This window comes from Perognathus longimembris, chromosome 9 (genome assembly GCF_023159225.1).
Source record: "Perognathus longimembris pacificus isolate PPM17 chromosome 9, ASM2315922v1, whole genome shotgun sequence".
Lineage (NCBI taxonomy): Eukaryota > Metazoa > Chordata > Mammalia > Rodentia > Heteromyidae > Perognathus > Perognathus longimembris.
Window position 1 is genome coordinate 72,028,318 of NC_063169.1, and position 283,874 is coordinate 72,312,191.

The 283,874-nt window shown below is 53.1% G+C and overlaps 2 protein-coding genes and 1 long non-coding RNA gene across 17 annotated transcripts; all 3 read left to right on the forward strand.

The window, feature by feature from the left end:
• Window positions 1–48,311: 48,311 nt before the first annotated feature.
• LOC125357272 lies at window positions 48,312–59,260 on the forward strand. The gene is made up of 4 exons (XR_007212103.1): window positions 48,312–48,323; window positions 55,053–55,058; window positions 56,309–56,311; window positions 59,172–59,260. It is a non-coding gene; the product is annotated as an uncharacterized LOC125357272 (long non-coding RNA).
• A 41,696-nt stretch (window positions 59,261–100,956) lies between these two features.
• Afdn (afadin, adherens junction formation factor) lies at window positions 100,957–218,416 on the forward strand. 15 transcript variants are annotated; one of them, XM_048354440.1, is made up of 34 exons: window positions 100,957–101,204; window positions 123,714–123,909; window positions 127,379–127,491; window positions 130,383–130,546; window positions 131,663–131,823; window positions 138,098–138,255; window positions 144,282–144,393; window positions 145,784–145,951; window positions 151,977–152,071; window positions 152,906–153,168; window positions 157,098–157,167; window positions 161,254–161,372; window positions 165,242–165,303; window positions 165,418–165,623; window positions 167,474–167,494; window positions 168,223–168,368; window positions 169,360–169,454; window positions 170,142–170,407; window positions 172,022–172,165; window positions 173,675–173,873; window positions 178,260–178,363; window positions 179,539–179,625; window positions 185,889–185,981; window positions 194,562–194,627; window positions 194,806–194,879; window positions 195,575–195,693; window positions 197,545–197,739; window positions 198,045–198,136; window positions 198,688–198,873; window positions 200,406–201,404; window positions 208,096–208,230; window positions 211,147–211,663; window positions 214,738–214,822; window positions 216,419–218,416. In XM_048354440.1, the coding sequence occupies exons 1-34, from the start codon at window positions 101,100–101,102 to the stop codon at window positions 216,570–216,572; spliced, it is 5,769 nt and encodes a 1,922-aa protein (XP_048210397.1). In that variant the 5' UTR covers window positions 100,957–101,099; the 3' UTR covers window positions 216,573–218,416. The 15 variants fall into 15 exon arrangements, with proteins under 15 accessions (XP_048210397.1, XP_048210395.1, XP_048210403.1 ...); XM_048354438.1 differs by having other exon boundaries at window positions 101,051–101,204; window positions 127,376–127,491; XM_048354446.1 differs by having other exon boundaries at window positions 101,051–101,204; window positions 127,376–127,491; window positions 211,147–211,438.
• Window positions 218,417–229,958: 11,542 nt separating this feature from the next.
• Kif25 (kinesin family member 25) lies at window positions 229,959–237,906 on the forward strand. Its single transcript, XM_048354572.1, has 11 exons — window positions 229,959–230,056; window positions 230,347–230,679; window positions 230,888–230,924; window positions 231,393–231,460; window positions 232,170–232,244; window positions 234,316–234,441; window positions 234,517–234,696; window positions 235,202–235,353; window positions 236,453–236,623; window positions 237,116–237,271; window positions 237,554–237,906. Exons 1-11 carry the CDS (start codon window positions 229,959–229,961, stop codon window positions 237,904–237,906), a joined length of 1,749 nt encoding a protein of 582 aa, XP_048210529.1.
• The last annotated feature ends 45,968 nt before the right edge of the window (window positions 237,907–283,874 follow it).

Below are 283,874 nucleotides of genomic sequence, written 5' to 3' on the forward strand. Positions count from 1 at the left end.
GGGGGCGTGTCCCCACCAAGTACACGCCTCGGCCTGAGGCCTGGGCTCGGGGGCGTGTCCCCACCGAGTACACGCCTCGGCCTGAGGCCTGGGCTCGGGGGCGTGCCCAGGACCAGGCTTCCGGGCTCGGGTGAGCAGGCAGGACCAGCCTCTGTCCCCTGCTCCCAGGCCTGCTGGCCCCTGAGGAGCCGGGGGAGGGGCTGGATCCTTCCCATCCACTGAGGAGGAGCACAGGTGCTTCTGCACACACCTGTGCCAGTTCACACTGCAGCCTCCCCTGAGCACACACCTGTGCAGTGCACACTGCAGCCTCCCCTGAGCACACACCTGTGCCAGTGCACACTGCAGCCTCCCCTGAGCACACACCTGTGCCAGTGCACACTGCAGCCTCCCCTGAGCACACACCTGTGCCAGTTCACACTGCAGCCTCCCCTGAGCACACACCTGTGCAGTGCACACTGCAGCCTCCCCTGAGCACACACCTGTGCCAGTGCACACTGCAGCCTCCCCTGAGCACACACCTGTGCCAGTACACACTGCAGCCTCCCCTGAGCACACACCTGTGCCAGTGCACACTGGTGTCTCCCCTTAGCACACACCTGTGCAGTGCACACTGCAGCCTCCCCTGAGCACACACCTGTGCCAGTGCACACTGCAGCCTCCCCTGAGCACACACCTGTGCCAGTGCACACTGGTGTCTCCCCTTAGCACACACCTGTGCAGTGCACACTGCAGCCTCCCCTGAGCACACTCCTGTGCCAGTGCACACTGCAGCCTCCCCTGAGCACACACCTGTGCCAGTGCACACTGGTGTCTCCCCTTAGCACACACCTGTGCCAGTGCACACTGCAGCCTCCCCTGAGCACACACCTGTGCCAGTGCACACTGCAGCCTCCCCTGAGCACACACCTGTGCAGTGCACACTGCAGCCTCCCCTGAGCACACACCTGTGCCAGTGCACACTGCAGCCTCCCCTGAGCCCACACCTGTGCCAGTGCACACTGCAGCCTCCCCTGAGCACACACCTGTGCCAGTGCACACTGGTGTCTCCCCTTAGCACACACCTGTGCAGTGCACACTGCAGCCTCCCCTGAGCACACACCTGTGCCAGTGCACACTGCAGCCTCCCCTGAGCACACACCTGTGCCAGTGCACACTGCAGCCTCCCCTGAGCACACACCTGTGCCAGTGCACACTGCAGCCTCCCCTGAGCACACACCTGTGCCAGTGCACACTGCAGCCTCCCCTGAGCACACACCTGTGCCAGTGCACACTGCAGCCTCCCCTGAGCTCACGCCTGTGCAGTGCACACTGCAGCCTCCCCTGAGCACACCCCTGTGCAGTGCACACTGCAGCCTCCCCTGAGCTCACGCCTGTGCAGTGCACACTGCAGCCTCCCCTGAGCACACACCTGTGCCAGTTCACACTGCAGCCTCCCCTGAGCACACACCTGTGCCAGTGCACACTGGCGTCTCCCCTGAGCACACACCTGTGCAGTGCACACTGCAGCCTCCCCTGAGCACACACCTGTGCAGTGCACACTGCAGCCTCCCCTGAGCACACACCTGTGCAGTGCACACTGCAGCCTCCCCTGAGCACACACCTGTGCCAGTGCACACTGCAGCCTCCCCTGAGCACACTCCTGTGCCAGTGCACACGGGCAGCCTCACCCCTGGCACGAGCCTGTTGTCCTTGTCCATTGTCCTACGTGGACAGCAGGCCCTGTCCTGGTGGGGAGAGGGGTTTACACAGCCCCTCCGCTGGTGGGGGGGGCCCTGTGGACAGCGGGCCTGTCCGGTCCCCACAGCACCTCCTCTCTCTGGCCGAGTGTGCACCGCCCGCCCCCCCGAAGGAAGCTGCTTGGGACGCCTGCTTTTCAAGCAGCCTCCGATGACGACTTCTTTTCCTGATGCGTTTCATAAATAATAGATCCCAGCCCGTGTGTCTGCCGGAAGCCTGCCGGGGAGTGTGACTGGAACTGAGCTGCCAGCCTTTCCCAGGGGCCATGGGTGTCGAGGGTGCCCCGGGCATGTGGCCTCGCCAGCGCTGAGGTCCGGAGGCAGAGCCTCCGCGGGGGGCGGGGGCCGGGGGCTGGGCGAGGGATGCCCTGAGCCCCCACAACCCAAAGCCAGGGCTCAGCCAGCAGCTTGGCGGAGTCCTGCTGGGCGTTTCTCTCTGACCGAGTCACCAGATTTGCCGGGCCCCTTGGGTTCCTGTTCTAGACTTACAATTGCTCTCTCTGCGTCGAGTTCTTTCTCTCTTGCTGGACTCGGGCTCTTCGCACCGTTGAACGCATCCCGCACACTCTTCTCCTTGCCCCCCAGCTGTGTGAAGAAAACGCAGCTGCTCCCAGCTCTGTGCGAGGAGGCCTGTGTTCCGCGGGGAGCGGAGCGCCCTTCTTCAGGGCGGGCTGCGAGGGCTGGGCTGCCCCGACGGGCCTTCGTCACCAAAAGCCCTAACCCAACGGCAGAGCGAACACGCAGAGTCCTCCACAGTGTTCTCAGCGCTTGGGGTAGCAAGGCATGCGCCGAGCCAAGGAGAACCTGCGGGGCCTTCGTGATCGGCCCAAGGACACCTTCCATGTCCCCGGCTCCGGAGACATCCCCGTCGCTTGTCAGAGCCTGCCTTCGTCACCCTGCGTTCGGCGTGGCTGCCTGAGGGGCTCTGAGCCCTAGGGAAAGCCTTTCGAGGCTCACGTGGCGGCACTCGGTCCTGTCGGCGCTGGGAGGGCTTCCCGGCTTCGGCAATCCTAGCTGGGGTGCGGGGCTGTCTCCCCTTTCCGAGCGAGGAAGCGGGAGCCCTGGGAGGTGGACTGCCTTTCGGGCAGCCCTGCGGCTGGAGGCCCGGAGTGGCGGGACCGGGCGCCGGCTGGGAGCGGGGCCTGGGGGCGGAGGGGCTGCTCCCACCCGAAGGCCGTGGCGATAACCAGAACGTTCCATCCACGGCTGCAGTACGGCTCGCTAGCCACTCAGGCACCTGTGACTTTTTCAGCGTTTTGTGGCTTTCGGCACACAGACAAAGGTATGGACTTTTATGTTTTACCTAAGTATACATTTCTGTAGGAACTGTGATGTGTGGTACGTTATTAACGTCAACGCTCACCATTTTGGGTTCCTGTATGTAAAGTCCATTGATTTCTGTGTAGAGCTTATGGCGGCTGGTTCTGTACCCTCGTAAACCATACCAGTTCCTCCCCAGCTGGCAAATCACCCTAAAACAACACACGCTGTATCCTCACGCTCCTAGAGATGAGAAGCCGAAACCCAGCCACTGACAAAGGTAGTTTACTTCCAGAGGCCCTAGGGGAGAAGAGGTGTCTTTATTTTTTTCTAGTTTCTAGAAGCTTCCCCCATTCTTGGGTTCACAGACGGCCCTCCGCCCTCCTGGCTCAGTCACGCCTGTTCCCTCCTAGCTGACCCTCGCTTCCTCTTGGAAGAACACTTGAGATTACATGGGTCCCACACACGATCTGCTTCAGACTCTGAACCAGGCCGGCAAGGACACCCATGCTTCCCACCCCTGCTGACTTATGCGTTGTCATTCTGCGTGATGTTCATTCCCACACCTCACAAAGAGTCTGCCTGCCCCTGCCCCTCCCTTCTTCCTGCAGGAACTTGCCTAGCAGGTCGCCAGCCACGGGCCCTTCTCACCCGAGCCACGTCCATCAGTGCCGCCCTCCTTCCCGGACTCCGCGGCTGGGGCGGGTGGAGGGAGAGCAGGCTCTGTTGGCTCCTTGGGGATTAGTTCACCTGGCCGGCTGAGTTGTGTAACTGGGACGCCGTCGTGGGCGGCTGTGGCGGGGGCAGGACCCGAGGTTTTGTTTCGTGGGTGGACCACCCCCACAGTGGGAACGTGGTAGCCCACGCCCTTGGGCGGGAGGCCAGGCACTCTGTGGCCACTGACGTTCCCAGGTCCACGCACAGGGCTTGCGGCTCCGCCTGGCCCAAACCGAGGTGCTGCAGGAAGGGAGAACGCAGTTTGTTGTAGCTTTTCCACTTTGCTTTGCCTTTTCAATGCTTTTCATTAGGCGTCTGATGGGCATTTTGGGCAGCAGGACCCTTGATTTACAGGGCCATCCCTGGTGGGATGCGTGGTGGGAGGCGTGGTCGGATGCGTGGTGGGAGGCGTGGTCGGATGCGTGGTGGGATGCGTGGTGGGATGCGTGGTGGGACACGTGGTGGGATGCGTGTTGGGATGCGTGGTGGGATGCGTGGTCGGATGCGTGGTCAGATGCGTGGTGGGACGCGTGGTGGGATGCGTGGTCGGATGCGTGGTCAGATGCGTGGTGGGACGCGTGGTGGGATGCGTGGTGGGATGCGTGGTGGGATGCGTGGTGGGACGCGTGGTGGGATGCGTGGTGGGACGCGTGGTGGGAGGCGTGGTGGGAGGCGTGGTGGGAGGCGTGGTGGGAGGCGTGGTGGGATGCGTGGTCGGATGCGTGGTGGGATGCGTGGTGGGAGGCGTGGTCAGGTGCGTGGTCGGATGCGTGGTGGGATGCGTGGTGGGATGCGTGGTGGGATGCGTGGTGGGAGGCATGGTCGGATGTGTGGTGGGATGCATGGTGGGAGGCGTGGTGGGATGCGTGGTCGGATGCGTGGTCAGTTGCGTGGTGGGATGCGTGGTGGGATGCGTGGTGGGATGCGTGGTCGGATGCGTGGTCAGATGCGTGGTGGGATGCGTGGTGGGATGCGTGGTGGGATGCGTGGTGGGCTGTCCTCTGAGGTCGTGAGTGTGGCACATGGCTTCCTTTATGCTCCCTACCAAGGGAGAAGAAAGCTCTGCCCGTGAGCCAAGGCCCCCTAGTCCTCGGCCCCCAGCCCAAGGACAGAGCCCACCCGCAGGAGCCCCCGGTGGCCTCCCCAGCCTTGGGGGAGTCGCCGGCCCCAGGGTGGTGGAAGCCGGGCCCGGGCCTGGCCCTGTGTCCGCAGGCGGCCGGGCCGTGGTGTGGAGCCTGGCGGCCGGGGTGAAGCTGAGATCCGGAGCGCCGGTGTTCTACACAGCGTCAACAGGCTGCGGCCGTCGGCCACGGGCTGAGGATGCCCGGCGCCCAGGGTGGCTTCTGCTCGCCCGCCTCCAGGAAAGCAGCCTCCACACCTGCGGGAGCGGCACTCAGTGGTGCCCACGAGGGCCGCCCGAGAACCAGGGAAACGCAGACCCTCTGCGCACCAAGCCCCCACGGAGCCTGCGCCGAGGCTGGCTTGATTCCTCCTCCCTGGCTGAGCAGGCGCGCGGGTGCCCAGTCCCCCCGCGGTCCCCACGCCTGGCACGGCCCGCCCGGTGGGAAACGGCCTGTGAGGCCCGAGGCTCGGGGGGCAGAGCCGTGGCGCTGTCCCTCCTCTACGTGGCTTCCTACGCACACACGGGCCCCCCCAGCTGTGTCTTCGGAGGGTAAGAAGTGGGGTGCGGATGAAAGCCAGGGCCGCAGAGTGCAGATGAGAACTCAGGGAGGTTCAAAGCCGTCCACGGCCACAGCTGAGGAAAACACTAACTAAACAAGCTCACCTTTGCCTTCGTTCCTAGCCAGAGTGAACTTGGACGAGGAGCTGGGCTTCCTGGAACCGCGTCTGGGCCGCACTTTCCATTCTCTCACCAACCCGGGGCTGCTCTTCCCCCCGCTGGCGCCCCCAGCCCTCCACACCCCGCGAGCCAGCTTCCTGCCAGCCAGCAGGGCCCCCGCCCCGCCCCAGCCGTCCTGACAAGAGTCATCTGCGGGCAAGGGACGGGGCTGAGCAGGGGCTAGGGATCCAGCCACGCGTGCCCAGGCACGTGGAGGGGCACGCAGCAGGGGGCACCTGCAGACACGGACGGCAGGAAGGGACGGGGGCGGCGCCAGGGTGGGCACGGCCTGCCCGCTGCAGGCCAGGGAGCGGATACAGGGCTTGTGGACGCCATCAAGGACTTGGAGGCCTCCTGAGATGGACGTCCTTCCCACCGCTCCCTTCCTGTCTCCATCGGCACTGTTGGTGAGTGCGAGGCTTTGCCCTGAGGCGGAGAATAGCGCCTACCGGTTCCCAGGCCGCCGATTTCTGCTCCGGTGGGGTCTGGCTGGGGCGTGGGCGCGAAGGCGCTCCGGTGTGCACACAGGGCTGGGTGGCGACAGCGCGCTCTCCTGGAATCCTGAGCGCTGGGCTTGGAATGTGAATGGCACGGGGGAGGCGGCAGGCGGCGGTGAAGGACGCCCTGTCCTCACACGGGAGACCGGCTGCAGCCGCACCACGTCCTCGGAGAAGCCAGGCAGAGGCTCCTGCGCCCTCCGGGAAGGCCTCTGGCCCTGTCAGGAGGCAGGGCTAGGCCAGTGTGGGTACATGGGGGACAAGGGCCCTCCCATTCCCTGCCAGGGTCCTGGAGGGCATGAGTCCCTGAGTAGATCAGACCCCACCTTCCTAGAAGGTACGATTAGCCAGGGCTCCGGTGGACCCCAAGGGCACCTGACTAGCGTAGGAAGAGCCGGCCACTCTCATCTTGTCCTGCAGACACTTCCCTGGGCTACCAGTGCAGTGGGAGGACCAGGCCCCTCTGGAGTGCAAGGAGGAGGACCAGGGCCCCCTGGAGTGCAGTGTGAAAGACCAGGTACACCCTGGAGTGCAGGGAGGAGGACCGGGCCCCCCCCCGGAGTGCAGGGAGGAGGACCAGGACCCCCCCGGAGTGCAGGGAGGACCAGGCCCCCCTGGAGTGCAGGGAGGAGGACCAGGACCCCCCCGGAGTGCAGGGAGGACCAGGCCCCCGCTGGAGTGCAGGGAGGAGGACCAGGACCCCGCTGGAGTGCAGGGAGGAGGACCAGGTCCCCCCTGGAGTGCAGGGAGGAGGACCAGGTCCCCCCTGGAGTGCAAGGAGGACCAGGCCCCCCTGGAGTGCAGGGAGGAGGACCAGGGCCCCCTGGAGTGCAGAGAGGAGGACCAGGCCCCCCCTGGAGTGCAAGGAGGACCAGGACCCCCTGGAGTGCGGAGAGGAGGACCAGGCCCCCCCTGGAGTGCAGGGAGGACCAGGCCCCCCCCCCCCGGAGTGCAGGGAGGACCAGCCCCCCCTGGAGTGCAGGGAGGATCAGCCCCCCCCGAGTGCATGGAGGATCAGGACCCCCTGGAGTGCAGGGAGGACCAGCCCCCCCCCTGAGTGCATGGAGGACCAGGCCCCCCTGGAGTGCAGGGAGGACCAGCCCCCCCCCCCCGAGTGCATGGAGGATCAGGACCCCCTGCAGTGCAGTGTGAAGGACCAGGGCCCCCTGCAGGGCAGTGTGCAGGTCATCCAACATCCTTGCACCTCCACCCTGGACATGCACGCTGATCCCCATGGACCCATGCCACCCCTGGCCTCTCCCAGAGCCCCCGGAGCGGGTGGGGTAAGGAGGCCCCCACGCTCACGGGCCCCCAAAGTCTCCAGACAGAACCGCATGGGAGCAGCCCCCAACGCCCTGTGCCTTTCTTTTCCATTCCAAGGTGGATCAAAGCCCTCTGGCGCGTGTTAGGATTGGCTTGGGGCTGTGGTAACAAGCCCACGGCCACTCAGGCCGGGCTCTCCAGTGACAGCCAGGCTCGGCCTCTGTTCTCGGTTCACCTCCCTCACATTTCTCATAACTGGAGCCAAGTTTGAGGGCAGGCAAGGGAGGACAAACAACACCTTTGAGAATTATTTCCATTCTCTTATTTATCTTGAGCAGAGATCCCTGGGTTTGCTTTGTTTTCCTTCAGTTCTCACTGCCCTGAGCCTGCCCTTCCCTCTGGGCCTTAAAAGAGAAAGGCTCTTCCAAACTCACCCACAAAGAGGGTGAAGCAGGTTGCTTGCCTGCCTTCCCTCCCTCCCTCCCTCCCTCCTTCCCTTCCTTCCTTCCTTCCTTCTTTCCTCCCTCCCTCCCTCCCTCCCTCCCTCCCTCCCTCCCCTTCCTTCCTTCCTTCGTTCCTTCCTCCCTCCCTCCCTCCCTCCCTCCTTCCTTCCTTCCTTCCTTCGTTCCTTCCTCCCTCCCTCCCTCCCTCCCTCCTTCCTTCCTTCCTTCCTTCGTTCCTTCCTCCCTCCCTCCCTCCCTCCCTCCTTCCTTCCTTCCTTCGTTCCTTCCTCCCTCCCTCCCTCCCACCCTCCCTCCCTTCCTTCCTTCCTTCCTTCCTTCCTTCCTTCCTTCCTTCCTTCCTTCCTCCTCTTGCTCCTCTTCCTCCTCCTCAAGGGGCTTTATTCTTTCTTGGCTGGTGCTCTACCACTTGAGCTACACCTTCAGTCCTGTTCTTTGCTAGTTGTTTTTGGAAATGGTCATTCAAGGACTTTATTACCTCTGCTGGCCTCAAACTGTGGTCCTCCGGATCTCAGCCTCCTGAATAGCTAGGATTCTAGGCAGGAGCCCTGTGAACCTATTTCTTAGTTTTTCTCCACTCTGCCAAAGATGATTTATTGGGTAATCATGCTACCCTTTATCTGTTAGTTCATTTAATCCAAAACAAAGACTTTAGATCATTGGCTCAAGGTTACATTAGTTATTATTGTCGCATAACAAGCAACCCCTAAACCGTTGGCAGTGATAGACACATATTTTCTTGGCGATCCCGTGGGACAGACTCAGGCGGGCTGGGCGGTCGCCCCAGCTTGGGGTCTCTCGTGACTGGGACTTGGGCCTGTGTGGCTGAAGTGCCTTTCGGCCTCCTTTTGAGAGGGCGCATCCTGGTGGTTGGTGCTGGAGAGGAGACCGGGCTTGGGCTGTCACTCCAGCTGTGGCTGGTTGATGGAGGATGGTGTGTCAGTAACTAGGACCACTTTTGATTTACGACAGCCATATTCAAGTCTGGCTGTGCTGTCTTCTCTCCCTCCCTCCCTCCCTCCTCCCTCCTCCCTCCCCATTTCTTCCTCCTCCCTTCCTCCCTCCTCCCTCCCCCTTCCTCCCTCCCACCCCAGCACCCCAGGGACGACAGAAGCCACCCCCCCCCCCCGTTCTGTCGTTCTCAGTCACAGTCGGGAACTGGCGAGCTCGGTGCTGGCTGGCTCTGACACAGGTCTGCAGTTCCAGGACTTTGGGAACTGATGGCTCTGGTGGCTCAGCCTGGGTGAGGGACAGTGGGGGGCTGGGGACATGGGGAGTTGGCCCTATAATGAGACAGGAATTTGAGGTGTCCCAAGATGGAGAGACGGGCCAGAGCACAACTGCTGGTGTGGTTTGAGGTCTGGCCAGAGTCACTGTCCTAAGTGTGCAACGCCCTCCGTAGGTGCCCGCCCTGTCCCTCAGCTTTGGCGGGCTCACCACCGGGCCTTCCGTGACCTCCCAGGGGGAACATCATCCCCGATGCACACAGAGGCCATGTGCCGTCCTCTGTGGCGTCTAACACAGCAGGTTTGGGGTTCGAATTGAGGCTGTGACAGCAGGCACTCACTGCGGGCCCCCGGGGTCTTCTAGCTTGTGATTAAGAGGAACCCACAAGCAGCTAATGCCAGGAGGCCGGTAGAGACCTCACTGGGTCACCGCGATGCCCGCGGTCTGACCACGGAGCGCCCGGCGCCCAGAACAGGCCAAGGGGCGAGGGAAAGCGTTCCTCCTTTGTTTTTGTTTACCTTTCCAAATTTTAAACATGATGTGCATCTTCCTTGGTTTTTGTCTTGTCCATTGTGTAATTTTTGGATATCAATCCGTTCACGTCGAAGCACTTTATTATTAAAAATAAGCCATCACTACGCCGATTTCATAAGCAGCGCACACGGGGCGAAGCTGAAACCAGCGTGAAACGATTCACATTAAAACAATCATTGCTGACAAGGCTGGAACTCAAGACGGATTTCCCTGCCCCCACCCCGACCTACATAAACCACGCTTGTTTTCTGCTACCCCGAGTTTGTATCAGGACTATTCTTGCTGTGTAATTCATCCTGAGCACATCAGGCTTTACCTCGGAGAAGCAATTAAGCAGCACCCAGCCAGGAAAAGATAAAGACTTTAGAATGCTTCATACAAGGAGAGTAGACCGGAGACGCAGAAATCTCAATTAACCTTCTAATCTGCAGGCAGAAGGAGGGGCTCGGAGTTACAGGGAAAACACAACGTTGATTTCCTGTGGACCCCATCGAGTTGATGACAGAATTCGGAGCACAGGGATTAGTGATCATAACAGCAGAAAGCAAAAGATTGTGTGGTTTGTTTCTGAAAAGCCTAGGACCAAGGCACTTAGGTCCAAATGTCAAGCCTGAGACAGGACCCAAGAATGCCTCTCCCACCATGTGCAAAATAACCATCGCATTTCCTAATAATCGCTTTCTAGATGAGGGGCACCAGGAAAGAGCAATTACCACCAAGGAGACGAGGAGTAGAACCACCTCACCCTATAACGGCGCAGCTGGGGAGTAGGGATGTATTGGAATGGGGGTGAATGGGAATGGGGTAAACTGGAATGAGGGTGTATTGGGATGGGGGTGTACTGGAATAGGGTTGCATTGGAATGAAGGTGTTTTGGAATGGGGCTGTGTTGGAATGGAGGTGTGTTGGAATGGAGGTGTGTTGGAATGGGGGGGTGTTGGAATGGGGGTGTACTGGAATGGGGTATACTGGCTCCCTGCAGGCTGAGTTGTTCTCCCCCAGGAGAAAACAGCCAAAACACAGCCACGTGTAGTCGTCACAGGGTTGATATTTCACAGTGCACGCGTGTAGCTAGTCACCATGTTGTGCGCTTTAAGTATACACAAACTCGCCCAGCATTTATACCTCTATAAAGCCAAAACAATTTAGTTGTTGAAACTTAGTCGTTATCCAAAGAGCAGTGAGAGAAATCCGATTTATAGCCACAGCCCTCAGCCCGGTCCCTTTCACCCCCGGCCCCAGGCCTTCCCGGGCCTGCGTGCTTCCTGCGTCCTGCCCTGTGCTTCGCAGTGGCCGCCCGTGGCCACCAAGATCCCAGTAAAGCAGCAAGAGGCAGGCCGGGCCGTCTGCAGGCTCCTGCTCTGCTGGGGCGCGGCCAGGAGCCCCCACAAACTACCCCGTGTCTGCACAGAACCCTCTGAAGAACTCAGAGCGATCAAAATTCTCAGCCTCGTGATCAATGAACTATTTTGACAGGCTTTCCCCTCTGTCTTAAGGTTGCTTAGCTGCTTCTTGCTCGTGTTCAATACTCTGACTTTACAAGATCCCCGGTGGCTCTGAGCACCTCGTTTAATGAGCGCAGCCTAACACCGTGCATCCAGGGGAAGAAAGCAATCTGCCCAGCAGGAAGCAAGAGGCGTCCCCCTCTTCCTACGTGCTCCCACCGCAGAAAGACGTAGGTTATTTCCTCGTCCCAGAAGAGTCGAGGCACAATCCAACCGCACAGTACGCTTCGTAGTTTCTGTCACCACCACGTTTTCAGACTGTCATTAAACGCACGTGACAAGATGGGGCTCTGCTTGGATGCAGACCGAACTCTTCTCGGTGTGGCCCAGTGTGTGTCTGCACGTGCAGCTGGAATCCAGATTGATGGTTAAACGGCAGCCCGCACCCCTGCCCACGCGCACCTGCACACGGGTGGGAGAACGGCACTCGTTCCCACGTGAACGGGTTCCAAACTCCAGCTGCGTTAGGTGACTTGTGGGACGGCAATACTGTAAATACTCCAGCTGCGTTAGGTGACTTGTGGGACGGCAATACTGTAAAGAGGGTTTTTCCCTGAGGTTCCTGTGGTGATACATATCAATAGTTGACAGATTTTTACGGATTGATTTATGTTACGAGAAAATAAGTGCTAAACTTCTTGAGACAGCCATTAAAATATAATTTAAATTTATATTTTAAAATAGAATTCTATCAGTGTTCCTACAGTACACAATTAAATAACACAGTTTAATGGTGCTATTTTCTGGGAGAGGTTTGTGGTGTTTTAACTCTTTTATTGTTATTATAAAGGTGATGTACAGAGGGGTTAGAGTTATGTAAGTCAGCTAATGAACACATTTATTTTTGGACAATGTCACCCCTTTCCTTATGCTCTGCCAGTTTTTTCCTCCGGCCTCCACCCAAAAGTTGTACAGTTCATTTTCAACATAGTGTCTAGTGACTAGTCCTCTAGTGAGTACCATTGCTACATTTGTTCACCTTTAGCCCTCCATTGCCAAGATAATTCATGTGCAATGTTGGGTTTACTGTCAGTTTGGGAGTAGACTCATTTCTTTTGTTTGTTTGGTGGGTTGATTTTGGATTTCGCTAGTGCTGGGTTTGAACATAGGCTTCACACTTGCTTGGCTAGCACTCTACCACTTGAGCCACTCCTCCATTTCAGCTTTTTGCTGGCTATTTAGGAAATAAAATGTGATCCTCTAGATCTCAGCCTTTTGAGTTTTACAGGTGTGAGCCACCAAGCCCATCATCTTTTATGTGCTTGGTATCAAATAACCAGGTAGCTCTAGAGGGAATTGATAAAAATGTATTTGAAAGACAGCAAATGATGGAGAAGGTCTCATGGAGAAAGTCCCAAGGGAAAGCTTAATGGAGAAGCCTTCATGGAGAAGGCCTCATGGAGAAGGTCTCATGGAGAAGGTCTCATGGAGAAGGTCTCATGGAGAAGGCCTCATGGAGAAGGTCTCATGGAGAAGGCCTCATGGAGAAGGCTTCATGGAGAAGGCCTCATGGAGAAGGTCTCATGGAGAAGGTCTCATGGAGAAGGCTTCATGGAGAAGGCCTCATGGAGAAGGTCTCATGGAGAAGGCCTCATGGAGAAGGCTTCATGGAGAAGGCCTCATGGAGAAGGCCTCATGGAGAAGGTGTCATGGAGAAGGCCTCATGGAAAAGGCCTCATGGAGAAGGTCTCTTTGAGGTCTCATGGAGAAGGCTTCATGGAGAAGGTCTCATGGAGAAGGCTTCTCGGAGAACGCCTCATGTCGAGATCCTACGGTGGTGTCACTTGCTCTGCCGCGTCTTCCTTGCCATGATGGACTGACACCTGTGAGATCATAAGGCAGAATAAACCTTGCCCTCTTAGCTGTTTCTGCCCCCTGTTCTAACAACACAAAGCCTGACTGATGCAGACAGATACCTCTAAACTGCTCCTCTGTAGGCCCCGTTGAACCTCGTCCCCCTCCGGGAAGCCAGGTGCCTGTTCACCTGTTTCTCAGGTCTCTTCTCTCTCATTCAAGATTGAACACAGATTGCCTCTAGGCTTCATAGTCTCATGGTCAATGTCTGGGGTCATCTGGGGTCTAAGAGCTTATCTTTTTTTTTTTTTTGGCCAGTCGTGGGCCTTGGACTCAGGGCCTGAGCACTGTCCCTGGCTTCTTTTTGCTCAAGGCTAGCACTCTGCCACTTGAGCCACAGCGCCGCTTCTGGCCGTTTTCTGTATATGTGGTGCTGGGGAATCGAACCTAGGGCCTCGTGTATCCGAGGCAGGCACTCTTGCCACTAGGCCATATCCCCAGCCCAGAGCTTATCTTATAGAAAGCTGGTGTTCTTGTTTTATTTGCTCTTTGAGATTTCAGTTCTCTGAGGTTTGCTCTGTCCTTTCTGTTTGAACATCATTTTTTTTCCATAAAAGAGATGAAAAATCCACTATAAATTAAATTTTGTGGTTTCTTCTCCATCTGTTAGCATTGCACCATCTGCCCCTTGCGTCTTCCAGGAAGCAAAAGGAAGCAAAGCAGAAAGCCTCAACGATTCTAGGCTCAGTTGTTGTGGCCCTAAGTTCAGATAAGAAGAATGCAACAGAGGGTGGAAGAATTCCTAAGGGCAAAATGCAGGTAAGGAGACCTCTTTGGGGCCTAGACCCCAGGGGTTGGCCTGGCTCTACAGGTCTGTCTATACCTGCCGTCAGGGCGGGCTGGGAACTGCAGGAGACCCGGGAAGCCCTGGACGGGCTATAGGCAGAACCCAAGGAACAAGCTGCCTTCTGCTGAGCGGTCAGGACACTGTCCCCTGGGAGCTGTAAGTAAAGCCTCTTGGTGAGGAGCAACGCCAAAGCTGGTGTACACACAGTAGTTTTGTAGATGTACGCACAGTGGGGTTGTAGAGGTACACAAAGTGGAATCATAGATGTGCACGCAGTGGGGTTGTAGATGCACACACAGTGGGGTTGTAGAGGTACACGCAGTGGAGTTGTAGATGTACACACAGTGCGGTTGTAGATGCACACACAGTAGTGTTGTAAATGTACGCACAGTGGAGTTGTAGAGGTACACGCAGTGGAGTTGGTTGTAGAGGTACACACAGTGGGGCTGCAGAAGTATGCGTGCTCTAATAGAAGACAAAAAAATCAGCAAAGGGGAAATCCCCCGATGAGGAGGAAGGCGCGAACGCCGCGGGGAGGAGGCACATTTCCACTCGGCTGCTCGTGGCCTCCGTGGTCTGAGGGCCGACGAAACCGCAGAGGCTATGGGATTCGGTGACTCGCAGAACCGCCTGTAGGCCTGGGCGGCGTCCCGTCCCGCCTTCCTCTCCCCCCCCCACGCGCACTTTGTCCTCGCTTTCCACCCGGGTGAACGGAACGGTCCTCCATCTGGAGAGGGACGTTTGTACCAGACTGGCTCAAAGGGAGGCGCCCGCCGAGAGCAGCACCCAGGGGGCGCGGTGAGTGGACCGCAGGCCGCTCTCCCTGCGGGGTCCCGGGCCCCGGGAGAAGGCTGACCCCGCGGCAGAGCGGTGGGTCGGGGCCCGCGGACTCACGCGTGCTGCGGGCGGGGGGCTGGCCGGGCCCCCAGGAGCCGGGGGGACTCGGCAAGCGGGGAGACGGGCTCTTTCATCCGGGTCACTGCAGGTCCGCGCTAATGGTGCTGTAGACCAGAACCGCCTCCATCGCTCCGTCCGTGATGCCTCGGCGGCACAGACAACCGCACCTTTCACAGCACGCCGTCTGTGCGTGGCTCCCGGCGGTGGACGCGGCACTCACGGGCTCCGCGGGGGGCGCACTTCTGAGAGGCGTACCCCGCTTTCCCTCCTCCGTCTGCCCGCGCGGCCCTGGCCCTGGGCCCTGCCGGCCAGGGGGAGGCTGGACGCGGGGCGTCTTGTCACTAGGAGCCGGTGCGGGCCGGGCACTCGGAGGGCGCCGCGGGAAATGAAGGAGAAGCTCTCCCATCGGTGCCGGGCGTGGACGAGATGCTCTCCCATCTGTGCCGGGCGTGAACGAGAAGCTCTCCCATCGGTGCCGGGCGTGAACGAGAAGCTCTCCCATCGGTGCCGGGCGTGAACGGGAAACTCTGCCATCGGTGCTGGGCGTGGACGAGAAGCTCTCCCATCGGTGCCGGGCGTGGACGAGAAGCTCTCCCATCGGTGCCGGGTGTGGACGAGAAGCTCTCCCATCGGTGCTGGGCGTGGACGAGAAGCTCTCCCATCGGTGCCGGGTGTGGACGAGAAGCTCTCCCATCGGTGCCGGGCGTGGACGAGAAGCTCTCCCATCGGTGCCGGCCTTACGGAAACCACCTCTGTCTTCCGGGTGGGAGGACAAGCTCTGATTTTCAGGATGAAAGTTCCGGATGCTTCAGTCGCCAGGGGCAGCGTATCAATGCAGAGTGCGCCCCAGGCCCCTCTGCACCCCACCCCCAGGCCCACCCCCTCTCCCTCCGCCGCTCCTCCTCCTCCTCCTCCTCCTGGCACGCCCACCGAAGACCCGCCGGGTGCAGAGGTGAGCAGAGGGCCTCCAGGACGACGTGGCGGCCTTTAGACAGGCACGCCCCCGCGATGAACCCTCCCACGTGCAGTCACGCGCGGCGCGGCCAGGGGGACAGGCCCCCAGCGGGGCACGGAGGCCTCTGCCCGGTCTCTAGCTTTTCTGAGGGCCCTGGCGGCGGGTCAGCCCTTGTCGGCCACGGTAGCTTCTAAGAGTGCAACGCGAGTGCTGACTGGGCGGCCCGGAGGATTTGATATCGAGATAAACGCAGAGCGTCAGCCTGGCACTGACCGAAGAGTGGGAGCCCGGGGACTCCTGTTCTGATCACGGGGTGGCCGAGGGCTTCGCCCCGGAGCTCGGGGGATTCCTGTTCTGATCACGGGGTGGCCGAGGGCTTCGCCCCAGAGCTCGGGGGATTCCTGTTCTGATCACGGGGTGGCCAAGGGCTTCGCCCCATTGATGGCAACATTAAGAGAGAGACACACGGTACACGACAGGCCGGACTCTCAAGGGGACCAGAGAGGTCAGGTCGCTTGGCCACTGAGCGATTCTGGACTCGGGACGCTTCATTCACTAGACCCGAGAGTCCCACAAACCCAAGAGGCGATTTTCATCATCACCAACACTGTGAATAAAATGGGCAGGGCATCCCAGATTAAGAATGCCGAAGGCGGGCTGGGGATATGGCCTAGTGGCAAGAGTGCCTGCCTCGTATACATGAGGCCCTGGGTTCAATTCCCCAGCACCACATATACAGAAAATGGCCAGAGCGGCGCTGTGGCTCAAGTGGCAGAGTGCTAGCCTTGAGCGGGAAGAAGCCAGGGACAGTGCTCAGGCCCTGAGTCCAAGGCCCAGGACTGGCCAAAAACAAAACAAACAAACAAAAAAAGAATGCTGAAGGCGACACGCCAATCACCCTTTTCAGTGGACGGCTAGTTCTCAGGCAAGAGACGACACCCCGAACGCAGCGCCAAAGGCCTTGGAGACCAGGGGGACAGGCCGGTGGGGGGGGGCAGCAAACAAGAGGACTGGGGTTCCGATGTCCCTGAGAAATGACATCCCCAGGGAGCAAGGAATGACAACTGACACCCTGTGTCAGGCTGAGCCCCTGGAAGGCTCCCCAAGGGAGCCTTGTCACACACCTGAGAACCATGGAAAACAGCTGGGCCCCTCCCCGTGGGCTTCAGGGTTGAAGGGCACCGCCCCTGAAAACTCACGGCCACGGGCCCACTCTTGCCTGGTCCCGGGGCTGCTGCCGTCCTGACATCCCGGCCCCCCCGGCACACCATCCTGCCCCCCCCCCCGGCCCGGCACGCCTTACTGGCGTACAGGAGGAGAGGCCCAGCCGCCTTTCCCCACCGCGGTAGAGCCGGGGGTCAGGCAAGGGCTATGCTGTGCCTTGGGGGAAAGTAGCCGGCTTATGATTTAAGGAAGGAGCAACCCACACAGGTCGCTCTTTGGTCAAATGGGGACGAGGAGTGTTTAGAAAAAAGCCTCAACTCGGGAATCGGCGGGTGTGGCTGTGTCCTGCCCAGGCGCCCCTGAGCCCGGACGGCCCTCCCCGCGGCCCCCGTCCCGGGCTCTGAATCCCGGGTCACACTCCTACCATCCGTGAGGACGTCTTACAACTCTGCGGCAGATGTTGCCCTGGAGGAAATTGATGCCGTACAAATGACTCTTTTCTCATCGCAATGCAAATGAATTTTGTCTGGTAGAAATGCAAATGATGTGTCTCTGGCAGAAAAGATAACCACAAAGTTCAGGGTTTCATCGTCCCATAAAACAATAAACTGTCTTGTATCAAATTTGGCAATCTTACCATAACATTACATCTTTCAGTAACTATAAATACTTCTGTCTGTTCTAGACTCTGGTGAATGAGGATTACCATAATTCTTCCCTCTTGTTAATGGTTTAAGTAAATCTTTGTCGCACCCTCATTCGTATCTGTAAGAGACAAGCTCTGGTGGTCTCTACCCCGTTCAAGGGAGATGCATATTAACTTTGCTAGATTCAAACTTCATGTCAATACTTCCAGAGTGAAGAACAAATACAGAGCATATACCTGCCAAGCAGGGCAAAGATTTAAAGCAAGCCATAAAATTGATCCAAACTCCCACAGGACAGCAGGGAGATTCAAAGTAAATGGGGGATAAAAGATAAAGCACAAAATAAGATGGTGGGAAGAACCCCTAAATGCCGGCATTGTTTTTTTTAGGTGAATTGTTTACACTGACTAATGAAGAGACAGAAACTCTCAGATAAGATGAAGAAAGAAACTGGAGGCTGCGGGTGGGGTGGGGAAAGAGGGGAGGGAACAGTGGAAGGGCGATGCTGACCGGGGGCCTTGTGTGTGTTTATAAGCTGATGTGTCCCCGTGAAACCACTGTGTGCCGCTCTGTAGAGACGGTGATGACGATGATGATAATAATAAAGATTAAGAAGGAGAAGCCTAGTCCGGTGGCGTCAGAGGTATTTAAATAACTACTCTGTGTTTGAATACTGACTAGTTCCTTGGGCCCATGAATTCATTAAAAGCAGGGCCGGCACCCAGCCTCCATGTCAGTAGAAACTGTTTTGAATTCTGAAGTTTGATTTAAAATCCCCAGGTTAGGAGTGTATAATGCAACCCTCCCTGGTGATGTTGGGGGTAGTGGTGAGTCCAGTATCTGCCAGCACATCCCATCGAACCAGAATAACTGTGCTATCAAACCAGCCTAAAAACGCTGTCAGCACCCCGAACACACAGGCAAAAGCTAACCTGGAGAGCCCACCAAAGCCTGCCGAGTCCTCCCTGCAACAGTAAGACTGGAAATACACACATAGCTTTCAGCTGGAAAAAAAAAGAAAGAGTGATCACATGGGGGGATCCTGTGGCTCTCCTCTACAGTGGACTTCACTGGACAGTTGCAATGAATGAAATAGAACTGCCAAGACGAGCGACCGCAATGTGAGGTATTAAACCAAGTAGTCTCAGAAATAAAGGGCTTGCTGAGTCCTGGGCAGGGGCGTTTATTACCGTGCTCCAGGGCTGGACCGTTGAGAAGCACGGAAACTGGCGTTCCGTAAGAAAGTCTTGCTGAATGGGACGAAGATGGACTTGAACGTGGCCCCCTGCCTGGGTGGAGGGAAATTTACCCAGGACTCCACCTGGCAGAACCAACTTTTCTCTTTCGGCACCTTTTAAGGCCAAGTTGCTCTCATTAAGGCAAGCAAGTGTCCTTATCGATACATCGCTTAATCAGCAGTCTTCACCCAGTACAGGGACTGTCCTCACCTCCGCAAAAATAGAAGAAATTAAATAAATCTCCCGGGGGAGGGGGAGGGGGAGTGGGGAGGGAGAGGAGAGCGAGCAGGTTGGTGACGTGATGGACTCTGTTCCCAACAGAGAGAAAAAGATAAAGCAGTCAAATCACACCTCTTCTCTTTTTTGCCTGGCAAGCCCCATAGATTTCGGAATGGACTGGGCTAGACTCGATGGGTATGAGGCCTCTAAACCGCTTGACCCTTCCCCTCCCAGCCCGGGTTCAGTCGGCGGCGTGGGCCGGCCGGGCTCCTGCCTGGCTGCCCGGGAGGCGGGGGCCTCAGGATGGGGGCGGGCAGCGGGTCTCGGCGGTCCCGAGTCGTGTCAGGGGCTGAGCACGCGGGCCTGGAGCCCCGTGTCACAGTGATCGCCCGACCTGAGCCCGGAGCCAGATGCGAGGGCCTGCGGGGTGGGGAGGGCTCACGGGGCTCCACCGGCCGGGGCTCCCCTCCATCCCCTCCCGTCCTGAAAGGCCTGCCGCTCCTTCCTCGCTGAGCAGACGTCCACGTTCTGAGCACGTTTCACTAGGAAGAAGATTCCTGTGACAGAGGAGACCCGCGGAGACAGAGACGGCAAGAAAGACCGAGAGAGAGACAGAGACAGAGAGAGACAGAGAGAGACACAGAGACGGCAAGAAAGACCGAGAGAGAGACAGAGAGACAGAGACAGAGAGAGACACAGAGAGAGAGAGAGAGACAGAGAGAGACACAGAGAGAGACACAGAGACGGCAAGAAAGACCAAGAGAGAGAGACAGAGAGAGAGACAGAGACAGAGAGAGACACAGAGAGAGAGACAGAGACGGCAAGAAAGACCGAGAGAGAGAGACAGAGAGACAGAGAGACAGAGACACAGAGAGAGACACAGAGATGGCAAGAAAGACCGAGAGAGAGACAGAGAGACAGAGACAGAGAGAGACAGAGACAGAGAGAGACACACAGAGAGAGACAGAGACGGCAAGAAAGACCTAGAGAGACAGAGACAGAGAGAGACACAGAGAGAGAGACAGAGAGAGACACAGAGAGAGAGACAGAGACGGCAAGAAAGACCGAGAGAGAGAGACAGAGAGACAGAGACAGAGACAGAGAGAGACACAGAGACGGCAAGAAAGACCGAGAGAGACAGAGACACAGAGAGAGAGACAGAGACAGAGAGAGACACAGAGAGAGAGACAGAGAGAGAGACAGAGATGGCAAGAAAGACCGAGAGAGAGACAGACACACAGAGACAGAGACACAGAGAGAGACACAGAGAGAGAGACAGAGACAGAGAGAGAGACAGAGACAGAGACAGAGACGGCAAGAAAGACCGAGAAAGAGAGACAGACAGAGAGACAGAGAGAAAGAGAGAGAGAGAGAGGCTAGCCAAAAATGTTTTCAGCTCACGGCAGCCTCCAAGTTTGGGAGGAAACAAAAGGTGCACCCATCTTTCTTAGGAATGTGGGTGGCTGTCAGAGGTCAGGGCCGCCGGTGCCGCCCCCCCAGACGGGGGGCCTCCCAGGGTGGGGGGGCCTCCCAGGGTGGGGGCCCCAGGAGCACCGCGGGCTGGAACGGTCACTCCTTCCCACCGTCACCGACGCCTCATGGGGGTTCGAGTCTGGGTGTTTTTATCTTCCCTGAGGCTGATTTTAGGGGTGACAGAGACGGACGCGAGGTTGTGGACCATGTGATCGGCGATGCCACGCGAACCCCGTGGTCTGACGCCACAGCGGCGAGTTATCGGGATACAGTGAGGCCAGGCTGGGGGGGGGGAGTGGGGGGGATGGGCGTGGCCGCAGGTGGGGCTGTCCCCGGCCGCCAGCCCCAGGCCGCCGGTGCGCGGGGATCCCGGGTCCCGCGCGGAGCCCCAGGCCGCCGGTGCGCGGGGATCCCGGGTGCTGCGCGGAGCCCCAGGCGCCGCCCCGCACTCGCCCGCGCGCAGGCCACCCGAGGGTCCTGCGGTGAGCTGCGGCCAGGAAGCCCCGGGCCGGCCGCTTGTCCCGGGGCTTCGTGGAAAGCCGTCACTGCCGGAGCCCTCCTGGGAGGCCTGTGCGTGTGCGTGCGTGCGCGTGCGTGCGCGTGTGCGTGCGTGTGCGTGCGTGTGCGTGTGCGTGCGTGTTCGTGCGTGCGCGGGGGGTGGGGTGGAGAGGAGGCCCGGGCGGCAGCTCCCCAGACCTCAGCAGACTCTGGGAGCTGGGCACGGCACCGCGCCTTCCTTCCTGGCGGCCTGGCTCCAGCACGGAGCGAGGCCTCGAGGCCCTGGACCCCACTGGACACCACAGGCACCGGGCGGCGGGGCGTCCCCCCCCTGCTTAGACGGGGCGCTCCCCTCTGCGCCTGCGGCGGCTCGAAGCCCACCTTTCCCTTCGCTAGACGGCCCCCAGCCTGGCCCTGCACACAGAGGCTGATGGACAGTGTCACACGGAAGCGTTCTGTGTCGCACGGAAGTAACCTTCGACCTCAGCGCCCTGCCCGAGGGCCGCCTCGCTCGTGTGTCCGGTGCTCGCCCACGTGCCCGCGACACAGGACCACACTGTCCGGGTCACCACCAGACTCTACGTGGTGCCTGGTGGCGTGGGCCACCCGCGCCCCGGCGGCGCCTCTCCCCCGATCCGAACGCGCTCGCCCAGGGTGGCCGCCCAGGCAGGGAGCGGGCTCACCCACCCCCGCGTCTCCCTCGGTCTTTCCTGCCCCCCCCTCCCTCTCCTCCTGCCAAGACCCACAGGAACTCTGGCCGCGGGGCGGGGGCGCGGCTCCCACCAGCGTGCCTTCAAATGCCTGTTCATCATCTCGGCCACTCCCTGAAATTCCACGCGCCCAGCGGCGGCCGCCCCCCCTCCCTCTCTCTGCTTTGAATTCTTCACGGGCCAGGCTGTGGCCAAGATCCTCCCGGTTCCCCGCCTTGCTGCCCCCACCCCGCCCATCCGCTCCAAGGGCCCTGGCCTCCGGTGCTGGCCCTCCCCCCGGGACGGTGACCGCCCCCCCAGCCCGAGGCGGCTCCCTCCCGCGCTGAACTCCAGACAGACCACCCAGACGTGTGAGGAGGGGACCCGTTAGCAGGAGAGAGCACACGCGTGGGGCAGAAATGGGGGCAAATGTTCGGAGTAGAAATCACACTAGATTATAACCTTTCGAGAAGGAGCAAATGCCCCGAGCCTGACCCAAAGGAGCTCCGGGCGGCCAGGCCAGGCCCGCGACGCGGGGCGAGGACAGTGGAGAGACGGCGTCCCGGCCCCGATGACGTGTGTTCAGGTCGTGTTTCCCGCCGCGGGGGCTGTGACAGCCGGCTGTCCCTTTGTCCCTGGATGCGGGAGAAGGCTTGTGAAGTCTCCCTTTAAAAGCAGGGACTCGACAGATGGCACGGGACGGAAGGAAACGCACTCACTCCCCGACTCCAGTCGTGGTAACCCCCTGTACATCGCCTCTGTAATAACAAGGGGGGACTCCTCACGTACTGTCCTTGATGTCGATCCATCACAGAGCAAGAATTTCTGGACCAGTCACAGTGATTAAGAAAGCTTGGCAGGACTTTACTAAGTAAACTAGCAAGCAAGCAGACAAAAAGCAAAACAGCAGAGACAGGCTCTAACAGAATGTGGGTGCTCCAGAGGCAGGCACGGCTCTGGCTCTTTGGAGTCGGGGGGTGTTTTATGGTAACGGCAGGAGTCTCACTTAAAGATAGGCGCTTATCTCTGCTCTCAGTCATTCTTGGTGGTGTTTCACTTCCGGCGTCTCTGGCTTTTGTTTGCCATTCTGCTTGTTGGCGTACTTCCTGCCAAACAAATGTGAATTCTTGGGGTAAGAACTGCACTTCTCAGGAAGCCGTGCATCCTGTTGTCTCTCTCTTTTTTTTTTTTGGCCAGTCCTGGGCCTTGGACTCAGGGCCTGAGCACTGTCCCTGGCTTCTTCCCGCTCAAGGCTAGCACTCTGCCACTTGAGCCACAGCGCCGCTTCTGGCCGTTTTCTGTATATGTGGTGCTGGGGAATCGAACCTAGGGCCTCGTGTATCCGAGGCAGGCACTCTTGCCACTAGGCTATATCCCCAGCCCCCTGTTGTCTCTCTTTGAAGCAGAGTGCTTCTGTAGTTCTGAACACCAGGCCTGTCTCCTCAACTCGTCTTGCCTCCTTACGGGAAGCAGATGAATGAATATCTGTATGTGCTTTAAGCTGAAGACTTCGGGGTTCCTGACAGCCACTCACCCTGCCTCGGTTTCCCCGGTCTGCCCTGCCCACCTTCACGAGCCGCAGGTCACCCTGGGACTTGGGTTGGGCTCTGGTGTCGGGCTGGCTTGGGTGGGCCGGTCTCCACGTGGCAGCCCCTCCGCCGTGCCACGCGGTGAGAAAGCCCATGTTCTAACTGACCTGCGGGATGTCAGAGAAGGTGGGGGGCCGGAGGGGGGAGGGGACTCTCATGAGGACATGGCGGGCGCCGTGCTAGGATCTGCAGCGTGACAGAGAAGATGTAGCTGCTTCCGCATCGCTTCACGCACACCACCCTGCAGATTCCTCCTCTCCAGCTGCTGCCACGTGCCACACAGGAGGCACAGAGTCATCCTCCTGGACACTGCAGGCCAGGCGAAGGCGTGGGCAGGGAGCAAGTCCAGCCGCCTTGCCGGGGTGGCTGTGGTCTGGTATCTGTGGTCCCCAGATGCGAGGCGGAGGTCTGGAGGGAGAGGAGGTCTGGAGAGGTGACACTGCTGGAAATGACACCTTCCCCCTGACAGCTGTGCTTTAGAAATGCCACCTCCCCTCCACTCCCCCTCCCTAGACACCCCCTGCGGGGTGACAGCGATAACCCCAGAGCCGGGGCCTCACTGCTGACACGTCTGCTACAAAACAGATGCTGTAAAAAAACAAAACAAAGCCAACCCCAGCACAGCAACAACCCTTCCCAAAACTCAAGATAAGATTCTGTCTCTGCACAAAGAGCCCCTTCTCCGTTCCCATCCTGCCCCTCCCCATCACAAACTGCCCCAGCCCCCCTGCCCCGCCTGACTTGGTGCTCCCGGCCCAGTGAAATGAGAGCTCCGATCGGAGGGGCGTGGGCGCCACTTCTCCCGCAGACGGCCGGAGGCACGGTTGCCCTCCTTGGGTTGCTCGGTAAAGCGTGCTGGCTTGCGAGCTGTCTTTCTGACCTTTTCTTTCTTCTTGCCCTGGGCACTCGAGTGAGGTCCCTGCAGACAGCGTTCCGGGGTCTAAGAAGGGGCTCTAGTGGGCTGCCCTCAGGGACGACGCCCCTGAAGCAGGAAGGGGTGCTCAGGGGACGGGGCGTCTCCCCTGGGCCCGCGGCCCCCGGCGGTGTTGGCGGCTGCCGGCCGGGGCGTCTGCAGGCCGGGGCCTGGGCGGAGGCGGCCGCGGGCTGAGGGAAGGCCGGCCGGGCCTGTGGCGGGCGGAATCTTCTCGACGCCTCCATCTGAACAGGAAAGGTGTCCAGGCAGAGGGGGCGCCATCTGCAGATGGGTTTGGTGCTGGGGCAGCGGGAATTTGGGTCATGGAGACCTTTTGGGGGTGGCCTCTGTAGCCGCGGGCCGGCACGGAGGACCTGCCGGGGCCCGGGGTGCACCCGCAGGAGCCGGTGGAGGCGGAGGACACAAGGGTGCAGGCCGAGGAGCCCATACCGGCTCACCCCCAGCTGAGAATCCCATCCCACCCTGCGCTCAGCCCGCCCTCCTTCAGGACTGCAGGCAGAGGGCGTCTTGTTCACGGGACAGCAGGGGCGTGCAGAGGTGGGCAGGGTTGGGCGGGCATTGCAGGGGGTGCGGCTGTGTGTGTGGAGGGGTACGGGCACGTGGGCACAGGCCTGTGTGTGCAGGGGTGCGGCTGTGCGTGGAGGGGGTACGGGCACGTGGGCACAGGCCTGTGTGTGCAGGGGTGCGGCTGTGTGCGTGGAGGGGCATGGGCACGTGGGCACAGGCCTGTGTGTGCAGGGGGGTGCTGCTGGGCATGGAGGGGGTACGGGCACGTGGGCACAGGCCTGTGTGTGCAGGGGGTGCGGCTGTGTGTGTGGAGGGGTACGGGCACGTGGGCACAGGCCTGTGTGTGCAGGGGTGCTGCTGTGCGTGGAGGGGTACGGGCACGTGGGCACAGGCCTGTGTGTGCAGGGGGGTGCTGCTGTGTGTGGAGGGGGTACAGGCATAGGCCTGTGTGTGCAGGGGGGTGCTGCTGTGTGTGGAGGGGGTACAGGCATAGGCCTGTGTGTGCAGGGGGGTGCTGCTGTGTGTGGAGGGGGTACAGGCATAGGCCTGTGTGTGCAGGGGGGTGCTGCTGTGCGTGGAGGGGGTACGGGCACGTGGGCACAGGCCTGTGTGTGCAGGGGGGTGCTGCTGTGCGTGGAGGGGGTACGGGCACGTGGGCACAGGCCTGTGTGTGCAGGGGTGCGGCTGTGCGTGGAGGGGTACGGGCACGTGGGCACAGGCCTGTGTGTGCAGGGGTGCGGCTGTGTGTGCTGCAGGTGTGAGCCAGCATTGGAGGAGGGGCAGTGGGGCGGCCGTCCCCACGCTGAGCTGGGCCTCAGGCCTGCACAGCATTTTGCAGATTTGGACACTTCCACCTTCCTCATCTTGGCCTTTTTGTCAGTTACATGATGGAAATAAGTCGAGCCCTGGTGGCGCATGTCTGGGGCTGAGATCCGAGGGTCACGGTTCGAAGCTAGACCAGGTGGAAAGGCCCCACAGGGTGCATTTCTAGTGAACCAACAGAAACTAGAAGTAGAGATGTGGCCCACGTGGCAGAGTGCCAGCCTTAAGAAAAAACATTAAAAAGCCAAGCAAGAACACGAAGCTCTGAGTTCAAGCCCCGGTACTGCACAAGAAACAAAAAGAGGGGAGGGAGGATAGGGGTCAAAACCTGCTGTGAATGTAGCCATAAATGCAGCGAAGCGCCCTGTGCAGCCGGCCTGCAGTAGCACTTAGGGTCAAGGATTGAGAAGGGAGGGAATCCTTGTCACATCTGCCAAGTTCCCCGGGAGTTAAAAATCTTCTGTTTGTTTTGCATTCCCTCCTTTAGAACCCTCCCTGGTGCACCTTTGGTGGAAAACGAGCAGTGAGGCTAAGTGTTGGTGCATTCAGTTAGGGGACAGAGTGTGCGCAGACCAACAGAAACTCGGTGAGCGGGGGGCCTGTGCTCACGCGCGTCGATTCGGTGCTTCTGTGCACACGTCCCTCGACTTGCTCATCCGCCAAGGGTGGAGCTGGCCAGGGTCTCCTCACCTCCGCAGGCTCTGAGCGGCAACCCGTCCCAGCGTCTCACAGACGAGAGGCCAGGCACGAGAGCTCAGACGCCGAAGCCGTGTCTGACAGACAGAGGGCCAAAGGAGCAAGAGCACCAGCTGAGCACCACCACCACCGAGAGACCGTGACGTCAAGAGCACCAGCTGAGCACCACCACCACCGAGAGACCGCGACGGCAAGAGCACCAGCTGAGCACCACCACCACCGAGAGAGCGTGACGTCAAGAGCACCAGCTGAGCACCACCACCACCGAGAGAGCGTGACGTCAAGAGCACCAGCTGAGCACCACCACCACCGAGAGACCGCGACGGCAAGAGCACCAGCTGAGCACCACCACCACCGAGAGAGCGTGACGTCAAGAGCACCAGCTGAGCACCACCACCACCGAGAGACCGCGACGGCAAGAGCACCAGCTGAGCACCACCACCACCGAGAGACGGCGACGTCAAGAGCACCAGCTGAGCACCACCACCACCGAGAGACCACGACGTCAAGAGCACCAGCTGAGCACCACCGCCACCAAGAGAGCGCGACGTCAAGAGCACCAGCTGAGCACCACCGCCACCAAGAGAGCGCGACGTCAAGAGCACCAGCTGAGCACCACCGCCGCCGAGAGACCACGACGGCAAGAGCACCAGCTGAGCACCACCACCACCGAGAGACCGCGACGTCAAGAGCACCAGCTGAGCACCACCGCCAACGAGAGACCGCGACGTCAAGAGCACCAGCTGAGCACCACCGCCACCGAGAGAGCGCGACGGCAAGAGCACCAGCTGAGCACCACCGCCACCGAGAGATCGCGACGGCAAGAGCACCAGCTGAGCACCACCACCACCGAGAGACGGAGACGTCAAGAGCACCAGCTGAGCACCACCACCACCGAGAGAGCGCGACGTCAAGAGCACCAGCTGAGCACCACCGCCGCCGAGAGAGCGCGACGTCAAGAAGCGTCTCTTCTGGTAAAGACTTCAGGGCGGGCCTGAGCACCGTGGGGCGTGGTGCTCGTGGAATAGCTCGTGGGAATGTGTGCACACAGTGACCCTTGACCTCAACGCCAGGCTCCTGCCCACGCCTCTCACCCAGGGCTCCAGGAGGGACTGTCGATTTGAAGGCCACATCTTTCATGGGGCAGAGGTCAGAGGCCAGCGAGGCTGTGTCACAAGGAGTGCAACTGTGACGTGGTGTCTCGGGATGGGGTCACATGACCCGTGAGAACTAGGGCCGTGTTGACCAATGGGGATGTGGTCACGCCAGGCCAGCGTGCGTCAGCTTGAAGGGACAGGGTGCCTCCTGCTTTTATCTCTCTGTGGACGGTGTGGCTCCCTGTGGCCTCGTGGCGGTGGGGTCTCTGTGGACAGCGTGGCTCCCTGTGGCCTCGTGGCTGTGGGGTCTCTGTGGACGGCGTGGCTCCCTGTGGCCTCGTGGCTGTCTCTGTGGACAGCGTGGCTCCCTGTGGCCTCGTGGCTGTGGGGTCTCTGTGGACAGCGTGGCTCCCTGTGGCCTCGTGGCTGTGGGGTCTCTGTGGACGGCGTGGCTCCCTGTGGCCTCGTGGCGGTGGGGTCTCTGTGGACAGCGTGGCTCCCTGTGGCCTCGTGGCGGTGGGGTCTCTGTGGACGGCGTGGCTCCCTGTGGCCTCGTGGCGGTGGGGTCTCTGTGGACGGCGTGGCTCCCTGTGGCCTCGTGGCGGTGGGGTCTCTGTGGACGGCGTGGCTCCCTGTGGCCTCGTGGCGGTGGGGTCTCTGTGGACGGCGTGGCTCCCTGTGGCCTCGTGGCGGTGGGGTCTCTGTGGACAGCGTGGCTCCCTGTGGCCTCGTGGCGGTGGGGTCTCTGGTAACCAGGTTTGTCTCAGCCAGGCCGGGGCGCTGGTTAACTGGACTTTGGCGTGTGGGCGGCCACGCCTCTCAGGATCGCCGGGCTGGTGGGAACACAGCCTGGCTCTCGGCCACCGCCTCTGCGGTGAACTCTGGACCCGGCCTGTGGCTGCAGCAGGTGGGAAAGGGCACAGAGGGGCGGAGGGCTCGGGCTTTGCCAAGGTCCTGTGGCAAACCCTGTGACTCAGAGTTTCTGAGCTCTGCTCGAAGGAGGGTGCAGCACCTGGTCAAAAGTATCTGTGTTTGCTGAGGCCTCTGGAAGAGCAGTGAGCTCTGGTCTACCTTCCTGCACAAGCCCAAGCGCGCGCGCACATACACACACACACACACACACACACACACACACACGGCTCAGGCGGAGGACAGAGGAGTGCCCACTTGTCCCTGCTGTGGAATGCCCACGCCTGGAACAGGGCCGTGGGGTCTGTGGAAGGGGCTGACACGAGGGGTGTGCCCTTGTGCGTGCCCTCCGCGAGTGCAGCGCCGGGTGTCTGGCTCAGCCGCCCGGGCCCTCGTCCTCCCGGGATCCCGGCTGGTCTCTCCCCAGGTCGGCGGCAGAACAGGCACAGTGGCACCTCCCTCCCCAGCGGCCACGCGGGTCCCATGGCCTGACTCGGCGTCCACCGGGAAGGGCGGCGGGGCGCCCGGGGCTCTGCGTCTCCAGCTTCACCACGCGCCCGCCGCAGGTGGGTGGCCGATGGCTCACGGAGTTGAACAGCCAGCCCCAGGGCAGGCTGTTGGGTAACGTTACAAACCTGGATGGACTCCAGGCTACAGCCGTGGGGGAGAGCCCCAGGAGGCCGGCGGGGGGGGGGGGGGGGCGAGGCGGGAGCCACGCAGGGGCTGAGATCTGCCAGACCTTGGGGAAATGGATCCTCACACCCACAAACACTTCCCCCTTGTGACCCTACAAGCCATGCGCCGCATCGAATTCCGAAAGCCTCACCAACGTTTCTCCTTTAGAATCGCGGTGCTAGCCGTGGAAGAAAATAAATGTGTTTGCATTCCTGCTGCTTTCATTTTTCAAGGTAATGTTTACTTTGAATTTTGGTGCCTTTAAGCCAGTGTGCTTTGATGAATGGAGACCTCCTGAGTATAGAATGGAGGTGCTGGAACTCGCAGACGTGGGCCCTCGTCAGGTGTCTGCGGTAGCTGTGACTGACTGTGTGCTCTCTGGACTCTCTCTGGTGCCTTCCTTATCTGCTCCCCAGCAAAAGGACTAAATGAGGCCGCAGATTGGGAGCAAACAAACACGTGACACATAAGAGCACCTAAGGAAGGAAAAGAGAGCTGCTGTCAGGGGGCTAGACCAAGCTGCTTCTGAACTGCAGATTCTCCAGGCTGCTGTCTTTCTGGGTGTTACGATGGCTCTTGCAATGAGGCGCTTCCGTGCGGTGAAGCAGGTGCACCAAGTCATGCTGCTCACAAACCCTGAGAGGTGCCCGCCCTTGCTCTTCTGCAATCTGTCCACAGGAGATTGAGACATGGGGCCTGTCTGAGACTTAGGGAAAGTTCACCAGCACTGAAGCAGTGGAACTAGCTCCACAAGCAGCCCCCCCCCCCCCGCCCGGCTGGAGCAAACTCCGAACCCAGGAACCTCAGAAAGTGCAGGTTCTGTGAAGATCCTCCCTTGCACACCTGCACTGGGGCACAGCAATCGGGCTGTGTAGGTACACTGCTACGTAGCACGTTTGTGACTGTTTGTTACATAGCATTCTCTACTGTATCATTACATAAGGATCTACAAATACATTAAGTAGTTCTTGCCGACTTAGCCACCTCTACCAGGAACAGAAAGCCAGCCTGCAAACACCTGTATGTTCCAGAGGGACTACATCTGACAGTGCCTTCCGGCGGCGCGGAGAGGCAGCCGTGGCCCCCGCGGCTTCCCGGCTCTGCTTGGCTGCGAGGTGGGGGAGGGGGACAAGGTGTCTGAGGCGGAAGTCGGAGGCTCGAAATAGCTTCCCGTGGGCCCAGTGCTCGGCAGGAGGCGGGCCAGACGGGGTGGGGTGTGGAAGAGGAAATGGTGCCGTCCTCCTCCTCTCCTGTAGGTGCTGTGGAATTCTTGTTAGCCCAGAAGGCCGAAAGCAAATGGCGGAAGTTGGTTCTGAGGGGGGTACCCCCTAAGGGGCCGGGGCTCCCGAGGGGCTCACCCTTGTGCGAATGTCCGGAATCCCTTTTAGCCAGTGTTAAGAGTTGTTCTGGACCGGGAGCCGGGAACGTCGTGGACTTTCCAAATCCATCCGGCAGTTTTGGAAGGCTCGGGGCGAGGCCGGGACTGGACGCTTGCCCGCGAGCTCCTGACCCCCTCGACCCGGAGGCGGGGGCGGTGCACGCCGCACCCACGGCCCGGGGGCAGGTTCAGGCCCTTTTCTTACAGGGCATCCAGAAATCAACAAGGACGGCGCCTGAGCCAGGCCCCCCGCAGGGCCCCCCGCCCCGCCTGCCCTTGGGGGCCCATGGGGAACTCCTTGCTGAGCCAGTGCGGGGCTGCGCTCGGTTCCGGCCCCCACGGCCGGACAAGAACTACAGAGACGGCGCACGGCGCTGGCACGCGGAGTGGAGCCAGGGCGGCGGGCAACCACGCGACACGCGCACGGATGGAGCCCCCCGCGGGCGCGCCGAGGCCCCACGCAGGGGCCCACACCAGGCCTGGGGACCCATCTCCCGGGAGGATGAGCCGGCCTGGCGTGGGGGTGGCCGTTGGGCCACCAAGCTGCCCTGTGGGGTTCCTTGTCAGTGCAGAGCCCGTCCTGAGCACACTGTGCCTGTGTGTGCATGCGTGCGTGCGTGTGCATGTGAATGTGTGTGTATACGCATGTGTATGCGTGTGTGCGTGCGTGTGTGTATGTGTGTTCGTGTGCGTGCACACGTGTATGTGTGTACGTGCGTGTGTGCATGTGCATGTGTGTGCATGTGCGTGTGTACGCATGTGTAAATACATGTGTGCGCATGTGTGTGCGTGCATGTGTGTTCGTGTGTATGCGTGTGTGTGCACATGTGTATGCGTGTGTGTGCATGTGCGTATGCGTGCGTGCGTGTGCGTGCATGTGTGTTTGTGTGCGCACATGTGTGTATGTGTGTATGCATGTGCACGCGCGCGTGTATACGTGTGTGCATTTGCGTGTGTGCACGTGCATGTGTGTGTATGCGTGTATGTATGCGTGTGCATGTGTGTGCGCATGTGTGTACGCGTGTGTGTGCACGTGCGTGTGCGTGTGTGTGCATGTGTGTATGCATGTATGTATGCGTGTGCGTGTGTGTGAATGTGTGTGTATGCATGTGTGTGTGCGTGTGCGTGTGCGCGCTGGCAAGCTGTGCTTCACCTGTCCGTCAGAGACCCGGGCGTGAGCAGCCCTTGCAGCCCTGTGTCTTCCTCCCTGCGCGTCAGCTGTGGACGGCTGGCCAGCGCCGCCGCGCCTCCACGCGCCTCCGCCCCCCGACATTCTCTTCCTGGTCTAAAAATAACCTCCCAGGATCAGGGCGCTGGGTAACTGGAGCCCGGTCTCGGGGCTCCTCCATGAAGGGGCCATTGTCTGGCCTTGGGAAGCTTCCAGCGTCTGAGACAGGCCGGGTTCACTTCCTTGGCCTGCCTGGGGCGCTAGGGACCCGGGATGACAACACAGGCAGGGGTCCGCGGCCCTGTGGGGAGAGGCCGGCGAGGACCAGGCCCAGCGCGCGGCCCCGACGCCCGCCACGCCCGAGGCCGGCCTCGGCTCAGAACGTCCTCGGGAGGGTGGGGGCAGGCTGGGTGGGGCAGAATGGGCGGAACGGAGTGCAGTCCTCTGCAACCTGCTCGCAGGGCCGCCCCAGCGCCAGTCTCGTCTCTGGGCTTTCGCCAAAAATCACACCGTCTAACCTTCTCTTTCACCGTATCTACCCGAAGAACGCCAAACAACTTGTGTCTGTGTCTAGAAGACCCCCATTCCATTCCAGAGCTCAAGGCCGACACGGGGGGCGGGGGGGGAGAAGAGCGCCATCTTGCTGCTGTGTTTTCTACCTAGCCCAAGTACACCCGTGGGTGACTGGAGTCCCAGGGGGAGGGGGTGGGTGGCTGGGGCCCCCAGGGCAGCCTCAGGTTGGGGCTGCTCACCCCAAGGACGGGGGGTGTCAGAAGGCAGAACACCGTCCACCCAGAGGAGATGGCCTCTGGCTGAGCTCAGCACAGGTGACGGAGATGTCCTGGGCCCCGGGGAGCCCTCCTGAGGAAGGGTCCCCTCCCCCCGCCGCTGCGGAGCCCGGGGCTGGGGGCGGCCTCTCCACCCTCTCCATCCTCCCCTTGCCCCTCAGCGCCTGCAGCTGCACCGTCTCGAGCGAGCTCCGCAGTCTACACGCCCTCTGAGCTCCCCGGACCCCGCAGCCGCACACGCCTGGGTGCCTAGCGGGGGCTGCGGGAAGGTTGGTGCACACCGACGCCCCACCGACCCGGAAGGTTGGTGCACACCGACGCCCCACCGACCCGGGTCCAAGCTGGCGGTGCAGGGGGTCAAAGGCTGGGCTGGGAAGCTGTTCTTCAGGCATCGTTGCCAAACACTGTGCTTTCAAGAACTCCAGCTTAGGCTGTGCCCTCTGAGTTGAGGCTCCACCAGCCTGACCCTACTCCAGCCTGATTCCACCCACAGATGCCAGCCCCGCAGACCTGGCCCTATACACCCCCAGATGCCAGCCCCGCAGACCTGACCCTATACACCCACAGATGCCAGCCCTGCAGACCTGGCCCTATACACCCACAGATGCCAGCCCCGCAGACCTGGCCCTATACACCCACAGATGCCAGCCCCACAGACCTGACACCCACAGATGCCAGCCCCGCAGACCTGACCCTGCGCCAGCCCGGATCCATCTGCACAAGCCGGCCCCTGTGGCAGGTGTAGTAGGGTGAGCTTCTCCCGTGGTTTGGCTTCCGCATGCCTGCCAGGCACCTCTTGTCAGGGCCCTGGGGTCTCCACCCCCCACAGTGTTCTGGTGACACTGGCTGGAAGGCCTGGGCACAGTGAAGGTGCGGGAAGGATGATGGAGGTGATGGTGAGGTACCACAAACTTCAACGAGGAAGAGGAAGGCTCTGGTGTGTCTGCATAAAGATCTGATCTGTGAGATGGAAGAGCGTCTGTCTGCCGGGGAGCTTCCCACAGGCTCAGAGTCCTGCCGGCCTAGCAACGGGTCAAGAGGGTCCGAGTTCGAACCCCAGCTCCACAGAGAAAAAGCAGAGCTGTGTTCTGGAAACAGATGCATTCACCCAGATCTAGACCCTGCATTCACCCAGATCCGCCCTGTGTCCAAATCCCTGTGGCGCGGCATAAACACAGGCAGACGGGGCTCTGCGGCAACGTCTCCGCTCCTCCCGCGTCTCTTGGGGAAGCGGTGGCAGCCTGGGGGCCCCCTGAACGGAGGAGACCCCCATTCGGGGCCCCTGCTGGTCTACCCGCAGGCACGTGGGGAGCCAGCCCGGCCCCCGCTGAGCCGTGTCCCCCGCGTCTCACACCCGTGTCCCGCGGAGGACAGCGCCCCTCCGCCCTGGTTCCCGGCCCGGCCGCGCGGTCAGCGCCTGCCTTTCTCTGCGTTTTCAGGTCGAGCCCGTTCCGTCGCCGCAGAGCCAATCAATCACCAGAAGGCGGCGGGGCGCGGCCACTGGCAGACGCGGCTCTGACGGCCACGCGCTTGCCTCTCTCACGGGCCCTTGGCCCTTCCTGCGTTTCCCAGAATATTGCATTTCTATTTGTCACGCCCAGGCCGCTCCTCCCGCCTCCCGCTCCCGGCTCTGGGGAGGAGCGAGGAGGGCAGGCGTCCTCGAACCCTTCCACCCGGGGCCGTCGGCTCGTTCTGTCTGTGAGGTTGCTGTCGGCGATGGTGGGTTGGTGTTTTGGTGAACAGAAGTTTGACAAAGAAGAGGGTGCTGACCTGGGGGGGCAGGGGGGCTCATAGTCTCCCCACCCAAGAAGTTGATCCAAACCCAGTGGGGCTGCAGGAGGGGCTGGTGCAGACAGAGTGGGCATGCCTCCCCCCCCGCAGGGCAGAGGGGCGCAAACCAGTCCCACGGGGGCGCAGAGCCGGTCCCGCGGGTGCAGAGGGGCGCAGAGCCGGTCCCGCGGGGCAGAGGGGCGCAGAGCCGGTCCCGCGGGGGCTCAGAGCTGGTCCTGCGGGGCAGAGGGGCGCAGAGCCGGTCCCGCGGGGCAGAGGGGCGCAGAGCCGGTCCCGCGGGGCAGAGGGGCGCAGAGCCGGTCCCGCGGGGCAGAGGGGCGCAGAGCCGGTCCCGCGGGGGCTCAGAGCCGGTCCTACGGGGCGCAGAGCTGGCCCTGCGGGGCGCTCCTGGGGCTGGTTTTCCAAGAGTGGCACACTTTCGAGACAAGGAGTCTGAGGTAATGTGAGAGCGCGAGGACCTGGAAGTGGAGGTGAGGGAGGGCAGACAGCAAAGCGTGGGCGGACAGGCAGGGGGAGGGCGGACAGACAGGGAGGGCAGACAGAGGGAGGGCGGACAGACAGAGGGAGGGCAGACAGACAGGGAGGGCAGACAGGCCAAGGGAGGGCGGACAGACAGAGGGAGGGCGGACAGACAGAGGGAGGGCGGACAGACAGAGGGAGGGCAGACAGACAGGGAGGGCGGACAGGCTGAGGGAGGGCAGACAGACAGGGAGGGCGGACAGGCTGAGGGAGGGCAGACAGACAGGGAGGGCAGACAGGCCAAGGGAGGGCGGACAGACAGAGGGAGGGCAGACAGACAGAGGGAGGGCAGGCAGACAGGCCGAGGGAGGGCGGACAGACAGGTTCTCCCCGCCCCCCCCCATCACCAGTCCCAGCTCCCACACAGGACTGGGGTTCCTGCTCCCCTCAGAGTCTTCGGGCCCCCCCAGCCCCATGCCGGGGCCCCTGTGGTAGAGCACCTCCAGAGGAGCACAGGGTGCGGCTGGCGGAGCCACGGTCTCCCCAAGGGGCACTCGGGGGGGAGAAGGCCCGGAGCAGGAGAGGCGGGGCGTGCCTGCGGGCGGGCGGCGGGGTGATGAACTCACTGGACGCGACCACGCCGCGCAGCCCCGCAGGGCGTCCGGGATGGGACGCAGGGCCGCCGCCTGGCCTCACGCTCCCTCCCCCCCTGCTCGGCTGGGACATGGCGGGGGGGGGCTCCCTCAGCGGGCGGGGGACATGGCGGGGGGGGCTCCCTCGGCGGGCGGGGACATGGCGGGGTGGGGGAGGGAGCGGGGGACATGGCGGGGTGGGGGGGGCTCCCTCGGCGGGCGGGGACATGGCGGGGTGGGGGGGCTCCCTCGGCAGGCGGGGGACATGGCGGGGTGGGGGGGCTCCCTCGGCGGGCGGGGGACATGGCGGGGTGGGGGGGCTCCCTCGGCGGGCGGGGGACATGGCGGGGTGGGGGGGCTCCCTCGGCAGGCGGGGGACATGGCGGGGTGGGGGGGCTCCCTCGGCAGGCGGGGGACATGGCGGGGTGGGGGGGCTCCCTCGGCGGGCGGGGGACATGGCGGGGTGGGGGGGCTCCCTCGGTGGGCGGGGGACATGGCGGGGTGGGGGGGCTCCCTCAGCGGGCGGGGGACATGGTGGGGGACACAGCCCCGGGGGTGCCCTCGGCGGGCGCAGACAGGCCTTGCCTGCTCTTCTTTGTGAGGCAACGCGAGCCCCGCGGGGGAGGCCTGGTGTGCGAGCCCCGCGGGGGAGGCCTGGTGTGCGAGCCCCGGGCCGCGGGGCCATCTTCAGCTGGCGACGGGGCGGCCCCGGGCCTCGGTGACACCGTCACACCACGGGCAGGAGGGGACGAGACGAGTGTGAGCGTGTTCACACACCCGCGCACACTGCTCCTCCCAGTGCGATTGTCAGACGGTCCCGCGGCACTGGGTCACCTCTGCACCTGCTTGCCTGGGGCTCACTGTGTCCCCCCCGCTGCATTCGCTGACAGCACAGCGCGGCCCAGGCCGTCCCGCCGCGTGAACCTGGACTGTCATCCCGGCCGCACCCGAGTGTGAACACACGCGTTCTTCCTCTCCACGCGAGGGTCACGCCGGCCGGGCTCCTCGCTGCTCCTCGTCCTGCTTCAGCACTTGTGGGAAGGGGTGCGTCTCCCAGACAGCAGGGCGAGCGGCTGTGCTGTCCCGAAAGGCGGGAGCTAAGGGCGTGCTCTGCGTGGAAGAGCAGGAGACACGGCTCTGCGTGGAAGAGCGGGAGACGCGGCTCTGCGTGGAAGAGCGGGAGCTAAGGGCGTGCTCTGCGTGGAAGAGCGGGAGACGCGGCTCTGCGTGGAAGAGCGGGAGCTAAGGGCGTGCTCTGCGTGGAAGAGCGGGAGACGCGGCTCTGCGTGGAAGAGCGGGAGACGCGGCGCCCAGTTCCCCAGAGCAAGGTTCTCACGCTCGGCTGCGCCGTGGTCTCCGGTAGACACTGGGGCTCCGGTGCCCTGCAGAGACTCCACGAGACGGGAACTGGGTTGCAAAGCCCGCACCCCTGCGGCCTGGGAGCCGTCGGGGCTGAGCCTGGTCCTGAGGCTGGTGTGGCCCACGCCGCCGCCCGCCCCTCCCTCCCTCTCCCCGCCCAGGTGACGTGTCTGCGGGCCTCTGCCTGGTCTCACCCCGTGAGCCCTCGCCACGGAGGCGCCGGAGGGACCCGGGTGGCCCGCGGGCGCCCGCCTGCTCATGCAGCCACAGCTTGTGGGGACGTTTGTCACGGCTCTGTCAGTGCCAGCCACACACAGCCTGTGGGCCACCGTGGCCCGACACGGCCGCTTCTCAGCTGGAAACCGAGAGCAGCTCCGGCCCGCAGGCTGCGGAGGTCCGCACGGGACTGGGGACCCCGGGCGCAGGCTGCGGAGGTCTGCACGGGACTGGGGACCCGGGGCGCAGGCTGCGGAGGTCTGCTACCACACGGGACTGGGGACCCGGGGCGCAGGCTGCGGAGGTCCGCACGGGACTGGGGACCCGGGCGCAGGCTGCGGAGGTCTGCACGGGACTGGGGACCCGGGCGCAGGCTGCGGAGGTCTGCACGGGACTGGGGACCCCGGGCGCAGGCTGCGGAGGTCCGCACGGGACTGGGGACCCGGGCGCAGGCTGCGGAGGTCCGCACGGGACTGGGGACCCGGGCGCAGGCTGTGGAGGTCCGCACGGGACTGGGGACCCGGGCGCAGGCTGCGGAGGTCTGCACGGGACTGGGGACCCGGGCGCAGGCTGTGGAGGTCTGCACGGGACTGGGGACCCCGGGCGCAGGCTGCGGAGGTCCGCACGGGACTGGGGACCCGGGCGCAGGCTGCGGAGGTCTGCACGGGACTGGGGACCCGGGGCGCAGGCTGCGGAGGTCTGCACGGGACTGGGGACCCGGGCGCAGGCTGTGGAGGTCTGCCACCGCATGGGACTGGGGACCCCGGGGCGCAGGCTGCGGAGGTCTGCAACCACACGGGGCTGGGGACCCCGGGCGCAGGCTGCGGAGGTCTGCACGGGACTGGGGACCCGGGCCCAGGCTGCGGAGGTCTGCTACCGCATGGGACTGGGGACCCGGGCGCAGGCTGCGGAGGTCTGCTACCGCACGGGACTGGGGACCCGGGCGCAGGCTGCGGAGGTCTGCTACCGCACGGGACTGGGGACCCGGGCGCAGGCTGTGGAGGTCTGCACAGGACTGGGGACCCCGGGCGCAGGCTGCGGAGGTCCGCACGGGACTGGGGACCCGGGCGCAGGCTGCGGAGGTCCGCACGGGACTGGGGACCCCGGGCGCAGGCTGCGGAGGTCTGCTACCGCACGGGACTGGGGACCCCGGGGCGCAGGCTGCGGAGGTCTGCACGGGACTGGGGACCCCGGGGTGCAGGCTGCGGAGGTCTGCTACCGCACGGGACTGGGGACCCGGGCGCAGGCTGCGGAGGTCTGCACGGGACTGGGGACCCCGGGGTGCAGGCTGCGGAGGTCTGCTACCGCACGGGACTGGGGACCCGGGCGCAGGCTGCGGAGGTCTGCACGGGACTGGGGACCCCGGGCGCAGGCTGCGGAGGTCCGCACGGGACTGGGGACCCGGGCGCAGGCTGCGGAGGTCTGCACGGGACTGGGGACCCGGGCGCAGGCTGTGGAGGTCTGCCACCGCACGGGACTGGGGACCCCGGGGTGCAGGCTGCGGAGGTCTGCCACCGCACGGGACTGGGGACCCGGGCGCAGGCTGCGGAGGTCTGCCACCACACGGGACTGGGGACCCCGGGCGCGCAGGGTGGGGCGTGGTGACCGGGATGACAAAGAATCCCTGGGTCCTGTGCTTTATGGAATGCAGTTGCCACTTCCCGGTGACCCCTTCCCTGCTCTGATGCACGGTCTAAAGCCAGGTCCCCCACAAAGGCGGGCTCGCCCCCCTCACCTCCCAACGCCCCGCCGCCCCCCCCCCGGCAGGGAAGCCGGGCAGCCTGGAACAAAAGGCCTGGCGCTTCCCCCCCCCCCCCCACCACCCCCAGTATCTCTGCAGCTCCTGACCCTGCTGGGGCAGCTGGGCTGCCAAGTCCCGCTCCAGCCTCGGGGTATCCAGTGCCCTCCCTCCCCTCCCCCCAGGGTGGGGGGCTTTTCAGCTCCACGCCGCTCCCAGCATGCACCGGCTCGGCTGTTGTAATCACAGCGGCAGTAAGGACAAAGAGCCGGCTTGCTCACTAAGGCAGAAACACAAAGGCCGGACTCAGCCACCGCCGTCACGCGGAACGGCCACCGAGGAACCCAAGGGCAGCGGACCGCGACGTGGCCCCGCTGGGCCCCGGGTGCGCGGGGCCGCCTCTGGGCTCTGACCGCGTCCTGATCCTCCTCATGGTGGGCAGGACCCACAGCGGCTCCGGAGCCCCGCCCCCTGGCAACGGGCCCCGCCCCCAGGGACCCCGGGCCTGGCACCCAAGCCACACGGGACGCACACCCCGTGGCAGTCCCACTCCACTGGCTCTCGGGAACGGCCGTGGGCGCCGTGGGCCGACGCCCAGGTTCCCTGTGCCTCCTCACACAAGGGCGAGGCTGGCTTTTGTTTCCAGTGCGGGGGGGGGGGGGGGTGTGCGGGGCTCCTGGGCCCCGGATCGATTCCAGAGCTTGGCCCAGCCCAGGCCGGCGGGCTGCTGCTCTGGGGCCAGCCTCCCCAGGCCCTGCCCACGCGGCCTCCCCAGCACCGCCCGGCCCAGCGGCTTCCCCGGGCCTGGCACTTGCTCTGGGCTCCCCCACGGGCTTATTTTTAAGCACAATTCAGGCGGCATCCCACGTGCAGGGCTGAAGCAGCTGTGAGCGCTTTCCTCTCACACCAATTACAGCCTAATCCCATGCTCCTTAGCATATGAATCGAGGCACCTGGGAATATCGGTTGCTGGTGGAGGAAGCCTGCAGCTCCCCAGAGCTCTGCAGATCTGGGCCATGCGGACGGGCCTGCTCGGTGCCGAGCGCTGCCCCTTCCGTCCACGGGTGCGGGGACAGCAGCTCCTACGCCGTGTTACTCGGCGCAAAATGGGGACCGAGCCTGTGGAGAACGTCAAACCCTGCACGCCCCGCTGGTGCCCGGACACACACCGGTTGGAGGAGAGATGTTCTCGATGGACGATCAGAAAGGGTAGAAGCCGAAGGATCTGCCCCCCCTCCCCCGTGCTGGCGCCCGTGGGTTCTGAACTGAAGAGGGGGTTGGGAGGGACTGGGGATTTGTGTGCGTCACAAGGCAGGAGGAATTTTCCTATTCCATCAGCGCCTCTCGGGCTTTCCCTTTCCCGCCACACAGCTCAGCTGACACTTCCTATCGTGACTGAGAGACAGACAACCCTGTCTTACGGACTAGCACTGTCCGCGAATACAGATGTGGCTTGGTTTCACGCCGAAGCGAGTGTGGAAACCGGCAGGGCAATGCCTCTGAGGCTGGCAGGAAGCCCGGGCCTCTGACAGCCAGTCAATATATGACCATTGGCGACCGACAGCAGATAGACCATGTTCTTAGGCCTGAAACTCCCCGCCACGGTCCTTAGCTACGTCCACGACAGAGAAGAGGCCGTTCAGGAGACCTGCGGGTCTGCGTTCCGAGCCCACAGACCAGTCGGTTGTTGAGAAATTACCCATTGCCACCGCAGCGTGAGCGGGAGCTCCCGGCCTGAGCAGACCCCGTGTCCACGGCCTCGGCTGGACCTTCCTTCACCGTCCGTCCAAGGACCTGCGGGGAGGCCCATCGAGAGCACGCTGCGGGGGACGAGGGGAGCCCTTCGCCCTGGCTGCACGGTGCGTGCTCGGCGTGGAGACCTGGGGGGGCTGGTGGCCCCGGACTCCTCTCTGCCGCGGCGGGGAGCCCCAGGGGAGCACGGCCCAAAGCTAAGCGCGCCGAGGCAGAGCACGCGAGGGCGTCGCCGGCCTGGCCACCACTCCACCTGGGAGCCGCGTCCGTGCCGTCCCGCGCCCTGGCCTGCGGTGGGAGGAAGTGACCGCAAGTCCTGAGCCAGCGCCAGACCTGTGGTCTCCAAGGCTCGGGGGGAACGGGCCAAGGACCCGCGCTGACCGACGTGGGCCAAGCTAACATGGAACGAGAAGCCAACCCGCATCCAAGCGGCCATCACGCCGCACGAGAGAGGAGCTGACGTCCTCCAGCCTCCCGGGGCGCTGGGCGAGGCCCCGCCCCTTCCTTCATCGCCCCTCCGCACCCTCGGGCGGCGTGCGAGGAAGGCCTGGGGTTCCCAGAGCTTGGCAGGCGCCGCCGGCGACTAACCCGGGAGGAGGGAACGCGTGTTGAGGAGTCGAGGAGTACGCCTCTAGCAGCCTCAACCGGGCGCCAGGGCAGACCTCACGGGAGGCAGGGGGCTAATGCCCGGGTGCTGGGGTGGCGTCGGGAGGGGGTGACGTCATGAGCACGCAGCCCTCACCATGCTCTCAGGACCAAGGACACCCGGGTTTACACAGCAAGAGTTCTAGAGCTTTCCACGTTCCCGTCCCGCACAACCACGGGGCTGACTTGTGTGTGTGTCGACGCGCAGTCGCCAGCCGCGTCTGCAGGTGTTTCTCACCTGACTGCCCCGACTCGCCGCCGTCCTTGGAGAGCGCCCTTCCCCTCATCGGGCTCCGACACTCCCAGAATCTGGACTCGAGGAGGGGATTACCCCGACCCGCTAGCCTTCCCAGTGCCCCGCGGAACCTCTCATTTCTCTGGGGGTGACCCTGACTCTTAAGGTCTCAGAAGCCGAGGGAGGGCCTGCTCACTCCCACCCTATGTCTGTCTGTGTCTGTCTGTCTGTCTCGGAGACCGCACCTCCTCCTCGGGACGTCCACGGGGCTCCGGGAGGGGCTGTGTGGCCGCCAGGGCCCCACCACGACGGGTCGACGCTTCCTCGTGGGAGGCCGCACAGCTGCAGAACCCCGCAGGCTGCAGTTCCTAAGTCCCGGAGCAACGAGCCACAGCTCACCCACGACGGAAGCGCCCGGAGCCTGACAGGCGGCTGAGAGCAACAGGCAGCCCTCTGTGTCCCTGCCCTGTGCCCGAAAATGAAGCGGTGGCTGCCAGTGTCACTCCTTACGGGAGACAGGTGCACCCCGCACAGCCTCCCCTACCCTAAGGGCCGAGGCCGGGCTCCAGTCCCCCTCCGCCCATCTGACCCAGTGGGCCAGTCTCAGGTGCGACTTGTCCCACGCTTTCAGTCACAGGCGCGGGTTTGGGACGGGGAGGCCGAAGGGGCAGCCTCTGACTACTCGGGTTTTTTGCGGACCCCATTGCTGCCAGCAGCACCCAGGGGCTTTGTGCCAACTGTCTCCATTGATCACCAAACCGCTCATCAGATGTCTGGGTCAGGGGTGAGGATAGAGCTTGAAGGAGGAAATCACTGCTTGTGGTTTTGAAGATGTCATTTTGTTCCCGTTTACATAAATTCTTTCGACATCTCACGAGCGGAGAGGAACAGAGCGGCGTGATGCCCTCGGGCTCCGCGCCCTCCCTCACCGCCCCGCACTTCCTGAGACACTGAGGAGAAACGGCCCGTCAGCCCCCGGCGGTGCCTCGGTGGCCTTCTTCGCACACGCATAGCCTTGGGCCTGCCCCACGTGACAGGCGTCGCTGATCACAGGGGTCCACCTGCGCCACCGGAGGAATCTATTGAAAGACACGGAAAGACCGCGGAAATGGCTTTCAGTGTCGCGGTACGCTGGCAGGGGCTTCTGAGCACCGTTCTTGGCTTGGAGCAGCAGATCTAGTGTCCGCATCTGGAGTTGAGTTTACCACCAACTTCCCTAGATGCCACAGCTCAAGTTCAAAACACCACACCACACGCTTGGTCTGAAGCCATAAAACTAGAACTAAGTCATCGTGGTTGCCTTCAGACGCCGTGAATCCCTCCAAACGCCAAGCCTAGGTGCGCGGAGAGGGACTCTGTCCCAGCTTCCACCTCACCTGTGTCTCTGAGCCTCATTCCACCTTCTAACACCGTGTCACCACACTACATCAACAAAGTCTTCTAAACACCCTTCTGCCCGGACCCCCGAGAGGCAGGGGAGGGGGTGACCTCTGAGTCCACCTGCAGGGGGCACAAACTAAGGAGACACGCTGACTAGTGGCTCCCCCGAAGAACTGGGAGAAAAAGTAACTCAGATGCGCACTAAGGAGAGGAGCTTCCGAGCCCAGGGAGCTCCGAGGCCAGCCCCCTGGCTGCCGGTCCACAGGCTTCGGCACCGACCCCGGGCCTGCTGGAGCAGATCCCACGAGAGCTGACACAAACACTGCCTACACGTCGTGAATGCAGAGCCTCTGAGCCGGGACTGAAGGGGACAACTCATAGATGGTCCTGGGGAACTAAAGCCATCATGAGGAACCCAGCAATGAACTTCGGAGAGAAGAAGCGGCCCAGAATAGAGCTTCTTCACTGGAAGATGAACAACCCACGTATAGAACGTTCTTAATTAGAAAAGGGGAGGGGGGAAAAGGGAGAAAGGGAGCGAGAGAGGCAGAGAGAGACACAGAGACAGGGACAGAGAGACAGAGGGAGAGAGACAGAGGAGGGAAATGAAGAAAGGAAGGAGAAAGGAAGAGGCAGGACAGAAGAGGGACAAGAAGAGGCAGGGAGGCCGGCAGAAAGAAGACAGGGAGGTGGAAAATCAGAATTGAAACCCAGGGAGACACCATCAGAGACTTGGCAAGGGGAAGACCACCCAGCTTCACACTTTCCCTAGGTGGTAATGATCACCTAGAGACAAAGACAGGATGTACACAGGGAAGTGAGAAGGGAACGGGAGGGGAGCGCTCACACCGTATCTGGATGCCACGTGCATTCACTACACAGAAATGGAAATTACAGCACAGGAGACCTTCCCGTGGTCCAGTAATCAAGCCAAGTGAAGACGGAGGAGCACACGCTCGCATGGGGCTTTCTCCTTACTGTCCTTTAAAAACATGTCTTTGTATTCCGTCCTTCCTTTTCCTTTTCTTTCCTGAGATGGACAGGGCCAGTGGAGTAGGAAGAGCAGACCAGGGAGTGGGTCAAGGTCAGGGCAGGACGTGAGCTCACCAGGACTTTGTGAGAGCCTGGGAATGTGGAGGTGATCGGGTGGCACTGTGGAGGTGATCCTGTGGCACCATGGAGGTGATCCGTTGGCACTGTGGAGGTGATCGGGTGGCACCGTGGAGGTGATCCTGTGGCACTGTGGAGGTGATCCGTTGGCACTGTGGAGGTGATCCTGTGACACTGTGGAGGTGATCGGGTGGCACTGTGGAGGTGATCGGGTGGCACTGTGGAGGTGATCCTGTGACACTGTGGAGGTGATCGGGTGGCACCGTGGAGGTGATCAGGTGGCACAGTGGAGGTGATCGGGTGGCACCGTGGAGGTGATCTGGTGGCATTGTGGAGGTGATCCTGTGGCACTGTGGAGGTGATCCTGTAGCACTGTGGAGGTGATCGGGTGGCACTGTGGAGGTGATCGGGTGGCACCGTGGAGGTGATCCTGTGGCACCGTGGAGGTGATCGGGTGGCACTGTGGAGGTGATGGGGTGGCACTGTGGAGGTGATCCGGTGGCACTGTGGAGGTGATCCGGTGGCACTGTGGAGGTGATGGGGTGGCACTGTGGAGGTGATCCTGTGGCACTGTGGAGGTGATCGGGTGGCACCGTGGAGGTGATCCGGTGGCACTGTGGAGGTGATCGGGTGGCACCGTGGAGGTGATCCTGTGGCACTGTGGAGGTGATCCGTTGGCACTGTGGAGGTGATCCTGTGACACTGTGGAGGTGATCGGGTGGCACTGTGGAGGTGATCGGGTGGCACTGTGGAGTTGATCCTGTGACACTGTGGAGGTGATCGGGTGGCACCGTGGAGGTGATCCGTTGGCACTGTGGAGGTGATCGGGTGGCACTGTGGAGGTGATCGGGTGGCACTGTGGAGGTGATCCTGTGGCACCATGGAGGTGATCCGTTGGCACTGTGGAGGTGATCGGGTGGCACCGTGGAGGTGATCCTGTGGCACTGTGGAGGTGATCCTGTAGCACTGTGGAGGTGATCGGGTGGCACTGTGGAGGAGATCGGGGGGCACCGTGGAGGTGATCGGGTGGCACCGTGGAGGTGATCGGGTGGCACTGTGGAGGTGATGGGGTGGCACTGTGGAGGTGATCCGGTGGCACTGTGGAGGTGATCCTGTGGCACCGTGGAGGTGATGGGGTGGCACTGTGGAGGTGATCCTGTGCACTGTGGAGGTGATCGGGGTGGCACCGTGGAGGTGATCCGGTGGCATTGTGGAGATGATCCATTGGCACTGTGGAGGTGATCGGGTGGCACCATGGAGGTGATCGGGTGGCACCGTGGTGATCGGGTGGCACCATGGAGGTGATCGGGTGGCACTGTGGAGGAGATCGGGGGGCACCGTGGAGGTGATCGGGTGGCACCGTGGAGGTGATCGGGTGGCACTGTGGAGGTGATCGGGTGGCACCGTGGAGGTGATCGGGTGGCACTGTGGAGGTGATCCTGTGGCACCGTGGAGGTGATCCAGTGGCACTGTGGAGGTGATCGGGTGGCACCGTGGTGGTGCCCCTGTGGCACTGTGATTATGGTCATTAATTTCAGTCCTGACTCACCCAGATGTATCAAGGCAAGGCTGGACAGCATTAATGTAAAGGGAAAACCCCCAAGACCGTCAGCGAGCAGGGGTCCTCCCAGTGAAGGGCAGCCACTCCACTGACCACCGACTGACACCAGGCTCCCCTAAGCCAACGCACTAAAATAGCAGCCGCTGCCAAGGGAGACGGGCAGGAGAGAGGCGGAGTTTCCACGTCCTCTCCCCTTCAGGCCATGGCCTGGCTTTGCCATTCCTCTTCTTGTCAAGTGGAGCAGCAGAGTAATCAGTAAGAGAAATCCGGGCCAGTGTCTGGAGGAAGCAGGGATTCGAGACAGGGCCGAGACACTGACTGCAAGTGGAACCCTTGAGGGGGTACAAGCCGCACGCAGAGCTCTCTCCTGCTGGGGCGTCTGCTCTGCCGCCCGCCTGGAACGCGCAGGGGGAGGCGTGGACCCAGCCTCCTGGCTCTGGGCAGGCCAGGCAGGTGGACCCTGCGGGAACCCGTGGAATCCTTTCCCAGGGCTCCAGTCAGAGCCTCTCACCCAGGCGTGGAGAACCATGGTGGAAATACAAAGAGAAACCACGAGGTCTTCCTCCCACAGCCCACTCCGTACTTCACAGGACTACAGAACACCGCTCACTCCTCAGCGCCCCTCTCCTGGCCACCCTCGGTGCCCGCCGGGCAGCTGCCTGTAGCCTTAGCGGCCGGAGGCCCACAGAGGCAGCTGGAGGCACAAGGACGGCAGAACGCGTTCCGCTTCCTTCCAGTGGCTCAGCTCTTCCCATCTGCACGGGAGGTGGGGAGGGTGTCCTGGGCGGGGAGACTCACCCTGGTTCAAATGCAGAACCCAGCCAACCTCCTGCCCGGGGTTTGTCCAGAGAGGTGGAGAGCCACAACCCTCCGGCATGTGTGGGCAAGGGTCTTCCCGGTGCCTTTCTTGTCGTAGCCCAAATGTCGATTAGCTGGGGTTTGGCTAAAAAGAAAAAAAATCCATTGGGCTACGCAAGGAAGCTATTTCAGGAATGATATGCACCTCTGGGTGCTGATGTGCAAAGATGTGTACAGCGCATCGTTCAGCGAGACGCACAGGGAGTACGCGGCGGGGCTCGTGTGCGGCACCGTCGGTGCGGTGAGAATCGGCTCCGCCTTGGCCTCTGTCTCAGGGAAGAGCAGGGAGCAAAGCCGGAGTCTCGCCACCAGCCATGGCGGGGGTCTGGCTGGCTGGGGTAGAAACTATGGAACTTCTCAGTTTAAAAAAAAAAAAAATCTTCTTTGGCCTTTCTGCTGTTGAGTTGCGCTTTTTGGGGACTAGAATATTTATACTTTGCAGACAGAAAGAAAGCGGTAAAGGTATTGCTAATGTGAAGTTGTTTTTCTATGAATTTTAAAAATTGCAATTACTTCTCATAATAAGGGATTTACCTAGATACCTCCATCATCTGTTTATCTACTCTGATGCTTTATCTTCCAGATTATTCCTGCTGCACAAGGAAGCAGCTCCATCCTCCCCCTCCTCCATCCTGCCCCCCTTTCCTTTCCTCATTTGGTGGGGGAGGGGAGGATGGGCTATGAAAGACACATTTGGCGTGAGATTCATTCTGTTTTGGCAAGGAATCACTTTTGAGCGTGGCCTCCGTGGTGTTTGTACTCACACACTAGCTCTCTGCAACCCAGCACCGACTGCATTCGTCCTACGGTCAGCGCACGGGTTGTTTCGCGATAGAAACGAGCAATGGGGTCACTCGAGGAACCCGTCTGCCTCGCTCACCGCCCTGACCTGTCTTCTGACACCCGTGCCTACGCGTGGGGCACTGCGGGCGCTGCTCCCGGGCTCGTGTCCCGCGTGACCACGCGTCCAGGAAGGTTGGCACCTGGCCTCTTGGTGGCAGTGTCTTGGCAGCCACCCCAAAGCGCCGTCACCATCGGTCCTTCAGCAGGGCCGTCTGTCAGCCGCGGCCCCGAGGCCCTGCCCCCGCGACCGGGATTCTCCGTCCTGTGCAGATCTCCAGCAGAGAACGTCTCATGGCCTTCCTTCGCAAGCAGCGAGCCAGCCCACGAGAACAGAAAGTGTGTCGCCACGAGGCGACACAGGGCCGCAGGAGCCCAGATGGGAGCCCGCACGCCTGCCCGGCTCCCGGGGTGGCTGCGGGCTTTCCCGGGCCCCTAGGGGAAGCCGCGCGGGTGTCCTCACCTCCCCTGCCATCCCAGGAGGGGCTCTCCCAAGCCCAGTGCCCCCCTTTTCCGGGTGAGGGGATTGAGGCGTGGGAGGGGACAGGGCCGCATGGCCGGGCAGCTCTGGCCTGAGATTCGCTGCCCTCCCTGGAGACCATCTGTGCAACCCCAAGAGCATTCTGGAGACCGGTTCCGGCTGGTCAGCAGTGGGGGGAGGGGGAGATAAACAACTAGCTATAATAAAGGCACACCCGCCAATCAGGGACATTCCACACCAGACTGGCGGCCGGTGGTCTCAGCCTTGAGGAAGTCTGAGGCAAGATGTCACTGCTGCCACAGGCGGTGACACCAAAGGGAGGGAAGTAGAAAGAGAGGAGGAAGGGGGGCGGGGGGGGCAGAGGAGGAGGAGGTGGAGGAGGGGGAGGGGGAGGAGGAAGGGGGGCAGGGCAGAGGGGGCGGAGGAGGGGGGAGGAGGGGGAGGAGAAGGAGGAGGAGGAGGGGGCAGAGGAGGAGGGGAAGGAGGAGGAGGAGGGGGAGGAGGGAGAGGAGGGGGAGGAGGAGGGGGAGGAGGAGGAGGAGGGGAGGAGGGGGAGGAGGGGGAGGAGGGGGAGGAGGAGGAGGAGGAGGGGGAGGAGGAGGAGGGCAGGGCAGAGGGGGAGGAAGAGGAGGGGGAGGAGGAGGAGGGGCGGAGGGGGAGGAGGAGGAGGAAGGGGGAGGGGCGGAGGGGGAGGAAGAGGAGGGGGAGGAGGAGGAGGGGCGGAGGGGGGAGGAGGAGGAGGGGGAGGAGGAGGAGGAGGGGGAGGAGGAGAAGGAGGGGGCGGGGCAGAGGAGGAGGAAGAGGAGGGGGAGGAGGAGGAGGAGGGGGTGGAAGGGGAGGGGGAGGAGGGAGAGGAGGAGGAGGGGGAGGAAGAGGAGGAGGAGGGGGAGGAGGAGGGGGTGGAGGAGGAGGAGGAGGAGGGGGCAGAGGAGGAGGGGGAGGAGAAGGAGGAGGGGGAGGAGGGGGAGGAGGGGGAGGAGGGGGAGGAGTGTTGGGGGGAAGCAGTGAGCCTAAGGAAATGCCCCTGAGGTGGAAGCAGAAGTTGGCAGCCTGTGAGAGGTCCCCACGGGTCCCCACTGTCCACCCCACGGGGAACACAGCCCTCTGCTGCTGTGAGGGGGGTGGGGGAGGGGAGAGGCATCCTGTGCCCTGGGAGCCCAGCCTCGGCCGTCCTGGGGCTCCCTCCCTGCGCTGTTCGCGTGATGCTGGGGAGCACAGTGAGCACCTTGGGGAGCATCAGTCCTCCTGAAAGGAGGCTTCCTGACTCCCGACGTCCCCTGGACAGGCCCGGGGTCGCCCTCATCCCCCGCTGCACCCGGGCATGGCCCCCGCTGGGAAGGGGCTTGGGGGGTGCGGCGGGGCGGGATGGAGTTCTGTGTCCAGGCCCCTGCGGGCTGATGTCGTCTGGGACGGGGACTCCACACGGTCCCTGCTCTCAGCCTCTGGCCGCGTCAAGGCCAGGCTTGGGCCCCCGCTCCCCCTGGGGCAGCCTGAGGGAGGAACAGGGAGAGGCTGAGCCCCATGCCATTGTGAGAGGCCTGATTCACCCCTGGCAGGCCCGCCCTGCACTTCCTGTTTCCTGGAGTGCCGGGGGATCCACTTCCTCTTTATCTGAAAGCCAGCTTGAGTCAGAGTTTCTGCCTCTCACCACCGAGGGCACCGCCTATTTCCCTTCATTTAGCCGGAGATCCGGAACTGTAACCTGTAAGCTTCACCGGAAAGGAAACCTGCCACATGGTTCAGGCAGAAAAGAGTTTGGGGGGGGTGGGGGAGGAGGCTGCCGGAGAAGCCAACTGCGGCCTGCACAAGATGGAGGTGTAGAGAGACAGAGGGGAAGGAAGAAGAGAGAAAGAAGGAAAGAGAAAGGAGAGGAAGAGAGTAAAAGAGCAAGGACTCAAGTTGAGCCAGACTATAGAGCGGAGGGCGGGAGGCGGGACCGCGGCCGATACCGAAGTGAGCGTCCCTCTGTCGGAGGAAGGGGTGACCAGGTGGTTCAGGGAGGGACCTCAGCGGGTGAGGAACTGTCCTCACAGTCTGGGCTCCTTTGCTAACTCACAGTCATGTTACTGTGATTACTAGTTTCAGGCAGGTAAAGAAGATTGGGGTGGGGGTGCTCTTGTTCTGGGCAACCTAACATTACCCGTAAAACCAAGCATGCTGTGGCGGAATGAAGCCAAACCACACCTGGTGGGACTCACACCAACCTGGTGGGCCTCACTCCACACCTGGCGGGACTCACACCACACCTGGTGGGACTCACACCACACCTGTCGGGACTCACACCACACCTGGAGGAATTCACACCACAGCTGGCGGGCCTCACACCACACCAGGCGGGACTCACACCACACCTGGTGGGACTCACACCACAGCTGGTGGGCCTCACTCCACACCTGGCGGGACTCACACCACACCTGGCGGGACTCACACCACACCTGCTGGGACTCACACCACACCTGGTGGGACTCACACCCGGCCTGGCAGGACTCACACAACAGCTGGCGGGACTCACACCACACCTGCTGGGACTCACACCACACCTGGAGGGACTCACACCACAGCTGGCAGGCCTCATACCACACCTGGCGGGACTCACACCACACCTGGTGGGACTCACACCATACCTGGTGGGACTCACACCACACCTGTTGGGACTCACACCACCCCTGGCGGGACTCACACCCGGCCTGGCGGGACTCATACCACAGCTGGCGGGCCTCACACCACACCTGGCGGGACTCACACCACACCTGGTGGGACTCACACCACACCTGGCGGGCCTCACACCACACCTGGAAGGCCTCATACCACACCTGGTGGGACTCACACCTGCCTGGCTCTGTGGCTCCCTAGGCTGGAACCCCCGGCCACTCTCAAGGGACAACGAGTCATGCATCTTTTTAAAGCCTAACGCTGTGGCTTTGGAATGTTCAGCTGTGAAATCGTTAGCTCACTGGCATGTGAATTTTCAGGCCAGTTACCATATTCTATCTGCTATTTTGGGCCTCCCAAGGACATTGTGATCAGAGCTCACTAATAAGACAAGAGTGGCTTGCGCGGCTGCACGGCACTGCACCCCGATTTCACTGGGGGTCTGGATTGTTGGGGATTCAGCTTGGCCTTGAAGGGGGAAGGGAGACGAGAGCTCCGGAGACGCCGCCCTTCCCCCAGCCCTGGGGCAGTGTGGAAGTGAGCCACACCTATCTCCTTCTGGGTCCGGAACCAGGAGGGGTAGCTTTGTGACCAGCCCCCTGCAACTTCTCGCCAGCGAGCACGTGTGCCTCCCTTTTGCAGGCTTTGCCCAGAGGGCGGGACCATGGGAAGTGACGTTAGCCCATGAGGGGGTCCCAGGGAGCTGCTCTTGGACGGACAAGCTCACCGGCCTATCGCCAGCTCCTGGTCTATCACCCCTTTCCTCGTCATCTCTGCTGGTATAAACTGTTAGCCCCTCCCTTGAATAAACCAGAACATCCTTTGAGAGTTCCCCAGGACACCCACGTGCCGTGTCTCCCTTGGCGGGTATGGGGCGTCAAGCAACCACGCGCCAACTGAGGCTAGTTAATACCCTACTGGCCAGGGGGATGGGAGAGAGCGGCAGAGGACCACACACGGACGAGGCAGAGAAGCCCAGGACCCCCACGTGGATGGGGGGTAGAGCGAAGCCCGGCACTGGATGATGAGGAATGGGGTGGGGTCCCCAAGGGAGGAGCCAGCCTGCTCCTGTCCCTGCAACCGGCCAAGTCTCCCCAAAGTCCCCCTCCCCATACACCACAATGGCAGAGCATCCCGGACAGACGGCAGGAGGAAGCGTGCAGAGCAGGCTCACACGCGGCACATTCCACTGACCTGCCCTAGCCATGAAGAGCAGATGCCCGTCCCCGGCGGAGGGACACGGTCCTGACACGCGTGTTCCCAGCAGCCAGGAGTGGGTGGGGTGAGCTTGGGTGGGACTGAGGCATCCTTAGGGCCTGGAGCCCTGGTGGGGCCCACAGTAGGAACACTGGCGGCGGCAGGGAGAGAGCCACCCTCCCCCGTCACCCACCCCGGGCTGGGCACCGCCGGCCTGGGTCCCCGCCAACGTGACACGAGAGTCACCCACAGCCAACGCCCAGGAAGGAGACCGGCCCCCAGGGATGGGGCGTATCCCAGCATGCCCTGCGGTGCACCGGGTGTGGGCCCCCGCCGAGGTAAACCGGGGGCCACGCCAAGCTCCCCGGGGGCCAGCAGCACGGGCCGCCCCGAAGGTGACCGGCAGTGGGCGGGCAGAACACCCCGCCTCCGCCTCCCGCGGCCCGTCACGCGGAGACGCCCCGAGCGGGGTGTGAGCAGGCGTGGCCCGCGCCCGCCTCAGCGCACGCTACGGCTTCAGACACGCGAAGTCGCGAGGTCCCGGGCTGGAAGACGGCGCAGGCAAACTCTGAGCACAGGTCCCGGCCATCGCAGGGGACCCTGCGGAGATCGTCACAGGCAGGAGAAGAAGGTCCACGAGGAGGGTTATTCGTGGGGCCATAGCTCCCACGGGAGAGGGCGCTGCATGGCGTCTGCACCCGATCCAGACGGCAGCTTCTCTCTGGGGTACAGGGGAAGTAGGTGGGTAGTGAGTAGGAGCGGCTCATCGAGTATGGGTGGATCTGGGGGCTACGGGAGGAGCTGAGGGCCGGAGGCGGGGGAAATGTGAACACCCATCACTTGCGAGGGACACATCATTTCACCGATGGCAAACAGTCAGCAAGATGGAAACGGAAAGACGCCACACCTGCAGAGTAAGGCTATAGGTGGAGAATGCCCCATGGACTCCTGGGAGACGCAGCCGGCGGTGCTGAGGACAGACGCCCCCCCCCGCCCCCCCCCACTGCAGGCCTCCGGGGCCTCGGGCTGGGCTCCCCATCGCGGGCTTCCTGCGCCGTCTCCAGAGAGCTGCTCTGCCACACGGATCGCTGATCTGTGGCCAAGTCAATAACCACAGGAAGCCACCACAAAACCTCAGCGACTTACCCCACCACCGCCGGCTTCCGAGCCCGGGCGGGCGCCGCCCGGAACACGCGTCCGCCCCGCGCCGCGTCGCAGGCTCCCGGGGCGTGGGGGGCTCTTAGACCGGGCGGGGGCCTCCTCTCCAGTGCGGGGGTGCGGGGCCCGGGGCGGAGGGCAGTGCTGCCACGCTGCGGCGTCTCGGGCACACCCGGGGCCACGTGGTCTCTCCGCCCGCGGCCCCCCCCCCCCCCGCCTCCGCAGCCCGGAAGCCCGGCGCCTCTGCCAGGCTTCCCTTTCGGTGAGGGTGGCCACGTGCCCAGTTCTGCTCAGGGAGCCCACGGAGAGGTGAAGCACAGGGGCCTTCTGGGAGTGCTCGCCCCTCCCCGGCACAGAGGCCGGGAGCGGTCATCTCCAATCGACTAGCACCGAGCTGGAGGTGGAGCCGTGGCTCAAGTAGCGGAGTGCTGGCCTTGAGCAACGAAGCCAGGGAGAGCAGGAGGCTGCGAGTTCAAGTCCCAGCATTCACACACACACACACACACACACACACACACACGCGTGCGCGCGCTGTGAAGCCACACCCAGCTGTGCCCTCCTCCACAAAGAGGTTTCAGGAGGACTTGGGTCTCCATGCTGACCTGGGTTGACAAAAGGGAGTCGGGTTACGGTGGCTGCCTCAACTCCTGTCCAGGTGGCTGGCTGCCACTTGGGGGCCACTGGGGCCACAAACCGTCCCATGAGCCAGGTAACCAATGAACGAACACCATGGCATAGAGCGCCAGGACCGCCCCCAGATCTGCCAACAACCGCGGATCTTCAAACATGTCCCAAGGACAGGGCCAGGATGGGCGCTGGGTGCCTGGGAGGCGTCACGGGGCGGGGGGGGGGGGCGGGGGCGGGGGGCCTCAGGCGTACGGAGCGGATGCCTGGCCTCTGTCCTCAATTCCACTCCCACCCTGGCTGACCGGCCGGGTGAGTTGGGCCCCTCTGGCCACACGCTGTGTGATGAACTGTGTGGACCCCAGCACTGCGGCCCCACACCAGAAGGGCCTCCAGCGGGGCCCTCCCGGGCCGGCCGCTCGGGGCCTGAGGTTTCTCTCCTCCTGGGATCGCAGCATCTGTGCTTTTCCTCAGCCTTTTGTGGCCCACGTCCAGGAATGGATTAGGCAAGAGCGCAGCTGGCCCCCGTCCAGCGGACGGCAAACACTGCCCCGTCCCCTGGGAACTTCCCGCCTCCCTGGGGAACGCAGGCCACGGGCGGGGCTGCTGTGGCCCGGCAGAGGTCGGACGGCGAGGAACACAGAGTGGCATTCGTCCCCAACGTCCCGAGGGGTCCCGATCGTAGTACTCGACCTGGGAGAGCGCGAGAGAGGAGAAGCCAGGTAGCAGGAAGGCTGAGCTCTGCGTCGTGTAACTCACGTGCTTGTCTGACTCCTAAGTCAGAGCCCTTTACGTCGGAGGGGAAACAGGAACCGGAGAACACCATGCACCTGCATTTTCTAAATCACGACTTGTGCGACCCGATCGAGGTCTACAGATTCCCGCCCAGCTCCATCACGTGGTCCCCTCGGCCCTCAGGAGGGGTGTCCGACGCCACGTGGTCTCCTCGTAGGACAGGTCTCTACACAGAGTGTCAGACATAAGATAGTAAACAATACTGACTCACTCCAGAATTGTGACACGGGCCTCACCAAGAGCCCTTTATCCAATCTGTGAGTGATCACTGTGGAAGTCCTCCACAGACATAAAATGGTCTCCTTGGTGCTCACGCGAGGGATTTGTCTTCAGCGGAGTCGCCGGGGTCTCAGACCCCTGGGGTGTCTCTTGCTCCCATCCTGAAGGCTCTGGCCAGTTCAGCGGGCAGTCCTTGGGTGGCAGGGCCTGGTTGGTGAAGTGTGTCCCTGGGGTGCGCCCTGCCCCTGCCCCTTCCTGTCTTGCTCTCTGCTTCCCAGGTGCCCCCAGAGGCGCCACTCTGCTCCACCATGCCCTTCGAGAGAGCCGTTCGGCCTCCCGAGGTCCCAGCTTGCCACGACGGAACCCCGTGGACCTGCAAGCCACGAAACCCTTCCTCCTGTGAGTTACGTCCAGCATCGTGTTACGGTGACCGGAAACCGGCCAACACGCCCTTCCTTTGCACGTTTGCTGTGAACAAAGGCATTATCTTGGGACCAAGGCCAAAATATCCTGATGGCTGGCTTAGAACTCACAGATGACTTCCTTTTTACTTTATTTCCTAGCCAGGTATGTTCACGCATACCTATGATCCCAGCCCTAGGGCGGCAGAAGGGTTGAAAGTTCACTGGTCATGTGTGTCCCCCGTCCCCCGGCCCCGCACACGTGGGGATGGGTTCCCAGCTCCCAGGAGGACGACCCAGGAAGAGCGGAGGAAAATGTCCCCATCCGTGGCTCAGGCCCAACAGTAACATGCAGACATGGAGCAAGGTGAGCCCAGGACAGGAAGCTTCCTGGGCTGCAGGGCCCTGCATGAGAGGGGAGGGATGGACCCCCCTCCTCCCCCCCCCCTGGCTGCCCTGCGCACACCCCTGCTCTGTCCGTCCCCTCTGCCCCGGAGGCCCCTGCGGGCCGAGCCACCTCCACGTCCCCAGTGGCCACAGCCCGGGACCGTGCGCGCTTCCCCGCCACCCTCTGGCCCTGCACCTCCCCGCCCGGTTTGGTTTGGCTCAGACGGATGCTAGAGCATGTTTTTAAAATTATTACTATCATTAGTGTTGGTTGTCTTAATTTCCAGAGCAGCTACTTTTCTGCCAAGTTTAAAATTTAATAATGACTCTTGGAGCAGAAGTTCCAGCTCCACTTCCTCCGGGTTCCTCCCAGCTCCCTAGGAGCTCGCCCACCCCGCCCCTGATGGCACCTAGAGCCCCCCCCCTCATCCCCCCTCCCCCTCCTCCCGGCCCCCGAAGCCTGGCAAGATAGAATCCAAAGGAAGAAGCAAACATGAGAGAAAAGGCTTTCAGCAGAGAAGCTGCCCTTCGCTAGAGCCAAGTCCTTGTGGGCTCGAACTCAGGGCCCCGTGCTCTCGGTGTTCTCTACTCCAGGCTGGGGCTCTACCACGTAAGCCACACCTCCACTTCCGACGTGTTTTGCTGGTTAATTGTAAGAGTCAGCCTGGCCTGGAAGGGCGATCCTCAGACCTCAGCCTCCTGAGCAGCTGGGGTTATGGTGTGAGCCACGGGGCCCCGGGTCGTGGTTTCTCCGGGGGCTGGATTTGTCCCCCGAGGGCCCGCTGTGGCCTGGGGCACCCAGGAGTTTTTGGAGCTTTTGTGCCGCCAGCCAGCACCCTGTCCTTTCCTACTGCAAGACCCTTCCCTAAGGAACCGCTGTGGACTCTGCCCCCGTGGCAGTCAGGCCCGCCCGGTTCCCTCTGTGGTAAGGGCCCCCCTGCCCACGCCCTGTCCCCAGGCTGAGGTGCTGCGGCGGGGGGGGGGGGGCCTGCAGCCCCCGCAATCCAGGGGCCTTCCTCTCAGGAAAGGGAAGCAGTAGGACCATGCGTAGGTGTTTCCAGAAGGTGAGCTAGGAAGAGAGGCTCAAGGGCCGTGTCGCCAGGGTTTGAGCCCTAGCGTCAGGGCCCCCCGTGAACGACAGGCCGGCCCAGCTCAGCTTCGACTCCACGGAGAGAGCGAGGTGGGGGTACACTTGTGCCGAAGAGCTCACAATTTACAAGGAGGGTAGATGTGACCGGATTCCCTGCCTTGCTTTGTGCTGGTGTAGGCTCTGCCAGCCTTGCCCCGGCTCAGTCTGAAGCTAGAGCCGGACGGCTCCAGGAAGGAGGTGGGCGGAGTGTCTGCCTCGTGAATGGACTGAATGGACGGGGAAGAGAAGGGCACCCCCGCCCAGGACAGCCGGCAGCGCTGCGGCGGGAGGGGGGGGCGGGGGTGCAGAACCCTCTCTCGCAGAGACGGCCCAGTGGGCCAAGAGGTTTCCTGACTACAACCTCGGGAGAAGCGTCCAAATCAACCTCCAGCCCGGCTGGAAAAGCCAAGGCGCAGTTCCCTTGCAGCAGAGGTCTCTTTTCTTAGGCAGGGAGAGTGAGTCAGGAGTGGGGCGGGTGGGAATGTGGGAAGGGGCTGTCGGTGCAGGTGCAGAGATGGAATCTTATCTGGAGTTTCAGGAAAGGATGTTTTTGTTTTTGTTTGTTTTCACAGCACCTGTTGCCCAAGGGTAGGGCCCAGGGTTCACAGGTTCTGTCTGTCACAGCCGCAGGGTGGGGCTGGGGAGGGGAAAGGTGAGAGGAGATGGTTCCGCACGGTCCATTTCTCAGGTTGTGACTGTCCAGTGGGGAGAGGCGTGTTTCCAATTTCCACCATTTCCCAGCGCCGGGGATGACGTGGGCTGTAACCTCACCTGTAACCTCGGCACTCAGGGGCAGAGGTGGGAAGATGGCCAAGTGCAGGTCAGGCTACGTAATGAGCTCCAGGTCAGTTTGAACTGTACGACGAGACACTGTCTGCCTCCTGCCTCAAAAATACGTTTACATGTACGTATGCATGTCTAGGTGTATGTGTGTGTATGTGTGTGTATATGTGTGTACACCTACACCCACACACAGACACATATATGGGAGAAGGCTCCTGATCATAAACGTATAGATGGTTTTCAATGTGTTCACTGGTCTCTAACAGAAGTCACAGGACACATAGGACATTCATTTTGTTTGCATCAGAGGAGAGATTCCGGGTTTACATACAATACTTATTAAAGACACTGAGTCCATAATTTCAAAACTTTCCCTAAAGAAAGCTCCAAGCTCTGATGACTTTTCTGGTGAATTCCACCAAACATCTTAGAATGGAATAATGCTAAACTTATAGCCACTTGGAGCACTGAAAAGGATACAAAACTTCCCAACTTGATTTACGAGGCCTGCACAACCTTCAAACTAAAAGCCGGGGAACGGACCTTACAGAAATGAAAACCGTAAGCCAGTCTGTCGCAGCAACGCGCTCGGGACCTCAGGCTCCGGCTCGGCTTAGCGCTGGAGCCACAGCGCCGCTTCCAGACGAGATCCGCGGCTCTCCCCCTCGTCTTCCCAGGCTTGCTTCCTTCCTCACCCTCAGATCTGGGCCTCCGGAGTCGCGGGGACTGTGAGCACGCACGGCCGGCCTGGCCCCGCTGAGTGGGTTCAGTAGCCACCGACTGTTGAGACAAAGTGGAAAGACGTGGAAGAGGATTGCGCTGTGATGTTTAGACTCAGGCTTCCCGGAATCTCTGTGTCCTCAGGACCTCAGCGGCCACCGGCCCCCCAAGCAGGAGGGAGGGGCGGCCACAGGACGTGGAAGAGGCTGGGGCCTGCGATAAGGAGTCAGGAACCGGGCCTTGCTTCCCGTCCCTATCTTCCGCTCACCGCGCCCCCGCCCCTGCCCCCCGTCCTTCTCTGCTCTGTCAGAGGCGCTGTGAACTCTGGAGGCTGCCAGCCGGCTCCCGTGGAGGTGCTAGGACAGGACAAGCAGGGACCCTGCTGGGGGGTCCCGCCTGCCATCACCGGCCCTTCCTTGGATCTCAGGAACCCCGAGTGACTGTGGAGGAGTCTCTTCAAAGGTTTGGGAAGCCAGGCACCCTCAGGACGTGTTCTGCTGCTCCCCTGCGCTCCGGTCTTCCTCTAGGGCTGGAGGTTTGCAGAGGGAGGCATCATGTCCTACAGAACACCCCGCCCGTCTCGCTGCGGGGCGGGGGGGGGGGGGTTTCCTTTCAACCACTCTCACGGGAGCGCACATGAACACCTGTCCAGCTGCAACCATTGCCGCTGCGCTCGGCAAGCTAGGACCAGAAGGGAACTCACGTTAAAGGAAGTCTAAGAGAGCCGGGCACTGCCGTTCACACCTGCCACCCGAGCTACGCAGGAGGTGGAGAGCTCAGGACTGCTTTTGAAACTTGGGCAGGCAAGTCTATGACAATCTTCTCTCCAGCTGAACACCAAAACCCAGGAGTGGAACTGTGCCTCAAGTTGTAGAGCGTCTTCCTTGAGCAAACAGCCAAATGTGTTCAAGGCCCCATATCCTCTCTCTCTCTCTCTCTCTTACACACACATACACACACACACACACACACAAACAGAATGTCTACAAGAACCCCGCAACCCCATGAAGATGGACGGTGGCAAGGCAGAGGAGTCCTGTCCGCTACTGGAAATCCTCAGGCAGTGGAAAAAGAAAAAAAGGTGTGAAGATTAGGAAGCAGGAGACAAAACTGCTTTGTCCAACAAACCACAAGACTATTGAAAGAATGGACAAAGAACCTGGAACTACTACCTGATACTGTCTATAAACCTATCCACCAGATTAATTAACAGACCTGCAGTGATGAACATTTGAGACTTGAAGCCTGAAATGCATTTCCACGTGTTTAATATCCCCAGTATGGGATGCCTTCAAGCAAAATGGAGACACACACACATACACACACACACACACACACACACAGAGAGAGAGAGAGAGAGAGAGAGAGAGAGAGAGAGAGAAGGGGGGGAGCTGTGTGAGGAAAACTACAAAACTCCCATAAAGAGATATCAAAAGGGACTGAGAATTCCAAGTCCATGAGTAGGAAAAGTCAACGTTGTCAAGATGTCAGTTCTTCTCAACCTCATGTATAAATTCAGCACAATTCCAATCAATTCCCTGAAAGTTAGGTTGTGGATATCAAGTAATGAATTATAAATTGCATATGGACAGTCACAAGACTCAGAATAGTCAGCACAGTATTGAAGAGGCAGATAGAGAACAGAATTCTGGAATGACATTATCAGCAAGACGGTGCGGTGCAAAATCAATGCAGCAGTGAACAGAGAGCACAGAAATCCACCTCCGTCGTTGGCTGACGCCTGACCAAGGAGCATAGGTGATAGGTCATCTGAGCCCACACCAGCCCACTGTGCCCCACCGCCCCACCCGACCGCACGGAAAGGCTCGGTCCCAGCCATCCCCGGGGACCATGCGGAGACAGTCACAGACAGGAGAAGAAGGTTCCTAAGGGGGGTTATTAGTGGGGCCCTACCTCCCACGCGAGAGGGAGCTACATGGCGGCTGGCTTCTGCACCTTATCCAGGCGGCAGCTTCTCCGGGGCTAATCGGGAAGTAGGTAGGTCTTAATGGCGAGTGGGAGTGGCCCGCCATAGCGCTAGGGCAGGGGGTTTAGGTGTGGGTGGACCCGGGGGCTCATGGGAGGAGCTGAGGACCTGAGGCGGGGGAAACGCTAACGCCCACCGCCTCACCTGATCCTCTGCCTCTCTCGCACCCTTGTGACCGTTACGGCTGTTCCCCGGGGAGGAACAGTCCCCGGGGCCCTGACTCGGCTGGAAAGGTGTGTGTGAACCCGGGGCTCCTGGAGCCTTGGACCCAGACCCCGCCGCCGGGAGCCCCTTCCTGCACGGAGGACGTCTTTCTGGGCCCGTATTCCGGGACCGCCGTCTCCCCGTGCTCCCCGCCTTCCAGTGGCTTTTCTGGCTAGATGCTTCGGTTTCCGCTGTGCCGAAATCCCTCCCTAGGAGACCGACAGCCAGCCTGCCGTGTTCTCCCGTCTTTCTGAACTCAGCTGCGTACAGGACGTGGGCCTGACCTTGTGCAACTTCCTGCCGGGAATGCGCCCTTCCGCCCGAGGAAAAGGGCTATTGAAACCCAGCCGGCCACCGCGCCCATCAGCCACTGCAGAGCCGGACCGCTCGGGCCCTGCCGCTCCACCGGGGGCCCCGTGCCCCGTGGTGACTCGGGCTGAGTCACAGCCTTCGCAGAGCGGCTTCCCAGGGGCCCGTGGCTGGCGCGCAGGCCGCCCCCCTCCGGCCCTCCCCCCCCCGCCCTCCACAGCAGCTCTGGCTCTCACAAAAGCCCATGCCAAGGGCGTCCCCAGGGGTCCAGCCCTGCCTGCCACGGGTGGAGCCCCAGCACAGGGTGGAGCCGCACCAGATCACAGGCCTCGCTCTGGGCTGGGTCTGCAGTGTCTTGAGGCGTCTGGGCCCAGGCCAGGCCGCCCGGCCAGGGACGCTCAGCGCGGAGATAAAGCTCGCAGGACTCCACCCAGCCTGGCCTCGGCCCGGCCCGCCTTCCACGCCGCCCTTGGAGGGCCCAGCTGCTCCCCCCCCCCCGCCCCGCTTCCCATCCGTCCTCTGGACCCCACACCACAGGCCCGCAGGACCAAGACTCTGCCCTGGGCCGCCTAACTAGGGCCTGAGGCCGGGGTGCTGTCGCCCGGAGGTCGCAGGCCCCTCTAGGGTCCTCACCGAGCTGTACAGCGAGGAAAACGCAGACCAGAGAGCGGACACGAGTCCCCCAGGGTCACCAGGGAGCCAGAGGGAGGGCAGGCACAGACAGCCCGCTCAGCCCCCCCCCCCCCCCCCACCGCTCATGCTGGCTGGGTGTGAAGGAACAATAATCATAAAGCACTCGGAAAACCCCTTGGGGGCCTGCCAGCTGACCCCTGACCCCTTTGATCTTTCTGCCTCCTATGTTTGTCCTGGCTGGCCCTTCCCGTGACCCTGCCCCTGCTCAACCCTGCTCTCGGGCCTGCGGGGCCCCAGGGCCGGGTGCCCACTGCAAAGGAAACGGTGTTTGAAAGTCTCACCCATTTTCCTCCTCCTCCGCAGGTCCCCTCGAGGCTGCGGGCTTAACTCCTTCATTCCTATCTGCCTATTAACATCTAAGCTCATTTGGAAACACATTTTTCTTGCTTGAAAGAAGCCATTCACGAGAGAGTCCAATGCACTGAATATGAGCAAATAAAAGAGAAGCGGGGCTTTATTCCTCGAGCTGGGAAGCAGGGCTGTCTGCGTTGCTGCGAGCCCAGCCCTCCAGGAGATCTGTGAATTCAAGGCCGGCCTGGGCTACATGGTGAGACTCAAACGCGTTTAAAATATTCATAGTAAATCTACACGCCACGCGTGATGAGAGCCTGTGCACTGGACTAAGGGGGGGACTTGAAACTGAGCCTTGCATCGCTCAGAGGCCAGGCGGACGAGACCTCTTGGGGGCCCCCCCGAGCGCCTAGGAGGGCAGGAGAGGTTGTTGCGTGAGGGCTGTCGAGTGCCCAGCAGAGGCCCCGTGGGCTCGGGCACCTGGAGACTCCACAGGGCCGCGGGCCGGGCCGGGGGCCTGGCTCTCGGGCTCCCGGGAGGGCAGAGTCCGCAGCTCTGTTCCTCGTAGAAAAGTGTTTTGCATGTGTGGAAATGCAGCAATGAAATCCCCCTCCGAATAAACAATGTAAGCCAATAAACGTTTAAAAAAATAGTTACTAGACGGGCCCTTTGAAAAACGGAGTCCCATTCAGAATCACAGGCTCAATTTCAATTTGAAAGAGTTTTTATAGAAATTTCGCGGACTCTGTACCCATTTGGGGAAACAGTCCTCTTAACAAAAGCGAGTCCTCTGCTCCTTGCACACAATCTCCTTCTTCACTTACTTAGGGCTTCTTTTGTTATTTACTAGCGACGCTTGCTTAGCTTCTCACTATTACACACATTGCACTAGATTTATTCCCAGACACGCCACACTCTTGATGTGATTTTAGCGGCGGTGCTTTTTATTTTGTAATCGTTCATCGCTAATACAGGGGAATGCATCTAGTTTTTACTGCTCGCGTTGTGTCATGTGACATTGCTAACTTCATTTATTCTAGAAGCTTCCTTGTACATTCCATAGCGTTTTTGTCACGTGCCACGATGCCATGTATGAACCACGGCGGCATTCCCCTGCCTTTGACCTTTTTGTCCGCTGCTGTCTGGGGCCACACGGAGCCGGCAGGACGCTTGCTGTGGACTTTCGGGTGGTTTCCTCACTTGCGGAAGTTCTTTTCTGTTGGCATTCTTGCCGTACAGCTCCCCCGATGCTCTTGCCACATACTGAAGGCAAGAGCGCTTGGCTTTGGACTTCTGTTCTGTTAACATATTTTCCTATTCCCGGTTAAAAGTGTGTACCTCTGGCTCTCAAGGAGCCAGGATACGTCTGGGGGCCCCGGACACCACGTGGCAAGTCTGCTAGAAAGGGGAGAGCCAAGCACACCTCCAGGAGAACGCGGCCCTGTGGCTCTTGCTACGTGCGTTTTCACCCGGGCACGAGGGCGTGGAGACACCGCTGAGGGGCGCTGAGGGGCGCAGTCTCTGCAGCTTCCCCTGGAGGGTCCTGGGGTCAGAAACAAGGGGACCCTGCATCTGGCCTCTTCCATGGAGTGCGCTCAGCTTTAAGGCCAGGGACGGCAGCACAGGCTCACGGGGCACTCTCCACATCCTAGTGCTGGCCACGGTGTTTTGTCAGTAAATACGTGTTTAATTAATAAATGAGCGAATTAATTAAGGAAGGGGTGAGCAAATGGGCTAGTGGCTGAGTGAAAGTACCGTGTGTGTGTGTGTGTGTGTGTGTGTGTGAGAGAGAGAGATACGCAGGAGAAAGCAGACATCCAATCTTTAGTTCCACCAGGCCCACATTTAAATTATTTTTAGTTATCCCCATTTCTACTTTAAAAATAAGAGATCAGATGTGCTTATCTTCATCCCCGGCTAGAAGACAAAGCGCGTCCTTATTTCCAAGCAGGAAGGAGCCCTCCCTGTTACTCCCCGGGGCCTCCCTAACAAAATGTTTGCTTCCGGCTCCTTGACCTTGGCGCTGCCAGTCCAGAGGCCTGAGTTCCAGGCGGAGAGCGTTTCCCCCAGCAGACCACAACAAGGATTCCATTCAGCCGCAAGTGAAGACGCAACCGGCCCCTTCGCGGCCGGCTGTCCTCCCTCCTGCCTTGGGTCCACCGTGCAAAGAGCGTGTGGGGCACCGAGGGGCACAGGGTGAGTTGGGGCACCTGTCGAGGGCTTCCGGGTCAATGCAAATAGGACCAGGAAAGACCCGGATGGAGCTGGGGGGACCAGGGCTCAAGGGGTACCAGGAGAGGAGCCAGATAAAGAACCATGTTCAACCAGGCACGGCGCTGGGTAACGTGGAAGAAACACAGCGGGCAAATGGAAGAAAGGCAACCGTTCTGCCTGCACAGTGCCGGGAGTTACGTCTCAACACCCCCAGCCCGCGTTGAGAATGGCAGAAGCCAACGTGCCCGGAGGGACTGGAGGCACAGCGCGGTGGTAGAGGCTCGCCAAGGCCACCGAGGCCCTGGTAGGTGCCGCCCTTCGGTTAGGAAGATGGCAGGAGGCGGTGCGCGTGGGCCGGGCGCGAGGCAGGGAAGGCCCCTGAGGAGAGCGGGGTCTCCCACGTCCCTGCTCCGGCTGAGCCCCCCGCGCCCGGCCTCAACTCCCTGCCGATGTCCCGGCCGGCTGGCTCCTGGGCCGCGGACTGCAGAAACGGGGGGAAGACCGAAAGAGCTGAGGACACAAGGAAAAGGAGGGAGACAACCACCCGGCAGCCCGCCGCGGAGTTCGGCGTCGGGAGCTGGGTCTTGGAGGTGCGGCGGGCAGCAGGGAGTGGGGTGGGACCGACCCGCACGTGACCTCGGGGGCGGGAGTGCCCACCAGGCGGAGCGGAGGCTCTGGGTCTCTGACAGGTGACAATTACAGGTCGCCATTGCGGTGTCCCCGTGGGAGGGGCTCCCAGGCCTGTTCTGTGAACCTCCCAGCCCCGGGGGCGGTAGCCACCCTCTCCACCAGCTCCCTGGGTCACATCAAGCACCCCGGCACCTGTGGGCAATTCCCAGGCGCCCGTGCCCGGCAGTGCACCCCCCTTCTCCCCGGCAGCCTGTCGGCTGTGATCGCCCCGACTCTCCCACGCAGAACAAGCGCCCGGCTCTGGCTTCCCCAAGCCCGCCACGTTGGGTTTAAATGCAGTGTGCCTGTGGGTTCATCCGTGCCTGCCCGTCCTGGGTGGACAGGACCTCGAACCCGGGTGCCGCCCCTGAGCTTTTTGGCTCAAGGAGGATGCTCCACAACTTGAGCCACAGCTTCCCTCTGGCTTTTTGCTGGCTAGTGGAAGTGGAGCGTCTCGGGGACGCTCCTGCCCAGGCTGGCCTTAGACTGCGATCCTCAGACCCCAGTCTCCTGAGAAGTTAGGATTACGGATGTGAGCCACCGTTTTTATCTAGTTTGGGGGTCTGACCTTGGGGCTTTGCTCTAGAGAGCAGGGTGTCCTGTGTCCGTGCTTCTGGCGGGGCGGGTGATCCAGTCGGCTCCCCAGGGGCTGGGGAAGGGTGCAGTTGCTGCAGCCCAGGTGAGGAGGAATGTCAGGAATGTATTTTTTGTTTTAATCTGGGAGCATGACTCACTGGACTTCCTCCCACCCCCCCCCCCCCCCCCCCCCGCAGCCGGCCGGGCTTCAGCGTCGGAAGGCCCAAGTGTGCGGGAGGGCTAGGGTTTCATGGCCACTGGGAAGTCTTGGGTTCTGCACAGCCTGGGAGGCTGGAGCTGAGAGCAGAGGTGGTTATTTGGCCGTCGGCTTTGGCCCCGGGGCTGGGACTCAGTGGAGCCACCTTCTCGGGGCGAGCGCCTGGCGTTGGGAAGGTGGCTTATCTCAGTGAGCTGTGGCTGGACTGTCTCACAGATAAGAACGCCAAGCTCAGAGGAGCTCAGCCGCCGAGCAAGGTCACAGGGCAACACTGGAGCCTGGGATCCGGAGAAGGAAAATCCAAACTTCTCATGGTAGAAAGGCCGAGAGCAGGGGGCTGAGGACCCAGCTGGTGTCCAGTGAGGACGGGGCCCCCTCTGGTCCCGACCCTCCAGTGCCCTCCCCCCGCCCCAGCCCTAGGGCCGCTCTACGTGTTCTTTGGGTCTTGAAGGCCCAGGCAGGCTAACGTGAATTCCAGGCGCCTCTGGGCGCTTTCCACTGGCCGCCCTTATCAGAAGCCCGCGGGGTGGGGGGGGGGGGTAGGGGGTAGGGGGGAGGGCAAGGGGGGGCGGTGCCGTCTCTGAGTGAGTAGCTGTGATAGACGCTTCCATCAGTGTGGAGTGGAAAGAATCCGAGACGTCAGCCTGACGACTCTCCTCCGATAAGAGAGGCAAGGGTGAGGAGGTCACAGAATCTGGGCGCGCACACACGCACGTGCGCGCACACACACACACGTGCGCACACACACACACACATCCCACAGCTGTGCTCAGGCCTGGGGCTCCTGTGCACATGCGTACACCTCACGGCCCCTGGGCAGGGGAGCCTCGGGAGCCAGGCCTGCTCTGGGGAGGGGGTGCCTCCCCCCTCCCTGTACCACCCTCCCCCCCAACACACACACACAGCGGGAGCCAGCCTAAGTGCCATGGTTGCACCCTGGTGTAGAGACCTGGGGACAGAGCATCAGAACTGAATCCTAAGCCCAGCGTGCGCTCTCTCTCTCTCTCTCTCTCTCTCTCTCTCTCTGTGCCAGGAGAGCCTGCACACCTTCGGACCCCTCTTTGTCCAAGAGGGGCTCCACTCCCAAAGGACGCTGGAAGCCGCACCCCAAGGGCCTGTGGGTGGCCACACGCCATGGAATTTCACTGTAACCCCAGCTCCCAAATCCTAGCTTTTCTTTAAAAAGAAGGTTTAGAGGCAGCACCTGGGCAACCCGAGCTTTGTCTCCCAGGGCCCCAGCGGCACCCCCCCCCCGACCCCCCGGGCTGAGCTACTGCGGGCTTTAGGGAGGAGAGCTGGGGAGACCCAGCAGGACGGCACCCGGTCTTCTCCACCAGGGATCCAACCGTAAGTTTCTGGACAGGCTGACCTTGCCCCCGTCGCGGGAAGCAGCCAGGCTCCTCCAGGGGCTTCGGGAGAGCGGCCACTGCCCCCTCCGAGTCCTGCACCCGTCACCGTGTCCCCTCCTGGGAGTCTCCCGTGTTCCCGAGGGCCCCCAGGGGCGAGCGAGGCGCGGGCGGCCTGCGGGAGGCCTGCGGGAGGCCTGCTTCCCGTCCCGCCGCTCTCTTGCTCTGGACCTGCTCCCGCGACACAGGGCTGGCCCCGCCAGGCCTTCCTGCCGACGGCGTCATCCAGGAGGAGGAGGCAGAGGGGGACGGAGGGACGGACGGCTCACCTGCCGTGGGGCTCAGCGGGGCTCAGCGACTCCTGGTCGGGCGGGACGTTTGAGGAGTGGCTTTGCGAGGCTTCGCGAGGCCTGTGCCCAGGGGCTTTTTCGGCTGGAAGCTTCCATTTTAAAAAAAAGCAGACTTCAGACATTCCTTGCGGGAAGGAGAGCAGCAGCCCGCCCCTGCCGTGGCCCCCGGCGGCTCCGAGGCCGGCAGGCCGGCCCCTCCGCGCGTTCCGGAGGGCCTGTGACAGTGCCACCCTCGCTGGGGCCTCCTGATCCCCCGGGGGCTCGCCTTGCACGCTAGGGCTTGCCACAGATGCACGCCGGCCGGCCGTGACGCAGCGGGCGGGGTGCCGGGGCGACCTGGGCTGGACGAGGGCGCCCCGCTGCCGGGCCTCCTTCCCTAGACACGGACCCTGGGTGGGGGCCCAGGGCGGAGCAGAAAGGAAGGGCCCAGCCTTCCCCGGCCTGGGGGATCAGCGCTCTCTGCCTGGTTTATTATTGATGGGCCTGCTATGCATTTTTAAACAAAATAAATAATGTATTTAGAACGGCGTCAGGTCGTGCGCGTTTACCAATTTGGCTGGTTTAAGTGTGGTGCTAACACAATATGAAAGCAAACACTCGTTTAAAATGAGCACAGTGTTTTGGTATAGAGGCAACCGCCCTTGCTCTGCAGCCTTGCTTACTGCACTCCCTGCGTGCGTGCGGTTTTGCTCACTAATGTCCTTGCTGGGGGGGGGCTATGCCATCATGTTACTCGTGGTGTCTTAATTCCTGCATTTGGGCTTCGCGGTCACGGTGGTGGCGTGCGTGCGTGCGTGTATGCGCGCGTGCACGCACGAATGGTGGAGAGGAGGGGCGGGGGGGTGTGGAGGGGTGAGCATGTGGCCGCCGGTCCGTGGGAGGCACCCCGCCCCGAGGGTGGACCGGGGCGTCTCCTCTGCGCGCGCCCTTCCTCGGCCCCGCGCCGCACCTTGGCCGGGCGATGGGCGCTCAGCCGTGAGCCTCTGACCTGGCTGTTGAGATGCAGCTTCATTCCAGCCCTGAGCACCGCAGCGGGGCACGTACCGCGCTGGCGCTGGCTCCCCAGAGGGGAGCACGGGGCCCGTCAGTGCCAGGCCCGGGGGCGGGGGGAGGGCGGTCGCCACCCGCGCCCACCAGGGAAGGGGTTTGTTCCCCACGCCGTGAAGGCTTGAGGACCCCCGCCAGGTGCCGGTCGGGGGGGATTTCCTGCTCAAGGCCCCTGACTCACAGGCCTCCCACGCAGGTGTGGGGAGCTGGGCGGCAGGAGAGCCGTCACGGGCGACAGACTTTGGGTGCCCTTAGCGGGCGCACCCCCAGGGCGCCCCCCCTTCCTGTGCCACCTGCTGGGCACAGGCCCTGCCCATCCCAGTCCTCTGAGACAGGTGCAGAGTCCAGGCGCCTGCAGCCTGAGCACCGGGCGCGGAGCCCGTCCCCCGCGTGGGCAGCTGTGCGGCCAGCTGTGCGGCCAGCTGCCGATGTCGCGCTAGCGGGCCCCCGCCCACCGTGGAGACTGGCGTTCCCTCCGAGGCGGTGGGAAGGGCACACCGGCCGCCGCTTATTACCTGACAGCACGGCGGAGAGGCGTGGCTGGTTGTGAAATGCGTGGGCGAGCCGGCTTCCCGGGCAGGGAGAGGCACACCCAGGCCGGAGCGGCTTAGCACCCCCTGCCCCGCCCCCCACGCCCCCCACGGGGAGGGCGGAGCCCCCTGAAACCTCCCTGCTCAGTACAATGGAGCGCCCTTGTCTGTGGCCCTATGTTTCTGGGGAGAGCCGGAGACTCTGCAGAGGGTGCCCCGCGCCCGACAGGTGGGGGGCAGCTAGCAGCGTGCTGCTACGCTACACAGCAGCGGGGGACATTCAGAGAGAGCTGCCGAGGCCTCCAGAGACCTTGTGCACACACGGAATTTATTGCGGAAAATCAATCTCCATAACTTGGAAGGAAAACAAGTTCGCAATTTCATGTTTTATTAAATGCTTACACAAATAGCTATGTGATTTAGTACTCACCTTGACATGCAAAAGTTCTTGACAATTTCCTTCCTTCCTTCCTTCCTTCCTTCCTTCCTTCCTTCCTCTCTCCCTCCCTCCTTCCCTCCCTCCCTCCCTTCCTTTCGCTCTTTCAGGGCCTTCGTGCTGCTCCTGAGCTCTTTTTGCTCAAGGCTAGCTCTCTACTGCCTTGAGCCACGGCTCCCCTTCTGGTTTTTGGGTGGCTAATTGGAAACGAGTCTCACAGGGACTTTTCTGCCTAGGCTGGCTTTGAACCCCAGTCCTCAGATCTCAGCCTCCCGAGTAGCCAGGGTAACAGGCGTGAAACGCCCCTGTCCTGCTCCTTTCTTCTCCTCCTTATAATCTGCATCTTCTCCAGTCGCGGAGTTTCTCTAGTTTCCAGATTTCCACATTCCCGTAAAGAGTTATGTATCTCATTATGTTTCGGTGGAATATCATTTGGCAACCTGTTAAGCCAATCTTAGTCTCTGTTTCAAAAATTAGAAACGCATAGTATTTCAGAAGACACAGCCATGAGCCTTTGGGACAGTCCTGCCCTATGAAGACAGAACCCTGTGCTGCGTGCCAATGCGTGAAGATGGCAGTTCGAAGCCAGCCCAGGCAGCAAAGTCCAAGAGACTCTTGTCTCTAATCAACCACCAGCATACCAAAAGTCAGGCTGTGGCTCAAGTGGTGGAGTTTTAGACTTGAGAGAGAAAGAGAAAAGAAGCTCAGGTCAGGCCTTGAGTTCAAGGAGAGACAGAGAGAGAGAGCAAGAGAGGGAGGGAGGGAGGGAGGGAGGGAGGGAGGGAAGGAGGGAGGGAGGGAGGGACGGAGGGAAGGAGAAAGAGAGAGTGAGGGACTGCTGCTGCTGCCCACGTCAGCTAGGGTGTCGGGTGTCAGGCATTGAGCCAGCACACAGCAGATACACAGAGTCCTCACTTCACACACCTCACTGATTTTCCACCTATTCTCAGGAGTCCAGAGACTCAAAAGTGCCACACCTGCCTAATTCTTCTGTCTTTTGTAAGGCTCACCTTGCAGATTCGCCATGCCGGCCTGAGGGGCCTGTGACCAAGCGCTCAGTTCCCCAGTGGCAGGGGTCAGATGTAACCCCCTCCTCCACTCCCGCACCCCACAGGGGAGGCCAACTCTGGGTCCCAGGAGGGCCAGCCGCCCCAGGGCCGGAGCCGAGCACTTGTGACTGGCTTCTCTGAGAGGTTGTTGGCTTGTGTTTGGTCAGTCATGAGGCTTGAACTCAGGGCCTGGGAGCTGCCCCTGAGCTCTTCTGCTCAAGGCGAGTGCTCTACCACTCTGGGCTTCACTGGAGATGAGAATCTTGCAGCCTTCCCTGCCGGGGCTCCTGTGAACTGAGGCCCGCCCCGGGTAGTAGCCAGGATTACTGGTGTGAGCCAGCAGTTGCCCGGCTCCTCTGAGGGTTTCGACAGTGCGTTCCCACGTGGCCTGGCCAGTCCGGATTGCAGGGAGACCTGCAGAACCTGTTTGCCTGCTGCGGGAGAAGCCAGAGGTGTGTTTGTTATTTCAGGAGTAAATTACGTAAGAGACTCGGGTTGGCTGCTTGGTCTATCGGATGGACGCATCTGGATGCGCGCGGTGATTGTAGCCCTGGGAAGCACGCGGCTGCGGGATGCAGGATGCAGACGGCTCAGGGAGGCCGGACGCAGACAGGGCACCAACGGCCCGCATTCTGGATGTTGAGCCTGAGCCCCTCTACCAGTCAAGGTGCGGAAGGCCCCTGCCTGGGCCGGCCTTCTGGAGCTGCCACCATGCTGCCGGCTGGCGAAGCCCCAAGCTGACCCAGCAGCCTCGGCGCCCGCGTCGCATCCCGCCCCGGGATGGGGAGACGCAGGTGCCTGGGCCGGGCCCACCGCGGTGCGCTCCCTGCCACAGCCAGCCCGGGGGCCTGTGGCACCGCTGGCTGCTCTAGCCAGCTCCCCGCGGGGGCCCCCCTCACGCGCCCAGGGGCAAGCCTCCCCCTCGCGCTCCCCCCGGGCCCCCCTCACACGCCCCGGGGCAAGCCTCCCCCTTGCGCTCCCCGCTGGCCCCCCCCTCACGCGCCCCGGGGCAAGCCTCCCCCTCGCGCTCCCCGCCCCACACGTCTGTTAGTATCGGAACCAGTAAGCCTCCTTTCAAACAGTCATTAAGGCAAAATAGGCGGCTGGGTGCCAGTGGCTCCCACCTGGAATCCAAGCTACTCAGGAGACTCACGGTCATGGTTCAAAGCCAGCCCAGGCAGTAAAGTCCAGCCTGCCTAGCAAGCACAAGGCCCTGAGCTCAAATCTCAATACCAAAAAAACCCGAAAAGACCTAAGGAAAACGAGAAGGAGAAGAGGTGGCTTTCGCTGATAGGCGAGATTGATACGGACAAGGATGGTAGAGGACACCTGACTCCACAGGCAACAACGGGGGGGGGGGGCCTGAAAAACCCCTCCCCACACCAGAGAATCGCAGTTCCACGAGTCCCGGAGAGCTTCCCTTCGATGCCGCCTGGGACCGATCTCGCGGAGCCCGGTGGCCAGCTCCTCACGGAGCCGGGGGCCGGGGCGCGGCTCCTCGCGCTTGCCAGCCCTGGGCGCCCGCGGACCGCCGGCCTCCGCGCGGGGTGGGAACGGGAAGCCGCGTCCCCGAGCGACCCCCCGGTCCACCGCCGCCTGCCGCCTCCCCGCCTCGGCCCCCCATGCAGAGACGAGCCTTCACAGGGGTCCCCTCGATTACCCGATCGTTCACCCGCCAAGTACGCGTCGCGCCGGTCCCTCGGCGACGCGGAGCCCGGGGCCCTCGCGGAGCGCGCGCGGCCAACCCCACCGGCCCTTCCGGAGGAGCCGGCACGGCCGCTCCACAGAGGACGCAGGAAACGGCAGCGGTGCCCAGAGCCGCCGCCCCACCCGCGGCTCCCTGCCTCACTAGATGGCGGTCCGCGCTGCGCCCGGGTTCCCGAGGCACCGAGAGGTCTGCGCGGGGAGCCGGCCCCCTCCCGCCGGAGCGGCCCGCGCGGTTCCCTCGCCAGGACTGGCGGCCAGTCTGTCCTTACGCTCTTCCTTCACAGACACGCCACGGCCCTAGATGCCGTGATGCCTCCCTTCAGATGGAGCTCCTCAATCACGCCCCACGCTCACGCACAGCCGACCACGCACAGCCGACCTCGCCCACCCTTTCCTGAAAGCCGAGTGATACTCACGCACACAGACGGCTTTACATCTGAGTCGTTCTTAGTATTTTTCTTATCATCTAGGCCTGCCGTCTCTGCAGCCTTCCTCAGCAGCCCTTCTGGATGCTTCTGTGGGGCTGTCCCTGTTACCTTGAGTGCAGGCACAGCCCCTTCCAGACCGAGGGCCTGCAGGACGGACAGCAGAGTGCAGAGCCACAGGGCCACAGGACGGACAGACGCCACCGTGCACAGCCACGGGGCCACAGGACGGACAGATGCCAGGGTGCAGAGCCACGCGGCCACAGGACGGACGCCAGGGTGCAGAGCCACGTGGACGCAGGACGGACGGACGCCAGGGTGCAGAGCCACGCGGCCACAGGACGGACGCCAGGGTGCAGAGCCACGTGGACGCAGGACGGACGGACGCCAGGGTGCAGAGCCACGCGGACGCAGGACGGACGCCAGGGTGCAGAGCCACGGGGCCACAGGACGGACGGACGCCAGGGTGCAGAGCCACGCGGCCACAGGACGGACGGACGCCAGGGTGCAGAGCCACGCGGACGCAGGACGGACGGACGCCAGGGTGCGGAGCCACGCGGACGCAGGACGGACGCCAGGGTGCAGAGCCACACAGACGCAGGACGGACGGACGCCAGGGTGCAGAGCCACGCGGCCACAGGACGGACGCCAGGGTGCAGAGCCACGTGGACGCAGGACGGACAGACGCCAGGGTGCAGAGCCACGCGGACGCAGGACGGACGGACGCCAGGGTGCGGAGCCACGTGGACGCAGGATGGACAGACGCCAGGGTGCAGAGCCACGCGGACGCAGGACGGACGGACGCCACCGTGCAGAGCCACGCGGCCGCAGGATCCTCTCCTTGCCGTGCATCCAGGCCGCTTCACCTCGAAGCTCCGCTTGCAGCCTGCAGCATGACCCGGCCTCCCCCAGCCATCCAGCCCTCCCCTCCCCCTTCCTGCGGGGGTGGGGTGGGTAGGTGCCTGGGAGGCTCAGGCTTGGTCTGTCCAGTATAGACTTCCCCGCCTGCACCCCGCCCCTCTGCTGTGCCTCTCACAGGACGAGCCCCCACCCCCAGGCGGCACCCCGCCCCTCCGCTGCCCTCTGCCTCTCACAGGACGAGCCCCCACCCCCAGGCGGCACCCCGCCCCTCCGCTGCCCTCTGCCTCTCACAGGACGAGCCCCCACCCCCAGGCGGCACCCCGCCCCTCCGCTGCCCTCTGCCTCTCACAGGACGAGCCCCCACCCCCAGGCGGCACCCCGCCCCTCCGCTGTGCCTCTCACAGGACGAGCCCCCACCCCCAGGCGGCACCCCGCCCCTCCGCTGCCCTCTGCCTCTCACAGGACGAGCCCCCACCCCGGCTGCTCGCCTGGGCCTCCGTGGATGCCCCTTTTCCCTTCCAGAATCTCCTAGGGCTCCCCCTCCTCCCCATGGAAAGCGCACCGGACCGAGCGTGGAAGGAAGCAGTTCGGCTGCAGGAGCGAGGAGAAGGCAGGCGGTCCGGAGCCACGCGGACGTCACCCACCTGGCGCCGCCTCTAGCGCTGCTCTGGAAGCTTCCTGGCTCACACCTGCCAAGCCCACACCCACCGAAGGGCAGGACCGGAGGAGGGGGATCCCAGGTGCGGCCCCGCCCGGCAGGGCAGGGCAGGAGGGCGCGAGCGAGGCCCGAGGTGACGGCCGCACACACAGGGAGCCACTGAGCTGACCCGAGTCGCCCCCGTGGGGGGGGGCTGGGGGGGCAGGCCTGCGGTGAGCGTGACGTTCACCCGGGCGGAGCGGCCGCCCTGCCCCGACTCACCTGGGCGCTTCAGACCTCCAAGGCGGGCCCCGGTCCTCCCGGCACACACGCGAGAGTGCCGGGCCCCGGTCCTCCCGGTCCACACGCCAAGAGTGCTGGGCACCGAGTACTGCAGCGCTGCTCTCATGTCCTTGCTGCGGTGGCTCTTAATCCACATCACGTGGTCACAGCTACCCACTCCACGCATCCCTTCCCGCATCCTCTCCTCCACCCTCCTCTCTGTCCTTCCTCCCTCTCCCCCTTCATCCGCCTCTTCATCCATTCACCTATCTCTCCATCCATCGCTTTCCCCACTGATCCCTCCATCCCTCCTTCCTCCTATGCAACCCCTCTCCTTTCCTCTTTCCATCCCTCCACTTCACCCATCCATCCACTCTTCCTTCCCTCCCTTCCTTCCTCCCCTCATCCATCAAACCATCTATGTACAGAGTAGCCCTATCAGGACTCCTTAACGCCAGCTGATCAACGGTTCAAACACGATGCTAGCAAAGGGAAGGGAAGCGGGGAAGACCTGCACAAGTGGGCGTGACGTCGGGAGGAGCTATGGGCCTGAAGGCGGCCTGGCACATTTCCTGAGGAGATGGCGTCACTGTCAACTTTGCTGCTGCCTCTCTTGTAACATTCGTCTGCCTTCTGCTCTACCTTCTTACCAACCTGGTGCTTCCTGCCCTTTCCTAAACGTCCCCTGAGTTTTGGACAATATTGCATTTGCTCCAAGTTAGAATCTTGATTTATGGAAGGAAAGCAATTGGATTTTTCTGTGACTAGTTACCCAGACCAGAGTGGCCTAAGGGGTTGAGGATGCTGATTAACGGAAATCGTAAGCGAACACGTTCCGTCTTCCGCAGGCATGGCTACTTGCCTTGCGACAGGTAAGGCCCACCGCTGGGTTGGGCTCTACTGCAAATACAAAGGCAAACGGTGAGGTCCTTTCTCTGCTGTGTCCTCGTCGGTGTGAAATCCAGTGTCAGCACACAGCCGCTGTCAAGAGGTCGTGTAAGCAGCGGGGAATAATGGAGTCTTTGTGTTCCCACTGGTACCAAAGGAAGGAACGTGGCTTTGATCAATAAATAACGGGCTGGGTGGCTGGGCTTCCCAACACCAGCCCATCACCACAACGTTCACACTGAGCTATCTAAAGCCACACTCCTCGCTCACGCCGCGTTCCATGGCACGGGAGCCTCTGCAGAGATGCTACCACAAGAACCTCAAGGCCAAATAAATAAAAATAAGAGTCAAAGACATAAAGAGCAATCTGGGTGTCCTCAGATGTAATAACAGACACATCCTCTCCGTCTCCTCTGTCCCTCTACGTAAGTGGTGGTCAGCAGCGCAGCGTTAGTCGTGGGTGCTGACCTCGGTGCTCCCTGCCGCGTGGCGATGTCTACAGCCTCCGCAAAGGAGGACTTGCCCAGGTGAGCCCCTCCCCACCCTCCTGTCCTTCCTCTGGCCTCTGACTTGGCCAGTTCGGCTCTCATCCTCAGATGGGACAATGCAGAGAGCTCTCAGCTGGCCCTTGCTGGACTTGTGGGGCAAGCAGGAACCGTTGGCAGGAGCAGACGGATGACCCCACGAGAGGGCACACGGTGTGCGGTCTGTACCCTCAAGTCTCCCTTTCTCACCCAGAGCAACGGCGGGGGCTGAGCCCCTCATTCCTGGTGACAGACACAGAACCGAGGGGAGCACAGAGGCCAAGTGCGGGAGATAAACAACTTGTAAGGAAGAAAGGCTTATTTTGGCCTAGCGTGTTGGAGGTTTCTCTCCATGGTCAGTTGTCCCAGTTATTTTGGGGTCTCTAGAGGCCCAGGGCAGCTTGATGGGGGCCTACCGCAGAAGAACCTGCGCACCTCGTGTCCGCTAGGAGGCAGAGGCAGGGGGGAAAGACCAGCACCCCGATATCCCCTTCAAAGGCACACTCCAGGTGACTCCTCTGCTGAATCGGCGCGCCTCTCCGCGGCGTTACAGGCTGGCAGCCAAGCTTTTACCACCTGGGCCTCTGAGGGGCATTCAGACCACAGCAACACTTCGAGTCCTTTCTTGAAGATTCTATGTTGATGGCCTTCAATCTTTCACAGTTTTGACTCGCTACCCTCTTTCTCCAGACCGACAAGACATTGGGATTGCACAAGGCAGCAACCACACCTCTGACCAATAAATAGGGGGCAGGCAAGGTGCAGCCCCGTGGGAACGCTGGGAATGGTCTCGGAGTCCAGCGGGGTCCCTCCTGCGTGCGGGGCTCGCAGCTGCCCGGACCGCACGGGGTCAGTTGTGGCCTCTGGCGTCCCAGTGCAGAGAGCGGCTTTGCTCGGCCAGCCCCGTGCCGTCCGCGTTGGTGTCGGTGCCAAGGGCTTAGCTCGGTCATGGCTAATGCCGTGCTCTGGCACCGCAAAGGTCCCCGAGGCCCCCGTGGAGGCAAAGCCGGGTCAGAGGAGCCCGGTCTGCTGGCCAGAGCAGCCCCGCTGCCGGGGCTCGAGGCCGGACGCCCATCTCCATCACCGTCCCCGGGTCTGGAGCTGGGCAGACCGGCTCCTATTCCTGTTTTTGTCCTCCCAGCTTCTGGCCGTGGGTACGAGGCCTCACTTCCCTCTTCCTCTCCTTGTTTTTAGGAAGTGAGGAGAAACCGGAGTCTAGTTTCCTTGTTCTCCAAGTGAGCGATCTGAAGACGCGGAGGCCTGCCCGGCGAGGCCGTGCGTGCCCAGCTCCCAGCCTCCGAGTGTGTGAGGGGGACCCGTGTGCCACACGCTCAGGGCCACACTAGGAAGGGCCGCCTTCCTCGGGTCAGGTCACCCCCGGGTGAAGGAGGCGCACCCAAGGCCCCTTGTCCCCCGTCAGTGGCCGGCATAACCGCGACATCGTCCTCCCTTGGCTTGGTTCACAGGGGGGCGCAGCGCCCGACCCCCACGTTTCCAACCCGCCATGCGGTGAATCTCGGCAGAGCTTCCGGTGGGGGCTCTGCTCAGTCCCAGTGGGTTCCGACTCCTGTGTTAGTTACTTCAAGGGCAGTCATCTTCAAAGGAATCCACTGGCCCACAGTATCTGAATTAATCATAAAATCGGTCTCTGGGAGAAAAATCACATATTCTTGGTTTTCCCCCCCAGCTCCAGGCTTTAAAGCTGTGCTCATCACTCAGAACCCAAAACAAGATTTAAAGAGGCATCCCGGCCTTGGGGAAGAAGAACGATTTGGGCATGAAAACTGAGCTAAATCAAGCCGGGGTTCCCTGTCCCTCTTACCACTAGCACTCTCGGAGGGAACCTGGGCTCTTGGGAGATGGAGTCCGGGAGCTGCAGCGGGGCTTCCCCTGGGTACAGACATTCCTTTATTAGTATTGTTATTATCTTTAAGTAGTTTTACAAATTAATTGGGGCTGGGAGTATGACCTAGAGGTAAAGTGCTCGCCTCCTATACATGAAGCCCTGGGTTCGATTCCTCAGCACCACATATATAGAAAAAGCCAGAAGCGGTGCTGTGGCTCAAGAGGTAGAGTGCTAGCCTTGAGCAAAAGGAAGCCAGGGACAGTGCTCAGGCCCTGAGTCCACGCCCCGGGACTGGGAACAGAAACAAAACAAATTAAGCAATTTTCCAAACCCGACGCATCACTTTCGTCCCCAAGGCCACTCTCCCCGCCCCTCCCCCCGCTCGGGTGACATTTACACATCCCTTTCCTGTGGTGGTTGTGGGTCTTGAACTCGGGGCCTGGGGCGGTCCTTGAGCTCTTCCGCCCACGGCCAGCACTCTACCACTGCGTCACAGAGGCACTCGGGAGAGAAGAGTCTCTCGGACTTTCCTGCCCAGGCTGGCCTCGAACCGCCGTCCTCAGATCTCAGCCTCCCGAGCAGCGGGGTAACCGGCGTGAGCCACCGGCGCCCGGCTCCCCGCGTTTTTATTTTTGCTTTTCTCCCCTTCTGACCCGCGTAGGCATTTCTCCCCCTCTGCTTTCTTGGTGACCTCCTGTCGGCCAGTGGCTCGGAGTAGAGGGACCGGCCCGTCCAGACTGCTTCGGATCCTGGAGCTTTTTGCCGCAGTGGTGTATCCCAGCAGCGGCTTAGGAACTCCCTCCCTCCTGCCGGGTCTCCCAGGACACAGGTGGACCCCCGGCCCCGCAGCGGGGTGCGCACCCCTCCAGCTAGCTCACTGACGGGGTCTGCTGCTGCTGGTGGCTTGGCGTCTCCTTTCCCAGAAAACGACCGAGTTGGCTGGTCTGTTAGCGGGACCCACAGCTTTCCCCATGAGCAGACCACACCCCAAACCCCATCCAATCCACGCGGGGCAGGGTGGGTGGAGCTGGAGCCGCGGCCTCTCACCCCCTCCAGAGCAGTCACTGAGGCTGCGCGTGACAGATGAGACCTTCGGACGACCTTACCACATTCACGTACAAACACAGACACTAGCTTCGTCACGATGCTTCTACACCGCGAGTCCTGCCTTGTAGGTCCCTCCTTGGCTAGTCATTCCCTCCGTCGTACTACAATGACCTTCCATGCACTACATTTCTTCTTCAGGTTCGATTATGACTCCGTAGTTAACATGCAGGTTATTTCAAACAACCCTGCCAAGGTCATTTTCTGTAGAAAAGTCATGCTTTTCATGAGGTATTACCTCTTGATACATAGCCCTCATGTGACAACCAGTACGCCAAGGTTTAATTTAGCTCTGTACAGGGACCAAGTTTTAGTTGAACAAACACAACGAATGACCAAATTCCAACTAGAAAAACACAAGATTAGGTTCCTTTTTAATAACTGGAATAAAGAACTATGTCTGGCATGGCCTGCCCGAAGCACAGTGGTCTCCGTGCTGCTCTGGACTTTTCCTCTCCTTCTCGACAGAACATCTTTGCCCTCCATCCCCACCGCTTTCCACCGCACAGCAGAGACCTCCGCACAGCTAGGGGCTCCGAGACCAGAGCAGCACGTCCCGTGATGACGGGGAAGAGGGGAGGGGAGAGAGAGGAAGGCTGGGCTGGACCGCGGACGGCCAGCGGCCTCGCCCCGGCCCGTGCCACGCGGACACGCCTCCCGCGCGGCAGGAAGAAACGGGAGCGTGACGGAGCCCCGAGGACGGGCGCCGCCGTGGGCCGTGGAGAGCGTGGGCACCTGGAGTCAGTCCATTCCAGCCCCCCCCCCCGCCTTCCCCAGGAGGCCGAGCGGGGAGAGCGTGGGCACCTGGAGTCAGTCCATTCCAGCCCCCCCCCCACCGCCTTCCCCAGGAGGCCGAGCGGGGAGAGCGTGGGCACCTGGAGTCAGTCCATTCCAGCCCCCCCCCGCCTTCCCCGAGGAGGCCGAGCAGGGCTTCCCACGGGAGGCGGACCCCGCAGGGGTCTCCCCAGAGCACGGGAACTGAGTCAGGACGGGGCAGCCTCCGGCAGGAGTGGCATCTCCATGGTGGGAAACGACAACGGTCCTCGAATCCGGTCAGTGTGTGAGTGTATGGGGGGGGGTGTCCACAGGTCCCGCACGGACCAGCACGTGGCCCGCAGCTTTGTTCTAGCTCACCACGGCTGGAGCAGAGCCCTCTGTGTGTCCACTCCCCTCTCCAGGCAGCGGGGTCACACCCACGCCGGTCTCCATGGTCTCCACGTCCCGCGGCCTCTTTGCCGCCCATCTCTTTGCGGTGGTGGCCCTGGGGGTGGCGGCATCAGAATACCTGGAGCGGGAGGCGGGAGCTCAGAGCCCGGGCCCGCGGTCAGCTCAGAGGAAGACACAGCAAGCAGCGTCCCTCGGTGGAGGTGGCGTTTCATGGGTTTCTCCGCCCGAGCAGCTCGGGCCTGTGATGCTCCCATTCTCAGCCTCCTACGTGGCCGAGACCTCAGGTGTACGTCGCCAGCGCCGCCCCTCCTTTCTCCTTCCTGAGATGGGATCTTGCTATGGTGTCCCAGCTGGAGCTGCGGGGACCTCCTGCCTCCGGCCTTCTGAGTAGCTGTCCTACAAGCTCACAGCACCACGCCCAGAGTGACACGTTTTCTTTGGTAACCACGAGAATTCAGCAGAACAAGATTTTGTTCCCACTAAATATGAATGCGCATAGTGCATAGGTGGTTTAGTATTTTTAGTTGTTATCATTATTAAAGTTGGTGCCATTTGCTCCTAGCATTTATACCAATATCAGCAATAAATATTTTGTTAAAATACTAGAATTGTTTCTATCTTCAGCCGTACCACATTAAAAAAAAAATACTCATTGCTTTTTAAAAAAACAAATTCTGTTCCAGGCCAACCAGCCTATAGACAGCCAAAAGATGTTCCAGGCAGTAAATCATATGCGGTTAGCCGTTCTTTGTTTTCCCATAGACGCAAAAGACACAGAAGACATACATAGATGGAATGTAAAGGAAGCATTCGCACACTGACACTGCTTTTAACGTTCTTCTTTAACTCCTGCAGCTACTGCCAAGCTATTTCCATCAGGCATATCCTCTTGAACGTGCAGATGGTGCTTCTGACCGTCCTTCACGTGCTGTCATTGGTACACCGAAACTCCACTCTTTCCCAGTGAGCGCAGGATGACTCAGTGGCATTTCACACATTGGCTCAGCTGTGCAACTACCAACCCCGCAGCACTTTCAGCATTCCCCCAGCTCTTTAGCAGCCCCGTTCCATCTCCCCAGCCCAGCCAACCTCGAATCTTCTGTCTCTAGGGATCTGCTGGCTCCCAGTGCTTCACGCAAATGTCGTCCCACCGTGCGGGGCCTTTGGTGTGTGGTTTCTCTCATCAAGCATGTTTTCAAGGTTCGCCAAATCATAGTACATGTGTATATCTCATTCTTTCCCTTAAATACCAAGAGCCATTCCAGGTTCACTGCAAAACTACACAGAAGGCCCAGCGATGTGGGGGTATCCCTGCCCCTCTCACGCAGAGCCTCGCCACTGCCTACAGCCCCAGGTGCTGCCAGCAGAATGATGGACCCTGGCTCCGTCACCACCACCGCTCAGGACGCCCCGCGGTGGCACGTGGGTCCGCCAGTCAGGGCCCCAGTGTCGCCGCCCTGGACGCCTCCGGTGCGCTGAGCACTGCGGGTGAGGCTGCCACCCAACGGGACGGCCCCGAGTCAGCCCAGGCCGCTGCTGCCCGTTTCTGGGCGTCTGTGGAGTCTGGATGTCAGCCCGTGCTGGAGCAGTGTTCCTGGAGTCGGCCCCTGTCTCTGTTGTGCCTCCTCGGGCCCCGCCACCAGGCCCGCAGAACGTTCTAGAAAGTCTCTGCTAGAACTCCCTAGGACAGGTCGTTTTTGTTACCACCCATGTATACAGTTAACCTTTTCAGGGAACGGACCAGTCTTCTCCAGCCTTGTTCCTGGTCTTCACGATAGGAGGAGGGTTCAGAGCACCGGCTGAGTCCACATCACCAGTGGTGACGAGGCCCGGGCTCCGGGCTCCCCACAGCGTTTCCGCCCCCTTGGGTTTTCTCTCCAGACACCGGGACCTCGTGGAGCCGGTGCAGCCGCTGCCTGCCTGCTGTCCTTGGAGCTCTTCTCCCAGGATTCCCTCCCGGCCTGCCTTATGGTCCCCCGTGACTTGGCTACCGCCCACCTTCAATTGGCTCTTTAAAATTCAATCCATTCTCCACTAACCGCCTATGGGAACGACATTAGCGTAAAACGTCGCCTGAGGGTGGCCGAGCCAGCAGTGTCCACGGAGGGCTGTCCTGCCGGCTGCCGCACACGTGGACGCGTCTGCGTGCTTCTTGTCTCCGTGACTGCGTTTCCTGAGTGTCCACCGATGGAGAATGACCGGCTCTGCAGGCGGGAGAGGCGGGGCCTGCGAAGGGGGTGCCTGTTGTGCACAGGAGGGCTTCTTCGTGCGTGTGGATGCATTCGTGGCGTGGAGACCCGCTGGAGGCAGGCGGGGAGCAGCAGGTTTTCTCAGCAGAGAGAGGCTCAGGCTCTGAGACTGGCACGCAGGCCCGGGCTCACCACCAGAAGGCCAGAGGCATCACTGAGCCCCCCCACCCCACCCCCCGGAGGAGAGTGAGGGCGTGACCGCAGGCAAGGCTGTGTTCAGAGGCCAGGGCCCAAGGAAGGCCGCTGGCTGGGAAAGAGAGCTTGGGAAAAATTTAGCTTATTGTCAGGAAGTTTCTAGAACAAAGTAAATGCAGGTTAATTATGCCACCCCCTGCCCCTCTGCTGCATTTCCTAAGTTTTAGTGGCTCAGATCTAGTGCCAGAGGTCTGCTTACGGTGTTCCTGGAATGATGTCAGGAGAAATACCTGCCTTTGTCCACTAAAGCACCTCCCGGGAGCCCTGGGCTGAGTCGGCCCACAGGCCCCGAACGGGCTGACCTAGAGCTCCCTCCTCCCGGCGGAGCTGCTCCTGCCCCGTCCCTGCTCACGGGTCAGCTCCGCCAGGACTCATAACCGAAGAGAGCCACAGAAGCCGGGCCACCCAGCCTGCGTCTGCAGCACACCGCGGAATAAACAGCCACGTCCGGGGCGCGTGGGGCGGGGTGGGGGGGGGACGGAGGCCGGCTCCCACGGCGTGGCCTCGCAGGTCCAGCGCGACAGCGTCATCCTAATCACAGGCCTGGCAGAGCCGCTGAGCCTCCCGGGGCCCGGGCGCCTCCGCCCCGCCCCCTCTCCCCGCGCACATGCTAATTAGTGGTTCTCACGCCGCTGTGTGTGACGCACTGTCAAGGCTCTTCCAACCCCAGCACCAGCCAGGGCATCGGCACCAACTCGCCAGGTCACAGTTTCCCTTCCTCCCCAAAGCAGCAGCCAGCCCCCCCAGCTCGTCAGCGGTGTAGAATCCTTCGCTCCCCACCCCTTCCTCGGTCCCCTCTGCACGGTGGCGGGGATCACACTACATCGCTTCCTGTGCTGTGGAACCCCCCCCCCCCCGGCCCCGGCTCTCCCAGCCCCCGTGGCTGCTGCCCGGCCTCCTCTGTCTGCTCGCCCGCAGCCTACCTGCCCGCCCGCCCCAGCCTCTGCCCCCCCCCCAAAGCTGGGGCCAGACAGGTCCCCCACGCTGCTCCGCGGGTCCTGCCCCTGCCCGGGAATGTACAGGCCAGTAATTACCAGCCGCAGCAGGGCCCCGGCCCTGGGGATCTCTGGGCTCTCTCGTCCACCGCCACGTAGGCTTTGCCCCGGGCTGCGGTCCGGAGCCGCCTCTGCCTCGAGCACCGCCCGCCGCGTCCTCACCACCTCTCTCCACCCCGGGACGGACGCCTCGCAGGCCTAGCACGTCACCAGTTTCCCCCCCCCCCCCCCCCCCGTGGCCTTGTTCCCATTTCAGACTGGAAACACCTCAGGCCAGCTCCACAGCTGGGCTGCCTTCACCCAGCAGCCCCCGGGCCTGCAGCAATCACCCCAGGGAGCAACCTCACCCAGAGATGGGCTCGCGCGAGTCCCGGCTCCCGGGCCCGGTGACGTGATGCGCAGACGTGGACCAGACCAGGAGGCGGCCTATCCGGCTTGCGGGAGCGCACGAGATCGACCGGGCGGGCTCGCCGTCGGCACGGAAAGCAGCCGTGGCCGCTGGGCGTTTCCAGGTGCTCGGTGCCCCGCGGCTCGCACGGAGGGTGGCTTCTCCAGGAGAAAGAGAACGCGCCTTCTCCTCCGCGGCTGGACTCGGCGCTCGGGGGGTGCCCGCAGCCGCGGCTCACCGGGCCCGCGGGGGTCCTGGAGCCCGCGCGGGGCGCACCCCGGCTCGGACGCGCGGGAAGCCCTGCCCGCGGTGGTCGGCGTCCATCCTCGCGTCCTCGGCTGGGCTCTGGGCGGCAGCCCGAGGTTGGGGGACCCTTCCCCGAGGCCTCGCCTCTGCCTCGCGGCTGCTGGAGGCCGGCCTTCCCGCCCCCCCCTCCACGCTGACGGCGACTCTCTGTCGCGTGCTCCGTGGTCCCGCCGCCGTCCTGGTGCTAAAATAACGTCCTCCAAACGCATCAGCACTTGAAATCGGGTGCTTCTTCTCCGGCCTTCTCCGTGAACTACTACCGAGAGGATGCTTTACGTGTGTCTCCCTGAAAACACACATTCCTTTCTGCACACTGAAATGATCGATGGTGACATCTGGGAAAGGGGGCGTCTCCACTCCCTGACCCTCCCTCCTAGAGTGGGGGTCGGCTCATGTGGCAGGACCCAGGCATTGGGTACCCTCGAGGGAAGGGGGAAACAGAAGCAAAACCCGACAAAATTCTACCCGTCCCTTCTTTTGGTATGCGCATTTAATGTTACCCGACTAGAACTATTTTGCACTTAAGCCTCCTGAAACAACATTCAGGGAGGAAATCCACATCGAACAGCAAGACACCCTGGCAGGACCTTTGTTACCAGGTAATCGTCCCGCTGTCCTACGGAGAGAGCAGGCAGGCAGCAGGCAGGAGCGGGCTCGGGGGCTGCAAGGCTGCGAGCTCTGTCACCAGTCACAGGCAGCTCGAGAAAGACTCCCTGGGTGGATTCTCTATCCTTCATCTTTACGTAAGAGTGTCCATTCATTTCGATCTCCTTCTTTTTAAAAAACTGTCTTTAAGTATGTACATAAAAGAGTTCCGATTCAACATGCCAGCTTATGAGTTTAAGGAATCTCCATCTATTTTTTTTCCTGTATTGGGGGTCTAAACTCAGGAATTCATGATTGTTAGGCTTATCCTTAATATTTATGGACAAAAGAATGGGCTTTGAGCACATTGTTCAACGCTTTCATACTCAGTCCTACACTTGCAAGAGGATTCAGCCCCACGCTTGTCGTGATTATAACAAGGTCTTCATCTCAGATACTTATTTTTCCCAATTATCTACTTTCATACAGAATTAAAGTAAATTACAATCAAACTTCATTAGACTAATGGGAGCATTGTCCATCTAAATCACTAAAAAGTTAAATTACACAACTTTAAGAGAAATGTAATTTTAGTTTTTGAATTTAATAATGAGGATACAACTGAATAAAAGGGGATAATCTACATAATAGGATTTCTATGCTTCTGTGTTAGCACGATGAATCCAAGATTTAAAATATCTGAACAATATAATTCTGAATTTGGAAGCTGAAGGCTTTCTGTGTAGCTGTTTTCTGTTGAGTTATTCTTGTGTTCTATCTCAAGAAGTACAGAGTGTGTTTTATAGGCTTTGTGAAAAAGTTCTTGGGGAATTCCAGGACCTTTCTGGAAGTTTCTACGCAAGAGTATGGTCTAAATTTTTTGTCCCTCCTTGCATTGTCCCCATTAAAAAACAAAGCCCCAACCCTACTTGGAGTCAAGGCCTTCAAGAAGGTAACTGAGGCCAAGTGATGTCGTCTGTGTGGGTGTACGAGTAGTCCTAGGGCTTAAACTCGGGGCCCGGGTGCTGTCCCTTGACTTCTTTGCTTAGGACGAATACTCTACGACTTGAGCCACGGCTCCACTTCTGGCTTTTTGGTGGTTAGTTGGAGATAAGAGTCCCGTAGGTTCCTGCCGGGGCTGGCTTTCAACCATGCTCGTCAGATCTCAGCCTCCTGAGTAGCTAGGATTATAGGCGTGAGCGATCAGTGCCCCACGAGCACCGTGCTGTCTTAAGGACTGGGGGCCCAACTTTGTAGGGTCAGTGTTCTCAGACGGGACACCAGGTAACTAACCGGCTGTCTCCCCACAGCGCTCAGAGAAGAGGTCTCGTGAGCACACAGCAAGGTGGCGCCCGCCTCCAGGACAGGAGTGGGTCTCAGAGGGCACCTCCCACCCGGCTCACGGGCTGTGGGCTTTTAGCCTCCAGAACGGAAAGAAACAAATTCATATGATTGTGCTTTCAAGTGAGCGTAGCAAGCCATAAAGTCCTGGGCCCTAGCCTCCGCTTCAGGCTCAGGCCCAATTCCTCCTCCTTCACCCACCTCCTCTTCCTCTTCCAGTCCATCCCCCTTATACCCATTCACCCCTCGCTCCACCCCTTCCCACCAGTGTTAGCTCTCCCACTCTGCTCTGACAGAGGGCCCAACAGAACAGCTCCAGGGAGGATGTGCTTTGCACACTCAGGGCTCCAGTCGGTCACGAGGAGAGTGTGGTGGAACTGCACAGCTGGCCTCATGGCGGTCAGGAGGCAGGCGGGGGTCATAGAACGCCTTTGTCTTTACTAATCACCCCGGGCACTTCTCAGTCCAACCCGGTTGACGGTCAAGAACCGTCACAGCCCTTCCCCTTAAGGTGTCCGGATTGACCCACTGACACTAGAGTGGCTGTCAAGGCCACAGCCATGGAGCCGATATGCCACTTTGGCATATTTACCTGGAATCCTTTGAGGATAGCTATTTCAAGGAAGACTCAAGGGTCACCACAGGCCCAGTCTGGTTCATGTCAGGGCCCTGGATAGCTCTGCTTAGGGATTAGCCCTCCTGCCCTGCCCCCCCCCCCGGGGTGACAGAGAGAGGCCACGGGAGCCCTGCCCACACACTGGCCACCACACACGGGACGACTCTGGACCTGCCCAGCACTGCTGGCCTGCCATGCAGGACTCAGTCAGTGACCAGCCCGCCCCATCTCCCTCCCAGCCTCCCGGGCACGCACACCAAGAGGCCCTGCAGGGAGGCCCCCGCCGCACCTTCCCACGGTCATGGAGGGATTTCAAGCCGCGCAGGCAGGCAGGCAGGCAGGGGGAATGCTCTGCACCTCCGCTGCCAGGGGCGACTCCATCCTACCGGCTCAAACCAGGCCTGGCAGCATTTATCGAGGCAGCGGCATCCGGCTTTCTTCCGGGGTCGCAGCAGTGCTGGCTGGCAGTGGCTCCCAGGGTATGCCTCTTCCAGCTGAAGACCTCACGTGGGGAGTACAGGGTGAGGTGGGAGAGCACCCACGGAGGCAGGGGCGAGGCCCACCTCCTCTCCAGCCTCTCCTTCCCGGGCTGCTTCCTCTGCTCAGGCTCCTCCCCGCCCTCTGGCACCACCAAGAAAAATAAGGCTGCCGCCGGGAGGACGGAACTGACCACACAAACAGGAAGGAAGGACAGCTCTCTTCCGGCGGTCTTCTACTTTTGCCATTAGCTCCAGTGCAAGAAATGTCTTTAGGAGGATTAAAAAAGGAATAGGAGATCAAGTATGATAACAGTCACTGCCGTCCAGATAAGAGGGGCACAGGGAAAGTGAAGAAAACGAGGAAACAGGAAGGGCCAATGTTTTGTACCGTCTTTCTGGACTTATTAGTCCACCAAACCCTCCTTACTATAGACTCCATCTTCATTTCATAAGCAATATCAGAGTTTTTCCTGTGGCGAGATTCTGCTGGAGTGGATTATGGACGCAGATGCAGAATCTAGGCCTCGGGCTTTCCATTTGTTCTGCTCTGCACCTGTCCTGTTCACGGGGGGCCCACGGTCACTGGTGGCTTCTTAAGGGGCATTTTCCTGCAAGTCCTCAAGAGAGGCAATGCTTCTGTTTGTAAGGCCTTAACGATCTTTCCCTCTACCCCTTCCAGAGGCCTGTGATGCTGTTACCAAGGAAACTCAAAGACCACAGACGCTTTTGAGACAAAGAGTTCCGAGCAGCGAGGCTGGCGGGAGCCAGAGAGACGGTCCCCATTATGTAGACATCAGTCAGCAACCCCAGGCAAGTGTTCAGTAGGAAGAACCCTGAGGGTGCGAGTGAGTCCAGCAAGGTCACACTGAGCACATGCACATATTCCAAGTTAATAAACTGCTCCTACTGAAGATTAACGAACAGGTGACGTGGAGTGTTATTGAGCAGAATTCCTTGTTATCAGGAGAAAGAGTACAAAGTGGTGCTATGGGCTAGGCTACAATTAAAAGTGGAGACTTTAAGCCAGTCTGCAAATTTCCGGAAAACACTGAAGAATAAAAGCCCTGAGTGAAATACCCAAGGACTCTCTTCACTTCTCCGGTGACTGCGGTGTGGCAATGACATAATCCAGGAGAGCGTGTCAGAGCACTTGGTTTGGACTTCCCCAGAGGATATGCCACTCAGAACGGCCTGGGCTACCTGGACCCAAGGAAGAAGCAGTGGACGCGGCAGCGTCAGCAGGTGAGGAAACCACACCGGTGAGTCCAAACTGAGACGCAGCAAGATGGGAACCTGACCTCAAAAACTGACTCCGGAAAGAAGGCAGGCTCGTTAGTAATTCTTACGTTAAAGATGTGTTGGAACTACAGTATTTTGGGTAGATGTATTAAGCAGATAAATAAGACTAATTTCACCTGTTTCTTTTTTACTTTTTGAAGGTGGCTGAAGGAAGTTTCAATCACACAAGACTCACAGTCCTGCTTTCTATCACGCCAGTGATCTGGTAGTATGATCAAATTATTATCATGTTAAAATAAAACCCACTTTCTGAAGACAGCAAATGGTTCTCTTTTTATGTCTTTATCATTGTTTTTATTTTTGAGTAAGGGCCTCACTATACATAGCTCAGGTACATGGAACTTACAATAAAGCCCAGGCCGGCTTTAAACTTAAGATCCTCCAACCTTCAGCCTCTTAAGCGCTGGGATTACACATGTGGACAACCACACCGGTCCTATTCTTGTGCTATTACTTAAGTAGCAGTACAGGAGGCTGGAGTGGCTTTAATGACTTCCTAGGTTTTCTAAGCTGATATTAAAATCGGTGAAAAGATTCTAGAAAGTTCCTAGGCACCAAGGCACAAGTTAGCTTGTCCGGTTAGGAGATGAACACCACCATCATCATGTCTGTAATGTTTGAGGCATCAGGGGAGACCGTCTGGGTTCAGTGCCCCTGTGCCAGCTCAGAGTTTTGCGGGCTGGGCTGCTCACTCAAGCCTCTGCCTGTGTTTCTGCCATTTCTGTACAATGGAGGCAGCAATGGTCCTTCGCCAACAGGATTGAAAGTTTCCATGAAGGAAGAGGGAAATGGGAAGATGCCTTGCAGACCGCCCTGTGTTCACTACCAGGCCTCTGGCAGGGAATGGGCCTAGTGGCAAGAGGACTTGCCTGATAAGTACCAGGCCTCTTCCTTCTCTCAACAGAGACTCACAGAAGGCCGTGGGTGACTGAAAACAAGGCAATCATTTTAACTAACGAAGGCACCATGTTTTCTGAGATGAAATGCCCACAAACTGTATGTTTACCTCACAGAATCAGAGCGAAGCTGGTGCCTACGGTGGTGGAAGTCGCCCTGGGCCAACGCAGCCGTCAGTCCTGGTTACACCTGGGCCGCACGCACCACCAGGGTCCAGTGTTGACGGTTCTCCCTTCACCTGTCCGCGTGGGTCAGCCCGTGAACGTGCTCAGGAGGGCTTGGCTTAGTAAGGGGCTGCTTCTTCCCATCTTTGGAATGAGCTCCACGATGTTCTCCTCTTCAGATGGCTCAGAGGGTAACAACCTGGACAAGTCAGCCTTCCTCATTTCCAGACTGTTCTACCAGGTCAGCCATCTCAGGTCTCTCAGGGTGAACGGACAGCCAAGGAATAAGCCGCAGAGATGGGGTGCACTCACCCCTTCAACCGTGAGGTCGTGCTGTAACTAGAAAGTTTTGCAAGTCCTAGCCTGACTTTGAACGCTGCATTAAAGGAGACTGTCTTCCGGACGGGAGGTGCCTCCCCCTGCCCTTCCAGTGCCGGGACTCCCCGTCCACCCCTGCCTTCCGCGGCTTGCTCGGCACGGGGCACCGTGGAGGCCCCTTTGGCCCAGCCCTCGGCTCAGGTCCCAGCTTCTCCGCCCCACGTGGAGCTCCCCCTCTGCCAGTGGGAAGAGGCTGCTGTGGGTGACAGGCCTGGGGAGGCAGAGCTGGCCGGGCAGCAGGAAGCGAGGCCCCGGGGCGCTGGGAACCGAGGCGCTGGGAACGTCCTCGAGATGCCGGCGGGCCTGGCAGGGAGGGAGGCCGAGGGGCGTGCGGAGTCCACCGGAAGCTCCGCGGGCACAGGTGTCCTTGCCGCGTTCGCGGGCACAGAGTGAAGCTTCTGGAGTCTCTGCGCCGGGCTTGGCTGTGGGTGGGAAGTACAGAAAGCGCTCCCGAGCGTCCTGATGTTTCCCGCGCCTTGGCCTGGGCACACCTGCCGGCAGGCTAACCTCCCGCCCTCCGGAAGGGCAGGGCGAGAGCCAGGCTTCGCGGGCGGCATCAGGGCCATCGGGTGTGAGGCAGGAAAACATAGCCAGCTCCTCCTGAGACTAAGATGGCGGTGTTAAGGAAGTGCCAGGAGAAGATGAACAGGACCCTAAACCACGCGGCGTGGCCTTGGCTGCTGCTCTTGTTTTTCTGAAGATGACAAGAATTTTCAGAGCTTTATTCAAAATACTTAGTTCCTCCTTTTATTCCTCAGACTTGGAGCGGGCCACCTCTTGTGCTCTGGGGACTTGTGCTTTTACCCCCAGGGCCTTTTCTGTCACCCCCATTTGAACCCACCCGTGTAAGGCTCATGCTGCCATCTTTCCATCTCCAGAAGAGGCGGGCCCAGGCCTGCAGAGGCTGGAGCTGCGACGGCTTCTCTCTCCGGGCAGCGTCCACCTCGGTGCAGCCCCCTCCCAGACTCCAACACGCCAGCCCGAGAAGCCTCACAGCCGAGCCCCAGAGCTGGCGGGGCGGGGCCCGGGGCTGGCTCATCCGCTCCACCGCTGGCCCGCATTCCCCGCGCTCTCCAGCCGCTGGCCCGACGGCCTGCTTAGGGTCCAGGGAAGACTTAGTCAAGGGGGGGGGGGGGGCGGGCACAGCTCTGTGAACCGGACCTCACCTGCCGTCACGCCGCCTGCCTCATCCGAAGCATCCACGAGAGGCAGGGGTGTGGAAGCCGGACAGGCGGCCAAGGCCGAGCCAGGCCCTGCAAGCCACAGATGTCAGTCCTCACAATCCTCAGTGCCATGGAGCAGGTGTGTGCGCCTCTGTCTACAGCTGGCAATGGCCCCCGGAGTCAGAATGCCGTCACCCCACAGAGTATGCAGGAGCAGCGGGGCTGTGTGTCCCGAGCCCAGCGCACCCGCGGCTGCGGCCATCAGGATCCCAGTGTGCTCGGAGAGCTTGGGTGGGGCCCATTCTCCCCTCAGCCTCTGCAGCACTCCATGCAGCAAGTCCCCCCTGGTGTGCTGCTCACTGCACGGTGACACGGACGCACGGGAAGAAGGCGGCCGACACAGCCTGGGAACCCCGGGGTGTCCCTGGGGGGATGGGGGGGATTCCACCTGACCCTGACTGCACAATGACACGGACACAAGGGAAGAAGGCGGCCGACACAGCCTGGGAACCCCGGGGTGTCCCTGGGGGAATGGGGGGAATGGGGGGGATTCCACCTGACCCTGACTGCACGGTGACACGGACGCATGGGAAGAAGGTGGCCGACACGGCCTGGGAACCCCGGGAGGGGGGGATGGGGGGATTCCACCTGACCCTGACTGCACGATGACACAGACACAAGGGAAGAAGGCGGCCGACACAGCCTGGGAACCCCGGGGTGTCCCGGGGGGATGGGGGGAATGGGGGGGATTCCACCTGACCCTGACTGCACAATGACACGGACACAAGGGAAGAAGGCGGCCGACACAGCCTGGGAACCCCGGGGTGTCCCTGGGGGAATGGGGGGGATTCCACCTGACCCTGACTGCACAATGACACGGACACAAGGGAAGAAGGCGGCCGACACAGCCTGGGAACTTAGTCACAGACTGAACAGAAGATCCAGTCGGTCAGAGACCACAGGCGAGGACACCGCTTCTGGACGAGGAATCCCCGGAAACACGTTATGAAGGCGTGTTCAACTCAACAGCCCGCAAAACTTCCCCGTCTGGATGTTTTCCTTAAGCACAATAAATGAACTGGCAAAGAAGAGCTGTTTTGTTCTTCCCAAGAACAAAAAGCTGTAACTTGCACCATGGTGGGGTTGCCATGCGTAATCAGAGTTCCACGTTGGCCGGTTATACTCACACTTGCAGAGGCCCAGGAGGAGAGCCAGGGACCGTAAAGGCAAGAAGTCTGTCCTTCCTACAGAAAAGACCTAAAGCATAAGGGAACACCGCTCCCCGGAACTCACTGCTCGGAAAGCACGCGAGAGCACAGGCAGCGACGGCTACCTGGTGTGCACGTCACTCATCTTCCTTTGCTGTGTCCGTTCACAATCTACTCCATTTCCTATAAACGGCAGTAAGAGAGCTCACTAAGACGGGACCGCTGAGCAAAGGACGTTTTCGAGGTCTCTATCTTCCTACAAACACTTGGATGCTCAAGGTAAGCATGTGTTGGCAACATTTTAAATCCGCCCTGATGCCAGGGACTCGGGCTGCCTTTGCCAAAGTGAATGTTTTGGAAGTGTCCGGGTGTCACTTGGAAGTGTCTGAATACCTGATGGGGGAAATGCACTTACTATCCTTCTGCCTGGTGGTTGGTCTCTCAGAGCCGATCAGAATGTGCTGCTTTGGTTGGAAGCATGAAGTGAACGATGCATTGACAACATTGACTTTTGGGGGGGGCGGGGGGCGTGTCAGGAGAAGGAGGCACTTTGGGGGGGCCGTGCTCCACTCACCCCGGAGGCCGCGTCTGTACTGTGGGAGATGCCGGACGCTGTTGCGCGGCAGGGCCGCGCCTCGGGTGAAGGACTCGTGCCTGCTGGCTCACTGCTCAGCTATGCAGAGGTCTCGGGTTTGCTGCAGGGCTGTGCTTGTGTCACTGCTGTGTCCAAGCTCAGGACGCCTCAGTCTGCACAACCCCGTGCGAGCAAATGTGACCTTTGCCCCAGAGGGCGGGGTTTCCCCATCAATATGGTGCTCCTCCACCAGCCCGGGACAGACAGCAGACAGTCTGATGAAGGCCGTCAGTGCCCTGGAAACTCTACCAATGGGTGCAAGACTATTCCACTTTCTCTAGGGCAGGAAGTAGGCCCAAAGGGTCAGCTGTCTCAAGGTCAGAAAGCCCACTAAAATAAAGAATAAGAATGGCATAGCATTAGACATACAAATCCATCAGCAGACAAAACGCATTATTACCACAAGTCCTGCATTTACCCCTGCCAGCACACTGGAGATTTAGAAGTTATCCACAACAGATCCATTATCTTTAACTCCTTAAGCTTTTTTTTTTTTTGGCCAGTCCCGGGCCTTGAACTCAGGGCCTGAGCACTGTCCCTGGCTTCTTTTTGCTCAAGGCTAGCACTCTACCACTTGAGCTACAGCGCCACTTCTGGCCGTTTTCTGTATATGTGGTGCTGGGGAATCGAACCCAGGGCTTCACGTATACAAGGCAAGCACTGTACCACTAGGCCATCTTGCCAGCCCCCCCCCCTTAAACTTTTGTTTTATATGTGTTATTATTTACTGGTACCAGGATTAGCTTGTCTGGCTGTCACTCTACCACATGAACTGCGCCTCTACCTGGCCTTTTGCAGGTTTTTTTGGAGATGCGGCTTCCTGGCCTTTTCTGCCTGAGCTAACTTCAAACTTTGGTTCTCAACTCAGCCTTTGGAGTAGTTAGGATAGCAGGCAGGAGCCCCGGTGCTCAGCTAACCCTTTAACTCTGCTGTGACTCGCAACCTGACGTTATAGTCAGGCATTTTTCATATATAGGATGTGGGAGGGGAGCCAGCTGGAACCCCGTGCTGTTCTGCGCGTTCAGGCTCATTTCGATGTGTCCGGTCCCAGTTCTGGAAGGCATAGCCAAGCAGGGGCCACTACCCGCTCAGACCAGGCCATCTGCTCTGCACAGTGTGTGACATTACAGGCGGGCACACTGGGAGGCTTTCTTCTTGGAAAGTAGTGTTAAAATTCATAAAATATTGATCAAGTGTTTGGTGATCTAATAAAAAGATAAATTAGGATTCTAAATGAACTTTAAAGTCTTTTGGTTTGGGTACGTTGCTGTACAGATTTCTTACCAGGAAACACTGTTCTTTGAAAACAATTACATTTAAACCCAAAGATTATTGTTTGTGTCCAGATAAGGAAAAAGACTTTGTACAATTGAAATGCATAGTTTTGTTCCCAATGTTGATTAGTTTTTAACTTTTAAAGTGCTTATAACATATATATATATATATATATATATATACACTCACTTAAAGAAAAAGCAGGTAGTAAAATTGCTGAAATGAAATGTCTAAGAAAGGGCCAGGAAGACAACAGTACCCACATTTTTGCTTAAAATTAACCACTTCAAGAGGATAAAAACCACAGCAGGAAACCACTCCACTCAAGCCGAGGACATTGGCTGTCGTGCTGCACACAGGGTGAAGGCTTTCTTCCTCCAACGTTAATGAGGTATCATTAATGCATAATAAACACAGTGTATTTCAACTATGAGTGGTGGTTTATTCCTGTAATCTCAGTAATCAGGAAGCAGAACCAAGAGGATCAAGAGTTCAAGGCCCCAAGGCTGGGAATATGGCCTAGTGGTAGAGCGCTTGCCTCCCATACATGAAGCCCTGGGTTCGATTCCCCAGTACCACATATACAGAAAACGGCCGGAAGTGGCGCTGTGGCTCAAGTGGCAGAGTGCTAGCCTTGAGCGGGAAGAAGCCAGGGACAGTGCTCAGGCCCTGAGTCCAAGCCCCAGGACTGGCAAAAAAAAAAAAAAAAAAAAAAAAGAGTTCAAGGCCAGCCTAGGCTGCATAGTAAGACCCTTGCACACTTAGTATGCACTGCGGAGTTTCAGCTGTGTGTGCAGCCAGCGAATGGCTTTGCGGTCCTGTATTCATCCCCCTCCCCTGCTTATCAGCTAAGGAAATATTTTCCTGCAGGCAGAAACTCAGACATGAATATTTCTACATTGTAAATCTTACGTCAGTTGGGAAGTTTTACATTCTTAATTTATATAAAGAAGCAAGACGTGTTATATACTACTCCATTTTTTTTTGTCAGTCTTGGGGCTTGAACTCGTGACTCAGGTGCTGTCCCTGAACTCTTTTGCTCAAGGCTAGCATTCTGCCACTTTGAGTCACAGCACTTCTAGTTTTCTGGTGGTTAATAAGAGTCTCACAGACTTTCTTGCCTGGGCTGGTTTTGAACCATGATCCTTAGATCCCAGCCTCCTGAGTAGCTAGAAGACAGCCAGCTGTGCCCAGCTACTCCATGTTTTGTATGTTGGTTATTGTCTTAGTATATGCTCCAGGCTGACCTTGGACTCTCCTCCTTCTGCGTCAGCCTGGTATTACAGGTGTGCTCCACCACACCCAATTTATACTCTAGTTCTAACTCAGGTTTTTCAGTTTAACAATTGCATCATATAAATACTTTACCTTATTTTTTTAAAAATTCTGTTTAACAAATTAGGAACAATTTTCCATTAGCTAAGCAAGCATGTTAGGAATCTTTACTATGCAAGTAATACTGTCCTTTATTTCTTCACCGTTTTTCCTTTCAACAAGAGGAATTGGGAATGTTCATAGTTATACAGCCAGCATACTGAATAGGAATAATGAAGTCTAAAGTATGCTGTACAGCTTATTTTATTTTCATTTTAAAACACATTTGTTCTATGACATGGATGAGTCTTGAAAACATGCTAAATGAAAGAAGTCAGTTATAAAAGACTATCTAGTTTATGGTTCTTGTTGGCATCTCCAAAAGAGGCATAAAAGTCGAGAAAAAGTCAGTGATGGTTGCCTCAGCCAGGCAGTCCCAGCCAGAGCAATAAAATATAAGGCTCGGTAAGGCAACACGGTTGACATTATCTGTGGATAAAATGATCAGAACTAAGAAGTCAATATAGTTTAGGGAAGTTACCAGAAACAAAGTAAATATTATATTTCTATGAACTAGCAAATAGCTGCGAAGGGAAATATGATAAGATATAATTTATAAGAACAGAAGGTATAAAATATTAAAGAATCTGAAAAAAGTTCACAAGGACTACGTGGAGAAAATAACAGTACTGAGAAAATTTTAAGAGGATCTCATTATGTGGGGGATATACCATATCCATGGATCTGAAATCACCATGGATGTATCAGAAATCATTATATCTGTATAAACTCCTCCCAAATTGACCTAGAAAGGCAATCCTATCACAAGCAAAACTTCATCAGGGTTTCCTGTAGCAACTTACAGGCTGATTCTAGAACTCATATGGAAGCATGACAAGCCAAGAAGAGGCGAGACAATGTTTAATAAAAAAGAATAGGGGGAAGAATTTCTTCTCTAGACTTTAAATCTTAGTATAAGGCTTCTGCAATCAGGGCAGTGTTTATGTACAACAGATAAGTAGGCCAAGGAAACAGAAGCATTAGTTTGGATAGTGACACACCACAGTAATTTATGGCAAAGGTAAACACCCTGCAGAACAGGTGTGTGTGTGTGTGTGTGTGTGTGTGTGTGTGTTTACCTAAAAGATGCTACACAGTAAAATAGGATATCAACATGAAGAATAGGAATGGAGGCTCACCCTGAAACTATACCCAAAAATCAATGCTGTCTGTCCCGAGTGAAGAAGCAAACAGTAAGAACTGAGCAGGACCTATAAAAGGATCTTGGGTAGAGGGAATGTCTCAACTAGAACATAAAAGAGCACTAATTAACCATAAAGGGAAAGATGATTAATTAGACTATATTAAAGTTTAAAAAATAAATTTAACATTTAACAAAAGTACACTAAAAGGCAAGCATGAAGTGAGAGTGCTTATAAAATAGGCAAAAAAAAGTTTATATCCACAACATTGTTCCTCCGGATAATTAAGAGAGGCAATTCAACAGAGACTTAAAAAAGACATCTCCAAACAGGACGTCCAAGTAATCTGCAAGTACATGAAAAGATGGTCATGTTCACAGGAATGAGAAAAATGTGAATTACATAAAACACAATGACATAGCCACTGGGATGTTAGAGACTGGCAATATTAACAGAAACTGCGACAAAAATGTAAATCGACTCAGGCACTTAGGAAACTGGCATTACTTGCTCCTGTGTGCGCACGCGCGCGTGGACACCTCTGCAGTGTACACCGCAGGGTAGGCTCAGGTTACGCATCAGGACATGCAAAATTACCCTATCAGAACTCTTCTTGACAGTCAGAAGCTGGAAACCCTCCCATTGCCTACCCACAGTGGAAATGACACGCGTCCTCTGAGAAGACACCGCACAGACACACGGCACCAACAGTATGAGTCTATCTTCGCAAACATCCCAACCGAGGCAGGGATTGGTGGGGTTCCGGGGAGGGAGAGGCAGCGTTCTGCCATGGTTTGGTGGGGCCAGGTGTGTTCACAACAGTGGTTGTTGTCACGCGGCACGCTCGCGTGCTGCGCTCTTTCTTACACAAGAATGGCACCAGTGAGCTGTCATCGTGGAAGGCCGTGGTGATGGGGAACTGGAGTGCGGCCGACTTGCCGGCTGCAGTGGGCGCCGACTCCTGGGAAGGAGTACGGGGAGGACAGGAGTGGTGCAAGGAAACCTCCGGGTGCACGGTACTGGGGACCCGGGGGTGACGCCCGCGCGCGGTGGGGACCCGAGGGTGACGCCCGCGCGCGGCGGGGGCCCGAGGATGGAGTCCCAGCACAGGCAGGGAGCACGCATTCTGACACGGAGCCAGGTGGCCCCAGATGGACTCTCGGCTCTCGTGCCGAGCGTGCAGCCGGGTGATGCACCGGGGAGCATGGCCTAAGCCACGTGGGCCAGCTCCAGATCCGCGAGGGCACCTGTTAACTGGGCTGTGCGCTTCTGGAATGGATGAGTCCCTTCGCTTCACTCCGTACCTGAGGGCACGTCTGCACTGCTGTCCTCACCTGCTGGAAAGCAACTCGGGACTTGCTTTGCGGTGTCAACATTGAACGCAACGCCTCCTTGTCAGTGGACAGGGCCCGCAACGCGACACGCGTCATTCGACTCCATACCCGGTGCGGCTTGGGGCCCAGGGCAGCCCAGCTGCATGGGCGCCCTCGTTTTCCGAACGAGGGAACGGGGTGGGGGGTGGGGGTGGAGGCATGCAGAGCTACCCAGTCCTGTCTCTGTCCTGTCACACAAACAGTGCCCAAGATGGAGCTCACTCCTGGGAATCCTCTTCTCAGGCAGCGCTCCCTTCTCTGAATGCACAAGAGGCCGAGGAGTAAGACGTGTGACCGCAAATGTGATGCAGTCTCTAGTTCAAATGGGACTTGGGGGTTCTCAAGCCTGACTGAACATCAGACTCGGGGAGACTTACACACCCCGGGCTGCGGGCTTCACCAAGGGATCCTGGCTCACTGCATCTTGAACTGAGTTGAAGGGCTATGTCTACAGGTTTAAAAATCCTCTGAAATTTGAATAGTGATTCTAGGTTTGATGCTTTTAAGAAATTATTCAGGGGTTGGGGAGTATGGCCTGGTGGCAAGAGTGCTCGCCTCGAATACACGAAGCCCTGGGTTTGATTCCCCAGCACCACATATATAGAAAAAGCCAGAAGTGGCGCTGTGGTTCAAGTGGCAGAGTGCTAGCCTTGAGCAAAGAGAAGCCAGGGACAGTTCCCGGGCCCTGAGTCCAAGCCCCAGGACCAGAGGGGGAAAATCATGTTCAAGGGGTGATCACGACATTAGGAGCTCCAGGCTGGCTCAAACTGGCCATCCCCCTGACACAGCTGTCCAAGTGCTGGGGATTATGGGTATGTACACTGTGCCTGCCTAATTGTTAGTTCCTGTAACTTCTTATCCCTTTTTTGTGGATGCTGTTCTTCCGTATTTTGTGCTGGTCCTGGGGACTGAACGCTAAGCCTAGGCACTATCCCTGAGCTTTTTTGCTCAAAGCGGACACTCTACCACTGAGCCACAGCTCTATTTCTGGCTTTGTGCTGGTTAACTGGAGATGAGTCCCATGGAGTTTTCTTCCTGGGCTGGCTTCAAATTGTGATCCTCAAATCCCAGCATCCTAAATAGCTAGGATTACAGGCATAAGCCATCGGTGCCCAGCCCCATATGGACCTTTAAGGTTTGGGAATACATTCTCAAGCTCTTCTCAGAATGTCCCACTGTTTTAGCCTGGAGCACTTCATTTCTACACTGCTGACTGTAAAGGTCTTTTAGCATTGAATGAAGTCAGGGGCGCTGCAGTTTTTGGTTTGTCAGCTCATCCAGAGGCTCTCTCAGTGTCTCTGCTTACGCTTCTCCCTGGCTAAGGACCCTGACCAGGAGCATATCCGCTGTCACCAACGGAGGAATCCCACAGGCTTGCTTACCAGTTGGCCTAGCATGCTATCAACTCCACTGTAGCCTCTGGAAGAATCCAGCATGCAGGCTGTCCTTGGCTTTCTCCCTCCTAGGAACGCTTCTAGCTCTAGCAGGCTACTCAGGCTTCAGCCTTCCCAGCAGCAAGCACGTCCTCCAGACACTGCTCCTTAGCCATATCCAGGTCTAGGCGGTTTCAAACACATTTTCTCTTCACTTCTCAGCCACTGCGGACTCGTGTGTGGCAGGTGCACTTTGCAGCACATATCCGCAGCATCTTCACAGGCCTTAGGCCAAGCTTTTCACTCTCACAGAATTACTGCAAACGACAGCAGCACTTTTTTTTTTTTTAATGGAAAACTAGGTCACTTATTTGACTTGACTTTAAAAGATTTCTAATTTTTTTTTGATGGTTCTGGGGATTGCCTTGTGCTTGCCAATCAAGTGCTCCTGAGCTACACTCTCAAGCCTACAGCAGTACTTCTATTTATTTTATTATTGTTTTTGTGCCAGTACTGGGACTTGAACTCAGGGATTTAAGGTCCTTTTTTTTTTTTTTTCACTCAAGGCTACCACTGGATCACTTATGCCACAACTCCGCTTCCAGCTTTTTGCTGTTTAATTGGAGATAAGGGTCTCCTGGACTTTCCTACCCAAGCTGGCTTCAGACCACAGTGCTCAGATCTCAGCTTTCTAATTAGTTAAGATTACAGGCTTGAGCCTCCAGCACCTGGCATGAGCACTTTCAACGTGTTTCAGTTGCACTGCATTTTCAAGAGCACTTCCCACTCCAGAAGGAGGCACAGATGCCTGGAGAGCTGAGAGCAACTTCTGGAAAGAAGGAAGGGGAGGCAAACCTAGAAAAAGAAACCAAAGACCCAATGCCACAATTTCACTTAAGTCCTAATATTCACAAATGATTTTCAGGATATAAACGGCCTAATTTTTACTTAGGCTATCACACGATACTGCATAAAGGCAATTAAAGCAATTCTCCCACGCATTAAACGATTTTCAAGGTGTGATTCCCTTTGTAGGCCTTCCATAAAGAAACATTCATTTTCTTTGCATTCCATGGAGATAATTTGTCTTGGATAACTTGTTCATCTTCAGTAATGAAATGGTAGACAACACAGATGTCTCCCTGGGTTGGTAAGGTTAGTTTTTTTTTTTCTTAGCTTTGATTAAATCCCTATTTTAAAAACTTTATTAATTGCTACTTTCCTCTGTAAAGCTTTCTTCTTGGAAACTCTATTAGGTATCCTAACCCCAAACCTAAACAGTAGGAACATGGGAATCTAATGAAAAAAGTGGAGTAGAAAGGTCTGCTTCTCCCTTTATGGGGTAAAGTAGTAGATAAATATGGAAATCGAATTTCCTATTTGACTTGAGGCTACTATGGGACATAAGTTATCCTGTGAAGTCCAATGGTTGCATCTCCATTATATCCTTTTACTTTTTGTTTAAAGAGCATCTTTGATCTACCTACTGGAGGGAGTTGTAAGATGATTTCAAAATGTGATTAGTGTGCAGAAATGTGTAACTTATAAAATTATATGATCTATTGGTCATTAGAAATAGTTGCTGTAGGTGGGCACCACTTGCTTATGCCTGTAATCCTGGGTGCTCAGGAAGCTGAGACCTGAGGATCACAATTTGAATCCAACCTGAAAAGCCCATGAGTCTCTTATCTCCAACTAACCACCAGAGAGCCAGAAAGTCCTGATATTATATATAAAAATATGTTTGTAAATGTATAAAATGTTTACGGAGTATATAAACGATATATTTATAGTGTACAAAGCTGTACTATCACATATGAACTGTGTATTATATCACGTATATGATATATATTTGATGTATTTATGTCATCGCGTAGAAACTGACCATCTATTTCAACCATGTTCATCCTCTTTCAAATGGAATTTTTAATGACTCTGGAAAACAATAGTGAAGACTACTCAGCGCCTTTCCTGTGCACCAAGCTGGCTTCCAGCTCCGGCTGGCTCGGGGCTGGGCTCTGCAGGGCGCGGCGGGCACTCCGCAGGGGGTCCCCCACAGGGCCCACCCTTCCTCTCCAGCAGCACCCAGTTTTCTTCAGCAGGGCGGCCAGGACCCCCCCCCCCGCCCCCCCGCTCCTGGGCGGCTCACGGCTAGGTCTGCAAACCCTCCGCACTCCCGGTGGCCCTCCAGGTCAAGGCCCGGCCCCCGCAGTCCGTTCTTCCCACGTGGCTGGCGGCCCGGGGTCGGGGGGGGGGTGGTGGGGAGGCCCGCGCGGGGCCTGGAGAGGGGCCGCGCCCGCCCGCCCGCCCGCCCGCCCGCCGGGGCGCGGGAGCTCGGAGCCCACCGCACGCACCGATGCAGGCCGCCACGCGGCAGCGCGGGGACGGACGCCCCGTGGCGGGGGTGCGGCGCCTCCGGCTCCCCGCGCCCGGCGAGCGCGGCCCGGTGAGGAGCGCCCTCTCCGCGCGGGGAAGGGGGCGGGCGGGGCCGGCCCCGGAGTCGCGGGGCGCGCGGCCGGCGACCGCGGGGGCGGGCAGGTGTGGCTCCGCGGCGGGCGCGGCCTCCCGGCGCCCCGGCCCCGCACCTCCGCACCCCCCGGCCCCGCGGGGCGCGCGCGCCGGCCCACACCCACCTGTCCGCCGTCGCGAGGGCCGCGCGCGACCCGGCACCCCCCGCTCCCCCCCCCCCCCCCGCACGTCGGAACCAGGCGGCGCCTTTCGGGCCCAGCGCCGCCGGTGAGAGCGGGGCGCCCGTGTAGACGCGGGCCCGGCGGGCGCCCCGACCCGCGGCCCCGAGCCCCGGCCGCCCCGGCCGCCCCGGCCGCCCGGCCGCCTCCGGCGGCGCAGCAGCACCTAGCGGAGCGGCGCGGAGGTGCGCGCGCGCACGGCGGAGGTGCGCGGCGGGCGCGCGCACGGCGGAGGTGTGGCGGCGGCGCGCACGGCGGGCGCGCACGGCGGCAGGCGGGGCGCGGCGCTCGGCGCACCGGCCGCGGCTGAGGCGGGCTGAGGCGGGCTGAGGCGGCGCGGGCCGGACGCGAGCCGAGCCCGGCGGAGGACGCGCGGCGGCGGGGCGGCGGGGCGGCGGGGCGGCGGGGGCGAGGCGGCCTGCGGAGCTCGGGCCCGGCCGGCGGCCGCGGGGCGGAGCGCGGCCGCCACCATGTCGGCGGGCGGCCGGGACGAGGAGCGGCGGAAGCTGGCCGACATCATCCACCACTGGAACGCCAACCGGCTGGACCTGTTCGAGATCAGCCAGCCGACCGAGGTGAGGGCGCCGCCGCCGCGGCCGGGGCCGGGGCCGGCGGGGAGGGGGAGGGGGAGGGGGAGGGGCGGGGGCGGCCGGGGGAGGGGGCGCGGCGGGCGGGCGGGCGGGCGGGCAGCCGGGGTCGCCGCGGGGCGCGGGGTCCGGCGTCACTCCCTTCCTCCCCCCTCCCCCCTCCGCCCTCCCCCCTCCCCCCTCCCCCCTCCCCCGCCAGGGGAGCCCCGCAGCGCCGAGCGCGGACCCCGCCCTCCCCGGCGGCCCGGGCCGCCCCGCCCGCCGCGCCCCCTCCCCGCCCCTCGCACGGCCTCCGCCCGCCGACCCCGCGCGTCGGTCCCGGGCGCTTTCCCGCCGCCGCCCGCGACCCTCTGGCCGGGTGGGGTCCTGGGTGGGGCGTTGGGCCGCCGGGAGGCCCGCCCTCCTGTGTCCCGGGCTCCCACCGGCGTCCCCGGGCTCCACCTGGGTCCCGGGCTCCCTACCGGTGTCCTAGGCTCCTTCCTACCCCAGCCTCGGGTTCCTGCCCGTGTCCCGGGTTCCTACCCCAGCCTCGGGTTCCTACCCGTGCCCCGGGTTCCTACCCCAGCCTCGGGTTCCTACCCCAGCCTCGGGTTCCTACCCGTGCCCCGGGTTCCTACCTGTGCCCCGGGTTCCTACCCGTGCCCCGGGTTCCTACCTGTGCCCCGGGTTCCTACCTGTGCCCCGGGTTCCTACCTGTGCCCCGGGTTCCTACCTGTGCCCCGGGTTCCTACCTGTGCCCCGGGTTCCTACCTGTGCCCCGGGTTCCTACCCGTGCCCCGGGTTCCTACCTGTGCCCCGGGTTCCTACCTGTGCCCCGGGTTCCTACCTGTGCCCCCACATGTGCCCCGGCTACACCTGTGCCCCCACCTGTGCCCCGGGCTCCACCTGTGCCCCGGCTCCACCTGTGCCCCCACCTGTGCCCCGGCTCCACCTGTGCCCCCACCTGTGCCCCGGCTCCACCTGTGCCCCCACCTGTGCCCCGGCTCCACCTGTGCCCCGGCTCCACCTGTGCCCCGGCTCCACCTGTGCCCCGGCTCCACCTGTGCCCCGGCTCCACCTGTGCCCCGGCTCCACCTGTGCCCCCACCTGTGCCCCGGTCCACCTGTGCCCCCACCTGTGCCCCGGCTCCACCTGTGCCCCCACCTGTGCCCCGGTCCACCTGTGCCCCCACCTGTGCCCCGGCTCCACCTGTGCCCCCACCTGTGCCCCGGCTCCACCTGTGCCCCCACCTGTGCCCCGGCTCCACCTGTGCCCCCACCTGTGCCCCGGCTCCACCTGTGCCCCCACCTGTGCCCCGGCTCCACCTGTGCCCCCACCTGTGCCCCGGCTCCACCTGTGCCCCCACCTGTGTCCGGGTTCCTGCCCGTGCCCAGGCCCTTACCTGGGTCCCGGGTTCCTATCTGTGTTCTGGGTCCCCTCCCTGTGCCCCGGGGGCCCCTACCTGGGTCCTGGGCCCCAGCCCGTGGGCCCCGGGCCTGCCTGGCCGCCTGCCGGGGGGGGGGGTGTGCGCGCGCGCTCGTGGGGTCGCCGGCTCCGGAGGCCCGAGGGTCGGACTTTGAGCGCTGACCCCCGGCGGCTGCTCTGATGGCGGTCACTCGGAGCACGTGACTGGCTGGCCAGGGCCCGCGGTGGCGGGCCTGGGGCTCAGGTCGCCCTGGGCGGGCCTGGGGTCCGCACCGGAGGCGAGCCCGGGCCCCGGGGGCGGCGGCGGCGGCCTGCTCCCCCCCCCCCCCCCGAGGAGGGGGGACATCATCCCCCTGCCCCCTCCGGCGCCCTGGCCCCGTGGGAAGGTTTCTTAAAAATGTCGGAGCCGCAGGCTCGGGCGCGGTGGTCGGCCGCCCGAGGTGAGGGGCGGGGGGCGGGGGTCCCCCCCGCCGGCCCCCAGCGAGGGGAGCGAGGGGCCTTTTCTGAAGGTTCCAGCTGCACGCCCAAACGCTTTCTCCGCTCCGGAGATTCTTTTCACAAATGTAGTTTTGATTTGTGGTAATCGGGATTGAAGGTTAAAAGTACTTGCTAAAATAAAATGCACCAACACATCGGACAGATTTTTAACATTCTCATGACGTTAAATAAATCCCTTGTCATTTTCATTAAACCTCCGTTTATATTGTTGAACAAATTTGACTTTGACTTGTTGGTGTCTCCTGGGGGGGGGGGAGGGCTGTCTTCCTTTTGCCTTCCAGCCTTCTGTGTCCACCCTTTACATGGTTAGAGCTGTTCGTCTCAACGCTTACCGCGGTGCTAATAGAAATGACTAGGTTCAGGTTGCCAGTCTGAGCACTGGTGTTGAGTTATGCCTGATTCATCACTCATCCTCTGTAATGATTTTATGAGTTCGGTTCTAGCGAGCAAATTTACTACTGTGTAGTTGAGCATTCATTCATAGACTTGCCAGCACTTCTTCTGAAAGATGACGTGCAGTAATTTAGTTGCAGAAATATGTTGTCTTTCAGAATAATGAGTTCATTCTTTTAATGCCAAGATAAAATTTGGATGTAAAATATCTTGGTACATAGTCCTTTTGGTTTTTTTTTTTTGTTTGAATGTTTTTTTTTTTTGTTTGTTTTTGAGAGAGATTTCTCAAGTCCAGTTGAAGAAAGGAATCTTTTCAGTTTAGTAACGGAGAACTTGACTTACCCTTTGGTCTTTTAAAAATGGACAATTTAACAACAGCTGATAGCAGAAAATTATAATTGGTTAAATTGAATTTTTTTTGAGCATCCAGTTGAAACTTATACTGTTGTCAGGAGATACGAATAATTATTAAAGTAAAATTGGCCTGTCATTTGGAAAACCACTTTTTGCAATTCTACAGGTGAAAAGTTTGTGTGTTGGTACTTTTTAAATAGAAATTTATTCTTGCTAGTTTTGCTCTTCTATCTGAAGGTTTCTGTTTTAAGAATTAACTTTAGAGTTGTATTTGAAGCCTTTCATAATAAATTGTTTTTCCAAAATGTCCCGGTTAATTTGTCCTAGCGTTGCCATCACAGAGTGACCAACTTACACATCATCCTATTTTGTTTTTTGGAGGAGCTTTGTATACCATCAGAATTGTTCTGGTCTTAAAAGTTAAGCTTTACATTTAATATGTTGTGTCTTTTATGATAATGTGGGTGAACTTAATAATCTAAATGAGTATGTTGGGTCCAGTGGTTTTAGTTGGCTTTATTTCAGCTTGATTGAGAATATTTTTTAACCACGTAATGATTGTTATTTGCAATTTGATCATTGCAAATTAGTTTGTTTTTTTTATTTTAGTTTTCTACAGGAATCTAGGAGTTGCAGTAGTCCTTATTAGGTGCTCTGGAAATGTTGAACCAATAACTGTAGAAGTTGATTCACACAAATAAAACGTAAGCCTTGTATTTATTTACTTGGCTAATCTTTTTGTCTATATGAAAGTATAATATTTCTGGCTTGCTTATTTGGGTACAGTGTTCAGTGTCTCTCATTAGAGTTTAAGACTCCATCATGTCTGATGGGTGATTTTAGACAGGATTGATAACCGCTAATAATATTTGGTGTGCCTTTTTCCCCTCAACTTTGCATTTGTGCGTAAAAGAAGGGCTTCCTGAAAGCGTACATGTTGTCATTTTTTTAGCCCTTTCCTCACTTGGGTCCTAGGTTCTTTTGTCATTTATTAAATAAGAGTTGACCCTCCAAACAGTAGTGTTGACATCTTATCACCAGGAAGTTGGTGTTAAGTTGAATGAATACCCTAATTATAGGAACCTATAATACAGGGACTTGTATTTTTTATGCCCTGCTTACAGCTTTATAGTACTCCTTACCTCGTTTTTGTGTTGAGGCTTTATTTCTTTAGGGCTTCCTAATTGTTTGATGTTAGAGTGCTTCCTGCTAGCCATATTTCCCAGTGCCTCCTTAGAAGAGGGCTTCTCTGGTCACTTAAAGGTCTCCTCCCTGTTGGCTCCAGCTTGAAATGGCTTGTGGTTTGAGCTTGTACCTACCCCTCCCTCAGCCCACAAAGTCAGGAATTCAGTTCCCCTCTCTTCACATGGTAGGTGCCCTTTTGTGGAATGACTTCCTTTGTGTGTACACATTTACTCCTGACAAACTAGGATTACATGCTTAAAAAATATATTGAAAATTGTTGATTAGACTAATCGAGATTTATGTTTTCATGTTTAGTTTTTCATAAGGGCAATACTTAAATGTAAAAACATTGTGCTAGGAATTGAGCATTTAGCTTTAGATTTTTTTTTTCTTTTTTGCTAGTCCTAGGGCTTAGACTCAGGGCCTGAGCACTGTCCCTGGCATCTTTTTGCTCAAGGCTAGCACTAACCTCTTGAGCCACAGCTCCACTTCTGGCCTTTTCTGTTCATGTGGTGCTGAGGAATCAAACCCTGGGCTTCCTGCATGCTAGGCAAGCACTCTACCACTAAGCCACATTCCCAGCCAGTTGTTTATTTAATTTCTTGAGTTCCTTGCCTCCTTTTTCCCTAATATAAAAATAACCCAGCATCTGTGTGGACTCTTACATACCTTTTGTTATAGGTAAATGTGTTTTATTTTAATACTTGGATTAATCCTGAGAAGTAATGTTGTGAGTGATTCATATTACTCAGAGATGTGTGTAAAAATAACTTTTCATTTGTCAGTAGAGGTGGAATAGGAAGTTTTCAGGTGAATAGGTGATGATTGCATAATTTAGTGTACATGAATCTGTATTCCAAACTGACACTTAGATTGTAATGATGCTTTATCATTCAGCTTACCTGTGTTTGAAACTGGTTTTTTTTTGGTTGTGTTTTTTTTTTTTTGAAACTGTTTTTGAAAACAGTTGTATCTTGAAGCTTTTGTACTGCTGAAAATCTCTTTTTTTTTTTCCTGGTGACTGATAAGGAGTGAAATATGTGAATGCTATTTAGTATTCATAGGCATCTGTCTTCCCAGCTTTCATTGTTTTTGGAGACAGGATCTTGCTTGCCTGCCTGCCTCAGCCTTCCCAGTGTGCTCGGTTACAGGTCTTAACCACTATACCTGGCTGGCTTGTTTGCTCCCTTCTTTCCTTTATTTATTGTTGTTAAAAACACTAGTTACAAACTTTTAAAATCTCATTGTTGTAATAACTGATAACTAGTTTCACTTTTGTTTGTAAGTATATGTTCCTACCAGTCTGAGGCGTGGCTCATCTAATGTTTATATATCATTAATTGGCGCTGCATCCAGCTCAGTTTCAATTTGCTCTTGTGTCAGGGAAAAATTTTTTTTTTTACTTTGTGTAATCTGTTGACCTAATGGAGTAATGTAAATGGAATGTAACCATGGACTTTTATAGACTTTTTTCATTGTGATTAAATTTGTGTCGTGTTTGAATATCTGTAGTAGAATATCAGTAAAAATGGCCTTTCATATGGAAAAATACAGGGACCGTACCTGTATATGGTACCTAATTGGTGGGAATCTTAAGTGTGTGGTTATGTCACTAGGTATTTATTTGAGCAGTTGTAATGTGTTAATAAGCATTATTGCTAGGCATTAAATGTTAGGTTGTTTCTGAACAGTTTTGCTATATATGAACTTAGGTATAATGTCTGAGAATGTTAATAAATATTGATTTTGCTGTGCTTACCAATGTGTAAGTAGCTTTGGAGAAGATAAAATTTTAGCTAATTTGGGATTAGAGGTGTGACTCAGTTGGTAGAGTGCTCTAGCCAGTGAGTGAAAATGTCAGGTACCAAGTTTTGAGTCTTGGACAAAAAGAAAAGTTTACCTGTCTTTACATTGGTTCTTGTTTAGGCAGCTTTATTTCCCCCTCCAGTGCTGCTCACTACATTGATGCTGCCAGTACTAGGCATCTGATGCGCCTTTGATTGACCTGTTTTTACTCACAAGGAAGATGTAGGCAGGCAGCACTCCACACCTTACCAGCCCCATCCTTTCTCTTTAGTAGCTCTGGACTTACTGGTGTGGGCCGGTATTGACGTTCTGATAAGGTCTGAAAAGCCTTGGTGGGCTTCTAGTAATAGTGAATGATAGTGAGCTGACGGTGGTTATATGCACCTTGTCAAAGGTAGGCTTTTTTCATTTGTGAGCAGAAGATTTTCTTACTATCTTTAGGTTGAGTACCTGAATCTAAAAGGCAAAACCCCATATGCTCAAATCCAAAATATTTTGAATGCCAGTATGATACCACAAGTGGAAAATTTCACATCCGATCTCCTGTGACAGATTATATTTACAATGGAGGCACAATAAGAATGCTGTATAAAATACCATCAGGCTTTGTGAATATAATGTATATGAAGCATAAATGAATTTCATGTTCAGATGCCTTTCCCAAGACTTCTCATTATGTATATGTCTATATTACAAAATCAGGAAAAATCCAAACTCAGAAAGTCTCTAGTCCTTGGGATTCTTCATTGAGTTTATGCAGGCTGAGGTGGCAAGGGGCATGTGTTTTTTGCAGACCTCACATTGTCTGGCTTAGATTTTATTGCAGCAACAATGAAAGTCAACTCACTATTTTGATATATGTGAGTGACCAAAACTTACATTGTAATTTAATTTAGAGAATGAATTTACTTAATGAAATGAAAATAAGCACATAGGTGGAGATTATTTTTCTAAGATAAGTTGATTCCAAAAGTGGAGGAATTCATGAAGTTGTGTTCCTACAAATTTACCTGTGTATATTAGCAATGAAATTATTTAGTTTATTTGTTTTGTTTTTGTTGCCTATCCTGGGGCATGGACTCAGGGCCTGAGCACTGTCCCTGGCTTCTTTTTGCTCAAGGCTAGCACTCTACCTCTTGAGCCACAGCGCCACTTCCAGCTTTTTCCTATATATGTGATGCTGAGGAATCGAACCCAGGGCTTCATGTATGCGAGGCGAGCACTTCACTGCTAGGCCATATTCCCAGCCCCCAATGAAATTATTTAGAAGAATTGAAATCAGGTAGTTTACTTATGGTTGTAAAAACAGCCAACATTTCTGTACTTGCTCTTGGAAGAAATGTAGTATTAAAGAAAAGTATGCCATTTACAGAAAATAACTGAATTTTTACCATTTTTTGATCACACTTGGGCGCAGGTTGGCTAGGTTTACTGTTTGTGATACGAGTACCTTACAATTAGGATGACCATTTGGAATGCTCTGTGACTGAAAATGTGCACTGTTAATTACAGTGGGAGAGCTGGTGCACATCAGGGCTGTCTCCAGTGGCTGTTGGGCACTTTCGGTATCGTCTTGCTTGAACTGTTTTTTGTTTTTTTTCAGTTTCTGCACTTTGAAACTTCTTCAAGTTTACTCACTGGCCCTAGGCAGGCAGAACCAGATCATGTTCACAGAATACTCACATTTCCATTGTGTTTTCAGTGTAGCTTCCTTTTTCGTACAATGACATCTGAGGTTACACACATATACACATATTCCAGTTGAGTCCAGCTCTGTGGGCAAGCCGTCAGTGGGTTGCCTCCAAGTGGGAGATGTGCCTTGCCTCCTACAACTCAGACTCAGAGTGTCTCTGACTTTCAAGATAGAAGTGTTTGACCCACGAGAAAATGCTCATGTTATTCTTGTTTGAGATGGTTTTATTGGCTAAGTGGTCCAAGTTGTTTGACTAAAATCTAGCTCATGGATGTCTACTGCTTGGTTTCATGTGTGTTCTGAGAAAGAAAATCAGGCAAGTGTTGCCCTTTAGGAACTTCTTTTTTCTTTGAGAATGGGCCCTTTCCCCTGTCTCTTCACAGTCGTGCCTTACTTGGGGACCTATAATTCTATTTAGTAATTTTTCCAGAACCTAAACCATTTTGTCTTGTGGTTCATTTTGTGCTGTTACCAATTTTGTGTTGAAACTTAGGATTACTGGGTTTTTACCTTTTTGCTTTGAATCTAGTTCTGTATGTTTGGTAGAGAAAAATGAAATGAGAAGGAAAATAGGATCACTGAGATCCTCACCTATTTAAAACTCACTATACTTTGAGATTTTCTAACTTTCTACATACATGCCCAGTTTGAAATCTATAGTTGGGAGGACATCTTTCAAATGTTTTTAGGTGGATATCTACTGCCTGAATAAATTTTGGGTGCTCTAGATTCCTACAACAGTGCTTGTATGATATATGACAGTTCTCCATGGGTTGTAAAGAATGTTTGTTATTTAGTACACTGTAATATTATATGAGCTTTTAAATAAGATTCCAGGTCCATTCCATTATATTTTCATATCAACTATATTGTTGGCAAAAACCTGGACTTACTATTTTTAAGTCATTGGTAATTTCTAGTTTGAACTTAAATATTGTGTTTAGTTTTATTTTTTTTCTTAGCTGTTTTGACAGACAGACTTACAAACAAGACAGTATTTATATTCTTAATTCCAATTATGCACATTTGGAATTTTAATACTTCAGAATAATTTGTGGGTTTATATTTCAGATAAGCAGCATTTGAGATTAACATTAGTATTCACTAGCAACTTGCTTGGCAGCTAATATATTGTGTTCTTAATTATGGTGTGGATTCAGTTTGACTGGATGATCGCTTTATTATTATGAATAGTTTTACTAAACAATTTTGAAGTTAGACTTTTTAACCATTTAGTGAAACATGCTTGTTAGTAAATGTTAATTTATGAGGGCTAATAAAAATCCAAGCAGGGATCTTAGCTGCTGAATATATGAATTTGCAATGATTCCTCTTTAGAACAGCTATGCTCTTGCCTATCCAAAAGGAGGAGAAGGCTGCCAGGAGTACCATGGACAGTGATTTCATTGCATTTAATGTTTAGAGTTTTGAATGTTTAAAAATATGGGTTTAATTCAAGTTTGACCATGGGGACCTTGTTGAGTTGATGGTATAGTTAATGATGATTTTTATGCTAAACCTGCTAATTTTAGTTAAAAATTTTATAACCCTTATGAAATTGCTGTTTTGGGGGACTATCAAGGATAATGAAAATTAAGAGTAGTAAAATAGGAAGGAGATAAAAATAATTATATCATTTTGTTGTAAAAGTATCTTCTTGAAAATGTGGTTGGGCATGAAGTAGTGCATTTTTTTGTAGTATGAAGACTACTTTTAGATTATTTGGGAAATACTAATAGAAACAAAGATAGCAGATTACAAATTACTTAGTGTTCTGCCATTTGAAGAAAGTCTTCATTGCTTCCAGGCTCTTTTATGATTTTATTTTATGCTTTTGGAAAAAAAACCCAGCTATATCTATGTTGTATCTGGACAGTTGTATTTTAGGCAGTACCAGATTATGTTTTCTTTCTTTCTTTCTTTTTTTCTTAAAGATTTTCCTAGTGTGCAACCAAAGGGCATGTTGGCTGGTTTTTAAAATAATTATTAGTACATATTAATTGTACAAGGGGGTTTTACTGGTTATTTTTGTGCAGGCACACATTATGCTTTGATTGAATTCACTCTTCCTCAATCATGTTTCTTAGTCACTGACATCTCTGCCAGGATTCCACTCATTAAAACCTACCTAAGTTATTTCAGTAACAGTTACAATAGTTCACATTTACTGAGTGCCTACTATATATCTTATGTTGTGTAAGTGCTCTGCATGTATTATCTTTTAGTTCTCATGGCAGCTCTGTGAGGTGAGTACCTATGCTCTTCCCAGTTGTGGATAAAAGAGCTTGCATGAGAGTCTGCAGCTAATCATTCGCACACACACAGTGATTTGAACCTAGGGAGTCTGATTCTAGAACCTTCTGCTAACCAGTGTATCTGCAAAATCACTAAATTTAAGATCACTGTATTGAAAGCAGTGTCTAAATCTTTTATAGGAAGATAATTTAAAAACAGTATTTTAGAACTTAATTTTCAGAAAGAGCTATAAGCACAGAACAATAAGACATCTCTTGTTTAGCTCATAGCTCATGCACTTACATATTGTACATGAATGTTTTGGTTTTCATTTTGACTCATTGTTCTTTTCTTTCTTTTTTGTGTGCTGGTCCTAGGGCTTGAATTTATGATCCAGGTGCTGTCCCGGAGCGTTTTGTTTTTTGTTCAAGGCTAGGGCTCTACCACTTGAGACACAGCTCCATTTCCAGTGTTTTGTTTTGTTTTGTTTTTTGGTTGTTGTTGTTTTGCTTTGTTTTGTTCTTTTATGCTTAGTTGAGGATGAGTCTCAGATCTCAGCCTCTTGAGTAGCTATGATTAGAAGTGTGAGCCACCAATATCTGCTCCATTGTATCTTTCTGAGGCTTCAGAGGAGGACATAATACACACCATAGGTAACTGAAGAATGTATACAGTAAGAGACTAATGGATTTATTATTGTTTATTTAGTGCTTTTAGTAGGGCTTGAACTCAGCCTTGTAATCTTGCTTAGCTTTTTGCTCAAGCCAGGTGCTCCATCACTTGAGACACAGTTCTACTTCTGGCTTTTTGCTGGTTAATTGGAAATAAGTCTTCGAGATTTTTCTTCCCATCTGCTTAAAAAACCACGATCCTCACATATCAGTCTCCCGAGTAGCTAGGATTACAAATGTCAGCCAGTGCCACCAGATTGACATTTATTCTTGATTTCAGCAGGACGTTTTTCTTGTCTATTCAGGATGGAAATTCAGATCTGTATGCTTAACTATCATTTGATGTTATTTGTGGAGGAGGGGCACTTTCCTGCAATATGTTAGGTTTAATTTTGTATGTTTAAGGTTGAATCTGCATTTTATATCTTAAAATTAAAACAATTCTTGTTCTGCTTTTATGTATAATAAGTTGTATCTAAAAATGGTAGTAGTACCTTTTTCAAAGGCGTCCTTAAGTGAGATTTCCTGAATAGTATAGCTGTATAAAAACAGAATCAGGGCTGGGAATACCTTGCATGCATGAGGCCCTGGGTTTGATTCCTCAGCACCATATACCCAGAAAAAGCCAGAAGTGGTAGTGTGACTCAAGTGGTAGAGTGCTAGCCTTGAGCAAAAAGAAACCAGGGACAGTGCTCAGGCCCTGAGTCCAAGCCCCAGGACTGGCAAAAACAAGAACATAAAACAACCAAAAACAGAATAATTGATATTGGGGTTTTGTGTCATGGAATTTAACACTTGGTAGCACTTGGTATTCCTATCTTTTGGGTATACCATGATATCCCAAGACCTTATTCCAGGTACTCTTTCTAGCATGTCTGTATGTGTTGGCCTGAGCTGTCTACCTTTGTGGGAGACTTCAAAGAGCAGGAGCTGAGACAGTTGTTCTAGTAAAAGAGTCCCCCAACTTTGCGGAAGGGGGGGACCCCTCCAGTGACTGGCTCCTTTCCTAATAGTTTGCTCTTTTCTCAAATTATGTCATTTGAACTGTCAGCTGTTTTCATAGGTTTCAAAACGTTTTGCCCCTAGGTAAGAGTCTCTATGTTCCCCTTGTAAATATTAGCTGTTAAAAATCTTCCTTGGGGCTGGGGATATAGCCTAGTGGCAAGAGTGCCTGCCTCGGATACACGAGGCCCTAGGTTCGATTCCCCAGCACCACATATACAGAAAACTGCCAGAAGTGGCGCTGTGGCTCAAGTGGCAGAGTGCTAGCCTTGAGCTGGAAGAAGCCAGGGACAGTGCTCAGGCCCTGAGTCCAAGGCCCAGGACTGGCCAAAAAAAAAAAAAAAAAAAAAAACAAAATCTTCCTTAACCTTTTGACCTTTCCAGAATTGCTATGCTGAATTAGGCAGCTTACCTCTTTGTTTTCATTTTGCCTGGTACCAACTGGCATTCCAGTCTGTTGAAATCATTTGGTACACAGTGAAACAGGAAGGTAGACAGGAGGTACTGGGTGGCACCAAATACCAACTTGTGGTATAGGTTGGCTCTTGATACCAAGGGCAGGATGTTGAATACTTGAAATAAAAGCAACTAAGTTTTTTTTGGTCCTTGTTTGTAAAATTCCAACTAGAAAGTAGAAAAACTAACTCAAAAATTACTTTGCTTTTAATTGCTCTTTTCACTTCTTTCCTAATCCCCACATGTCTGTCTTATGTCAGACCTGAAATGCCTTAACAGAGTACTTGAGAAACTGCCTAAATTTTTAGAATGTCTGGTTTGCTAGTGCAATACTGTAGTAGATTTGGAGATATTTTAAATGTAGGTAAGTACCTTGATTTTTTTTTTTTTTTTTTTTTTGCTTAGTCAAAATGCGTTGAGTGCTAGGAGTTCAATTTTGAGTATACTAAAAGGTATAGATGGCAGTGTTTTGATGATAGGAAGCTTCTTTAAGTTGCTTTGATTTCATGAAGTTTGACATCATAGATACTGTAAATCTCATATATGATAAGTATCACGTATTACTCTTATTCAAACCTAGAAACTTCTCACTAATATTTTGTGTGCATAAAAAAAGAATTTTAGCTAGGCATCAGTGGCTTCTGCCTGTAATGCTAGCTACTCTGAAGACTAAGATCTGAGGAAGCCAGCCAGTGCAGGAAAAACTCTAACACTCTTAACTCCAGTTGACCACCAGTTAGCCAGAAGTGGAGCTGTGGCTCAAGTGGTAGAGCACTAACCTCAAATATAAAAGTGGGAGGGACAGTGCCCAGGTCCTGAGCCCCAGGACCAACACACACACACACACACACACACACACACACACACACACACACACACACACACACACTCTACATCTTATCAAATAAATTAACTCATTTTTTCTGCTTTAATTTTCTTTTGGGCATTATAACACTGAGGCAGAATTCAGGAACATAGTTATTATCTTTTAACATGAAGACATGTTATACTTTCTTTTTGTATGCCCAGCTTGGAAAAAGTTTTGGTTTGTAAGTTGGAACACTCATTTGCATCAACTGCCTTATTTGTGGCAGATGGCTTCATATACTATCAATCACTTAGTAACTACAAAACCACAGCGATATAAAGCAGTTACCCCCCCGCTGTATGGGTCAGCAGCCTTGAGAGAGCTCTGCTGTCTTGTCAGGGCCGCATGGCTGTTTTGGGGCTTGAGCTGCCGGTTCCGCGGCTCCACCTCACTCTCATCTTCTCACTTTTTGCACCAGCGTTTGTTCTTTATTCATTGTAAGCCAGATAGCTTTGGCTTAGAAATTTAGTTCATTGCTTGTTTATGGAATCAGGTTCTTTGAGTTTTTTTTTCTAGAGTAGCTTGTATTTTTTTAATGAAAATCATTTTATTTTGCATTTAATGATACTTAGTTTACAATTGCATTTTAATTATCTATCAAACAGTTTTGATAGGAAAATTCCTATATGCATGTAGTTTATCCATCAGGACTTCAGAGTTTTCAAAATCGTACCTTCGCAATTCATTTTTTCTCCCTCAGTATACATTTAAAGAAACTTACCATAATTCAGAATCCTATCAAAATTAACCACAATTCTTTGTTATTATCAAATTGCTTGTTTCTAACTCAGATTTTCCTGTGTCTCTTAAATTTGAATTGTAGCCAGACATATTCTACACACTGCAATTATTTTACTTCTCTTTTAATCTTAGAGCATTTGTTTCATGCTGCAGAGTTTTTAAGGACAGTTGATTAGTTTTGGGGGTAGAACGTTCCTATTCTTAATTTTGTGTGTGTGTGTGTGTGTGTGTGTGTGTGTGTGTGTCTTTTTCAGAGTGGTGGTAGCTTGATAGGAGTGTCTGGCTTTATTTTATTTTTATTTTATTTTTATTTTTTTTGGCCAGTCCTGGGCCTTGGACTCAGGGCCTGAGCACTGTCCCTGGCTTCTTCCCGCTCAAGGCTAGCACTCTGCCACTTGAGCCACAGCGCCGCTTCTGGCCGTTTTCTGTATATGTGGTGCTGGGGAATCGAACCTAGGGCCTCGTGTATCCGAGGCAGGCACTCTTGCCACTAGGCTATATCCCCAGCCCGAGTGTCTGGCTTTAAAGGCTTGATGTATTCAGGACCAGTTACTTGACATGCTTTATAAGTACTGCTGTACATTTCATGTCATATCACTTCAGGTCAAGTTGTAACAGCCCCTCTATTGTGAGGTTCCTTACCAGTCTTATAAACTGATGTTTCCAGAATTGGCCGGCTGTACCTTTTGACTGGCCAGAGGGTTCTTTTGACATAAACCAGTTAGTCTTTGAGTTTGTTTTGTAGCATAATATGATGTCAAGCTCATCTTGTACTTTTTCTGACCTGGACCTGGATAAAAGTGTCTCTCCCGGAGGACCAGGATTTAGATGTTTATCTCTACAGGCTGTTTTTTTTTTTTTTTTTTTTTTTTGAGATACATCTCACTGTGTAGTTGAGGTTGGCTTTGAATTCCCTATGTAGCTGAAGCTGACCTTGAACTCCAAATCCTCATCCCTTAGTTGGTGCCACTACTCTGGAAGGTTATCTTTCTTATGTCAAAGTCTCTTCAGGGAAGAAACTAGAAAATTGTGTATGTATATAAGAATCCATGTATTTGTGTTGATATTTTAGGATTAGGATATATTTGCGCTGATATTTTAATTCAGAGTTTTTACTTAATTTCTTTTATGTTATTTTTTATTCACATTAAAATATTGCCACTGTATTAACACAGTGAATTAATTTTTTCTATTATATTATTACATAAAATAATACATCACTACTACAAATAAGATTTCTGAGTGAGGATTAATACTTCTTTGCAGATTTTTAATTTTTTTGTGCCAATTCTAGGGATTGAACTTGGGGCCTGGGCACTGTTCCTGAGCTTGTGTACCCAAGGCTAGCACTCTACCACGTGAACCAAAGGTTCAGTTTTGGCTTCTTTGGTGGTCAATTGAAGATAAGAGTCTCACAAATTTTCCTGCTCCTGCTGATCCTCAGATCTCAGCCTCCTGAGTTGGTAGGATTACAGACATGAGCCACCAGAGCCTGACTTGTTTAAAAATGTTTCTTAAATCATTTGGAAAAAAATCTTTCCTGTGTAGCAATGTTTCCAATTTAATAATATAGATTTATTTGTTTGTTATGTATACATATTTACTTCATTATTACAGAGGTGAGGAACAGAGGGGTTACATTTACATGAGTCAGGTAATGAGTACATTTCCTTTTGTATAGTGTCATATGTTTCCTCATTCTCTCCCAGTCCCTCCCTCTCGCCTCTACTCATAAGTTGTATAGTTCATTTTCATCAGTGTCCAGTGAGTTCCACTGCTGCACTTTTTCACCCTTTTTCCTTGAGTTCTTTTTTTTTTTTTGCCAGTCCTGGGCCTTGGACTCGGGGCCTGAGCACTGTCCCTGGCTTCTTTTTGCTCAAGGCTAGCACTCTGCCACTTGAGCCACAGCGCCACTTTTGGCCGTTTTCTGTATATGTGGTGCTGGGGAATTGAACCCAGGGCCTCATGTATACGAGGCAGGCACTCTTGCCACTAGGCCATATCCCCAGCCTTTCCTTGAGTTCTTCTTTGCCTTCCCCCCAGTTTGTTTTATATTTTCAGTGATTGTGTTTTGTTAAAATATAATTTTTGTTATTTAAAATTATTGCATGGTTCCAGAGCTAAGTCATATGATAAAGTATATGTAGAAGAGCTCTGCTCTGTAGCATATATTGTGGTTTACACACTCCTGGAAGTGTAAATTGCTTTTGTTTCTGCCCATGTCCCTGGTGCTTGTTGTGCTCCTTCTCTTCTCACTGAGCGTCTTTGGCAGTGGCCCACAGCTCTTCCTATTCCTCCTGTGACAGCATCTCATCCCATGACTCACATCTACCAGAATCCTTTACCTGGTCCCTCATTCTTGTTTATGTTAGGTCTTTTTGTGAATAACCCAGTGAACAACATTTTTCATTCACCATTCATATGTTTACTTGTCTATCTTTGGGATAGTTCCACAAAACAGGGTTGCTATGCCAAAATAGGCAGGTATGTGTGATTTTGCCAAAAGTTCTCCGTGGGGATGTATTTTTCTTGCCAACTCCACCTGGAATATGCAGCCAGACTTTTGGATTTTTGCCACCAGCTGTTGAGGGAAAGCCTCTTACCTTGAGTTGGTTTGCCATAAATAAAATGATTCCTCTTACTGTGTATGGAAGGGCATATCCCATCGGGAACTACTAGAAGTTTTAAATTTTTGTCCATATTTCTATTGGATTATTGATCTATTCAAATTTTAGGAACTCTTATATGTAACTACATATAATATTTTAGTTATTTTAGGAACTACTTATTACATATTTTTTTTCTGATGCATATTGGAAATGCTTTTTTCCTAGAGTTATTACTTAAACTTTTTTTGTTTTTGTTGTTTCAGGATTTTGAGTAATGGGTAGGAATTTTCTGCCCATATTTTCTTGCTTTTGTTTTGTCTTAACAATTTGGAAAGCTGAGCACTGGTGGCTCACTAGCTACTCAAGAGGTTGAGGTCTGAGGATTGGGGTTTGAACTCAGCCTGGGCAGAAAAGTCATGGAGATTCTTATCTCCAATAAACTACTCAGAAAAAGCTAGAAGTGTTGCTGTGGCTCAAAGGTTAGAGCACTAGCTTGAGGACAAAGAGGCTCAGGGACAATGCCCAGACTCAGAGTTCAAGCTCCAGGAACAGCAGAAAAACTAAACAAACAATTTGGAGTTTATCTTGAGGCACAGTATGATGTATGGGCCTAGTTTTGTCTTTGCTGTATCTAGTTGTGTCAGCATCACTTGTGAAATGTCTTTTTGACCTTCGTTTGAAGTACCTTGATCTGTCTGGGGAAGATTCCCCCCCCCCCCCCCTTTAAACCTAAGAGGTTTGTAAGATAAGGATTTCATAATTTTTTAAAAAAAATCTTTGGCTTTTCCTTATTTTTTATTGCTCTTCCTTGGATTGTCCAGAATTTCTTGTCTCTTTCCTCATAGGATAAAAATAAAAAAATGTCTTTCAATTCCAGAAGAAGAACAATTCTGCACAGTTTCTTATTTTGATAGTTCTTAAATTTACAAATTAAATCTAGCCACTTTTGTAAGTATCAAAAGAAAAGTTTTGGGGCTGGGAATATGGCCTAGTGGCAAGAGTGCTTGCCTTGTATACATGAGGCCCTGGGTTCGATTCCTCAGCACCACATACACAGAAAATGGCCAGAAGTGGCGCTGTGGCTCAAGTGGCAGAGTGCTAGCCTTGAGCAAAAAAGAAGCCAGGGACAGTGCTCAGGCCCTGAGTTCACGGCCTAGGACTGGCCAAAAAAAAAAAAAAAAAAAAGAAAGAAAGAAAGAAAAGTTTTGTTCTGAAAGCAGCTGTCCCAGCGATGTGGTATATTTTGACTTCCTATATGTTTCCATTCACTGATAAGTCTAATTTTATGTTGATATTAAATTAGGTAACATTTTTAAGAAAGATAGTTAACTTAGTTTACTTAAGCATTTGAAGTAACATAAACTAGATCTTACGAAAATAAACATAGGACCGGTTTCTAGGACCGGTTTCTCGTCTTGATCTCTAGGAGATCATATTATAATCAAGTTAATTTCACAAACTACTTGTTGAAGTCAAAAGAGCTTCTTCTAAGAATACGAAATAGTGAATATTGTGAAGTTTTTTTCTTAAAATAATGTATAATAATATATCAGAAGATAGAATCTAATAGTTCTTTAGCTCAGTCTGTGTGCTCCTACTGCCTCATAAGCCTTCCGAGTGTTAGGATTACAAGTATGTGTACCATGCTGGACCATGCTTTTGTTTTTTTCCAATTCATCTTCATTCCCCCAATATTTATTGACTCATTAGTGGACAGGTGTAGAGATGGCAAGTAGATTTAATGAGTCTTTGTTTCCAGTGAGTCCATAGTCTTAATTGTGAAGAGGCAGGCACAGGAGGCTCTAAGGAAAATCTGTTCATTTTGCAGGGGCCAATTCAGACCAGGTAGAAGTATCTCCTCTCTTTGAATTAATGCATGGTAGGAAGCGACGTTTGGGGAGTGGTTACTCCTTTTTTAGTAAGTATCTTTACTGGTTATTATGAAGAGCACCTAGATGTACACTTGTCTACAGATGTGGGTTAATTAGAATATTTCCAGTGAAGAAATCAGGTATGTAGATTCAATCATGAACAATTTGAAGAGTTTGCTCCTGTTCTCTTTTTCTTTTCCTGTAGCTGGTATTGGTAGACCCTATGCAAGGCTGTTTGCCCCTTAGAATTCTACATATTTTATGGGCAGAGAGAGTGCCATTGTTAGACTCAAAGCTCATTTTATTTTTATATTCTAATAAGGGAGATTTAATTTCATGTGATTGTTAATTAGCTCAGTCAAAAATGCAGCTGTTGGGCTGGGAATGTGGCTTAGTGATAGAGTGATTGTCTAGCATGCATGAAGCCCTGGGTTTGATTCCTCAGTACCACATAAACAGAAAAAGCCAGAAGTGGCGCTGTGGATCAAGTGGTAGAGCACTAGCCTTAGCAAAAGAAGCTCAGGGACAGTGCCCAGGCCCTGAGTTCAAGCCCCAGGACTGGCAAAGAAACAAAACAAAAACAACTGGGTACTAATGGCTTGCACCTACAATCCTGCTACTCAGGAGGCTGAGATCTGAGGATTGCAGCTTGAAGCCAGCCAGAGCAGGAAAATCTATGAGACTCTTGTCTCCACTAAACCTACCAAAAAAGCTGGAAGTAGATGTGGGACTGTGGCTCTAGTGGTAGGGTGATAGCCTTGAACAAAATAAGCTCAGGGACAGTTCTCCAGGCCCTGAATTGGAGCCTCAGATCAGCACCAAAAAATAAAAAATTAAAAGCAACTGTTGTGTTGACGCTTGTGTTTCTATTGTGTAGCCAACACACACGGGCAGACGTGGGGGACTGGTGGGTGAGGTGTGGAGAGAGTGGGCTATGCTTCTGGCTACATTTAGCATGCATCCCATTACTTGACTGCTAATTCTGTCTTGGTAAGTGATAGTAGCAGTCGCTGATCTCTAAATCTCTGATTTTTTTCTCCTATTCATCCATTCATGTCTTCTCAAACTAGTTTTGTACCTACTGTAAAGTTAAATTAAAGAAACTATAATTACTGCCATCTTCACTTTAGATGACACAGTGAGCAGAACCACGTTGTCTTGAGTCCAAGGCTGGCAGCTCAAGCTGGCTGGATCTTAGCTCTACTTGGGAAAGTAGTGTGACTGTGGTCAGTGTATCTTGGCTCCCTGAGTCCTCTTTTTCTCTACTTGATGAGAGTAGTACTCATTTCTCAGTTTGGGGAAATTAAATGTAGAACTCTTTGTACCTAGCATGTAGTAAGCCCTCATTGTGTGTTAACTGCAATATTGTGTGGTTTTTAGGATCTGGAACTTTAATTTTTTCAGTCTTAAGCTTGATAAGGTGCAGTGGACTTAGATTGATTAGCTAAATAACTGACAGTTATTAAGGGAATATTCTTAGGTATACTAAGTTATTGTCATGTGATATGAAGCTAAATGTTTTATAAACACTTATGTAGTGTTAGTTGAAATCAAAGCAAAGGAAGTTTTTACGAGGCGAGCACTTTACCACTAGGCCATATTCCCAGCCCACGCAAAGGTAGTTTTTATTTTATTTTTATTCATTTATTTATTTTGTCAGTCATGGGACTTGAACTCTGGGCCTGGGCTCTGTCCCTGAGCTCTTCAGCCCAACGCTGGCGCTTCCCACTTGAGCCACTGTGCCACATCTGGTTTTCTGGTAGTTCATTGGAGATAAGAGTCTCATGGACTTTCCTGCTCTGGTTGGCTTTGAACTGTGATTCTCAGACTTCAACCTCCTGAGTAGCTAGGATCACAGTTGTGAGCCACTGATACCTGGCTTAAAGCTAAATTTTTGTAGGTTGCTTTTTAGGCTTCTTAGGACCTGGAGAGTTTTTGTTATGTTAAAAACAGCATCAGGGGTCCCAGAACACAGGAGTGCTGTGGTACAGTAATGATACCTTCACATCCAACTTCCTCTTGGGTTTACTGCCTTTTTCGGTCATCTTAGCATTTTGTTAAGGCTAGAAGATGAACCGTCTAGTAAGGGAGTAACATTTATATTTGCAGCTTCCTTAAAAATTTTTTTTTTGCTATAACTGGTGCTTTCATGTTCCTTTTATCTTTAGATAAATATACTACAGATACTCCATACCTTGTTAGCTGAGTGATTGTCATAGAGGTTAAGGTATTCATTTGTAGTATTTGCTGTTAGGTTGAGGAAGCCTTTGAGGAATCAAGGGCATTCCAGTTAATGTTGAGACTGGGGTGACACAAAGATGGCTTACACATCTTAAAATTTCTCGATGAAAGTACTGCACTCATAATTATAAAAACTTAAATTTCTATAAAATTTGCAGTAATTTTTGCTATACAAAGTCCTTCCTGAGGAGCATGTGCTGGAGGTAGTGGAATTTGAAGTGCAAGATACTTGAATGAATCCCAAAGTAGAGACCCTGTGCTAATACTGGGGCTTGAGCTCAAGGCCTTGCGCTTCGCCCCCCCCCCCCCGCCAATACTTGTTTATTTATTGTCAAAGTGACATACAGAGGGGTTACAGTTTCATACGTAAGGCAGTGGGTACATTTCTTATACAATTTGTTACCCCCTCCCTCATTCTCCCCTCCCCCCTCCCCCTTCCCCTCACCCCCCCATGAGTTGTTCAGTTGGTTTACACCAAATGGTTTTGTAAGTATTGCTTTTGGAGTCATTTGTCTTTTTATCCTTTGTCTCTCGATTTTGCTATTCCCTTTCTCTTCCCTACTTCTAATACACATATATACAGTATCCAGGGTACTCAGATGAGATGCATTGATAGTGTGGGGAAAACCACAGGAAGGGGATATGAGAGGATCAGCAACAACAACAGAAAAGCTACAGTTTCACATGGCATGTTGAAAATAATTACAACATGGATATAACACTCATTTCCATAACATGGAGTTCATTTCACTTAGCATCATCTTATGTGTTCATAAGGGCATAGCTATTGGGCTCTTGTGATCTTCTGCTGTGACTCGCCTAAACCTGTACTAATTATTCCCTATGAGGGAAACCATAGAGTCCATGTTTCTTTGGGTCTGGCTCACTTCACTTAGTATAATTTTTTCCATTTCCTTAGGAATGGGGCTGTGTTGTTCTTTCTGATAGAGGCATAAAATTCCATTGTGTATATGTACCACATTTTCCTGATCCACTCGTCTACTGAGGGGCATCTGGGTTAGTTCCCTATTTTAGCAATGACAAGTTGTACTGCGATGAACATTGTTGTGCTGGTGGCTTTAGTGTGTTCTTGCTTGTAATCTTTTGGGTAGATGCCCAAGAGTGGGGCTGCTGGTTCGTAGGGGAGCTCTATGTTTAGCCTTCTAAGGAATCTCTATACTGCTTTCCAGAGTGGCTGAATACGTTTACATTCCCACCAACAATGTAGTAGGGTTCCCTTTTGGCCACATCCCCTCCAGCATTTGTTACTGTTAGCTTTCCTGATAATGGACATTCTCATTGGAGTGAGATGGAATCTCAATGTTGTTTTGATTTGCATTTCTTTTATGGCCAGTGATGTAGAGTACTTCTTCATGTGTCTCTTGGCCATTCTCATTTCCTCTCAAACTGCAGAGCTTCTGCAGGGCAAAGGATATAGCTTGCAAGATCAGAAAGCCCACAGATTGGGAGAAGATCTTTACCGGCTATACAACGGACAAAGGCCTCATATCTAAAATATATGCAGAACTAAAAAAATTAAATTCCTCCATAACAAATCCTCAAAGAACCAACAGTTCCCTGAGCAAGTAGGCTAAACGCCTTGCACTCTTAATGGGCCTTTTTCTGCTCCAGGCTGGTAGCTGTAGCACTTGAGCCATACCTCCCAATCTGGCAAAGGGAGAGGAACTCCTTCTCGTGGGAAGGAGAGCTGGGAAATACTGCCTAAGTGAATGTGTAGCTCAGTGTCAGGCTAGCTGTACGTGTTAATGTTAAATGGTGCTTATTTTGAGGTTCTAGTTCAGAAGCTTCTTTCACATACACAGTTACAAAGGCCTCAGGGTTACCACACTAACATGGTGATGTTTATAAGATCTTTCAGCTTTGTTTAGCTGCTCCTGTCTTGTAATGGTGGCCCCATTGGTCCCAGAATCTGTGGTTTGGTCCTCCTACCCATCAAACCAGAAATGTGCCTTACTGCCTCGTTTTCTGCTTTAGCTTTGTGTGGTTTATCTGTGTTTGTTTATTTCACTCTAATGTACTCAACTTCATGATTCCTCTTCACCCCCTCTAGTGCTGGAGATCCTAACTTTGGCATGTAAAACTCTACCTCTGCATGATATCTCCAGACCTATGGGGTAGAGTTAGCTGATAGTATCTACTTAACTCCACAGTTATAAAGTTGGAATTAAATAATGAATGCTATGGTGTGCCTGGCTCTTGATGTTCTTGATCTCACTGTTCTACACCCATTCTTTATAAAACAACATGAGAGATGAGGCCAAGAGTAAGTGTAACCAACTTACCCCATGGCCTGTTACTAAACTTGGACACTAAAATCCCATCTCTGAATTTCAGTCTCAGATATTTATGATAAATATTTTTTAAATGATTGCCATTTTTTGTTATGAAAATGGAATCTTTTCAAAGTATGTTTCTTCCTAAAATGTATCATTTTGTTCTTTTTTTTTAGGATTTGGAGTTCCATGGAGTGATGAGATTTTATTTTCAAGATAAAGCTGCTGGAAACTTTGCAACAAAATGTATTCGTGTCTCTAGCACTGCAACCACTCAAGATGTGATTGAAACCCTGGCAGAAAAATTCCGCCCTGATATGCGCATGCTGTCCTCTCCCAAGTACTCCCTCTATGAAGTCCATGTCAGTGGAGGTGAGTGTGTTCTGGTGGGATTTTCCGGGCCTGTGTCTGGACCCAGGTGGGGCATAGCCTTCCACAGACATGTTAATCAGGGCCCAGGGGCATGCTCACCACTGCCAGAGGCAGTGGTTGACAGGTTGGGAAATTTCATGTCTGGGAAGTTCTTGCACATGCTTTTATTGGAGATTAGGATGAGTCTTAATTTTATGTATGATTATTTCTCCAAAATAGTATTACATTTCACAATTAAAATGAACACATCTAGGTGTTATACACATAGGAGATAGGTCACCTACTGGCTTTCTGGTGTATGGATAATGTTACCATTGGGATTTGTTGTTTCTTGTGGTTTTTCTTTTTTTTTTAATTGATTTATTAATTGAACACAATTTTTTTGACAAGGTGTTGTGCAAAAAGGGTACAGTTATGTAGTAGGGCAGTGTGTACATTTCTTGTGATATCTTACACCCTGTTTTTCTATCCCTTCTCTAGGTCAGTTAGACATATATACAATATACAATGTATCAAGAACATATACAGTAGCCACGTGGCCACGCCCAAGAAAGTTCACCTAGGGCTTTAAATGTAATGTCAATATTAGACAATATGTCGACAGTAGTCTTATATGAACGTACATACATAGCTTTTGAGCTATTGTATTCCCCTGAGAGGTCGATTTTTGACCTTTATATGTTGAGTAATTGTTTGGTTTTAGTTACATACTGTTGGGTCGCTGCCCCAGTCCTGTGGGGAATACTATTTGAGAAGCAGTTTTTGGTTTCACAGACTTGGTCTCTAATGTTACCATTGGGATTTGTTGTTTCTTGTGGTTTTTCTTTTTTTTTTTTTTTTTTTAACTTTTGGCAGTACTGGGGTTTGAACTCAGGGCCTCCTGCTTTCTCAGCTTGCTTGTTCAGATGACATTCTTAACATTTGAGCCATGCTTCCAGCCTGGCTTTTTGTTAGTTTTTTCAGAGGTAGAGACTCAGGGACTTTTCCTCCTGGACTAGCTTTGAACTGTGATCCTCCAGGTCTCAGAATCAAGTAATGGGATTATAGGCATGAGCTATAGACTCACTTGAGCCCCAGCTTATTCTGAATTAAAAAGCAAAATAGAATAAAACTATATAAAGGAAGAAGTAGTCTCTGTCCACTGAACCTATGCCCTTGTACACCTTCTACACAACAACATGGTGTGTCCACCGAGACCTGGGCCTCAGGTGTCAGGGGTCCAAGCCTGCAGCTTAACTTCTCCAGGGCAGCTTCACTGAGCCCTGGTATCTCAGTAATACCTTCCTCTCCCCCACAATGTTGGGGATGGAACCCAGGACCTCATGCATGCTAGAGGCAAGTATTCTACTTCTGAGCCACACTCCAGCCTTGGTGTCTCAGTACTTTTTAGTGAGACCACTAAACCAAAGAAACACAGAATCGTTCAGATTATTTATTAAGTAGTTCAATCCAGACTACTGGTAGGTATTAAACAGCTAATAGTATGGTGGATGTTTGAAAAAATAGTACCTATAAAATGAAAAGAAAACTTAAGTTTTTCATTTCATTTTTGATCACAGCTGCTACTGACAGGGTTATGCCGCCTAGGCCTGCTGAGCTTTTGGACTCAGAGCCCTCAGTGATCATCTTCATTGGTTTTCAGACAGTGTTCACTCATGACTGTGTCAGGCCAAATGGAGAGCCGGCTGCACAGTGGGTCAGGAGCTCCTGGGAGCCACAGTTCCCCTGAACACTTCATTTCTCTGCATGTTACCGTGCTTCCCGGCATGTCTACCTGCCAGCTTCCACCCTCACACCACCTATAGGGAAACTACGCTTCTGTTTTTTTAGAAATAGGATTCTTTCTGGGGATTCAATTAGCCATGGAAGGTGAAAGTGTGTGACATCACCAAGCAGAAGATGTCTTGGAGATAGGAGGTTGCAGACAGTCAGAGCACCTCGAGTTCACAGGTCATTCTCTGCGGTGCTCCAGGAATTGCCCCCTTTGTTTCCTTTAACTGTTACCAGCCAGTTTTATGTTAGTTCGCTGAAAGTTACTGCATGATGCCATGAAGGATTTTGATCTAGTATAAATCTTGTGAGAAGACACTCTTATTTTTATTTATTTGTGCTTTAGTTATTTATGTTATTTTTTACTTAGTTACTTTCATACAAACATATTTAATACATTTTTGCCCAGGCTGGCTTCCAGTGGCAGATCGCCTACCTACCCTCTACATAGCTAGGATTACAGAAGGCTGTCATGCCTGACCTATAAGTTGAGTGTGGGCCTCACTACTTTTTCCTGAGCAGATAACCACAATCTTCCTGATCTCCACTTCCCAAGAATCTGGGATTATAGGTGGGCCTGAGCCACTGTTCCTGATCTTCTCTTTTTTTTTATGTTAATATATCTCATTTTATGTCATATTTTTAGTTAATAGAATAGTAATTTGTTTTATTCTTGTATCTTGGTACTTAGCACTACTGTTGATATGTAATATTTACTAAGAGCCAGTAAGTCTCCACGTCCTTTTAAATACTGTCCGTTTTTTTGTGTGTTTTTTTTTGGCAGTACCGGAACTTGAACTCAGAGCCTGGTGCTAAGCTTTTTTACTCAAGGCTAGTGTTCTACCACTTGAGCCACAGCTCCATTTCTGGAATTTTAGTGATTGGTTGGGAGAGTCTCATGGAGCTTCCTGCCCAGCTTTGCTTTGAACCACCATCCTCAGTCTCCTGTGTGGCTACGATTAGAGATATGAGCCAGCGGCTCTTGGCCTTTATTCATTCTTGCTTCACCCTTGTTCCCTTTTCCACAGTAAACCTGGAGCTGCTCTTGCTCCCTGCTCTCATTGGCTTCCTTGTAGCATTTTTCTGATAAGCACTTGGAACCATATTTGCCAAAACTAATATCATCATCATCATTATCAAGTGGAATGTTCGCCTTTTGTTTTGCTGGTGCTCATTTTATATTTAAATTGTGGGTATAGCATTAGAAATGCTAAGCCAACTGAGAGAACTCTGGGTCCTCTGTTTGAGACTGCAGTGAATGTCTCTGTGCTCTGTGATATGCTTTTTCTCCTGTCTGTCTAGCTGACCTCATTGTAACAATGAAAGGCAAGCCATCCTGACCTTTATATCATAGCCTGGTTGAGGTTAAGACAATCTTTTTGTTGAATAATCAACTCTACATTACTCCTTTGTATTGCCTATCCTACTGTTTTCATTGTAGTATATTACTGTGCACCACAGAGATGCTTACTCTCTTTAAAAAGCCCCTTAAAAGAAACTCCTGGCAAAACTAGCACCACATTAGCAACAGAGTGCCAGTAGATAAAATCCGATTTAACATGAACAGTACATTTCAGTCTTTCAGCAGAGGAATAAAGTACTTTATGACTATGAAATGTATATCATAGGACTGGTTATTGCACTCATGCCATGAATTAACCATGCCTTATATTTTTTGCCATTTCATATTTTGAAGAAGAAAGAAGATTGGACGTTGATGAGAAGCCTCTAGTTGTGCAGTTGAATTGGAATAAAGATGATCGAGAGGGCAGATTTGTCCTTAAGAATGAGAACGATGCAATCCCTGCTAAGGTGGGAGCCTTCACTTGGGTCTGACACAGACTCTCGTCATCCCTGGCCCTGTCTGGTGGAATCAAGAAGGGGGAGTGGGAGGACTGATTTTTTCCTAAATACCTTTACCCTGTCTAGAAAAGAATTGTTTTTCTCTCTCTTACTCTTTTATTTCACCTGGTAATTTCAATGTTGCTTCCTCACTTTTTCAAAGAAGTTTTCTTTTTTGGTTTTTGTGTTGGTATTGGGACTTGAACTTGGGCCTGAGCACTTCCCTGAGCTTTGTTGCTCAAGGCTAGTACTCTGCCACTTGAGCCACAGTTCCAGTTACAGCTTTTTAGTGATGAATTGGAGATAAGAGGCTGGTAGGTTTTCCTGCCAGGGTTGGCTTTGAACCACAATCCTCTGATCTCAGCCTCCTAAGTTGCTTGGAATAAAGGCATGGGCCACCTGCACTTGGCCAAAGAGGAGTTGTTACTATTTTTAAATTTTATTGTTATTATAAAGGTGCTGTACAGAGGAGTTACAGTTATGTAAATCAGCTAAAGAGTATATTTCTTTTTGGACAGTGTCACACCATCCTTTGCTTTCTCCAAGGTTTTTTCCTCCCATCCCTACCCACAAGTTATATAGTTCATTTTCAACACAGTAAAAGGAAGAGTTCTTAAGTAAGCTTTTGAGACTGAGGCACTTAATGGTCAAGCCATTGCTTTTAGTTCCCTCTCCAGTTATAAAATTGAAATTGGTCTAATATGAAACAAAAAGGAAAAGGAAATTACTAACATATATAAACTTTGAGAACCAAATTCAGAAGCCACACTTAAAACTTTTTCATTTTATATATGCCAAGACTGGGAATCAGCAAGCTTTCTTGGATTTCTTTGGATGAGACCATAGAATGATTCTAAAACTTTTCTCCCCTGAGGTGGTAAGATACCTGGAACTTTTTTGTGTGTATGTTGAATAGTACAAATTGCAGATGTGGACTGAAAATAACTATAATTCTGTGCCAAATAAAGTGGACATTTTACACAAGAACTCAGCATTAACAAATTATAGAAAATGCGAAGGCTGGGAATATATTTTGAGAAGATTGTTTCATTTTTTTCCCCGTCAAGTGATTGCATAAGGGCTTATTACTCACACTTAGCAGCAGGAAATTTTCTTGTCTGGTGTAATTGTTGTATGTTGATTCCCAGATGTTTATGCTAGCCATTCATTCAGGTACCAGTCCTGGAGCTTGGGCACTGTCAGTGACTTTTTGTGTTCAAGGCTAATGCTAAACTACTTGAGCCATAGCTCTACTTCCAGCTTTTTTGGTGGTTAGAGATAAAAAGTTTCATGGGTTTTCCTGCCCGGGCTGGCTTTGAACCATGATCATCAGATCTTAGTCTCCTTAGTAATGAGGATTACAGTTGTAAGCCACTGGGGCCCAGTTTACAGATGATGTAATTGATTTTGCTTACATCTCAACAGATGGATACAAACTTAGTGTGGTCTCCATTGTTTTGCTGGCCATGTTTGATTTCAGTCTGTTGTTCTCTATGCTTTGCTGTGGACCACAGACCCACATTGACATATGACATATTTGAACCTGCTTTAGGACCATCACAATGCTGCTATAAGAGGAAAAATTGGGATATTGATGTTTTTTCTTCCTCACTTCCTTTCTCCACATAATAACTATTTTCTTTCTCAATACAGTGGTTCTTTTTCTTACTTTTTAACTCTTTATCTGTTAGTTTTTACATACTGTGGCTCTGTGTCATCTATTAGCAGGCTATATTTGTAGATTGAAATACAGATTAAGAATATGTAAGCAAATGAATGATTTCTAGCAGAGAAGTTAAGATATTTTTGTAGCCACATAATATGTAAGAACTTTGGTTCATTACAGCCAGTTGATTGTGACTACTCTTTTTTTTTTTTTTTACCAGTCCTGGGCCTTGAACTCAGGGCCTGAGCACTGTCCCTGGCTTCTTTTTGCTCAAGACTAGCACTGTACCACTTGAGCCACAGCACCACTTCTGTCTTTTTCTGTGTATGTGGTGCTGAGGAATCGAACCCAGGGCTTCATGCATGACTAGGCCAGCTCTCTACCACTAGGCCACATTCCCAGCCCGATTGTGACTACTCTTTAACATTTCCTTTGAGCCTAAAGAAAAGTACCCATGGAAGAAGTAGTGCTTTAGATTCCTTGTTTCCATACTTTCATTAGGTCCCTTTTACTCAGGTTATTTGATGGTAACTTGTTTGGGGTTTTATTTGCTGAAAATCCATTTTTTTATGTCGTTTGTAGTAACTTCGAGGGTTTAAAAAATTTTTTTTTGCTTGCTTGTTGCTTATAAACTGAGACAAAATTTTTACATGGAATGCATAGAGTTGGTTTTTTTTGTGGTGTTGGTCGTACTAGAGGCTTGAACTTTGGGTCTCATGCTTGCTAGGCCTCCCACTTGAGACATACCTCAGGCCTAAAATGCGCAGATTTTGATTTTACGGTTCACTTGGTTTTAATAAGTGCCTATATCCTTGTCACCTCTGTTGAGGTACAGAACATTGACATCACCCCAAACCTTGTTCTTTTGTTTTGTTTTGTTTTGCCTGTCCTGGGGCTTGAATTCAGGGCCTGAGCACTGTCCTTGGCTTCTTTTTGCTCAAGGCTAGCACTCTACCATTTGAGCCACGGTGCCACTTCTAGCTTTTTCTGTTTATGTGGTGCTGAGGAATCAAACCCAGGGCTTCATGTATGTGAGGTGAGCACTTTACCACTAGGCCATATTCCCAGCCCTCAAACCTTGTTCCGTACAGCTTTTAATTTTAGTTGTAGCCTGTGAGGTGAAGGTAGGTTGGTCATGGGGAGCCTGTGTGATTTCTAGGTGGTGGCCAACAGATGATAATGTTAATTTTATCAGAAGGCTCAAAGCAATGGACCTGAAAAGCAGGAAAAAGAAGGTGTTATCCAGAACTTCAAGAGAACTCTTTCGAAGAAAGAAAAGAAGGAAAAGAAGAAGAGAGAAAAAGAGGCTTTGAGACAGGCATCTGATAAAGAAGATAGACCTTCTCAAGGGGAAGACAGGTAAAACATTTCAGAATTGTGCTTTAAGCCAGATGTTTTTTCAAATGTAACACACTTGGTAAGTTACCAGGTATATTATGGCTTGGATGTGTATCACTAAGAAGTTTAGGGGTTGGAGGCATGGCTCCATTGGTAGAGCACTAGCCAGTGAGCAAAAGCATCAGGTACTGAGTTTGAATCCTGTTTTCAGGCCATAAAATAAGTTGATTGAACTCTGGGGTCTGGGCACTGCCCCTGAGCTATACTGCTAAAGGGTAGAATTACTTGAAACAGCTACACTTCTGGCTTTTTATGGTTACTTGAAGATAAGAGCTTCATAGACTGTTCTGCCCAGGCTGGCTTTGAACCTCGATCTTCAGATCTCAGCCTTTTGAGTAGCTAGGATTCCAGGTGCCTGGCTTAAATGAGATTCTTTTTTTTCCCCCAGTCCTGAGCCTCAGGACCTGAGCACTCAGGGCCTGAGCACTGTCCCTGGCTTCTTCTTGCTCAAGGCTAGCACTCTGCCACTTGAGCCACAGCACCACTACTGGCCGTTTTCTGTATATGTGGTGCTGGGGAATCGAACTCAGGGCTTCATGTATATGAGGCAAGCACTCTTGCCACTAGGTCATATTCCCAGCCCTTAAATGAGATTCTTAAGTAAATAATTACTTGTATTTTGAATGTTGGGGTACAATATCACTTATTTGCTGTTAGGATAAAACTGATGCATGGGCTGGGAGGTAGCTCAGTGGCAAAGTGCTTGCCTTGCAAGTGCAACATCCTGGGTTCGAGCCCAAGTACCAAAAAAAAGACCACCTCCCCCTCCCCCCCAAAAAAGATGCAAAAATTATTGAAATGCATAGTTTACTTATCTTATTGAACATATAACCACTAAGTTGTATAAATTGATGAAGTTTTCATTTGTTTCTGCTTACATCACTAGTTTCTTTTGAGAAAAACTATTTTGTTGTTGCTGCTGTCGTTAAATCATGGTGAAAGGACATGGTTAATAGTATACAACAGATCTATTAGGACATAGATGTAGCCAGGTGACATTATCACTAGTTTTTCTGTGATTTTGTATTTCTAATGGGGAGAAATATTAAATATCATCGTTGCTTTTTTTCCATGTAGTGAGAATTCTCGTCTGGCTGCTGAAGTTTATAAAGACATGCCTGAAACTAGCTTTACTCGAACAATTTCTAATCCTGAGGTGGTAATGAAGCGGCGGAGACAACAGAAATTGGAAAAAAGAATGCAAGAGTTTCGGAGTTCTGATGGGCGGCCTGATTCAGGTACAGCTTGCATTGTTTTTTTCCATATTTTTTGTAAAGAGCATTTGATTACACTTGCTATATATGCATCACTCTTAACTCAAACAGTGGATGAGGTAGTACACAGCTATGTACTGTAAGTGTCTTATGAAGAATTCTGTTAACACAGAAATAGAGTTAATAACATATAATTCCCCACCAGCTTTGCTTTTTATTGTTGTTTGTTTTGTTTTTTTGCCAGTCCTGGGGGTTTGAACTCAGGGCCTGAGCACTGTCTCTGGCTTCTTTTTGCTCAAGGCTAGCACTGTGCCACTTGAGCCACAGCGCCACTTCTGGCCATTTTCTATATATGTGGTGCTGAGGAATTGAACCCAGGGCTTCATGCATGTCAGGTGAGCACTCTACCACTAGGCCATATTCCCAGCCCCAGCTTTGCTTTTTAAAAAGAAATTGATACATTAGTTGTACAATGTGACATTTTCATATACCCATATAATGTATCCTGATCAAAATCACTTCCTTTATCCCTCTCCTTTAGCCCTATTGCTTAAAACAGTTTCAACAGGCTTCATTATTCTGCTTTCATACATGTAACTAAGTGACTTCAACGGTATTCATCCTCACTTGGTTTATTTGCCCTCCCCACCCGCTGGTTCTCCCTTAATATATAACAGAATCCATCTTACTTTTCTAAGCTCATTTTGTTCTTTGGTTTATATAAGTTGTACTGAAGGGTTTCACCATGGTATTTCAAACATACATATATTTTAATCAGAATAACTATTTCTTTCTCTTTCGTCATTCCTCTAACTCTTGTTGATCAACAGCTTCCATAGAGATTCCTTATGTTATCCTCATACATATTTACAATATATTTTGAAATTGTTCACCCCATCTCTCTTTTCCTCTCTCTCTTTATTCCTTTAAACAGTTCCAAAATGAGAACCATGTTCTATGTGTATGTGTTCTTATTTATCTATGTATATGTAAGTGTGTAAATTTTCATGAGTATGTGTGTCTTTAGGTCTTTCATTCTGGAAAATTGCAAATCTGTACAAAAGATGATACATATGTGTCTCATGTACCCATCGCCAACTAATGAAGAAACAACTAATATTTCTTTTTTCTTTCCCAACCTAGAATACATTGCTCTCCTATTCTAAAACTTAATATTTTGAAGCAGATTACAAACTTTTATTTCTAAATGTTTTGGTACATTTTTTTGAAGGCTGAAGATTCTTAAACAAAATTGATACCAGTACCATTATCACATATAAAAGAATTGACAGTAATTCTTTAATACCACCAAATACTTTGTCATCTTTTGGAGTTGAGATTAAAATTAGACCCATGTTGATTGATTTTTTGTCATTCTAAAATTTCCTTTTTAATTTTCTTTCTTCATTTTGTTGGTTTGATTTATCTTGAGAACCAAGGTCCTTTGTTGCCCAGATTTTACTTCTAGTCCTTTTGATCTATTTACCATTTTTTTCTTTTGTCTTTTCTGTTCCCTTGATTAAATTTAGATACAGTTACAGATACATATACTGGGATAAGTGTGCATATCTGTGTCTATATCAATATACATACAGGTATAGAAGGGATACAAATACTTAAATATCCTTTAGAGGTAGCTGTGACTGTTATAATGAACTCATGGATTTAAAACTATTTACTCCTTTGTGATTTGTTGGATTAATGTCTAGAGTCTGAGAGAGTTTTCCATTTTTCTCCCAAGTCCTAAATAGTTCCAGTGGTCTTGGGTAGCTTTCTTACTGGGCAGGATTCTGTTCAGCTGCACATATAATATGCAGGCTAAGAGATAGCTGCTGGTGTAAGGAGTTCTTCATGCATTTATACTACTGTGATTTTAGAAAATATAGATACTCTTTACAATAACATGCTTGCTTTCTTAGTATTTTTGTTTGCCTTATCTTAGTATCATTGTTTACCTTTTTCTCTCTACATTGCATAATAATAGTGTCAAAATAAAAATAGAAGTGTTAGAATTATGTTACTGAAAACATTTTAAGATTTGTGAGATCGCGTGTGGGTATAGTCTATAAGGACATTGAGTTGCTGCCTTTTACAATCACATAATTCTTATTTATGTGGCAGTATTTGCATATTGATTTACACTTAGATTTGTTTTTTGTTTTTTGTTTTTTACTTTAGAGATTTTCTTTTATAAAATCTAGAGTTGTTACATCTCCAGGGTAAAGTATATCTAGAGAAGTTAGTGACAGTGTAGTGCACATTGCATTCCAGTTGTACAAGTGGCAGTGCTGTACAATGGGTTTCCACTGGGCAGAATGTCAGTATTTGTGTAAGTGGCAGTGCACTGCACAATGGATTTCCACTTGCATAAGTGACAATGCATTGCACAGTGGATTTTCACTGGACAGAATATCTGTATTTGTTGTAAGTGGCAGTGCACTGCACTTCCACTTGCCAGCATGTACTGTACACTGCATTTCTACTTGGCAGCATATCAGGAGTTATTGAATATGAGCTGTGCTCATGCTTGTGTTCATTAGTAGACATGTTCATTTGTGTTTCGTTAGCTTGTGATCTACATTCAGGAGGCAGACTCCATGGACTGTGCTATGAGATGCATCTACTTCTATTACCTGACAGGTTGCTGAGGACTCAGAGTTGGGCAGTACCTTTCAGAGCAGGTCTCTAGATAGACTGAGCTGTGAGCCAGGTTGGCCTTGCAGCTCGCTTTTTCCTCCAAGACTCATTCGAGCCCTCCCTACCTTGAAGCCGAGTCAGTTATTTCATGAAAGTTGTGATACTGTTGTTGACTAAAAATCTTCTGAAGTGATGCACACCTGTCACTCTAGCACTTTGGAAGCTGAGGCAGAAAGGTTGCAAATTTCAGGTCAGCCTGGACTACACAGTCAGACTATGTCTGAAATACAAAACAAAAATAAGAATAAAAGCAAAAAACTAGAAGAGCAAGGAACTTTTTGATTTCATTAGTTTTGTAGGAGGATAATTTTGAGACCTAAATATTTAAAAGTATTTTTTTATCTTGTCAAGTATTTGAACGTGCTTATAAATAAATATATGTATCAAGAAGTAAGAAAAAAGATTAGGAGAAACAGGGAAAATATAAAAAAGAAAGCCAAAATTTTAAAAAAGACAAGTGGAACATTGAAATACCTGTTTGTGCTGAGCATGTGCCAAATCTGAAGGCAAATCTGCGCTGGAGAAAGGCGCCTGGCGTGCTCTCGCCACAGCCAGCGTCCCCGCTCTCTTGAGGAACATGTCAGTCTTGATAGGGACAGCGAGCTTTGCGTGTCCATTTTTCTAAGTCACTTAATACAATTTTGTCATGATGTGTATTACGGTGGATTGGAATGCAACATTTGAGGGTAGTTATAAGAAAATTGGATGCCTTTTGCAGGTCATGTAGCCTTTGCCAGATACTCACATTTACTTTCTACATCCATTGGGGGTGCTGTTTGATGTGCTTTATTAATAAATTGCTGAAGAGTTTTGTTTTGTCCTGGTTTTTTTTTGTTGTTGTTGTTTTGTTTTTTTGCCAGTCCTGGGGCTTGAACTCAGGGCCTGAGCACTGTCCCTGGCTTCTTTTTTTTTTTGCTCAAGGCTAGTATTCTACCACTTGAGCCACAGCACCACTTCTGGCTTTTCCTATATATGTGGTACTGAGGAATCGAGCCCAGTGCTTCGTGCATGCTAGACAAGCACTTTACCACTAGGCCATATTCCCAGCCCTGCTGAAGAGTTTTAAGCTTGGGACTTATAAGCTTTCAGTTTACGGTCAGATTCAGATCTGAATAGATGACTGGGGGAACAGAGGATGGCTTTGAGGTTTATGATTAGAAGCAGTATGCCCACAACTGTATTGCCTTGTCCATAAAAAGCACAGGGGCCTCTGGCCTTCCATCTTGTATGAAAGAGCCATCAAGAGAAAACTGAAGAATGTCCACGTTGTAAAATACTAGGACTTAGGACAGACTGGGTCTTCCTGAAGAGAAGTTGGATAGATGTTATGGGACTGAAGTGAGCAAGTGTTTGAATGGATGTAGGGTTTCATGTTGTGCATCATATCAGATGTCCTTGTGTCTGAGAAGATGGTCAAGTATCTCATTCACAGTGGGGTTGGCCCCTGGGCTTGCAAAGTCTTCGTAACTCAGATGTATTCACTCTTTGATAAGTGTGGTTGACCCCAAGATGCCCTATCTCAATGCTGTCCAGCCTTTTCTCACTGAGAAGTGTAGGACTGTGAGAGCTGTTGGAGAGTGGGTCCTTCTCTGCCACAGTGCCGTGCACTGTCTGGTCGCAGCAGGACGCTGCTGTCAAGAAGGACAGGAGCATTGTGGGAGGGTGCTCTTGGAACCCTGTGATCCCCCTGACCTCTGCACAGTCAGCTTTGGAATGGGGTTAGAGTAAGGTACCTGCCACTTTGGCACTGAAATGTATATTTATACAGATAGGTGTTAGTTTTTTGTTTTTTTTTTGGCCAGTCCTGGGCCTTGGACTCAGGGCCTGAGCACTGTCCCTGGCTTCTTCCCACTCAAGGCTAGCACTCCGCCGCTTGAGCCACAGCGCCGCTTCTGGCCGTTTTCTGTATATGTATGGTGCTGAGGAATCGAACCTAGGGCCTCGTGTATCCGAGGCAGGCACTCTTGCCACTAGGCTATATCCCCAGCCCTAGGTGTTAGTTTGTAATGGGACTTTAAAAGTATTAATGCTCTCTTGTTAATATATAGGTATATCTTTGTTGAGGTAGTATCATGGCTTTACACCTTAGAACTAGAAGTCTTTTTAATTAAACCCATACCTACTGAGTGCTTTTTTGTATCAGAATGACTTAATGCTCAATATACTAAAACCACACTGTTATTTTAAACAGATTTTATAATATATTTTATCAGGTAGTAAAAATAATTTTATTCAATAGCCATCATTTGGCCACATGGATGTGAATTTTATGGCTACCACACCTTGATGTGCCCTTTAGAAGAAGTGCTGCTCAAAACTGAAATATCTGTAGAGCCCATGCTGATTTTCTTTAGTGACTCCCTCCCTCCCTCCCTCCCTCCCTCCCTCCCCCTCCCTCCCTCTCTCCCTCCCTTCGTCCCTTCCTCCTTCACTTCCTCCCTCCCTCTCTCCCTCCCTTCTTTTTTTTTTTGGCAGCCCTAGGGCATGGGACTCAGGGCCTGAGCACTGTCCCTGGCTTCTTTTTGCTCAAGGATAGCACTCTACCACTTGAGCCACAGCGCCACTTCTGGCTTTTTTCTATTTATGTGGTGCTGAGGAATCGAACTCAGGGCTTCATGTATGCGAGCAAGCGCTCTATCACTAGGCCATATCTAGGCCATCTTTAGTGACTTTTGGATACGTTCTGTCTTTAAATCTCTCAGATGAATCAAATTTGTCATGCTTTGTGGTCTGTAACATTGAGGTCACTGAAGTCTTACCTTAGCTTTTAGGACATGTCCTTACTATATTTATTTATTTTTATCACGTCTTTAAATTTTTCTTATTATAAAGGTGATATACAAAGGGGTTACAGCTACATAAGTCAGGTAAAGAGTATATTTCTTCTTGGACAGTGTCACCCCTTCTCTCACTCCCCCTTCTTTTTAAAGAGTATTTTTTAAAATGTTGTTCAAAGGGGTTTCGATTCAAGATGTTAGTTCATATATACAATGCATCTTGAGTATCAGTCAAGCTAGCAAGCAAGCTGATCAAGTTTGAGGCCTGGGATTCAAATCTCACTATTGACAAAACAAAGAAACTAACAGAAAAAAATAAAAATAAAAACCAGCATCCCATTCTAGTGGCAAATCCCTTTGGAAGAATCTAGACTAAAGCACCTGAGGTCTTTTGGCTCCTAGTTCACTTGTTAAAAATAAGCTTCTTTAGCAGGGCTAATATTAACTTAACTTGCTGCAGATTGAGGCTCAGAAAGTAGAAGTGGAGGAAATAGGGCTGGGGACTTGGGGACTAGTAGAAGAGGGACACACCACAGAGAAACCCTGAGCCCTTCCCTTTCCTGGGGAAGCCAGTCAGCTGACCGAGGTAAAAGCTCTTCTCCATGAAGAGAGGACTGGCCTGTCTTTCAGGATTGTTCTCCATAGCAGAATGTCACTAGGTCAGCAGGTGGCTGCTATGTGTTATCTCACAGGAAACAGAATGGAGTGGTGGTATAGAATTTGCTTTTTACCTGATGCAGCTGGCACACAAGTGATTATAAACATCAACTATTTCTGTCATCTGCTTAAAATAAAGTTGTGCTCAAAGATATTTATTTTTCCAGGTGGAACATTGAGAATTTACGCAGACAGCTTAAAACCAAATATTCCCTACAAGACAATCCTGCTGTCTACTACAGATCCTGCAGATTTTGCTGTGGCTGAAGCTTTAGAGAAGTATGGTCTGGAAAAAGAAAATCCTAAGGACTACTGCATTGCTCGGGTATGTAACTGCCATGCCAATTCTTACCAGTGTCATTTGTGCACTTAAAGTGAAAGATTTTATTTTTGTTTATTTTTGTTTGTTTTTTTAATTCATTTAATTAAAAAAATTATCTTTTAAGTAGTTGTACATAGAAGTTTCAATTCAGCATATCAGTTTATGAGTACATTGCATTTTGATCATTGTCACCCCTTCTGCTGTTTGCCAGCTCCCAACCCCACCCGTTCCCTCAAGTTACCTGAAACCATTTTGACATATGTACATTGAATATTATGATTCTGTTTGCCTACCCCTTTCGCTCTCCGTCTGCCTTCCCGAAAGAGTTTTACAACAGTGAAACCTAGACCCATGTTATCACTGTAGCAATGTGCTAGATATGTATAAAACTGAAGCCATGTGTTAGATATATATAAAACAATTTTTCTTCAATTACAAAGTTAATATATGTTCCTTTATAAAGTCAAAAAATATTAAAAGGCAAAGAAGAAAACAGGCTGAAGTTTTACTTCCAAAGGAAAGCCACACTATTAGCATTTTGATAGCCTTCCAATTCTTATGTTGCTTATATAGTATATCAGTCAGGAATGAGTATGTGTATGCGTGAGCATGTATGTGCCCATGTACATGGGTGCATGTGCACTGTATACTGCAGAGACTTAACAGCTGTTCAGTTCATGAAGCTGAAAGCTCAGAACAAGGGGTTACCCATGATGCAGCCTTAGTCTATATCTGAAGGTCTTGGACTTCCTGGAGAGGTGCTGGTGTGGATCGGTGTTGAGAGACTGAAGAAACTAGTCTGATATCCATGGGTGATGGCCCCAGTGGGGAGACATCCTTGTTCATTACATGTAGAGCTGGTCCACTCCATCTGGCTGAGAGTCTCTGGGTCTCTGGAGAAGCACCGGTGTGAGTTCTTGCTGCAAGGCTGGGGAGTCTGATGTCCATGGGTGATGGCTGCCAGGAGGGATGCACTTGTTCAGGAAGGGGGGAGCTGTGTGTGCTAGCTGGCTTTCTCCTCACATACAGGCTCCTAGCCTTTTGGACATCACCCACACTTAGGACAAGTCTTCTTCACTTAGTTAGTCGGTTGCATTTTACTAATCTCTAGGCTTCTGTTAATCCTACCAAATTGGTATCAAGATTAACTGTCAGGCATAGGTAATTTCATTTATACTAAAGACTGTAATATCATTTATATTCTTTAATAGTTACTTTGACTCTAGCACTCAAGAAACAGTGGTATTTTATCAGATTAAATTTGGTAACATAAAGGAAAATCTAGCAATATTCTGTTGAGTTAGCAAACCATGCAGAAAATTTTTAGCTTATAATTCAGTCACAATTATGTATTTACTGTAATCTTTCCATCAGAATTGCAACTGGCAGTAACTTTCAAAGCAAAGATACACTCCTTTGTCTTAGCAAGTAATTGTGTAATAATAAAATAGAACGACTATTTCAAATTTTTTCCTACAAAATAACTGAGGAATGAAGTACAATAGGCTATACATTTTAACCCTATAGTTCCATGAATTTTGCTATTTCATCTCTGTGAACATTTTCTTCATTGTCAGTTTCCTAGTGCTTCTTTGTGACCCATCCCTATTCTGTCCATCACTCTAGCTTAAATTTTATAGAATTTTTATATGAATAGCATCATACACTTAAGTCCTTGTTTTTGCTTGGTTTCATCAGCATGGTGATATTGAGACTCAAACTCACCATGGTTACTGTTTTTTAAGAATTCCCTTTGGTTATTAACTAGAACTTCAATGTATGGATCTGTCACAGAAGTAAACCATGTACATGTTGGTGTACGTTTGGGCTGTTTCCACTTTTGAAGTTTTGACTCTTTAGATAAAACTGCTGTGATCATATGTGTGCAAGTCTTACTATGAATGTACATTTTCTTAGGTAGTTACCTAGGACTATAATGATGCTCTAACATCAGTCTGGGTCCATCCATTTCCATGCAGCAATATTCTTTTGTTGTTTTAGCTTGTTAGTTTGTTTTACTTAGGTTAGTCAGGTTAATGTTTGTATTTGGCATGAGCTAAGTATCAGGTTTCTTCTTTTTATTTTTGGTAGTACTGGGGTTTGAACTCAGGATTTTGTGCTGGTACTCTACCCCTTGAGCTTTACCTCTAACCCTTTTTGTTTTTGTTACTGGTTTGTGTGTGTGTTTTTTAGATAGATTCTCCCTTCTTGCTTTTGTTTGTGTATTTATTGTTTCCTGTGTGTTTTCTGTATGTCTCCTGCTGCGATTGGGTTGATGGGTGCAGACAGCCGCACCCAGCTGCTGGGTGAGAGAAGGAGGAGCTTGCAGACTTTTTGTCTGGGCTGTGAACTAGTGATGCCCAGCCCAGTGTTCATTTTTTTTCATACAAAATACTTCATTGATTCTACACCTTTTGTTGGAAACACTTTATTTTCTTTCACTGAACACCTTTTGTTGGAAACACTTTATTTTCTTTCACTGAACACCTTTTATCAAGTTATTCAATCTCATGTATGTGTGGTTCTGTTTCTGGACCCTTTCCTGATCTATAATGACTTTTTGCCAGTAATAAGCTGCTTAGTTACTGTAGATTTATAAAGAGCCATAAAATCAGGTGAGTGACAGTATTGCTTTTTGTTTTTGCTTTTAATAAATGTTTTATTCTGGGTTATCTGTGTTTCTGTATAAGGTTTAGAACCTTCTTGTCAGTTTCCACACAGAACCTGCTGGGACTGGGATTATGAGTGGGTTTGGCTGGCATCTATAGTTGAACTTCTGTCAGTGGAGAGAGCAGCTCTTCAGTTACAAGTTCTTTGAATTCTTTTAGCAGTGTTTCTTTGTGATCATTTTCGAGGCCCTTATGCCTCTTTCATTAGTTAAAGACAGAGTGAACATAAGAACTTGCTTGAGGTTTTTACTGAAGAAGGAAAAGCCTAGTAGAACCATAATCTTAAGATTATAGCTTGACTTTTAGTTGAGAAAGACAGTGAAATAAATGCTTTCCTCACATTAAAATGACGAGAAAAGACTAAAAAAACTGAGGAGATGCATGGTAGCAAAGATAATGAAAGAGATGTGGAGGGCAGAGTTCTCAGTGGGATTTCCCAAGTGTGACAAGTGGTTGCTGATTGACTAGATCAGAGAAGGCCTGAAATGAAGGGCGCCAAGATAAAGGCACCAGGATGCCTGTGCCACCACCAAGGTAGAGGCTTGATACTTGCTAAGGCATGGATGAAAGTTAGCCTGAAAAGAAAAGAAAAAAAATAAATGGGTTGCACAATTTTGTAAGAGATAGCAGCCTTTCTTTCCCATTCCAACAACATTATCATTGACCAGCTAGAGGAAGACTAAATAGAGTGGGGTATCAGTGGGGAATCCTTGGACTTGGAGGTAATGGCACAGCCGAATGCATTTTTTTGTTCTCTTGGAAGGGAAACAATCAAAGGTAGAAAACATTATAGTTTGTTTTCTTCTTGGCAGGTAAATACAAAACAGAAGAGCCCTATTTTAATGCCAGGCTTTACTAGATAATGGTGCAGCAGAATACTTGTAATTACTCTTGTGCACATTAGCGATAGAATTTACTTATAGAATAATGAAGACCATGGATATGGGGAATATTATGATGTGTTCCCTATATTTAAAATTGGTTCTCAATTGCTATAAAAATATTGCAAGCCAAAGTAATTATCTGTGTAACGGTAGTGAAGATAAGATTCTTGTTACTGGCCCTTTTCCACCTTGGTCCCCTATTGAATTCTAAACACTGAGGGAGAGTACTTTAAGAATGCCTAGCATCACACCTGAAACTTGGTGTTGCTCAAGTGTTTGTCAAGGGGATGTTTTTGTATAAATCTGTCTCATCAGTTCTATAAGATCACACATGATTTGTATATGATAGTCAACTTTTAACATGATTATCTTTCCAGTACCTTATGACTGATATTCACTGATGGAAATTTAAAAAGTTAAAGATACATTGATCCATGTTCTCTGTGACAAATCTAAAATACAGTGGGATATGATCAATTATACAGGATTCTAGATAATTACACACAGTGAGACTAAAAGAGAATACTCATTTGAGAGAAACACAAAGGTGAAATGTCTGTATGCCTCTTCATGTGTACATAAAATAATATATATTGTAATGAACTCCAAGATACAGAAGTGGGTGACCTCTTTTTTATTTCTTTTAGTTAATTTATTATTTTTTATCTTTTGATGATTCTGTCTTTTCCTTCTGTATGTTGTATTTAAGTGTCTACAGGAGGGTTGGGAAAACATACCAAACTCAAGGGAAAAAGGGTGAAAAATTGCAGCAGTGGAACTCACTAGACACTGATGAAAGTGAAATATTCAACTTGTACGTTGAGACAGGAGGTAGGAACTAGGAAAGTATGAGGGAACAGAAGACACCATATGAAAAGAAATGTATTAGTTACCTGACTGATGTAATTGTAATCCCTCTGTACATCACCTCTATAATAAAAATAAAATTTAAAAATAGAATACATTGATCAAGGTCATAAATACGTAAAAGCCCTACTTTTGAGTCTTTATTGACAATCACTTTTAGGTTATCTGATTTTATTCCTCTGTAAGGGAGATTGAACTCGGGGCTTCATACTTGCTGGATAGATACATGAACTATGTTCCTAGTCTTTTTTTTTTTTTTTTTTTTGGCCAGTCCTGGGGCTTGGACTCAGGGCCTGAGCATTGTCCCTGGCTTCTTTTTGCTCAAGGCTAGCACTCTGCCACTTGAGCCACAGCGCCACTTCTGGCCATTTTCTGTATATGTGGTGCTGGGGAATCGAACCCAGGGCCTCATGTATATGAGGCAGGCACTCTTGCCACTAGGCCATATCCCTAGCCCAGTCATTTTGTTTTTGAGGCAACTATCCAGGCCTCAAATTCATGAGCCTCCCACCTCCACTCCCAGGTATTAGGCTGCCCTGCTGGATTTCTTAGTTTCTTGTTTTGATTTATTTTTCTGATCAATTATCTTTGTAAGCTGAAACAGTAGAAATAAAGAACTTATTGTGGTATTTTTTTCCTGAATTACAATTTTATTTTCTCAGCTCATTGTTTCATAAATTATAGCTTTCATATTCTTTGTTCACTTCTTATTTTATTTGTCAATTATTTACTAAATACTTTTTAAGTCTTCATCTTTGTTAGGTATTCTGCTTTTCAAAAGTAAGAGCCACCCCCCAAAAGATCTTCTTGTGTAGCTTGAATCATAGGCTAGATCCACTGTGCCTGGCTTTTCAGTGACCTTCAGTGCTTGTCCTGGGGCTTAAACTCAGGGTCTAGATGCTGTCCCTGAGCATTTTTGCTCAAGGTTAGCACTCTCACATTTGAACCATAGTTGTAACTTCTATTTTTCTGGTGAATAATTGGAGGTAAGAGTCTCATGGACTTTCCTGCCATGGATGGCTTTGAATTATGATCCTCACATCTCAGCCTACTGACTAGCTAGGATTATAGGTGTGACTTACCAGCATCTACTTCATTGTACCTTTCTGAGACTTCAGAAGAGGACATAATGCATACCGTAGCTACACTAAAGAATGTGTATGTTAAGAAACTAATGAATTGTTTATTATTTATTTAGTTTTCTATGCTAGTACTAGGGCTTGAACTCGACATACTCTTGCCTAGCTTTTCATTCAAGCCAAGTGCTCTATGCTTGAACCACAGTTCTACCCTGGCTTTGTGCTGGCTAATTGGAAATAAGAATCTTGGCAATTTTTCTTCCCGGGCTGGCTTCGAACCACGATCCTCAGATCTCAGCCTCCTGAGTAATAGGATTACATGTGTGAGCCACCATCACCCAGCTTCCAGTGACTTTTTAATTCATTCAAAAGTAGTGCTTTCAAGCCAAGTAGTGTATATACCTATGATCCCAGCAGCACTTTGGAGGTAAGACAAGAGAGCCTTGAATCAGAGGCTAGCCTTAGGATGACAAAAATCTACTATTTTTGTTTTTGGACTATATTTACTGTTACTATTATTTCTCTGTTAGGTGATGCTTCCTCCTGGAGCTCAGCATTCTGATGAAAGAGGAGCTAAAGAAATTATTCTTGATGATGATGAATGTCCTTTACAAATCTTCAGGGAATGGCCAAGTGACAAAGGTAAAAGTAGACCTAATTGTTAAAGGATTTCCTCTGTAAAACGAGTGAGATTTCTATGTGCTATGCTTGTTGTTTCTCAGACGATGTAGAAGATTTGTACATGGATGTTTTTTGATGGCTCTTAGCTGCATTGTTTCCCACCTCCTTTGTACACTTGGAGTAATAATGTCTTGGCCATGGTGCCATGCTCAGCTCATTTGAATTTCCTGCCCAGATGCTGACACTACAGATGGAAAGCTGGAAGAAGCAGACTTCGTAGTCAAAGATAGTTGTTACCAGTTAGCAGTGGAACACTTTCCATATTGACTAGATGCTGTATGCTATTTGGGCAAATGTGTTATGGTAGGTAAGGTAATCAAGGCTGTAGAGATGGTAGTCAATTAAGATAAAGGTTGACTGTTTCTTCACTAGAAGTGTTTGTAATTTGGGATTTTTTTCAGATTTTGTGATATCTGCACATTTATAATAAGATACTTTGGAGATGAGATCCAAATCTATATACAAAATTCATGAATGTGATATAGGGTGTTTTTACTGTGTCTGCATCCTGCCGGCGACCTGTTATAGAGATAAACTGTCCATTTGTGTCATGTTTTGGAATTTATTGTGGTGATGGGTTTCATCTTTTGGATTAGGGATGTATGCTGTCTTCTAAAGTATTTATTTTTGGCACTATTCAGACAATTTACTCTGTTTCTTGCTGTTTCAGAGCAGCAAGAGTTTAAAGCTGTATTTTTGATGAAATAGTTTTATTATTGGGGTCACAGCATAAGTTGACTTGCTCAGTAGGGTGTGGGTGCCTTTACATTAATGAGGACACAAAAACTGATTGCCAGTAATCTTACCAGTATTGAATACAGATTTAAGTTTTACAGTACCCAAAAACCCCAAGTAAGCACATTTCTAGGTTCATTAACATACTTGTTCAGCACCTTTTCTAGATAGACAAAAGTTGATAAAGCTTTATTGAAGAAAAATTGGCTTAAATTCTGAATTAATTCCATTGTCAAAAATCCGATCAATGAAGATGTCTTTGAGTGTATGAACTTGTATGTGAATATGTTACATGTGTAGGAATATGCTAATTGAGCATAGGGTTATCTAAAAGAATAAGCATTCACTTATTCTTAAGCTGATTTTGTGTTGCTTTTGGGTATATGATATCCTTGGGTAGCTAGTTGATATTAACTAAAAATAATCTTTAAAAATGGCTTGTTGGAGTTTTTCAGAGTAACCAAAGACTAGTACTTCCTCCATTGAGTACAGTTATAAACTGTGAGCTTTTGCTCAGTTGGTTATTCTTTAGCAGATGCTATTGATAGTGTTTGGACTGCTATGCAGGTGACCATCCCTAACCAGCCAGTCTGATTGATGACTGTTAACATTCTAGGGATTCTAGTCTTCCAGTTGAAGAGGAGGCCGCCAGACTATATCCCAAAGAAAACGAAGAAACACGCCGAAGGGAAACCACCAAAGGGGAAAGAGAGAGCTGATGGGGCTGGCTATGGCTCCTCTCTTCCCCCTGAGAAACTGCCCTACTTGGTAGAGTTAAGCCCAGGTGAGAAAGCCTGGTAGGTTTAGCGTAAAATGTTTCTCCTAATGTTCTTAATGTATCTTAAGCATTCATTTATTTAGAAAAATGTAACTGTCATACATGGCATTTATTTTAATAAATTTGAGTATAGTTATTCAAGAATAAAATTAAATTCACTTGGACAAAAGTGATTATACAAGATTTAAAAATAATACACAACGTTTTTAGAGTTTTTAAGTATTTAATTTCTTTTTTTTAATTTTTATTTTTTGCCAGTCCTGGGGGGACTCAGGGCCTGAGCACTGTCCCTGGCTTCTTTTTGCTCAAGGCTAGCACTCTGCCACTTGAGCCACAGCGCCACTTCTGGCCATTTTCTATATATGTGGTGCTGGGAAATTGAACCCAGGGCTTCATGTATACGAGGCAAGCGCTCTTGCCACTAGGCCATATCCCCAGCCCTCAATTTCTTTTTTAAAGAAAAATTACCAAAATAACTTTGGTAAAATAGTTTGTTAAAAATAGTAAACAGACTGGCAGAGTGGATCGGATCATAGATTGCTTTAACAGTGTGAGAGCCTGAGTTCAAGCTCCAGTACCAAAAATAAATAAATTCATTGAAAAAAATAGTGAACAGTAAAGTGAATTTTTTTCCCCCCTGGGGCATCATGCAAGAGTAAGCATGGGAAAAGGGAGAGAGGAAAGGAGTCATACCATTGTGTATAATGAACAATGTCCCAAAGGAGTATCTTTAAATTTAAACAGTACATCTAAGGTATCCATCTTGTACATGGAACATTATTTGATTTTTAAATAACGATTTTGTATTAGTTTTCTAAATGTATTGTTTTCAGAATATGGCAAGGTTGTCATAATTTAGCCATCAGAGAAACACATGGACATTCTTTAATAATATATGTACACACATTCCCATGTAGTGTGTATTTGCATATGTCTGCTGTATTTGGCATATTGGTTTATCATTTAGCCAAAATTACATACATCATTCTTTAGTTAAAATGGAATTATGTGGCCTGAAGAATTAAATATAATGAAGGTAGCATTTTCTTCTCCCCACTCAAAGTGTATTTAAGTCAAGTCCAATTAGTAACTGCAGAAAATTACCATAAAAATGAACCAATTGTATAGATTATATGTAGTTCCTAGGCAGGAATTATGTTTTTCACTTCCTTGATTTTCAGTGTTAATTTCACTTCTAAGGTTTGTTTAATTTATATACAATTGACTCTTAAAATTGCCTAAGGTTAGGTCTAGTGTTTGCATCCAATAGTCCTGTGAGTCTGCTGGGCATGCTCATAGAGAATAGAATGGTAGTGTCTTGATGCCCGTCCGATTTGGAGTGGCAGTGTGGCTGCAGGTAGTAAGTAGAGTTACATTCATTTATGTTGAGGCCTTTGTTCTCATCAGTTAGCAGCTTGTGAGGAATGTAGTGTTACTTTGCCCCTCTGTTCTCTGGCTAGGAAGTTCATTTGAAATTCTGTTTTCTCACTATAGTTTGGAGATACGTCTCAGCATTACTGTGTAAAGTCTGAAAACCAGTATGGCTCTTGTTTGTCTGAGGGAAGGAACAGTAATACTGAGAGAGCCACTTGATTTTCAACTTAAAACTTAAATTTTAGGATCATTTTTTGACATTGGGTACCTTTGCATTAAGCACTGGAAACTTAGTGTTCTCCCAAATATGAAGTTATGAAGATTGAAAAGTATTAGCTAATAGAGAAACTTATAAATAGAATAGTACAGAATAAATTTCAAATGAAGAGTGGAAAGTTGATTTTGGTGGATAGCATAGACAGGCTGACCATTCTTTCATTGTATTTATTACTTAGATATATCAGACACTCTTGTGGGGCTTAGTGATGGAGCAGTAAAAAGAGATTCATCCTTAACCCCATATTATGACCAGTTTCCATTTTGGCGGCTTATGTTGTATTTGTTACTTCGCCTCAGGTAGTCAAATACTGAGAATTTGTTTCTAGATGTGGGTGTTCTGCTTTTCACCAAATATTTACAATAGCATGCATTACATGCTTACTGATACATTTCTTGACACTTTGCTGCCTTTTACTGTCATTTGCTGAGCTCCTTTGTGAGCAGAGCATTAGATGGCAAAGTGAATAAAACTATCCTTGCTAGCAGGTGATAGTCACAACTCCCTCCCAGCTTCTTTGGGTTACCTGGAGAGAGTGGTCTTCACTGTTCCACAGATGGTGGGCTGTCTCAAGGCACGGGGCCTGGTATCAGGCCTGAGTGCTAGGCCAAAGTCTTTTCACTCAGTCCTGATGTCTTTTTAGGTTATCATCATTACTATTTCTCCAGTCAGCATGCTGAATAAAATCCATGCATATTGGTATGCGAGGAATGGGTATTTCTACTGGGCACATTGTCAGCCAGATGTGTGTCTTTGGCGTGGAGGTCCCCAGTATGGGCAGGAGGTGTCTGAGATGTGGGTATGCTTTCACTGAGAAATGGAAGCCTGAGTGCTGCTTTGTCTCTCCTTTAAGCAAAAGTCATTCAGGTGGGATGATGACCTCCTGTATGGCTAACTCACTGTTGCTGTCCTGCTGCTTGGTAACTCACTATTGTCTTGCTGTTTTCCTTAACGGTCTGCACTGGTTTCTAAAACACTGACTGGGACACTTACAGTCGTCTTATCTGCACAGCTTTGAAAGCTGATTGGTAAAATGTACCTTTTCTTCCTTTGAAACACCTCACTGAAGCTCACTCTCTGCGTCTCTTCTCCTCCTTTCCTCTCCTACGTGTTCTGCATGGTCTCTGTCCTGCTGACGCTGCCTTCACCTGGGTCCTGGCATGTGTCTTAATCCCAGGGAGAAGGAATCACTTTGCCTACTACAGCTATCACACTTATGAAGGTAATGCTATACTTAATACTACTTTTGTAACTGGGCGCTAACAGAATCTCATGGGCAAAATAATGTGGTCTGACTAGATAGGTATTGTGTGTATAGAAAGTTAATGTGCTGTCATTCGCAGCAGTGTCCCAGGGCCAGAGCTCACCATAATCACTGGAAGCTTGTTCCCAATGCTGTGTTCCATGGGAAGCCCTCTCCAGCAGAGGAGTGCTAACGCAAGATGGGAGGAAGTGCTCTTAGGCTGTTACTATGGTCTATGTGCCTTCACACTTAAGAATATAGGCTCAGCATTTCTCATCGGAAAATGGGCTGAAATTTTTGGGATGCTGACACCATGCCAGAAGTAGAAAATTCCACGCTTGACCTCAGTCAGAACTCAGGCACACTAAATAGATTGTATATGACATTCTGCTGGCTGGCTGGCTTGCTGTATGTAAGACACCTTTCTAGTAGAAGAGCTTTGTCTCTGTAGAGCTGCTTAGAGCTGCCTGCCACTCCCTCGCCTGTAAATGTCCTCCAGAGTTGCCCTGGTTCTCCACCAAAGAAAGGTGCTCAGGGATTGGGGGCTGAGGGCAGCTGTTTGCAGAATGCTTGCTGGGGAGGGAGACTAAGTTGAATGAATTTTGAAGGGGACAGTTCTTATATTCCGGCCTCTAAATTAGGTGATCAACTGCTTCTAGCCAGGGTCTGGAGCCATGCTGCCACAGGGATGACAGGAGACACTTAGCTGTGCCACCTCCCTCTTTCCATTCCCCAGCCCATCCCCGGTTCTTTTTTTGTTTTTGTTTTTTTTAAATTTTATTTTATTTGTGCTGGTCCTGGGGCTTGAATTTAGGTCCTGGGCACTGTCCCTGAGTTTCTTTTGCTCAAGGCTAGTGCTCTGCCACTTAAGCTACAGCTCCACTTCCTAGCTTTTTTTGTCATTAATTACAGGTAAGAGTCTCGGGGATGTTTCTTGGGATGGTTTTCAAACCACCCACAATCCTCAGAACTCAACCTCTACGTCTGGTTTTTCCATTGTGATGAAGTCGTAAGAAAAGAAAGACTGGGAAAGAAGGTTGCATGTCTCCCTTCTTTATAAAGCATCTACTTGCTCACACTAGAAAAAATGTGAACTTTACTCTCACCCCTAAGCAGGCATGTCTTTCATGTTGCCTTTCACTTAGCATGGAAACAGTTGCTCCTGCCACAACCATGGCTTATTTGCTTCTTTTGTTTTCTTTATAATTCATGTAATTTCTGTGACTATATTCATTATACAGTTTCCTTCCTTGTTAGTGGAATTATTTGCTGCTAATACTTAAGACCACACACTTGTACATTCAGGAGGCCAGGAAAAGCCTAGCCATCGAGTAGTTCAGACATGCGAGAGAGTCTGTCAGTGGGAATCTTTGTAAAGTATGGTATGTTAGAGACAGCAGAGGATTACATTCTCTGATTCCCCACGGTAATTGGAACAGAGTAGTGACTGTTTCAGGATGAGAATCTTATGCCCATGCCTGGAAAAAGGCCCCAGGTACTTTGTTTTGTTACGTTTTGTTTTATTTTTTGAAAAGAGGTCTCACGGTGTGGCCCAGTTTGGCCTTGAACTTAAGATCCTCCTTCTTGGTCTCTGACTGTTGGGATTACACATAGGTGCTATCATGCCTTGCTTCTCACATGGTTTTGATGCTTTGTTTGGATCAGAAGTTTCTAAGGATAGAGTTGAAGATAAATTTTTCCAACATGAAGAGAGACATTGGTGCTCTGAATTTTATCAGTCTCATCTTTCCTTCACCCAGTGTCACTGACTTCTGAAATATTTCAGAAATAGAAAATACTACAAATATGTTACTTCGTATACTCTAAAACTTTTTCTTTCCCCTTGGTCTGTTAAAGGCTGGAACTCTGGGCATGGGCACCATCCTTGAGCTCTTCAGCTCAAGGCTACCTTCTACCCTTGAGTGACAGTGCCACTTATGGTTTTTTGGTGGTTAATTGGAGATAAAAGTCTCTCGGACTTTTCCTGCCCAGGCTGGCTTTGAACTGTTACTCTCAGATATCAGCCTCCCAAGTAGCTAGGATTACAGGCGCCCAGCTCTAAAACTTCAAATCTTAACAAAACTTGCATATATCCTTGTCTGTAAGAGTTCAGATCACATCATGGCTGAGAATTTAGCATTCTAAAACTATGTATACTCATAAGCCCTCCAAAATGTTTCGTTTCTGAAGCTCTCACAACTTACATTCCTGATTCCAGTGACTCAGAATCTTAATAAGTGGTTCTGAAATTTACTTGGGCAGTCATGAACTAGATCAAGGAGACTCTTGCTCATCTTTTAAGGAAACCTGCCTGGCTTGGTATATATATTTACAACACTTAGACTGAATATTGTATGTGTGTACAGATCTGTATCAAAATTCTTGGGTTCTGCAAGGCATGTGACCTCCTGTGACCTCTGAAATAGAGAAGCCTTCAGTGCATACCTTTTTGCATTAGTTGGGGCACAGTGAGTGAGAAGTAAGTGTGCCCAGTGTAAGTGAAGCCAGAGTCCTGGTAGTGCTGCTTCTCCCCTTCTTCCTCCTCCTCTTGCCTCTCTTTCTCCTCCTTCCCCCTCCTTCTCATCATGCTCATGAAAATTAAGTTCCAACAATTCAGAAAGGTATAAAATAACAGAGAAAAGAAATGGCAGGCCTAGTCTTCTGCCTGTCCTTTATCCCGGTTCTGCTTGAGGGAACTAAGCAGTAGTGATAGTTCAGAAGACTCCTCCCTGGCCTCCACCCCAGGTCTGTGGTCCAGGAGGTCTGGGCATAGCATGTTCACTGTCTGAAGGATCTGAGCAGAGGGGAAGACCCGTGTGTCTTCAGTGATCTTCACATTGCCACTATGATTACATCTCAGAACCACCAGAAAGGACCCAGGCCATTGAGGTAGAGAAAGATTGTTGGAACTAATGATTGTCTGTCTTGGCAGTGTATATTAAGCAGTATTTTAAATGTGCTTACTTGAAGTTTTTGTACCCAGTTTGATGAATTGTATGATGTAATTTGAAACTTTCTTTGAGAGAAATTCTGAGAAATGAGAACTGAAGTGTCATTTTAAGGTCACTGTCTGTTTCAAGTAATATGACAAGAACGTTAGACTTTGCAAATGGAGTTCTCTTATTCCCTTCTCACAGATGGTTCTGACTCCAGAGACAAGCCAAAGCTTTACCGCCTTCAGTTAAGTGTGACTGAAGTTGGGACAGAAAAGTTCGATGACAACTCTATCCAGGTGCGCAGTCATGCTACAGCCTAAGCCTCCTACTGTAGTTACTCCCCACAACGATGTAGCTTGCACATAGACTTGTGTATAAGTAACTCATTTACTCTGCTTTAGTGTGGAGAGCAGTGTGCTTTATGTTCAGACTTCACCTACAGAAACTTGGACTGATTAGGACATTCCTCATGGTTGTTCACTTCTGTGAAGTGGTGATAACAGCTTGTAGGTGTGTTTCAGGGCAAAGGAGAGAACATCTGCCAGTTCCTACCACTGGGTCTAGTCCATGGCAACTGCTTCAGGCAGTTAGCTCAGCATCGTTCTCAAGTACTTAAAACGGTGTACTTGGTCTCTGAAGAAATGAGGTCAACATTTGCCACTCCCTTCTCTTACTTGACATTTGTAAAATGATAGGGGTTTCAGTTTTACCATCCATTCTTACCATGGCAGCAAAACAAGTAGAGATTTCAAATCATAGTTATATGTATAGCTTTTACCTGTCTTCTAAATGATTAAGATAATTAGACACTAGTTTTTTGTGTGTCTTTATGGTGCCAAGATTCACTTAGTGGTCAAGCACCATACCACTGAACTAGCCCTAGTCATAACACCTTTTTTAAAATGCAAATTATGACACACCTTAACTTACTAGATGCTAAAAATGTTTGGGTCTTTTGATAGTATTTTGTACCATAAGGAGGAAATTCATTAAGAAAGTACTCAGAAACCAGGACTTTGTTAGGTTTGCATACCTGACGGTTATATTTATTGTATGTAGAAGAGAAACTTGGAGTTTTAGATTCTGTTCCTAAATACTGTGTTGATGATGAGAATGTCTTCTGTTTTCAGTTATTTGGTCCAGGAATTCAGCCCCATCACTGTGACCTTACCAACATGGATGGGGTGGTCACGGTGACTCCCAGAAGCATGGACGCAGAGACTTATGTGGATGGCCAGCGCATCTCGGAGACCACCATGCTGCAGAGCGGCATGAAGCTGCAGTTCGGCCCGTCACACGTCTTCAAGTTCGTGGACCCCAGCCAGGACCATGCTCTTGGGAAGAGGTCTGTGGAGGGAGGCCTAATGGTCAAGGGCCCCAGACATAAACCAGGGTGAGTATGATTGGGATAGGTCAGTGTGACAGTTTTAGAGCATTTTAGCTATGTTTACAGTCATTTAAATTAAATGTAAATGCTTTGACTTTTAATTATTTTTAGACTTTCAGTTTTAAAAATCAGAGCTAGAGATGTGACTTTGGTTTTTATTCTTGTTGAGTTGTTTCAGAACAAAAAATACTGCAAATCTTGACTTTGTTGAAATAGGAAGTTTTTATTTATATAGTAAAGGTGATGTACAGTTACCTAAGTCAGGTAATGTTTCTTCCTGAACAGTGTCTTGCCTTTGCTTCCTTTCTTACCATTTTCCCTCCCAACCCCCTTCCCACAACTTGTGTAGTTTATTGTCAACATGGTGTCTATGAGTATCACTGCCCCACTTGCTTACCCTTTGTCCCACCATTTAGGTACTCTGCTCTTGCCCTCCCTAAAACAAATAAACCTACAAGACAAAAGGCACAAAAAAACAAAAACAGCCACAAAGTAGGAAAAAAGCCCAAAATAATGGAAAACTTCTTGTTTCTGTTTCTTGGAGTTCATTTTGAAAAACATCATTTTATATGATTATAGGTACATAGCTATTGAGCTTTTGTGATCCTCTCCCAAGAGTATCCTCCTTTGATCTCACTGTGTGAATGAATGTCTAGAGTCTTGTATAATTTATCATGTCCACAGTGTTTATTGTAGGTTTATAGGCACATTTTAGTTACAATAAATAAGGGAAGCCATGCAGCCTATGATTTTTGGGTCTGGCTTACTTTGCTTAATATAAAATTTTAAGTCTTTCCATTCCCGTATGAATGGCACAGTATCATTCTTTCTGGTGGAAGAGTAGAAATTCCATTGTGTATACATAGCATGATTTATTGCTGAGGTGAGGGTCTCATGAGCTTTTTGACTGGGCTGACCATGGAGAGTGATCCTTCTGAGGAGCTGAGGTTATCAGTGTGGGCCACTGGGCCCATACCTAATTTTTTTTTTATTGTAGCTTTATTTCCTCCTATAACCACTAACAAAAAGAGATCTCATTTAAGAATTCGGAATATTTTAGCTCCACCTAGTGCCTTCCTGAGGTCTTACAAGTGTTTTATGACTGGGAAACTTTTTTTTTTTTTTTTGCTAAGAATATGACTTCCCTTCTGATAATGATAATTTTGAAATCTTGTGCTGTTTATCCACATAATTATCAATTTGGCAAGTTAACAAGGTATTGATCTTGGCTCTATAGCTACAGTAGTTCTTCCCTTATGGTAATTGGTACAACCTAAAACATCCACAGACAGGTTAAGCTTTCTGCCCAGAGAGCACAAATGTAAAGCAGCAGGTTAGTGGGCTTTTCTTTCTCTAATATGAATATGTGGTGGGTTATCACATGTGGTCATTTAAGTAGAGGAATAGTTATAAAGTTCATAGGCTGTGTGGAATCTATTCCTAGCTTCTCACTTTGAGCTACACTTTTAAGTAAATGACTATATCTCTATTTCTCTAAGAAAACCAGCAAATACCTTTACTGTGTATTTCCTATGAGAATTCATTTTTTCATCCTTAAACTGAATGTGTGTCTGGGAAAATTACCTATATAATCTTAATTTTTTATTAGTTTATATTATTATATGTGGGAAGGATTCATTGTTTTATCTTCACACATATTTACCTAGTATTCCAATCAGTATCATTCTATTACACTCCCTGCAAGAAAGCATTCCCAACATTTAAGAGCATATATATCTTAAATGGAAATTCTGAGTTTGTCTTCAGATCCTTACTGATGGTCAACAGGAAGTGGCAAAATTTGATATGTTAGTTTGGTAATTTGATTCATTAACTGGTGCATGCAGACTACAGACATTGAGCTCCCACGTCATGTATCATTGTTATGTTGTGAATACTGAGATAGAGATAGGATTCTTACAGTCAGAGGTCATAATTTGATCATAATAAAAGTAACTTATAAAGTCACTTTGGTCTTATTTTCACATCCAGAATATAGCACAAATGGGTACAAATTAAAACTTAAAGTACTTCTGGACGAAAAAGTTGAAAAGCTTTGTCTGGTATAAATTTTACTATTTTACAATGCTAATTATCTGTAAGAGGAAGCTAGGGATGATAATGTATATGTGTTGGCTTTGATAAGTGGCAGAGAAGATGAGCTATCACATTACTTTGTCAGATGTTGGCAAATACCTGAACTAAATTGTATTTAAAATAATAAAAGCCAGCGAAACATTTCCATGAATATTTAATTTTAAAAATGTGGTGATATATAACAGAAAGTTAATTATCTTTTTACTTTTTCAAATATTACAATTAAATGTATGGTGGACTTTTGCATTAAAATACAGTTTTCTTTGTGCTAAGGTAGAGAAATTTATACCTTATTTACTACTCTGAAATTACATATCACTTCCTTGTATCATTCATTCCATGGATTGAGTAGTAAACAAGAATCTTAGTACCATGATGCTTTAAAATTAGAGCATGAATGAAGAGATTTTGTTCTTTTTTTATTTGCATAGCAGTCTAGGAGCTTGACTCCTTGATTTATCGTCGGATTCTAGGTGGCTTTAAGTGTTTTTCCTTTTTAGTTTGGACTAGGAGGTTATGCTTAACCCTTTTTACCAAAGAACTAGTTTGTCTCAGATTTTTTACCATTCAAAATGAGGTTCTGTTTGTGTTCCAGGATAATTTTTCAATATGATTATGTTTAGAAGTTTTGGAATTTTGAAAATATCTAAAACATTGTTAGATTATGATAGCTCTTAATCTGATTTTAAAAATTTCCTCTTTCTTTACTGAAACCTAAGTAGTAATGATCATATACATTAGCCAGCCCAGGCAGGAAAGTCCATGAGACTCTTATCTCCCATTAACCACCTGAAAACTGAAAGTGGTTCTGTGGCTCAAAGTGGCAGAATACTAGCCCTGAGCAAAAAAGCTCAGGGATATAGCATCCGAGTTCAAGACACACACACACACACACACACACACACACACACACACACACACACACACACATGGCTTTCGAAAAGGCAAGTAGCTTATGATTGGGTTTGCCTTTGTAATAGCTATAGATTGGGTCACGAGTACTTCCAAGTCTCTAGCCTTCTCTCTATGTGCCATTTGCAATCTTGATAGACTTAAGGAAATATACTGGTTAATTCCATTCAATTTCTCATTATTAAATTCTAGTTTTAAAAATATCTAGGAGCTGGGAATATGGCCTAGTGGTAAAGTGCTTGTCTTGCTTATATGAAGCCCTGGGTTTGATTTCCCCAGCACCACATATATAGAAAAAGCCAGAAGTGGTGCTGTGGCTCAAGTGGCAGAGTGCTAGCCTTGAGCAAAAAGAAGCCAGGGACAGTGTTCAGGCCCTGAGTTCAAGCCCCAGAACTGGCAAATAAATAAAATAAAAATAAAATGAAAAAAAGTTAAAAAAAATCTAGAAGACTGATGTGGTAGCTCATACCTGTAATCTCAGTTACTCAGGAAGCAGACACAGAAAGATAGTTGTTTAAAACCAAATTGGGGGCGGGGGGGAAGGTTATTGAGACCTCTCTTGCATCAAAAGTTGGGTTTGGTGCTGTGGGTTTACAATCTCCATTATATGGGAGGCAGACAGGTAGAGTGTGGCCCAAGGTTAGCCTGGACAAAAAAGTAGGCCACTTTCTTATGAATAATTAAGGCACAAAGGGCTGGGGGTCACATATATGATCACATATATAACGGAGTATTCAGTAAGTCAGGTTCGCAAACGTACCACAGTTTCTCTCTTCTTGTTAAGCCTGTGTGCTGAAATGAAGCCATTTGCAGATACACTTTGAACACTGGGATATTTACCTAGTGGTTCCTGCTGCATTTCTAAGAAGACACTCTGTTCTGTTAGTTGAAAGTCAATTCTATTTGTTTCTTTTTCCTTCCAACAGAGCTGTGCAGGAGACAACATTTGACTTGGGAGGTGATGTTCTCAGTGGGCCTGCACTGCCGACAAGCAGGGTAGGTGGCCATGTGTATGTGATGATGTCACACCAGCATTGCCGAGGGGCCTTCACAGTGGGTGTGCTGCTCTGTTGTGCCATTTCCTAAGGATGCGGGAAAGACAGGTCACTCCTTTTTCCAGAATCCAGGATATTGTGCTTTTCCTTCTACACTGGACCTCTCCATGGCCAGATTGCTCAGAAGATAGTGCAGTCTAGAACCCTCCTGTCAGGGTACCATCTCAGATACTGCCCTTCCATGGCACCTTGGAGTTTTTGAGTAATCATGTCATTTCTCTTCTTGTTTGGGTGATCTGTTCTTCAATAAGAAGCCACTTCAAAACTTGATGAGTTAAAACAACAGTGGGGGTCTGGTTTGAGCTCTCTGGGGCAGTTGGTGTATTAGTCTTGCTAGTGGTCACTTAGGAGGTTGCATTTAGCAATCAAATTGCTGACACAGTGCAACCTTCCTTTCTGTGCCATCTTGTCTTTTTCCAAGGCCTCTAAGCCTTAGGTCCTAGTTGTTCCCTGCAAGAACCTTAAGTTTCCACTTATCCTTAAGAACTGCAACGTCATAGCATCAGTTCTCTTGCTTGAAGCTAATCCAGGTGCACTCAGATTCCAGGGAATGAGGAAATGTCACTGTGTGGCCACAAAGTCCTAGAACAACATCCAGTGTATTAGAGGAACCCTCATCCTGCCCAGCCACTCACTCTGTTTTGCTTCTCCTAAACAGAAGTATCTAAAGTGGCTATCTCTGCTTCTTCTTATTTCTGCCCTTCCGTCGGCCCCACCGGCTCCTTTCCTCCCTAGGCATTGGGGTCTGTCTTTCTAGTTGCCACATGCACTTTGTTTTTTTCTCTGTCCTTCTTGTAATGGCAGTGTTGTTGCTATGCCACCACCACTTGATGCATGTAGTGCTCTCCTCTTGTTTTTCTCACCAAATGGTTGCTCTTCAGTAATTGTTGGTGCCATGTTCTCCTGTGCTTTGGAGTGTTAAGATGCCAGACTAAAGGTCCCTACTCGTTTGTTTGCACTTTTTCTTTGGTGACCTTGCCCTGTTGCCTAAGTTTACATTATCCAGTTTTCTTTGTTTGTTTGTTTTGCTTTTTGTTATGTACATTTGACCCTAGTCGCTCCAGAATTAAATCCCCAAGGGCTAAATTTGACATGAAAATTTAATGTAACTAAATCAGACTAGGTTTCCTATCTTAAACTTCTTTCTCCCCTTGCTCCTTCCCTGTGCGGCTGTCACCATCCACAGCGTTGCCCTGAGGCGCACTTGTCCCAAGTCGGCCTGGATTCCTTTTCTTCACTCAGCCTCTGCGTGGGGACCAGCCCTCTGTTCTTTGCATCTGCCTTGCTAGTTTAGCTGCAGTCCTCATGAAAGAGTGCAGCATGGCCTCCTGACCCCCAGCCCCTCTAAAGAGCTTTTACCAGTTCCCATCTGGCATCATCATCTTTGCATTTTAAGAGTATGTAGGTCTAGCTGGCCGACAGTGGCTCGTACCTGTTATCCTAGCTACTCAAGGCTGAGCTTGAGGACTGCAGTTTGAAGCCATTTGGGGCAGGAAAGTGCATGAGATTCATATCTCTACCCACCAAAAAGCCAACACTGGAGCTGTAGCTCACATGGTAGGTAGAGTGCTAGCCTTGAACAAGAAAGCTCAAGTACAGCACCCAGGCCCTGAATTCAAGCCCCAAGGACTGGCGTGCGCGCACACACCCACAGAATTTACAGTTCTGTTGATACCCTGCTTTTGAAGTCCCCAGTGTCTTTCCAGGAGTATATCAGGAAGCCCACAGGCTTTCTGCTCTTGCATGTGTCCATCTCTCTTACCTGAAGGCTCTTTCTGCTTGGCCTGCTTGCTCTTAACTAGCCTGTCCCCCTTTTCCCGAAGAAGCCTGCTCCTTGAAGCATCTAATCCCACCATTCTATGCCAGTTCCTTGTGTCAACATCAATGGCCTCTCTACCTGCTGATTGGGTGGAATGTGAGAATCATTTTAGTTGGCTGGGTTCATGCTTCTTGGGTTATTGCTGTTCCTCTGGGGCTGCAAAAAGTACCTAGCATATAATGAAGTCTCACCAAGTATCTCATACACAATGAGTAAGTACTCAAGGAACAAAATAGAACTGCTTCTCATAAAAATGTATAGTCAGCTCAGGAGGATGAGACCTGAGAATCGCGGTTCAGAGTCAGCCTAGGCAGGAAAGTTCATAAGACTCTTGTTTCCAATTAAGTGCTTTAAAAAAAGCCAGAAGTGGAGCTGTGGCTCAAGTGGTAGAGTACTAGCCTTGAGCAAAAAGAAGCTCAGGGACAGCGCCCAGATCCTGAGTTCAAGGCCCAGGACCAGCACCCAAAAAATTTAATTAATTAAATAAAAGGAAAAGAAAAGAAAAAAGAAAGTATAGTCAACATGGAAGGCTTGGTCAGTAGGAGGAAAATGTAAACTGGAAATTATTTCATCCATAGTTTACAGTTGACTCTTAACAGTTTTTAGATCCTTTCCTGGACTGTGGGGAGGAGGCAGTATATATGTACATGCCTTTGTGTTCATAGTAGAGTTCCATAGTTACGTAGATCTCTCTATAAGCCTTTGTGGACTGCTTCCTTCAGCTGTTATCTTGTGAGCATTTTCCAGTCATTTCAAAGCAGACTTTTGTAATATGTAAACATATGAACGTAACTTATCCATTGCCTTATTGCTAATCAGTTTTCCATCTATTGACCAAGGGCTTTTATTTCTAGAAATATGTCTTATGAAAGTACTTAACTATGTATGAATGAATATATATAGTTACTATGTATCTTACATAGTAAAATATATAGTGTGTAATTATACATACACATATTGATTTACAAGCACTGTTGTCACAGCACTATTCTCATGAACATTTTAAACAATAGAGCTTTAGCTTAATGAGCTATCACAAGTGGAGAACAAAATGTACAGCTGTCATAATTCTATAATATAAAAATAAGTAGTTGACATTTACCACCTATGAAAAATGAGTTTGTTTTCTGAGCTAGGGTCTTAATGTGTAGATGAAGCCGGCCTCGATGTCCTGCATGTTGTGATCATAGGCTGGCTTGAAAAAATATATTTTTCAAGGTGGGTTATATAATCCTGTATGTGGAAAGAACCAAGAACTGAAAAATTACATACAAATAGATGCTCAGTATTAATTTCTGGGTGGTAAGATAAGGGTTTTTAGTTCCTTCTTACATAGGCTCAATCTGTACAAATATAGGTAGCACATCCTCTGCCTTCAGGTGGTTAGGAATATACACACTCAATACGTATACCTACATATATTAGAATTATTTAAACATACCAGACAGTTTTATGTGTGGTTTTCCATGGAACTGATAAGTGCAAGAAATAAGCTAGAATATGAACTGAATTCATTAAATATTGAGTATAATGCATAGAATTCTAATCTGTTCTGAAGACCAATAAAGACTCCAAGTCTTTATATTGTGTATATCTTCCTCTGAGCTCTTAGGCTGTCTCAGAGAATTTATAGAAATTAAATCAGTATTTTTCTGTTTGAGAAATCATTGTGTGTGTGTGTGTGTGTGTGTGTGTGTGTGTGTGTATATATATATATATATATATATATATGTGCTTTTTTTTTTTTGTCCATGCTGAGGATTGGGGGCCTGAGTGCTGTCCCTGAGCTTCTTTTGCTCAAGGCTCGCTCTCTACCACTTGAGCCATAGCTCTACTTCTGGCTTTGTTGATGGTTAATTAGAGATAAAAATGTCACAGACTTTCTGCTTAAGCTGGCTTCAAATTGCAATCCTCAGATCTCAGCCTTCTGAGTAGCTAGGATTATAGGTGCGAGCCACTCGCTCACTTTTCTTCTAAAGCTGACTCCTTATCTCTTGGAAATCAAAGTAGCTCTGTATTCCTATTATTCTTTCAGTACCATGTGCTTTGGGGCATGCCACAGTGGATTTTGCATGTCTGAATTACTGCCTGGTTTGTGTTCTTGCCTTCCCTGCATGGCAGGCCCGCATCAAATATCTGTCTGTAGCGTCTGAGTGTAAAGCTCGCTTTGTCTCTGTGGCATTCTAACGCACTGCTTCCCTGGCACAGAGCACCACTAGACTGGACAGCGACAGGGTGTCCTCTGCCTCCAGCGCAGCTGAACGAGGAATGGTGAAGCCAATGATCCGCGTGGATCAGCAGCAGGATGGCCGCAGGCAAGAAAGCAGGTAGGGAAGGCTTCAACTCTTGACTCCAGGAAGGAATCCTGAGATGTCTTAGGACACCTGGGACAGCATTACTGACAAACACTTCACAGTGTCACAGTATTCTCAAGAGTATTTCCTTTCCCTTTTACTCAGCTGGGGGGGTTGGGGAGGACGGGGCATTCTTCCTTAATGACTATGTCTCCTACATGCTCCAGAACATGGGAGCAGGCACATTGGGCAAAAACTGTTCTTCCATATTGACTGCTCTGTAACAAAATATGAATAAGGAAGTTTTCATAGTATTATAATAGTGGGTTATTTGTACAGTTAGAGAAAACTACTCATTTTATTTTACCCATTTATAGAAGAGATTAAAAATACATAAAGCCAAAAATGACTTTGAAGGACAGTCTTTTATCACTTTGGAGGACTGTATTATTCTCTTATGTTCTCACATGCCACTCTCTGTAGAGGCAAGTGGAAGGTGGACTGTTGTTTTTATTCTGGTATTGCCTAGTTTATCTGGGGCAAAGACTTCAGCCTTCTGTTTCTTTAAGATTTTCAATACGTTTCACCTTAATAAATCAAAATTCATTGTGTTGTGACCTCTAGCACTGTTTAAATGTTGACAGTAATGTCATGATCTAAGCACAGTAGTTCTGTAACAAATCATGAGTACCAGGTGCTGCCGTTTGACACTCTGCGTACCTTTGCTCTGGCCCCCAACAGGCATAGACAGAATCAGGGAGTGTATAGGTCTTGTCATGTGTATTGGCAGTAGGGAACTGGGGAGTTGATGTTTTGGAAAGGCTGTTCTGACTAATCCCTGGTAGAGATCTCGTAGCCAAGGCTGATTTCCCTGAGATATGAAGTAGTAATCATTAACTCTCATCTTCCAGCAGAGGGCACTGTGAAGTGTAAGATGTTAATGTCTCTTACACAATTTGAGAACTATTTCCACACTCATCAGGGAATTACAGGATTTTTATTTTATTATACAAGACTTATGTTGGTATATAGATTTTCTTACCTCACATAGAATTGATTAATTTTTCTATGTGCTCGTTTGGGGTAGTAAAGAGTAAGATGTCCAGAATGATAAATTGGTATTATAGTGAGTACTTATATTTAGTTATGAAGTGATTGCTTAATATTATAGTTTATAGCTCATAAATATTTGAATGAGTTTATTTGAATCTAGTTAGGGAGGAGAATGATGGCATATATAAGATTAACAAATACATTTAGTTTTTAATAGTATGTTAACGTAGTCATATGATGTAAATCGTAAAAAATTTTTGCCTAGCACAGTGGATCACACAACCTCACAAGAGGCTTTGGTGGTATGATCACTTGAGGCACAGCTGGGCAGAAAGCTTGACATACTGTCTGAAAAATAACCCCAAAGCACTCTAGGAGCAATTCAAGCATGAGAACATTTTCAGAGCCCTGAATTCTTACTCTTGAACCACATATACAGAAAACTATAACATATTCTAATTAAGTTGTTTAAAAGGACTAGATTGGTTTCTGAAGGCAGTAATTATTAAAGTTCTGTTAACTTGACTGGCATTAAGACTAGATGAAAACTCAAACTGTTCTTCCCATTCTTACTTTTTTTTCACTGCTTATATAACATATACTATATTGAAATAAGCAATACTTAATTTAACTCATGTAGTTATAAAATTTGAGTCACGATAATAAATATTTAAAACACTAATTTCATTCAAAGAAGAAAATCCTTTTGAATGATGAGAATGGTTTTTCTCTTGACTAGTTTCTTTTCTTTTTTCAGCTACTTCTGTTACCAGATTTGTTTAAATGATAAGTCATTTATAAAGGTTTTCCAGATCCATTTTATGAGACATTAAATAGAAAATGCCTGTGTAATTTTAGGTATCACTAAATATAACAGTACACATGCACGCACACACCACACACACACACACACACACACACAAAATAATTTAAATAATATTCTGTTTATACCACACACACACACGAACATTTAAATAATGTTCTGTTTCTAAGAACATTTTTGCTTTTCTAATTGTTCAGTTAAATTCAAATAATTAAAGAGTAGAAAATAAACTTAGAAGACTATAATTTGATGAAAAGAATACTTTTGCTTTTAATGATTATAATAGTTGTAAAAGAACATTATGGTTTTTTTTCATACTCATCTTTTGGTGCTTAGAAAAATATGAGGATAGGAAGACTGGTTGATGATGAAATAAAAAAAATTATTCCAGTCAGCCAATCTATAAGCCTATTAGCTCATTTCAGTCCTGAAGAAAAGCCTTTTATTCCTGAATTAACTTACTCAACAAGGGTAGGAATGATTCCACTTACTTGGCAACTAGCTCATCCCCACTGTCCAGTGACTAAATTGAAACGTGTCACTTCTGGAAGTGAGCACCACTCTCGGTCACTAGTGAGTAGGTCTGCTTCATGTGCCCCACTGGACCCTGTGCTGACTTCTACCTCACCAGACCCAGAGGTTGATTTGAATAGGTTTTGACCTTAGTTTGATTCCAGACCATATTTAAATTAATGCATATTTTCATTATGATGTTCAGTCATTGCCCACACTATTCAGTATTTAGTGAAGCTTACAGAAGGAAAGAACACAAATTCCTTGGCTTTTGCTATCAGGCTTGTAACTTTTTCAAAAGACAAGGTTTTAAGAATTTTTCCTAATCATCTCTGCTAAAGTTCAACTAAAATGATCATTATTGAAATTGTTCAGGAAGCTATCTCTTGTCTATTTGAATTTTATTAAAATACACATGCAGCTAATAGCAAATTAAGTTAGAATGATAATTTAATGGCCCTAATCACATGTCTAGGTGACAGGATGTTTACATTGAACATCTGTTACATTGTATTGTCTATTAAGAAAACAGGGCTAGGATGTAGCTCAGTAGCAAAGCACTTATCTAGCAAGTGCAATATCCTGGGTTCAATCCTCAGTATCAAAAAAAGAAAAGACAAAAAAAGAGATAGGATAGCTAAACCAGATTTCTAATTATTTCACACATTCTAGTCTGTGCTTAGCAGTAGCTTTCAAATGTCTTTTAACTATGATGACAGCACAAGATTGTTTTTACTCTGGTAGACACAACATGCCTAAGTACATATTCATAACTGAAAGAGGAATTTTGTAAGACATTGCTCATCCAATGCCTTAACTCTTGGGTCTTCCAGAAATAGAAATGTCCTTGACTTTTGAATTAATTTAATCACAAAACCTAGAAATATACTTTCAGGCTAAATTATGGAACTGATGTTAATGAAAATGAATTTACTAAAAAATGAATGAATACAATTTTTACCCCTTTAAAGGCACATATCACTATGAGCTTTGGAAAAGGATAATAATGAATGGCTAAAGAAAACCTGTGTACACTCTGTGTCTGTAGGGAAAGATAAACGGATGTCCTGGTTTTAGGACATGCTTTTCTTCATGCATGTTCAGTTTGTAGCTTACTAGTTCTAGGAAATGCTTTCTTCGATGCATGGCCAGTTTGTATTTGGCTTCACTGGTGTCTCAGTAGTGTCTTTTCCCTGTTACCCGAGCCATGGCTTGGCAGGTGCTAGACACCCTGACCATCATCCTAGATACAAAGTACTCATTAATAATCCAGAACCACGTGTAAGATCTGCTCCTTGATGGAAGTCTATATACATGAAGGAACCAGCCTTCTGTGAGGAATTGGGATAAGATCACTCCCAGTTCATTCATCTAATTGATTGAATAGGTTACATATGAGGCAAGTGGTGTGCTATCATTTTACATTGGAGAAAACTGTATGGGAACAAAATCTACTTATATTGTTAGCTGCTTTTGACTTTATTTTAAATGATGTCAATTTTTCTTCCTTTAGAACTCAAGATGCAACTGGGCCTGAATTGGTACTGCCTGCAAGCATCGAATTCAGGGAAAGTTGTAAGTAATTGTAACTTGGTTCTCCTGTTAGTGAATTATTTATTTCTTGTTGCATTCTTTACTGTATGATTTTTCACGGTTTTTTTTGTTTTTGTTCTTCTAATCCATTTATAGCTGAAGATTCCTTTTTATCTGCTATTATAAATTATACCAATAGTTCTACTGTCCATTTTAAGTTGTCTCCTACATACGTATTATACATGGCCTGTCGGTATGTATTGTCCAGCCAGCACAGACCTGACATCAGTCCTACAGAGCGCACGCACAAGGTCATTGCAGTGGTCAACAAGATGGTGAGCATGATGGAAGGTGTCATTCAGGTACGCACTAGCCCAGCAGGCCGCTGCTTGGATGTGTGGCTGCCTTTCCCTAAATACGTCCAGTCTGCTTGTCCTGAGAATAAACGTTAAATGTTAGACAAAGAACATAGAAAATTGTATATCTTTGAACAGTGAATGGAAATGTGAACTTTATTCTTTACTGTAAACTTCAGAACAAATGAAGACCAAACTGTATGTTTGTGACAGTATGGTGATGAGGAAGACATTAACATGGTAACAGTAGTTCTGAGAAAGTGTAGACACGATTGTGTGATGTTAGGATTTTCATTATTGAAACAATCCAGATAATGTAAAATCAGTTGCTTTTTTTCCCCCCAATAGATAGGAACATTTCTGTGATGCTGTGTGTCTCAAGTGCTGAGCAGCTTTCACTTCCAAAGCGTTTTCATTGCTTGAGTACAACCTGCCTGCCTTGTCTCTGGCACTCACTCTCTGAGAATTTTTTTCATGCATACGGAAGGCTCTTGCTCATTTTCTAAAGAGCCCGCTATAGTATGTTCAGTAGTTATTATTTTTGGTATCATATATAATATAGGAATTTTAGACATCATAACATATCTCTCACTTCAGATTAAGTAAGTTCTGTAATAAACCTGTTGTGAAGGTGGTTTATTTAGGAGATAAGGGTACTGTGTTAGAATGATGGTTTCTTTTAAGTGTTATATTGATGAACAATTGATAACATTGGTAGCTGTTCTTCATACTTACAAATAATTTGAAGATTAGTCTTGAATGTCTTTAAACATAAATTTATAGATTTTTTTGAAAGCTTTTCTGATTGTCCATGAATGCTTTTACTTAGCTATGGAACTAGCAATGTTAAGCCCTTTAGTTAGATGGTTTGTTTTTTTTTCTCCTGGCTAGATGATTTGAGGGAAACTGTGGTGATCTTTTCATTCCCTTGGGTGTGTGTTTTTTGTTGTTTGCTTTGTGTTGTCTTTTAAGTTTTTTTTTTTCTTCTTGAGGTAGGATCTTACTTTAAAACCCAACACTAGTCTTGAATTTCCCCTTTATTAGCCTATGTTGATCTCAAACTCAATGATCCTTATACTCCAGTCATTATTTTACTGGCATTATTGGCTTGTACTACTATGCCTTGGTTACTCAGAATTATTTTAAAAAGCAAAAACTTTCCAAAAATGCTGCTTTCACGTTTGAGTGATTAGCACAGTATACATTTGCTGGGGTTATAATTTTTCACTTAAGCTAGGAAGTAGGCAAAAAAGGAAGGTCATTTTATTTGGATACCTTTTTGTTCCTCTGGTATCCTTCTCTAAGCAAACATGAGTTTCCTTTTCATTTGTCATCTAAAGCCATTGTCTGTCTCCCATGTTGTTGGAGTCTGTAAAACCTCTTTGAGACTGTCACCCTCCTGCTACAGGCTGCCCTTGAGAACTCAGGGCAGCTGTCAGTCTTAAGACAAAGTTCAACTTCAGATTAGATTTAGAAAGACAAATAATTTACTCCTTTTAGCATAGATATAACTCTTTAGGCATTTTAAGTGCTCAGCTTTTACTTGGATTGTTTCTACTGGTCTTTTCTGTCTCTCTCATTCTTAAAATTAATTCAGGGGAATAATGAGCATAGTGTCATTTTAAAAGTTTGTTCACGTATTATGCCAATGTTAAGAACATAAGGCTAATGTTTTATGTACTTGCAAAGATGCTTCAGAACCATAAATGGAAATGCAATTTAGAAATGACATAACTAAATGTTGTGCTTTCGTGTCGTGCCTTCATGTTAGTGTTTTGATTTTTTTGACTATCATGATTGTTTACGAGTTTCTTTCTCTCGTTCTCCTTGATTTCCCTTCGTCTGTTTTTCTCCAGGAAGTAGACCAGGTTGATCAGGTAGGATATACTGCTGGGAGCTAATCCTAGCTGCGTTGGCTTAGCTGAGTTTCTCATGCTGCTTCCATGTCCAGTGTGATACTACAGCAACTGGACTGAACAGTTCATAACACTCATTCAGCAACTGAAACATGCAGTACTAAACCCCTTTTTGACTATGCAACTTTTATCGGCATTTCATAATTTCTGCTTAATGCACTTCAGTGTGGATATGAAATGACAAAAGTTCTGTTTCTTCTCTTTATTATTTATCCTTGGTTCCTATTCTTTGGATCTCATCTGAGGTTGCCTGGCCTGCACATGTGGTCGGGAGAGGATGCGATAGATCAGTACTTGATACTGAGTTGCATGGCATCTGCCAGTGACGACAAGTATCAGGGTGGCTGTGGGTTAACCTTGGATTCATGTGTGTATACCACACAGATTACCAGATAATGCACAATCTACAATTTGGTGTTGTATGATAGCTCTATTTCTTCGATAATTATGTAAATTACAGCGCATTGGACCCATGTATATGTGCATACATGTCCTAAGAAGTAGTTGCAGTGGTTGTTTGCTTCCCACTGCTCTCTATGCACCCAAATTCCTTTGCAAGTATCTGGTATCTGTGGTAAATACCTGGGTGAAGATGGCAAGGTACTGATCTGTCTTTGCAGCTTTTCAGGATCATTCCTGTTTATTTTTGTTTTTGTCGTGTTGCTTATGGAAATGTGTTCTATCCACAGAAACAAAAGAATATTGCTGGGGCCCTTGCCTTCTGGATGGCAAATGCATCTGAACTACTCAACTTCATCAAGCAGGACCGAGACCTTAGTCGGATCACTTTGGATGCCCAGGATGTCTTAGCACACTTAGTTCAGATGGCATTTAAGTATGAATGGCAGTTTTGTTTGTTTGTTTGGTTGGTTTGTGCCAATTCTGGGGCTTGAACTGAGGGCCTGGACACTTGTCCCTGAGCTTTTTTTGCTCAAAGCTAATGCTCTACCATTTGGGCCATAGTGTGGGCTCTCTCTCTCTACTTCCCCTCGCTTGGGGGGTCCTTTATCGCTCTCACGCAGGAGCGATAGCCACAGGAAGCCTCGGTGGTGTGTGGTCGCAGGGTGCCCCAAAACCGCCAAGAACGACATGGATGCGTGGGCTCCTGGAGAAAACCTCTAGGGCTTCTGTTTATTCAAATGAGGAGCCTCCCAGATATACCCCAAAGGCGGGCACAAGAGAGGGGCCCTTGATTGGTCCCAAGGAGCTGTCCCTCAAGTGATGTCAGGAGACTTCCTTTGTGGGCAGAGGTCCAGCCCCTCAAGGATGGGCCCCTGGGGTACCCCTCCGCCATAACACACATGCTAGCCCCAGGAACAGGGGCTTCTCTTCCTGTTAAAGACAGGAAGGGGAGGGACAGGCCGAGGTCAGCTGTGGCCCCTTAAAGGTGCAGCTGACCCCAACACCATAGCATTTTTTTTATGGTGCTTAATTGGAGATAAGAGTCTCAGTTTCCTGCCTGGGCTGTCTTCCAACCTCAGTCCTCAGAGCTCAGCTTCCTAAGTAGCTCAAATTACAGGTGTCAGCTACCAGTGCCTGGCTTGAATGGCAACTATTTTAGGATGACACTATTCTGTAATGAGTTAAATTATATGTTCCTATGTTCATTTTTCAAAGTCAATGGTAAAGCTTAATCAAAGACGAGTAATAAGAAGCATGAGCTAGTTGTGTTAAACTTAAGCATATTACATTTGGTAATCTATGTATCAAGAATACCAAGAATACAACTTCTGTTATTTTAATGGAAAACATTCTAAATCATTTCACTTGTCTGACAAAGAGCATTTTGTCCTGCTGAGATTATTCAATTGTTTATGTATTTGCAGGTACTTGGTTCACTGTCTTCAATCAGAACTTAATAACTATATGCCAGCCTTTCTTGATGACCCTGAAGAGAACAGTCTGCAAAGACCCAAAATAGGTTAGCTTATTCTTTGTGCTCATTCCCTTCTCGTTGTCCACATTTAACCTTGTCTTTAAGTTTCATATGTGGAAGAAGAGTGTCATAAATGCATGAAAAGTCTTAATAGATATAGCTGTCATTAAAAATACTTTCAAGTACTAATAGTTATGTTTATGCATAGTTCTCATTTTTGTTATGTCATGCTGGTTATACTTCAAGTGTCTTTTGGGTGAACTTAAACTGGAAAAGTGTTTAGCTAAAAACTTGGTTGTTTAAGGCTATATGTCATTGCTATCTGAGATTGACTTTTTTTGGGGGGGGGGGGCAGTCCTGGGGCTTGGACTCAGGATCTGAGCACTGTCCCTGGCTTCTTTTTGCTCAAGGCTAGCACTCTGCTGCTTGAGCCACAGCGCCACTTCTGGCCATTTTCTGTATATGTGGTGCTGGGGAATTGAACCCAGGGCCTCATGTATACGAGGCAAGCGCTCTTGCCACTAGGCCATATCCCCAGCCCGAGATTGACATTTTTTAAGTAATTCAGGAGCAGTTATTACTAAAACTGCTTGTTACAGTTCTTACTATAACTACATAGCTGTAATAACTAGAGTTATTATTGCTACTGTAACTATCTGTCAAGACCTCCTGTATCTCTGGAGGTTCTTGGTGACATTTGGTCCCTGTCTTTTCTTCCTGTGTTCTGGGCAGATGATGTGCTGCACACCCTTACAGGAGCTATGTCCCTGCTGCGGCGCTGCAGAGTGAACGCTGCCCTGACCATCCAGCTTTTCTCTCAGCTCTTCCACTTCATCAATATGTGGCTGTTCAACAGACTGGTGACTGACCCAGACTCAGGACTGTGCTCCCACTACTGGGGAGCCATTATCCGCCAGCAGTTGGGGCATATTGAAGCCTGGGCCGAGAAGCAGGGGTTGGAGCTAGCAGCTGATTGTCACCTGAGCAGAATTGTGCAGGTGTGTACATGTGCTTCCCACCCCAATGTATAGATATTATGATGTGTGTATTATCATGGTGAACGATAGACTCACTGTGGGACAATAATTAGTGATGGGCAAGAACTTGAATTCAGTAAAACCTCCACTGAACTGATATGGCAGTATCTGGGCTGCTATAACAAAGCACTGCCGAGTGACTTAACAGCAATTCACTACCTCCCGGTTCTGGAGGCAAGTAGTGGAGGAGTTGGCAGGGCTGGTTCCCTCTGAGGGCACCAGAGCACAATCAGTTCAGGCCTCTCCCCCAGCGTCTGTTGAATACATCACCCTGTAGATACATCCTAGTCTCTGCCCCATCTTCTCCATGTATGTATAAGGACCTCCAGATCTCAACCAGATTGCCCTTGTAAGGACCACATGTAAATGAGAACACTTTCTAAAGAGAGTAGAACTTTCAGATCATTAGAACTTCCAGGGACAGATGACCCTTTAACAGGTAGTTAAAGCAGTAAAATACAGATACCCTCGAGGAATCCTTTATGTTAACATCAGCAAGATGTATTTCAGGAAGCCCCTACTGAAAGATAAAAATGGACAATAATTAACTCTTAAGAATCGAAGTCAAGGCATATCCTAATAAATCAATGGCACCAAGGGAATTTTTCAAATAACCAAGACTACAAATTGCTATGTGTACCTGAGGAAATGGGCCATCAAGACCTAAAAATTTATGTACAGCTTTGATTCCTATTTTACCCCCTTTAAAGGGATTTAGGCTGGCCACTTGGTTATGACAGTCCTATAGCGAAGTTATCAGATCCCTGTGATTAGTAATATGCATTATTATGTAAATCCTTAAACTTTCAAAGAAAATTGTTGAAATAGGTTACTAATTGGATCTAATTATATATATGTTTTAGTAAAATCAAGAGTGTATCTGCCAGGCACTGGAAGCTTATACCTGTAATCCTTGCTACACATGAGGCTAAGAACTGAGGATTGCAGTTCAAAGCCAGCCCAGGCAGGAAACTGAGACATTTTAAAAATCTCAACCATCAAAAAGACAGAAGATGTGGCTGAAGTGGTAGAGCACTAATGTTGAGCAAAAAAGGTTAGGAATTAGCCCCCTAGATCTGAGTTCAAGCTCTCGGGCATGTGTATACACATACACACACAAAGAGGGTATCAAAATGATGCTTTTAGGGGCTGGGGATATAGCCTAGTGGCAAGAGTGCCTGCCTCGGATACACGAGGCCCTAGGTTCGATTCCCCAGCACCACATATACAGAAAACGGCCAGAAGCGGCGCTGTGGCTCAAGTGGCAGAGTGCTAGCCTTGAGCGGGAAGAAGCCAGGGACAGTGCTCAGGCCCTGAGTCCAAGGCCCACGACTGGCCAAAAAAAAAAAAAGAAAAAGATGATGCTTTTAGTATGTGTAGTGTTAAGTGTTTTAGTTATATATTCAAGATTAAACTGTTATTAGCTTTATAAATATTGTATAAAGGACTTTGGAGTACTGGGAATTTGAACCTAGGTCCTCTCAGAAGCTAATAGGTCTTTGTTCTACTAAGCTATATCTTCAGACCCAAAGAAAAATACTTTCAAATTATATTTTATGTCATTCTTTCCAATAGGCAACTACTTTACTTACTATGGATAAGTATGCACGTGATGACATTCCAAACATCAGTAGTACCTGCTTTAAGTTAAACTCTCTACAACTTCAAGCCTTGTTACAGAATTATCACTGTGCCCCTGATGAGCCTTTTATCCCAACGGTGAGTATTAGCTCAGCTACAAAAGTGTAGGCATGTTTGCACAGGGAAATTTGGGTGAAAGAAATGTAAGAAAAATTTAATTTGTTAATTAATCAGCTTATTTTAAATTGTCTTACAATATCTTCCTGTGGATATTGAACATCTAATTTAGTGCAAGAAGGAGAAGTTAACAGACATTTTAAATAGAAAGGGATTTAACTCTAAATCTTAATTGCGTCAGGGACCAAGCCTTTAATTCATTTTTTTTAGTAGACACTGGGTATCTAAACCAAAACCAGCTCTGCCTTGGGGATTGTTAATTAAATTGAGTGGATAGATGAACCAACATTCCATATTGAGTTATATACCATGAACAAAACAGGTAAAAAATAGCCAAAACCTAGAAATCACCCACTCAATAGAAAAGTAGTATATCAGTAAATCATGTCATAGTCTTATAAAGGAATACAATACTGCAATGAGAAAGAGTGGATTTTATAGCATATTAGAACATTATTATCTCAATCCATATGCAAAGTATACATGCAAACTTGCTTCCACTTGCTTGAAATTTAGGAATAAGACAAAATTACTAGTTATCAGCCTGGAGAGCCATGCCCTTGGAGGTAAAAAAAAAAAAAAACACCAAAAAAAAAACAGTGGTGGTAAAGAGTGAATAGGTTCTATTGGCCAGTATTTTCCTAAAGTAAAAGTGATAACTGAGTTGAGGGTCTCCATTATACAATAGCTATACAATTAGAACTTAAAAGTTCATAAGTCCTCTCTTTGTGTGTCTTGTATATTAATGAATTAATGATAGGCTTGTATGTGTGTGCATGTGCATGCATATGCTGGTATCAGGGCTTGAACTTGGCTTGGCCTACGTGCTGTCTCTAACCATTTTTGCTCAAAGCTGGCACTACCACACGAACTATCCTGTGGATTTTTCTTGCCCAGGCTGGCTTTGAACCATGATCCTCAGAACTCAGCCTATTGAGTAGCCAGGATTACAGGTGTGAGCCACCAGTGATGACAGTTAATATATCTTTAAATGCAAATTACCCACTGTACTTCAATATATTTCCAAATTGGGCAAAATACAATGTCGATACTTTATCCTGACTTTTGATATTTAACATAATAGGAGATTTTCCCAATGTCATTAAGCATTCTACAGAAATATGATTACTTACTGAATAACAAATATATTAATTATGTGGTTTGTTTTTTAAGTGACTGCTTTGGAAAAGGGAAACACATTTTTTGTGGTTAAATACTTTTTATGTAAAGCTATGAATATTGGAGAATTCCTCTTTTACTTCATATTTAAGATGTGAGAACCTTATGTGTGTGCTTTACAGAACAGATTTTGAGTGTAGTTTTGAGTGTTCACACCTGTACCCTGAATGGACATCTCTGAATAGTGGATCTTTGAGATAGCATGCTGTGGTGAGCAAGTAACTTTTGCTGTCATGAACCTCATGCTCAAGTCAGTGAGCATCTTGTGATTCAAAATATGTTTTCTCATAGGAACTTATAGAAAATGTGGTAGCTGTTGCTGAAAACACAGCTGATGAGCTTGCCCGCAGTGACGGCAGAGAGGTGCAGCTGGAAGAGGACCCTGACCTGCAGTTGCCTTTTCTTTTGCCAGAAGATGGCTATTCCTGTGATGTCGTGAGAAACATTCCCAATGGTTTACAAGAGTTTTTAGATCCTCTATGCCAGAGAGGTAAGTGCCTGGTACTACTTATCATGCCTGAGTCTCGAGCTGCAGCCCAGGTTCAGCTGAGTTTTGCTCATTCCCTGTCTGAATGGCTGACCATTGCTGTGGGGGTGTACCTGTCTCCTGAGGAGGCTGTGTTCCCGTGTCTGAAGTATTTCACAGGAGACACGTTCAGACACAAGTCTGCATGGGTATACTGTGGCCCTTCTGTGAGCTGCTCTGCCTACCCTACATGTTATTGTGGTAACAGAGCTTTTGGGTGTCCCTCTCTTCTAGCATTTTATGGTATCATGGTAACAGGAGGCCTTTGGGTGCTCCTCCTAGTGTTTCATGAGTCTAGTAAATCGAGCCATCCCCTTAGGAGCCATATTCTCTGCATTGGTGCCAACTAGCAAAGCAGTAAAGTGCCACACAGACTACCTCAGTTCCAATCCCAATTCTGCTACCTGCCAGCTGTGCTGTTAGGTTACCTTTGCCGCGTGGACTGGGAGGTCACTGTGAGGGTTGGGTGGGCTGCCCGTGTGGTGAGAGCTCTGTGAGTGCTCAGTGCTGTGGAGCTCCTGCTGGAGCCCCCATCTCAGGCCAGCATGTACCAACTTGCGTTATGCTGTGCACTGTACACGCTGTCTAGTGGACATTGTTACTATGTATGGAAGGGCGCATGCACTGTAGACATTTCTCTGACCACATTTGACCTGTGCTACCTTGTCTTGCCTGGTATAAAACACTGATTGAAAAAAAAAACAAACTCTTAGGCTGGGCACAGTGGCTCAAATCTCAGCTCTAAGAGGCTCTAGGTGGAGGATTGTTGTTGAGGCCAGCCAGCTCCAAGTAAAATGTGGACCCTACCTGAAAAAACTAGAGCAAAAAAAGGCTTGAGATGTGACTCAAGTGATTCCAGGAGCACCTACCTAGAAAGTTCAAATCCCAGTGCCTCTAAAAAGAAACCCAGTTATTCCCAGTGTATGAGCTTTTAAATTAACACAAATTTCAATTTTGACTCTTAATACTTTTTTATAATGTAGAGAACAGCTCAGTGAGTAGAAATATTGATCCAAATATTGGAGTTCACATAAAGACTAAACAGTGAAAGTAAGAGGTTGTGCCCTAGGTAGGTAAACTCAGGAGTTTGATCATTTTAACTTCAGTGAATATTTCACTGTCCACTTAGGTATTTTATATCTTCAAAGCCATCAAAATTTCTTATAGCAAAAACAAATAAATAAAAACAAAAACCTGTCAGCCAGGCGCCAGTGGCTCACACCTGCATGTAATCCTACCTACTCAGGAGCTGAAATCTGAGGATTGCATTTCAAAGCCAGCCTGGGCAAGACAGTCCATGAGACTCTCACCTCCAGTAAAAGGCCAGAACTAGCACTGTAGCTCAAGTAATAGAGCATTAGCCTGGAGCAGAGGAAGCTCAAGGAACAGTACCCAGGCCCTGAATCCAAGCCCCAGGACCGGAAAAAAAAATTAAAATTGTATCAAAACAACTGCTGCTGCTTTTCATGAAATGTGTTGTTCTCAGAATAGGTAGCGGGAGCTGCAGCCCTCCCAGCTGCTGCGGTGCTCGGAGGGGAGGAGGGCGGTGACGTGGGAAGCCCGGTGAGAGAGGTGAGGAGGTAGAAGCAGGTGTAGTAGGGACACCCCTCCCTTCGGTTTTGGCACGCACTCTACCCAGGCGCAGGCAGGAACAGGAGGCCCAGGCTGTAGCGTGTTGTCCCAGCAGGCACACCCCTGGTCTGGCATTCTGGATCATTCTTTGCTCTGTTGGTGTTCCCTGGCTGGTGGGCCCACAGATAGCAAGGATGTCACTGAGCTTCCAGAAAGTGTTTTATCCTGAGTACCACATCTCAACAGTCTGTAAGCCACAACCTGCTTCACTCCCCCATTTTTTCCTTACAGCAGCAGCTCTCTGACACTTTCTTTACCCCACTTTTGCTCTGCTTAACCTCCCAGTGCTGTCAGCTCTTAATGTGGTTAGGACTCTGAGTTCTGTGTCTTCACAGTAAGAGGTGAGCACTGTGTCTTCACACAGTGTGAGTTCTGTGTCTTCAAGTGAGTTAGGTGTGCTGTAACTTCACAGTGGTGTGTGAGTTCTCTGTTTTCAGAGTCAGGTATGAATTCTGTTGTCTTCAGTGTTTCTACATTGTGTTTCTACAATGAGGTCTTTGCGGTGAGATGTGAATGCTCTGTCTTCCAGAGACAGTGTGAATGCTCTATCACTTAATTTTCTGTCTACACAGTTAGCTTGAGTTTTTGGATCTTGAGCTTGGATAGGCTTTCTTTTTACTCACACCCAAGAGTATCTACCACTTGCCGAGCTCTCACTCTTTAATTAATAATTATGAAACCATTAAGCAGCGAGACTAATTTGCTAGCATAATACGAATGTATATTATTCACAGCATACAAACACTAGCCAGCTTGTCATATTTTTAACACAGCTAACATTTACCCACATGGAAATATTGATGTCTTCACTTGTTGAATTCTTTGTAAGTTCAGGTATGCGTTCATGCTTGTAGAGAGCCCATGTGAGCTTCTTGGGGCCCACATGCATTTCTCACTGCCTTTTAAAAGAATTATAAAGGGTTTGATATTTACAACCATAGTGTTTTAAATTCTTCTTTCACACTGATTACAGAACTACCACGAATTCTTAATTCCTTTTGTTTCACTATACAGTGCAGTTCTGTGAGAGAGACTATAAAAAACAGCCTGTACTTCTAAGTGTGCTGAGATACCTACCTTAAGCAATAAATAATAAGCTTTTCATTAGCAGTGTGAGCCACAGCGTGTTATAGAAATCTATTATTTGGAAAATATAAGACCATAATATATAACTGTTGGAGTTTCAAAAACCTGGGAAAGTTTGTGAGTCCCTAAGCAATAGAAGGAAATGTAGATTGTAGTTATAGTTTAATGGAATTGGGTTTAGATAGTGAGCTTTTCAACATAGAGTAAAAGTAAGATTATTTATATATTTTTATTTTAATATTTTTATTTTTTTGTGTGCTAGTCCTGGGACTAGAACTCAGGGCCTGGGCACTGTCCTTGAACTTCTTGCACTCTGTCACTTGAGCCACAGCTTCACTAGAGGTGATTAATTGGAGATAAGAGTCTCATGGATTTTTCTGCCCAGGCTGGCTTTGAATTAGAATCTTGAGGTCTCAGCCTCCTGAGTAGGTAGGATTAAGATGCGAGCCACTGGGGCCTAGCTAAATATATCTTTTTCTGCCTCTTTAACCCAAAATACTCTTGTCATAAGTGCTCAAAGATAGTTCACATGACCCAAGGGTGAGCAAGACCTCATGTGGCCAGCGGTGGCTTTGGCCGTGCACTCCACACTGCACAGTCTTCATCAGCAAGGGGAAAATGGAAAACAACCGTCCTGTAGAAAATTTAGAGTGATGCAAGGACCACACGATAGAAGTTTGTCAAAAAATCAAGACTAGACTAAACGGAAGTTGACATGTTTAAAAAACTTGTATTTACAAATATGTCATTTGTATTTTATGAGGATGTCAGAAATACTCTATTTTTTTTTCTAGTGGTTCTGGAGATTGAACCCAGGACCTTATATATACTAGGCAAACACTGTATCACAAAATTATAATTCTACCCTAAAAAGAATTCTCTAAAAACATAAAATGATTCTAAATTTTATTGCAAAAATTTAAATGACTATGACCTTAAAATGCAATTTCAACAAAGAGCAATGAGAAGGAACCCACCCCATCCAAGAATTATGTACAAGTCAGATAATATTTTTAAGACATTTAACAATGTCCGTTGTGTACCAGGTTCAGGCATTGCGTGTGTCCTTCTCTGGTTCCCTTCTTCATTCCATTCTTTTATAAAGTATCTATTCTGAATGTCACCGAGGATCCCCTAGTCTCCTAAATGTTATTGAGGGTCTCCTCATCTACTGAATGTCATTGAGCATCTCCTAATCCAGTATAGTCGATAGTCCTGCAAGGAAGTAGTTCCAGGGCAATTCAGTGATTTCTCATAGAAGAAAGAAAAAAGTTCTTTGAACACAGAAGGAAAGAGCCAATTTCACTTCTCATCTTGGTGTTGAAATCCTGTTGGGTCACAATAAGCATCCTTTTAAATGGTTAGTAAATTAATTTTTGGAAGTGACAAAAATAAACTTTGTCATTAAGATACTAAGTAATTGGCCTGTTATGGGTGGCACATGCCTGTTATACCAACACTTGAGAATCTGAAATCGGAAGATCATGAGTTTCGGCTACGTCCTGGGATAAATGGTGAGTTCCTCAAACACACAGCAGAAAAATAGGTACATGAACATTTATGTGTGGGCAGTTGAAAAGTGTGTTGAGCCACATACCTTTCCGTTTTATAATTTGTCTGTCTTCTCTGTAGGATTTTGCAGATTAATTCCTCATATACGTTCGCCAGGAACTTGGACGATATATTTTGAAGGTGCAGATTATGAAAGTCACATTATGCGTGAAAATACAGAACTGGCAAGTATTTAAAGAATGGTAGATGGATTAGAATACAAAATGTATTCCTAATCACCTGAAGATTTAATGCAAATTTATTCTTTGCTTACACTGAACACTGATGTAAAAGGAAAACTTTTAAAGTCATTTAAAAATAACTCAAACCTCTTAATATGATGATTAACATATATGTTATTCCCACCTACCCATGTCTGTATAGTTTTGGGTCTAAACAAATAGTACTTTTAAAAATAAGGAATATTTATGCTCACAGTTATATTAACCTTCAGACATATTGTCAGAACATTAATGTATAGTCTTAACAGAGTTTCTTAAGAAAATTTTTTTCTAGAAAGTTCTTTGTCCTATATATATTATTTGCTAATATTTTGTAATACAGTGAACCTGCTTTATTTGCAGATTTACTTCATACGTATTTTTTTGTCAAAACGATGAAGTCAAAAGATATTTTAAAAACAAAAATTTCCACATGAGAACTATATGGTACAGTTTTATACAAAGTTCTCATTCAGTGCTGCATTATTTGTTTTCAAACTGTGAGTGATCTGAGTGTTTCTGTGCCTTTAACTTTGTGAAAATCTGTCTCCCAAAAAGTAAGGCAAAAGTTAATGTGCGCATTTAAGTGATAAAGTGAAAATTTAGATCAGTGGAAATTGGACATTATGGGAAAAAGTCAAGCATTCCTAGTACAATTCTGAAATGTTTGCATCCTGAGCATTCTAGTTTTTCCTCACTTTGAGTCAGTGTCACTGGTCTCATATACCTGAAAATACCAAGAGTCAAGTATTTTGTATGATTTGAAGTAGTAATGAGGCCTTTCATACATCTTGGGCATCTTGGGGAATTTTTTACTTTGTTTCACACAGTTTTAGACAAAAATTTTCCTATATTTGGTTTGTTAATATAAAACTATAAACATATTGAGACAGTTTATGCTAAAGTTTCATTGCACTTCTCTCCAATACTGCACAAATTAGTATCTGAAGAATTTACATTTAATTACCTAAAGCTCCCCATTTCAAGACTTAATATTATCGGTAGCTATTTCCATAGATACAAAGTTGTGGATCTCTTTTACTCTTTCTCTTTCCATTTATAATGCAGTCGACTAGCTTTTACTCTGTGGAAGTACTTTCATTATGGTCAGAAAGTAAGCTTCTGTGTTCTTTCTTTAGGCTCAGCCTCTGAGGAAGGAACCAGAAATCATCACTGTGACCCTAAAAAAGCAGAATGGAATGGGCCTAAGCATCGTTGCAGCAAAGGTAGGGACAATGAGCCCTAGAGAATGTACCCACCCCTGATTCGAGTCAGCAAGGGCTGGTGTGAGGGTGCTCTGCTACCCATGTGGATAGCATGTGTGTTCTACTTCTGGGCAAAGGGCTCCATAAAAGAAGCCACTACACTGCTGAAGTTCACTGAATGGTGAGCTTCTGGGCTGAGTAGGACCTGAGACCCAGCAGTCTCAAAGAAGCTATGTTAAAGGTAAGCCTTGTCAGCACAGTAGCGAAAGGATCTTAGCTGTCACTTTGCCACAATAGATGTCAGATCTTAACCACCTTGAGTGCAAGCAGGGGACCAGAGGACCCAGTAACCCAAGCAGGCTTCAGGTTCTTGCCTCCAGGCATTCCTTTCCAGAGGATGGATTGAAGCTTAGGAGATGACTGCGTATCATTCTAGTGGGTGCTTACTGGTCCACTACCCTCTTGGAACCCTTAGAACTTGAGCCCCTTCACCCTGCTGTGTAGCAATGTGCATGCATGCACGTGCGTGCACACACATATACACACACAGATCTTTTTCTGTCAGCTATAGGAAATTAATACTGTCACTTAAAGCTTCTTACAGAAAGTATTGGGACTGCAGTGTGAGGTTTGCTTGTATTGAACTTCAGTTTGGAGACAGATATTTTCATTGGAGCATGATTTTTTAAGTTAATCTTAATGGCTAACATTTTAATCAACTCTGCTAATACCTGGCTTAAAACAATACTTTAGCAGCTATTTCTAAAGAATATATGGCTAACAAACACCATTTAGTAATACGAAAGAACCTTCTGAATTGCACATTGCTGATGTAATCTGAGAAATATGCTTAAATTGAATTCTCTCTCGAGTTTTAAAGTTAGTTATGTATGTACCAGAATTTTTTTGGGTTGTTGTTGTTTTTTGCCAGTCCTGGGCCTTGGACTCAGAGCCTGTGCACTGTCCCTGGCTTCTTTTTGCTCAAGGCTAGCATTCTGCCACTTGAGCCACAGCACCAGTTCTGGCCATTTTCTGTATATGTGGTGCTGGAGAATCGAACCCAGGGCTTCATGCACTCTTGCCACTAGGCCATATTCCCAGCCCCTCGAATTTTACTGTTATGGATATGAATTAGAGGTAAAGAGACTGTCATTTGATATCTTACCATTTTCATTAAGATTGTACTACGTAAGCCTCCCCTCCCTTCTGACTTAGAAACTTTCCATTTCCTATGAGGCATAGAGGCAGATATGAAGTCAGCATTGCACAAAACCTATGCAAGATGAGGACCGTGCAACAGCCTGGGGTCGTGGCTCTTAAAAGTAGAAGCAGGCAGGTAGCAAGCTGACAGGTGCGGTAAGCACACAGGCCTTCTTCCTATGGGACATTTGCGTGTAATGCTCCTATTCTTGGAATCCACCTGAGATCAGGGCCAGAGGATGGCTAGTTCAAGACTAGCTTGGGCTATATATAAAAAACAAACATCGTCATTAAAAACAACATCATTAAAAACAACAACACCCTTGTATTCTACTCTTCCAGGATTTCCCTGTTAGCTCACATTTCCTGTCATTGTCCCAGAGTCCGAGCAGGTGCCTCTTTACTTTCCGTTCATATACTTTACACAACTGGAATTCATCATTAAGATTGTCATCTCTGTAGTATTTTCTCTCTACCATCTCTACTTCCTAATACAATCCCAGCTATATAGCAGAGTGAAATATTTGTTGACAAAATTGAATACTTTCTTTAATTTTAAAGAATGAGCATTTTCTTTTCTGTCATGTATTTTTGAAGTTAATTTATTTACTATAATAAATTGTCTATATGGTAAAATAACACTGAGTTAGCTATGAGGAAAATTTTATTCATACCAAGATCCAGTATAAATTCCATAACACCTTTAACATTTGAACATTGTAGAATCATGGGAGGTGGATTTTAATGAAAGTTAAAGCAGACATGGGTCATCTTGAAAGAAGTGACATTTCAGCTAATGCCTGAAATACAAGTGCCTAGGGAACAGACGTGAGAGACGTATGTGGAGGGTGAGAGTGATGACACAGGCAGATAAAAACAGACAGGTTGTATGTGCTGTTTACATAGCTAGTTGTCAGAGCTCTGGGTGGACACACAGACAAGCTTGCACTTCATCTTGTCTGTCTGCACTGTGGAGAAATGAGGGGTTTGGAACAGAGGAGAGGGTGGTGGCACTGGCATTTGGGGAAGCCTGCTCTGGGCACGTGGAACAGGAATGATGAGGAGAGCCTGGGACTGTGGACAAGCTGTCTGCAGGATGAACCTGTGCGTCCATCATGCACGACGTTCCAAGTCCTGTGGAGTCACCCATGACAGGCCCTGGGCAGACGAGAGCCTCCCATCCTCACAGTCCAGAATTCCGTTTGTCCCTGTCATCCTGCTCACAGGCCACACCTCAAAACATTGAGAAGTATGAAAAGAAGAGCATCAGCATAGCACTAGTTTTCCTGCTTGCTTATAGAATCAGTACATATTTTCAGGAGGGAATGTACATGCACACACACATGCATGTGTACCCATACATATCAGGATCAACTCCATGTACTCTAGTAGATATTAATGGACTTAATTCTGGGTATGCAGCTCAGTAGTGGAACACTCACCCAACATACACAAGGCTCTGGCCCATTACTGCAAGGAAAAGTGAAACAGTCTTAGTTTCTGTTCTTCCTATTATATATATATAGTCTTTTTAAAATCACTGTTTTGCTTTGTTTTCAAGTCTCTCAATCCAAAACAACTTGCTTTGTATGGATTCAGGTCTGTTTTCTGGTTTCTGGTCTGGTGTCCTGACACAAAAGAAGCCTCATTTCTTTACATTACAGAGAGAGAAGGGAACTTGGCTTTACTCAGACTCCTTGTCTTCTGTGTCCTCTGGCTGTTTGTCTGAATGTTGACCTCTGTCCTTGTTAGGTGTCAGGTGGACAGCTAGGACAGAAAGCCAAGCTGAAACAGCACAGCCTTTGTTCACTTACATGAAAGTGTAGGCTAAAGAAAAGGGCATTGCCCCCACGCTCTGTTTTCCCCAGGGTAGTTCAGGTTGAGATAATGAACAGGTGGCAGATGGTGAAACCTGTCACTGTAAGGAGCCTTGCAGGAAGGCTTGAGAGGAGAGAAGCAAAGGAGGCACCTGGCTCAAGTATACAGCTGAGGCTGGAGAGCCTCAGTGGCGATGGCCCTAGTCCTGAGATGCACCGCTCCTGAATTGCTGGCACCTGGCAGCTACCCACAGGTGCCCTGTGTGGCTGCATGGTTGTGGCACACCCGGTTGGTAGCCCTGCATTTGGTCACTTCTAGCCTCAGCTGTCACTCCTTTTGTTACCACTTGTTCACAAGCAAGGAAACTTGTTGAGAAAAATAGCCTTCTCTATATGTTTGGTAAAGCAAAGTTGTGTCATAGATGAAGTGATGAAATCCTTGTCCCTACTCAGTTGTGGTAGGAGGATACCTTGGGTATTGATATGGCACAAGTACTGATCTTCATCAGCCTCACAGAATCTTCAGGAATCTGCAGTGGTACAAAGACCAGGTTCTTTATATTTTTACTAGTATTACAATAAATGTAACAAGAAAGTAGTGGCTTAACTGTTAAAATAATATTTACTCAAAAAGAGACTGTTGACTGTCTGTGGTGTGCAAGGTAAAGTGTGATTCTTCACTTTTTAATCTTCTGGGATTTTTTTCCCCTGGTTCCTATATAAAGAAAGGTATTTCAAAAGATCCATAGAAGAGGCTGGGGAGCAGCAGTGTTAATCATGTTCCTAACTATAATACAATTTTAATCATAGAGCGATCATAGAGTTTGGTAAGAACCCAGAGTTAGACACAAGTCTAGAGAAAGTGTTTTTTTTTCCCCAACCAAATATGATGTGCAGTCTTTTCAGGACCCACCCTTCTCCAACTCCTGAGGTAACTTCTCCCCTGCTGTCCCTCACTCAACAGTCTACCCATCACAGGTTCTCTGGAAAGAAAGGGACCAGGACAGCTGATGGCTCAGAACAGCTTCTCCAAACAGCATGGAGACCTTAGGAGCCCTTTCCTGCCTCACACAGTCTCAGCAGGAGGTGGGGGTCCTCAGGAGGAGTGGTGCTGCCCAAGCCTTTCCCCCTTTCTCCTAAATTTGGAGTTTTCACTTTGTTCTTGTTTGACGTCTTCCAGTGTTTTCCACACTAAAAATGTACATAAACTTAAAGCTAGAAGTGGTACAGAGGGGCCGGGAGTATGGCCTAGTGGCAAGAGCGCTTGCCTCCTACACATGAAGCTCTTGGTTCGATTCCCCAGCACCACATATATGGAAAATGGCCAGAAGGGGCGCTGTGGCTCAGGTGGCAGAGTGCTAGCCTTGAGCGGGAAGAAGCCAGGGACAGTGCTCAGGCCCTGAGTCCAAGGCCCAGGACTGGCCAAAAAAAAAGAAAAAGAAGTGGTACAGAGTTTCTGAAAAAAAGAATGGCCCTAAGATAGTGAATTTATCAGCTTAAAAATAGATTTAGTAAGATTAAGCATAGGTTTAATTCTCATGAAGTCTTTACCTAGCAAAATGTTGTTGTTCTGCCAAGAATATCTGTAATCCTAGTTAGCTGCTTCATCAGTAGCATACTTCTTGATCACTTGAGAGATAAGAGGGGAAAAAAAAAGAGTGATGAATGGCATTGTAGATCATTGTTTATGCAAGGATTCTTGATGAATGCCGAATGTGGAGTCATCAGTGAAGGTGAAGCTGGGACTTGAAGGGAAAGTGGGACTTGCCAGGTTAAAGATGGCAGGTAGGAAAGTTCAGAAGCGGGGCCCAACCTGTAGGACTACAGGCAGTGAGGGCAACCATGTTTGAGGGAGTCCAAAAGCCCCTGGGCCAGACCAAACAGCAGTTGGCCAGTGTTTTCTTTTTGTTGTTGGTGGTGGTAGTGGAGCTTGAACTCAGGGACTGAGCCCTGTCTCTGAGCTCCTTTGCTCAAGACTAGCACTCTACCACTTTGAGCCACAGCACCACTTCCTTTTTTCTGGTGGTTAATTGGAGTCTCATGGATTTTCCTGCCCAGGCTAGCTTTGAACTAAGATCCTCATATCTTAGCCTCCCAAGTAGCTAGGATTACAGGTGTGAGCCACCAGCAACTGGCTCTGGCCAGTGTTTCTAAAGAGCTAGTTGTAAGTATACAGTACTTGACAGGACTGTGGCCATATTGTGCAGGGAGCCATAGGACAATTAGTGAGGACTGAACATAGCTATTTTCCAATAAGTTTCAATCGTAAAGAACATGTGGTAGGTTACTGATGGCCCCTGAGATAGAGCCTTGTGAAGGTGAGGCTCAACAGAGCTGTCCATTTTATTATATGTGAAAGGGAGCTTGTAAGAGGTTTAAATGAGGCATGATGAAGTTCAGACTGCTCCTCTTTGTGGAGCATGGGTTAAAGCCTTTCAGTACTCACTTTCCAGGTGAGAGAGAGTTCTGGCATCATGGTGGCAGAGACAGCCATGGCAGGCATGTCATGGCTGCCGAGGCCCAAAGCATTCCAGTTTAGACCTCTGTGAAGCCATAGTTCCTCCTAGAACTTAATAAAGGAGTGACAGTTTCTGCACTGTGGTCAGTGCTGACAGTGGATAGCAGTGTCCAGATGGGTTAATGAATTCAGTGTAATAGGTCACCGGGAATATGGACATGAATCCTGATTCTGTCTTGAGCAGCCAGGCACATGGAGGTGTCACTAACTGAAGGCTGGACCTCTGGAAACAGGGAGCCCGCAGAGGGGCAGGGTTGGTAGTTGGGTTCCACATGTTACACTTGAGATAAGCGAGCATGTTTTCTGGCAGAAGGTTGAATAGTGGAAACTCAGAAGGTTAGAGACAGAGACAAGTTTTTTTTGTTTTTTTTTTGGCCAGTCCTGGGGCTTGGACTCAGGGCCTGAGCACTGTCCCTGGCTTCCTTTTGCTCAAGGCTAGCACTCTGCCACTTGAGCCACAGCGCCACTTCTGGCCGTTTTCTGTATATGTGGTGCTGGGGAATCGAACCCAGGGCCTCATGTATACGAGGCAAGCTCTCTTGCCACTAGGCCATATCCCCAGCCCCAGAGACAAGTTTTGGCGCTGACAAATGGTGCTGTAAGAGAAACAGTAATAGTCTGTTAAGTGCGTAGTATGCCTTTTTCAGATATGAAAATACATTAATTAGCCCGTTCCTGAAGTGAGAGAGATGAATGAATAGTAGTCCACTGTTTTGTCCAATTACTTAATGTAGCTCATTTTCCTCCAGCGTATTTGTCACGTCTGTGATACTGAAGGAAGGCCCAGCAAAAGAAAGCAAGAGCTACCTCACGTGTGCACCCTGCAGGACAGCACGGTGCAGGTGAGAGGGGCACGGGTCTTCAAGGTCATAGTGACGGAGCTGACTTACTGACCTTTGAGGTTGCTGGTGCGTTTTCAGTGCAGGGCAGGTCACTGTGGAGACCTCCAACACAAGTTAGGACTGCCAGCCTTGCCTTCTGCTATGTCACTTACAGGATACTCTTGGTGCCTGGGCACTGGGCATGCTGCACCTCTCAGATGCTGTCTCTGCTAGCCTACCTCTGGAGGCCTGTTTCCTTCCCTTGGTGATGGTTGTGGTTACCTCATGTATTAGGAAAGAAGCCCTGGAAAGCACTCAGTCCTTGGTCCTGGGTCACACAGCAGCAGCAGTGGCTGTCTGTGTGCTTGTGGGTCTCATTTCCTTTCAGCCCTGTTTGTTTTCCTGTCAGCTGGTACATCTTCCTATGTCTGTGTGCTTCTGCTATTTGTTCTGGGCTTGTGTCCAGTGTGGGCCTTTTCCCTTTTTTAGTTAGTGTATGGATCAGCCTCTGTAACCCCGAACTGTTTGGATGGTAAATTCTCCGCCTTGGTTTCTACATAGTGGTTGATTTTGATGAAATCCAGATGATCTGTATACAGTGTGGGTATGCAGTTTACTTGCTGAGGCATTGGTTTGGGGGATTTCAGCATGCTGCTTCCTATTCATCTGCTGGACAACATGATGCTTCCTGTTTAATTTGGGTTTTAAAAATATAAACAATTCCCTTTTTATTTTTCTAGCTCTTTTTAAAGCTTAATAAAGTACAAAGTGAATAAAGAGTTGACTCATTGCGTAAGAGTCTGAAAGTTGCGTTGGTTCTAGCGCATGTTGGTAAATGCTGTACAGTGTCCTAGCATCCAGCTCAGCACTGTGGTGATCCTGGGCTTGAAACGCCAGCTGTGTTGGCTGCTGTAGAAAACTGAGAGGAGTAGACGACTTTTTTCATCTCAAGACACTGTTGTAGTCCTAGGGACGGAAATGTGGTTCTCTGTGGTGGGAAGGACAGCACCAGTGGTGAGTTTCTTCAGGTCACTGTCATCCATGTTCTTTACAGACTGATCTTTGAAGAAGGCTTCTCTTTTCCACAGCTACTTGTTTAAACTTGCTAATGATTAACTTGTTCCTGCAGAACCATTTAACCATAGCTTGTAATTACACTCAGTTGTTGTTCTGTTTATGTTGTAAACTCTTAAGATTCATAAAAATATAAAGCACAAGTAAAATACTTACAATATGGTGAAAATTGCTTTAAATATTGATAAGTGTTGCTATGTAATTGACCAAGGAGGCTCAAATAATCTTTTGGCTATATTAGATAATTTTACGATGGGTTTTCTCTCAAACCGATTTGATTTTAAGCACACAGGAAAACTGATTATTTTAAAAGTACTAGGAATGTTTTACTATTTTATCTGAGCATGAATGGCTAATTAGAACCTTAAGATACTATAGCTTTTTAATCTAAATACTGATTTTTGAGTTTTGAATCTTAGTCTAAACCAAAAGATTCCTGTACTTTATAAAATGTTTAAGTATAGACAGTATTTGTTAGTGTATGTTCTCGCCATTTGAAAGTCTGATTCTTCAGTACACTATAATTAGTCCATTGAAAAGGACTTGAGACCTTCCTTCTTTGTTCTTTTATGGCCTTATTGCACTGTATAGGAAAGACCTGGCCAAAGGAAGAGAGACAGGATGTTTGGGTTCCCTTGAAAAACAACTGTGGCTAGCAAGCACCTTTTGTGGAAATACCAGAAAGCTCCTTCTCTGTGGCTGTATGAAGTGACACAGTGCCCATAGTGGCTTTTGCTTCTGAATTTGGAACAGTATTTTATATTTTGTCCCAAAGGCAAAGTAGTAAATTATATAAAGAAGATCATTATTTCACTGGTTTTAGGATTGTGGCCTAAGTGCTGATATCTTGCCTTTTGTGAGATACTGAATTCCATTGCACTATTAAAATACTAATAATAAGATAAATTGTCAGTCATTTGGTGGTAAGTTTCTTCAAGTCTCTGTCCTCCATGTTCTTGGCAAGCTGCTGTTGGGAAAAGGCTTCTCCTCCTACTCCTGCCACTGCCTGTCGCTCGTAGAACATGATGTCCCTACCTTGCCCATCTCCGTGCATCAGAGCTGGGGCACACGGGCCGCACACAGCCAGTACTTAGTGAGCCTTGAGGAATCTCAGGCCCTCTGCAGCTCTCTCCCTGCTGTGAGGATCTACCTTGTGGAATTAACATTCCCTGGATGCAGCACATAGCTTTGAGGGCTTATAAACCTGCAAGTTCTGTGGACCCCAATTCCTGTCTAGTTCATTTCCTTCGTTCCATGGAGAGAGGAGAGTTGGAAGATGTAGTGAATTTGTTTTGTATGTAGTGCCAAAGGAAAAGGAACAGAGCTAGGAGTAGGGTGGGTTCATGGAAATCAAACTCAATTCCTTTATTTACAATACTGTACCTGTTAGGATAACATTCACTTTGAGGCTCTAAGGGTAGACTTTAGATTAAAATTTTTATTATTAAATACTTTAAATGTTTTTTAAATCCTAGTTTGGACTTTGGTAGTTTGTGCGGCTGGAAATAAAGCAATAGGAGCCCTGTGAAAAGGGCGGTGAGCAGAACAGTTTCAGTGTTCCTAGTCGGCACACAATTGCTCCATTGTTGGCAGCTGGGGAGTCTAGGCTGGGCCTCTACCTGAGAACAATAGGACTGAGCCTGTGCTGTTTGGCAGGCACATTTTCCTCCTGTTCCTTGTGGGGTTGGTTTTTTTTTTTTTTTTTTTTTTTGGATTGTGTTTAATGATGTTTTTTATGCTATTACTCATACATACACCCACATACTCAAGAGTTTGATGCCGGGATGTCTGGAGCTTCTCAGGCATGTGGGAGACAGACCTGTACCCTTAGCGGCTTCTGGAAGGGTTGTGAGGAGAGTCAGAAAGCAAGCTGTGGGGACAGCCCTTTTCCTCCTGCCTCCAGCTTCTCGTCAAGGCCTAAGACCACTAATAGGTGCGTGTCTTTCAGTCTGGGGGAATGCGCAATATTGCTAGGAAGTTTCTTCTCTTTTCTGGTTATGTTGGTGTTTTGTCTCAATCTTTCTAACTTTATACTGGTAAAGGTTAGATGTTAGTTCTCTCTCCTCCCTCAGTAATACAAACATTTTCATACCTTTCTTCCTCTCTTAAAGGGAAGAAAATCTCTGCAAGGTTCATGTTAAGATTGGAATGTTGAGCTAACAGGCTGCAGCCTCTGCTCAGCATTACCTGTTACTGTACGTTGGTATCAGTCTCGTGTTCTTCCTACACTGGTGCAGGATAGTGGGTACTATTTGGGTACCGAACCATAGTGTCCTTTGCAAGTGGTTTAGAAGGGAAAATGCTTAGGGGTTTTTGTTTGGGTTTTTTTTTTTGGCGGGGGCTCCTGGGACTTGGCACTCGGCCTGGGCACTGTCCCTGAGCCTCTTTGTACTCAAGGCTCGAGCTCTACCACTTGAGCCACAGCACCACTTCCAGTTTTCTAGCGGTTAATAGAGATAAGAGTCTCGGGTGCTGGGAATGTGGCTTAGCGGTGTAGAGTGCTTTAGCCTGGCATGCATGAAGCCCTGGGTTCAATTCCTTAGCACCACATAAAGCTAGCCTTGAGCAAAAAGAAACCAGGGACAGTGCTCAGGCCCTGAGTCCCAGCCCCAGGACTGGCAAAAAAAAAAAAAAAAAAAGTAGTCATGGACTTTCCAGCCTAGGCTGGCTTTGAACTGTGATCCTCAGATCTCAGCCTCCTATATGTCTAGCATTACAGGCATGAGCCACTGGCACTTGCCTGCTTCTGATGTTTTTGAAGTGAAAAAAATATCTCTGGTATTTAAGTTGGCTTAAGTACATTTCAAATTTATATTTAGCAGAATTTGTAATTCCTGATGCCTTTGGAAATATTTGTGTAAATGCTTTCTAAGGCTCCCTTTGCTTTTGAAAGGACCTGGCTTGTTCAGTGGGAACAGGGCAGTCCTGAATGATGATTGCTGTTTTTTTAATTTTACAGACAATTAGAACAAAATCTAATCATGTGTTTTCAAGTACAGTATGTTTAGGGACCTTTAGGCAAGTAATTGCTAAAATTATTTACCTTTATATAGTTATTATTGCATGCTCTCAATTTTGTTGGTCTGTGCTTTTTCATAGTTAAAAATCAGTGTAAAGTTAGTATATATATTATATCATATCATGGTAAGCTCTTATTTGGGTAGTTGTCTGTGTAATTATAATTAGTTAGCATGTGTGATTCCTAGTAAACTATAAAACTGAGAATGTTTCTATTTTAGAGTAGCACTGCTCAGTGGAAGAATAATGTGAAGCACATGAATAATTTTAAAGTTTTCTGCTAGCTGCTTTAAAATTAAGTGAAATAGATTTTTATACTATGCTTTCAATAATCCTTAAGATGTTATTTTAGTATGTAATCAGTATAAAAGTTATTAATAAGGGATTTTGCCACACTGCGACTTTGAAATCTGGCTGTTTTAGTCTGAGGATTTCATTCATACTAGCAGTATTTCAGGTACTCTGTAGCCACATGTGGCTAGGTAGCTACTGTGTGGGACAGCATAGTTATAGAGCATCTTAATTCCATTTCACCAAAATCCTCTGAACTGTGTAGCCTGAGCATGCATCCTTTTTATAGGTTTCCAGGTCCCACTTTGCTTTCTTACCTTACCTAGGAAAGGGATAAAATTATAATGAGCTCTGTGTATCTCTCTGTGTGTGTGCGCGTGCACACACGCACACACACACTTATGAAGTATAAGCTAATAGAGTTAAGTTTTAGTTCAGTCTTACTAGGTTACATTATATTGCACATTATTAATTATAAGTAACCAAGTGGTTTTCTATTTCTCTAGTCAATTTTACACAGTTTTTAAAGTTCCGGGTTAACACCCATTATTGTTTCTAATTTTATATATTAAAAAAAAAGATCAGTACCCTTTCTACAGATGGAGTGTGCTGGTATGGTATGGCTAAGCAGCTGACAGTCTTCCTACCTGTCCAAAAACTGACTAATCCCGGTGGGATTCAGGATGAACCAGAGCTTCCCATACTCCGTGGCCAGGCTGGTACAGTGGACACCTTGCAGTTGGACAAAGGTTGTGTTTAAGAGTGAAAGCAGGGCTGGGGATATAGCCTAGTGGCAAGAGTGCCTGCCTCGGATACACGAGGCCCTAGGTTCGATTCCCCAGCACCACATATACAGAAAACGGCCAGAAGCGGCGCTGTGGCTCAAGTGGCAGAGTGCTAGCCTTGAGCGGGAAGAAGCCAGGGACAGTGCTCAGGCCCTGAGTCCAAGGCCCAGGACTGGCCAAAAAAAAAAAAAAAACAAAAACAAAAGAGTGAAAGCAGCTGTGTTTATTTGATGGATATGATTAGAAATTCTGTAGGGTTTTTCATCTCTAGGTATTCACGTTTTATTGTGCTTTTCTAAAGCAATTACCAGTAGAGTTGTCACCCATATGGCAGTTACAGCTTTGTAGAGTCGGCTGTGGCCATGAGCTGCACTTGAAGCACAGGCAGGACTCACTTGGCAGAGGTGGAAGGGAGAAGGGCCCTGTTGTGGTAGAGCCAGGTAGCCAGGTGTCCACAGAGCAGGCAGGTGCATGCAGAGGAGGGAAGGTAGAGGGAATTGGATACTTTAATATTCTGGATCCAGGTCCTTTACTTGCACATGACATGTCTTCTCATCTTTCTCTTATTATAAGAATGTTCTTAAAATTGCATACTCAAGGGGCTGGGGATATAGCCTAGCGGCAAGAGTGCCTGCCTCGGATACACGAGGCCCTAGGTTCGATTCCCCAGCACCACATATACAGAAAAAACGGCCAGAAGCGGCGCTGTGGCTCAAGTGGCAGAGTGCTAGCCTTGAGCGGGAAGAAGCCAGGGACAGTGCTCAGGCCCTGAGTCCAAGGCCCAGGACTGGCAAAAAAAAAAAAAAAAAAAAAATTGCATACTCAATAATGCTTTTTTTAACTTTTAATCAGAACTGATGACTATCCTAGACTCCAATGGGTTATTAGAGACCCAAAGAGCTCTAATAAATCATGAATACTCATTTCTTAAAAAAAACAAAACACCTCTTTTTGTAACAAGCAGATTACTTATAAGTGTAACTTTATTAGATTAAAAAAAATGGATTATAACCTAGAAGTCAAATCAGTTCTCAACACGTAAAAAAATAAAATATCATTTCTTGAGTCCTGTCTCTCTCTCACTGCCCATTACTGAAGCAAAGAGGTTCGGTGTTCCTTCCTGTAAAAAGCATGTTTAGTGCCATAGTCTCAAATGCTTAGTGCTTCTAACTTTGTAAAGAAGAAAGTAGATTGTTTAGTCATACGTAAAATGGACGCATACTACTTACTCTGTGTGTGCACGTGCACACATGGGAGCACAGGTCCTGGAGCTTGAATTCAGGGCTTGGGCGCTATTCCTGGGCTTTTTTGCACAAGGCTAGCACTCTACCTACTAGGCTACCACATGCCTCTTTCCCCCCCCTCCCCCTTTTCTTTCTTTTGTGCTGGCCCTGAGACGAACTTAGGGCCTAGGCACTATCCCTGAGCTTATTTGCTCAAGCACTCTTATCACTTGAACTACAGTTCTTCTTCTGGCTTTTTGGTGGTTCATTGGAAATAGTACTTTTCTGCCTGGGCTGGCTTCAAAAGGAGATCCTCAGATCTTTGTCTCTGTGAGTAGGATTACAGATATGAGCCACTAGCCTTTGGCTACACCATATTCCTCTTTCAGTCTGCCTATTGTAACTAGGAAAACAAGCATGTGCCTACAGGCCTTGTGAAGGAGTCTTAGGAACTTGCTGCAGAGCCAGCTTCAAATCGCACTCCTCAGTCTCAGCCTTCCAAGTAGCTAGGATTACAAGTTAATATCCAGCAGTTCCCAGCTCTTAAGTTTTTGAAATAAGGCATTTATTAGGTTGTAATTGACTATAAAGCAGCTTAATTGGAAGCTACCATGAAGTTATATACTGTAGTTGTACTGTGTAAGTAGCTATAGTGCAGGGTGTAGTAACTGCCTGACTCAGGGAAACAGAAAATTCCATAGGCACTCCAGTGAGAAAGAGATGTCCTCTTTCCTTCTCAGAGAGAGCAGGTGGGAGTCAGGTGAGGCAAGTGGTTGAGAGGATTTGGCAGCTCTCATAGTGAGATTAATCACATTGTCTTGGGAGGGAAGTCTGTGCCTGAACATGGACTCCACAACTGGAATGTGTTGTCCAGTAGATGACTGTTTTATAGGCAGCAGGCAGCTGCTGCTTGTGATCAGGATATTATTCAAGCTCTGCTTTTGGAGAAAGTTTTTTGAGACAAGTTGGACTTGGGGAGATGAGCAGATCAGCAAGTAGAGAGCTTTCTTCTCATTTGCTACAGTGTTTCCAAAGATAGATAACAGTGTCATTGAATACCTAGTATATGATCAGGAGATTTGAGAGAGAAAATAATTCTGTTTTGCCTTGTAAGCACTATTAACTTGGTTCCCAGGTAATCAAAGTACATTAAATGCATGTATGAAAATAGAATCATGAAACCTATTACTTTGTACAGTCATTGCATGCTGTTTTCAAAATTCAGTACATAGTCGATGGTTTAGAGCCATAAACTAGTGACGTGCTGTGTGCTAGTCATCCATTCTCTGGATGTCTACCATGAACACGTCTTCTGTCCCTACCCCCCAGCTTCCCATCCCAGGAGAAAGGGTATCAGGCTTAAAAGTGAACTTTGTAAACTTAAGAGTTGCTAACAGGTTAAAGGGGGGAAATGTAATAAACAGGTTGCAAGTGACAATTTTGTCTTTCCAAGATACTATAAAATTTTCAGTTTCATAAGTCACTTGTTGCTAACATCATATCTCATTTTTTAAAATCTTCTTAGAATTTTTCTTGAATGTTACAGTGTTTCATAACTTGTTAAAAGTGGATAAGTCTACCTTTGTTATGATTTAAAGATGTACATACACAACTATTGATATCATGTGGGTGATTGCTTCCCTCGAAGTTCTGATACATGACCTAAAGTTGATTTTTGTTATGATTGTAAAGTAGAATGCTGATGATTTCATATTTATATATAGTATCTAAATTCCACAAAATTTTATTTATTATTCTTTCATAATATAACAATTCTATGTGGATTGAGTTTTGCTTTAATATTGAGCTAGGGTATGAATTACAATGGAGTACTTTCTTCATGGTTCTGTTACTGCTATGCACCCATTTATTGTTGATAACAAGAAGTTCTTCCCTTATTTGAAATCTTAGTGTTTATTAACTGATGTTAGGAATAGCTGGTTTTTTAAGAGATATTTGTTCTTCTAAATTTGGAACCATAAAATAGAAACATCCTATTATTTAAAAAAGTAATTAGGAAACTAATCTTATTAGTTTCTTTACCAGGAAGAGTATTCATTCTACAAATACCATTTTTCGAGCTCTGTTCTTATGTGAAGATAAGACCTAGGACCTTGTTGCAGATGTCTGTGTACATGTGGGCTGACTCTCCTGCACATTGCATTTCTTATTGTGCTTTCAGTGTTCTGTTCTTACTTATTTTTGTGTAGGGTGCTGGTCAGGACAAACTCGGGATCTATGTCAAGTCTGTCGTGAAAGGAGGAGCTGCAGATGTGGTTAGTATTATTTCCAGAGAAGCACACTTCCATGGGTCATGCATTTAACACATGAGTGTGTTCTGGTGCTTGCAGTAATGCGGCACTCGAGGGGTCTGGGTGAAAGAATATACACAGACTTACATTGCCTCTTTTCTTCCCTAACTCATCGGCACGCCTTGCCGGTGGCGTGGCTTAGGATGGACGTCTAGCTGCAGGAGATCAGCTCCTCAGTGTGGATGGACGGAGTTTGGTTGGACTCTCTCAGGAAAGGTAGCGACTGATTTGGCCAAAGTTTAGGCTTAAGATGTTTGATGACATTTTGCATTTTTTAGTTGAAAGACAACAAAATAATATTCAAACTCTACTCTTACTTTCTTTTATCTTTGCTGGTATTGGGGTTTGAACTGAGAGCCTGAGTGCTGCCCCTGAGCTTTTTTGCTCAATAATAGTGCACTACCACTTGAGCCATAGCTCTACTATTCCGTTTTTCGGTGCCTAATTGGAGATAAGAGTCTTGTGGACGTTTCTGCCTGAGCTGGCTTCAAACTGTAGCTCTCTAATTTCAGCCTCCTGATTAGCTAGGATTACAGGTGTGAGCCACCAGCACCTTGCTTTTCCTTTACTTTTAAAGCATAAAGCTCTTAGTATACAGGTCATTTCATTTCTCACTGAATATGTTTTAACCTATTTGGAGTGTGTGTGTGTGTGTGTGTGTGTGTGTGTGTGTGTGAGTGACAGAGAGAATCTTGGTTTAGCATTTTATGAAGTTTTGAACATCATCTTATTATTCTTAATATGATACCATGGGATATGTTTACAATACTTGTGTAGTTCATATCCAGAGGAAAGATTTAGGCAAATCTGTCTGACAGTCAGAATTTCTGCCAAATAGCAGTGTTGTTTATTCTGACCACAGTTAATGAATGTGTTCCATTTTTCTTACACTTAGAACATTTTCTTCCTAGGGCAGCAGAACTCATGACAAGAACAAGTTCCGTGGTCACACTTGAAGTAGCAAAGCAAGGTGCCATTTATCACGGCCTGGCCACCCTCCTCAACCAGCCATCTCCTATGATGCAGAGAAGTACGGACTAGTAACACAGTGACTCCCTCAGCCCCACAAGGGCAGCTGGCTCTTACTGATTCCCTACTGTGACCTCTATTTCACAGTCATAATCTCTATCTGCTAGTCACAAAAACCCTGGGGAATTGACTCAATTCCAAAATAAGGAAATTGAGAATGAGTATATTAAACAAGCAGTCAAGGAATAATACTGGATCCAGGATTGGGACAAGTGCCATCTGACCTCAGAGCCCATGCTGTGCTTCATCGGGTTCTCACTGTCTGCACAAGTAACACTCTGGGGAACCGTCTGTGGTAACTTGGCATTTCGTGAATATTGAATATAGGGCTAGTTGGCTGAACTTGAGTTTCTGTACTTGAGAGCTACACAAGTATAGCTAGTGTACGATAGGCACTCATCCAGTATGGAGTGACTTAACAAACTTATGTAAGCCATTACTTAATAAAGTAAGATATTGATAAGTGAATGCATATATATATATGTATGTATGCATTTGTGTATGAGTGGCTATTTCAGTTCTGAATATGCTGAAAATAAAGGCATGATTTTCATGTTATGTATAATTTGTTTCAAATTAAAAATTCAGTTAAAAAATAAATTAAAAATTAAATTAAAAATAAATTAAAAATTCAGTTAAAAAATAAATATTTTTCTTCTTTTTGCCAGTCCTGGGGCTTGATCCTAGGCCTGAGCACTGTCCCTGAACTTCTTTTGCTCAAGGCTCACTCCACCACTTGAGCCACAGTGCCACTTCTGGCTTTTTCTGTTTATGTGGTACTAAGGAATCGAACCCAGGGTTTTATGTATGCTAGGCAAGCACTCTGCCACTAAGCCACATTCCCAGCCCCTAAAGTAATTTATTTCTGGAATAGGTTTTATAGCTATTATGTGAGAAGAAAAATCTCAGAATAAAATCAATTAAAATTTTGGGCTTTTTAAAAAGAACTGGTTGAGAAATCATAGGAGAAAACCATTGACTCATCTTGTTAAGTTATCCTTGTTACACTGTTTAATCTGTGCATTGCTTAAGTATAGTCTTAAGCCCATTTTCTCTCTAAGTTAGAATTTGGGGAAGTTCATATCCCAGAACCTACTGCTATAACTGATCAACACTCAACAGCAACAGCAGAGGCATCTTAACAGCCTGAGTGTGAGCTAGAAGCCAAGTAGGAAAGTATGTATAGTAGCAGAATCAGCAAGTAAATACAGTGGAAGGCTAGAGCGGAGAGGTGCCACTCCGACCAGATGATTGCTCCTATGGGATGATGACGCTGAGAGCAGAATATTTGTTGTAAGAATTAAGACAAGTAGCTGAGTGCTTGGTGGCTTACACCTGTAATTCTAGCTAGTCAGGAGACTTAAGATCTGAAGATTATGATTCGAAGCCAGCTTGGGCAGAAAAGCCCATGAGACTTACCTCCAGTTAGCTCTCAAAAGTCCAAAAGTGGAGATGTGGCTCAAATGATAGAGTATCAGTGAAAAAGTCAAGTGAGTGCAAGGCCCCAAGTGTAAGCCCAAGAACTGGCACCAAAAAAGAAAGAAAGAAAAGAATTAACAGACGCCTATTTATTATTTAGTTTTCTTCTAATAACTTACTTTAAAAATGGTTATGTTATTAAACAGGCAAGCTTCTAGTTGATGGGAAAATAAGCCTTGAAAATGTATTTTTCCCATAGATGTCAACATAGTAAAATGTTTTCAGTAGTCTCAAGATATTTAAAAAACATTCTATTCTGTTGAGAACAGGTTTTTTGAAATTTAAAAATTGGTAAATTTTTGTCTGTTTAAAATACAATAAAGTCTTAGAACCAGTAAAAAGAGGAGGTAGTGAACATGCTTTATGTGTTCAGTTTCAGATCGTCGTAACTCAGGTAAACCCCGACCAAAGAGTGAAGGCTTTGAGCTATATAATAATTCAGCTCATAATGGCTCCCCCGAGAGTCCTCACCTGCCTTGGGCAGAGTATAGTGAACCAAAGAAATTGCCTGGTGACGACAGATTGATGAAAAATAGAGCTGATCACCGTTCCAGCCCCAATGTGGCAAGTAAGAAAAGCATCGTTTTCTCACTTTCTTTGTATGTGTATAGTCAAGTTTTTACGATCTGCCCTTTAAAAAAATGTCAGTCCATCATCTTAGAATAGCATCTGGGTCTCAGCTCTGGTGGTATAGGATGCGTGGGTATGAGGGAACTGGCTTCCCATCAGCCTGTTTGTGTCGCTCTGTTACAACATCTCACTAGCAGTGTGCTAGAGCATGAAGTGTGGTTATTGCCTCTCAAGAATGTTGGTTACATTGCACTCACTTGTTTATTTACTGGGGACCTTCTTTTTCTTCACTATTCCCAACAGATCAACCTCCCAGTCCTGGAGGGAAGAGTACATACACCTCTGGAACAGCAGCTAAGATAACCTCCGTCTCCACGGGAAACCTCTGCACTGAGGTCTGAGAGATGAGCTGAAAGGCCTGGCCATGTGTAGTACTGAGGCTTTCTTATACTGCTAGAGCTCTTGTAGTATCTTAATCACCAAATTAGCATACTTACGATTCCTGAGTCTACACCTTTAATCTGTCCATTTTTTCCTTTTTTTCTTTTTTTCCAGTCCTGGGGCTTGAACTCAGGGCCTGGGCACTGTCCCTGGCTTCTTTTTGCTCAAGGCTAGCACTCTACCACTTGAGTCACAGTGCCACTTGCTTTTCCTGTATATGTGGTGTTAAGGAATTGAACCAGGGCTTTATGCAAGCTGGGCAAGCACTCTACAACTAGGCCACACTCCCAGCCCCTAACCTGTGAATTTTTAATATACTAATTAGGTAAATTAGTTTTAAGTTAACACATCTGAATAAAATGTTTTTCATTCACAGGATTAAATCTTAATTTTTAAAACAGTATTTAATGTATATATTGGATTTGAATTTTTAAAACAAATCACTAGAAATGAGTCCGATATGTAATTATAAACAGTTTACTTTTCTTTGTTCTTGGTTTTACAGGAGCAGACACCTCCGCCTAGACCTGAAGCCTACCCCATCCCCACTCAGACATACACCCGAGAGTATTTTACCTTCCCAGCCTCCAAATCCCAGGATCGGATGGCTCCTCCTCAGAACCAGTGGCCAAATTATGAGGAAAAGCCACATATGCTCCCAGACAGTAATCATTCCAGTATTGCCATTCAGGTTAGAAATGAGGGGTTTATATCAACCTTCTCTTAGCCTTCAAAGGCAGACCACTTGGCAAAATAAAGGCAGTGATTTCTAGGAACTATTGATGTGGTTTTTTTTCTTTTCTGAATAACAACAGGGTTGTCCTCTTTATCTTTTCTTTCATGATTTTGTGGTTAAAAGGGGAGATTAGAATATAGATTACAATAAGAAAAGGGATTCTGTGTTCTAATGTTTGGCTAGTGATATGTTAGTAATAGAAAGCATGAGGCAGCTTTCAAGGCACTCACTGGAGGGATAAATGAGACTTTGCTGACACTGGTTGCACCGTGTCTGTCCTACCACAGGGACTGCGGTAGGGTCAGGAAATGAGACAGATACATACCATGCACTCATGCTGCTGAAGAGGCGGGCACTCCCAAGGGGTGGTCTCCTTGATTCTGTCACTACTGCTTTTGTGGAAGAGCACGAGGGGAAAGGGTGAAGACCTGGGGGTAAAGAGAGAGGGAGGACTGGGGGCTCTCAAGGCTCTAGGGCCTGTGGGAAGCCTGGAAAGCTGCTGAGGCTTTTAGACGTCTTACCTTGGTAACAAGGGCAATGTCAGTCTGGTAGGCTGGGAGCATTCTCAACTCGATTGCGAATTTAAAAATTGGTACGATCTAGGATAAAGCCCAAGGCTAAAAACCCTGCCTTGGTGGTAGATGATGCAGGGATTCCACAGTTAATCATACATCCTTTAGCATGTCCAGGAAAAGATGTTAGAGTTGAGATGAGCCTTGAAAGATGAGAAGAGCACAGAGAGGGAGTCACACATAGGAGTCAGTGCACAGGACGTGGTCCTCTGGTCTGGTCCCCTGCTCTATCCAGACTCCTAGGTTGGCCTGCACTGACCTAGTCCTATGAGTGCTCGATGAGTTTCCTTACACTACCAGGATGACACACTTGCAGTAGCCTGCTAGGGGAGTGCCAGGCAACAGGTGCAGAATCATAGGTCCTGCAGCAGATGCGGGGCTTGCATTTCTAAGATTGGAACAGAAACATCTCAGATAAAAGAAGCTTGTTGGATTTCATGACTCAGTCAAAGAGCTCATAAAGCTATTTCTCAGCTTTAGAACTCACTGGAAAATGGATCTATGCATGGATACAACGTGTAATAATTAGAATTGGGCTTTGTTATAGAGGGTTACTTGCAGTTGCCCTTGGTGTGGTTAGACTATAAACAGAAATGTGTTGAGGTCAGCCCTGTAGCTAGCCCCACCTGGAGGCTGTGCCGATGTACTCGTGTTCTGCTGTTGGAACGCAGGGGACTGTACAGGCAGTGATATGCCTGAATGGTGGTATGGTACAGGCAAGAAGTACATCTTTTCTTTCTTTGGGGCAAGTTAATTGAGAGTCCATTTTGACCACGAACTATAGAGCACTCACAGCCTTAGTCCCTGTCCTCATTCTGCAGTTTATGAAGTCCCTAGGGCGATGGCATGTATGACTTTTTGGTAATTTCTTTTGGTGAATGGCTGAAGAACAGAAGTTTCTTTCTCTTTTCCCAGCGTGTTACCCGTTCCCAAGAAGAGCTTCGAGAAGAGAAAGCTTATCAACTTGAGAGGCATCGAATCGAAAGCACCATGGATCGCAAGTCCGATAGCGATATGTGGATCAATCAGAGTTCTTCCGTGGAATCCAGTTCATCCAGCCAAGAGCACCTGAACCATTCTTCCAAGTCAGTTACCCCTGCCTCCACACTGACCAAAAGTGGCCCTGGCCGATGGAAAACACCAGCTGTGGTGCCACCCACACCGGTGGCTATCTCTCAGCCCATTCGAACAGACCTGCCTCCACCACCACCTCCCCTTCCTGTCCACTACACCAGTGACTTTGATGGGATTCCGATAGACTTGCCCCTCCCACCCCCTCCTGCCAGCCAGGTGGGACCATCATCTGCACAGGTGGCAGCTGCAGAGAGGAAGAAAAGAGAAGAACATCAGAAGTGGTACGAGAAAGAGAAGGCCCGCCTGGAGGAGGAACGGGAGAGGAAGCGCAGGGAACAGGAGAGGAAGCTGGGGCAGATGCGTACCCAGTCTCTGAACCCCCCTCCCTTCTCTCCCATGGTGGCACAGCCAGCAAAGCCAGAAAAGCCTTCTACACTCCCAAGACCCCAGGAAACGGTTATTCGGGAGCTGCAACCTCAGCAGCAGCCCCGCACAATTGAGCGCAGAGACTTGCAGTACATCACCATCAGTAAAGAGGAGCTGTCCTCCGGGGACAGCCTGTCCCCCGACCCCTGGAAGCGAGATGCCAGGGAGAAGCTGGAGAAGCAGCAGCAGATGCACATTGTAGATATGCTGAGCCGGGAGATCCATGAGCTCCAGAGCAAGGTGGACCGCACCTCGGAGGAGAGCGACCGCCTGCGGAAACTCATGCTGGAGTGGCAGTTCCAGAAGAGGCTCCAAGAGGCCAAGCAGAAAGATGAAGATGACGAGGAAGAGGAGGAGGATGATGTGGATACCATGCTGATCATGCAGCGCCTCGAGGCTGAGCGAAGAGCCAGGGTAAAGGGGGGAAACGCCTCTCGGTTCTACGCCTCTGTGCTGCCTCTTCCAGCTTCTGCGTGTCTGTTATGGAGACAGCTGAAGCCTTCAATTGGGAGGAAGGGCCTTCCACACTGTCGATAGTATTATTGGCTGAGGTCCTACAGAAATGAACTAGGCTTGTAGGGCTGGAACAGTTTGAAACATGTTTTGACAGGAATGTAGTTTTAAGTGGAGCTTTATTGTTTTAGTTAATGACTTCACGTAATTATTCTTCTCACAAACACTTCGTTTGAGATAGCAACTATTAGTTAATAAGTACTCATGAACAATCAACTCCTTGATCGGGGATTGGCAGATTTTTTTCTTGAAGGGCCAAATGGTAAATGCCTGAGGCTTGGTAGATGACGTGTACTCTAGCACCCAGCCCTGCCTTAGAATAGGAAATAGCTAACGTGTCACACAGGGGCTATGTCTGTGTGCCCATGAAGCTACACAGAAACGTGGCAGGCAGCTATGGCCCTGGTCATGATGTGAGCCAAAGCAGCCATTCAGGATGGTAGATAGACGATCAGCATCATTTCCAGAAACAGAATCTTCATAGACATTTTATTGTCTATGCAGCTGATGTTTAATTAATTGTAGTTGTATAAAAATACTGAAAACGTTTGATCTTGTTTTTATCTCTCCATATTAAATTTTTTGTTACTTGTTTCAAATAAAAACTTGAAAATTGAAGTTAGTTTAGAACAATAAATTATTTAAAAATGATGAATTTTAGATAAAAGCCAAATTCTTAACACTATCCAAAGAGTTGTTAAGAGGATCATTCATCATTACTAATTTGGGTATTTAATACTAATTTGTGGCTGCCATGTTACAAGTTTCAGGAATACTTTTTTATCTACCCAGCACAGTCTTAATGAGAAGAGCTTGGGGCTTCTTTTTTTTTTTTTTTTTTTTTTGTGGAGAGGGGGGTGTTTTTTTATTTGAATTCCTTTTTAAGGCTGTTAATAAATAAAAAGCACTAAACAACAGCTGTTAGACACTTTTATCTTTTTACCCATAAGGGAATTTAACTTAGGTAATTTTTGGTGAAAACACAGACCAGCATTGTGATCCTTTCTTAGTTTGCTCTGAATTTTTCCTGGAAAATCTCTCTCAACACACCTACTTCTTTGTATAGACATACTTCAGTTTAAATGTATCCATAACTGCCCAAAATTCAGGTTGAATCTTTTGGTGATTCTTAAGTTTTTTAAGTGAGACCAAAACGTAATTTATAATTTTGACTATTACAAATTGTTTCATTGGTATTTTTATTAGTAATCATTATTTAATCTGAAAGAACCACTATGGGGTTAATGACACTGACTTTAGTCTGAAAGATACTTTGAATAGCTTTCATCCACTTCGTGGCCAGAGCTCTTGGACTCCCACTTATGTCTGTTTCAACTTAGCAGCACCAGTGCTGATGTGTCCTCTCTGCTCTGAGCACTCACTGAGCATTATTCCACAGCTGAGTACACTCAGGGCCTTGTACGCCCATGCCCCACGTGTGCAAGGAAAGGATGGTTTTACTGTAGTGATTCTCTGAGTGTCCCTGTTACGTATGGCAAATGAGTGTGGGCTGTCACATTGGTTATTGCCAAGCAGTTTCCCTCAGTGAAATGTGAGCAACGGCACTATCACGTTACTGCCATTACAAAGTCTATGCTAATTTAGTAAAAAGGATTTGTGTTATATGTATGTTAATAATTTAGTCTTCACATAATACAGCTAAGGGAAATTTTGCTTTCTAAGTTTTTATGTCTTTTGCTAATGAAACTCAAGTATTTAATACTGTGCAGCTATTTTTCTATTTCTGAATGCTAGAAGTTAGTCTGAGGTTCCATAGTTTTCTCATCGGGTGCCCAGAAACAGATGGAGCATGAGAGCAACAAAGAATGCTGGTGGCGGAATACAGGTCTAAACCTAACTTTTTTTTTCACACTTCACTTTCTTTTGTTTTTTCCTTCTCTGTTACCTGCAGCAGACTGCTATGCCAGCAATCTCTGTTCTAGATTTGGTATGTTCTTGTTTCTTTCCCTTTGGTACATTTTTCCTGTCTTGATTTTCTTTTCTCTTTTGGTGGTGGCTGTTTTATGTTCTCAGTAGTTACGTTCTCCCAAGTTCTCCCAAGGTCTCCTAGACGGGGAGACTAGCCCTGTGACTACTTAGAAGCATGCTTTTGAATGTTACTAGATTTAGTTACTCTTTGCTTTTATCTGTTAATTTTAAGTGTTATTGTTTGTTTATGGTTTTGACCCCTTCTCAGTTTTAGCCATAATTTCATTCTGTGTATTCTTTTGTAGTCATAAGTATATGAGCAAATGAAATAAAATTTCATTCTTGTTATAATAGAAATAGATCTTAAATATTCAATTGCTATAAACTCAGTTGAAATGGTACTGACACTCTTCCCACTTTTAAGATGTAACTTTTAAGATTTACTGTGTGCTGGTAGAATAAGGGAGATTTTTTTAGTGAATATGTATTCTGTGTTTTTTTAAATGATACCACATGGATTTTAGTTTAGTTGATCAGCATACCAATTTATACTCTGCCAAAAAATACTTGCAGTTGTCTTCTGTGAACTTATTGTGTTGTCATTATTGAAGAAATGTGGTTGATCATTTAGTGCTCTTTAGGTTTAAGTAACGTTTCTACCTTAAGAGACTTATGTTCTGACTGATGTATTTGAATCAACTTTAGTCAATGCATGTTCTAGGTCAACTTCTAAATGACATGAAGCCCCTATCAGATAGTGCTTTAAAAAATCCTGAATCCTCTCTGTGAAGGATGAATGGGTTATGACAAGCCTAGGTTGAGTAGCCATGCTGCCCTGTGCTCGCAGGGTATAGGGGGCAGGAGGGATCAGGGAAGCAGCTCTCTCTTTGTCGGAGCAACCAGGTTCCATGGCTGGTGGGCTGCCTCAGTGCTTCAGTCCAGGGCCGCTTCCTCCTCTGTCTCCCTGCTGTGTGGCATTAGTAGTGATACCAGTACCGATGCCAGCACTACTTCATACAGCCAGGCCAGCCCTCTTTGGTGTAGTCTCCACCTGCATCAGAGCAGTGACCTTAGTCTGTCCAAGATGCTGAAAAAGTTTTGGCATTGTTTGTGGTCAAGTAATGCTTAGTGAGTGGAATGTAGTTCTAGGACCAGATCCTTGAGCTTCCAAAGATGTGTGCCTTCCTAATTGTCCAGAAATAAAATCATTATTCACTTCTCCCTCATTTTAATTACTAAGAAGGTCTATAAAGCTGTTCAATTCCAGTGGCCAGATCATATCATGGAACCCTGCAGTACATCTGACACCAGTATCTTGTGGTCACAGCACTCTGCCCTGACTGTATAGCCTCTCTAGAGCCTGTTTCGGTATGGCCTGGGATTGGAGGATATCAGTCATAGGTAGAGCCAAAACTCTTCCCAGCTGGACTCTTAAAGGCAGCACTAGTGACAGGTTGTGTCATTTGTGCCTTAAAAAAAAAAAAAATTACTCTCATTTCTTTCCAAAAAGCCTGTCATGTGAGTGAGTAGAAGGCCAAGCTTAAGGTGTGAGTTTCACCCCAAAAATAGCAGGCAGCATTCTAACTACAATTTCTCTAGTCTTATCTGTGCTCTTCCTGCTACACAGTACACTCCCTTTTTATAAAGTGGCAGTGTTGAAGCCACCTTTCAGTGAGATGCATGCCCCCTGAGTATCAGCGGCCGGTCTCAGGCTTGACTTGTTACTCCATGGTCTGGGAGGGTCTGACTAGTACAAGAACTCAAAAGAATTTCTTTGTCATGGGCTGCTGCCAGGGACAGGATATTTCCAGAGACTTCCGAGGCTCTTCTGAGCTGGACTCCCCACACACAGACACACACGTGCTACGCTCCTTCCTGGGGTGGCAGGCGCCAGACACAGACCTCTGCACCCCGTAGACATGAAAGACATTGAATCCGAAGCTCGTGCGGGCCTTACCTGCGGTGTATACTACAAAAGGCAATATTGGAATGGAGAGCAGTATGTTCATCTGAAACCAGCAGATAGACTTTATGCAGTCAATATAAAATTCACATGATAGACAAGATCAGAGTTGGCCTACAGGAAGAATAGTCTGGGTCTGTGAGACTTACACGCTGCTGGGGGACTTGTCTTCTAGCTGGTTATTTTATCAGCTAAGTTTATGTCTTACTACTTCTGAGGAAAACTTATTTCTCTTAAAATAAAAATGGGGAGAAAGCTATATGACCACTAGGGGGAGGGAGTGTGACATGCTGCAGGTAACCTCTCCCACTCGTGCACACCTCCCGCCACTGCCAGGGGCACCTCCATCTCCAAAGCACATCGGACTCTCGATTCTCTCTGCTGGCTCTTAGAGTGCCAGAGGACCGCAGCAGGAAATAATTTACTCGGGGCATATTTAGTAAAAGGCGAAAGATTTATACGATCTGAAGAGAAACCAGAGTATATTGGGGCATATTTAGTGGAAGAGAGAGTATAAGCAGAGGGGAAAAAAAAGTATGGAAAGGATTTTTTTAAGAGCTTTAAGAGACTGACTTGTGTATTCAGCAAAAAGGTAAATAGGAAAACAGTATTATGACCCCATTTTAAATTCACAGTATGTTTTATAGTATAAAATTATGAACACACAAATCTCAAAGTGCATGATTTGCATATGTGTGCCTGTACACACACACACACACACACACACACACACACTTTAGCCATCATTGACTGGGCTGAGTGCGCTTTCTAGAGTAAGAGAACACCTTTTTTATTTTTATTTTTTTCCCCTCAATGCTATAGAAGGGGAAAGGGAAGTGAGGAAAGGTATTTTCACTTCTTTATAAATGAGAATACAGCCAGGCACTGGTGGCTCATGCCTGTCATCCTAGCTACTTGAGTTCTTAGGATTATAGTTCAAAGCCAGCCAGAGCAGGAAAATCCATGAGACTCTTATCTCCAGTTAACCACCAGAAAACTAGAAGTGGCACTGTGGCTCCAAGTGGTAGAGTGCTAGCCTTGAGCAGAAGAAGCTCAGGGACAGTGCCCGGGGCCTGAGTTCAAGCCCCATGACCAACCAAAAAAAATAATAAATAAATGCAAATACATGAAACAGCCAAAGGGTCACTGCTTAGATACTTTAATTATAATAGCAGTAGTAAATTTGTCTATTTTAGAAACAGTACCGAATGAGCTAAACACAAGAAGTCACTTTGCTTATCACCTAACTCTCCAGATACAGAATGATTTTTAGAGAAAATGCCTGCTTATAGATATATAAGATAGCACTTGTACTTAGGAAAATTCTGATTGTCCTAATTTTAAGTTTGGCTTAAAAAGTAAATTGCATGTTCTTTTCTTACTCAGAACTGGGTTTTCAATAGGTCTAGTTCCACTTACTGAATTCATCTGATTGTTATTGGAGAAGGGAACCTCTGATACTTTATAAAGTGCAACTGTGCATTCTTCCTTAAATTGCTCTTTTATGGGATGTTTCCTGTCCTCTTGGTGTTTGTCTTCATACCAGAGTTGGCCGTGCAGTCCTGCCAGGTACTGATCAGACCGCCAGGGCTGCCCCCTAGCATATCCCTTGTTGTCAGACCTGTCCTGGAACCGGTCTTCCCTCATTCCTTAGTTATATAAAAGAAAAAGTCACATTTATTTTTCTTTTTAAGAAGACAGTTCAAATTTTGTTCTCTCATTCTTGTTTATAGATACATAAAAATATTCCCACAAGTTACTCTTTGCCACCAGGTACAATATTTTGTTCTTTAGAAATGACAGAAGAGAGAAATGATTAGATTTTTGTTTCAAAGAAGTGTGTGGCAATCCAAATAGAGAAGTTGCCATCTTAAGTTTCAGCTGTAAAGAGTCCATAGAAAAACTGGTAATCTGCAGAAATGGAAATGTGTCCTATAGGGATTTTAGGTAAGAGGTTGAGCTAGATGACTTAGAGTTCCATTTTCATTTTAAGGTTTTCAGGCATCATGATCTATCTATAGTGCATGTTCCTATAGCTCAAGTCCATTACTGAGATCCTTGAAGTATGCAGACAGAAACAAGCCAGAATGAGTCCTGCAAAGCCTCAGATTCCTGCTCTGTGACTCAGGTGGGTTATCCAGAGCTGGGAAGGAATTCCTGAAGTCAAGAAAGGAATCTGCAAATTGATGGCAACAGGCTCACAGGGGCACTAGGACCTCACTCTCCAAGAACAGGTGGGCTGTTAGGAGCAGCTATCAGTGGCAGCTGGGTTTGGAACATACACAGGAGCCCCTCCCACATTCCACAGGAGGGGTGACAGTCAAGCTGGTTGAGATGTTCTGTGATTCCCTAATGGGCTGTCCTCTGTAAGGGTATTCACTGACAGGAGCTGGCTAACAATTTTATTCTAATAAAAATCAGCATTGCTTCTTTGAACCATTGATTATGGGAGAGTAACTCTGGCCCTGTGTAGACGAAGTATTTAGGTAATTTATTAAAGTTACATAGCTATAAAATGTGTAAACTTTATCATCTTCCAGCAGTGACATAACTTAATATTTTCTAGTTGACTTTGTATGCGTCTGTGTGTGTGTGTGTGTGTGTAAGTGTGTGTGTATTTGTGTCTGCTTGTCTTAGTGTGTGCTTTTCTGTCTTTTGGTGATGTTGACTGGGTGAAAGTTAAAGTCAGTTTGTTGTTAGTTGCAGGATGAGGAGCGCAGGCGTCAGCAGCAGTTGGAAGAGATGCGCAAACGGGAAGCAGAAGATCGATCGAAACAAGAGGAAGAGCGTCGTCGTCAGGAGGAGGAGCGAGTAAAGCGAGATGCTGAAGAAAAGGTTATGGTCCTCTAAGGGCAGCTCAAATTTTACCAAATTAGCCTCAACATAATTGATTGGCTGGGGCAGAGGGGGCTAGAAATTGTGTATATCTAGGATGCACAAGACAGAACAGGGCCAAATCTCCCAGCTTTTGTTACTGGACCAAAAACTCTAGCCCCATCTGGCCTACCTACCTCTCTTCTGGACTGTCTCCAGGCTCTCTTGCCTTCACAGCTGCCCTCCCTCAGACTCCAGCGCCAAGGCTGCATAGCACTGAGCTCTGGGGAAAGGGTCTGTTTTCCTGAGGCTCTGCTTCGGCGGCTTCTTGGACAGGAGCAGCTTGCTTTTGTGAGAGGGCCGCTTGTTCCGTTTGTTTGAATTGCGTGTGAATTATGGGAGGCAACAGGACATAGCAAGACAGTTCGTTAACTTCAACCATTTCAAATAGATCATTTGCTAAAATTACTTCATTCTGGTTGATGGTAAAGACAGTAGATGACTGACAAAAAACATTGTTACAAGGAAAACTTAGTATGCAATCTGGAAATTATTCTGGCTACTTATGTGTGTGTGTGTTTGTTTTAACTCAAGTGATGAGTTGAATTTTAAAGTGACAGCTGATCTTGCCACTCCGAGACACGGGAGCTTGGGAATGCAGTTCTCAGCCCCCTCTGCCTCTGTGTTCTCAGCTGGGGCTCTGGGGTGAGGGACTGCTGCCCAGCCTGTGTGGCTCTGCCCTGCCCTGGGGCATGATGGGTAGCTGTGCAGCCCTAGAAAGGCTGTATTTCTTGCTATACCTCCCTTCCATGAAGGTAGAAACTTTGAGTGTCACAACTGCTAATGGGGAAAAGGTTAGTTTTTATCAACAGTTCATTCCTTGATAGTCTAATAAACTCTGCTAATAGCACCTCCTTCTCCCACGAAAAGAAGAAAAAAACTGTTAGGAAGCTGTTTGTAGTGATGAGATTGATGTGGTCTACAAGACAATCTAAGTAAGATTGATGGACATGACGTGGCTCGTTTAGATGAAAGTAGAGAGGATGGTGTGAAGACACATGCTGCGTCCAGTGCCGTGATTTGGGTGTGTGATAGACTTTTACCCTCCCCTAAATGTGTCATGCTTCGCCTGCCGTAGCTGAGCAGCTTTGAAGAAATCAAGGTTTGGGGGGTGAATAGCTGACCCACGAGTCTCACCTGTGGAATGTTTCCAGGACTTGAGCCACTTGGTTTCTGGTGCTGTGCTGGTGCTCTGCTGTTCTATGAAATCCCCTTGGGCTGCGGGGGAGGGACTTCTTTCCCAGGTCAATGCCTGCCCCCTGCTCGTGGCTCTGGTTTGGGCCAGTCCTGGCCTCATTGGAGCCTTGGCAAAGCGGCCTGTCCATCGCCTCAGCGCTGTGTGCACGTGCAAAAGAAGCAGGCTGTTTTCTGTGTCGAGAAACTTGCTTGGTCTTTCCAGCCTGTGTTCTTACAACCCATGCTATGTGAATACGCATATGTTCTAGTAACTGCTTCTTTACTTAAGTGGTCACTGTAAAAAGAAGCTGAAACCTATTTTTACGGCAGATTGTCCAAACTTGATAGCTTTGCTTTGTTACAGCAAATGTGCATTCATTTTCTCAGTAAAGTCACTTTGGTCATGTAATTGTATCTGCTTTTGGTGTAACTGACAGGGGTTCAGTTTCTCCTCTACAGTGTTATGGAGCACCTGTTCCGCTCCAAGATTCTTGACAGTGCCATTTAAAAGCCACAGGAGTCATTCTAAATTAATTCCTAGCCCAAGGAAATAGTGACTTTGTACAGACATGCACACAAAAATGTCTTTCAGGATTCCCCAACATATAGCAAGAAAACAGGGCAAGAAATTGGGTCTAGGGTAGTGACTGGGCTGGCGTTTACTCTTTATAATGTCTCCTGGAAGGTGAGGAGGAGACCGTCACGTGTTCACCTGTGTGCACATGTGACCGTCACGTGTTCCCCTTGTGCATATGTGACCATCATGTGTTCACCTGTGTGCATATGTGTGGATGTGGAAGCAACAGGGAGAGCTCAGTATAGCATGGAAATAGTAACTAAAAGTTTATCACAGCGCCAACAGGTTTCCTCGTTGATTCTCTTTGGCTAAAGAAATTTACAGTTCACTGTACTCCATCTCATAGCATTAATCGTTTACTCCAGTTAAGGCAGGGTATTCTGTTTGCTTTTTCATCCTTTTTCATATTTTTTTCCTTGTGCTCTAAAACTCTTGTCAATCTTAAACAAAACTGTGCTGTTACCTTTTTAAATGTTAAAAGAATTTAAACACTGTCAAATGTAGTTTGTGCACATGTATGTCAGAAAAAATGTACAGTATGTGTCAAAATATATTTCAACATAGTATCTTCTTGCTGTCGCTATTAATGCTTGGCTGGAATTTTCTGTCCATCAGGGAGTTTATTAAGATTTGAAATACAGGTTAACTGTGGAAAGCATATTGGTTAGATTGTTGCTTTGGGAAAATGAACGATGTTTCTTATAATTTACAATTTCCTATCTAAACAGAGTAATAAAAGGTAAGTTACTCTACCAAAACAGAAGAGGAGACAGAAAAAGAGATGGAGAAAGAGGAAGAACAAAGGCAAGAATTGAGAGGATTCCAAGTCTAGTTGCATAACTGAAAGGAGACTTAAAGAGCTGGTTTGTTCCATGCTCTGAGCGCTTGATGTCAGCAGTCAGGAATAGTAGGTGTGACCTCAGAAATCTCAGGACAAGACTCTTTCTGGGCTGACCTGCCTCTGCTGTTCAAGTAATTGTGAGGTCCTGTGGATGTGTCGTCAGTGTGGCGGGGGGTGGGGGGGTGAGGGGCAGTGCACCTGTCACCCCCTCTGAAGGTCCAGGAGGTCCAGTGATCTCCTCCTGACCTCTGACTCTTGTGCTTTTGTCTATTCCCGCCTGCAGAGGCGACAGGAAGAAGGTTATTACAGCCGCCTGGAAGCTGAGAGGCGCAGACAGCACGATGAGGCAGCACGCAGGCTGCTGGAGCCCGAGGAACCCGGGCTGTGCCGACCTCCGCTTCCACGGGACTACGCGCCCCCATCCCCATCCCCTGCGCCCAGCGCCCCTCCTCCCCCGCCTCAGCGAAACGCTTCCTACCTCAAAACGCAGGTCCTCTCCCCAGACTCGCTGTTCACTGCCAAGTTTGTTGCGTACAATGAGGAGGAGGAGGTGGAGGAGGACTGCAGTCCAGCAGGTCAGGATAAGTACGCCAGCTCCAGGAAGTCTCATGGGAGAATTCCTCCTGCCACTCTCAGGCCACAGCAGCCCCCCTGCCAGCCACGCCCAGCCTCGGATGGCATCTTTCTCTCCAACTCATTCCAGCCACCCTCAGCCAAAGCCAACAGTACTGCTCACAGAGCAGGCCAGCCCCCACTCTCTCCTAACAAACCAGCCTTCTACTGTCCCAGCTACTCCAAAGGTAGAGGTAAACGATGGAATGGCAAATCAGGCCTCTCTTTCCCTGATGATTGGATCTCTGCACACCTGCCACTAGGTTCGCTCTGTGGAGGGTGGAGCCTTGGCATGTGGGCTTCACTTGATCACTCTCTGTATGATCATCTCACACTACCTCCAATGGTGTGGTCGGGGCCAATGCTCTGTTGATGAATGCATAGTGCTCCGATTTTATGCTTTAAGAAGTTGCATTTCTCTGATCAGCTGACAACAATCAGTCCTCTGTCATTCACCAAATCACACGAAGTACTGTTGGTCTTGGCTTTCATTCTCTGCCTCTTTCATTCTTTGCCTGCCTTTGATTGAGCAAGTGCCTTTTCATACATTTTAGTGTCTCTAAAGGTGAATGTTTACATTATTGAAGGCAAGTAGAACTTTTGGCTCTGTACCAAGTGGCCCATGTAATGAACTGTGTCTTTTGTGTGGCTTCATTGGGTGGTTAAACATTTGCACAGCTTGTTAAGAGCCAGGCTTCTTGGCCTAATGCAGACTGCCTTGCACCAGAGGCCAGACACCGTGGTCATCTGGAACTTCCTCTCCTCCCTCTGTCCCTACTGGTTCCATTCATTTCCATTACCTTCTTCCCCCAGTAAACAGAAGCACCAGTAGCAAAGCCTTACTGGGATTGCAGCTACTGTTAGCTCTTACCACCCTTTGGCCTGACTTCTGGAGCCCAGAGGCTCCTATCACAGGCAGGACACGGAGGCGGCAGCCCTGGGCTCAGTGCATAGGCCATGGCTGCCAACTACTTAACTGGATCTTAGACTTAAGGTGTCGCTGAATTATATCCACATTGAGCTTTTACATTGACCGTGCTATAAATTAGGTGGAATTGCAACACCGATATACTAGCAGTAGTTCATATTTTAGCGAGTACAAATGATTCTCAGTTCTCTGTCATCCTGCTTGAATATATAGGACTCAGCAGTTGTGACAGAGCTGGCTTTTCTAGACTTAGGGTAGCCTGTTTCTTACATGACAGATGAGTTTGGGCAGAATTCTTCATTGCCACCTGAATCAGTGCTTTAATTAACTTTGAAGGCACAGAGTATAATATTTTGGGCGAGTCACTCTAGAAGCCAAAATTAAATCTTGTTTTATAAAATCTATATGAATAAATATTGGGAATTTGGTGCCTTTTAAGACATTTATGGAATTACAGTAAATTGTGAAGCATAATGTTATCAGCCCTGTATCTGATTTTGTAAGCGGAACCTTAAATCTTTCCTAAGTGTCATGACACAGATTTGGTAGCAGCAGAATACCGTAGTTAGGACTCTCTCCTAGCTATCTAGGTTTTCAGTCACACCACACTGATCCTTCCTCTGGCTCTCACCTAAAGCGCCACCTAGAAGCAGGTTTCAGCCTGCATCCTCTTGCCCAGCCTCCTGAAGGGGTCAGCAGCCCCTCCCTCCCTGCAGAGCACACGCTGGCCTCTGTTCACTGGGCCTCACTCCCAGGCCGCCCCTGCTCTCCCTGGAGGTCTCTGCTGAGGCACGCTTCTGCATAGGGGACATGGCTTCTTCCACAGGACCATGTGAGGAGCAGTCAGAATGAACAGGACTAGAAGTACTTCAGCATAGCAGCACATTCTTTTAAAAGATGTGTTTGTATTACTAAAGCTCTTTGGAAATTACTTGTTTTGGGCAGTATTCATGTGTAGTCAACTGAAAGTTTCTGGTATTCTAACAAACTCTCAAAGCTCTGGCAAGTATGAAGATATATTTCTGCTGGTGGAAGAAGCCAATATCATTCTCAACAAAGCTCAAAAGATCCAGCACAGTATGTTTTTAAGCATAAAATGGCGAAACAGTTTGGAATCAAAATTGAAAACAAACCATACCCACTCTGCAGATGATCTGTGGAGGATTCCCTGGAAGGTGGGGGTAGTGGGGGGCAGAGGTGTTGGTGGTCATCTTTTGAGCCTTGGCTGAGCATGGCACCCTCTGCCACTGGGGAAGCTCCTGACGGGTGAGGTGTGTGCCAAGACCTCTGTGCTGTCCCAGACCTGCACACAGCTCTTCCTATGGAAGAAAAGTCCGCCTCCTGTCTTGATGTCATGGAACCATTTCTTTGCCTATTTCATGTACTAATGTGTGCTGACTATTTTGAGTAGTTAGTACTGTAGTGTATTTTATAAGTGAAGCTCTTTGAATTGTGAAATTTTCTTTCTTCTTAATATTACAACTAGAATAGTATGAATACTATTTTAATGCATTCTGGTTTTCGTGACCTATTAATTACTAGTGATCTTATTATCATGCATAATGGATGCATTTAAAACCTTTTATCTGCATCATCTCTCTTGACCCTCAACAATCCCCCCACCAAAACCTCAGAAGAGTCCCTGGGACACACGTGCCCTATTGGTTGACATCGTCTCCAGGCCTGGTGGGTCAGCGGTCCCGGCAGCCGCTCCTCCTCCTCCTGCTGTGAGCTTTGCTCTCATTTTGCCACAGGTTGCATATCTCCAACACCAAATAAGGAACAGGAGGGGTTTTGTTTGGCTTCTAATTATAGCCATTTATCCTGGAAAAAAAAAATTCAGTCGTTACCCTGGGAAAAAATAGAACTTGAATCATGTGGCTTCCATTTTTTCTTGGTGCTAGAGCTTGAATTTAGGGCCCTCCATTTGGTGTTTTCATTCTTAACTGGCACTCTGCTACTTGAGCCACACTTGCCGCTCCAGAATACTTACTACTTAAATCTCTGGAGCCATATTTGTTATAGGAACTCTTAGTGTCAGTGTGTTGGGTGTTTTGCTGACCTCCCTGTTTAAAGAGGACTCCTTTTGTCTTAGAACTTACGGTAATTAGGCATGTTAGCTGATTGTGTTTTCTCGAACACCTCCATTATAGTTTTACACACACAGGTCACTCAAAAGAGTAGAGTGACTGGTGGACCTTTCATCTAATATGAAGAGCCTTTTGCTTTTTATTCAGTAATTATGTTTCTTTCCCTCGTGGGCGGTGCATCTTTTTCTCAAGTGAGGCTTTGGAAATAATTACTTTTAACCTGTGCTTTCTTTTTATGGAAAAGGACCGCCCTCTTACACGGGGTCTGCTGGGACAGTGACAGGAGCCCATGACGCTCCTCGGGACCCAAGAGAGAAGCTCGCTAGAAGGTACTTAGAACTGCACCGCCGTGACAGTGGCTGTGCTCCCTGTGCAGGGTCTCTCTCAGTGTCTGGCTGGATTGAAATCTCAGTCTTCATTGTCGGCTCAGGTGGTTCCCATCGAACAGAGTCGTGTGCATGTGGGTGTGCATGTGGGCTTTTGAAAGTGCGTATTTCTCACACAGTTGCATTTCCCCCAGTCACGTAAGTATGGGGCTTCTTGGCCAGGACACTGGCCTGCTGCATGTCACCAGAAAGGACAGGCGCATTACCAGGATTGGGACCACGGGCCACCCTGCCATGCACAAGAAGGAAACAGGCTTGTCGATGCAGAAATGCCACTCCTGGGGTTAACCTTCGAAGTGGCCTTATTGCAACTGTTCTTAAAACGTTGACACTAAATCAGTCCCATTTTATCACTTATTAAATTATCACTTACTAAATGAAGTATGTGTGTAGATGATTCAAATACAAGTAAGGCTCATAAATGCTGTATTTTAAAATGCTGCCATGGAGTTATTTGGTGTGATATACCTGCTTGTTGAAATTACACTCACTAGTGCTTTAGAAAGGAGAGCGTGTAGCTCATTTTTCTACACAGATTTACTACCTAGTTCATTTAATAAAATAAACATAATTACTTCCTAGAGTCTTACTGTATCGCCCAATCTGGCATCAAATTTGTGATCTCCCTTCTGTGGCCTCTTGAGCACAGTGATTATAGGTAGGTGCCACCACACTAGACCTATACAGGCCTGTACACGCTGGGGGCTCATGCCTGTAATCCTAGCTACTCAGGAGGGTGAGATCTGAGGATCTCAATTTAAAGCCAGCCTGGGCAGGAAAGTCTATGGGATTCATCTCCAATTATCCATCAGAAAATGGGAAGTGGTGCTGTGGCTCAAAGTGGTAAAGTACTAGCTTTGAACAGAGTCCAGGGATAGCACCCAGGCCCCAAGTTGAGGGGCCTCAACTGACCAAAAAAAAAAAAAAAATTCAGTAAATTTAGTCAGAAATCATGTGAACATGTAGGCTTTAAAGTTCATGTTGCTAATATAATTCTGTTATAGCAATGATGTGGGCATCGTTCTGTTTCAGATAGCACCAATGAATGTAATATAGTAGCATTCAACAAAGAATGAGTCTCGCGGATAATTTTAATTAATTGAACATTACCCAGATTTACCAAGTGTAAGGTTTGCCAGAAAGGAAACCCACCACATGGTTCAGGCAGAAAGCAATTTATTGCGGGGGAAGCAAACTTCCAGCCCACACAAGATGGAGGCGTGGGGAGACGGGGGAAGGAAGAAGGGAAAGAGAAAACAGTAAGAGAGAGAGAAAAGGAAAAAGAAAAGGGGACTGTGTTGAGCCAGATTCTATATGGAAAGGCGGGAGGTATGGCCAGGAGAATTGGATGTGACCTCAGACTAGGAGGTTACTGCCTCCAAGTGTGCCAGTTACCTGGGTAACTCAGGTACTGGGTACAGACTTAAAACAGGTGGGGGGCATCTGCACGGAGCCCTCCCAGGTGTGGACCTTACACCAAGTTATGGGCAAGTTAATTGTATTTTGATAAATAATGTTTTGTATTTCTTTCTTGCCTAGCCACGATGCAAACTTGCCTGGAATTTCCGGAGCCCCCGAAAACCTGACATTCAAAGAGCGCCAGCGCCTCTTTTCTCAAGGTCAAGATGTGTCTGATAAAGTGAAAGCTTCTCGTAAACTAACAGAACTTGAGAATGAACTGAACACAAAGTGAGAAAAGGAGAAGGGCACCTTGTGTTCACCCGAGTAAGCCCAGCCAAGGCTTTGCGGGCGTGAGCCTGACAGGCGGGGGGGGGGGGGGGGGGGGAGTTACATTTTTAAATTAATTCTGTTTCTAAAGTGATTGTGATTTAGAGATGTTCCAGTTCTAAGACATCTTACTTACTTTACCAAGAAGTTACCCTTTGTATAATTTGAGCTCTGATTCTTAGTGATCTACTCACTGTGAAGGGCCCTTTCAGTTTCTTCTTGGAGTCTTGGGCCCAAGGGGCAGTATGAAGGGCAGTCGAGAAAAAGATAATGGGGTTTACCTCTCCCCATCTACCGTATCCTCCCAAGGAGCACACACCAAGAAGTTCTGCTTCTTTTGTTTCCTAAAATCTTTATTTGGCTCCCAGGCAGACAGTAGCCGACTGTTGAGAGCACTGTGTGCTGCACTCTAGCGCCCGGGGCCTGCCCGCGGCAGGAAGGGTGGCCGCGCTCTGCCCCTCCCGCCCTCGGGCCGTCCACCGCAGGATGCCTTCCTGTCGGCCAGGCCCCCGGGACGCCAACTTCCTAGGGCAGAGGGCGTGAGCGAGAGTGAGCCCTCCCGGTCAGTCAGGAGTATTTGATTAAGTTAAAAGAATGATTCATATTTTAGAGTTCTACAGGACAGAATTTTGTGAATTTAATCTTAGGGGATTTTACTTTTGTTGTTAGACTAATGAATGCAGTAAAAATTGAAGATGACAAGTTTGCAGGTGTTCCCATGGTCTCTAAGAGCTCTGTAACTAAGCCATGTTCCTGTGGGACTGTGCTCAGAAATACCCAGCAGGGCGTTGGAGACCCTGGAGTGACACTGAAGATGACTGTTGCTCCGAAATCTGAAAAGAAACATCTGTACCAATATGCTGTCAGAAAAGAAAGGAATTTGCTTTTATACATCTGCAACATCAATATTACAAGAGTTATGGCAGTTCTAGCTGTGTTTCTTTTATAGTATAAGAATTATTTAATTTTAATTTGTGAATTATGAGTTATCACTGTCACTCCTTCAGCTGTAGGTGTGTGGCTGATGGTGGGGGGTCAGACCTCAGTTTGTTTATATATGTGATATGAAAAAGATAAATGACTTTGTGATTTTAAGCACATGTCCTATTTGACAAAGCCCTACTGTGGGTCCAGATGATCTTTCTGTACCATCCTGTTCTCTTATATATCAGGAAAATTTGTGCACTTTCGAATAAAAGAGCAGAAGTGTTCGCCACCCTAAAAACCACTTTTAATAAGAGTTGTATGATAAATGGTTGAAAAAGTGAAAGTGTAAATATTTTTTATGTCTATCAGGGTTCCTATTTGAAAGTGTGCTTTTTGCCTTTTCCTCTGTCGGTAAGAGTTGAATGGGCCTGAGAGTTGATGAAGGATTTGCCCATTGCCCCGGGAAACGCAAGCTCCTCCTGGTGTCTGGAGAGCACTGGCAGCCTAGGGTGGTGCCCACACTTCCCTGGCGAGGACGATGCAGATGATTGTAGGACGACAGGTGTACAAAGGGATGTGCAAACCTCTAAGTCTGCATCTAGCCCATGGCAGAGTCGATTTGGCCACCCCTGGACAAGGAGGTCAAATGTGAATATGTGTAAAGGCACATTTCATAATGTGCATTACTATGGAAAAACATCCAAACTGCTGTAGTTTTCCATTTCTACTGTATTCCAGTTGCGACCTATTTTTAATAAACTTTGTATGTATTTAAGACAATTTGCTGTTGTTTTCAAAGTGCTGACAAAGTTTATATTTGTATTACCAGCCTTCCTTCCCCAGGTTTGCACCTGTCACTCATTAAACTATGCTTCGATGTCAGTCCCGTGTCAGGCAGTGTTTTCCGTCTGGGAAGAGCTCTTTCTTTACTTGGTGACACAGCCGTCTAGGACTCTTGGGGACTTTGACGTGGTCTGTGTGGCCTGTGGCCTCCCCGGCCTTCCTGACTCCTGCTGTGTACGTGGCAGTCTCAGGTGGCCCCTGGGAACACGTCTCACGTACACTGCCCTGTCACTCTGAAATCCCTAAACCTACCTACTGATGAGCAGATTGCAGGCGTGTGAACACGCAGGCGTTTACTCAGGTAGGTGAGGTGTAAAGGGGTGTGTGGTCCTGAATTCAGGGAGGGAGCAATCTGTCACCCGGCCAAGTCAAATTCTGTGTCCAGCAAGGCCTGTGCAGACTGGTCCTGAAGGCCAGGCCCACCCTCCCACCCTGCCTCGGGTGGAGCTCCCTCCCCCCTGCCCTCTGCCCGTGTGGCTGGTGAGCAGCGGGCTGGGGAGGGCTTCCGTGGTGGGAGGGAAGGAATGCAGGGGAGGTTGTGGGTCAGGGGCAGGAAGTTGCAGATAGACAGGAGGTATAAGTAATACATCTCAAATGTATTACACAGCAGGATGCTGTCGTCAATAATGTGTTCTAAAAATGAAAAAGGGGCCGGGAGTGGCTTAGTGGCAGAGCGCGCGCGAAGCCCTGGGTTCGATTCCTCAGCACCACATACACAGAATAAGCTGGAAGTGGCGCAGTGGCTCCAGTGGTAGAGCGCTTGCCTTGAGCAAGAAGAAGCCAGGGACAGAGTCCAAGCTTGATCGCCATGGCTGCTCGCCACGCCCCCATCGGCGGGCACCTGGTGCTCACCACGCCCCCATCGGCGGGCACCTGGTGCTCACTACGCCCCCATCGGCGGGCACCTGCTCGCCACGCCCCCATCGGCGGGCACCTGGTGCTCGCCACGCCCCCGGTGGGTGCTCGCCACGCCCCCATCGGCGGGCACCTGCTCGCCACGCCCCCGGTGGGTGCTCGCCACGCCCCCATCGGCGGGCACCTGCTCGCCACGCCCCTATCGGCCCATGGCTGCCATCCACGCCCCTATTGGCCGATGGCTGCTTGCCACGCCCCCATGGCCTGGTGGCTGCTCGCCACGCCCCCTCCCCCGCCGCTTCCCCTCGTCGCCCCCGGAAACGGAGATGAGGCCTGGAGGTGGTGGCGGTGCCGTGCGGGGTTTCTGGGAGAAGCGGGCGAGGCAGCTGCAGCGTCAGGTGCAGGTGGGTATGAGAAGGGCCTGGGGCCGCGCCCCTGCCCACAGGCCTAGGAGACGGAGGCCATTGGGTGGGTCCGGGGCTCATACCGGACTGAGCACATCTGGGCTTCCGGAACCCCAGGGGTGGCAGGCCTGTCTCCTCGGATCCCTCCCCGCCCCCAGGCCCTGTCCTCCCGCCTAGAGCGCTGGGGGCACCGCGCTGCACCGGCAGGGGCCCGGGAGGCGGCAGGTGTGTTCAAAGGCTGCAAGGTGAGTCGCCCGGAGGCCAGGCGGGCACCGCTCGAGTGTCCTGGTCAGTGGAGGCCGGCGGCTTGCTTCAGAGACAGTGGGGGGGGGGGAATCCCTGCGGCACACAGGAAGCCATCTAGACGCCCAGGCAGCCCGACCTTCAGGACTCATCTCAAGGTTGAGGAGCTGCTACTGGAGAGAGCTTCAGCAAGGCACCACCGGCTCCCTTGGTTGAAAACGACATGGGGTGGAGTGGGACCTGGAGGCTGCATGCGCCACGCCCTGTGGAAGAGGACTCCAGGTAGAGGGCGAAGAGCCAAGAGCTCCGTGGATCTGCCACGGGACACAACGATTCCGGGCCTCCAACTTGTCCTTAGAGCAGTCACTGAATGAAGACGCGGTTACTCCAGAGAGAGCACAGAAGACCCTCGGGTAGCCAACGCATCAACACCCGGCTGCAAATTCTACTACAGGGCCACGGTATCAAAAATGGCACAAAACCGAGAGCTCACGCCTGTTATCCCCGTTATCCTAACCACTCTAGAGGCTGTGGTCCTGATTGCAGTTTGAGGCCAGCGCAGGCAGGAAAGAGATGTTCCCAAAATAACCAGCAAAAAGTCAGTTGGAGGTGAGGCACAAGTGATAGAGCACTAACCCAGCAAGTGAGCACAAAGCCCTAAGTTCAAACCTCTGTACAAGCAAAACAAAAACTCCTCATGATTCTAGCACACTGTCATATTGACCAACAGAATGCAGCGCAAAATCTAGAAATAAGCTCATGCAGCTACACATATCTGGTTTTTGTTTTTTGACAAAGACACCAAAAACTCATACATTCTAGAGAAGATCTCTTCAAGAAATGGTGTTGGGAAGCTGCTTATCCGCATGCAGAAGACTGAAACAAGACCCATTATGTCTCACCAGATAGGAATAAAAAATTCCAAATGGATCAAAGATCTTCAGGTAAGATTTGGAAAAACTGAAACTGCTAGAAGAAAACGCAGGAGAACCCTTGACAGTATCCCAGGTTAATGCTTTTCTGAATAGAATGTCAATTGATCAGGAAATAAGGCAAGAATTGAAAAGTGGGCTGCAGCAGTTTAAAAGCTTACGCCCAGCCAAGTAAGCAATGGCCAGATCGGCACAAAACCCACTGCATGGAAGAGAAGCTTTGCCAGTTATTTCACGGGATAAAAGGTCTATATGTATGTATGTATGGACTGAATTTTTTTTAACATGAAAAGACCAAATAGCCCAATTCATAAATGCGCTGAGTAAATAAATTGAAGTTTTCAAAGGAACAGAGGGCTAATACACAAAGGAAATGCAAATCAAAACACTGAGTTCCCCGCCCCTGTCAGAATGCACACGGTCTGTCATCGAGGGACACAAACCAGTGACGGGGCAGGGAGGGTTCTAATGTGACGATTGCCGACGGGATTGCAAGGTGGCGCAGCCAGTGATGGAAATCAATGTGAACAGGATATCTGTTCAGAGCAGCACAATCCACAACTGACACAACGCATCATCAGCCTCGGTGACCCCTCGCGCTGATCAGAAGGCCAAGACAGCATGGCATACGCAGATGATAAAGAAGCGTGCGGTAGTGTCATTTGCAGGAGAGAGGATGGAGCTAGAGATGGTGGTGAAAGTCAGCCGCTGCCTGTGGTTTCTCATGTGTGAAATAACGTCCTGAAGAGTGAATGACAGGAATGCAGGTCCCGTTCTGTTTGGGGGGGGGGGGGGGCAGGGCGCGAGGGGAGGGCTGGTGAGTCTGGTCCGTGCTTTTCTACCCGTGCATGGACATAGGCTCACCGAGCGTGTTCTAAGGGAAGGGTGGAGGAGCGGAGCAGCGGGGCGACTTGAACAAAGTCCACTGGCTGCACATACGTGTGAGGATATCAGTGTAGCAAGAAAAACGGCGAGGGGGAAGGAAAAGAAGTGGCGCTCCCTAAGAGCAGGGGTTCCCCGAGCCTCCTCCGATTGGCACATGCGCCATCGTGGGGGGGCCTCCAGCACTGAGCCACAGGGGAGAGTTGGGACTCCCTTCCTGCACCCGTCTCCCTGTAATAGTTGGACCAGATTACCGGGTCCTACTGCTCCCCCCTAAACGGATTGTTGAGCCCAGGCTCATGACAGGAGAGGCAAGCTAAGACAAGGCCAGAGGCAACCACCCCACCGAAGCCGGCCCTGGCCTGGCAGCCCGGGAGGGGAACGACGGCCCGAGCGGTCCTGGAGGTGGTCAGGCCCGAGGCCACGCCCCCCCCCGTGGCCACGTGAGGTGCCGTGGCTCGTGGCCGGAGCAGCCTGCCTGGATGGGGCCATGTTGTCTCTTTTGGGCTTTGTCGGGCGCACTGCCGGTGTCTGGGTGCCCAGACGACTGCTTCTAAGGACGGCACCCACCTGGCCTTGGGGTTAAACAGGGCATCGTGCTGCTCAGCCAGCGTGTGAACCCCTACCGTGCCCTGCCCCGTCTCCGTGGCCTGGGAAAACTTTTCTCCCCATTCTGGAATGTTCCTGTGGCTGCTTCTTCAGCAGCCTCCCAGCCACCTTTGCCACCGCAGGGTTCAAGTCCGGGGGCTGCATCCCCCACCCCCCCCACCCCCGCGCTCAGTCTGCCCTGGGGCGCACAGGGGGCAGGAGGGGGGGGAGGGGGGAGCCCTGGGCCCGCACGGCCGTCCTGTCCTCCTGGGTGCAGCAGCCCTGGGCTCCGCTCCCGCCTCCCGGCTGCTCTGCGGGGCGTCCCGGCCTCGGACACCCCCCGTTTCCACTCGGCCGAGGGCCGGGCCGCTCACTTTCCCGCTTGGATCCTTGGTGTAGGTCAAAGAAGAAAGAATAGTTGAACTGGAAACGGAAAATGCCGTTCTGCATTTGAAGCTGGCGGAGGTACTGCTTCAGGCCGAATGGGGTGCGGTGAGAGTGATTTCAGCGGCTAAGGCTGGGGTGGGGGGGGGAGGGGGGCTGGCGGGCGGAGGAAGCGCGGGGAGCATGGCCCACGTGGAGGCCGTCCAGCCCTGAGGTCGTAGGGCGCGGGTCCCTTCACGAGGGGGACCCCCACAGACTCCACCTCCCCCAGAAGGCATTACCTTCACACCTGCACTTTGGGGGGCTTCGCTCCGTAGCATCGCCACCCCCGCTCCTGAGACCACAGGCCAGGCTCCAGTGCCACGGGACGGGCCCCGCACTCGCCCCTGCATGCCACACGGAGGCACGGAAAGGTGGACCGCGTGGCCAGGGCGGCGCGGGGAGACGGCCATCTTCCGGGGTGCGAGCGGAGGGGTGTGCGGAGGCCTGGGCCCAGCCCGGCGCGCCCTCAGCCCCGAGCGGGCTCGTCGGTGCTTTGGGCCTGGCGACTCCGCGGTGGTCGCCGTGACTGTGGAGAGAAAGGCTGAGAGCCGGAGGCGCACAGAGCAGGGGCAGCAAGGCTGGCTTTTCTCTTGCTTTTAATCTGCGGGCCCCGCAAGCGCGGCTTCAGAGTCCCCTCGCACCCCAACCTCCAGCAAACACTCCCCAGAGGCAGCTGCCCTTCTGATCGTTAGGACACAAAGCCACTTGCTGGCCTCTTCCTCCTTCCTTCTCGCCACTCCGCCGCCTCCCCGCGGAGTCGAGAAGCCCACCGTGGTCGTTTGCCGTGCGTGTTTTGTGTAAGCTAGCTCCGTGTTGTCTTCTCTGGCCTCCGTCGGGCAGGGCCTTTTCCTCCTGGTCGGGTGGTGCGGGTGGTCACTGTAGCCCCCGCTGCCCGGGACAAGTCCCCACCGGGCATCTCCCTCCTGCTTCGGCTCAAGCTCCCCGTGGGCACTTCTTACTGTCTCTGAATTGCCCCCTTCGCTGCCCATCCATGCGGGAGACCTCACGGTGGGCCTCCTCCTGATCCTTCCCTGCGCAGGGGCTGAGCCTTGTGGCGTAGGGGCTTCGGTTTGCCTCTCTCCCGCCTTCAGTCCGATGAGGAGCTGATCGGCGCCTCCCCTCGTGCTTCTCTAGATTGTCAACAAGTCCGCAATTGCACGCGTGTGGCCCCCACTGGGCTCCCTGTGGCCCGATGTGCTGTGGACTTACGTGGACTGTAATCCCCCCCCCGTCCATTTTGTTGTTGGTGCCGGTGGTGATGGAGGGATGGAATCAGGACCTCTCGCTGTCGTGTCCGCGTCGTGTCTGTCGCTGGAGCCCCACCCCGGCCCTTTCCGTGGAGCAGCTTCACACTTGTGGGCGGGCCCGCATAGCACGCACGGCTCCTTTGCCCTGGAAGGCGCTCCCCCGGCAGCGCCTGGGCTCGTGGGGGCTCCCCGGCAGCGCCTGGGCTCGTGGGGGGCTCCCCCGGCAGCGCCTGGGCTCGTGGGGGGGCTCCCCCGGCAGCGCCTGGGCTCGTGGGGGGCTCCCCCGGCAGCGCCTGGGCTCGTGGGGGGCTCCCCCGGCAGCGCCTGGGCTCGTGGGGGGCTCCCCCGGCAGCGCCTGGGCTCGTGGGGGGCTCCCCCGGCAGCGCCTGGGCTCGTGGGGGGCTCCCCCGGCAGCGCCTGGGCTCGTGGGGGGCTCCCCCGGCAGCGCCTGGGCTCGTGGGGGGCTCCCCCGGCAGCGCCTGGGCTCGTGGGGGGGGGCTCCCCCGGCAGCGCCTGTGTTTGTGGCGGGGCTCCCCTGGGCTCGTGGGGGGGCTCCCCTGGGCTCGTGGGGGGGCTCCCCTGGGCTCGTGGGGGGCTCCCCGGGCAGCCCCCCCAGCAGTCGTCCTGAGCACGGTGGTGCCTTGGCCACACCGTGGCCTCACACGGGCACGCGTGTCTGCTTCCTCCCCTGCGTGTGCGCCCTGACCCGGGGCAGGGCGCGTGGCGTTGGGTGGTGTGGACGCGTGTGCTGGTCAGTGGCCTGCATGGCTGCCGTCCGCAGTGGGTTTGCCAGCATCCCAAGCTGTGAAGACGGCGGGAGCACCCCCGAATGAGTCCTGTGGGGAGCCGTGGAAACAACAACTGCATTCCACACCTGCCTGGCTTAGGGCATCTCCTCCAACCGCCGTAGGCAGAAGCCGGGGTTCACTGTACCCCTCGTCTGTCAAGCCAATCTACTATTCCCAGGGTGCTTCCTCCACCCACTCTGTCTCGGCCAGCACGCGGCGCTCCGCAGACGCCTCCCTCCACCCTCACCCCCACTCTCCACAAGACCCCAAAGCGTCCATCTGCGTGGTCCGGCCGCGAGGGAGCTTGGCGGGCCTGGCGTTGGCCACGAGAAAGCAGGCGGCTGCGCGTGCCGCTGCCCTGCTGGCCAGGGTCCGCCTCCCCCGTCCCCAGCCCCGGACGGCAGGTGGACGCTGAGCACCTCTTCCGGGCCCGGGCTTCTCCTGCCCCTGGCAGCGCCTTCAAACCCCACGCCCACCCCAGAGCCAGAGCCCCCCACCGGGCAGCGCCTTCAAACCCCACGCCCACCCCAGAGCCAGAGCCCCCCCACCGGGCAGCGCCTTCAGACCCCACGCCCACCCCAGAGCCGGAGCCCCACCCCCGGGCAGCGCCTTCAAACCCCACGCCCACCCCAGAGCCAGAGCCCCCCACCGGGCAGCGCCTTCAAACCCCACGCCCACCCCAGAGCCGGAGCCCCCCCACCGGGCAGCGCCTTCAGACCCCACGCCCACCCCAGAGCCAGAGCCCCCCCACCGGGCAGCGCCTTCAGACCCCACGCCCACCCCAGAGCCGGAGCCCCACCCCCGGGCAGCGCCTTCAAACCCCACGCCCACCCCAGAGCCGGAGCCCCCCACCGGGCAGCGCCTTCAAACCCCACGCCCACCCCAGAGCCGGAGCCCCCCACCGGGCAGCGCCTTCAAACCCCACGCCCACCCCAGAGCCGGAGCCCCCCCACCGGGCCGCGCCTTCAGACCCCACGCCCACCCCAGAGCCGGAGCCCCACCCCGGGCAGTGCCTTCAGACCCCACGCCCACCCCAGAGCCGGAGCCCCCCACCGGGCCTTGTGTGTACCAGGCACCACGAGGCGCCCGTGCGTTCAGGGTTTCCAGACTTTAAATCATCTTTTATTGTTTTCTCTACAACAGCACCAAGAAAGGATGAGAAGGATCAGCCGCCAGGAGGCCGGGCTCGGCCCACATCCGCCGGCGCTTACCCAGCTGAGGCACCTGGCACAGGTAAGGCCCACTTGGCCCGGGCCGGAACCCTCACCCCTGGCCCAGAGTCCAGTGTCGCTGCGTTTCCTGCCCGGTGAAAATGTGTCCTGTCTCCCTGAATGGCCTCCTTCCTCCAGGAAGGAAGGGCAGAGCCGATCAGGGGGGAGAGGCTAACGGAGGTCAGCACGGGGCTCGGCGCAGGGCCTTGCGCCTTAGGAGGGCATGAAGTCGGGACTGCATTGCCGTGCGCTGTGATCTCTCGGTGGGGTCTGCTTCCTAACACGTCCTGGAAGAAAATGGCACCTGTAATCCTCACTACTCAGGAGCTTTGAGGGGGTCGAGGGGCAATCCAAGCGGAAGAGTCTGCAACAATTAATCAGCCAAAAGAAGTATTGGAAGTTTGGCTCACGTGGTAGAGCACCAGCCTAGCAAACAAGTGGGGAAAGTGCGAGGCCCTGAGTTCAAATCCCAGTACTGTCTAAAAGGAAGGAAGGATGAGAGAAAAAGAGAAAGAAGTGAAAGAAGGAAGAGAGAGGGAGAAGATCTCTGACTTACACATTGGGAATCTAGAGCAAAAATGGGAGCAAAAACCACACTTGGCCATGAGACAAATGGTTTGAGACAATTATGTGCTAGTAGCTTAACTCTATAAGCCAAAATTGTTCTTGCTTTATTATTAAATGGTAGAAAAGGAGTTTACATATCCCAAATTAAGTGACACCACAATCAGTCCCTTTTAAATTCTGGTCTCTAGAAAGAACAGCTGTGGAATTGTTATTCCCTTTAGTATGCCTGGCAGGTTCCCAAGGTGAAGTCTGGTGGGATATTTTTATGCCTTTAATTAAGAAGATTGTTTTACCTTTTGTTGTAAACAATGTGACCATGGTAAAAAGGAAGAATAAAATCATCACAACACTCCAAAACACCATCTGCAAACAAAATTAGTCCACTTTCTTTGTTGGTCAGATTGAGAAAGTTTAAACTATTTTTTTTGTCCATTTATAGTAGAGGTACACCGAACTCATTTCACAAACTCTGACACTTGAGCAAAATAAGCCCTTCTTGTATAACTTACCCATATTCGATATAACACTTCTCCTTACTTTTGATATCTTATTAAAGTTTTTCCCAAACATGGAAGAATCTGTTTTTAGAGAAAATTCATTTTGAAAGTTTTATTTAAACAACTTTTTACAGAAAAAAAATATTTTTAAAGTTATTTAAACACTTTTTTATATAAAACATGTAAACACCCAGCATCTATTTAAGCTTGGCTTGAGAGTCAGGGCTTGGGAGTGTTTTATAACCGAGTCCTGAAGCACAGCACATGGGCCTTCTGTCCTCGAGACCGCTGTCCTCACAGGAGCACTGCGGAGGTGGCAGCCGCACAACCCACGTGCCCCGGGGCTTCACCCTGGCAGAGCTCGGAACAACGCAGCTTCCCGAAGCCGGTCCGGAAAGCCCGTCACACTTATGCTGTGTCTGACGCAGAATCCCACGCGGGGACGAGGGCCGTGCCAGCATCAGGAGGGAGGGTGTCCTCAAGATGTCCCCTAAAGCCACGTGGGCCGCCTGCAGAGCCTCGGCCCACAGCTCGAGTCAGGACTTCAGGATGTGAGCCTGGGCGGTGTGTGATGAAGAACTGCCTCAACTAGGTCTCGCTCGTAAGAGTGAATGCACGACTGTGCTCGCTGGGAGCCACCTTCGTATTCTGTGGGCCCTGATGATAAGCACTTAGCCTCTAGTTGTTGGAGTGACACGCCCAGTGGTATTTACTACGCGAGCTCTTGTCCCGTAGAAACTTAAACAAGATGTCAAGGCTTGCCGTGACTCCTCTCTGCGGCTCCTGGGCGACTGTCAGGGCCTCTTCCAGGCGGGCCTCTCTGACGTGGCGTCTGCTGTGCGGAGAGTCCACACCAGCGGCGAGGCCCTGCAAGGTGAGGCGTGGACCGGACACAGTTATGTCTGCTCGAGAGAGCCCTTCTGCCTGCCTGCCCTTCTGCCTGCCCGCCCTTCTGCCTGCCTGCCTGCCCGCCCGCCCTTCTGCCTGCCTGCCTGCCTGCCCTTCTGCCTGCCCGCCCTTCTGTCTGCCCGCCCTTCTGCCTGCCCGCCCTTCTGCCTGCCCGCCCGCCCGCCCGGGGTCTTTCTTCTGAGTCGAGGCCTGTGCCTAATCAGTGGAGGGAATCAGTGCCCTGTTAGCTCGGGGACTTGGTGCTCGCGGTCTGGTGCCCCTCCCCCAGCTCACTCCATGGCTTTCTCTTTCCTTGCTCAACAAAAGCATTGTTTTCTAGCTTCAGAAACATAGTTTTTATTTGCATGAGTTAGCTGTATGGGGCGGCTCCATCATTTCCTTACACACATTGTGCCCCGACCAAACCACCCCTTCCCTCTGCTCCTCCTCTGCTCCCTCACGCCAGGATTTCAACTCTGTCTCAGTCCTGCTCTGCTTGCTGGCTCCGTTGGCGGTCTCAGTCCTGCTCTGCTTGCGTGCTCTGTTGGCACTCTCAGTCCTGCTCTGCTTGCGTACTCTGTTGGTGATCTCAGTCCTGCTCTGCTTGCTGGCTTCGTTGGCGGTCTCAGTCCTGCTCTGCTTGCTGGCTTCGTTGGCGGTCTCAGTCCTGCTCTGCTTGCGTACTCTGTTGGTGATCTCAGTCCTGCTCTGCTTGCTGGCTTCGTTGGCGGTCTCAGTCCTGCTCTGCTTGCTGGCTTCGTTGGCGGTCTCAGTCCTGCTCTGCTTGCATGTTCCGTTGGTGGTCTCAGTCCTGCTCTGCTTGCTGGCTCCGTTGGCGGTCTCAGTCCTGCTCTGCTTGCTGGCTCAGTTGGCAGTCTCAGTCCTGCTCTGCTTGCTGGCTCCGTTGGTGGTCTCAGTCCTGCTCTGCTTGCGTGCTCTGTTGGCGGCCTGCCGCTTGATCTACAGAGCAACCCAGATTTTTGGCTGATTATTTCTGAGGCAGCGTCTCCCGGGCTTTTCTGCCCCGCCCAGCTTCGGGCCACAGCCTCCTGAGTGGCTGGGATGAGCGTGGGTCACGGGCGGCCAGCTGCCCTCCCCAGTTCCCAGCGCAGTTTCAGCAGAGTCCAGCATTCCATTCTCATGCATGCACGTGAAATTCCAATGCACACGGTCCATCCACTCACCCTCCTCTCCCACTGGTAACCCGAGGGGCAGGCTCCAGGGCTGGGGCGCCAGCGGGGGGGCCGGACCGCCGGGTGGCCCTGTGGGTCACCAGGAGCACAGCACGGCACGGGGGAGCATCCCCGTGTCCGCGGCTTGTCCTGCGGAGCTCCCTGTGGAGTTTGCTTCTGATCCCTCTGTACGGGGGAAGCGTTTGGATCCACTGGGCCATGTGATCTCTGGTCCTCACGGTGGGATGTGACCTTGGACACACATCGTCGTGGCGTGGTACGACCTGGGACCCCCGTCCGCACCGCGCGGTGTGACCTGGGATGCACCGTTCTTGCAGCTTGTCGCCTGGAGGCCGCCCGCCTGGAGCAGTGCGTGCGAGACCTGGGCTCGCGCCTCCTGCGGGAGCAGCGGAGGAGGAGGGCCCTGCATAATAGCCTGGTGGTGAGTGCCCGCGCAGCGCCCCCTGGCGGCCCTTCAGAAGCAGGCTCTCTCCAGATCCGCGCTGTGTGACGCGTCGCGGCGGGGGGGGGGTGGGCTGACCGCGGGGCCGCCGCGCAGGGCCTCACGCCGCGTGCGGGGGGGGGGGGGGCGCTCCCGCCCTGGACGCGCAGAGCCCCACCCGCAGGTGTGCGCACGTGTGGCCCAGGGCCTCACGCCGCGTGCACGGGGGGGGGGGGGGGGGCGCTCCCGCCCTGGACGCGCAGAGCCGCACTGGCCCAGCACCCGAGCGGCACTGCCCTCCGACCCCAGGGCGGGCCCGGGGCGGGAGCCGCGGCGCCCGGGAGCCGTCGGGGAAGCGCTGCCCTCCGCAGTTCCCGCCGGGGTGGCGGGGCCGCGTCTCCCCCGAGCCGCGCGTGAGGAGCTCCTTCCCGCCCGCCCCATGCAGGAGCTGAAGGGGAACATCAGGGTTCACTGCCGGGTCCGCCCCTTGCTGCCCTTCGATGCTGCGGAGCCTGACGGGGAGGCCTCCCAGGACAGGTGCGGGGGCGGGGCCGGGGCGGGGCTGAGGCGGGGCCGGGGCGGGGCTGGGGTGGGGCTGAGGGTGGGGCGGGGCTGGGGCGGGGCTAGGGCGGGGTAGGGGCGGGGCTGAGGGTGGGGCGGGGTGGGGCTAGGGCGGGATCGGGCGGGGCTGGGCCCGGGGCGGGGCCAGGGCAGTGCTGGGTCCGGGACCAGGGTGTGGAAGCGCGCTCCTGTGCCTGGGTCCACGGAGCCTGGTGTCTGGTGAGGGTCCCCCCTCTCCCCCCTCCCTCCCCCCGCCCCCCCGCCAGCCCTGCCGGGACTCTGCTACGGGAGACACTGCTCCACCCCGGACAGCGCCGCGCCCACCCCTCGTCCTGTGGGGAGGGAGGGCGTCAGGCTCTGTCCTTCACAGACCCCCACCCCGTGCAGGGAGGAGGCGTCACTCGGATTCCACCCGTGGTTCCCACCCGGGAGCCTGCGGTCGTGGACACGGGTCGTGCCAATGGCCCGTTCAGAGTTCCCCTTGTTCTCCCCCCTCCCCCGCTCCCCTGCCCCTGCGGAGGTCGGGGCGTCCACATCCGCGTCCACGTCCCCGTCCACATCCCCGTCCACGTCCCCGTCCACATCCGCGCCGTAGTCGGGCCCGGGCCCCGTCCCCAGCCTCGCTGGCTCTGTCCCCTGGTTCCTGGCTGGCGTCCGCACGGGAGCGCTCGCCCGCGCTCAGCGCTGGCCCAGGGGCCGGCGGAGGCCCCCGCTCGGGCTCTGCGTGGAGTGGCGAAGGGATCGTGCTCCGGGATCTGGAGCCGGGTGTCAGGAGTCCACCCGACCGCAGTGTTGCTTCCCCGGCAGCTCCGGCCCTGGCGACGTGGCCCGCGCCCTGGATGATGTGAGTAGCTCCTCACACAGGCGCCTCCCCTGCGCGGCCCGGGGGCCCGCCCCACGTAACCCGCGGAGCCCGGAGAGGGGCCACCGTGGGGGCAGCGACCTCCCCTCGGCCTGGCACGCGCAGCAAGGCACCGCCGCTCTGCCCCTCCTGGTCTGTGGGAACCCGGGTGATGGGCTGTGTCAGTCGCTCCAACCACAAGCACGGACAGCCCAGGCCCCCGCCTGGCCCCGGGCGGCGTGACCCCCCACCCCCCACCCCCCAGAGGTCAGCGAGCACGTGATGGGGAGGGCCAGGAGTGACAGGCCGCAGCGTGTACGGGCCACCTGCGCTCGGTCTCTGGTGCCCAGCGCCGGTGGGCCGCGGTGCTCGTGGCTCAGGGCTCTCGTGGCTCCGTGGCTGGCACCGGTTCCACGGTTAGCCGGTGAAACCCTGCAGGGGCAGTGTGCTCTGTGTCGTCCTCTCTGTTAGGAAACCGTCCTGGTGAAATGTCACCGGCCCGGCCACCCGGACACGGATAGGATGTACAGTTTTGAAAGGTAAGCAGAGAGTCTGGAATTGAGCCCTGTGTTAAACACGGTGGCCTTTGCGTGAGGGTTTGTTAACGTGGGTGCAGTTTATCCAGCAATCCTGCTAGTTGCAAGCATATAACTTGTGTGCTGAGCTTCAGGGTCACCCGCATCGTGGGCGGTACGGAGGCTTGAACTCGGGCCCTCCAGCTTGGTAGCCAGCTGCTCTTAGAGTTGACCCACCCCTCCAGCCTCCGTTTCTTTTTTTTTTGCTATCAGTTCTTGAGATAGGTTCCGGATTCCTTCTCGGAAGCAACTGGCCTATGCCCGTTTGTCTGTCATAGCTAGGATGGCAGGAGCATGCCACTGCGTCCAGCTGTGGGTCGGAGGTGGGGGGACCTCAGTTTTGCTGCCTCGAGTCCACATCCTCCTGGCCGAGTTCTCAAGTTGCCAGGATAATGGGCACGCGCACCAGTGCCCAGCCAAACCTGCATTCTTACGTCTTATATTTATGTATCTGCTTCTGCAGACTGGAGGGACGCTTGCTGGCGGCGTCTGCCCGTCCCCGCCGTGGGGGAGGGCGTGGGTGGGATCACAGCGGCCAGCCTCCGTGGGGGAGGGCGTGGGTGGGATCACAGCGGCCAGCCTCCGTGGGGGAGGGCACGGGAACCCTGGCCGACTGCGGACCCTGCTGGGTTCCTTCCTCTTCCATCAGTGCCATCTTTGCCTTTCCTCGCAGAGTCTATGGCCCTGCAGAGTCTCAGGCGGCTGTGTTTGAAGACGTGCGGCCCCTGCTCACCTCCCTCTTGGACGGGTAAGTTCAGGCGTTGCCATGGTGACGCGCCCCGCCCCCCCCTCCAGGAAGGAGTCCTGCCTGGCCGAGTGGGCACACCCCTCGCCCCCTCTGCCCTCCAGCCCCGCCCCGCGGGGTGTGGATGTCAGCCCTGGTCTGCAGCTGCTCCCCCTGCACCCAGGATTCTCTTGAGAACCCCAAATTCTTTGTGAGTCGTCTGTTGAGACCATCGGCGTTGGGCTAGGCAGTGTCCCCTTTGGGAGTCCGCGTCTGTTCTTGGAAATGCAGGTGCAGACTGGACAGCAGGGTGGCCCCAGAGGGGTGGGCCATCCCCAAGTCTGCCCTCGAGGCGCCTTCAAGGGCACCCCAGCAAAGCTGCCACCGCAGACAGGGGCCCGGGAGGGGGGGGAGGCTGTGACCTGCCGAGCGAGGTCTGCGCAGGAAGCTCGCGTCCCCGGGCCTGCGCCCCCACCCCCGGCCTGCGCCCCCCACCCCGGGCCTGCGCCCCCCCACCCCTGGGCCTGTGCCCCCCCACCCCCTGCTTGTGCCCCCCACCCCGGGCCTGTGTCCCCCACTCCCGGGCCTGCGCCCCCCACCCGGGGCCTGCGCCCCCCACCCTGTCTGCCCTCTGGCTGCCAGGCCTTTCTGCTCCCCCCGGGCTCGGTTCCGTGTTGGTTCCGTGCTGTGCCTGGCGCTGTCCCTGAGCGTCTGTGCTCTAGGCTGGCGCTCTACCGCTGGAGCCACGGCTCCACGTTGGCTTTTTGACGGTGAGTTGGAGGTCAGAGTCTCACGGGCTCTGCTGCTCCAGCTCCGCGCCACGGTCCTCGATCTCAGCCTCCCGGTGGCTGGGCGCACAGGGGTGACCCGCTGGCCTCTGGCGTCAACCATTTTTGTGTCCTGTGCTAAATATTTATAGTTGTCCCCCTGCAAATGGCTGCGGAGTCTCAGCAGCGGCAGCTTTCACGAAGCCACGTCCAGAGACGGGCCGGGCGCTGGGGCCGGGCGCTGGGGCCGGGCGCTGTGGTTGGACCGTCCTCGCCAGATTTGCCTTTCTTTTATACCTCAACCAGACCGTGTTAATTTAAACTTGGAGCGTCCTCTCATCCCAGATCTTCCCGGAGCCCCCGAGTCTGCCGAGGCCCCGGGCTCCCCACAGAGCTCCGCAGGGGTGGGGTGGGAAGGTTAGGGTGGACACGCGGGCTTTGTTCCTGAGCCGCTGAGACCCTGGAGGGAGCACGCGGCCCCTCTGCCCGGAAGTGGGGCGTTGGGCTTCTGGGGGCCCCGCTGGCCTCGGAGCCCGGGCGCTGGCTCTCTTGCTTTCTCTGTCACGGACTTGGCTGCTCTTCCGACGTCCAAACACCTTCTCAAAATCGCTTTGCCTAAGCCAGAGCTGCTGTGCCCGGCCAGACAGGTAAGTGTTGCCCACGTGGTTCTAACGGCCTTCGGCAGGCGTCTTGTAAGGGGGCCGGGCGGCCAGCCTCCCAGCCAGGAGAACCCCGACACCGGGAGCCGAGTCACGTCAGAAACTCATGTATGCCGCACCCTATCGCATCACTTCACTCTTCTCACTGCTGTTCGGGAAAGACAACATGACTGAGAAGGACGTAGGGCTTCGTAGTAGCCCTGATCCCCGGGGGGGGGGGGATGGGTTGCTGTCACCTCATGTGAGGTTGTGGGACGCGCTGTGTGTGGGGGCAGACAGCTCGGCGCGGTAGAGGAGTGTGCTCCCCTGGACATCCGCGTGGAGGCGGCTGTGAGGTCTCAGGGACGCCCGCGACGGCCAGAGGCTCACGCGAGCCCTGCGAAGGCAGAGGGGCCAGTGCTGTCCCCGGGGGGGGGGTGTCAGAATGCTGAGAAGTCCTGAGGCGTGCGTGTGTGTGTGTGTGTGTGTGCGCGCGCGTGCACGCAGGTGCGTGTGTAGTTTAACGCAGTGGTTTACAGCAACGTGGCTCTGAGTGAAGGGACGCGCGGACGATGGTGGTAGAATGAGAAGCTTGCGCGGGGGAACACAAGCTGAAACGCACCGACGTCCCACGTGCGCGCGGGAGCTCCTCGGCTCGTGCTTGGCTGCCCCCGAGCGTCTTCCCCGCAGGTACAACGTGTGCATCATGGCGTATGGGCAGACGGGGAGCGGGAAGAGCCACACCATGCTGGGGCCGCCTCCCGACGCGCCCCCCGACCCCGGCGTCGTCCCCCGAGCCGCGGACGAGCTCTTCAGGTACCCCGCGGGCCCCGCGGGCGCCTGGGTGGCCCGGCCCGCGCCCGGCGGCTCCATCGCCTCTCGTGTCCCCAGGCTCCTTGCGGAGAACCCGTCACAAAGCCCGCGCGTGGACGTGTCCGTCGTGGAGATTTATAACAATGACGTCTACGACCTCCTGGCCAAGGGCAGGGGTGGCGCCGCGGTGGCCGGCGCCAGGCGAGAGGTGGTGACCACCCCGGAGGGACAGGCGGAAGTGCCCGGGCTGACGTGCAGGTGAGTCCGCGTGGGCCGGACGGGGCGTGCCGTGCGCGGCGCACGCGGGAGCCCGCAGCCCGGCCGGGAGAGTCTGGACGCTCTCGGTTCCCGTTCGCCACCAAACGACTGCGAGTGGAGGCGTGGCCCAAGCGGTAGAGCCCCAGCCCTGAGCAGAAAGGCTAAAGGACAGCACCCAGTCTGTGAGCGCCAGCCCCAGTGTTCACACACACACACACACACACACACACACGTGTGAGCGCATCAAGGAGTCGTGAATACTGAGGGCTGTCGGGGCCGTCGGTCATTTTAGGGGGCCCATTGGAGGTGCCGCAGGGCGCACACAGGGCGTGAGTGGTGGCGAGGGAGGTTTGCCGTGCCTGCCGCCGGCTCCGTCCCCGTTCCTGAGCTCGGGCGCCCAGCCTACCCGAAAGGCACCGTGCGCGAGCAGAAGCACGGTGGGGCGCGGGCTGGGCGGTGGGCGCCCCGCCCCTCCGCCTCCGCTAACACGGGCGCCCCCTGCCAGGGCCGTCACCAGTGCCGTGGAATTTGTGGGCCTCCTCCACGGAGGTCTGCGGCTGCGGGTCACGCACCCCACGCTGGTGCACGCAGACTCCTCCCGATCTCACCTGGTGGTCACGGTCACGCTGACCACGGCCGCTCCACCGTGCAGCACGGGTGAGTCGCCATTTGGGCCAGGTCCGTCCACGGGGCAGGAGGCAGAGAGAGAGAGAGAGGGAGGGGGGAGCCAGCCAGCTACAGGGCCTGAGGCCTCCGAACCCACAGCCCGGAGGCCCCGGGACCCCAGGCTGAGGCGGGGAGGGGGGAGGGGAGGAGGGAGAGGGAGGCGAACAGCACCTTTGGAAACGAAGCTGTCAGGGCGTTCAGTGTATGAGCAGGCGCAGCTGGAGATCAGATGAAGCATGGGAAGGCCTGCGAAGGCCGGGCGAGGCCCTGGGGCGTCAGGGCACCCCGAGGTCCACTGTGCGAGGCGAGGGAGGACGGAGGAGCCGCTTCCGCAAGCGCGTGGCGGCCTGCGGGGCCCGTGCTCCGGCCCCGGCCCTGGAGGGGGCCGCCGCCGCCGCCACGCACACCGGCAGCCACGACGCGCATCCCCGAGGCCACGCTTGGCACCCGTGGCCACCAGGTGGCGGGCTTGGGGGCAGCGCGGTCCTGACTGGGGCCGTCATGGCTGGGCGCAGGACTCGGCCCTCCCGAGGGCCGTGGCCACGCGGGACCCACGGGGCCCGGGACACGCCAGGGAGAAGGGTCGCGGCCGGCCCTGTGCGCTGGGGAAGGGTGGGTTTGCGTTTGTTTAAAGCAAGAAGCCTGAGTGCTGCACATGGTGAGGACCCGCTATGTAGGTGACACAGTCAGGCGGAGGGGGGTGACACAGTCAGGCGGAGGGAGGTGACACGGCCAGGCGGAGGGGGGTGACACGGCCAGGCGGAGGGAGGTGACACAGTCAGGCGGAGGGAGGTGACACAGTCAGGCGGAGGGAGGTGACACGGCCAGGTGGAGGGGGGTGACACGGCCAGGCGGAGGGAGATGACACGGTCACACGGAGGGAGGTGACACAGTCAGGCGGAGGGGGGTGACACAGTCAGGCGGAGGGAGGTGACACGGCCAGGCGGAGGGGGGTGACACGGCCAGGCGGAGGGAGGTGACACGGTCACACGGAGGGAGGTGACACGGTCAGGCGGAGGGAGTTGTGGACGCGAAGCGCGCGCTCCGCCCCACCGTGTGACTTTCTCCGGTGCGTGTCTCCTCCCTCCAGACCCGCCGTCCAGCCCGGCCCCCGGCCAGGAGCGAGCCGGGGCGGGCAGGTGGCAGAGCGGCCCCCGCAGGGAGTCGCGGCCGTGGCTCAGCCCAGCCGAGGGGCCGGGCAGCCGGAGGCAGCGGCAGACCAAGCTGCAGCTGGTGGACTTGGCCGGGAGCGAGTGCGTGGGTGAGCGGAGGGCGTGGGCGAGCGGAGGGCGTGGGTGGGCGTGGGCGAGCGGAGGGCGTGGGCGGGCGGTGGGTGGGCGAGCACAGTGCGTGAGCGGTGGGCGTGGGCGAGTGGAGGGCAAGTGGAGGGCGTGGCGGGCACAGTGCATGGGTGAGCGGTGGGCGTGGGCGAGCACAGTGGGGGCGATGGGCGGGAGTGGCCGGCGGAAGCCCCCCCTTTCCCCCCCCCCCCGTGCAGGCCGGGAGCGCCACAGCGGGCCCCGTGGCGGGCTCCGTGGGGTCCCTGCCGCCCCCGGGTGGGGTGCCCGTCCTTTCACTCCGTCCCGTGCCCCAGGAGCTCTGCGCTGGTCTTCGGGGAGCTGCGCCCGGCTTGTAAGGGCTCCAGGGCTGAGAGCCTCCCCCCCCCCCGCCCCTGGCCCGGCGAGGCGCGTCCCGCCCGCCCCTGCGGTGGCGCGTGGCCCCTGGCGGCTGCCCTCCCCTCCGCCCTCTCCAGGCGCCTCGGGGGTGACGGGCGAGGCGCGGCGGGAGACCTCGTTCATCAACCGGAGCCTCGCAGCCCTGGCGGACGTGCTGGGGGCCCTGTCGGCGGGCGGCGGCCACGTCCCGTACCGGAACAGCAAGCTCACGCACCTGCTGCGGGACTCCATCGGTGCGTTCCTCCGGGGGGCCCCGGCACCCAGGGGGGCCGCGCCCGGCCCGAGGTGCGCGTTCCGGCCGCAGCCCCGTCTAGCAGGCCTGGCAGGTCGTGGTGGGTGCAGGGCCGGCCCGGGAGTCCACGCCCGAGTCCCCGGGCCGAGCGGGTGACCGCGCCGAGCAGTTCCGGCGCCGCGGAGGGGACAGCGGGGCTCCCCTCCCGCCTCGGCCCCCCCGGGGCCCACCCTGCGCCCCCCTGCTCCTCCAGCCCGCGCCTCGCCCCTCGTTCTTGGCTCAGGAGGCGACGCGAAGCTGCTGCTGCTCCTGTGTGTGGCTCCGGGCCGCGCGCGCCGGGCCGAGACCCTGCAGAGCCTGGCGTTCGGGGCCCGGGCGCGGCAGGCCCGGCGCGGCCGGCCAGGAGGCGGCGGCCCACGGGCCCCACCCACGCGTGAGCCCCCCGCCCCCCCGGCCTTCCTGTCCCGCTCCCCGGGGGCGTGCGAGCCCAGAAATAAACGCGGATGTGCCGGCTGCACGGAGAGCCCAGGCTGGTGTTCGGGGCTGCGGCGAGGGGGGCACGAAGGAGGGGCGGCGGAGGCCCCGGCAGGGCTCCCAGAGGGGCTCCGAGGCCTGGGGGGGTCGCTGCCCCCGTAGACCAGGCCAGACAAGGGCCCCAGCCCCCCCCCCCCCCCCGGGCTCAGGACCACAGACAGGGCTCCGCGCTCCCGGGGCTCTGTTCCTTTGCCAGGGGTGGGGTGAAGGCTTCGTTCAGAGTGGCCCCCCAGGCAGCGTGAGGTGGAGGGGAAAGGGCGGGATGGAGAGGGAGGGAGGGAGAGGGAGGGAGAGGGAGGGAGGGAGAGGGAGGGAGGGCCCAGAGCCCCCGCTCGCAGAATGGAGGTGCCAGGCGGGGCGTGGTGACTGTGACCCACAGCTGAGGCCGCTCGGGTGGAGGCTCGGGGCGTGGCCATGGGGCGTGAGCTCCCCCAGCGCGGATGCATGGAGAACACGCACCTGTCCACACGCACCTGTCCACACACGCCTGTCCACACGCACCTGTCCACACACGCCTGTCCACACGCGCCATGCCTGCCCGCCGCCCGGCCAGCTGTGGGGACGAGGAATGCGCGTCATCGAGTCACAGGTTCAGACGAGCACTGCGCCCCTGGGTGAAGACGCTGCTCCGGGCCGCGCCCATTTCCACAGGGGGCGAAGCCGCCCGGCACCCCCTCCACCCCCCACCCCTCCAGGCTCGCTGGGAGCCGCAGGGCCTGGCAGCCGTGCTCAGCCCACCGTCCAGCAGCGTGACGTCCTCCCTCTGTCCTCCCCCGGCCCGTGTGGCGCTCAGATTCACGGGACGACCGCCCACGTCCCTGGCCACGCCACGCACGGCTGTGGAGGCCGCCTAGGACAAGGGGGGCAGGAGAGGGGGCAGGAGAGGGGACAGGAGAGGGGACAGGCAGAGCACCGGGGGGCAGGAGAAGGAGCAGGCAGAGCACCGGGGGCAGGAGGTGGGCAGGCAGAGCATCAGGGGGCAGGAGAAGGGGCAGGCAGAGCACCGGGGGCAGGAGGGGGGCAGGCAGAGCACCAGGGGGCAGGAGAAGGGGCAAGCAGGCACCCGGGGGGGGCAGGAGAGGGGGCAGGCAGAGCACCGGGGGGCAGGAGAGGGGGCAAGCAGGCACCGGGGGGCAGGAGGTGGGCAGGCAGAGCACCGGGGGGCAGGAGAAGGGGCAAGCAGGCACCCGGGGGGGGCAGGAGAGGGGGCAGGCAGAGCCCGGGGGGCAGGAGAGGGGGCAAGCAGGCACCGGAGGGCAGGAGGTGGGCAGGCAGAGCACCGGGGCAGGAGAGGGGGCAGTAGGGGGGCAGGCAGAGCACCGGGGGACAGGAGAGGGGGCAGTAGGGGGGCAGGCAGAGCACCGGGGGACAGGAGGGGGGCAGGCAGGCACCGGGGCCGGCGTGGCCGTGGGACAGGACTGTCCCTGGAGGGAGCTGCCGGGCACGGCCACCCGGCAGGAGGTGCTGGCTGCAGGGCGGGGGCTGCTCAGGCCCAGCGGCCTCCTCGTGGCCTCCTCGGGACCCTCAGGTGCCCCACAAGGGGAAAGCTGGGTCTGGCTATCTGTCATCCAGCAGCATGGACCGCAGTGTGCAGTGCCAGGTGTAGAAGGACAGGTGAGGACAGGTGAGGGTTGAGATGGGCAGCAGGTGACATGGAGGTCAGCGGGGACATGGAGGTCGGCGGGTCAGCAGGGGGCCCTGCGGGTCGGCGGGGTGGACATGGGGGTTGGCGTGGGGACCTGGGGGTTGGCGGGGGGACATGGGGGTCAGCATGGACACATGGGGGTTGGCGTGGGGACATGGGGGTCGGCGTGGGGACATGGGGGTCGGCGTGGGGACATGGGGGTCGGCAGGGGGACATGGGGGTCGGCGTGGGGACATGGGGGTCGGCAGGGGACATGGGGGTCGGCGTGGGGACATGGGAGTCGGCATGGACACATGGGGGTCGGCATGGACACATGGGGGTCGGCAGGGGGACATGGGGGTCAGCAGGGGCACATGGAGGTCAGCAGGAGGCCTGCAGGTCAGCAGGGGGACATGGAGGTCAGCAGGGGGCCTGCAGGTCAGCGGGGACACGCAGAGGGCACGGCCTGTGGCGTGGGGAAGCCATCGTCCTGGAGGGCCGGGCAGCGCTTTGTCAGCACCGGGACAGCACGGGTGAGGCACGGAGCCAGCGCCCGTCACGTGGCTCTGTCCCAGACTCTGGAATACGTACTCTGGGGCCAAGGGGGACAAGAACAGACTCCAGGGCTGCTGTCAGGGGGGATGGAAGCACCTCATCGTGGGGAAAGGAAATGGAGTCTGGCCTCCCGGGGTGGCCTTGGAGACGCCGGCCAGCTGTTGTCTCAGGCTGGGCTCTGTCACCCCCAGGCGCCGGGTCTCTGTGCACCTCCACTCCAGGGTCTGTGTTGGCTCAAGCTGCGCGCCGCACCCCCACCCCGGGGTCACCGGCTGACCTGGTGTCCAGCACGGTCCAGGCTGAAGTTCTGGGCGCGCTGCGGTAGTAAACTGAGCACGGCTCCGTGCAGTCTCGGCTGCAGCAGGGCTCAGGCCCCCTCCATCCGGACTCTGTCCCTCCACTCCGAGGGCTAAGAACCCGGACAGCTGGCACACTCACGGAGAGCCGGCTTCGCCCACCCAGGCACGAGCCTCTCACCACAGGCCGCTCTTCCACGTCTGTCTACATCCATCCACGTTCATCCATCCACGTTCTTCCACGTCCGTGCAGTCCATCCACATCTGTCCACATCTGTCCACGTTCATCCATGGTTATCCACATCTGTTCATGCTCATCCACGTTCTTCCACATCCATCCATGTCCGTCCACATCTGTGCACATCTGTCCACGTTCATCCACATTCATCCACATTCTTCCATGTCCGTTCACGTCCGTCCATGTTCATCCATCCACGTTCATCCATATCCGTTCACGTTCATCCACTGTTGTTGGGCTGTAAATTGCCGGGCTTAGCTCCATCCCTCCCCAACACATGGGGAGGGGTCCTGGGCTTATCTATCTTCTCTGCGGGGGATCCATACCTACTCTCTCACGCCCCCCCGGCCGGTAGGGTATCGACACGGGAGTGGGGTCCCAGGTTAGCCTCGGGTCGTGTGTGGGTGCGAGACCTCCATACTCGCCAGCCCAAGGGAGACACGAGCGCGTGAGATCTCGGAGACGTCTCTGGGACGGTACTCATTTATTCAGATAAGAAACCACAAAGATATACCCCAGAGGCGGGCACAGGGAAGGGGAGAAGGGATTGGCCATGAGGGATGTCCATCAAGTGATGTCAGGGGACCTCCCTCGGGGGCGGAGGCCCAGCCCCCCAAGGATGGGCCCCTGGGGTACCCCTCCATTACACACGTGGTCACCCCAGGAGCGGGGCTTCTCTTCCTGTTAAAGGCAGGAAGGGGAGGGACAGGCCAAGGTCAGCTGTGGCCTCTTAAAGGCACAGCTGACCCCAACAATCCACCTTCTTTCACGTCTGCGCTCATCTGTGCACATCCGTCCACGTCCGTCCATGTCCGTCCACATTCATCCACTACGTTTATCCACATCCATTCATGGTCATCCACGTTCTTCCATGTTCTTCCACGTCCATCCACGTCCGTCCACGTCCATCCATGTCCATCCATGTCCATCCACGTTCTTCCACGTCCGTCCACGTCCATCCACGTCCGTCCACGTCCATCCACGTTCATCCACGTTCTTCCACATTCACCTATCTTCTCTGGAACCTGACTTTATGGGGCTTGCTCTGCTCCAGGCATGGCCTCAGTCAATGCCCAAGGCTCTGCGCAGGAACACTCAGAACAAGGATGGGACAGAGGGCCCCCCTCCACGTTTGCCCTGTCACCTACGTCAACGGCACTGGGTTGCGCTGCACGTCGTGATCTGAATGTGACCCACAAATGACCCATGGGAGCTCAACCCTGAGATAACAGTGCATGAGGTGGGGGCTTTGGGAGGGCCTCGGTGTGTTCCCCTGTATGTTCCCGTGTGTGTGCTCATGCGTGTGTCTCTGTGTATTCCTGTGTGTGTTCTCATGTGTGTATGTTCTTGTGTGTGTGTTCCCGTGGGGGGGCCCTGTGTGTGTGCTCATGCGTGTGTCTCTGTGTGTTCCTGTGTGTGTGTTCCCGTGTGTGTGGGGGGGCCTGTGTGTGCGGTCCTCTGTAAACCACCAAGGTCCCCCAGAGTGCACAGGGTCTGTGTGTCACTCCAGGGGTGTGGCCGTGATCACCTCCACATCTCTGGGGCTCCTTGCTGTCCCCCAGCCGGGCCGAGGCAGAGCGGGGGAGCTGTCTCACCGGCCGCGCGCACGGTGCCCAGGTGCAGGCGGCCCGTGCTCGTGGGCAGGGATGGGCCTGAGGCAGGTGCTCCGGTGTGGAGCGCATCGGACGACAGGCCGCACCTGCGGTGCGCAGCCCGGGGCTCGCCTGCACCGCCGCCCCGCGCTCGGTCCATCTGAGAACCATGGGGGATTCCTGCCCCTCGGGGCTCCACGTGCTCCTCAGTGGGGACGGAGGGGGCGGACGGAGGAGGGAGCGGACCGAGGAGGAGGAGGAGGGCGACCGAGGAGGAGGAGGAGGCGGACGGAGGAGGAGGGGGACCGAGGAGGCAGCTCCAGGTAGGAAACTGGTGTTGTTTGATAAACCACTGTCTCTTCAGATACCGAGACTTCATAACAAAAAAAGACCTTGTAGCATGTGTGCGTGTGTGTGCGCGTGTGCGTGCGTGCGTGTGTGTGTGTGCATGGACATGAACAGTTCTATGCTGGAAGACAAAAATGCAGTGTGATGTCAGATAAGATGCTCACTGTGAGCTGACCGCTCTCACTCCACCCGCCCGGTTCCAGGGCCTGGCGTCCCCCATCTTTATGGAGCCTTTATGCACTTGTAAAGCCCTGCGGTGCCACCGGGAGCCCAGGTGGAGCCTGCGGAGCAAGCGGGGTGAGGGTTTGTGCCTCCACGGAGGGGAAGCGCAGCCCCACCAGCGCATGCGTCTGGGCCCTGAAGGGGAAGGGGAAGGGGAAGGGAGAGGATGGGGCACCAGCGCTTCCAGGCCCCTAAGGGGAAGGGGAAGGGAGAGGATGGGGCACCAGCGCTTCCGGGCCCCTAGGCCTCGGTGGCGGAGGGGAAGGGCGGCCGCCCCAGCGCGTCGGGGCGCTCAGGCCTCCAGGGAGGGCTGGAGGGAGCGGCTGAACGGGGTCACAGGAGCCCGAGGGCCGGCAGGCGGGTCCCCGCTGATGGCGTGTCCCTTCTTCACTGCAGCGTTGGCAGCGGCCAAGCTGGCGTCTGGACCGGGCCCCGGGGCTGGAGCTTCCGGGGGACTGGGCTCCGGCGGCTGCCAGGCGTCCTGAGCACCCGCTCCTGCCTGTCGTGCTCCAAGCCCAGGCCCTCTCACCCCTGCCTGGCCCGGGGGCTTCTCTGGGGGCCTGCTGGCCCTGACCACCAGCTCTTAACCCTCCGCCACCACTGTGGTGGCCCAGTGACGGCGGAGGGCGCACCGATGGCCGTGGGCTGCACCCACAGGGCAGAGGCCGCCAGTGGGTGGTGGGGAACCCTGGCGTTTTACCTGGGGGCATGTCCTGGGGTCTGAGGGGCGGGCTGTGGCTCTCGGGGTGTAGGTCCTGGGTGGCCTGGCCAGGGGAGGGGACTCTCCGGCGCCCCCTGCTGGCAGACCTGGAGGAGACGGGGAGAAGCGAGTGGGCGTGGGGTGGGGGGGCTCAGGACCCAGGGAGGGGAGGCAGGCAGGCGTGTGCGGGGCCGGCAGAGCTGCCTCCTCCCTCCAGCCTGTCCCGTGGACTCCCCCCGACACGCACCCAGCCCCTCCCCAGAGCCCCCGCTCTTACTGCCCGTCTATCTGACGCTTTATTATTTGCCAGCGCTGGGGTCTGAGCTCAGGGGCCGCGGGCCCCTGCTAGGCGAGCGCTCGGGCTCGGGCTCTCGAGATGGGTCCCCAGCCCTTCCGCTGGAGTGTGTTTCTAGATACGGTCTTGCAGTTTTGCCCCGACCATCCTGGAACAGAAATCCTTCTGCCTCCACTTCCTGAGTGGCTGGGACTGCAGGTGTGCAGCCCCATGCCTGGCCTGATTGTCCCTGGTAACCCCCTTCTCACCACCCCCGGCTCATCCGTTCCCAGCTTCGCCCCGTGGCTGCGGCGCCCCCCGGTGGCCGCACACAGCTGCCCCGCCTGCCTTTTCTTTCTCGGGGGCTTCATGGCGCGGGCACGGGCATTTCTGCGGACAGTAGAACCCTCCTGGCTGTCCCCTCACCTCCTCTGGGCGGCTGCCCAGGTAAGGGGAGTCCTTTCCAGCCCGGTCGGCCCTCTGCCCCCTGCTGGAGCGTCTGCCCCGGTCCCGTCTCCGGTCACGGGCTCGTGACACGCGGAGCCGCCACGCAGTGTGGACCCCTCGCCCTCCCCGCCCCAGGCTGGGCTTCCTGCGAGGCGCTCTGGCCACGGCGCCTGCAGCATTCCAGATTGTTCTCTTTAAGCAGTCACAGCTCACGGGGATCGGCCGCTGCGCCCGTCATTTTGTGGACACGTATTTACTAATTTAAAAGGCAACGAGGGCGTTCACATTCACACCTGGTATCCGTATCTGAAACGAATCACTGTCTCTCGGGAATTTGGAAGGCATCACTGAAGTGTGGGAGCCCCACGGCTCTCTCTGATGTGGCCGTTATCATTATTTCTGCCCAGTTCCCCGCCCCTCCCCCCACCCCATGACCCGGCCTTGATGGAGGGCTGGTCCTCCCGCCCCACCCCCGGCAGCCTGAGCCCCACTCCACATGCACCCCCACCCTCAGGAGCTCCCATCGCCCACTGGTGCTTCTCCACCGGCTCTGGGCCCCCGAGACCAGGCCCCTGACCTGCTCGCTTCCGCTCTGCCTGTGGGGACGGCCACCTCGGGCCCTGTCCGGGGTGACTCTGAGCTCACGAATGAGGTCCTGGGGAAAGAGAAGCGGAATGAGTGGCTACTTTGCAACATGCACTAACAAGCGCAGACCTCTTCCAGACTGCAGGCCGAACGCTGGTGTGGTGAACTTGGGAGCTGGAAGCACAGGTGTCGCCTGGATTCACCTGGCACCAGGCAGGCGGAACACTTCTGGCTTCCGGGCTCTGGTGGTCTTCAATGGCGTCTATGCAGATCGAGAACAGAGAAAGCTTTCTGCGGATACACGGCCTCTTGAGTGGCTCAGGACCTATACATGCGGCAGAACGCTGCCTGCCAACAGTGGAAGCCACAGTCAGATGCTCCAGCGCAACGGACCGCACCTGCAAAGGCGTCAATGCACACCCGGCGCAACGGACGGCACCTGCAAAGGCCTCAGTGCACACCCGGCGCAACGGACGGCACCTGCAAAGGCCTCAGTGCACACCCGGCGCAACGGACGGCACCTGCAAAGGCCTCAGTGCACACCCGGCGCAACGGACGGCACCTGCAAAGGCCTCAGTGCACACCCGGCGCAACGGACGGCACCTGCAAAGGCCTCAGTGCACACCTGGTCCAATGGACGGCACCTGCAAAGGCCTCAGTGCACACCTGGTCCAATGGACGGCACCTGCAAAGGCCTCAGTGCACACCCGGCGCAATGAACGGCACCTGCAAAGGCCTCAGTGCACACCCGGCACAATGAACGGCACCTGCAAAGGCCTCAGTGCACACCTGCGCAATGGACAGCACCTGCAAAGGCCTCAGTGCACACCTAGTCCAATGGACGGCACCTGCAAAGGCCTCAGTGCACACCTAGCGCAATGGACGGCACCCGCAAAGGCCTCAGTGCACACCTGGTCCAGTGGACGGCACCTGCAAAGGCCTCAGTGCACACCCGGCGCAACGGACGGCACCTGCAAAGGCCTCAGTGCACACCTGGTCCAATGGACGGCACCTGCACTGGACGCCGCCTGCAATGGCCTCAATGTCCTCCTGTGCTTTAAACACAGAGCATCTTTATTCATTTTTTAAAAGCTTCATCTTTTAAAGAAAATGCTGTTTAAACTCACGCTCACTTTCCTCTGTAAAGTAACTTAGTGGAAACCACGGGCAGCGCCCGGGGCAGCTGCGGAAGGGTAGCATTCTACTACTCTTGGTGGCGTGGCCCTCGGGAGCCTTGTCAGTAGCCAGGGGCTGGGGCAGCCGTGCGCCGTCCCAGGACCCTGGGGGAGACCGCAGTCAGACGCGGGAGGGGGCCTGGGGCTGGCTGGGGACGGACCCGGTGGAGTGGAAGAGTCTGCAGGTCAGAACTATGCCCTGTGTCCTCAAGATGGTGCCTGGGGGTGGGGCCAGTGCTGTGTTCCCGACGGGGAAAAATCAACACGGAAGGCCAGCGGGAGGGCGCTCGCGTCTGTGTGGCCAGCAGGGGGCAGCCCGAGCCCAGAAACCAGCGGACGTGGGCGGAGCCGGAGCTGCGCCCCGGGAGGGGCCTGGGCACGGGTTGGGGCACAGGTCCTTGCCGGCCGGCGGTGTCGGGGCGTCTGGAGTCCCGTCCACACCCGCTGGGTCTCCCGGGACGGGGCTGGGCAGGGCTGGGCCTCCGGAGGTGGCTGGCACTCGCTGGGTTTTCGGAGCTCGCCCCCCTCCGACGCCAGCTCTCTCAAGGAGATGAAGGCGGTGGGAGCGTGGGCTACAGACTCAGGCCGCGTTGGGCTGGACGCTCCCCGCTCTCTCCCCCACCTCCGCTGGAACGCGGTCCTGTCCGCTCTGGCCACGCACGGAAAGGCGTCCCCTACTCCGCTGGCGTTTGACGGTCGCAGGCTCTCCCCCGCCCGCCAGGCCGCAGCTTCCGGGGCGCAGGCTCTGGCTCCACGTGCGGGCGGGCAGGCTGCCCGCGAGCCCACGGCGCCCAGTGTCACAGGCAGAGGCCGGGGAGCCGAAGGCGACCGTGACTGCGTGCCGGCCAGGGGAGCACATCCCCCCCCCCTTCCTCACGTCAGTTCTCACCTCTCTGGGCGTGTAGAAGGACCAAGCGTGGAGCACTCCGTCCTCATCCTGGGGTGTAGAAGGACCAAGCGCGGAGCACTCAGACTGTCCTCACATCCTGGGGTGTAGAAGGACCAAGCGCGGAGCACTCAGACCGTCCTCATCCTGGCGTGTAGAAGGACCAAGCATGGAGCACTCAGGCCGTCCTCATCCTGGGGTGTAGAAGGACCAAGCACGGAGCACTCACTCCGTCCTCATCCTGGGGTGTAGAAGGACCAAGCGCGGAGCACTCAGACCGTCCTCATCCTGGGGTGTAGAAGGACCAAGCACGGAGCACTCAGACTGTCCTCATCCTGGGGTGTAGAAGGACCAAGCACGGAGCACTCAGACTGTCCTCACATCCTGGGGTGTAGAAGGACCAAGCATGGAGCACTCACACCGTCCTCATCCTGGGGTGTAGAAGGACCAAGCACGGAGCACTCAGACCGTCCTCATCCTGGGGTGTAGAAGGACCAAGCACGGAGCACTCAGACTGTCCTCATCCTGGGGTGTAGAAGGACCAAGCACGGAGCACTCAGACCGTCCTCATCCTGGGGTGTAGAAGGACCAAGCACGGAGCACTCAGACCGTCCTCATCCTGGGGTGTAGAAGGACCAAGCACGGAGCACTCAGACCGTCCTCATCCTGGGGTGTAGAAGGACCAAGCACGGAGCACTCAGACCGTCCTCATCCTGGGGTGTAGAAGGACCAAGCACGGAGCACTCAGACTGTCCTCACATCCTGGGGTGTAGAAGGACCAAGCATGGAGCACTCACACCGTCCTCATCCTGGGGTGTAGAAGGACCAAGCACGGAGCACTCAGACCGTCCTCATCCTGGGGTGTAGAAGGACCAAGCACGGAGCACTCAGACTGTCCTCATCCTGGGGTGTAGAAGGACCAAGCACGGAGCACTCAGACCGTCCTCATCCTGGGGTGTAGAAGGACCAAGCACGGAGCACTCAGACCGTCCTCATCCTGGGGTGTAGAAGGACCAAGCACGGAGCACTCAGACCGTCCTCATCCTGGGGTGTAGAAGGACCAAGCACGGAGCACTCAGACCGTCCTCATCCTGGGGTGTAGAAGGACCAAGCACGGAGCACTCAGACCGTCCTCATCCTGGGGTGTAGAAGGACCAAGCGCGGAGCACTCAGACCGTCCTCATCCTGGGGTGTAGAAGGACCAAGCGCGGAGCACTCAGACCGTCCTCATCCTGGGGTGTAGAAGGACCAAGCACGGAGCACTCAGACCGTCCTCATCCTGGGGTGTAGAAGGACCAAGCACGGAGCACTCAGACCGTCCTCATCCTGGGGTGTAGAAGGACCAAGCGCGGAGCACTCAGACCGTCCTCATCCTGGGGTGCACCAGTGCAGCGCCCGTCCCCAGCCCCAGTGGATGGGGGGGGGGTGGGAGCCGGTGTGCCCTCCCTCCCCAGCCCGCCCGGCGGAGGCGGAGGCGGAGGCTCGAGGCCACGGCCCGCGTCCGTTAGCCAGAGCTATCTCTCACGACGTGCTCTGACCTCCGCGTCCCAGCGTGAGGCCGCGGGGCCGGGGTCTGCGGTGGGGCTCGGCGCGGCGGGGCGCTGCCGCTCCCGCGATTCGGTTCCGCCACCCCTGAACCTGGCAGGAATGGCCGCAGGAGCCCCAGCCTCCAGGGCCCCCGCCTCTCGCGGTGGGGTGCTCCCCCATTCTGCCTTTCTCTCCACACGGACCCCAGCCTGCAGGGAGCGCGTCATTCCCCGCACGTTTCCACACGGGGGGGGGGGGGTGGGGTGGGGGGGAGGTGGCCGCGTGCCCCCCCAGACGCGGGCCCCGAGCACCGGGCGGGGGACGCGGCCCAGCGGCTCCCCTGGGCTGATGTCAGGGCTCCGCCCGGGCTCGCCCCACCCCGGCCGTGACTCACCTGCGTCGGCTGTGTCACCAGGCGCCGCGGGCTCCAGCACTTCAAACACCTGTCATCCTGTCACCGCGGAGCACCGAACGTCTCCAGGGGAGCCCGACGGAGCGCGCGCGCCCTCCACCCGCCCACAGCAGGCCCGCGCGCTCACCTGCCGCTCGTGGGAGGCAGGGATGAATTCCACCGCGAGCTGCCGGGGGTCAGCCAGGCGGCGGCGGTCTGCCGGCCTGTGACCTGTCACCCCGGGGGCTCCAAAGAGGGGTCACCAAGGAGGGGTCACCCTCTTACAGGGTGATGTCCAGCAGAAGGGAACTTTGTCTTTTGGGTGCTGCCATGTTCTTCTGAGATGAACATCACTGAGTGTAAAACAACGTCTATCACCAGAATTCAGTAAGAATCCCCAGGAAGGCAAAGGGAGGACACTGAACGCATTGATAGGAAGAAACGACCCCGTGCCATAAAAGCTGTGTGTCACTTGTTTGTGGAAGGCCACCCCACCGAGCTGACTTTCTGGGGCCCCACCCAGCCTCCTCCCTCGCTCTGGCTGTCTCCCTGTATCACTGGACCCAGGTTCCTCCCCCTCCCTCCCCCCTCCCTCCTTCCCTTCTTTCCTTCCTCCTTCCTTCCTTTCTCCCCTTTTCCTTCCTTCCTTCCTTCCTTCCTTCCCTCCCTCTTCCTTCCTTCATTTCTCCCTCCCTCCTTTCCTTCCTTCCCTCTTTCTCCCTCCCTCCTTCCCCTCTTCCTCCCTCCCTCCCCTCTTCCTCCCTCCCTCCCTCCCTTCCTTCCTTTTTTCTCCCTCCCTCCTTCCTCGCTCTCTCTTTCTTCCTGTCTCTCTCCCCCCCCTCCTTTTCTCCGTGACGTTGTTTCTTGGGGCAGTATACTGGAAGTCGGATGCTGGATCACTGAGTTGTCATTTTAATTTCTTGAGGACTGTCTAGGTGATTTTCTTTTTAAAAATTGAATTGTGTTTGGTTATCTTTTAGTGGGGTGGGGGAATGCCGTCATACTATTCAATACACACGTGTGAAAAGGGAACCAGGAAAATTGAGGGGCCCCGGCGAATGCTGGTTACCCGGCAGGGCCGGGCATGGGCCCGCGGTCTGTCTGCAGCCGCGAGCGTTCACTGTTCCCGGTGCCTGGGCGAATGTGGAGTCTGAGTGTGTGGCGTCTGAATTGACAGGAGCTCCGCCCAGGCGGCCTTCATTCAGTGAGAACTTTAAGGAAAGCAGTGTCCCGTTCTTGAGCGGCAGTGTCGTCTGTGAAGCCACCGACCCTCGTCATTCATTAGCCACAGCCCGGGGCCGGGAGGGGAGAGGGCAGGAGGGGGCGGGAGGGGAGGGGAGGCGAGGAGGAGGGCCCAGCCAGGCCTCCAGGATGGGTTAGACAAGCCTGCGGCTTCTGCAGCTAAAGTCCGCACCGCCCCTGGCGCAGCCGGGGAACGGGAGTGTGGCTGTTGGCGCTGGGTGTCCCCCGTCCCGGCCCGTGGCCCTCGGGGGCATCCCCACCCGGGCCGGGGCAGGCCCCGGTTCTGCTCCCTCTGACCCGTGTTCTCCGGGGCGCGGGTTCTCCTCGGGTCCTCGCCGGCACGCCTGCGGGCGGGGGGACGCGCTCATCAGGACGGGGTTTGACCCGGCCCCACGCCGGGGTCACCGGCACGCAGCGCCCCTGCACCCTCCGGACGCGGCCCGGCCCCGGCGTGACTTCCCAGCGTGCACAGCGGGTCGGCGCCTCTGCTTCCCGGCGCGAGGCTCGGGCGGCCTGGCTCTCGAGCCCCGCAGGGTGGGATGGGCTGGGAGGCGGCGGGGCGCTAGGACGGGGGGGGGGGGGGGGGGGGGAGGCGGGTCAGGACGGTGTGCACGCGGGAACCCCCTGAGCACCGGCTCGAGTGTGGGGCATAGACCCGAAGGAGGCAGCGCCGCGTGCAGTGGGCCTCGCTGAGTGACCGGCGCTCCAACCCAAGCCTTCATCCGGGAAAGGCTTCTCGGCGGGAAACGCTCAGGCCAGAGGACATTCCACCTCCACAGCCCGCCGTCCATGACGACTGGGGAAGAGAGGCGGCGCCGGGTGACCTGCCCGCCCCTCCTGGGAGGGAGGGCTGTGTGGACCAGCCACGGCCGCCCCGGGTGTGGGCGCGGCCCTCGCGCTGCCGGCCGCCCCCTCTGAACACGACGGGCCCGGCCGCCCCCTCTGAACACGCAGCGAGCCGCCCCCTCTGAACACGCGCCCGGCGCCCCCTCTGAACACGCGCCCGGCGCCCCCTCTGAACACGCAGCGAGCCGCCCCCTCTGAACACGCGCCCGGCGCCCCCTCTGAACACGCAGCGAGCCGCCCCCTCTGAACACGCAGCGAGCCGCCCCCTCTGAACACGCAGCGAGCCGCCCCCTCTGAACACGCAGCGAGCCGCCCCCTCTGAACACGCAGCGAGCCGCCCCCTCTGAACACGCAGCGAGCCGCCCCCTCTGAACACGCGCCCGGCCGCCCCCTCTGAACACGCGCCCGGCCGCCCCCTCTGAACACGCAGCGAGCCGCCCCCTCTGAACACACAGCGAGCCGCCCCCTCTGAACACGCGCCCGGCGCCCCCTCTGAACACACAGCGAGCCGCCCCCTCTGAACACACAGCGAGCCGCCCCCTCTGAACACACAGCGAGCCGCCCCCTCTGAACACGCGCCCGGCGCCCCCTCTGAACACGCGCCCGGCCGCCCCCTCTGAACACGCAGCGAGCCGCCCCCTCTGAACACACGCCCAGCGCCCCCTCTGAACACGCAGCGAGCCGCCCCCTCTGAACACGCGCCCGGCCGCCCCCTCTGAACACGCGCCCGGCGCCCCCTCTGAACACGCGCCCGGCCGCCCCCTCTGAACACGCAGCGAGCCGCCCCCTCTGAACACACGCCCAGCGCCCCCTCTGAACACGCAGCGAGCCGCCCCCTCTGAACACGCGCCCGGCCGCCCCCTCTGAACACGCGCCCAGCGCCCCCTCTGAACACGCAGTGAGCCGCCCCCTCTGAACACGCGCCCGGCCGCCCCCTCTGAACACGCAGTGAGCCGCCCCCTCTGAACACGCGCCCAGCGCCCCCTCTGAACACGCAGTGAGCCGCCCCCTCTGAACACGCGCCCGGCCGCCCCCTCTGAACACGCGCCCGGCCGCCCCCTCTGAACACGCGCCCGGCGCCCCCTCTGAACACGCGGCTGAGCCACGAAAGCGGCCTGCGTCTGTGTTTATCCGCGGAGAGCTGCCGGCCCCCGGCGGGGCGTCCAGAGCTTCGGATCCACTGCATCCCCGGGAGGGCCTGGGCCCCGCGGGCTCTGCGCTCTGCGGATGGGCTGGGCACCCGCCTAGCAGTGGCCTGGGGCCTGGTACTGACGCGGCTCCCAGCGCGGGGCCCAGCTGCCGGGTTGGGGGGGGGAACACGGCTGTCAGGGGGGGCCCAGCTGCCGGGGGGGGGCGACTGTCAGTGGGGAGGGGCCTGGCTGTTGGGGGGGAGGCCCGGCTGTCGGGGGGAGGGCCCGGCTGCCGGGGGGAGGGGACCCGGCTGTCAGGGGAGGGCCCGCTGTTGGGGGGAGGCCCGGCTGTCGGGGGGAGGCCGGGGCTCGGTGTGGCTCTGGTAGCTCGCCTGTGAAGCAGCCTCTCTGGACGTGACACGCTGCACAGGACCTTGGGCCCGCACCCCAGCCTGGGCCGCCATCCTGGGGGTCCCGGGCTCCGCTCCCCAGCCTGGGCCGCCGTCCTGGGGATCCCGTGCTCCGCTCCCCGGGCCTGGGCCGCCGTCCTGGGGGTCCCCGGGCTTCGCACCCCAGCCTGGGCCGCCATCCTGGGGGTCCCCGGCTCCCCTCCCCGGGCCCGCACCCCAGCCTGGGCCGGGCTGGGCGTCTTGGGAAGGCACATTTGCACCCTGGGCGTCCTCTGCTGGGATCCCTTTCCTCTTCCAGTCGTCGGCACGCGTTGTTTTCGCAGGCCCCCCCCTCTCTCCTGGGGGGGGGTGTTTAGCTGGAGCCATGCGCTCTGCGCTGGTAGCGGTGACGGCGATGGCGACGGCATGATGGTGGTGGTGGGCATGATGAGGGTGGTGACGATGACAGTAGTTTGCTGTGTGTCTAACATGATATCTCGCACGTCTCCAGCCTAGTCACCCGTCGTCAGCCCCCTGACCGGGACTCCTCCCGTCCCGTCTCGCAGATGCCCAGGCTGGCGTGCAGATAACGAATCGTGAGCAGACGCAGAGCCCGGCAGGATCGGGCCGGGCCAGGCAGTGGGTCTGCCGCGTGGTCTGCGACTTTCCCACGTGGAATGGGAGGATTCCACCACCAAACACCATCCCGAGTCCACACTGCGCCCAGCGTCCGGCACGCAGGAGTTGTCCCCGAACGGGAACCGGGAGGACTCTGTGTGCCCGCAAGGAGCTGGGTTTGCACCCAGAACTGCATCTACACCGTCTACACCGTCTTCTTCGTGCACACCGCGTATTTGTGCCCATAGGTTCTGGAGGGTTCGGCTTCATAAGTACATCGCCTGCATTGTGTGCGTCTGCCCGCGCCTCAGGAAGGGAGGGGGGCAGTGTGTCCGGAGCTGTAATGGTGGCCAGGCAGGGGCGTTGGGAGGGGGGAGTGTGTCCGGGTCCTGTAATGGTGGCCAGGCAGGGGCGTTGGGAGGGGGGAGTGTGTCCGGGTCCTGTAATGGTGGCCAGGCAGGGGTGTTGGGAGGGGGGCAGTGTGTCCGGAGCTGTAATGGTGGCCAGGCAGGGGCGTTGGGAGGGGGGAGTGTGTCCGGGTCCTGTAATGGTGGCCAGGCAGGGGTGTTGGGAGGGGGGGAGTGTGTCCCGAGCTGTAATGGTGGCCAGGCAGGGGTGTTGGGAGGGGGGAGTGTGTCCGGGTCCTGTAATGGTGGCGAGGTAGGGGCGTTGGGAGGAGGGCAGTGTGTCCCGAGCTGTAATGGTGGCCAGGTAGGGGCGTTGGGAGGAGGGCAGTGTGTCCCGAGCTGTAATGGTGGCCAGGCAGGGGTGTTGGGAGGAGGGCAGTGTGTCCCAAGCTGTAATGGTGGCGAGGTAGGGGCATTGGGAGGAGGGCAGTGTGTCCCGAGCTGTAATGGTGGCCAGGCAGGGGCGTTGGGAGGGGGGCAGTGTGTCCAGGTCCTGTAATGGCGGCCAGGCAGGGCGTTGGGAGGAGGGCAGTGTGTCCCGAGCTGTAATGGTGGCCAGGCAGGGGCGTTGGGAAGGGGACAGTGTGTCCGGATCCTGTAATGGCAGCCAGGCAGGGGTGTTGGGAGGGGGGCAGTGTGTCCCAAGCTGTAATGGCGGCCAGGCAGGGGTGTTGGGAGGGGGGCAGTGTGTCCGGATCCTGTAATGGTGGCCAGGCAGGGGCATTGGGAGGGGTGCAGTGTGTCCCGAGCTGTAATGGTGGCCAGACAGGGGCATTGGGAGGGGGGGAGTGTGTCCGGGTCCTGTAATGGTGGCCAGGCAGGGGTGTTGGGAGGGGGGCAGTGTGTCCCAAGCTGTAATGGTGGCCAGGCAGGGGTGTTGGGAGGGGGGCAGTGTGTCCGGGTCCTGTAATGGTGGCCAGGCAGGGGCGTTGGGAGGGGGGCAGTGTGTCCGGATCCTGTAATGGTGGCCAGGTAGGGGCATTGGGAGGGTGGGAGTGTGTCCGGGTCCTGTAATGGTGTCCAGGCAGGGGTGTTGGGAGGGTGGGAGTGTGTCCAGATCCTGTAATGGTGGCCAGGCAGGGGTGTTGGGAGGGGGGACAGTGTGTCCAGATCCTGTAATGGTGGCCAGGCAACGGTGTTGGGAGGGGGGGAGTGTGTCCCGAGCTGTAATGGTGGCCAGGCAGGGGTGTTGGGAGGGGGGGAGTGTGTCCGGGTCCTGTAATGGTGGCCAGGCAGGGGCGTTGGGAGGGGGGCAGTGTGTCCGGATCCTGTAATGGTGGCCAGGCAGGGGCGTTGGGGGGAGGGGGGCAGTGTGTCCCGGTCCTGTAATGGCGGCCAGGCAGGGGCGTTGGGAGGGGGGCAGTGTGTCCCGAGCTGTAATGGTGGCCAGGCAGGGGTGTTGGGAGGGGGGCAGTGTGTCCGGATCCTGTAATGGTGGCCAGGCAAGGGTGTTGGGAGAGGTCAGTGTGTCCGGATCCTGTAATGGTGGCCAGGCAAGGGTGTTGGGAGGGGGGGAGTGTGTCCAGGTCCTGTAATGGTGGCCAGGCAGGGGCGTTGGGAGGGGGGGCAGTGTGTCCCGAGCTGTAATGGTGGCCAGGCAGGGGTGTTGGGAGGGGGGCAGTGTGTCCGGATCCTGTAATGGTGGCTAGGCAAGGGTGTTGGGAGGGGGGGAGTGTGTCCAGGTCCTGTAATGGTGGCCAGGCAGGGGCGTTGGGAGGGGGGCAGTGTGTCCGGGTCCTGTAATGGCGGCCAGGCATGGTGTTGGGAGGAGGGGAGTGTGTCCCGAGCTGTAATGGCGGCCAGGCAGGGGCGTTGGGAGGGGGGCAGTGTGTCCAGAGCCTGTTGGGAGTGGCGCTCCGCTCTCCTCCCAGGCCAGGCTCCCCCGCTGGTCTCTGGAGGAGATTTGGGGCCAGCCGAGGCTCCCGAGTGGACCACCCTGGCTCTCCCTGGCTGTGCCCCAGGTCTCATCTGCTGTCACGCTGGCCGCAAGGCTGTCAGTGTGGCAGGACTTGAGAGGTGGGGTGCGAAGGATGGGGGGCGTGACTGGAGGCCACGCAGCTCCGTGGCTCCGCGTGCACTTCATGTGGGTGCTCGCTCTCTCCCGTCATCCTGCACACACCCCACGGGAAGGGCCCGGACGGGCCCCCTCTCACCCCAGCCCTGACCTCACCCCGTCTTCACCCCGCCCTGGCCGGGAGCCCGCGCCTCCACCCTCACCGCCACGCCGCGTCAGGAAGGAAACATGTGAAGAATGATTCTTAGCACTTCAGGGACTCCGGACACACAGTGGGTGGACCTGTGCACCCCCAGAGTCCCCCCGGGGAGCTGCCAGGCTGGGGAGCCGTCCACCATGCTCCTTCCCTGCCCGCCTTCGGAGAAGGAAGGACGGGGGCGGGGGGGGGAGGATTAGGCCATGGACTGCAAATGGTTTGAGCCCAGATCTCCTGCTGGCATGACGGCGGAGCTGCGTGAATAACGCTTTCCTTCCAGCTCTCACGCCTCAGCTGAGCAGGGCCACTAATCTCTCGAGGGCGTGGGGACGGGTTGGGGCTTGGTAGCTCCCAGTTTCCCGTCGGTGGCTCTACCTTTATCTTTCTGGGCCTTTCTTCCCTGGAAGTGGGCAGGTGAGGGGGAGGACGGTATTGTCTTCCCCAAATCCCCTCTCCTCCCTGCCAATCCAGCGCGGGAGCCCGGAGGCCTCCTGAGTGCAGCTCTCCTTTGAGCGCCATGTGCTCCGGGGCTGGCCAGCCCTGGCCCCGGCCGCAGCCAGGAACTCGGCCCTGCAGGGGCAGCCAGCGACGGGGCGGCAGGCCCAGGCCCGGGTCCCGGGTCCAGGGCCTGGCGGTGCTTCCTTCCCACAGCTCTGTGTCCGTTTCCCTGTGTCAGGAGGTTCCGCCCTGGGGACACCGGCCAGCCCGGCTCCCGAGAGAGCACCTCCCACGTTCCCACGCCATTAGGGACATTTGGACACGGTGAGGCTCAGGTTGGGTAGTGGAACTTGGTTGCGTGTCTGTAACGTGTATGGATGTGCTGGCCCCGGCCAGAGGTCACAGAGGCTCAAGCTGGTCACCTGGTGTGCTCATTCCAGTTCTTTCTATGAAGCGAGGTGCTGAGAAGGAAGGTGTGCTGAGTCTGCTCCGTGGGCTTTTCTGTGATCTAGAGAGAGGGGAAGGAGGGGGGGAAGGAGGGAGGGAGGGCCCAGTCCCCCTGGAGCTTTGTACATGGCAACCGCTGGTGTGTCTCCGGGAGCGAGGCTTCTCAGACCCGTGAAGGCGCAGAAGTGTCGGCCGGGCAGGACCCGCTCTGCTTTCCAGCCTGCCTGCCTCCGTCTTTCAGCACTTCCTAATAACGCTCCATGATTGTGCAAGCGCTTGTGTCTTCATTTGTGACTTGACTTGAAAGAGAAATCGCTTTGCTTTTCTTGTTTGTTTTCCCTCCTGGAGCCACGTGACTATCCGCAGAGGCTGGGATTAGGGTACCTTCATAAACAAGAGACTTACACAAGCCTCTTTGATAAACTTCCAACAGAAACCCCCTGCTGTGAGCGTGCCGGGTGTGAGTATCTGCTTGAGGCCCGTGGAATGCAAGTGGGAGAAGGGGAGTAAGCCCAGACCCTGAGCCCGGGGCTAGGGGCCCGGCCTCCGCGGGCGGGCGGGCGGGGACGCATGGGAGGGAAGGCTCTCAACACCCTTCCCACCGTCCCCCACCATCCCCGGGTCCTGCCCCCCGCGGAGCTGCTCACTGCTGAGCCACGTGCAACCGCGGCCGCGCAGGCTCAGGGCGCTCGTTTCTGCGTCAGAAGCAGTGGCGTGCGTGGTTCTGCCTCTCTCCGGTGTGCTAGCACGGGCAGGTGACAGTGTTTGCACACATCGGTGGGAAGGGTAGACGTGAGCCAGGTGGAGCAGGAACAGACAAGCCCCTTGCCAAGTGTGCTGATGTGGTGTAGGAGAGTGTTGCCCAGGGTACCGGCCAGAGGGCAGACGGGGGCAGAGGGGGACAGAGGGGGGCAGAGGGCAGGCTCCCGGGTTCACAGAGGGGACGGCGGCTCCTGAAATCATGACATGTGCAAGGAATGGCACAGGGCACTGTGATGTGCTGGCAGGCTGCCGCTGGGCTGAGACGGCATGGCCCTGTGGCTCTGTGTCACTCCCGGCTCTCCTGGTTCCGTGGGAGCCCAGCGTGGCCCTGTGGCTCTGTCACTCCCGGCTCACCTGGTTCCGTGGGAGCCCAGCGTGGCCCTGTGGCTCTGTCACTCCCGGCTCTCCTGGTTCTGTGGGAGCCCAGCGTGGCCCTGTGGCTCTGTCACTCCCGGCTCTCCTGGTTCCGTGGGAGCCCAGCGTGGCCCTGTGGCTCTGTGTCACTCCCGGCTCTCCTGGTTCCGTGGGAGCCCAGCGTGGCCCTGTGGCTCTGTGTCACTCCCGGCTCTCCTGGTTCCGTGGGAGCCCTCCCTGGGGCCTTGCACAAGTGTCCTCGCCTCCAGTGACCACAGATGGGGCCAGGTGCCCCCAGCGGGGCGTGGGGCTGGTCCCTGGGAGACGTGGACTCCTGTGGCCTGTGGGTTAGGAGTGAATCCTTGAGTCTCCGTGGACTGACCTGGCCGCGGGCTGAGGGCTGGACGGTGGGTGAGGCCTTGTGTTCCAGGGGCCCACGCCAGGCTCCCCTTCCAGCAGGAGTTCCTAGGTGCCGTTGGGGTGGGTGGCCCGCAGCTCTCCAGCTGTCACGGAGCACTGGAGCTCCGTCCTGTCCTTCCAGGCGCTGAGCCTTTCCCGCCCGGGCTGTGTGGGAGGAGGGGCTGGTGGTCCCTCTCTGCGTCCCTCCAGAGGCTGCCGGTCACGTTCCGTAGGGCCCAGGACAGGACAGACGCTGTCCCCGGGAGGGCTCAGGACAATGCGGGGCGGGCGGGCCGGCCCACCGTCCCCGTGGGCAGCTTCTCAGCACACCCCTCCAAGTCCCGCCTCATCGTGTTGATGTCCAGCAAGTGGCTGATGCGCTCCTTCTGGGTGACTTGTCTTCTGTGCATGTGGTGCTGAGGAATGGAGCTCAGGGCCTCGTGCATGCCGGGCGAGCCCTCTGCTGCTAAGCCACATCCCAGCCCTCTGGGTGACTTCATTCTCTCAAGGAAGGTTCTGGCGCAATCAGCCGAAGGCAGGTTTCCGGTGCCAGGCGTTGGGACACCCAGGATGACAGGGGTCTGGGGCCTGGGCATTGGGAATGGGGTCGACTCAAGTCTGGCTCTGGTTCTGCTTCATCTCCACCCGGCTCCCGGCCGCGCGCTCCGGGGAGGAGCGTGCGTTGCTTCCTGGGCTGAGGCAGCGTTAGGAATTCCGTCCCCGACCCGGGCCGCAGGGCTGGGTAGCAACGGGGATCTGCCGCGCGCCCACCGTGTCCGGGCAGAGAACGCTGGCCACGGGGAGGTCATCGGGGTGGCATGGGGCGAGGTTCCCCTCATCGCTGAGGGGAGCACGGGGTCACACCCTCCTCAGGGAGGTGTTGGTGCCCTGGGCTGTTTGCGGGTTCACTGGGGAAGGCGAGCACCGGAGCCCGTCGGCGTGGAGGAGCCGCGAGGCACGTGGCTGCCCTGTGCTCCCGCTCACTCTGCCAGGAAGGAAGTCCACGCCCTGGGAGCACTCGGCATCTTTGATGGATATTGATGCACAATGAAAGAGAACAGATCCCTAATTAGCTGGGCATAGCACGGCTTGCTCCCCAGGGCTTGTTTATGCTGAATCAATTAATTGCTGGGTGACTCCGTGTGTGTGTGTGTGTGTGTGTGTGTGTGTGTGTGTGTGTGCACGTGCGCGCATAGAGCCCCGGCCTCTCCATCTCCTGGCCCTGTGTTGGGGGTTACTTCACACCCCATTTAGGACAAGACAGATTTCCAAGTCAGATCATACAAGGAATAAGATTCTTTAAATTTGCTCTGTGTAAAACAGTGAATTAGGTGGTAAATTACTGTCATTTCTTCTACTGTCTGTGAGTTTCTTTCTTTCTTTCTTTCTTTTTTGTCATTGGTGGGGCTTGAACAGGGCCTGTGCTCAAGGATAGCACTTTACGAGTTGGGCCACAGCACCACTTCTCATTTTTGAGTGGTTAATGGGAGATGAGGGTCTCATGGGGACTTTTCTGGCCAGGCTGGCTTCGAACCACCATCCTCAGGTCTCAGCCTCCTGAGTAGCTAGGATTACAGATGTGAGACACTGGCACCCAGTTCTGTCTGTGTATCTTAATATTTCATCTTTTCTTCTTGGAAAGTTTTTTTTTTTTTACATAATTTCCTGCTAAAATCTCTACATCACTAGAGTTTATGTATGAAAGGATGGTAACTGTAAACTATTCCCAGGTAAGCTGCAAAGTGCTAATAGCTATTGCTTGTTGACAATATTATTGGGTATTTTCCATTTTCCAGATTCACGGAATGCTGTTACATTTACAAATCCGTCCCATGGCTCTGTGAACGCCTGTGTTGCGTAGTGTCTGGCTAGCTCTACAGCACATCAGGTCTCTGTGTTTTCTTGGGCCCTTTAGCCAGCATGGAGGCTGCTCAGCCTCGGGTGAGCTTCCTGGCTTGGGTGTGAGCATTTGAACCCAGGGCAGGAACCTTCGGGGTGTGGGCAGCCTGGCTGGTGGGAGATGGAGAGGCACCTCCATGGTGCTGGGTCCCTGCCCCGAGAAGTCGGGGAGTCGGGATGGAGGCAGCAAGGAGTGGAGTCCTGGAAAACGCAAGGACTGTTCGGGAAAGCCGGGTGGCGCTCACATTTGGCCACAGAAATGGGGCTCTGGAGTTTGGGAGGTTCTCTGGGACGCCCCAGCCTTGGGGACGGGCCGCAGGGAGGGCAGCTGGGCCCACGGCCACAGAAACGCCACGACCGCCCAGATCCAGCTAGGGGAAGGGCCGCCCGGTCTCCACAGGGCCGGGCTCTCAGTTACAGGGCGACAGGCAGAAGGCCAGGTCATCCATGAGGTAATTAGTTTCCAGGGGGGAAAATGTCAGCAATGTTCCTACGAGGGAGGAGGAGGGAGTTGAAAGAGTGGTGCTAATGAAGTAAGGAGGGCAGGTGTGGCCGGCGACATCTTGGCCGTGTGGTGAATGTAGGGTCTGGCATCTCCTCTGGAAGGTGAAGGAAGGGAATTCGCACCCCCAGGTGAAGGGTGTGCCTGACCCCTGGAGACGGGGCTGGGCACTTGGCCTATGGGTTACTGAACCTGTCATCCAGTGCTTGGAGCTGGAGCCTCCCGTGACCCCGCCCCTGTGTCCCGTCTCCTGGCTGGTCTCTGGTCACTGTGGCGTCCTAGGTCAGCTCTCCATTGGAGCTGGTTGGTTTGCGGGTGTGGTTTGTGTTCCTTCTCTCCTCTCTGGCCTGTTTCCTGGCAGGGTTAAATGTACTTGGGGGCAGCAGGCCTTCGTAACAATTGGCTGCTTGCAGGCTGCCAGCATTCTAATAAAGACTCCAAGATGCGGTCCTTCAAAATGAGGCTTCTCTGAAAGCTTACCTTATAACGCTACAACTTGAGCAGTGCAGACAGAGCCCCAGCTGTTCACAGCTGGGCCAGATGTTCCCAGTGCTGGCTTTGGATCAGACACCCATGCGCTCGCGCACGCTTAACAATCCGTTCCCTCCCCTCAGTCATTTAAGTTCCCAAACTCCTATTAGCACCAATTTGTAAACAAGGACTGATCCAGAAAGTTAACTCCATTCTTTCCACTTTGGGGAAGGCAGACCTTCCCTGCCAGTTCCCTTCCTTTCCCCGCGCCAGGGGCCCCGGGTGCCGTACAGGAGCCGGGGGAGAAGCTGCTGTCCAGCCCTGAACTCTGACCGGGATCCCACTATCCCACCCCGGAGTCTCCAGACCCCCTTCCGGGGACAGGCGCAGGGCCGCCTGAGCAGAGGCAGGGAGCCCAGGACACCGTCTGCAAACACGGCTGGCACACCGAGGACGGTTCCCTTGCCTTGGGTGTCGGGGGCAGACACCAGCTCCAGGGCTGCCCTCTGCACCCACTGGCCAGTGCGGAGCATGGCGGGGAGGGGGGGCCTGGGGGGGCCAGGACAGGGCCGGAGCCCAGGCGGGGGGGCGACCTCTCAGACCTCCCTCCCGGCCCTCTGGAGACGGTCACAGGGCCACCGCTCTGGGGAGAGGATGGCGGGGGTCTTGGGGGCCCCTTTGGGCCCTGGCGTCGGGGCGGGCGGGTCCCCAGCCCGGGGTGCGAGGAGCTGCTCTCAGGAGCGGTGTGTGATGAACGGGAACAGGGCGCCGTCGCCATACCAGATCGTCTCCCCTCTTCTTTTTGATTGGGAACAACGCCAAGCTCCACGGGGCCTCCGGGAACCGCAGGCGCAGCCCAGAGCCACGCCCGCCCCGACGGGGCCACGCCCACCGGGCAGGGCCACGCCCACACCGGCAGGGCCACGCCCACACGAGCAGAGCCACGCCCACACCGGCAAAGCCACACACGGACAGAGCCACGCCCACAGCGGCAGGCCAGGCCCGCATGGACAGTGCCACGCCCACCGGACAGGGCCACGCCCACACCGGCAGAGCCACGCCCACACCGGCAGGGCCACGCCCACACCGGCAAAGCCACACACGGACAGAGCCACGCCCACAGCGGCAGGCCATGCCGCATGGACAGTGCCACGCCCACCGGACAGGGCCACGCCCACACCGGCAGAGCCACGCCCACAGCGGCAGGGCCACGCCCACACCGGCAAAGCCACACACGGACAGAGCCACGCCCACAGCGGCAGGCCATGCCGCATGGACAGCGCCACGCCCACCTGACAGGGCCACGCCCACACCAGCCGAGCCACACCCACCCTGGCAGGGCCATGCCCACCACAGCAGAGCCACGCCCATCTCCCACAGAGCCACGTCTGCCTCAGAACCACGCCCACACCAGCAGAGCCACGCCCACCTCTGACATGGGGGTCGATCAAAATTAGCATCAAAGTGTCACACTCACTCTCTCCCCTTCTCCCTCCCCCCCCCCCCCCGCCCGCCCAGCCGTCCACAAGGCCTCATTGCTCTGCTTCCATAGCCGCGGAGTCTCCACTGCGTCTGTCCGAGCTCTTCTCTCCTGGCCAGCCCGGCCCCCTCCCGCCATCACTGCTCCACAGGTGCTTCCCCCCCCCCCCCCCCATCTTAACAGCTTTGCTGAGGTCCTTGACGCTGTCTGCACACGCACGTGCCACGGCGCATCACAGTGATTCACTCTTCCCCCTTCCTCCTCGGTACCTCGCTTGCACGTTCATCCATATAAATAATCGTGTGATTCTATGCATGTACACACGAGTGTGTGTGTATGTGTGCATGTCCATGGCTACATACGTCTTCTAGATCTCGCTTTCGAGTTGCATCGTGAGGTTAGGTCTTTATCGTCCTCTGTCCTTACCTTGCAGAAGTGGGGCGGGACTTCCTGGCCCTCACGTGCAGCCATAACCTTGTCTGGCTCTGAATGTTGGCAGCATGAACTGAAGGGTTCCGAGGTCACAGGGTGGAGCTCCCCGACCTCTGCACCCCCCTCTGTCCTCCTTGCTGTGCCCCCCCGCCAGCTTCTCCCTTGCTTCTCCCTCTTTCCTCCTGGGGACCTGAGCAAGGGGGCCATGGTCTCTGGTTCCTTGCTGCATACGTTCCCGGGGGCCCCCGACATGCCCACCCACCCTGTGACCTCACTGCGGCTGTGGGTCCCCTGTACTGTGGCCAGGGGTGCTTGCCGCGCTCTCGTTTGCCCCTGCACTGTCCTGGGGGGCCCGGGTGGGGTGGGTTCTCACGGGGGCTCCAGCTATCACTCTGGGGATACGTTGAGGCACCTGAAGTCTTCGGTCCCCGAATGTCATGCCAGAGTCCTACGTTAGGCCCCCCCACAGCTCCCTGAACTCTCCCTTGAGGTCACTGATTACCAGAATAAGTTAATTTCTCAACGCATGACTTGGGGGAAGATTGTGTGCTGCGTATTCCTGGGGCCGTCTGGAGCACCGGGGGCCTTGCTTGCTCTTGCCGACAGCCCCCTGGCCGGGTCCCCTGCCCCTTCTCGCTGCTCCCGTGGACCAGGCCCAGGGAACGGCTTCTGGCCTCTTCTGCCCCGTCACCTCTCCAGCTGCCGGCAGGACTCCTCCTGGTGACCCTCCTCTGCCCCTGGGGTTTCTGCGTGGCCGCGTGACGCTGCTTCCTCTGCTGGCCTCCTCACAGGCTGGTGCGGCGAGCTGGGCCAGTATTGCCCTAGTCCACACAATTCAGTTGGCACCAACACGTGTGGGCATCGTTGCTCAGTTATTTACGTGGGGAATGGGGACTGGCCCTTTTTCCGGTCCCAGAGGAGTTGGAGAACTGTTCTTGGCTGGGTCCCAACAGCCAACCAAACACTCCTAGAGCTGCTGTTTCCAGCAGCAGTTTCTGCCTGCGGGACTCTAGAAAAGGAGGCACGGCACTAGCTGGGTACCTTCTAGATCCTGTGCTGGCAAGAGATGTGACAGCTCCATCTTGTGGGGCCTCACGACTCCCTCGGGGCAGCACCTTCCCCTGGTGACGGGACCTGGGACCCCAGGATCCGGGGGGGACCAGGGGCCCAGCCAGCTCACGCCCGAGCCTTCTGACGGTCTTCATGTTTCCCTCGTCCTGTCGGACGTTAATTCCTGCAGATACAGAAACACCTGTCAGGGATGTGATGGGAGCATTCGGATAACACGTATTGCTAACTCTTTAGGTAAAGTATGCTTTATCTACACAAATTCTTGCGCTCAGTTTTATGGCTTCATTTTCCTGTCCTCCGTGGGCTGTCGGCTTGGAAGGTGGGAACGGGACGTAGCTTAGCACAGCACAGCACTCCCTTGGCTAATCGCTGTCCGCATCCCGTCTTCAGCTGCCCGGGGTCCACGGGGGCTGTGCTCCCAACTTCTGTCTGGACAGCGTCTCTGAGCCCGGTGCGGAAGCTCACGTCTGCCGGGTGACCTCCCAAGTCTCCGAGTACGCCGTGCAGCTTCCTGACGTGTGCTTTCCGGGCGGCTTGGGGTCCCCACCTCACCGACGGCAGAGGGGCCCCTGTTCCCATCACCCCTCTCCAGGGAGCCATTCTCGACAGCCCAAGGACTAGCCCTACTTCCACATGGGGGCTTTTCCTGATGCCACTCAACAGCTTTCCCTTGAGTTATAGGGCAGGGAACACGCTCATGTTCACGTGAAGACGCTGGTGACCTTGGCTTCTCAGAGAGCTTCTTCCCACTTAGGCAAGATGTGTTATCACATAGGTTTGAATCGACACGTTGCTCACCATCCCAGAAGGCCTGGGGCTTCCCATCGCCTGCAAGGGAGGCGGGGGAGGCTGCCAGTGCCAACCTCAATATCCCAGTGTGGACGCTCGGGTCTGGGCCGGCTGCAGAGGCCCAGAGGCAGGCAGAGGGCAAGCTACCCATCGACGGTGTCACCGCTGTCAGACGGGCAGCAGGCTCTCTATTGTACCACGGAGGGCACCCTGCATGCCAGTCCCTCTCTGAAAACTTCTAGAAGGAACAGAGCTCTGCTTGCTTCTCATACTCCATTCCTGCGGTTAAGTGCAGAGCTCCGCCCATTGCTGCAGAGCTCCGCCCACTGCCATGGAGCTCCGCCCACTGCCACGGAAGCCCACCCACTGCTGCAGAGCCCCGCCCACCGCTGCAGAGCTCTGCCCACTGCCATGGAGCCCCGCCCACTGCTGCAGAGCTCGGCCCACTGTTGCAGAGCTCCGCCCACTGCAGCAGAGCCCCGCCCACCACCGCAGAGCCCCGCCCACCGCTGCAGAGCTCCGCCCACTGTCAGGGAGCCCCCGCCCACTGCCATGGAGCCCCACCCACCGCCGCAGAGCCCCGCCCACTGCCGCCCTGGTCTGGTGCTGAGTGGTTCTGAATGTGTAAAGTTCAGGCATTTCAAGTAAAGTGGACGTGAGAAAGATGGTGGCAGTGGACCAGGCCAGGGGCCAGGTCCCGGACTTCCACCCCTGAGGTGGAGCTTTGTGGAGGGGGGTGGCTGACTCGGGGTGCCAAGCTGGACACGGGGGGAGGGGGGGAGGTCAGGCCTAGGGCCCAGGCCCAGGCTCCAGGCCGCCTGGCCAGCTGGGGTGCAGACGGCAGGCCGTGGCCGTGGGGCCCGCAGACCCCGGGGCCCTTCCTGCGCTGACAGCCCGCGCCGAGGGTCAGAGCCGCCGTGGCGGGGCCGGAGGAGGCGCGGCGCCCAGCAGGACGCCCTCGCCGGAGCCGGCGGACCGGGCCCCAGGGGCACCGCGCCGCCCGCCCCGAGGCGGGGGCTGCGCGCGGAGCTGAGGGCTGACACCGCAGACGGGCGCGGACGTCTCGGTACCGCCGGGAGAAGGACCGTGACCCGGGACGCCGTCGGAGACGCCCGGGAAGAGGCCCCAGCCGGCCCAAGGCCACAGGCTTGGGCAGGGCGGTGCCGTCGTGGGGGGTGGAGCTGAGGGCGGTGCCGTCGTGTTGGGGGTGGAGCTGAGGGCGGTGCCGTCGTGTTGGGGGTGGAGCTGAGGGCGGTGCCGTCGTGGGGGGTGGAGCTGAGGGCGGTGCCGTCGTGTTGGGGGGTGGAGCTGAGGGCGGTGCCGTCGTGTTGGGGGGTGGAGCTGAGGGCGGTGCCGTCGTGTTGGGGGGTGGAGCTGAGGGCGGTGCCGTCGTGGGGTGGAGCTGAGGGCGGTGCCGTCGTGGGGAGGGTGGAGCTGAGGGCGGTGCCGTCGTGGGGGTGGAGCTGAGGGCGGTGCCGTCGTGGGGAGGGTGGAGCTGAGGGCGGTGCCGTCGTGGGGAGGGTGGAGCTGAGGGCGGTGCCGTCGTGGGGAGGGTGGAGCTGAGGGCGGTGCCGTCGTGGGGAGGGTGGAGCTGAGGGCGGTGCCGTCGTGGGGGTGGAGCTGAGGGCGGTGCCGTCGTGGGGGTGGAGCTGAGGGCGGTGCCGTCGTGGGGGGGTGGAGCTGAGGGCGGTGCCGTCGTGGGGAGGGTGGAGCTGAGGGCGGTGCCATCGTGGGGGGTGGAGCTGAGGGCGGTGCCGTCGTGGGGGTGGAGCTGAGGGCGGTGCCGTCGTGGGGGTGGAGCTGAGGGCGGTGCCGTCGTGGGGGGTGGAGCTGAGGGCGGTGCCGTCGTGTTGGGGGTGGAGCTGAGGGCGGTGCCGTCGTGTTGGGGGGGTGGAGCTGAGGGCGGTGCCGTCGTGTTGGGGGGGTGGAGCTGAGGGCGGTAGCGTCGTGGGTTGGGGGCGGCGCTGCGGCTGCGTGGGGGGGGAGGGCGAGGCCGGGTCACAGAGGCCGCGTGGGGGAGTCGGTGGGGCGGGGAGGCCGCGTGGGGTCGGCGCCCCGCTGGAGGGAGCCCGGGCCTCTCCCCCTTCGCATGAGCGCGTGGACCCCATCGCAGGGCCCCACGGATCCCCCGGGACGGGTCCGCGCCTGCTGCTGCTCTGCGTCTGAACGCTAGGAGCCGTCGGGCCCCCACTCCTGCCCCCCACTCCTGCACAGCCTGTCCCCCGCCGCAGCCGCGCTTTTCGTGGTAAGTCCAATCTCGTCAGTTTCCTCAAAACCATCTGTGCCCTGGCCCCCGAGTCCTCCCTCCGTCACTCACCTCTCACGCTTACACACGCCTTGCACACTCCACAGCAGTCTCGTCCCTGCCCCTGCCTGTTCACTTGTGTGCAGCGCTTTGTTCTTCAAAGCACCAGCGCAGCGTGTGTGTCCGCATGTATATGCACACCGACCTGCTTGTATAGGCAGGTGAGCAGTGCATGCACAAGTGCCTGGATTTACACCTGTGAACACATGTGTAAATGTCTATGGACACACATGCACCAGTGAACAGTGTGTGCCCATGTGTGCACGCACTTCGATGTCTGTGTGCATGAGACTGTACGTAGATACCTGTGAGCAGTGTGCACATACACACAGCATATATGAGCACACCCGTGTATGTACTCTTGTGCAGATATTTCAGCAGTGTGTGCACGCACATGTACATACACACTCATGATGGGCATGTGCATGTATGCAACACATGTCGGCATGTGAGCACCCCATATATTCTTATGTGTGTGAATACACGTGTGTGTACAGGCCACAAATATATCCGTCTATACACAATGCATACACATGCATCTATAACACACATGTGGGTGTGCACATTATACACATATACACACATGGGGGGGGTTGGAGCCTTGGGAACCTTTGACAAACGTGCACTGTGGTCCACCCCAGCATGGGAGTTGCGCCGATCACTTGCTGCACCTAAGTGTGCTTTCCCGGCCTGTCCACACCCAGGGTGAACGGAGTAGCAGCATCCTGCCCCCTTTAAGGGAAGAGTATTTTATATGTAGGGTAAGCCTCTAGAATCGCCCAGTCTAAGTGTGGCTGGTGCTTTGATGGAAGCATTTAAGATAGTATGAGATGATTAGAAATGAAAACGGGCACGGCCCTTCCTGGTCACAGCGACACACGCCACGGAAGCCCGCACGGCCGTGGCAGAGTCAGCTTAATTCTCTTTCATTTTGGTGACGTTCAAAGGACTAAGGCGAGAAGAAAGTGCTATTGAGTTTGAGTTCTCAGTTCCTGAAATAGACTTGCTTCCCTTTTCCGGATGGGAGGCTAGGCGGGCGACGCCCCTCCTCTCAGTGTTGGGCTGTGGGAGGGGCGTATCCCAGATGCCACCCGCTGAAGGCTCAGTTCTCAGCCCGTGGGATTTGGAGACATCGGGTCGGCTTTGGAGCTCCTCAGTGGATCGTTCCCGGATGGCTCATGCAAGTGAGCAACATCGCCCACCTCACGCTCCGGACGCCATGGTGTCCTCACTCCAGGCCCAAAGCGCTGGGCCCAGCCGGCCCGCCCCCCACTTAGCCAGCGCCCCCGGGGCCAGCCAGCACCCCCTGGCTCAGAGGCCCAGGGAGCTGGGACCCTGGGGCGGGCACGTGTGGCCCCGGGAGCCTGGTGGGGGACGAGGTAGCTGCCGGTGGGGACTCCCGTGGCGTGTGTGTTTCAGTTCCCAGCAAAGAAAGTGACTCGTTTTCTGTTCCCACTCAGATCAAGGTAGAACATTACCAGGAGCAGCTAAATTAGCTTCCTATCGAAAAACCCAAAAAACAAAGCAAGGAAGGAACTTAATTTCCAGGGCAATTAACTTCCTGGGGTTAATCATTGAAGCGCGCTGGCCCCGTGTTGGGGGCGCTCAGGCAGGAGCCCGCCGCCCCGGGCACACGGGCAGAGCCGCCCCCGGGAGCGACCCATCCCGGAGAAAACGCCCCCCACGCCCGAGGGCCACACGGAGGCTCCCGCGGAACCGCGGGCCTGCCCCGGGCCGGACGCCGTGAGCTGGGGCGCGCTCAGGGTGCGCTTGGCTCCTAGACTGAAAAGCCGCCCGTGTTTATTTCTCGAGACTCGCATTCCTACTGCCAGCTCCCCAGGCCTTGGTCCTCCCTCCTCACCACCTGCTCCTTCACGCACTACAGGAGTCACGGGGCCGGGACGCACTCGCGTTTGCACTGAGTTTGACAAGCGCTCACCCACTAGATTCCAGGCTGACGATTACTGACATCATTTCTAGCAGCCCTTCCTAAACCTCTAAGAGACGGTAGGTCCGACCCAGCTCTGCAGGCCCGGCCACCTGCATCACCTTGCACGTTGTTAGCCCAAGCCAACTTGCAGCCGGTGCCACGTCCTAGTTGCAAATGAAATGACCCCGAGAAAGCACAGGCCGGGCTCAGCACAACTCACGTTCGGGGAGGGCACGGGGTGGGAGGGCGAGGGAAGAGCGGCGTGGAACCGGCCTGAGCCTGGAGCCAGCTCCCCCCCCTCGTGTGGCTCCACCCGTGGGACTCAGCCGGTCCCCACCTCAGGCCCCCCTCCTGCACATTCTCATCTGTTCCCGACACACGCTCTGGTCTCCGGTCGCACCTTGCTGGCCCCCCACTCCGGCGTTTACTGATTGTGCAGAGTCAGGAATGACGACAGGCTAGGAAGCCTTCCCTCCTTCCAACGGCTTTGCTCAGTGGTGGCCTGGCCGCCCAAACGCCGTCTCTCCTCCCCGCTGAGCCTCCACGGCAGACGAGGGGGTGCTCGACCCCTTCCGGTCACCATCGCAGGGGTGGCGTGTGGGCACACCTGATCCTCCCATGATTTCATCTCTTGATTCAGGGCCAACTGACAAACAAATCACTTCGACGCCGGTTGTAGTAGGTGGGGTGGGCGGACGCCAAATCCGGCCACTTCTTTTCCGAGAATCTGTGCCCCGTGCAGGGAGACTCGAGGGCCTCAGACAGAAGGTGTGTGTGCGCACATGCACGCGCACGTGTGTGCACGCGTGTGCAGGCGTGTGCACAGGGTGAAGCTGAAACAAGGCGACCCGGGCAAGGGTGTCCACGCTACTCGATTGCACAAGCACCACTTTGTGTCTCGATTTTCTCAGGCAGTCAGAAAAACCTGCACAGACAGGACCTTGCTGGCTGAGCAGACACACCCAGCCCACGTCCCCAGGGGGGGCCCGGCCCGCTGCACCCCAGAGCCGGCACGGCAAGCGGCTCAGGTGACCCTCCGCGCGGCCCTCTGCTGCGGTAAGAGCAGCGACGTGAGAAAAGCACGGATAGGGCCACCAAGGTGCCCGCTGCCCGAGACCAGCATTTGCGTGAGCCTGCCCTCCCCGGCCTCTCGCTTCCTCATCCCTGCCTGCGGTCAGGTCCTCAGCAGGTCTAGATCTGCTCAGGCAGACAAAGAGCTGTTGTTGAAGTGACATTAACTTCAAACCACATAGCCAAGACCTCCAGCTTCATTGGAAACCATTAAAGTCAACTCCTGTGCCGATCCAGAAGCGCTTCGGCGTCCTGCCTCAGTCTTCTTGTTCTTCAGCCCGCACGTGACACAGGCGCGCCTGCGCTGTTCGGCATCGCGCGGGGCGAGCCTCCTGGCTCTGAGTCCTGCAGCTTCCTGGTCCCACGATTGTGCTGGGCTCGGGACATCCGTTGACCCTTGTTCATTTTCACCTGGTTCCGTGGATGGGCACCGGGCCCGTTCCAGTTGGGCTTTCTCAACAATGGCGCTGTGAGCCTCGCGCGCCCGTCCTTTGGGGACGGGTCTCTGCTGGGCTTGCGTCGCGTGGTGGCGCGGATGGTTGGCGGAGTGTTAAGATGTCCCGCGGTAGCTCGAGTGGTTGCATGGCTTCTCAGACGCTAGATGCGTTCGCTGGCCACCGGCACGCAGAGCGCAGCCTCTCTGAGTCCTCGTCAGCACGTGGCATAGTCTGACTTTAATTTTAGCCTCCTGGGTATGCACTGGGACGCCACTGTGGTTTAAACTTGCCCTTTCCCTGTCTTCCCCATCCCCGTAGCACACCACCGCAGAGGCGAAGCTCGCGTGCGCACGTGCTCACGGTCTTCCCTCCAGCCAAGCTGCTCTGTGGCAGACGGAGCGGTGGGGCGGGGCTGGCGGGAGGCCCTGGGGTCCCGGGGGTGTGACCTTGAAGGGAAGTGTGGCTCAACTCACCGTCTCTCTCCCTGCTCTTGACGTGACCGCTTACTCTGGTGCACATTCCGTTGTGTGCCATCTCTGTGGGTACAGCAGGTGGCTTTGGTGTTGCCCGTGACCTCAGAGGGGCGGGAACAATGCAGCTGCTGATCTTGACCCCGGGGCCACCAGCGCTGAGCGAAACCAGCCTCTCTTCCCCTGTGAGAGGACTCGGGTCTCCTCTGTAGGAGTGCGTGCTGAGGAATCGAGGTGGGATTACCCATCCTTCCCACGCTAGCTATTCCAGTGTGTTTGCAATGCTGTCCTGCAGGCTGTGAGTTGGAGTTTCATCATATGCATGTCGCCATTTGGCTGCCTTCTTTCATACAGCATCTGTTCCCATGCTTTGCTCATTTCTCACCGGTGTTCGAGCCATCTGTGGGTGCCGTTGTGGCATTTTCACTAGGAGAGTGCAGCTCTCGTTGTCTGGGCGCCTGGGGCAGCCTCTCAGACCTTTCCACAGCAGGACGTCCACCCACACCCAGCCGGGCAGGGCGTGCTCACGGGCTGGCCTCCCCTGACAGCCTGGCACACCGGAACCGCCGGGTCCCCAGGGACTTGGCTGGCCCGTGTAGGAATGCTCTCTGGTGACACAGATGGGTGTGCTGGAGGAAAGCACGGAGCTCTGGTGCTGTGTGTTAAGAACCCCAAACGGAGGCGCAGTGCAATAGTAAAGTGTCTATTTGAGCCAACAAAATCAGGAGAGCCATCAAGGAGTGGCTTGGGAGCTCACCGTGGAGTGCAAGAGGGAGGTTTTTTATGGTTGGGACACAGAACAGAAGACAAGGAGACATCTGATGGCCCATTCCATCTGGCGTGAGTGCCGAGGTCAGCGCTCACCTGAGGAAGACCCCACTAATGGTGAGTCTGCTGCCGGGGCCTGGTGTCGGCCGGCCACCCCAGCCAGCGGCTCGCATGTCCCTCGTGTCTGTGCGTCGGCCACAGTTGAGGGCACAGTGAGCAAGACCTGGATTTCACCCAGGGCACAGCCCAGGCAGGCCCGGCCCGCACTTCGGTTAACACACGGACACACGAAAGCTTGGTTTCTAACGCAAGCACACCCCCTTATTCAGCAGGACAACTGAGCCATGAGGTGCCTCTTTCACCATTTTCTCAAAACTCGAGGCGTATGTAACAGTACTTACAATACTGCAAAGGGAAATGCCCGTTCACGAAGTCTGTCCTGCCCTGGAGACTTCCTGCCCGTCCCCCCGGGCCTGGCTTTTCCTCAGTGGCACCTGTGATTACAAGCTGTTCTAACCAGGCTGCCACCGTACGCCCTTCCTGAAGAGATTCGTATGAGCCATCGCCCTCGCAAAGAGAATCACACACACCAAACTGAAAGGACTTTCAGACATGCAGGAAACACTTGCCTTCTGAGAACAGAGACACAAAGTGACGTACGAGTCTATCTTCCTATCCTTGTCTCTCCCTGTGCTAATCCTCCTCCTTCCCAACACTGCCACGAGTTTAACGTCTTCAGGCAGTCCTGGTTCTGCCTTAAGTTTAGGTCCAAGGCGTCCATAATTCACGAAACTGCTCAAGTGTACAGGGTCCTCAGCAAGATTTTTTTGTGGAAATGGACACAGTTTTCTTGTACTGTCAACTGCAGGTGTGGATAGAACATATGGAATTAAGGCAGCAAATGGAGGGAAAATCATCCCAAGAACAACTCCTCCAGCTTTCCAATGGTGGCTTCCGATGGTTGACAGCCATATTTGAATACAATGAACCTGACTGTAGGGATTGGCTGATCGCTGTGCTGGGCAATGCCAGGGATTGGCTGATCGCTGCGCTGGGCAATGCCAGGGATTGGCTGATCGCTGCGCTGGGCGATGCCAGGGATTGGCTGATCACTGCGCTGGGCAATGCCAGGGATTGGCTGATCGCTGCGCTGGGCGCGTGCCAGGGATTGGCTGATCGCTGTGCTGGGCGCGTGCCAGGGATTGGCTGATCGCTGCGCTGGGCAATGCCAGGGATTGGCTGATCGCTGTGCTGGGCAATGCCAGGGATTGGCTGATCGCTGTGCTGGGCAATGCCAGGGATTGGCTGATCGCTGTGCTGGGCAATGCCAGGGATTGGCTGATCGCTGCACTGGGCAATGCCAGGGATTGGCTGATCGCTGCGCTGGGCGATGCCAGGGATTGGCTGATCACTGCGCTGGGCAATGCCAGGGATTGGCTGATCGCTGCGCTGGGCGATGCCAGGGATTGGCTGATCGCTGCGCTGGGCGATGCCAGGGATTGGCTGATCGCTGCGCTGGGTGCGTGCCAGGGATTGGCTGATCGCTGCGCTGGGCTGGGCGATGCCAGGGATTGGCTGATCGCTGCGCTGGGCAATGCCAGGGATTGGCTGATCGCTGGGCTGGGCGATGCCAGGGATTGGCTGATCGCTGCGCTGGGTGTGTGCCAGGATTGGCTGATCGCTGCGCTGGGTGTGTGCCAGGGATTGGCTGATCACTGCGCTGGGCGATGCCAGGATTGGCTGATCGCTGCGCTGGGTCGTGTGCCAGGGATTGGCTGATCGCTGGGGCTGGGCGATGCCAGGGATTGGCTGATCGCTGCGCTGGGCAATGCCAGGGATTGGCTGATCGCTGCGCTGGGTGCGTGCCAGGATTGGCTGATCACTGCGCTGGGCGATGCCAGGGATTGGCTGATCGCTGCGCTGGGCAGGGCATGTGTGCTGGGTCCCCAGGTCTCCTCCATTCATCCGCTCACCAGCTGTTGCTGAGTGCTGACTGGGCAGAAGCCTGTTCCATGGCGACCGCCTCAGTTTTCTGCCCAGGTGGGTGTGGGCCGCCACAGGGAGGCTAGCAGAGGAAGGGAAGCTGCTGCTCTGCCACGGTTTTCACTTGGTTTGTGTTGTGTGTGTATGGTGGCTCCTTCAGCACCTGGTCCTCAGCCTCCTTTCCAAGTGTTGTCTTCGAGTCTTGTCCTTTGCAAGGATGCTGTCTTCCCTCCAGGGTCTGAGCATCATGAGCTCTTATCTGCCCTCCCTCCCTCCCTCCCTCCCTCCCTCCCTCCCTCCCTCCCTCCCTCTCTCCTGCCTTTCTTTTCTTCTGGTCTTACAAGCAGCTTTGCCTTGACGGGTCTATACAGAAAGGACTGAATTCAGTGTTTCCCATGCTGAAAATCAGTCCTCTGATCACCAATGCGAGATGAAAGCAGGAAACCCACAGGGAAACGCTCTAGTGACAAACTTCATCCGTGCTAGAGGCGCGGAGCCGGGGCTTCGCTGGTGCCTTGAGCCCCTCTGAGCTCCTCTGGCAAGAAGGGCACAGCTAAGAGAAGAAGGTACCAGTTAGAAAGACGAGGGTGTGCGCGTGTGTGCAGGTACTGCAGGCACATGTGCGAGCAGGTGCGCGTGTGTACACATGCGTGTGCATTGTGTGGGCGCACGTGTAGGCATGTACACGTGTACAGGCGCGTGCGCATGTGCGCATGCGGGTCTCAGGTGGGAACTGTTGTGGACAGGGGAGGTGGCTGCAGGTCAGACACTGGGCCGTGGGCTGCCGCCCTCTGGGGCAGCAGGTCTGGGCTGGCCTCGGGCCCCGTATGCGCCGGGGCGCGCCTCTTTCTGAGGACAGGAGAGTCACGGAGGTGCCGGGCAGATCTGCTTAGGTGACAGGACCTCGGGGAGTGGGTGTGGGGCAGAGACACGTGGGGAACACAGGAGGAGCAGGAGGAGGAGGAAGAGGGGGAGGAGGAGGAAGAGGAGGAGGAGGAGGAGCAGGAGGAGGAGGAAGAGGGGAGGAGGAGGAAGAGGAGGAGCAGGAGGAGGAGGAGGAGGAGGAGGAGCAGGAGGAGGAGGAAGAGGGGGAGGAGGAGGAAGAGGAGGAGCAGGAGGAGGAGGAGGAGGAAGAGGAGAGGAGGAGGAGCAGGAGGAGGAAGAGGAGCAGGAGGAGGAGGAGGGAAGAGGAGGAGGAGGAGCAGGAGGAGGAGAGGAGGAGGAGGAGAAGAGGAGCAGGAGGAGGAGGAGGAAGAGGAGGAGGAGGGGGAGGAAGAGCAGGAGGAGGAGGAGGAAGAGGAGGAGGAGCAGGAGGAGGGGGAGGGGGAGGAGGAGGGGGGGAGGAAGAGCAGGAGGAGGAGGAGGAGGAGGAGGAGGCGGCAAGCAGTTCTGGCTTCTGGCCCCGGCATCTGTCTCCGTGCTTGGTATTTCTGGAGACGGCACACGTCCTGGGAAGGCTTGACACATGTGCCCAATGTTTTGCCCAGATTTTGAGGGAGAAGAAGGGAACCAGCACAGGAAAGAGACCACGTGCTCAGGGGGACCTGGGGCTCAGGGCTGGCTGGGGGCCCCCCTTTCTCTCTACCCCCGCCCCAGGCTGGACGCAGCAGCCGTGGAAGAGGCCCAGGCAAGCGAGCAGGTTGAGGCTGCGGGGCCAGAGCCTCTGTGTGTGGGCGCCCACACACACACGTGTGCCCCCGCGTGCCCCCGTGCCCACGCACCCCCTTGGACTGCGGGAGTGGGCGGTGTGGAATGCCCGGCCGCTCACACTATGGCAGGAGGGCACCCAGGGCGGCCGTGGCATTGGCTCCACCTCTGCCCGCGCACATGCAGTCCTCCCGAATCCCGTGCCCTTCACAGCCAGCGCAGCACCGTTCCAGGCCCAGCGGAAGACCGAGCAGGGAGGCCGGGGTCTAGGATTCGGAGCATGGGAAAGCAAGCAGTCGGGGCTGAGGTGAGGAGGAGGTGACAGGTCTGATCCTGGCAGCCAGTGGAGGGCCAGAAGGAGGTGGCCCTGAGGAGTTCAAGATACTCTCACATCAGGAAGAGGGCGACACGGGTATACTGCCCAAAGCAACCAACAGGTTCAAAGCCAATGCCTTCGAAGTCTCATGCTGTGCTTTACAGAAATCGAAAAATCAACCTGAAGATTAATATGGCAACATCAGTGACCCCAAATAGCAAACGGAATCTTGACCCAAAACAGCCATGCTGGAGATAACGCGACGGCAGACTTCAGGTTATACCACTGAGCCCCTGTGTCAGAAACGCCTGGTGCTGGTGCCCCAAGTGCCGCGGTCACCAAGAGAAGAGGCGGCACGGGCGAGGGCCGCTGCCGCAGCTACAGCCACCCATGTGCGACTAGGGAGCCAGAGGTTTGCTCGGCAGACACGCCCCGGGAACCAACGGTCCTGGGAACGCTGGCTATCTGCGCACTGAGGCCAGGGGGAGACCCAGCAACTCGCCCAGGCCAATTCCAAGGGGATCTAAGGTGTTCGTGTAAGACCCGAGACTCTAAAACAACAAAGTAAAATGAAAACTTTTCTACCACAAAAGAAGTAGTTACCAGAGACCAGAGAGAGAACTCACCGACTGGGACTCAACGGTGCTCAAATAGCTCAAAAAGCAAATAGCAAAAGATTCCCTCCTACCACTCTAGGAGCAGTAATCCTCAGAGCAAGCGGAGATTGGGTTCTTTTCATTTTTACAAATGAAGTGTCATCGAGACAGAGGACCTGAGTGTAGGGCTGGAGGAGGCAGGGAGTCTTCTGTGTGTGTTTGCATGAATATGCATGCGTGAGTGCATGCGTGTGTGCACACATACACATTGGTGTATGCGTGTGTGCGTGCATGCACACGGGTGAGCGGCTTGTGTGTGTGTGTGTGTGTGTGCGTGCTTGTGAGCATAGAAGCATGCACTTACAAGTGACCGTGGATCAAAGCCTCTGAAGCCAAGATAAATGCTTCCTCAGTGGTTGTAATAAGATAGTAAAGGATATCTGGGGATCTCTTGTCCCCAGAACGGGCCTGACATTGCTCGCTGCAGATCTGCTCTGGGAGTAGAGTCCAGCCCAAACCTGTGCACCGGGCGTCTTTCGGTGAGAAGAGAAAGCGAGCACACTTTGTCCGCTGTCTCTCTGGAGAGCTACCCAGGACGACATTGTTACACAACCTGGAAATGCCTATGTTTGCATTTCGGGGTGTTTTCCAGGCACCACAATGTTAGTGCGACCATGACCTGCCCAGGCTCGATTCCCCTAACTGCTCCTGTCCTGCGGGACCCACGGCCAAGCTGCAGTACCCGCTCCCGGGCACTGTCTCCAGGGAAGTTTCAGCCTGCTGTCCACAGAAGGGGCAGCGGACATGTGCCCAGGGAAGGGCTGAGGAGAATAAGGGCCCGCGTCTGTGCAGGCAGATTCACTTGGCAGCATGCTGGACCTGAGCCCGGCATGGTGAGGGCAGCCCTGGAGGAGGCCTACGCTAGCTCCCCCCGCTCCAGAATACTTGGTCTTCGCGCCGAGCAGCACCCCAGCTTTCCCTGGTGATAAGGCGTGGTGGGGAGGGAGGACCGGGAACCTGGAAGCAATCTGAGCACAGTCATCTTGTAAAAAGTCTTCTGACGCAATGCTTCAGGAATAAGGGAACAGCCAGATTGTTAAGTCAACTCGTCTTAGGCTTTAGGAACTCCCCAAGATGGGCTCAAGGGGCTGGGCGTGCCCTGCCTGGAAGGGGCACCGAGCCAGACAGGGCTGGGGGCAGACGCAGGGGCCTGGCAGGAGTGGGACCGAAGTCACTCGTGCGTTCCGTCGTGCAGAGGCCAAGCCACGCTGCCTGGGAGCCTGGTGGGTCCTCTGGCTGCTGGATTCTGCGCGGCTCGTGCGTGAAGAGGGACGGAGGGCTGGCACTTACAGCCTTCCCGACACCGTGGTGGTGGCCACCTCCTGTGCGCTCAGTGCAATGCGCGCAGACCGAGCTGGGGCAGGGGCCAGGAGTCTCGGTGAGCTTGCATAATGCGGGAGGCCATCTTAAGGTAAAAGACAGAAAAAGCACTAATGCAAGTGTGGTTACGAAAGTGGATGTTGATGTCGAATATGCAAAGATTACAATAAATATGTTTACCATATGATCTCATAGTCGACTTCCCTTAGTTAACAATGAGATGCCTCTATGGCACCTCCCCTGTACCTCCTGTCTCCACGAAACAGAAGCTCCTAGAGAGACAGTGAAGAGGTGACTCCGTTTGCCTCTAGCATGCGAGATCAAGACTGATTATAAGCCAGGCACTGGTGGCTCATGCCTATAATCCTAGCTACTCAAGAAGCTGAGATCTGAGGACTGTGCTTCAAAGCCAGCATGGGCAGGAAAACCTCTGAGATCCTCATTTGCAGTAAACTACTCAGAAAAAAAGCCAGAAGAGGTGTTGTGGTTCAAAATGGAAGAGCTCTAGTCTTGAAAAAAGCCCAGGGACAGCACCCAGGTCCTGAGTTCAAGCCCCACGACCACCACCACCAACAAAAAGGGTTGACTTTAATTGTGCACTTTAGAAAAGTTTCTTTTCCACATAGATCCTACTTGTGATATACACACATCTATTTGTGGTTGTTGCATACTTTGGAAACATCCCTATCACATTGCTTTTTGATATTGCTACAGATTGTTGGCAGCTTTCCTCCACTCCAAATCCCTCTGGCATGGCCGTGCTCCCTTTCCAAGCTCCCGCCCCGGTGGGCTGGTGGGCTCTTAACTCCTTCATTTTCACGATGTATTGGATGGCAATCTGTATATCAGAGTAGTAAGGCGTCTGCCTCCGGGTCCAGTGTAATTACATGATTAACGATTCCTAATCAACAGCATGCTAGTCCGTGGGGTGTTTGCTTCTGCTGCGACCTGTCTGTCTCTGTCTCTGCCTCTTTCCACGTGGTACAGGACCCGAAGTGAGGGTGTGTGGTTGTCATGGAGCTTGCTGCGTGTTGCACAGTTGAGCTGCAGAGCCTGCTTGCTGCGATTCGTGGCACGATGGATGCATTTGGCATTGCAGAGCCACGTCACTGGTGGCACCCTTCTCCAGAGCACCTGACCCTGGCTCCGCCACCGCTCCCGGGGTGCGGGGCCACGGAGGACACGGGCGGTGAAGAAGGGAGGGAGGCGCGTGGCTGAGTGGTGGGACTGTGGACATTTGCAGGCGGAGCGCCAAGGCTCAGAGGCTAAGATAGGAGTCTCTACTTCTAAGCACACAGGCATCTTTGGTGAGAAACTCAGTGGCCGGAGGCGAAGGCTGGGGAAACTGCAAAGATGAACTTTGCATAGAGCTTCGAGCAAAGTCCCACTCCGCAGTGAGCACTGGGTCTCGCAGGAAGCAGGGGAGCAGGGAGAGGGTGAGGCGGTGGCAGGAATCTTCCGGCTGCCCTCCCCCCCACCCCGCCCCAGGCTCCCAGTGGCGGCTCTGTGTGTCTGTCTGCTTCCCAGCCTCTGTGGCAATGCCCAGCCCTGGTCCCCAGGACGGCACGGGGGTGGCCCCTGCCAGCCCCCTCCTCCCCCCCCCCCCCCGCGGCTTTGCAGAGTCTCTGCTGCTGTCAGGGAGAACCTGAGCGCTAGCTGACATCTCGCTCTGCACAGACAGATGGAGACGCAGTTCTTAACTTTCCGTGTCTGCTAAAAAGGAAGTCGCGGTAAAAATGGGCTAAGCGCCTCCCCGGAAGGGGGTGAGGGGGTGGGCAGGAGGTGGTTGGAGGGACGGAAATAGCCACCGGCTTGCTAGAGAATCTTCCAAATGAAATTTAGCTCTTGGCTCGAGCGCAGTGTGATGAGACCTTAAACCTTGAAACAAAGAACACCTGTGCCTGAGAATGCTTCCTCTGCTCATGCCAGAAGCAGAACTGGGATCAGCAGAGGGAGGAGGAGAGGGAAGGACGGATCCTGTCATGTCGCTGGTGACTCGGAGAAGAGCGCTGGCTTCCGGCGTGCTGAGATTCCGGCGTGCCCGGTCTCCTTGCCCTCTGTGCAGGCCTGGTGGGCTCGGTCTCTCCAGGCCCCACCCTGACTCCCCGCTCGGGAGCGGCCTTGGTGACTGGTCACCTCGGAACCTCCCGGTGTAGGTTTCCCTACTGTGTGTAGTTCCAGCAGGCAACGGCAGGCGGCGGCTCTGCTCCCGGGGGCCTGGCCCTGGGGGCCCAGCCTCATCCGGGCCCTGAGCCGTGGGTGGGGGCTCTGTAAGGTCATGCGGAGTGACAGTCCAGCTTGCGAGGGTTCTGGTTCAGGATGGCAGATGGCACTTGAGCAGAGTGCGAAGCACAGGGGTCCAGCGGGCGCGGGGCCGCTGTCCAAGGCAGGCTCGCCGCCCCGGCCCGTCCAGGCCCGTCAGCCCTCCCTCCTCCCACCCCCCCCCGGCCGTCTGTGCCCTGTGCCTTGAGCACCCCCAAGTCTTAGCAACTGGGGCCTTTGAAATGACTGTTCTAGAGTTGTGTCCTTATTTTATGAGCGGTGGGATACACGGAACATTTTCACTTGACTTGCTGAGAGCCCGTCAGTGTTTTAGGTATGTTCATCAAGAATCGAATTATGAAATTTCCAAGTCTTTACGTACTAATTAACTAAATAAATGCTACACTCTCCTGTTCTAGGTGATGGTTCAATAAAACCTTTCTCATTCTCATCCTCCATACCTACCCGTGGCCCCATGGCTGCCGACTGCCTGAGTGTTCTCCCTCCCTCCCTCCCTCCCTCCCTCCCTCTCTCCCTCCCTCCCCCTCCCTCCCTCCCCTCCTCCCTCTCTCCCTCTCTCACACACACACACACACGCGCACACACACACACACGCACCGGGCCCCAGGCTGCAGACCCCCGAGTTCACTCTCTGCTAGGATAGGGAGAACACGGGAACACTGGCGATACTGAGTGACGGTGGTTGCTTTGGTGACACAGGAAATTTCCAGGCTCGGATCTGGGGGGACAATGATTTCAGAGCATGCGCCCTCTCTGCCCTCCTCCAGCTGAGCAGCCATATATAGTCAACGGTGCATAAGAAGCGTGGGGTTCCCGGCAGAGTCTGCGGCGCCTGCGGGGTGTGGGCGTGTACCCAAGCGTGGGGTTCCCGGCAGAGTCTGCGGCGCCTGCGGGGTGTGGGCGTGTACCCAAGCGTGGGGTTCCCGGCAGAGTCTGCGGCGCCTGCGGGGGTGGTGGGCGTGTACCCTGGGGAGGCGAGGGCAGGGAGGGGGCCCGGCCCCCGTCGGGCCGCCGTCCGTCCTGCCTGACTGGGCGGGCACAGAGCCGCCGGCCTGCCCGGGCCTCCCGCTCGGCACTGGGGCGTCCCCGCAGGGCCTGCGCGGCTGGGACGGGAGGAAGAGGATGCCTCCGGGCGGCGTGGGGTTCTCCACGGACTCAACAAAGATGGCCCTGGAAGTGTGGACAGCTCCTTTCCTGTCTGGAGCAGACTCGCTGGGCCCAGTGGGGCGGCCCTGCGCACCCTCCCTGGAGCCTCTCAGTCACTTAGTGGTGAAACTCAACCACCCACCTTCATACACTTAAAAAAAATGTTTACTTCTCTTGCTCATTGTGGGGCTTGAACTCAGGGCCTGGATGCTGTCCCTGAGCTCTTTGCTTAGGCCTAACGCTCTACCACTTTGAGCCACAGCACCACTTTCCACTTTCTGGTGGTTAATCGGAGATAGGAGTTGCACGGACTTTCCTGTCTGCCCTAGCTTTGAACTGGGATCCTCAGATCTGACTCCTGAGTAGCTAGGATCACAGGCGTGAGCCGCCGGGACCTGACTTTGAGACACTTTTATTCCTGTGCCCCTGCTCATTGAAGTCTTCTGTGCACACAGTCTTTCTCCAGCATTTTGCAGGTGAGATACTGTGATCAAGCGACGCCATTGGCAACTCAGGCTACAACCTACACAGCTGAAAGAAATGCGACAGGAGCCTATCAAAGGGAGCATTGTTTGAAAAGCGACTTTAGCCTCCTCGCCCAGCCTTCAGAACCAAAGTGACACCAGGGTTTCCTTTTCATCTCTGTGCAACAATGTTACTGTTGAGTTTCCACACACTGACCACTTTGGCTACATTGTGCCATTTAAGCCCTTTCTGTTACCTTTTATAAAGGAGACATTGGAGACTTGGAGATATAGAGTATCTTGGCCACCCGCCTAACTGTAGACAGCCAGGCAGGAGTCGGGAACCAGCTCGGTCTCCATATTCCCTGCGGTTCCCAGGGCCTGCTGCCACCTCTGCTGGAGTTCAGAGCAGAGTTGTGATTCTTGGGGCCAGACCTGAATCCAGATGTTCTCTGGCCCTGTGAACTTGAAAAGGGCAGTGCTGTGTGTGTGTGTGTGTGTGTGTGTGTGTGTGTGTGTGTGTGTGTATGTGATCTCGTTTTTATGACAAGGAAAAGACCAGAGGAAATGCTCATGCATTCAGGGGCTGGAATACAGACAATTTATCATTATTATTATTATTTATTATTATTATTATTATTATTATTATTATTTCTACTTTTGAAGAAGACCAGCTGGCCCAGTCTCTACCTTCACGGTGTGTACTGCCATTATCCCAGCTTTACGTCTTTGCAGCCGTTTGTTAAATCTCAGTGGTGTCACCGTGGGAGTGTCAGCCAGCACGAACCCCAGTGGTCGTGGGGCGTTCCATTGTCCAGCTTGCGATCCGCCTGCGATGTAGCACTGGGTGGTGAGCTAGTGAGGCGGAGGAGACAAAGTTAGGATTTCCTTAACCTTAATTTCAGTTGAATTTAAGCTGCCCCCCTTTCCCCGGGGCTGGCGGGATTTGTTTGGATAATACAATGTGCAGAGGAGCGATTTCCAACACTGTCTGAAGTCCGACGTACCCTGGTTGGAGGACCCGGGTGACCCAGGCCCCGTGGGTCAGGGTGCGGGTGGCATGGGCTCTCAGAGCTGTGCACACAGGGCGTGGGGGGCTCTGTGAGCAGCCGCTGCCCACGAGGGGCAGCAGCGCAGGGACTGGCAGCCTCGCTTGGCCTCTGGTGCGGGGTCAGTCACGAGAGAGACGGGACAGGACGCTTCGTGGGGCGGCTGTGCCGACTCCAGCCTCCGTGATGTCTGACCCCACGCGGAATCCTCATCTACTCCGTGGAGAAACACCTCTCCTTTCCATCTGGCGCTCACCAGAGGCGCCACGCTGAGCACTTCCGGGGGCCCTGGCGAGTGCCCGGTGCCCCGCTGGCAGGAGCTGACGGCAGTCCTCGGATGCTGCCCCCTTCTGCTTGTTGGTCTGTGCGCACTGCCTTGTGACTCTGGGACCTCTGAGGGGCACCTTGGGCTGAGGAAGCACGTGCGTCTTTGCTGGGTGAAAACAGGCAGTCCTCACACGGATTGGAACGCTCGGCTTCCTGCGGCCAGGGCACGGGAACGCATGCTTGGGGCGTCTCACGTCTACAAGGAAATGGAGCCTTTGCACCACACGATGGAAGCGATGAGGTCAACGGCCGTGGGCTCGGACGCAGCAGGGGAATTCCCTCCAGGCGGACACCCGCCACGTCTCCTCTGCTCGCGGATCCCGTTACAGGGTCAGAGTTCACCCGGCGGGAACACCTTCACCCCCGCCCGAATCCATCCGCGTGGACCGCCAGGACACAGCGCCAGACGGGAGCAGAGCCGTGCCTTCCCCGGGAAGGCTGCACGACGCCTTCTCAGAAGACGCTGCTCCTCCTCGCTTCCCTGTGCCCGGCTACTCCGTCACCACGCGGGTCTCCAGTGGCTGGGAACAGGGGTTCCCAGGATGGCAGAAGCCCTCACTATTCTGACCAAGTGTGCCCACCATCACCGTGGTTAAGTCACCAGATCAAAGCCTGGGAAGTAAGCCTCCCTAACTGTGTTTAGGTCACCAGATCAAAGCCTGGGAACTCACGGGGGGAGAGATATTTGTGCAGGGGTGCCATCGCCCCACTCCTTACCTTGGTCGACACGCGTGCTTCCACGTTGAGTATTTGTAATGACAGCAGTCGCCCGTTGTGTTGCCCAGGTGGCCAGGGGATCGAGGCCGCCCTACCCTTCCTTGCTCTTCCTTCCTGCCCCCACCTCCAGCTCTATTGTGTGGCGGAGGCTTCATTTCCAGGGCCACCAGTACCTTCGACTCAGCCTTCCAAAGGTGCTGCTGGTCCGGGTCACGTGACGGAGGCCCGCACTGTCACGGGGTGTACTTGCCATCGGCCTTTCTTAGTAACCCAGGGGCGCCGGTTTTCTGGACTCTGCTAGAGCCGAGGGTGCATCCACCCCCAGGGCAGTGGCTGGGGAGTGGCCTCCCGCTTTCCACACCTTCCTTGGCTGGTTCCCATGGGTGGGATGGGGGGACTGTGACGGCTTGCAGCCAGACACCCCGTGGGGCAGCC

Bases quoted from the DNA above. Each gene is read 5' to 3' on its own strand.
- Kif25 (XM_048354572.1), top strand. From the start codon at position 229,959: ATGCAGGAGCTGAAGGGGAACATCAGGGTTCACTGCCGGGTCCGCCCC. The intron at 230,057-230,346 runs GTGCGGGGGCGG...CCCCCCCGCCAG, and splicing joins GGGGAGGCCTCCCAGGACAG to CCCTGCCGGGACTCTGCTAC. The intron at 235,354-236,452 runs GTGAGTCGCCAT...TCCTCCCTCCAG, and splicing joins CGCTCCACCGTGCAGCACGG to ACCCGCCGTCCAGCCCGGCC.
- Afdn (XM_048354438.1), top strand. From the start codon at position 101,100: ATGTCGGCGGGCGGCCGGGACGAGGAGCGGCGGAAGCTGGCCGACATC. The intron at 157,168-161,253 runs GTAGGTGGCCAT...TCCCTGGCACAG, and splicing joins CTGCACTGCCGACAAGCAGG to AGCACCACTAGACTGGACAG. The intron at 208,231-211,146 runs GTTATGGTCCTC...TCCCGCCTGCAG, and splicing joins AGCGAGATGCTGAAGAAAAG to AGGCGACAGGAAGAAGGTTA.